The sequence below is a fragment of the Amblyomma maculatum genome, chromosome 9 (assembly GCF_055883805.1).
Source record: "Amblyomma maculatum isolate TAMU_Amacu chromosome 9, ASM5588380v1, whole genome shotgun sequence".
Classification (NCBI taxonomy): domain Eukaryota; kingdom Metazoa; phylum Arthropoda; class Arachnida; order Ixodida; family Ixodidae; genus Amblyomma; species Amblyomma maculatum.
Genome location: NC_139352.1, coordinates 59,149,376 through 59,437,733, shown reverse-complemented (window position 1 = coordinate 59,437,733; position 288,358 = coordinate 59,149,376). Strand labels below are relative to the sequence as shown.

Genomic DNA, 288,358 nt, shown 5'->3' with positions numbered 1-288,358 from the left:
AGGAGGCGCCTGCTGCTTCTAAGCAGACGCGCCTGTCGGGAGAGTCCTCCGGGATATACCGGGCGAGGACGCGAATTGCAGCCATCAGCTGCTCGATCTTTTTGTCTCGCTCATCCGGAGAGGTGGTGTGGATGTTGCCCGCGCCGAAAATGGGTTGTGCGGTGCGAGCTGTGGTCTGGGAGCCCCCGGGGTGCTGCTGGCGTTGCTGCTGGCATGGCCGCTGCTGACGCCCCTGCTGCTGGCGCGGTCCCTGGTCCTGTCGGGGCTGCTGGGGTGGGCGCTGGTGCGCGCCGCGGGAGGCCATTTGCGCATAGCTGGGAGCACGCTGGTGCTGCTGGCCACCCGAAGGAATAGTTCCCTCACAGACAACCGCGCGAACGGCCCGCCGGGAGAGGGGCACTTCTGACGTCGCGAGGATAGTGGCCACATGCCTCTCTCTCTGCCACGCAGGGCAGACTGGATTCGTGGCAGCATGGCGGCCTCCACAGTTTGAGCACCGCGGCTTGGCTCTGGCACATTCCGCACTTGGATGTGGCCCGCCGCAACGGGCACAACGCTCCATGGCGAGACAGGCTTCGGTTGCGTGGGCCAGGCTAGAACACCGAGCACACTGTAGTGGGCGAGGACGACATGGTCGGACCGGCAAGACCCGGCCGTGGATGGATATATGTGGCGGCGGGGCAGTAGCGGCGAACCTGAGCCTCAGGGTGCTGCCGTCCAATGAGGCCGCTTTCACTGTCACAGCAGAGTCCACCGCTGCAAGGAGCTGTTCGGCCGTGCGGCGGGTGTCGACACCAAATACCAGCCCGCTGCACTCGTTGATCGGGGCTGGTTCCTTGGCCCGCACGGGCAGGCCACGGATGACCGTTGTGGCCAAGAGGGCATTGAAATTGCCCTCGTCAGCCACGTCCACGGCCACTACGTTGCGACGCGTGTTCACGCGCACTGCTAGCACGCCAGGACGTGGATGAAGCTCCTCCGCCAGGTCCCAGCCTTGTTCTCTGGTGAACCCAGTACCCCGGACTGCAGGGCGGAAAAGCACCGTCTTGTGTGGCAGCGCGGTGGGGGCCACCACAGCCGACGCAGCCCTACGGAGGGCCGCCTGACGGCGCCGCTGGGCCTTGGTTGTCTTGATTGTCCAAGGCACCAGGTTGGTGGGGTCCACTGCTGCCTGGACACACGCGCTAGGCAGCTGCCGTTTTGTGCTGGTCTCCGCCGTGGAGCAGGTGCTGGAGGTTGCCGGTCGCTCCTGCTGCACCAAAGGCATCGCTCCAGCAGGCAGGGTGCTGGATATGCCCATGACTGGAGCGGCTTCTACTGGGCCTGCAATTCCCTCCGGTGGGGTAAAGCGGGAGAAGGAGCCAGAATCAGGAGGCCGGTGGGCCTCCTTCTTGCCACCTGCTGCCTCTAGACTGTCAGTGTCGCTTCGTCTGGGGCTGGGCGAACGCCGCCTCTTGCGCAACACGGAAGTATCCATTGCGGAACCTGCGTCTTCGTCTTGGGACGCCATGTTGTGCACTGCAGTGGGAACTACAGTGTCTGGTTGTGCCTTTTCTGTTTCTGGTGCGCCGCGCGAGGCTTGATCGGGGGCGCATACACTTAGCCCGTGTCGCGTGACGATAGCAGACGGGATGTTGGACGAGCGCAAAGAGCGGAGTGCGTTCTTGGCGGCCTCCGCTGACTGGGTCGCCAGCATCTTCCGTTGTGCAGCGACAAGGAACTGCTGAAGCAGATCGGAGCACTCTTCAATCGCCGGGCGGCACGCGCTCAGGGCTCTCCTGGCTGTGGTGACCTCAGCCTTGCTTTTGCGAGCCCTGCCGCGAGACGCCCAGGAAGGCTCCATTGGCAGAGCTACAGGCTGGCTTTGAGCGAACGCTGCTCAGCTTTGCGCGAACTCCACGCCGCGCATCCGCAGTCGCTACCCTGCGTCTCCACGGCTGTTAGGGTTAGCACTTGTCCCGCTTTACGAGGAGTCCAACAGGTTCAACGCCGAAAATAAAGTCACTCACACGCTCGCTGGAGGTTCCTGGCGATGCCGGGTGCAGAAGGGAGCCCGCTGATCATGAACATTTGATGATGCACTGCTCCAATCCGCCAAAAACAGATAATTTCAACGGAGCTCATGCATCACACGTCCGCTCATCCGAACATGCGTGACGCCATCTCCCCCTCTTCCAGGGTGGAGTCATTCTGTGAAGGGGTGAGTGCCGCCCATGGATGGTGCCGCCTTCCGACCGGTGGCCGCCATTGCGCTCCCCACTCTTCGGCGCGGCTCGTTGAGAGAGACACGGGCACGGCGTTTTCTGGGGCGGAATGACCGGGTATTGCGTGCCCCAGTGCATGAACCTGTCACGAAATAACTAGATGTTCCAATTTCCAAAAGAACCGAGAAGACAACTTCTCAGGCTGATAAAAAGCAAGCACCAGAAGTGGGAACGCACGGACCTTCGTGCTTGTGCAGCATATGCCATTTCTTTAAAGTTAATCGTTCATTTAAGTGTTTTTTTTTTCGTAGTGTTTGTCCGCCTCGTATATCCGCCTGTGCCTCCCGCCACGCGTATCGGCAACGTGGCGTTTCGAAGAGACATCACCGTCAAAATATTTAATATTTTCATAATCAGTTACAATAACGACGTAACAGGCGCACTCTGAAATCAAAGTACGGCTTTTTTTATGGGAAAGAGCGCTACCTCGCACCCGCAGCTACTGCAGTCACGAAAGCTGCGCCCCCGCATTTTGATAGCTACAGAGATCGCTGTTGGTTTATTTGCGACTATGCAACTCTTCCATAACATCCATGACATAGCTTGTCGGTAGCGATTACCCTACCGACTATAGAGGGATGCACATTAATAAGCATGGGCAGGTGGCTTTGGAAGCCCAGGTTGGGCGAAGCTGCTTCCGGCCCCTATATATGCAATAGCATCCTCCCACAGGAGCACGCCCATTACGTGGCGTGTCGGTGAGTGGCGACACTGTGGGTTTCCGAGCCAAGTGCTTTCCATATACCCGTCGAAACAGGATCCCGCAGGAGCACCTTAGCAGGCCCTTGGGTGTCGGTGCGTGGCGACACCGCGGACTCCGAAGCGGCGCCAGAGCTTCGTTGGCTAGCAAACGTTGGCCAGTGCGCCTGCGCGTCTCCAACCTGAGCCCCGGGGGGCCCACTCCACAGGCCATCGTAGCTGTACGCAGCGGATGTCGGTGAGTGGCGCCACCGTGGGGATACCGAGCCAAACAGGGGGTGCTACGACCGTCAGCAACGCCACCGTGCTTTGCCCACTAGCCATCAGAGCTTTGCCGTCAGGCGGCGGTCAGTGCCCCTTTCCGCGTCGGTTCTCTGCCGCCAGGGAGCCGTCGCGGGAAAGCAAGCAGTTGGGCCCTTCGGGTTTCAGGCTGTGGACACGCCCCCACAGGAGCAGCAGAGTGGTCCGCCCCCGCTGTTCGGTGATTTGCGCCACCGTGGGTATCCGAGCAGAGCACGGTCCGTTTCGATGTCGAATGGAAAGGCACATCGCAGGAGCACTTCGGTTAGCCGCCGTTGGTGTCGGTGTGTTGGCGCCACCGCGAACTCCCAGCCAAAACCAAAAGAAGTGGTTTTCTTTTTGTAGCGAAAGCTACATTTGCCAAGAGCAAGGAGTTTCGCGTGGCGGGAGGCGGGAGGCACTGAGCCGTTGCCTAGCAACCGCCGCTGCTGGCGGACGCTGCGCCATCTTGTAATCAAGAAGCAACCAGATGTCTCGTCTTTAATACAACAACATAGCTAGACATGTGAGTAGCGCATCTTAATTCTTCCCTAGCGTGAGGATGATAGTGATGATGATAGGATAGTCAGCGGCGCATTTCGGGCTAGCGTGTATTCAGCATTGGACAGGATTAGATTGTACTAGATTAGATTTGACTAGATTGAATTGGACTCGATTGGACTGGTTATGCTGTGTGGTTGAGCATCGAGCGACGCCTACGCCAAGAACAAGGAACATTGGGACAATGTGTTAAAAAGTGCTTCACTACATGATCAGCTTCGGGCTGTCCAGGAGGCCCGCGCGGAGGCGGAGAGCTTCGGCTCTCTGTGCCGACGTGGGAGCTGCACTATAGTGGGAGCTGCCCTCTACACCTAGAGCCTAGCCGAGTGTCCTTCAGGACCCCTACTGTGGGAAATAAAGTTTTACCAAACCAAACCAAACTGGTTTGGATTGAATTTGGACAGGATTGGTTGGATTGTATTTCACTGGAATTAACTGTACGTGATTGGACTGGGTTCGATTAGACTGGATTGGATTGGATTACACTGGATTGGATGGAAATACATTCGACTGGAAAGTAGTAGGTAGCCCAGCGCCCAGCACACATGCTTTCGATACGTATATTCTCGCCAAGCTGAGCTAAGCCACTCTTCAATTTTTTTCTCCACTCAATGACCGGTGAATTACCTAAATACCTGGCAAGAGATGAACGACGAATATTTCATGGCTGCATGATCGCTTAAAAACAGACAATTCTTAATGGTGATGACAGGATTAGGAGAAAAAGAAAGGTGTTAAGCACTAAATAGTCTTGCATGTTTTAAAACATTTGTTTAGCGTCATCTGCACGTTTTCAGTAAAGCAAAAAGAAAACCGAATCCAGAACAGCTACGGAAACACTCCGCTCAGCAGAAAATGTCCATAAAATACTATAATGGGTAACGTAAAATGAACGAACATGCTTGTACTCACGCTAAACATATAAGTGTGCCAGAAGTGGTTCACATTTGGAACTACACTGAAAGCCCAAAACGTAGCCCGAATGTGTTGACTCGGTGGTATATGGCGCTCGACCACTGACCCTAATGACGTAGGTGTGACGCATTCGCGGCGGTTGAGTTTCGATACAGATGAAAAAAAAAAGAAAAAAAAAAGGTGTCATATGAGTACTAGTTCAATATCGGTTCAGATTAATAAAACTTCAGGTGGTCTAAATTCCTGATGCCCTCCATCACGATTTCATCACAGCCGACGTCGCGAAATCACAAAGGGCCGTGGTTAGGTTAGGTTAGGTTAGGTTAGGTTAGGTTAGGTAAAGATTGCTCAAATGTGAGCAGTGGAGAACTTCAGAGTAAGTATCGAGTAGAGCTAAGAGAGAAAATAAGAAAAAAGTATACAGGTGTGTTAACGAACTGCCTCATACCGAAATCCACCAATAATAAGCTATCCCACTTTTCAGCTTAAAAATCGACCTATAATGCAAGTAAGGCAGCCGTAAACGAAAAAAACTGCCACCTTCACTAGTTTCCGAAACAACCATTTAATATTGCTAGAACGCCACTTACACACACGGCCCAAATAAACCCAATCAAATGGTATCTTTGGCAATCACGATCATTGCCTTCTACTGAGCACTGCAGCATTCAGTCAATGGGCTAGCTGATGACTGATACGAAAACAATATTTGAAAGTAGGGTGTGCGATGACAGTTGTTGTTTTCGTGGCGACACGCGGTTCGACTTTCGGCCGGAAGCCGAACGGCGGGTCGGGCTCGGGCCGCTCGAAAGCCCCTAGCTCGGGCCGGGCTCGGATTAAGGTATGAGGAGATCACGCAGCACTATAGATTGGATCGTAGACTGGTACCGCCGCCAGACTCGAAATAAAGCAGTAGACAAGCAGTCGCGTGGAGGCGACTGCAAACATATACGCCAGGAGTGACAAGTGCAACCTTTGTGGGGCGAGAGGAACCCTCGACCACATAATATGGAAATGCCTGCATTCTCTCAGGGGGACGCACAATATAGACAGTATAGACACCTGGGAAACCCTGCTGCGCAGCTCAGACTCTGAGCTCCATGCAGCTCCTACTCATCCAACTGGCTGAAGAGGCTGCTGGGACCCAAGACCTCCCAGCCTGCATCTGAGGCGGCGGCATCCGCCCCCTGACCTGCGTGTCGGGGGGGGGGGGGGGGGGGAGGGGGGGGGTAGATCACCTTCTCTGTTGGACATTAAAGTTCAGTTCATCCACCCATCCATCGGATTAAGGTATATTTGTCTCGGGCGGACCGGGCCGAGCCGGACACCCTGATCATGAACACACGGAGCTTATGCGAAAGCGCGAATACGGCCATAGTGCGATAAGCGTCTTGAATGTATTTTCCCACATCCTATCCATGTGATAGCTTCCGAGTTCTTTCCCGGCTTCGACCCGCTTTTCCACCCTATCTTCCTCGCCGCAAAAGGATATCTGATAGCCGTCAGTGACCGAGGGGCCGCCTGTGATCTATTTGTTTCGAGTTTCGCATCTCCCTTTTAGTAGCACCTGCGCTGATATTTAGGTGAAAGGCACACGGTGAGCTAGGCGAGCTCAACGAGTACTTTGCCACAAAATCAACCATTTGTTTAGGTTCAGAGCTCTAGTGCACCCTTAGTCATTCATGCCACAAGTTGTCGCACCGAAAGAAAGTTGGGCGCTACCGTGTTCATTGCCCAGGAGCGCAGCTAGTGCCTCAAATCATTGTATGACTTGTTTTTGCACATAAATAATTGTACATATGTGATGTGCCTCATATGCATATTTGTCATTTCGAGCGTGAGGACTCAACATTTCAAGATTTTGGATAAACTTGTCATCCTGAATTTATTTTTTTCTTTTTCATCCCTTCATCTGCAATTAAAGAATGACGGGTGGGGCCGGGCCCGGACCTTAAATCTGAGTGCCGGGCTGGGCCGGACCGGGCTCAGTCACTTTCAGAGTCGAGCCGGGCCGGGCTGGGGTCTGCAGCGTCGGGCCCGCGCCTGGCTCGAGCTCAAACATTTCGGCCCGTGCCCACCTCTAAGCGCGCGCATCGAGGCACCCTAATATTTAATAGGGAGCGGCGCAACATGTGGGCTCCCTCATTTTAGTAAATTTTTAGAGCCCTTTACCGCCATCTGAATGCGCCGCAGCGAAACGACGGCTCTGGACTGCCAAACGAGGCGGCCACAGGTGCACGTAGCGCTTGCGTTTTTTTTTTTGTTTTTGTTTCATTAAAGTTTTCGCAACTGGCTGCTCATCAGATCGTCAAAAGTTAATTTCAGCCTCACGACAACACTGCACATCTCGCTTGACAGGGGCAAACAGTGTCCGCAAATGGAACGAATGGTTCAGGTGTGCCTGGTGCCTTTATGTGCAAATATATTGCGGCTGCGACTTCTGAAATTTTATTTGCACATCCAATAATATGCCACGTACTAGCAAAGTCCTTGCAGTAAACAATATACTTTACCTTCCCGTAGTGTTTGCAAAAGTATGTCTCAGCCTGCACCTCACAAACAGGCGCCATGCCGCAAGTGCGAATAAACAAGTCGCATTAGCGATTCCCCGATGTTTCGGTTTTGTTTTCAGCGGAGCCGAAGGAATTAGCACCGGATAAGCCGAGCTGGAGCTACGAGGAAGTGTCGCTTTTTTTCTTAGCCGAGCCGCGCCGGCGTTGCATTCCGGTTCTGCTACGATTAGAAACACCAACGAGTCATGCGAAATTTCGGGACTAGTTGGTGTTAATAATCATAAGATTGCCATGCGGGTGACGGTTATTAAAAATCGACTCTTTTTCCTAGCTCTAGCTCGGCTGATCCGGTGCTTCTTCTGTCGAGCTGAAACTAGGTGTTATTGATTGCAAAATCCGCTCTGTTAACGACCAGACCACTCTTCGGGAAGATCTCGACCGCATTAATAATTGGTGCACATCATAGCAAATGTCCCTAAGCACTGAAAATGTATATTAATGACGTAATTAATGACAGAAAACATTATTCCCAAAGCTCACTGTACGTTAGGATAGCCCGTTATAAAACCTAGTGGCACGGACAGAGACGTATTATTTATTACTTTTGGGCAGCCTCACCATAATATATGTATGTTAGGCTATTTAAAACTTAGCCTTATAGGTGCGTCTTCTTCAAATCGGAAACTCACTTATCAAACATTTGTTCGTCCTCAACTTATTCGCTTCATCAGGGATACTTAATCCTCTAGAGCGCGTACAAAATCAAGCCGCTCATTTTGTTTCTCGAGACTACTGCCGTGAGTCCAGCATAAATACCATTAAGACGGCACTGTCCCTCCCGTTCTTAAAATCCCGCAGAACAATCGCACTTATTTGCCTCTTCCCACAAAATCGTTCACAGTCGTCATTCCCCTCCCCCCACACACAACGCTCTAGTTGGAGCATGTGAGGTACCTGAATAATAAAAAAAAACTCTATACGTAGCATCCCTCCGCAGACTGTACCAGAACAACAGCTGCAGGCCCTCCAATCATGGCCACCGCATGGAAGAACCGTTTTTGTGTTCCCTCCTAAGCCGTGCAGTCCAACTCTTGAACCATATCCGCTGAAGTCCAGACTTCCTCAGGGCTGAGATCTAGAGATCAGCTCATGCTAAACGGCACTACCCAGAAGCAATCCCGCCAGCTGGTGAGCTTAGAGTCTGAACTCTATAGACTCTGAACTTTGGACAAAGGGCGTATTTTGAAAGAAGGTTGGCCACTGTGTCAATAAATCAAAATAAAAGATACACAGTGATATATACACAGTGATTCGCACTCACGTCGCAGCTGGAATGACAAAAGCCGAAAAGCGAAACTCGACTTTCACTGAAAACACTAGGCGAAATGCTGTAATCGCATAATTACGGACATCTACATCCCAACAATTTTTCCCATCTGACTAAGCACTATAAGGGGAGGGGGGGGGGGGGTATATCACAGCGATCACAAGGATATGGTGTGCGGACAGAAAGGAAGAGCCATTTTCGTCACAAGGAAGGGTATAAAAAGTCAGAAATAGTGCGTGCATTCTGCACGCCAAGAATGGTAGATAGCGCAAATAGCTAAGTTTACTACGGAGTGCGGTTGCGATTAGTTTGTTCATAGCTCGAGATACCTTTCCGTAAGAGAGCAGCGTGTCAAGTCAACAGCTTTAGCCCAGTAAACAAAATCATAGCACCGGCAGTAGATACGTTCGTCATTTTAGTTGCCATTTGTACGTCGTAAGCTCTGAAAAGTATACGTCCGAAGACCCTCAAGCAATGGTCCACGTCAGTAACAGTGAGCCTGCACATCGGCTGTAGTTGCTAGAAAAGCTATGGCGTCCAGTATTCGTAATCTAGACCGATAATAAAGCCGGTTATATGGGCCCTCAGTTCGCGACAGGAGCATCATGGTAGTAGTGAATGAAGGCCAGGCCCAGGAGGACTCCAGTCACGTGGTCCACGGTGGAACCGCTCGGCATGAACAAGTGCAGGTGCGCCAACTCCAGTGGCACGCACGTCCAGAATGGCATCGGTATGGGAAATGATGCCACCTGGTAGTCACGGTAAGGGTGCCTTTTCTGGTGTATGGTCTTCATTGCAAGCAGAGTGCCGATGAGACCAGAGCCGCCGCACGAGCTCGAAAGTGGCACCGGAAACGGGAGGTCGCCTCGAAAGGCGATGAGATATTTCCACAGGATCCAGGACAGGCCATCGTGGAGGACGTTCACGGCAAACAGCAACCCGAAGGCCAGGCTCAGGAAGCTGCACCGGATTGTGTGGACATGACGGTATGAAGAGCATTTCCCCAGTGGGCGAAGGTGAAATCAGTTTCAATGAAATTCTGATGATGATGAAGCTGAAATTCTGATGATGATGAAGGAATGCACGAAGATGTGCATTGTTGCGAAAGGCAACTGTCTGCATAATGACTCGGCGGCACAAGATGCGCTGCACAAAAGCCAACAGCCAGGCAAGCGTATCATGTTCCGCGAGTGGATACATGGAAAGTTACTGTAGACGTCTCATAACAAGCGTTCTCCACCTGAACGGTGATGCTTAAAGTTGTACGAAAACAGCAAATTCGTGAGACAATATGTTCTGTCAACATATATACAAGTGGACGATACGTTCCAAGGATAATGAATGGTAATGAATCCGGGGCATAACAGTTTCTTCTCTAAGGCTATCGAGGTTCACCCGTGATTCTGACCTGTAGTGACCGAAGTCTTGTTCGAGCTCTTGTCCAACTGCCAGCAAGGTGAGGACGACATAGGCCAGCTGGTAGGCATTGCTCAGGTACAGCGCTGGCAGGATCGGTGGCTGCCACACAGGGTGTCTGAACGCCAGTGCCGATTCCGTTGGAGCAGAATGGTCCGAATAAGGACCGTACAGGAAGGCCACAATGGTAAAGGCAACGAAGATATATGTGGCTGGAGCGTTGGGAAGGACGCAGAAGTAAATATGCCGTCTGCGATACTGGATTCTGCAAGATTACAAAGTAATGACGTCGCAGTGAAGAATCGATCACGACGAATACTCTGCGTTTTTAGAGCGTGGGAGAGCAGGTGTGTGCAGTTTAGCTACTAAGGACGGCGCACATATATATAAAGCCTATAAATATCTGCTTAACCAAAACGTACAGCTCGCTTTCCCCACGCAGGCATGCTCGCACGGCTCGGTAAAGTGGAGCCTGTGTGAGTATAGTGTCTCAGAAAGCAATGAAGAGCCTGACTCTGATGTCCCACTTGAAAGGAGAGGACCGAGTTGCCAGCGCGTGCCAAATCGACCATGTCATGTGGTCGCGTGATGTCAGGAAACTGACATGCCAGTGCTCCGCTACGCCAGCCACCAGTTACCACCTCCTGCGCCGACAACGAATGATGATAATGAAAAACATTTATTTTTTTATATATATACAGGGAGGGTACGGGAGCAGTCTTTAAGGGGCCGCCCCTTACCATTACTGGGTGGTCTCCGTCTTTCAAGAGCCCATTGGCGTCAGCCGCAGCCCGAGCCCACTCGACGAAGACTCGTCGCGCCGTCAGGCCAGAGCAGCCGAGCAGGGCCGCCTCCCAGTCCTCCCGGGAAGTGTTGGGTAGGAGGGAGGGGGGGGGGGGGTCGATTGGGGTTTGTTTGACATGCCCACACCATGTGGAAAATGTCCGAGGACTTTTCCTCACAGTGCTGGCATTTCCTCGTGCAAGCAGGGTCAACGTATTTTGATACTGCCGGCACAGTAAAGTTTTGGTGTAAAGGCGAAGGAGAACGCGCTCCTTCGCCTTTGTGAGGCCCTTGCAGGGCTTAGGATAGATTTTATGGCTGGATTGGTAGAATTGAATTATTTCTTTGAAAGTGTAAGCGGGATTGGGTTCGGAGTCCGGATCGGCGGTGGGAGACGAGGTTGGTGCCCGGAAAGTGAGCGCGCGGGCGGCGGTATCGGCCGTTTCGCTTCCCCCAAGGCCACTGTGAGCCGGAGTCCAGATAATCGTTCGATCCGCGAGGGCACCGAGATAATCGCTGTTTTGAAAATTTTGCTGGCGAAGTACGATATGTACCCCTGCTCGATATTGCGGCAGGCACCCCTCGAGTCGGTCATGATGACCCTTGAGTCCTGATCTGCGGCGGCTAGCGCGATGTCAACCTCTTCTGCGTGTGCTTTTTTTTTACTAAAATGTGCAGATGCATTGTGCAGGCAGGGCATATCCCTTCCAACTGAATGCCGCGACCAAGTGTTAGCAATTCTTACGGTAGCCACTAGGCCGCTATACTCAAGGACGCGGGATCGAACCCCGGCCTCGGCGGCCGCTTTTTACTGGAGGGGAAAAGCAAGGCGCCCGTGTGTTGTGCGAGGTCAGTACACGTTAAAAACGTCAAGTGGTCGAAATTTCCAGCCTTCCACTACGACGCCTCCCATAGCCTGACTCACTTTGAGACAAAACCAAACTGACATTTGTACTGTCAGAAGAGGCTAACAATCCTCTTCTTCCTAGCCACCTCGAACTGAAAGTATACAGCTATCTTTGTTTAACATTGAAGTTATTGGCGTGGATGGCCGGCTATGTATTTTTTTAATACACTGCGGAGATAAGTGTTGCTTCAGTATTGCCCCCAGACACAATAGGAACCTCACCTGGTGATGATTTTTCCCAGCGATGTTTCAGACAGGAAAATGCCTACCACAAGTCCGCTGGCCATCGGCAGAGGATTGTTCTTGGATGATGCGTACAACACGAGCAGTTCGAAGGCAACAAACACTAGCGGTCTGAGTCCGAACTCGCACCTGCCGTAGTGGATCCTCGAGTAGCTAAAATATTTGCGGATAAGCACCTCGAGGCACACGATGACACCGGCGAATGTATGCATGCACATTAAGTGCACATGCGACAGGCTAGTGACTTCGTATACTATCAGGAGGACCAGAACGTTGACCAATCCTACCACAACGACGACAATCGCCAGGACAGAAGCAAAGTGAATCTGGCCCAGCGCCGTTTCGAGAAAGAGGCCCTTGAAGAAGAAGGAGAACATGCTGGACGTGAGGTGCACGACGTCGCTGTGATGGAAGGCGGCGAACGCGATCCGATCCCAGTGGCCACCGTCCAGTATGGCGGCGACACTGGCGCACCGTTCAAGATGGGGCCTGTGCAAGTAGTTCCAGTGAGCTTGTACTTGAGTCCACATGATGATGAAGGTGACCCACGGAACGTGAGGTGCGGCGAACGATTCATCAGGTTCTGCAGCCCCCAGAAGAGGCATGTATGGTTCGGCGCTCTGTCCCGAAGATAGAATGCCATATTCCGGGGAAACTACCTGTTCGGGGTTGGCCACAGAAGCGTGCGTGGTGGCTCCAAGAGTTCCACGCATCGAGTCGAGCCTCCAAGGGACCTCGTTCCAAGACCGCAGTGACCTTGGTTTGAGTGTACCTTGCGAATGAGCCAACGGTCTCGCCTCTCCGCTTAGTCGTTCCGTCACAAGCTGCGTCTCATTATCTAGAGTGGCAGCCACAGGAACCGCCGATGGTCCTGAAGAGCTCATTGTCCTTGATAGTGACGAAGGCTGATTAAAAGTTTGCTTGCCACTGACTTGAGACTGGCCGGCGTCAATCAAAAGCCGCGTCGGCGAAGAACCCTGATGATCAGTCGGCAAGGAGTCATGTGAGTAGAAACGTACCAACCCTGGATGTTCTGCAGATGTTTCTTGGTTCCGTGCGTCCATGGAAATACGTTGCATGCTTGAAGAACTAGCGCCTGAACTGGCGGAACGCAACTTCGATCCTGACCTCTTCTGCTTCCGCTTCGAAAGAGAAGACTCGGGAGCAAGGGGCCCACACTCGACAGCCTGCGGCTTCTGTGTCTTCGGTGCTTCTGACGGAGCTAATGTAAATTGATCTGATGACGCAGGGAATGGATTTACCTGTTTTGACAGCTGTCGCCGCGATAGCACATCTGGAGCCGGTGGCGAAACGCCAATCGATGCTCCAGGCATTCCTGCGTCCATTTTTAGCGAACCAAGTAGCTCCTTGGATCTTTGTACAATTGTAGTGCCATCAGCTTGCACGCTAATTGCCGACAGACACATATCGTGGCTACTTCTCAGATCATCCGCATCGACAGGCGAAGGCAGGTGGCATTGTCTTTCTTTATAGTTCACAGGAACGTTCTTGAGGCTCCGTGTATGAGACATACTGTGGGATTGCGGAGAGCCTGGCTAAGATAGACGCGCTGGCTGGAGCCTAACACATGCCCGTGAGCTTCTGTTACAGCGGTGCGGGTGGGATCATTTGAGGGAGCTCAGGTCGCTCTCGCTTACCTCGAAAATATTATGCGTTCGTGTTCTCTGCGGCAACATGGTGCGTTGTTCTTCAACAGGCCACCGCATTGACGCCTTCTTCTTCTTCTTGGCTGTTGAAGCATGGCACATACCCACATGGGATGTTGGCCAAGGTGTAGTGCGAGGCCAAGGTAAGGGAAATTTCCACAGGCGATTAAAGCAGAAATAATAGCGCCAAGCATGAATTTTGACAAATGTATTAATGCATGAAAAACGGCACAAGAGCATTTAAAATAAAATTACAAACAATATTTTGGTGAAAAAAAGATCTCGAAGTAATGTAAAAGAGGTAGAAATTCAACCTAACAGTTGCAAATTAGTAATCGAGAATCCAGCATATTGAACCTAATGCCTCTATATTGAACCTAATGACATTCGCACCAAACGATAGTCTGCAGCAGTTGGCGTGTTCTGCTCGCCTTTGTACGTATGGCACGTAACCACAATGAGGGATTGGCCAGGATTCAGTACATGTGCAAGAATTGAATACATGATCCCGACTTATAGACTGTATGATATATAACTTAGTAATTAGGAATTATTGTAGCTAAAATAATTTGGAAAATTTTGACCTGGTAGAAATAGTAATAAAGGAAAAAATTTTAAAACGCAAATAAAATTTCTAAGTATAATCAAGACACAGAATCGCTAACAAACATCTTCCAGTCACAATATTATAGCTATGGAGTAACTCGCATACCGGTTTTAGGGCATGCCCTTCGACGATTGCACCAGGAAAGAGGAGGACAGGGATTGTAAATGGTATTCCTATGCGAGAAAGAGGAATTTCCAAATAATTTCTTAGATCTCACATTGCCTCGAGTTGCAATACTGAATATATCAATGAAAATTTGATTGGTCAAAGCCCGCACTAGTAAGGAGTGGTTCATGGCTCAAGGAGTGCAGTATTTGAGACCGTACAAAACGGGATATATTTACCAAAATAATTTTAGGTACAACACTGACAACAGGCCCATTTAGACCTGAATTCGCCAATAAATAGGTCATCATATTGGAAGCAATGCCACAATGTCCTGGAACCCACCGAAAACGCACTTCTTGTACATGCAGGGGGAGAAAAACGTAAGGGACTGTCTCAGAAGACGTGTCTTCGCGCTTTCCAGTGCTGATAAGACTTCCAGGCAGTCTGAAAGTATGATTACGTGTGTAATATACAGGGAACTTTCATCGCACTTTAGTGGTCCAATCTACCCTCTAGAATTTTTAAAGCGCAGCTCTTTGGCGCCCGTTCCTGCGGTTGGCGTCGACGTCGCCGTTGTCCCAGTAACCAGCTCCGCAACTGGGGCAGCGCGCGCTCCTTAAAAAGTTACAGTAAGGCTACAGTACCTCGACATAGCGCAAGCCACGATGCTCTGGCGTCTACAAGTTCCATTCTCGGTCTTTCCCCACGTTACTAGAAGTGTGCACGTGCCGAAATTCTGAGCCCGAGCACGGCCTGGGCCCTCCGCTACAGACCCGAGCCTGACCTGGTCCATCTGACTAAATTGCAGTTCAGGGGCGGTATTACAGAACTGCGTTCAGTTCAGAACGCTCTATGATTGGTTGGAAGCACTTCCGCTCAAATCCCGGAACTAGACGCTTTTACGTCATGGCACCCCCTCTTCCTTTCGGCAAAACTACACACCGGAAATGCGTATCAGTTGACGTAAAAGCGTTCAGTTAGCGTTCACTTTCTGTATAATGACACAGGCGATGAAACAGAAAAATAATTTCAGAATATGCAGAGACACAGCTCACATATAGAATTATTTTTCTACGGCATTATGCACAAACAAGTTGTATGCACCATGCCTTTTGCGGCACAGCTGGATCATGAATCCGGCAGCGCTGCAGTTTCTTTCGTTGTTCTGACTGGTGGCTGGACGGACGGACGGACGGACGGACGGACGAACGGATGGACGGACGGACGGACGGACGGACGGACGGACGGACGGACGGACGGACGGATGGATGGATGGAATGATTGGTTGATTGATTGACTAAATTGATTGATTGATTATAGGAGCGTCCCCTTTGAAACGGGGAGGTAGCAGTTGCTCTCATGCTCGTTTTTTCTCTATATCTTGAACATTGTGTTAGACTGGTTAACTATACCATCATTATATTGAATTTTCATTTCTACATTAATAGCACTATGTCACTTTTCTGCTTTTAAGCCACCAATCGCTTGCTTGTTCTGCCGCAGATTCGTTCACCCGACCACTGGTATCTCTAAGCCCCAAGGCCTCAGGAAGAGTGACTGCGCTGCATCCGGATGAATGCTATCACATTCGAGTATAATATGTTCAATTGTTTCTATGGATTTACCACATGCTGCACATGTGACATCTTCCTGGTTAAATTTGTTTTTGTAGCTCCCTCTGCGGAAGGATGGCACAAACGTCTCCACGCCAGACACATTGAGGTCACCCCCGTCTGGAGGCCACCTTGATCCCACTTATCTCACCAATCTCATTTTACAGTTATTGAAGTTGTTTCTCTCTTTGTCGCCGAAATGAAATAAGGCAATCGCTAACATATTTAAATGGCACGCCGTTCAATTTGAGTCGGCGGCGTCGCCGTAGCGAGAACACTTGGCGGCAGCGTGCCGAAGTCATGAAGTCTCGGCGTAGTCTATGCCAGATCAGCTCAATAAGAGATAAATAAAAATTTTAAAGTCACGTGCACTGCACTCTATAGTTTTCTTTCTGGCAGGAAAAGTTTGCCGTCGCCATCTTGATTTCCGCAGCTGTTCCGGAACCTTTCGACCAAGAGAGGTCCGACTGGGACGCTTCGTGGTTTGGGAGGAATCTGAAGAGGTAAAAGTGGTATACAACACTCAGTCGGTGGCGGAGCTCCGGAAAACTGCATTCCAAGTTCATCTAGCAACAGCTATCTGAGATTGAGGCAATAGTGATGAAGCCCCATTTTATCCACATGCATGTGTCGCTATCGCTGTTCCTGGCGCTGTCGCTAGATGGCATTTTAAGGCAGTTTTCATTAAAACCCCTTGATGTTTTGAAAGTAGCGACACTCTCCTCCTTCGCGGCGCATTCCTCCTCGTTTCTCCTCGCCCGCCAGCCGCCCGCGCTGCACACGGCACTCTTTTTCACCCAAGCGCCCGCCGGCCAGCCGCGCCTTTGAACGCTGGCGTGCTTTTTAAGCACCGTTTACAGCTTCGGTAGTGAAAGTAATTCTCATAAACGGTTACCCAAGTGATTAGAATGCTGAAAAAAAATTCTGTGGATTTTTTTCTTTTTTTTTAAGGCACTTAATTTCTAAATATTTCCCAGAAGAAAACATTCTTCTGCGGGTGTCATTTACGAAAACCGTCTCTGAAAGGAGATGTGATGTTTTGCGGCGTGTAATCAACTAAGTAGTGCTCCAGGCATAAGTTAATGCGTATTAAGCTTATCAGTGCAAGACATCTAACGGTTTGCTAGTGTTTATGGCGGCGTACAATAAATTAGTTGTAAGTGCTGTGCAAGACGATGTGTTTAGTTTCCTGATGTGAACGCAGGTGCATGCAGTGAGATGTGCGGCGCAGAAGTGATGGACTTAAAAAAACTTACAAAACTGACAAAACTGACAGTTCAAACACAACACAAAAAGCAAGCACAATTGTACAAAAGCAATATCACGCTATGAATGAATCGGTTTTAGTGCGGCTGAAAAATGACCAACACGGTACCAAGCACGAACTGCTTACGATTTCCAGACATGTAATGAAGCCGATGCCACATGGTGCAAGGGCCAGCACATTATTTGGAGCCGAAACTCTCCAGTAAAAGGAAGTTCAACGCACGGAACGCAGTTTTATTTAACGTTTATTGTCTCTCCTTCACCCTTTGTGGACGTTCTGAAGTTTTTTTTTTCTTGGTGCACTTTACCATTGAGCCCCTTCAGTTTTATGTTACAGTAAATTGAAAGCGGATTGAAATAAAAAAAGTCTTTTCTGTTGTGAACAAAATTTATTTCGACATGAAAAGCGAAATCCTCACGTTAGATATTAACTACACAGTGGCTGTAAAATTTTAAAATTTATCCTAGGCAGTGGCTTGCTGCTTATGAAAGATATTTGTTTTAAAAGTATCACATAAAGGTCCTTTGCTTCGCAAGCAATGAAGCGTCTACACATCATTTAATGCTTGAAACAGCAACGCGCATGCCAATGCTTTTACTGGCACATTTGGAACTCTCAATAGAAGATCTTTTAGCCGCTTCACTTTTCACTAAAATTTCCATGCGCAGTTTGCCGAATATTTTAACAATGTCTTCAAGTAAGTTATGGCAAGAAGGAAAGCATGTCTGCGAAGTTACGCTTTGGGTAATGGCTTCACCTCCGACTCATGTACAGAATTACGGATTAGCTCTTCCTTATTAGTGCGGAAGTAGTTCTCTGCTATTTTTATCACTTCAATCACCCCTTGCGATGGAGTGGTCAAAGACTGCTGGTGCTTTGAAAAGTTTTTGAGCTCTATCAGCGTCGTAGAGCTGTCTCGTTCAGTCAGAGAATTATAGCAATTCTCACACTGTACTCGCTTCACAAGTTTTGAAGCAACGTAGCCTGCTAGGTACGTTAATGACTGCTCTATTTCAGGGCTCAGGTCAAGAATATCATCGGGCGCTTGAATAGCATCTGTGTCGCTTCTTGCTTCACTTGTGTCGCGTAAATGTAATAGTAAATAATCTTCCTTCTCGGAGTAGCTTCCTGATTTGCTAGGCTTCAAAAATTGACCTAGTGTTGCGTTCCTTAAGCTACATTTAAACTCATATAGTCTCGGGATGGGGTTTTTGGCGCGTAATGCAGAGAAAAAGTTTTCAAGCCCATCCTGGCCTAACCTGCTCAGGAACACATAATGAAAGTTGTACGTTGGGAGAAGGGCGTCTTGTACTTCTAGTGCTGTTATTGTCGCTAGTATAATTCCCGATTGTACAGGCTTCCAGACAGCATTTTTTCACGTCCAATTTGAATTTTAGAGAAGAGCTCGATTATCATTTCCAAAAATGCTACACTGCATGGAGTCATACTCCTCTTGAACTGCGTGGCTAAAAGCTAGCTTTGTTGTCCGTGACGTGATCAGGCGAAACCACCTGAACACGGTTTCGATAAACCATGCAGTAGTAAGAGCGTTTCTCGGAATTTTTCCTCTGTCTTGAAGCAAGCGCAAGCCTGAAGCTGTGTCATGGAAAATGGAAAAAGCTGGGCCTACCTTCATTTTATCGTAGTGGCTTGGATCAAGACAGGAAGCATTTAGGTGCGGGGCAAGTTTTATATCATCCGTTTCATCGTGCCTTACAAATGCTTTAATGAACTCAAAATTCACGACATTAGTTGGCAAGTTATGTTTTTGCACAACTTCTTCGGGAAGGTAGATGAGGTGCCCTTTAGTCAAATGATTTCTAAGATTTTTTAACAAGTGAGGTACATCGCAAAGAAAAACAACGTGCGCAAGGTCTCCTTTGCTTGAGTGGGTGAAAAATGGCGCGCGAAGAACGAAAAGCTTCACAAAGAATGCAAAAAGCGCGCGTGTAACCATGGCGGCCCCGGGGACAGCCAGAGTGACCAATTAGCGCGAAGCGGAACGCGCCGCGCGTCTGCGCGCGGCGTCGCGCAGAGGTGCCCGTCGCGCGGAGATCTGAATCCGAGTAGGTGGCGAGGAGGAGAGGAGAGGAGGTGATGCGGCGGCGGCAAAGTACAAAGCGTGGCGGTACTTTCTCTTTATCGAGGGACTTTAGTTTTCATGAGCAGTGTCAGCGGCTGAGTGTTGTATAACACTTTTGCTCACGACTGTACGTTGTTTACCAAGCTGTCACTAGGCTGCAGTCACGTTGTCTTCGTTGCTTGTCTTCGTTGCAGAGCACGCATAAATGATTAAAAACAGCTAGGCGCCTTGGGAAGCACTGATGCAAAAATGTGTGTCACCTTTATTTTTATCCACCTGCTCTTCCAACGTACGAACAGATAGAATACTTCCTTATTTCAAAGTGAGGCTGACAAGAAAACCTAGCTTACAAATTAAAAGACGGACACAGAGTAGGTCGAGCCTCGGGCGTCGTTACTTGAAGTAGTCGTAAGCCCTGCCCGCTTGGAATGTGTGTAGTCACTGGAAGCTTTAGAGCGCAGCTCTTTGGCGCCCGTTCCTGCGTTTCGCGCCGGCGTCGCAGGCGTTGTCCCTTGTAACAGCTCCGCAGCCGGGGCAGCGCGCGCTCCCGCCACCGCTCGCCGCTACGTGTACCCTCCCCCTCCCTCGTGTTTCCAGTTGCTGCGCGCTGCTGGGAGGTAGGTCACCGCCGCTTGCGGCGGGGGCTAGCCTGCCACATAATTTTTATCTGTTGTAGGCCGTCATTGCACCCGCCACCGTTTCGGTGGTAGACGACGTACGGCTGTTGTTGCAGCGCGCGCCTTTCTCTCCCTTTTCTTTCTTCTGTATTTTCTCTTCTGTCTGCACGAGGCAGCGGAGGTGGCTCAGCTACAGAGCCAGTAATAGGCCCGTGCATTTTCTTTTCCTTCTTCCTACAGCCACAACAACTCCTGCCACCGGTCGTCGCTGCGTAACCCCCCCCCCCCCCCTTCTCCCCTCTTTCTGTGTGGCGGCGACGGTGCTCTCCGGTTGCCGAAGCGCCGGCTCGACGTCAGCGGATCAAGGTGCATGCATCCCAAGCCGAAACGCATAGCCACGCTGACTTGACTCGCTAGAGGCATCAGCGGCATCAGTCAGTCGCTGCTATCTCTTCGCCGCGCAACGTTCCTATGGGCCCACGCGCCGCCTCCCGCGACCTCCCGATTCACAAAGCTTCCTTCTTGACAGTCAAGAACTGTGAACGGAGTGTTGAAGGAATATGTGTGAAAAATAAAAAGTCTGTTATTGTACACACGTCTTGTTTGAATTCTTTGTCTCAATGTATCCATTAAGCTGAAACACCTAATGTGCTGCGCTCAAATTTCGCATTAGGAAGTAGCGTAATCGTCGGCAATTTTTTTTACTGTTACTTTTCCAAATTGACAATTTGACACTTCCATGATGAGCTTCTGGTTCGGCCAAAGCATTCCTCTTGACCCCCAGGAGCTGCGGTCAAGTTTTCTTCGTTCGTTGCAGAGCACGCATAAATGATTAAAAACAGCTAGGCGCCTTGGGAAGCACTGATGCAAAAATGTGTGTCACCTTTATTTTTATCCACCTACTCTTCCAACGTACGAATGGATTGAATTCTACCTTATTTCAAAGTAAGGCTGACAAGAAGACATAGCTTGCAAATTAAAAGACGGGCACAGAGTAGGTCGAACCTCGGACGTCGTTACTTGAAGTAGTCGCAGGCACTGCCCGCTTGGAACGTGTGTAGTCACTGGGAGCTTTTTCCTGTTACTTTTCCGGATTGACAATTTGACACTTCCATGACGTGCTTCTGGTTCGGCCAAAGCATTCCCTCTTGACACCCAGAAAAAACTCTGGAGCTCGCCCGCCGTTATATGGCATACATTCTGTAAACATGCATTCTATACTTTCTATACAGCGCGTTGCATAATTACATGAGTGCCGTAGAAATTTTTTCTCCGCTAAACCGTCGAATCCTCACAGCTCGAATTTTGCACAGAAATGGCAGTTGGTCATTAGTGTTCCCAAATTTGTTAGGTGTACTTGCTTGATCAGAAGCCAGATGTTCTTGTCGTATGCGGCGCCGACAAAGGAAGAGAGGCCGCTGCCTTGATGATGATGACGATGTCACGGTCATGCCCTTTGCAACGGGTGGACGTCGGTTTACACGAGTCCGACCAAAACCAAAAAGTATAATAGCATAAACAGAAAACACAGTGATCAGCACATATAGGGCCCCATCAGTCGTACCCTCGCGCCACGGCCCATCACTCAACCAGGCGACGCTTGCAGGTTACCACCTACATGTTGCGCCGCGGCACGTATTTTGTCTGAAGTTTTCTGAGTAGTGCTTGTTGTGATTTGCTGAGTGTAGGGTGGGGTTCTGGATACATATCAGTCTATTGTTTTTATACCAATCCGTAATTCCTTTGTACGTGGGGTCCCTCTCACGAGTCGATCTTAGCTCGGGGTAACGCACGTCCCGGCCTATTCCAAACAAATTCGGTATTCAAAAATAATGCCGACCAAGTGCCATTTCTGCGCGAAATTTGAGCGGCGAGGATTCGGCAGTTTAGCTCAGAGAAGCATTCTGCGGCGCGCCTGTCATTCTGCAACGTGCTGTTTACATTTGACAGTTGTGTTATAGTGAACTAAGTTAACCTATCGTTGTGCTGAAGTCTAGTAGCACGCCCATTGTATTTAATCAAGTTCAAGACAACTTTATTGCGTTTAATAATGAAGGAAAACTTCATGCTTTGATTTGAGCGCCAATGCAGAAGTATAAACGGACGAATGATATTAGAGGATAGTAAGCATATCTTTGAAGCAATACGTGGAGAATTAGTAGACAAATGATCACGATGATGAGATAATGATGATGATGAACTGCCAAGCCATTTTAGTGAAAACAAACACAACATGCTTTATAAAAGGTAAATCGTTAGAATACGGCCTGTTAATTGGCTGGATAATCCTTCTCAAAAATTAGAAGAAAAAAAAACGCTTCGGTGTAATGGTCCGCACTCCAATCGTAGCACATTCAAAACCAGCGTCAATCCAGCACTGGCATCGAGCGACCGATCCCGTTTCGATCTCGGAAGCCGGTTTTTCTCTTCCTGGGGCGATTTAATGGGTTTACGACGAGCGCTTCCTAAGTCCATAGTCTGCATTGTTCAAGCACACAGAGCACAGCGAATAATGTGGCTACGATGTGACATGTGTGTGCGTAGGAAGTTGCGAGGAGTTCTCGATTGCTCAAGCCCCTCGATTGACATCCCGTGGGATGGATGCTTTGGCAGTGACATTAATGCTCTTGTTTGTATTTGTTTGTGATTGTTGTCTGGTTAGTGTCGAGTGTCCACAGGTAAGTCTGGAATGCCGTCGGTCAGTCGGGGAAAGCCAGGACTTTCCGCTTTCCACACCATCTACTACATTTCTGACTGATGGCGTCGTCTGCAGACGTGTGTCTTGTGCATTTAATTGGCAGTATATGTGTGGATGTTATCACAAATGTCGACAGCATGGATTACGAAGTCGTTTTGCTCATTTTTACCAATGCAGAGTATTTGAGACGGGCTTTCACGCCTTGACAGATTGAGCGATAGGATTGCGGTGTTGTGCCCGCTGGCCCCAGAGTGCACTTTGTATGATGAACAAATTTTATGTCACAGGGCCGTCATTGCCACAAGAGTATCCTGTAAAAAGCTGTGGCCGTTCGGCGCTTTTTCTGTCGCGCTTGCTCATGGAATGAAATCCCGTGCGCGAGATCTGTCATATTCTGCGAGATTCCACGAGATTAGTTGTTTAGCGTTCCTGCCATCTGCAATTCCACACTTGAACGCGCGCCAAGTAACGCCACGCGACAGGAGCGATGGTGTACCGGCCCAACTCGCATTGCTGGAGAAAGTGTGACAGATACTGCGCCTTTCCTGTAAACCAGTTACATGTAACACTGCAAGGAATGCCGATAAGAAGCAAATGATAGGAGAGGACGGATAGGCTTTCACCATCCTCCTTTTATGTGGCACATCTAAGAGACCATCTAATTTTTTCGGTCGCTAAGATACTAAGTAGAGGAGATTGTTAGCTTCGTTTGCACCATGAAAGTACAAGGTAAGCTTGGTATGTCAGCAGAGAGCACAGTCATCCACATTCCTGTAAAAGTGCCTGAATTTTATACCGGGTAGTGCACTTGCATGATACTTATCAGCGGCCTAGGGCCTGAAACATTACCTTTACCATGCATACAAATTATAAAGGCTCATGTTTGATTCCTCGGGCCTGAAACATTACCTTTACCATGCATACAAATTATAAATGCTCATGTTTGATTCCTCATGCCTTCAAAAGCTGTCGTAGGTCTGGCTGGCGGAGGTGATTGCCATAAGCCCTGTGTACATAGACTCGACAGCACTGGGTCAAGTCAGCTTCGGGTAAGAGAGGTCACCCTTACTCGAACCGCTTGGTGTCTACATGAACTCAGTTCTAGCGAGTAAGAACAGCAGCATCTAGGGGCGAGTTTTCACTTATTGGGTACATTAGATTTTCCAGTCTCAAACTACTTGTTGACAGGTCTCGGCTTCCGCTATGACAGGAAGCAGCGTGATGGTCAAATGACCTTGCAAGCTCCTTCCATTGTTTATTTTGAGCAGACGCTAAAGGTTAGCTCCCTTCCCCGGAACATGGACCCCAATTTGCATGTGGCCCGTAGAGCAGCCCGGGCGAAGTATGTACAACTAAATTTAGCTACAAGATCCACAACGGTATACACGGACGCGGCTCCGTATACAGGAAGCTCACATAATAGCGCAGTGGCGGTAGCTATTGATTCCAACCTAAAGGAACTAGCTAGCGCCTCAGTCAGGGAATGCCCGGTAACCGAAGGGGAGGAGCTGGCCGTTGCTCTTGCGGTGGTAGCCGGGTATCGAAGCAACACGTCCCTTACCATTCTTACAGATTCTAGAGAAGCGTGCCGTAACTACATGAACGGCCGCATAGGTCGCGCCGCGCTCAGGCTCCTCCAGAGCGCGACCCCATCAAAAGTCAAACACAACATCTACTGGGTGCCAGGACACACAGACATAGCGGGGAACGAACGCGCCGATCAGGTAGCTAGAGGGTACACAAGCCGAGCTTCCTCCCAATCGGACGATCTACCCGAGCGAGTCGGCCCTACGTACTCAGACATTCTGAACTACTATAAGGGGGTACGGATCCGCTATCCGCCGCCTCATCGGGATCTAAAACAACAAGAGGCCGTGTACTGGCGAAGACTGCCGACAGGAACATTCCCTAACCTGCATACCCTAAGCAAAATTTACCCGTCACAATATCGAGACACCTGCCCATAGTGTGGTAGCAAACCTTCGCTATGCCACATCACGTGGCAATGTAAAAATAACGACAGCGGAACAGTGGGAGAGCCGGCTCTCCAGCGGCAATTGCCAACTAGGTCTAATCCAGCACGCCCAGCGAGCAGCGAAGCTCAGCGGAGCCCTGGAATAGGGGCACCGACCCTGTGAGAAGACGGAAGATGGAATTCTTCTGCTACTAGCACAAGACCCTCCTAGAGAAACTAACGTATTTCCTATCCTATCCTTTGAGCAGACGATGCCAACCATCATGTCACCACGACTTAGTCCTTTTGCAGTGACGCTGCACTCACTTTTATCTTTTGGCGTGCATGTAACACTAAAAATAGATAACAGAGGCGCCAATCAATCGGTTCTTTTTGTAAAGGGAGCGTGACATGCCTGAATGTGAAGCGTTTTGCAGAACTCAGTGCAGGGTTTGTTTGCCGCTGCTACTAGCGAAGTTCCTCCAAGGGCCCAGCTCACTGCATTCGAAAGCTGACGAAAGGATATGAAAAGACATTTACAATAAGCATTAGCTGCTTCAGTACACAGCGGTTTGCTTGCGACGCTTTCAGACCTGTGCACTGAAAAGATTGCGAAACAGGTAAAAAACTTGACAGCAAGAAAAAACAATCCGTGTTCGGAAAGACGAAAGCGAAGATGCAAAGCTGGACCTCGTGTCATTATTTAGCGCACAATTTTGTCCACAGGAACACGAAAAGACTCAGAATTCGTTCGGAGTCTAACTTAATATGGCTGCTAGCCCAGGAGCTTTACTGGTGGGCGGGGCTTGTAAGCTGCTAGAGGAAAATCAAACGCCGGACAGTTGTCAGCAAGTAGTCCTGGACAGTCCGGCTTGCATATTCGAGAGCGAGCATCGCCACCCTCAACATCACTCAGTGCACACGAAGGAAACTTCTCAATGATCATTCAAAATGGCCGTTTAGCACCGAATGCTTCAATCCTTCTTGAAAAACTTAATGCAGGTCAAGTTCAGTGTGCAGAGGTATTAGACAAGCTGGTCAGGCTGAGTAACCTACCCCCTGCAAGCAAATCAACTTGAACCGTTCCGCCACCTACTTTACTCGACCTGACTACGTATACATGAACCCGACAACTGGTTTTTTACTCGACTGGCTAACTCAACCCGACTGTCCAGTTATGCATACAGAGCTATAAATGCACTCCAGAGTGTGTTGTTTCTGTGCTCTAGACAAGTGTAGTACATCTCGAACTAGCTGGAATGATCTTTGCAGTTGCTTTAGCTATTTTTGTAATATTGCCTTCACATGTGACTACTTTGCACAAATGTGTGGCTGGTCCCCTTTGTTTCAAAGTTCAGTACTGTTAGCCAATGTGGGAAAATGTTTAGGCACCTCAGCTAGTGGAGCTGTCACGGTTTTCCAGCTAACTCCTTTGCACAACTTTGTATTGCATTTTGTTTTAGGAGGACTGCATTGCTGAACTGGGTTCAGTATATTTTAAAGAGTGTATGTGTTTCTTATGTTTTGCTCAGGCTTGTTAAGACAAAATGTGTCTTTGCTGATTGATCTGTACTCACATATATGAAGTACACTGTGGTTTGTATTTAGTGGAGCATGCATAAATTGTTTTGCACAAAACACACTGGTGCCATGTGACATTGTGTGTTCTGCTCGATTATTTTGAATAATTTTTGACACTCCTGTATATACTCACAATCATTTCTTGACAGCCATGCCATCTCTTTTCCTGCTTTGACCCATCTCTTCTATACCTTGGTGCTTTTCTATGTTGAGAAAATGTGCCAAATCGGCTGCAGTGTGCCGTTCTGATGTATCTTTGGCCCTTATTGTTTTCTTCCTTTCGTGCTTCTGTGTTTTTCTTGTGTTGTCTTCCTTGCACTCTTTCACTTCAAGGAGGCTTCTGTCAAGTTTTTTTGTTTTCTTCTGTAACAGAACTACAAATGTTCTTTTTCCGATTGCAGGGGTGCAGTCTCCATCGCATCAATCAGTTGTGCCACTTCCAGGGCATGCAAGGAAACACTCAGACTCACGGCTACACTGTTTATGCCTGAAATAGGGAGAGCTTTCTACATTTTGAGACTTTAAGACCAAGCAAGCCCTAGCCAGTAGTGTACAGTAAAACACGTTGTTGGGCTAGTTGGTGCATTGCATGAAGTAAGATTAACCGGCCAAGAAGACGCACACAGGAAAAAATCGACACAGAAAGAAAGAGGCTGGACTACCAACTGATTAGTTGGTAGTCCAGCCTCTTTCTTTCTGTGTCGATTTTTTCCTGTGTGCGTCTTCTTGGCCGGTTAATCTTACTTCATCCAGTAGTGTACACATGTGCCTCAGTCACCATTTGTACTTTCTGTAGGCTATTGTTTTTGATGGAACTGGTTCATACCGCACTTGACCACATACATCACAAAATACGGCCTGTTGTACCTACAGGATGCTGTGCACACCAGCTACCAAGGGAATATAGCTTGTGTTGCACGATGTTGAACTGCAAGAACAGTTTTCAAGACATTTACAGGCCATCATGTTGCAGCTGTTGTGTTATGGCCTTCATCAACCATACAGATGTAACGGCACTTGTGCACAGACATACCCAAGAGCGAAAACCCAGACATATGTTGTTTTCATCGTTCTATTTCTTGTTAGTGCAGCTGCATATTTTGAGCACTCCTGCTGCTGACGCATACTTTGAGACAAAGTGCTTGAGGGAGAAAGAAATTGTGTGTTGCGGTCTATAAGTGGCATTTTTGTCCTTTGGAAGCATCTGAACAAGGAAGCATCATAAGTATTGTTTTATCTGACAAACAATTTTTAACATAGGAGATGCTGCCTTAGTTGCACTCTATCTTGTTCAAGCTTAGCAAAAAAAGGATTGTTTTTTCTTGCACATAACACAGGAAGTTCATAAATGCTCTAATCTTGTCTTCTGCTTTTTAGGTTTATCTTGATAGCAGCAACACCTTTTTACCTACCAAAATTGCTCATCACCTTTTTGCTGTTTGTTGCTCAAGAACATTACTCTTGAAGCCATTTGTAAGGATGTGCCTTCAGCATAGTGGCAAAGTTCTTAAATGTGGAGCACGATGCAGTTTATCTGCAGGTTATGTGGAAGTGGGCTTGCAATAACTAATAATAATAGTAATAATAATAATGATATTTTTGTTAGTCTTTTTTAACAGAACTAAAAATGGCCGAAAAGTCTCTATCCACTTGGTTTTGTTATTGTGGAGGCCATTACTATCCAGGAGATCCTGCAATTGTTGCTCCTCCCACTGACATCATCATGCTACACTTCAAATTGTTTCACCGGACCATTAGCACTGAAAGATGAGAACAATGAAGTACATGGGACGCAGTTTGGTTGTGTTGTCCTTCTCTTTTATCACTAACAGTCTGGCATCTAGGCACCAACTAGCCTGCGAGACAGTTCATATTTGCATGATGCACAATTCAATGAGCTTTCTTCAGCACCTTTGTTAACGAAAACATGCTCTATTGCAAGAGCTAGAACTATATCAGCTTGCTTGCATTCCAAGACCCTGTATCCATTAATGTAATCTGCATACCATGTATACTATAATTTGATCAAGTCTGAAGGTTCTAAATTCATTGCTAATGTGCACACTGGTAAGCTTCTATACATTTCAGGATGTCATCTCTCCTTTTCCCCCAGTGCCTGCGCAAAGAGCAATAAAGCACCGATTAAGCTGTTTTGTGTGCTAGTAGATGTATCAGCATTATCTGTTAAATTTTTCTCTAGTGGTTGCATATATTTAACAAAGTAGTGCAGAAAATGGCATATAGTGAAATTTCGCCTCCTGGTTTTGCAGTATCTTGATAGCATAGCGATATTTTGTTTGTTTATGTTATGAGGCATGAATATTTATAAATTTACAATGTTAACAAGACACTGAGATAAAATGTAGGCTTTGCATGGCACTGACCAAAATGTTCATGTACAGCATCTAGCAAACTTATCTTACATTGAGAATGTAGCATATTATAAATGCTTGCATTGCATGAAGGAAGGAAGGAAGGAATGGTTTTAAATGCTGAAAAATGCTCTAAGCCATTTCTGTTTGTTGATGTGAAGAGCGATGGTTTTTGAGATCTTGCATTGTGAATAACAGAGATGAGCTGGCTGTGTATAGGTGCTTTTTGTGTATGCATTTATCTGTGGTTCATGTTGTATTCCTGCTCATCCTCGGATCTTATGATTATTGAAAATGTCACAAAGTGTGGTTTGGTTTCGTATGTAGGGTTTAGCGTCCCAAAGTTGCTCTGGCTATGAGGGGCACCTGGGCACCTACAAAGTATACATTTCCAACTTGACCACAAACTCGGCAGCACAGTCCACTGGGCCAATATTGGCACTGATATGGCAATTTCCTACCCAGAATAGGTTCAGTGTATTGCCAGCATAGTGCCAACATTGGGCCGATTATTTGTGCCACCTGGGAAGCTTAATCTTTTTTGGTGTAAGTAATATTTGTCTGCATTTGTTTTCAGTCATCCTGCAGATGGAGAATGGCCTCACGAGGAAGCGTGCCAAGGGTGTCAGCCACTGGGTGTGCAAGCTATGCAATTACACCACCCGCCACCGTGGTCACCTCAACCAGCACATGGTGGTACACTCTGGCAAGAAGCCCTTCGAGTGCAGTCTGTGCCCCATGGCGTTCAGCCGCAGGGCCACGCTGGTCAACCACATGCAACTGCATGACCGTGAGACCAAATTCCAGTGCCGCTTCTGCCCCGTGGCATTCAACGACAAGTCCACTCTGGAGCAACACATGTGCGAGCATCTGGCATCGTAGCCACACCTGCTGTCATCATGTTACTTAATATGCATGGGCCTTTCGTCGCAGCTATAGAAAGATATCTGTCCTCGTATGCCAACTCACTCCATAGTGTTTCGTTCTTATGTGACCCGCGTCAACGGTGAGCCATATAGGTAATTGATGTGATACGTGTGGTGATCCCCCCGGTGATTCGTGTGACTCCTGTGATGGGAATATTCTCCATTGTAGCTGTGGCTAGACTTCCAAGACATGCCAACTACAGGACTCTTATAAATGGGATGTGCGTTCCTCAAGTGGAATATTTGTGGTGATATCATGTGACAATTGTCACTTAAGTGGTGCTTGCATGTTGCATTATGTGATGCATGATCTTTTATCAGACATCTGAAGCACGCTAGCTACAAGACTCTCTGCACATGACGCTTCGTTGATTTTGTTTTGAGGACAACCAGTGCAATATGTATGCCAATTTGTGCTATGATTCTTATTATATCATAGGCTGTGTTTATATTCCAACATTGCACTCATGTCACTGGTCTCATTGACGATGTGATCCATACCAGCAGTGTGAATTCTATTGGCAGTTCTGTTTTCCGTGAATAATTCCTGCCAATAATTGATCATTCATGTGATTCATTAGTCACATGTGCAGCATACCACTGTAATGGAGTCCATAGTTCTTGCACTGTTGCTATTCTATTGCCAATATCATTGGTGATCTGTGCCACAAGTTTGCAGTGAATCTGACTTTGTAGTGTCTTATCAGTTTGTCCTGAACATTTCAGCATATGTAGTGGTGAAAACATAAGCATCACAAAAGAGACTAGCAAAAGAAATGTAAACTTTCTTGTGTTCCAGCTTCATATTTTCTTTGGATCTGGTGACAAGATGAAATAACTGTTCTCTGTATTGTGATGACTTTCATTCTAAAGTAACCAGTATTTAAGTCATCCAGGGCTCTCTTCTTGCCTGTTTATGTGACGTTCTGCATGGTCTAGTTGAAGACGAATTAATGCAGTAAATTTGCCAAGCCACTTTCACACTGTGCTGACGCATTTAACCATTCCTGTGATGTTTACGTTGGCATATCTCTGACTGTTTCATATGTTTTGTTCTCTTGCCAGGTTGTCTTTGTAAGTCAGCTTACCTCTTTAACTCTCATTTCGTGCATTCGTTTCATGTAGCCAGAGTTAAGTGGGCCATATTCTCAGGTGAGATGTTTTTCCTTCTGAGAAGTGTACGATTACAGCATGAATACACAAAAAGATGTTGAGTTGATCAACATTTGCGTATTTAAAGCTGGCATGTATGCATCTGTGGCAGCGGCAGTTGCGCTTTCAGACAAAAAATAACTGGTAACGCTAAGCATTGGCACGCAGACATTAATGGATTCTGGAAAATCCTGAAATACCGTCAGGTTCCTGTAGTTAAAAGACTATATGAGCTAAATTTTACTTGTATATTTCTTATTCGTGTTGATGTTTAATACATTAATAATCCTGAATCGCCCATGGTGCTCACATACAACCATTGAATAATTTATAATTGAATTCCTTTTGCTTATCCTGGCTTCGGTTCCAATAGCCAAATGATTGCAGTGACGTCAAATGTCTGTACAGGTCACATGAGATGAAAAAATCAGCAGTGTAATCACCGCTTCATCATTTTAATTCACAACAATGATAAAGCCAGTGTGACTCAAGAGCTGGAATCACAAGTGAAGAAGGGCCAATTATATTGTAATTTTCTTCACATGTTACATAACTATATGAAATATTTGAGGTCACCTCCATATCTCAGCTGTTGAAATTAAAACAATCCACAAATACCGCATGATGATGCACGGATATTTTAGTTTCTTATACATCACTGTAAAGAGGGAAGCATGCAACTGACATTTGGTGGCTATACTCTTGAAGAAATGACTGCCTTTGTTTACTTTCTTGGCAAAGGCTTCTCATTTAAATCCACTTTGACTGCTAATCAGAATGTTTCATTCCAAACAAAAAAGATACAGTCCAAGAAACAGCTTGAACCATGCTCTTCTGGTAGACAAATTTCTACAGTATATGTTGTTTTAAACTTGTGATCTTTTGGTATAAGACAGGTGGAGTGAGGCTGTATTGCCTAGCACAGCATTTTTGAAAGCACTATGTATGTTTGTCACACTTTATTTACAAACTGTATGCTTCATTTCTCCTACAGCCACCATGAGTGCAGCTTTATGTACAGTCTGTCACCGTTTTACATGCTACCAGCTGATATGATTTATTAACTCATGTCAGTTAGTTTGGCTGGCCTAGTTTGATGCTATCTGAAAAAGAAGTTGCAAGGTTAGTGTTCTTGACACTAAAGCTTACACTAGGATAAGTGAACCACTGTCTGAGTGGGTGCAACACTTTACGGCCATGTGAAATTAGTTGAAATTGGTGAGCAACTGCTTCTGAGGTCTTCATTCTCCTTTTGTATCCCCATTGTCCTTGAATCTACAAGGGTACACCCAAAGCAGTTTGTGCTGGGCCATCTATGCAGTGCATGCTCGACCCCTGGGCCAAATGCATGACATAAACAGATCTCGTGTCATGGGCACTTAAATGCTGCTAAAGGATTCGAAAACCTTGATCGAGTCTTATTACATGTTTCCAATAATGTCGTAGACAAGTAATAGTTGTGATGATGAATTGTTTCCTAGTTGATGCCCTTGATACACTATCGGTTGGAAAGTTCCCCAAAGTGAGTAAGCATAGGTACTTGGCACAGCATTTTTATAAATTGACTTTGGGAATCAAATGGAGAGATTATGGGTGAGGTAGAAGTAATTGGTGCAGTGTTTGCAATACCTGCAACATGTCTTTGTTACACATGTAGGAAACTACCCTACTTGGTGTGCAGTGTTTAGCCTGTTCCAAGCATTGCACACTGGTTTCCACAACTGCTTAGCAGAGTTTCTAGTGCAGTGTATGTGATTTCTCACTGTAGCCATACATGTTTGAGTAATTTAACTGGATCGACTGTGGTGGTAGGAAGGCATGCTCTGATTTATACTCTCGCAACTTTGTGCCATTGGATCCTAGTGCTGGCATTTGTGTATGCTGGTTTGTTCCTTCAGCATGGGTCGGTGTCAAGTCAAGCCATTGCATGCCAGAAGAACTTTTTTTTTCTTGAGCTTAATACTAAGCTCAGGTTGATCTCATACACTTTGATCGATGTTCTAAATCATACATTTGCTGCAGTAACCTGTTGTACTGGGTGTGAACTGCCCATGTCACTCAATGCAGGTTCGACTTCATCACTGCTGCTGTGGTGTGAAGCTTTGTTTTGTAAATATGATATTTTTAGATGCTTTTTCTTGGCCAGTATTATGCGTCATTTTTTTTATTGCTGCTTTATTTACAAAAGCAGTCGTGTTGATCAATCTATTCATTTTGGTTGTTGGACCTTTCACTTGTTCTTTCTATTGCTCAGAAAGGCACCTCTCTCTCCCTGTCGTTAAGCAAGAGATATAAGTGTGAATTTCAGTCTCTTAAACTACAGGAATTTATGTAACCATTTCATTGACCACCTACACCAGCATTTCCATGCCCCTTTTCTCTTCCCTTCTTTCATCCCCTTATCCATTTTCCTTATACTTCGTCTCACAAGATGTTTGCAGCACTGCAAAAGGCAGAGGGACCCAGGTCCAATCAGGATCAGGCAATTGTGCTCCTATGTGCCTCTCGCCCCCACCCCCCCAAATTGGAAGGGGTGACAGTAGGAGCACAATTCTCTATTATAGTGCGCAGGGGTGAGAGGCACATAGGAGCACAATTGCAAGGGCTCCTCTGCCTTTTGCAGTGCTGCAAATATCTTGTGAGACGAAGTATAGTGTAAGGTAGCCAACCGGAGACCTCTCTGAGTAACATCCCTGCCTTCCCTCCTCCTTCCTATCTATCTATCATTGATGATTTCTTTTTTTTTGTGTGTGTGTGTGCTGCTTCTAAACATTGATCAGTGTTTCATAGCAAAACTTCAATTAATCATTCCTATAGTGTGGCGTGTGGCTTCAAGTGCTGCCAAGCAATATCTGGGCCACCAGCGATATTAATGTGAAGAAAAGTGCTCACCTTTGTTCTAACTACTGTCTTTATGTGCCAATAAACAGGGCAGTGCCAGCACATGCTGTATATGGTTAAAGCTCAACGCTGTGTTCTTTGATTATTTCCATTTGTTACTCTTCCACACCGGCAGAAAATGTGCTGAATGAACCTTCACGGTTAGACTGATCAAATTCTGTTTTTCTAAGCTGCCATACTACAGAGATGATGGTGGTTTGATTTTAACTGCATTGAACGAGTATGTTTGGTCTGCATGAGATGAGGTAAAAAGTACATTTCCACAAACATTTGGCTTCAGAGAATCCGAGCATTTGGTCACAGAGAAGCGCTTGTAATTATTGCAATGAAGCATTTTTTTTTTAAATGGTGATTCATAATGCTGAGCAACCATAGTATCAGCAAGGGCAGATTTTGTGAACAACTCTTGGAAGGGGTGCAATTAGAAATGTAGGAGGAGCCCTCTTTGTACCAGGTATTTTTTGAAGGTTCTTCGAAAAAGAGAGATCAATGTGGGGAAATTTTTCGCCTGTGGGAAGGCGTAGTCACATATTCTTTTTAAACCGACTCATTTGTTAGTCTGGCTAATGCTTATCAACCTTTTTTTTTTTTTTTATTGCATGTTATAGCAGCAAGTTTCACGCAGTAATAATTTTGGAAAGCGCGCTAGCGTGAGCCACATCGGGCTGTGTAAACAGGGACAACATATTAAGCATCGCAAGCCGATAAAAATACTTGTACAGACCCTTGAATTTTAGGCAGGGCCCAACACATTCACGATTCACTCCTCAATCATAGGCCACAAACAAAACCGGAACCAGGTAAGCAGAGCACGCGATTCCATCGTCATTGCCATCATGAGTCACGGCGTTTTTTCGGTTTGTTGTTGTTACATGAAAGCGTTTTCACCTGCGGGTTCTCGAAAGACCACGGCTGTCTTGCGTCGGGGGATACAAGGCGTCCCGCTGCGTTTTTGTGCTGGCCCTTGTATCACCATAACTGCCGGTTCGCCAGTTCGTCCGGTGTGCAGAATAAGCGCTAGCGTTTCGGTTGCCGATTGTCCCCTCTTGTTTGTAAACATTGCGAACAGTCAGCCACACTCCGAAGGTAAGTGCTGCGCCCGATGCCGCCAAGGTAAGTGACATCTGCTCGCCAGGATGTTTAACGCCGGCGATGGACAAAGCCAGGTCTGGGGCCAGGTGTTCGATCGAGGTCAGCGTCTGTTACCGTCCCGAGTGCCGCCACTTCGCCTTCCGTAGCAGTTTCGCGTCTCGTTGTTCCTACTAAAGTGTTTCTTTCGGTCGTCAATTCTTTATTCCGTTGACTTGCAAAAAGACCGCTATTTTTCTCCCTCTGCCACGGATTTCTTTCAAAGCGCGCTTCCGAAGCCTCTTTTCAAACGCTTGCTTTGTTGTTACTGATCGCGTTGAAGAACATGAAAACGCCCGGGCACACTCGCGAACTCTCATTACACGAGCTTAATGTTAGTCGGCGGATAAAAGATGATCGTTTAAATGATGGCTTTGATAATTGCTACCCAACTGCACTTCAAACGGATTTTGTACACTCTACCAGTGGATTGCTCGTTTTTCGTGTGTAAATCGACCCGCGCACACACACACGTTTATCTACATTTGAAATCCGTGCATTATACGTACTGCTATCTACTAAATATTCATTACCATACGCGTGCATGCTGCTTGTTTGGGGTTGCGAGTTTTATTTTTGCATTTCAACATCACCAAAAAAAAAAAAAAAAAGCTAGTTATACTTAATGTCGCCTAGCATGTATGCCCTGCACAACTGCGACGAGGTTGTAGTCATTAAAAGGACTTCCCACCAATTCAGTTTTGTGGTGGGAAGACACCTCCGATAACGTGAAGTTAAACTGCTGTAGCTTTTCATGCCCTAGCGTCTGATGTTAAACCAGTGCAGGTTATATAAGTACAGTTCAATGTGCGGTACTTCCACCAAGATTAAGTTTTCTGTAACTTTTATTTTTGTTTGTTTTCGTTGCGACTCTTTTGCTAATAAAAGGCTACAAATGTGAACTTTTACAGCATGTATAACGACCAGTACCAGTGTACCCGCACCTTCTGTAGGACTGTATTTGTTATATAAGAGTTTACTCTCAAGAGTGCGTGAAACAAAACTAGAACTGCCTTGCAGGGGGAGGGCGGTGATAATGTGAAGATGCTTCTTATACACCAGTATCATGCATAAAGCTGCTCCAGAGTTGCCTCTCATATTTGTGCAGTTTTCAGGGAACCTCTGACAACAGGGGTTTCCCTTCGAGCTCAAGTCAGCAGAATCTAAATAGTGGGGGTCTGCACTCACTAAAAAAACACGAAAAAGATTAGAATTTTAGGGGGTGCGTACAAAAAAAAAAGGGTGTGTGTGGGAAATCCCTGCCTGTGGTATCATTTGTCATCCATTTGCCCATTTTGCCGCTTTTGAAGACGTTCCAAAGGTAACACAAAAACTTGGTAAAATGTTCTCAACTATATGGAAAAGTAGTATGTGAAAGTGAAAAGGAAAGGATTTCTTTGATGTGATACTTGGTAGTTCAGATGTTTGCACAGCTGTAGTTGCAAGATGTTATTGAATCAGAAAAAGCGCTGAATTGATCTAAAGCTATTGCAAGTGTTCCATTGTTTTGCGTACTGTTCGCAGCTGGGGATGCAAAATTAATGAGTGTGGAGAAGTAATAAATCTGAAGAAAAAAAAAAAAAAAAAACTTCTTCTGCTGTTTGTTTCCCAACAAGCCTTGTTTTAATGGACAGTAGACACCTAATTTTTGGGTTCGTGTTTTATCCTTTGTAATGATGCCTAAGACATTACTAATGTACACGGATCACCGCATCATATCCGCCTACGGCTGCTGAATGATTTCTAATCGAATTTCTTTTCTCACTGGTTTCGGTTTCAACAGTCGAGCGATGGCTGTAACATCAAAGTCAATCTAGGTCACATGAGGGATGAAAAAACAGCGATATAATCATTCCTGTGTCGTTTGTTTACACTACAAGTTAAGAATTGGCATTTATATCGTTGCTTTTCATGCCACGCATCAAGACTTGCATGTGATGTCACAGCTGCTAAAACTGAAACTGGCGAGAAAAATTCAAGTAGGCAAAATCTGCGTACGGATCGACATACAGGAATGTCTTACGCATCATTAACAAGAAAAATACCGCTAAAATTTGGTGTCTATACTCCTTTAACCTTAGAAGTATCTTAACTAACTGACAATAGTCGGCACGATGTGAAAGTCGTGTGTTTACCTAAATCTAATGAATTATAAATCATGCCTTTGTTGGAAGATGTTTTATATATTCCATGCTGCTGCTCTTCTTGGATGTTTTTCTTTTAGTGCAAGCTTAAATATCTGCAATAACTACTGTTGGCGTACCCTGTTCTGGTAATTCCAACATAATAATTGGCAATCATTACACCAGGAAAGAAATTTAGAGTGTCAAAGACACCCACGCCTGGAAAGGTCGGTGGCAGTGGTGTGCTTCTAAAATTAAAGCTTTCTTTATGTTTAAAAAGGTCCATGTCTATTCTTGAGTGGTGTGCAACATGGATAAACAAAAAATGAAGTGCGTGCATAATGTTGTGTTCCTCACTGGAATTGGAAATCCATGGTTCCATATAGCGATAGGGCTGTTTCTTTTTTCACACTGTTACTACCTAAATGTGTTTTTGACGAGAGAAACTGTTCTGTTTCAGGATAACTGGAGCACCTTTCAAGATGAAGCCAAAAATAACTGGCGGCTTTTCTACTCAGTGTCATCTCTTGCAAAAGTTGTCTCGGGAACTGCTCGTTCTTGCTGTTACTGCAGCTGGAGGTTTTGTTGGAACTCTGACTTCACTGATCATGGAACTTTAAACAGCTCTAGTTTTGTGATATCAGAACGTCTGTGACTCTATATGTTGATATTATAGCTTTTTTTAGGCAGTTATTGCTTAGCGTATCTTGTGTAGGTTGTAGATAATGCCATCTAGGTTGGCTTAAAGACAGTACAGCATTACATGGCTAACGTTGGATTACTTTGGGAGACTAAAGAAGTAAAGTTCTAGTATTTTGCCTGCATTCAACTTAACCCAGTCTGATTGTAACTTCACAAGCCAATGACATAATAGCACTAAGAATATGGCATGGCTGCATTCAATGTGTCACCATTCTGCCCACTGTGCCTGACAACCAGGTAGTGTCCTTCCCTTCCTTAAAGCCAGCTGTATGCTTGGTTATTTTGCTAAACCGAAAAGTGCAGTTAGGTTTCTCTTAGTTGGAACCATACGTGCCGAGACATTGCCACTTGAGGACAAAATTCGGCATAAATGTGACTGCAAAGGTATGACTCAGTTGTTGGTTTTGCATACGCACATCTGGCTGCCTTATTTTCAAGTTAAAGTAACATATAGCATCAAAATGATTGCTGTCAAAAAGTGCTTCTTCCTTTATTATTCAGAGAAATGCTTTCATTAATAAAAGCGAGACATCTTTGTTTACACATCTGGCTGTCAGCAGTGTGGGCTGAAATGCGATTTTTCTTGGTTGAGGGTTCTCTCACAATTTCATATTTCTCGCAGAACGTTTTGTAATGCATTTAGCTGACTGAATACAGGCTAGAGGAGCAGCAACACGAAGCTGTGCCTAAGATGGTGTAGGTGGTGTGGACGTGTGTTGCATGGCTGCACCAAAACTGGTTGCATTGATGCTGGGGATGTTCTTTTGAAATATGTACGGTAATAGCACTAACATATTTAAAACAGAATTTTTTATCATATATTGTTGTCCTTGTTCCACCTTGTGACCTTCATGTATAAACGTGAATATTGTGCGAATTTCAGGAGAGAGAGAAAATGGATTGTCTGTGAGTGGGTGCTTACATGCCAAACATATGCAAGAAATATAACAGAGTTGCTTCCTGTACTTTTCTCTGCAGTTTTTCTTATTAAGCTCACAGTCTTCATATTGGATAGTGCGTGTTGCATGTTTTCATTCAATACAGCAAATATGTGTACCTTTTTTATTCTTTTTGCTCAAACTTTTTTTGTTTAATGATTTTATGGGAGAGGAGTAGCTCATATACCTTCCCATCTGGTTTTGTGGCTGCTGTAATAGTGTCTAATATTGGCAGAATTCACAGATGTAAATAGTAGTAAAAAAAAAAAATTAATTTTTGTGATAGTTCTGACCAGAAATTATAAAGTAATATGTTCCAAAAACCCGAGTGGAAAAATTTGTGAATTAGAAAATGGCACATTTTTTTGGCCTAAATAAATTTGGCAGCTTAAACTATGCCTGTTCTAAAGTTTAGTATTGGCCTTTGCTTTGCATGTGCTTTCCATTGTGTGCCTTAATGATAAACAGCATGAATCCATGAGTAATGAAGTGCTGGTTGCTTTTCTTCCACAATGCATCCTTCATGGTAGTTTCCTATTTGTAGAACTCTGCATTTTGTCGGTTATGTTGCTGCACTGTGTAATGTGGTATGCCTGCCTACAAGGTGCGATTATCGTTAGGTTTGCATAAAGAAAAGACTTCACAGTCTTTAACCATACCTTTGCTTGAGGTGCCATTTTGCAGCAGACTTCCAAGAAAGAGTGAATGAAGCCAGCTCATTTTCACTTTGTATTCTCTTCCACGTGTAGCAGGGCACCCTCAGGACTGGCACCTTCAGCTGAACTCACACTTCCTGCGCCCAAACCATTTCCGGTGTCACCGGTGCTCAAGGCTGTTCACCCGGCGCAGCAGTCTTGAGCGGCACGCACTCATCCACACGGGAGACAGGCCCTTTCGGTGCCTCTACTGCGGCGCCTCCTTTGCCCTCAAGCAGACCCTGTCGCGGCACATCCTGACACACACGGGCGAGAAACCGCACAAGTGCGACTTCTGCCTGCGCACCTTCATCCAGAGGTCCATTCTGGTGAGGCACCGCAAGAAGCACCTCCAGGAACAGGGCATCACCGTCAGCTGAGGAGGCATTGCGCAAGCATCAGCGCCCTCGGTCACATGCTTGGCCACATGTGTGATGAGCAGTGTGCTTAGAAAGAGCCACGCATTCTTCTGGTGATGCATATGCACAGGGCATTGGGAAGTTCACTGCTGGAATGCTGCACGCGACACTTGTCCTCGTAGTGAGGCAATCAATTTGTCTATTGGTATGTCGCAGCATGCTCAACCAGTGACGCAGCTGCAGCATCAGCCAGGAAGCATGTTCATTATGATGATTCAGCTGGCTGGAGCCGTATGCTTGGTGTTGATCGTGTTGCTAAGCACCTGGTGCTTTCAGCAGAGCCCTAACTTTCTGTGCCTGGCCTGTTGCTCTCACAGTATCCGCCGTTTGGCAGACCCGGTTTTTATGCGGCAACTCCATTACAGTGTGTGCCTAAAGCACATTCTCTTGGCAAACCTTTGCTGAAGGAGTAACTCCGGTGTTGTAACTGCAGAGGGCTGGTCCAAGAATCGTGCCTGTGTGTCTACGAGGCAGACCTGTCGGCATAAAACTTTCACTAGCTGTCATGTCTATCAGCACCCACCACCATCTTTGCACTGAACCATCAAGTGATGCAGGGTGTCCTTCGGCTAGCTGTGCCATTGCAGAAAATGTACAGGGAGTTTACATGATTAGGCCCACTGCCAAATCGGTGCACAAAGTGATTTTTGTATGTTTGCCGCTGTCACATCTCTCAGAAACTTGCAAGGTTTCCAGCTTAAAATTGGACACGCTTACTTGTCTGCAGCTTTAATGTGTTCTTAAAGGGAAGCTGCACCGGTTTTAGATTTCGATGAGTTTCGAGCAGTTGAATGATTATAGCTTGCACTTAAATCATGCGAAATATTTTGGTGCTAGCATTTAAAAAATGGCACAATTCGCGATTAAAACTGCGATGGATATCAGGCTTCACCGTACTGCACAGTGACGGGTGGGGGACGCATGATGATGTCATTGACGGTACCAGTACGTTTCCTGCATAGACACACTTGGTTTGAAGAAACAAGAACAAGGCTGCCGAAAACAAAGCCCTAGATATGTTAATTAGCACCATCAGAAAAGGCGCAGCAAGACGCGGGCGAAGGCAACAAACATCAGAAATATTACTGTCCGTAACATCAACACCGAGCTTCTCCGCAGAACTTCAGTGCTGTGAGGAGAAGCTCGACGTTTAATCGTCGATTACGCCATGAGTTTGAATACTCGCGCAAGAACACTTGCATGCATTACCTACAGCCCATGTACATTTGAACCGTGAATATCGCGAAATTCTCGAAAAGTGATGCAGCTGCTCTTTAACGTAACTGAGTGTGCGTGAATTGTGGCATCTTAGCAAAATGCAGTGCAGCTGCAAAGGTTGCAGGCATTTCTTAATGCTCATTTATTGTCAAGTGAACAGCTAAGTCAGTCACACTTTGTGCATTTTGTTGACCTTTTTTCCTTGCAGTAGATGCTGCAATAGCACATAGCAGTACCAACATACCTCATTGCAGATATGGTTGTGCTTATCTGGGCCAAGAGTACAATGCAGAGTGTTAATTCCGATTGCTATACTCAATTACACTAGATGGAGCTGACATTAATGCGATGGACATTTGAGAGAGAATGTGTAGTATACATCTGTAGCAGCAGCGACTAGTGCATTTCATAGCCAGAGCATAACTTGGTATTTCCATCTATGATCTAAAATGCCAGCTTAGTTTTGCATTCCTTGACAGTTGTGGTGATAAAACGTGAAAAGAACAAATGGTTATGATGACGTTCTTTGTTGTATGTGTAGCCTATACCCTGAATGTTGTTAGCAGCTGTAGGTGGCCATGATCTATCTGTCTTTTTAGTACACAGCACAGAAACATTCTGGTGCCCAAAAAATGTCAGCGCAACGCAACATGTTTAGGGCCACTCTAACATGAGCTAGAAATTGGCTGCCATCATCACTGGATTAAAGGCAGCTTTGTGGATGTAGTCAGTTTTGGAAGTGAAGTTGCCCGGACTAGATTTTTGAAAGCCTCTCCAGCTGTCATGCTGGGATATTTTTTTCATCATAACTTGCAGTCTTGCTTCCCTATGCAAGAAACCTCTTCTGATCTCTCGGTACGCAACATAATCTAGTAATTCATGAAAAATGGCTTACATGCCAGAGATACAAAAAAGTGAATATGGCCCTTAAGTCATTTTGTCAAGGGTTAGGGGATATTTAATGATGAAACATTTGTCCATAAAAAGAATGCTCATCACTACCTTAGGAAGGAAAAATACTGGCAAAAATATTGCTACAAGTTTTCAGACGATTGGTACAAGTTTGCTTGCAGCATTGCTACAAGAACTGAGGGACAGAATGTTAAAAACCACAAAACCTGAACTTCGTTGCAGTTAAGGTTCACATTGAGATAGGTTAAAGCCCGATTAAAATCAAGGTAGTTGGTTTTTGGCATGTAGATGCAAAGGACCATAGATTGGATATGCGATATACCTGTGTCATGTTTTCCTGCAAGACATGTTCAAATGTAAGAACCACTCTAGCAGTTGACACAATGCCTTCAATTTGCACAACCCCTATGGACGTTCAGTGCAGGATACTATTAAGCCTCGCATTAAATTGAGAAAAAAGATGGCAGCATCAGCATCTATCCCGCTTTGCATTTTGGGTAAGAAAATTAATTACTTCCACAGAAATGTGTTTGAGATTTTCAGTAGTGTATTGTGTTGACCAGCTCAGGCATGATGAAATGTTCATTTTTATATTTAATGTGTTTGTCAAGTAGATACCATATGTTATGTGATGCCACCTTGTCTATTTATCCTCACTAACTTAAATGTTTTCTTTGGAAGCGAGGAACAAATTTTAGCACATGCATACTGCTAAAGGTCTCCACTCGTGCGTGTGAATTTACAGTGTTGTGCACTACAGTGTGTGCTGTTTATATGTTTGTCTGTTCATGAACAACTTCGAAAGTATTTTTTTTCTTCTTCTTGAAGGCCACAGTGTGCCCATGATTCACTTCTTTTGTGAAGAGTGAGAAGTTTATGTTGGAAGCTGTTTCTCAAAAGATTGTATATTGCACTTACCTCAACATACTCGAACTACTTACCTTGTTTAGAGTGCTTGGAAAAGGCAGCTGCTGTAACCTCGCCCACTGTGACCGAAGTTGAGTTTCCGTCTGGTGTGAAAACTCACCTGTGCCGGTAATGCAGAAGCAATCTGTACTACTGTTTGCAGCACATTGACTTTCAGTGCCAACCACAACTGTGGCACATATTGTTGCGGCAGCTCTACTTAAGAGGGTGAATTCCTTTTTGTTTTTATTTTTAAGCCCTGTTGTGCCATTTCATGTTGGCTATGCTAAGCATATGCCTAAGGTATTGGCGCGTAAAGGAACCTTCAATGACAGGAAAAAATAAAACATCACCGAGGCTTATGTTTTGAAGTTGACAATAAAAAAAAATATATATATATAGACTGCACTTTGGATCACTAAAGTGCGATGAGGCGACAGCGATTATAGCTTGGTGGACCGCAGCCCTCCACTACGGCACCTCTATCTCCCTCTCTTCTTTCACTGCCACCTTCCTCCCTTCCTTTAAGGCGTGGTACATGTGTCCTTGGAGAATTGACAAATACTGCGCCTTTTCTATCCTGTAAATCAATTTTAAATGCTGCTGATGTCTGCTGTACTAACGCCTCCTATTCATCTGGGTCTGCTTCTGTTTGCTGTGTGGTGAGGTGTTCCGAGGAAGCGCCAAACCCTAAGTACTCACAAGCAAAGTTTCTCGAACCATTTGAATTGACGTTTATTGCCTATTTATGTCTCATACGGGTGATGGTATTACAAAAAAAAGCAATGCTTAAGAGTGCTTGAGTACTGGTACCTTTCTCATATGCTCAGGAAATATGTTACTTCCAAAGCACGGAGAAGCATTTAGTTTGAAATTTTCTAAAAGATGCCTTGGCATACTCAACTATCTAACTTCATAGGTGGAAAATTATGAATGCCAGGGCTTTGTTACATACTCCTGTGCTTTTCAGCCTGTTGATATTTTCCCTTAACCCTTTATACATCCAAATAGGTCCATAACCTTAATGACATCACTTTCGAGTCAGTTTGACCAGTGGTTTTGTAGAAAAGAATGATATTGGTGCCAAAAATGTACAAATATCTCAAATGTAAGTACGTTCTGGGTTGTCTACTCATAAGGTCAAGTGTACGGCCAGTCTCTTCGGAGCGCTGGTATATGCGGTTTGGCCTCGCGTTGAAGGCCTGGTCAGACATACTGGTGCTCTAAAAACATCAGCTGCCGCACACACTCACATTTAAGTGGACAACCCTATACCTCAGTTTTATTGACGTATAAGAAAACGTGCACGCAGATTAAGAGCTGCTTCAATCACTATGTGGCAGCTGACTAATGGAACTCAAACAATTTGTCAAATCCATCTTTTTCCCCACAAAAAGGTCCATATGAAACTGCACACCCAAACTGCCTTTCAGCAAAAGACAAATATTCTATATTCTGATCGGCCTGTTTGATAGTTCGGCAGTATTAAGCATAGACCGGGTTAATTGGAATAGTACAGGAGAGGCTTTCACCCTGCAACGGGTATATTCTGGCTGATGATGATGATTAAGCATGCAAAGATATTGTAATGGATGCACCATTGTCCGCTTGCCGACAGCTTGAGTCTAATGGGACAAATGCGTCCCATTGTCTTATGAAGGGTTAAGGGCTACTACATCTGCTTGATTTCATATTGTTGATTGAGGCTGTTTTACAAGACATGTGACAAGGAACCTTAACATTCTTGGCAGTGGTTGAACAACAGGCATTATATATGGCTCAACACTTGACTTCCTGACCTAGTGCCATGACGTTAGTCCCACATTGAACTGTTTCTCCTCAGTGATGTTATACCACATGCGACAAAATGCTTCGAGGTACCACACAAAGCTGCTGCTCCTGCGCAGGAACTTTACCAGTGCCTGCTTTACAGCTATTGCCTCAGCTGACCACAGCATTGTAAATTTAGGAATGCATTTTCACTATTCTGCTTTTGCATTGCACTTGAAGAAAAAAGTGAGATTTATGCTCAACTGTGTCTTGTAGTAATAAAGTTGCACTTGAAACTACATTTCCATTTTTTTTTTACATTCCAAAGACCAATTTGCACCTGAATTGCCAGTCTGGACCACTGGTTTAAGTTCAGCTAAAAAAAAACCTGCCATTGGTCAGGTCCTTTTTAGCCAAGAGTAGAGTGTTCATTGATGCCTATTCATTAGAGGTGCATGAATATTTGAATGAGAATCGGGTATGTTTGCTACTGGGTTCATATTCAATTAGGCAGAAAATGCTCGATCTAATACCACGTTGACAAAGCCAAAATATCTGAACAATTAAATTATCCAAAATATCGAGTTTAAGTGCCAGGAAAACAGTCCAGAGGTGCCTCTTCACATTCAGACACTGCTAAGCTTGGACCTCATGTAAAATTCTGCAGGTGGACTTTCCCACTAATCACACGTGTTAAGAACAGCATGGTATCCATCCACCCATAATATAGTCTCATCACAAAAGCACATAGTTTTTATTTGCTCTTTGCATAATGTGCTTCGTATGTAAGGCCTACACCTATGGCATTCATCCTGCCACCTTAACTGTTCTGTCGACCTCTGCCAGTTCGTTTCGATTAATTGCGATATGTAAGAAAGCCCACCTGCCAGATTTTGTATGGAACTCCCTATGGACGCTGATTTAACGTGTCACTGGCAGATAAAATGATCATGTAAAACTTCCACCTGCTGCATAACCCACGCACCTTTTACGTGCATGTAATGGCAGGCTTGCGCAACAACGACAGAAGGGCTCCTATTGAGAGGTTAAAAAATTTGGGCACTTAAGTATCCTTATGCGCAATGGCCTTATGGCCACCAAGTAACCAAACTGATGCTTGCATTTGTGCATGGGGCTTCACCCCAACTCTGGTTCAACTGCGTCATGTGTTTTTAACCACCAACTGTGTCTTCAGGACGTGCATTCACTAGACGTGCCTTTACTAAGCTTCACGCGTCGAAGTATCTTGGCAGAGTAGTAGCATCCTCATCTCGCAAGCCGATGGCTCGATTTCAATTTCCCCTTTCTACCACAATTTTATTTTATTTTTATTCTATAATCACTTCGGTGCAAAATTTCTGGTGACAGATCCTGGTCACACCACTCATGTGTCTCATGTGTGTAGACAGCGCTGCTTATTGGATGAGAATGCAGCCAGCATCAATGCCACCCATGCCTACTGTCTTCACAAGTGGAAAGGACAGCAGCACAAATATGTTGCTGAAGGTAGACTATCGGTACCTGCACAAGCTCAGCACATGTGGTGAGCAACAGTGATTGAGAAGTGGGCCAAGAGGAGTTCTGATTTTAATCCTATCACAGTCTTGTAACGTAATGCAGCGCACCTTAAATTTTTAATGCAGGAATTCAACGAATATATTTTCACCTTCTTTTGTCTGTCCGTACACAGTGCAATGTGTAATGACATCTCAACAGGGCTACTTTCATTGCCCCGTGCAGTTATAGATGTGAAAAAATATCCTATGGACAATTACAATACTCCCTGATGCAAATTGGGCGCAGCTCTTTAGGTGTTTTCGCAATATATACTGAGGTTAAATATAGTGTACACTTGGTGGTGCTGGGAGTGGTGTGGCCAACATGGACAACCTCCCAACAGCCACCAACAGAGCGTGGCACGTGTGGGATTATGGTGCGCACCACTCTGGCACCATCTATGATCATGCTGCAGTACTCTGTTTCACTCGGTTACACTGGCGAAGTGGTTCAACCCACAAGCAGACACTTAAGAGCTCTGCTCTAAGCCTGAATAAAATAGGTGTATCATAATGATCGTACACACCCAAGCGATTTCTGCGGCAACAGGTATAAAACCAAGAACATGACTGGTGCAAGAACGGATACCTCATACTCTTGTAATGGGTAGCTTGCTGTCGGTGTGATACTGACATCATCAGCACTGCTAAAAGCTGGCACAAAATTTGTGTGCAGTAAAGCACATAGTTGGTAGCAGAGAATCGTTAATAGCAAGCAGAAATTTCAAGCTCATGAAGCTGAATGAACAAATTCCTACATGACAACCAAAACAAATTCCTTGAGAACATGACAGCTTTCGAAGAATTGGGCATCATCCTAGCCGCATGTACCATTTGACAACAAACGGCCAACAGGAATGGGCCATGAGTTGCGTGATCATCTGATTGCGGTAGAGCTATCAATGCTAGGCGGTGGCTACACATGATTGGTGGATGAATGAGCCTTATAACCACTTCGTGCTTAAATTCTGGAAGATCTTCCAAGCGGACACTTTAGGAACATTGAGACCAACAAAACTTCAAGCTGGGGTTGTGTGTTCATAGTTTAATAGGATATTTGTAGCGCTGAAGGACGACACAGGGAGGAGAGAAACACAGCACCTTCCTATGCTTCTCTTCTCCCTGTGTCGTCTCTTGGCGCTACAAATATCCTGTTAAATTGAGACAGACACTCTCCGGACAGTGCCTGCACATTCACACAGTTGAGCTGGTTGTCGCTGTTGGAACACTGGACACATGCAGGAAGCTGTAGCCACAGACACTCAGTGCAAGAATCGCAGCAAGAACACATAGGCAAATCGCTGCTGCTGCATTGGTGCTCACAAATGATGTAACAGAGTATAAAGTATTCTTCAGCGACAACTTTCCTCGCACAATTTTTTGTACATATATGGACAGAATGAAAACATTGAGCAGTATGCAACTATTCATGCACTGGAGTAATCTAGGTGTAGTACACATTAGACTGCAGCTTTTCCTTTCCAGAAGCAGTTTTACCATTTTTCTCGCTTAAGTCCATATTGTTCTTGGAGCAAACCATTGCTACACACTTACCACAAGGCTTAACCACATCTTCGCTGGTTTGTTTTTCTTGGTGGGGGTGGAGAAGAAATTTCACAACTTGACCTTTTGACAATTTAGGCATTTATTTTGGTTCTTTGAAGTCTGAATCAGTGAGGTTTTACAATGTGTCACATTATCTTTAGTTGCCGGTGATGTGTCTAATGCGTCAATTCATGGATTTCATTTTGTCACTCACTTTATGTGATCATGTTATAGGTAGCATAATATTCTGCTATCTAATCAAGCTCTAAACATTTTTGTCCACCTCATTTTTTTTTTTCTGTATGGTACTGAGTCATGCTAGTTTTTTTTTTATTTCAGTTGCAAACACCACACAGTATTTTGAAGAAAGTAAAACCAGAAATGTTAGCCTATTTATCTTTTTTGAAATATTTTCGTTCTTTGCAGATAATCAAAGGCATTTTGTTTTACATTTTTATGTGATTCATTTTGAAAATTTCAGTATTCTTAGAAAATACTCCAATTGAGCCAGAGACTGTAGACTGCTCCAGAGAACTACAATCAGTGGAACGATGACCGAATTCAAACAGCCATCAGCCATTACCATTGCTACAAGTTAAGCAGCATTTTGGAAATATTTTGTTTATATGGCTACTCTACAAGCTGCATTGATAAAGCACCAGCAATGGCAACACTCGGCTGTGCCTAGACTGCGCAACATCTTCCATAGACTTCCACCTTACAGGTATGCAGTTTTTCTTCAAGCTTGCTGCTATATGCTGGGCACAATGCACAATCGTCTTTGTTGTCCACAGCAGTTTAACTACTTTTAAAAGGGAAGACACAAAATTTTCGTTGTGTATTTCCACTTTAGAATTATGTGTAGGACATCAATACACATGGACCACAGCGTGAAATTTGCCTATACTCAGTAAATAATTTATAATTTAATTTATTCTGTCGCACAGATTTGGGTTTGGTTTCAGGTTGCCCAATAAAGTTCCTAAGTCAGAAGTATGAGATCATGTGAGACTCACAAAAACTGCGATATAGCATGGTTTGAAGCCTACGGGTACTGTGGGGATTGTCAGAACTGCACCTTTGGTACTCTCACTTTTAAAAAAAATATTTAATAGCAATCACATCATGCAAGTTTGGAGAAAAAGTTCTAAATGCATTCAAGTCTGCATGCCCGGATACTCTGGGTAATCCATGGTAGTTTTTCAGCATACTAGCAGTGATGGAATGGTGCTTTAATTATTTCTCTAAATATAGTAAAACATACAAGGAGATAACGGGCTGCATAACTGCTGGACTCCATCAACAAGACATTAGTACTTGTTAGGTTAAACAGGACACAGACCACATAACAAGTACAAATACATTTATTCCACTGCTGGAACAAGCAGGCTACATTCCATAGTATGTCCATCATAAATATGTAGTTAACAGAGTGTAGAAACCTACAATGGGCTGAAGTTGCTGCTTCCTTCCATCAAACATGCCTTCAAAAGGTAAAAATCTAGCAAGGCCTCCTGGCAAAACTATTTCAACTGATATGCTGAGATCAGATAGAAAACAGACCTTTGTGACCTCTGTAAAGTGTTCTTGAGGCACAATAGAAAGTAGGTGACCACTGTAAAACTACGCTGCACAAACCGTTCAAACATCAAGCAAGTGCCAAACAATCGCCTTCAAGCAAGTTTCTTTCAAAGGCTTCAACATGAGGAATAACATGCTTCGTGAAAATTTTTTCAGTGTACATTAAGAGTTCATTCCAGCTGTGGTTTAGCCTACTTGAATAATGAACAAAATAATTACTTTGCTTCTAAGTCAGCCACTGAACGCTTATCTGACAATGTATCCATTTGTAAAATTCCAACAGAGCTCAATGAGGTCAAGAAGTGTTTTGACAGTTATCAGTGTATTCATACAAGAGAAAAAAAAAAAAAAAAGAACTGAGATTCAAGACAGAATGGAACCAAGCACTGCATGATTAGGGTACGTGCTGCTTGTTAGTCTGCAAAATCAGTGAAACCTCATTAATTCAACCTTGAGGGGGCCAGGAAAAATGTTGGAATTATCCGAAAGTTTGAATTACCAAATGGCCCTTAGGAACTGCTGAAAACACATTGCATCACAGCGACTTTATTCTAATGAACGCCAGGAATATGGAAGTCTATATATGGGATGAAAACTAAGCAGCAGTGATGATATTTTGTGGCTTTGCACACATCGTTTTCTATGTCTACTGATGCCTCCACGGCCCTTTTCGCAGTGCAACACAGTAGTAGCGGCTTTACTAATGGCTCAGTCATGTTTTGAAAAGGTATGTGGGGTAAAGCAACCCCAAATGCGAGGATTCAGTGTACTCGAAGAGTGGAGGAAGCATAACGGTGCAAGAGAGCGAAATATGCGTACATATTAGAACGGTAACTTGGGCCTGAGGCTGGTCATACCATGATGTGTCCTCTCTCTCTCTACCCCCCCCCCCCCCCCCCCCCCCGTTTATATTAACCGCGGGTTAGCCCGCTCCTGTCCGAATCAGTCAGCCTCATAGACTTACATAGGCACCAGCCAGGACCACGCTCCTACTTCAAATTATCCAAATTTCCGAATTAACGGGGGTCAAATTAACGAGGTTTTACTGCGCTTTCAAAAGTATCAGAGCTGAGTACTGATGCAGTGCAGCTCATAAGAGAAATCTGTCAATAAACACCAACCAATAGATTCGTCAAGGCTTTTTAAAATTACAGATAGACAATGCCAAATAAACCTTTCATAGTCCCATCTGCAGGAATGACCTTTTTTCACTTGCAATGGATGCTCTAAGGCATCTTACTAATTACTCACTGAGAAAATCTGTTAATGGGAGCTTACATTTAGACATCTCCGATTGTCACACAAAAAGTTTCATCCAACATTATTAAGAACCTACAATCTGAGGAAGGTAAGGCTAAAATGCCATAAAAATAAAATTAAAGTGTTAAAATGCATGCATAACAAAATAACATCTCAAAGCTTTGTAAAAAACAAGGTTAAGAACAACTGGAAACAATAGTTGCCAAGCCAGAGGAAGTTAGTGCACTCAATGTTCAAAAATTCAGTCCCAGCATGGCAATGATGGCAGCATAGTAGCCAGCTGTGCAATATAAATGATGACGTAAGCAGTACAGCACAGGCAACCTTTGTTTGTAACGAGTAACTCAACCAAAACAAGTTGCATTAGTCAACTAATCATCTTAACCATCGAGCAAGAAGGGCTAATGTCCACACTCTGGCTCACACCTTACGGTTGTAGTAGCAGAGTCCCACAGAGAAAGATGTCAGCCCGTTCACATTCAGATGGATGTCACGTGCACCAGGATAAGCTCAATGTCTCCTCCCAGACAGCAGACCAGTTGTCTCCGGTGTCAGGAGGCCCAGGAATGCTTAAGAAGAAGCACGCAAAGGCAGATGATATTAACAACAAAAAATATATATAATAAAAACTTATTCTAAATCATTAAAAGGAGCTACTGCTGATGCACCCAACATGGCAGACTGGCTGGCTGCACGAGATTTGAAAGAATCTAAAATAAAAACTGATTCCGAATAATTAATGGGCCCAAAGTACTGATCAATAAAACTGCTGTGTGCTTGGGATGTAAGAATCTAACCGAAAGCCATTTCTTGACCGACTTAAGCAGGCACATGACGATGAGGGCATAGGTTTTAAGAAGTCGGCAGAAAGGGCTCGTTAACTTTCAAGCGTAATTAAATTCAATGACTAAATGAGTTTATTCACTGTGCTCAAAAGGTCTCCAGAAACGTACACTCCAGCAGAAATGCTAAAAACTGAGAAAAAATGCTTCAGAACAGGGGCTAGTAATCTTTTCCGCCCCTTTTCTGCCCTGGTCATCTTGATAGAATCTACAAACCCTGTCGACACACTGTTGTACCAGTGTTCATCGGTACATTTGCTCCGCAAACTGTGCTCAACAGTTTCAAGAAGTGTCTCATTAGCAGCAAGCTTTGTGAATTAGAACGCTACAAAATCTTCAACAGTGAAAATGGGCGAGCCTCAAAAAAGTGAGATTAGTCACTGCCTGATCATTGTGACAGATGTCTCAAAATGAACTTGCCCTGAGCATTATTACTGCATTTACAACAGATGCATACTTTAAGCCCATAGGCAGTATTCAAGAAATACGAGAATTTTTTTTTTTTTCCCACAGTGAAGATCTGAAATACGGGCGTGGACTTATACAGATACGGGTAATGCAGGCGAAACTATGCTACATCACCTTCTGCAGGCTGCACTCACCAAACTGTCCTGAAGCATGAGAGGAACAATATGACCTCATGACGTCATGACATCTTCACAAAACAAATGTGCAAAAGATTTTGTGGTGGGAGTGCCACTCTTGTATATATTTTGGCACAAAGCACACTCTATTCTTACAGAGAATCGCCCTCTCATAATTCATGCTGAACTGTAAGGAAGATAGGCGGTATTATTTGTTAAGGCTTCCTACCACCACAAAAAAGCTAGGAAGCGGTATTTGAGCAGCACTGGGTTAACATATGCCACCATGTCTAAAAGATGCACTTCTCAAGTCCATGCCAGCATAAATGCTTGGAACACTAACTGATGCAAAACAATGCCTTCAAGCTTGAAAAAGGCAAAGTCATAGAAACAGAACAAGCAAAAGTGGAGTGGTTACCAAAGCCATGACTGCCAAATCTACTGTCTTTAGCACAACAAAAGATGTGGGTAAACTCTAGCAATGTAAACGGGTAATTTATTGCGATGCGTTATTGTGCAACTGACAAGCTATGCTGCAACAACTTGCGATATTATATATACACACACTGCGATGGTGTACAATCCTGACATGGTTTGACTGTATACCAGTCTACATCATACCGCACCAAGAGAAGATGCATCTCTTGCATGCAAGAGAAGCAAAATGCAGTCAAGAAAGATGCAACAACAAAGATGCAAAAAATTAAAAATACATGTGTTTGGCAAAAATATTCTGATTCTGATATGCATTTGCATTATATTGAGGTTTCACTGTATTTTCCGAGCAAGACGTTCGTTTATTTACATGCGAGGAACTGCATTATCGCAAACCATTTTTTTTGCATCACATATCACGCCTTGCTCTAGAGTTTCCAACACTCGAAAAGCCCGTCGCCCTCAACAGCACTGCAGTGGGAGTGAAGCAACCCTGAAGCAACAAGCGATTCTTGTGAAGTCAGAATGACCTTTGCGTTCAACCTAAACATCATCTGCAAAATGTTCTTGCAAAACTTCCGCAGCGATTTCAGCGTTCTTCAGTTCAGCCATGGTTGCCGTGATGACACCTCCCATGGAGTTTTCCCGCCGTGTAACATGGGCTAACCATTGTCTCGCGTAATCATAATTACCCTGCCCGTCTACAACAGCGCTCATTATTTCGAGCATGCCACCTAAAAACGGGAGAAACATTCCATCGAGTTTGCGGAGCTCACTTTCTGCTTCGTCAGGATCGTCTATGTTATCACTTGATGCAAAGGCCTGCCGGTACCACAAACCCTGCATTCTGAAAACAGCCCGCAATCAATTCGCCTTGCGCATTAAGCCATGCTGCTTTGAGCAGCTTCTTTTTGCCGTTTTCTATGCACTGAATGATTGATTTTCAATTTTGTTTATGAAATTGGGGCTGCTCTGTTCTTCGCTGTGTCAGTGTGTGATAGAGACCACCACAGACCGCAGCGCCGCCGCTGCTGCTAAGAGGAGAAAAACTAAAAAGCAACAAACGTAAGTGGTCATGCCACTGCTCAAAGAGAGGTGCTGTTGGCGGTTGCAAGGAGCGTGGACAACTTCTTGGCCATTCTTGGCTCTCAGTTGTTGCTGCAACTGTAGGAAGAAGGAAAAGAAATTGCACGCGCCTTCTACTGGCTCTGCAGCTGAGCCACCTCCGCTGCCTCGTGCGGATAGAGGAGAAAATAGAGAAGAAAGGAAAAGAAGGAGAAGGGAGATAAAAAGATGCACGTCGCAACAGCCGTCGCCTGCCACCGTGCAATGGCGGCCTACAACAGATGCAACCGCCGGTGGCAGCCGAGCCCCCGCCGTGATTAGCGGGGGCCAACCATTCCCAGCCCCATAGGGCTTGGAGCAGCCACCCTCCTCCCTTGGCTCTCAATTCTGTATGCCGATGAGCCCTATGCGACGAGAGTAGTATGAAACGTTTGCTGCACCACACAGCACTTGTGTAGTGTAACGAAGCCTACCACTTGGCACTAACGTAACGTCGTAAAGTTATCTCCATTTTATGTCGAACAGTGTTCACAATAAAAAATTAAAAATACATGTGTTTGGCAAAAATATTCTGATTCTGATATGCATTTGCATTATATTGAGGTTTCATTGTATTTTCCGAGCAAGACGTACAAGCTATACACATGACATTCAAATTGTCGCAACAAGAAAATGAAATGAGAGCAGCAAGCTTCTGCATGGAGATTACCTTGGTTGATAAGTCCACAGTTGAAATTCTTGAAGACTCGTAGCAATTCAATGTGAAGGTAGACCCTCATAAGGATGCAGAAAGCACCTGCAAGTCACCAAACATACATCACATGTCAGTCTACCGCAGCAAGGATGGGCTGTGCTCAATGCTTATCATCAACCCCAAGGTCTCTGCGAGCTACAAAATTATAGCTACAAAAGCAGAGCAGTGGCAAGTGAGAATGGCACACTACTACTACACCAACATGTAACTTAGAAACAACAAAGTGCAGATTTAGCAGAAACATAGACAAATGAAAGTAACAAATGAGCCTTATTTCATACTTGCACCTTATCTCACTAATGACTATTAAGTGAAGCATTTAACCCCTTACTTTCAAGCACTGAAAGTGAGATTTATACTATATTGTGAAACTGCAATGTAGTACTAAATGGCTCGTATTTCCAGGTGTGCTACATTTGAAAAAAGGCAAGGGGAAAGCATGAGCACTATTTTTACGAAGTAGTTACGCATATAAATAAAGCTCTCCTAAATGGAAAGGAGTGAGACAAGGCTGCATACTGTCGCCCTGCCTATCTAACCTATATGCAGAGTGCATCATGAGGAAGGCAGGTCTGGACGAGTCTTCAGCTGGAGTGAAGATTGCTGGAAAACGTATCAACAACCTTAGATATGCGGATGATACCACTTTAATGGCAGAAAGTGAAGTGGAACTCAAGAGACTTCTGATGCGCGTGCAAGAAGAGAGTGAGAAGTTTGGGCTTAAACTGAACATTAAAGAGACAAAGATCATGGCATCTTGCCCTATCAAGTCCTGGAGCATCAAGGGACAAAAAGTGGAAGCTGTGACAGATTTTCTTTTCTTGGGCTCCAAGATTACCTCGGAAGGAGACTGCAGCCATGAAATTAGGAAACGCCTGCTTCTGGGAAAGAGAGCAATGGTTAGCCTTGACCGCCTAGTAAAGAGCAGAGACATTAGTCTGCCAACCAAGATCCGTATAACTCGTGCTATGGTCTTTCCAGTTGTGATGTATGGATGCGAGAGTTGGACTGTGAAAAAGGCTGACCGCCGAAGAATTGACGCGTTTGAATTGTGGTGCTGGCGAAGACTCTTGAGAGTTCCTTGGACTGCCAGAAGATCAAATCAGTCGATATTGTCGACCACAAACCCTGAGTGCTCATTGGAGGGTCAAATTTTAAAGTTAAAGCTCAGCTAATTGGTCATCTGATCAGAAGAGAGGAGTCGCTGGAGAAAGATTTGATGTTGGGAAAGGTTGAGGGTTGCCGGAGAAGGGGTAGGCAGCGAACGCGATGGTTAGATGGCATCCTCGAGGCACTGCAGATGAAGTTATGTGATGTTAGAAAGATAGTGAGAGACCGGAAAGCGTGGCGTGACATGGTCCATAGGGTCACGAAGAGTCGTACACAACTGAACGACTGAACTGAACTGAAATGGATAAAGCTGACCTCCTTTAAAACGGACCCTATTACGCTCAGTAATCATACGATACATAAGTGGGGAGTTGTTTACATCCCCACAAATACAACACGAAAAAATTATGCTTAAAATCATTCTGGTTAATGGGCACGAATGCAAATCCACAAGAACATAATTGAATGGCTTTATATTTTAAGGCGAAAGTCTTTCTAGGCTCGTGGTTAAAATTTTGCATCCATGAGATAGCGCGAGATGTGTCTGCCAGATGTCGCAATAGGCTCTGACACTGACATAATTTCCCCGTTTGGCCAGTTATGCCTAATCCCTATAAAAAGCCCCGTTTCGCCACATGTAAGTAAGCTCAGTCTCGCTTGCCAAGGAGAGGAGTTCCAAGATGCCGATGTCACCAACAATGAAATCAAAGAAACAAATAAAAGTAGAAGAGAAGGAGGAGGAAAGGCTTTCACCATTAAGTAAAGCTAGGTGCAATCCTGTAATTCTTAATTATGATAGGTTTCTGAGCTCAGCAAACAAATGTAAAACACTCCGTGCACGCCATGGATATAGCACATGGTACATCCACCCTTTATGCAAAAGTCCCAGAAGTGTCCCCCCCACCACACCCTTCTTTTCTCCAGAGAATAAAAATTACAAAGTGCTTTTCAGAAAACACGGGGAAAGTGTACTATGTAAAAAAATAAATAAATCATAAATGACTGTCACAGAAATGGCTACAACACACAAGTGAGTAAGCATTCTGTTAGCACAGTGCATGAATTTTTTTCTTTTATAATGTGTTTAACGCGTAGTCCTTTGTATGCTCCTTGTTCTAGTGGCGTAAGATTGCTATACAGCTGCTTTCCCAACCAAGCCTACATATTGTTATACCTCATGTTTACTATTATACAAAACTTTTGGTGAGTTGGACAGGTTAACAGGGTCCCATCACACCCACATCAAAGACAGTCTACTGCAAAGAATTAAAGAGACAGATATTTGGTCACAACCTGCAACAAGATGCACGATGGGAGCATCAGCAATCTGAACTGGCTGGTTCGGAAACCGGGCACTTATCTGGAACAAAAGCAGAAAAACGCTCACATGAACTCGGGTGTAAGCATAACAAACAGCATTAACTAGTGCTTGAATTTAATGTAGACAGTGAGAAATGCAACTCGCAACATTTATTCATACTACGTATCAGGTGGCAATGAAATGCTAGTGGAAACAAAACAAGAAAACGAGCTATGAACTCACTTATTACTTACTGAAGTCCATGATGTAAGAGCAATGCATGATATATCACCAAATTTTAATCTCTAGTACAGACCTTAATTCAGTGTTCTAAATAAACTTCAGCTCATATTTTAAGTTCAAATTTCAATTTAAAAAAAATAATGATTCCAGTGTGCCGATATTTCAGTGCAAGTTAGTTAACATTGATCTATAGCCCTCCACGACAGTGTGCTCCTTAACTCGAAAATAGTCTCTGCATATAAAAATACCTTATTAGGAAATCTGATATAACATGCATTTTCTTTCATGTACAAACTGGTAACATACCTTTTTCAATACGAAATGATGACTTCTTTCTACCTCGAGAGTGCATTTGCAGTTATAATTTTTAAAAATCGGGCTGTCAATGCATGAACGTCAAACCCAAAGGGCAAGTGCGCTGTTTTTAATCACAACTAATCAGCACCAACTGCAAGTACCAAGCTATGTGAAAGATAGTATATCTGGCACACTAAATAGCCACTGCCCAGTGTGCTCTCACTTACCTCTAGTGGCAGAAACAGTGGGGCTATCATGCTGAGTGCGACGTACATATACACTAGAAGCTGCCGTTCTTTCCTCACCTGGAATGCAGAAGTTTAAAACATCCATGCAGCAAATCAGCTGTATTTTCTGCATTCTATGAAGGATTTAAACTGCAGATTCGGATCCCGCTGTGATCAAGATTTCGCACTATTTTCAAAGCAAGAGCTAGGCTACTACTCCCAAAGGCAGATTGGAAATGCGATTTGTATGATGACAATGGTGATAACATTAGCTAGTCCCTCTGTATCGGGTGAACACCTGATTGGAGTACCAGCCGGAAAAAATGTTTCAGCTGAAAATTTGAAGCAGGTGTCAAGCCAGCGTGGCTTTGTTGAGCAGACTGGGCTGCTCAGCAGGTTTTGATCACAAGTGCATGAGACAAATTTGCGTTCACAATGCATTTTCTTACAGCATCCTGCCATCTTAAATTTACAGCAGATTGTTGCATCTGCGCATGCGTTCTATGCAATGCATGGCATTTCATGCCGTCTGCTGTCCATTCAGTGCGTGCGTCTATGCCATAGAACACAGATGACACATGCAAGCGAGCTCATGGAATATGTACTGGATGCTTTCCCTGCCAGTGCCGTATGAACATGCCCAGTCTGCTCTGTTGGGAGTAGGAGTGTTGTAAATGCAAATTAAGAGTCAGCGCTCTCCAGCAAGTTCAAGTCCTCTGCTGTAGAGCAGGCATAACACTCTAGAGGTGAGACGGAAATTCACCATTAGCACGGCTATGAAGAGCACACCTACAATCAACAACCATAAAAAGAAATTACTGCGACTTCTCTGACAAAAGGTTACAGGTTACAAGGAACGCATGCCAATACTTCAGCATACTATAAGAGCTGATGAAAATACAAACGGAGAAGTCAGCCGAAAGGAAACCTAAGCAAACATATTTAACAAAAAATATCCAGCTATGCACTATCATGATACAAAGTGGAAATATTTCAGACATTACAAAACAGTATACACTCTCACAGAATAGTTTGCACGGACACAGTTAAGAAGAAGGGAAAAAACACTAAAGCCATGTCATTCACATCGATACAAACAATGATATTTTAACCTTGTGTTTGGTGCATTATAGCCTTAGTTGCTTTTGCACCACAAAACTCAACATAACCAACTAATGCGTTTTTTCTAACAGCTGCTCAGCTTGAACTCTTGGAAACTGCTAGCACCTAGTAAGGTCAAAAACCATAGACTAAATCCTTTTTAAGCAACAAGAACTAAAACTAAAAGAAGCAGGTAGGTAACGTGGAAGTAACAGACAAACCACTCACAGCCAGAGATCCAATGCACCAAAGGATGAGGCTGTACACAACAATGATTCCCATTGTCGTGAACTGCCATGGGGTACTATGAACACCAGCATTCAGCACCAGAATCCCGAATATAGTCTGCATCAAACACGGCACCCAATTTTAGCAGCCACTATAAAAGCCACTCAAACAATCAGAGAAAGAAGAAGGTATCCAGCAGTGAGCAGGGAACACCTCTTCCCAACATGAAAAATAACTGAGCATGTCTAGATCAGTACACAGTACCATATTTTCTAGTGTATAAGACGCGTTTTTACAAATTTCCTGTAGTACGACCTGCACATATGAGTCTTATGTGCGTTTTTTTTTTTTTTTCATTTTGTGCAATGTTCATAGGCGAACTTATTTACCAATATTTACAGTTGTTATAGTGTTCGTTATAGTGTTCTAAAATTGTGCAGCCATCTCACTGGTAGAATGCAAAAAGATGGAGACATCCATGTTTCTCGCCTTTTCCACTCTGCCAAGACAAACCAGATTGAGCCAACTCTTTTTGCCAGTTACGATTTACAATATTGTTTGGTGGCTATTGCATGTGTGCTTTCTACGCATGTGATGTGCTGCGTGCATCAGAGCGCCCGCGCGCAGAGACGATCAGCACAAAATGCAGAACAGTTTCCTAGACTAGAATAAATTATGTCTTAGCTGCAAAGACAAATCAAGCGATCTTTTAATCTGCAAAGCCATCTCTCCTTCTTGTTGGTGCATCATGGTTGTCAAGCAATGTAATTGCTGTGCTGTGGTCACAGAAAAAATGCTATTAGGCACAAAAATACCTCCTTTCAAGGGCCAGGGTTCGAGCTAGTGTGTATTCTACATGAGGTTCCATAGCACGCATCAAAGAAGGAACAAAACACGAGCGCTACTATGATTTAGCACTCGCGTTCTGTCCCTTCTTTGATGCGCGCTATGGGGCCTCCTCTCAAGACTGTGCAGACCACTAAGGAATCTGTTTCACTGTTCTCTTCCTCTCTCTTTTCATTTTAAAGAGGCGATCCCAGTACTAGTAACTAAAAGTTTTCACTACACTAACAGCGGAAAGCTCATGTCTTGAGCCAGAATGAGTATTTTTCCCACATGTAAAGACTAGTTACACTTGTTAAGACCCCTAGATCTAGAACAGAAGTTCATTAAGATAGATGATTTCACCAAATACTACTTGAAACAAAGTAAACAAAAAAAAAAGAAATAATTAATAAGATTAAATTTGAAGCAGCCGTAGAAAAGAAAGCGAGAGATATTTCCCCCAGCTGGACTAAGACAGCAATACTTCCATTCACTTTGAAGTAATCAAATTTTATGAAATGATTTAGCAGATATGCAGCTGCAATGCACCTGCACAGAACAATATATACACAGTGATATGTAACCAAATACAATGCTTAACAAAATAAACATAAATTAGCTAAAATGTTAAAAAAAAAAGCACATTCAAGAGGCCAATTATTAAAGTGACCCAGTATTTAGCCGTGAATGTTCCAACTCACATATGACAGGAACTCAAGCTTCAACAGTGCTAGAAACTTGCAAAATGTCCTGTACATGTCTGAAACAACAAAAGGAAATACAGTGTAACGTCTCTGCCTTGTGATACGCACGCAGACACTGACAGTTCATTAGCAAACTAAACAATTTTTATGTGCAAGTTGACCGAAAACTCCATAAACAGATATGAAAGTAAAATCATCAGTGAAAGCTTGCAAGTTGCAGCACTACCCGTTGCTTAAAGTGAATTTGTGCCACAAGTGAGAAATTCCCTTCTGTAAAAAAATATATTGTTACGGTACGCAGTGAAAGAGACGATAACGAAGTGCTGGGCTAGTAGAGAAAGATGACGCTGCAGCTACGTCTGGTTCTCCTGTGAGTGTGTCCCTGACGGTGAACTGTTGCGGCTACGACGTACCATGACCTCCTAATATCTCGACGTGCCTCGTAACATCTTGGTGGAGCTGCTGGGTTAGACACCAATACCACAAGCTGGATCTCCGTAGTGGCCGCCAACTTGGTGCTAGCACTATGCAGTCCGACGCAGCTACCTCCACAGCGGCACAACCAGCGCCCACTGTCGTCGTTGCGCAGCCTCGTGATCCGGGAACCTTTTGCGGCACCGATGACATCGACGTCGAAGACTGGCTCGCTATGTACGAGCGCGTCAGTAAGCACAACCGATGGGACGCAACGTTGATGCTTGCAAATGTTATTTTCTACCTGGCTGGTACGGCGCGCGTCTGGTTCGAGACGCACAAAGAAGATCTAACATCCTGGGACATGTGCAAAGAGAAGCTTCGGGATCTCTTTGGCAAGCCAATCGGACGCAAGCTCGGCGCTAAAAAGGACCTGGCATCGCGAGCACAGTCGTCGACCGAATCATATCTGTCGTACATACAAGACGTACTAGCTCTATGCCGCAAAGTGAACAGCGCCATGCCCGAGTGTGACAAGGTGGGCCACATCTTAAAGGGCATTGCTGACGACGCTTTCAACCTTCTATTTTGCAAAGATTGTACGACGGTCGACTCCGTCCTCGAGGTATGCCGGCGGTTTGAGCAAGCTAAACATCGTCGTATTGCTCCCCGCTTCGACCGCTTGCCAAACACAGTTGCTACGTCTTCGTGCGAGGATCTGCCAACACTGCAGCAGCCGTCCCATGAGCCAAACTTGACCAGGATCGTTCGCAGAGAGCTGGAGGCAATGGGCCCCGTCGCATTCACACCTCAGCCGGCGGATGCTACTATAGCACTGATTCAAGCTGTCGTTCGCCAAGAATTCGCGAACGTGGGCCTTAATGCGAGCGTAAGCCTCAGCTCTGGTCAGTCGTCCGCACAGCCATCTGTCCAGCCCACCGTTCTGGTGGTAGCTGCTGCGGCTCCGACTGCGCCCTTCCCGACGCGATACCCCGGATCTACCCGCTACCGCAACCCAGAAGAATGGCGGACCTTCGATAACCGACCCATCTGCTTCAACTGCTCACGTGCCGGCCACATTTCTCGCCATTGCCGCAGCCGTTGGGTTCCGCCACTTCGACCTCGCCTCTATCATGATCGCAGCACCGCCTACGGACCACACCCAACCTCTCTCCGTGATATGCCCTCTCGTGACTTTAACCCGCCATCCCCGCGCATGTCCGGCCGATCGCCGTCTCCCCAGACCCGCCGTTCGCGCTCGCCCCTACCTCACCGTTCCTCGTCCCCTCACTTCTCTGGCCCGCTCCCGGAAAACTGATCAATGCAGCTCCCGGAGGTGAAGCTGCATTGACGACCCGGCCCGAAAATCCTCTGCTGACCCTCGCTCATCGCCGCAATCTTCTAGATATCTGTGTAGATGGTGTGCCTGTTACCGCCCTCATTGACACTGGTGCCCAAATTTCCGTCCTCAGCTCTTCGTTTCGCCACCGACTCAAAAAAGTTGTCACACCCGCCTCTTCATCAGCCGTTCGTGTCGCCGATGGAGGCGTCGGTGCCGTCGTGGGACTTTGCACTGCGCGCGTGAGCATTTGTGGTCGAACTACCCCTGTGCTCTTCACTGTAATCGACCGCTGCCCTCACGATGTGATCCTCGGCATCGACTTTTTACGGCGCACTCTGCCCTGATTGATTGTTCAAGTGGCCTCCTTCGCTTAGACCTGCCTTTCTGCTCCGACCGCACAGATATCAAGCCACGCCTCTGCTCCGTCGAATTTGTTCGCCTACCGCCCGAAGCTGCCATGTAATGTTCCTTTGACCACGTTTCCTGCTACAGTTGAATCCCGCCACAACGAATACCGCCACAACGAAATTTCCGCGACAACGAATAATTTTTTATTCCCCGCGAGTATCCTATAAGAATTAATGACCTAAATTTCTCTGCACAACGAACCATTTTTGCAGAGCGTTTCCGCTTCAACGAAATTTTCGCGTTCAAAATCGAAACCGAAACTAGTTTTATTGGCGAGAAGTCCAAGTCAAATCCAAAGCCACATTAAGCATGAAATCACGTGATTGCAGTTCCGCCATTTTGGCTTTGTGTCGTGGTCGCGTTGTTCACTCGCTGCCTTTCTCTTCGACAACGACGAGTTTTCATCCGCAGGACACGATGGCAACGCAAGTGAAAAAACGCAAAACTCTTTCCCTTGAGCAAAAAGCTCAAATAATCGCCCAAGCAGAAAGCGGAAGGAAGAAAGCGGCAATTGCTGAAGACTTCGGAATTTTTGCAAGTTCGCTGTCAACGATTCTAGGCAATAAGAACAGCGTGAGAATGGCACTTGCTTCAGGCACATCCTCGAAGCACAAAAAGGTGACGCGGCCCCTCCATGAAGAGTTGGACAAAGCAGTGCATGCGTGGTTTGTGGAAGCACGAGCCAGCAACGTCCCCCTGTCCGGAAGCATCGTCCAGCAGAAAGCCTTGAACTATGCATGCCTACTTGGCATTAATGATTTTAAAGCCAGCATTGGCTGGCTAAACCGTTTCAAGGCCCGCCATAACATCGTTGGAAAAGTGTTGTGCGGCGAGTCAATGTCAGCAGACGTGGACGGAGCAGCTGCTTGGAAGGCGAGTAACATGGCCGGAATTTTAAGCAACTTCGCGCCTGCAGACATTTACAACGCCGACGAGACCGGGCTATTCTACGAGATGTTGCCGGCTAGGACGCTCGACTTCAAGGGGCAGCGCTGTCACGGCGGCAAACACAGCAAAAAACGCATCACAGTGCTGCTTTGCACAAACATGGATGGCTCGGACAAGCGTCCGCCGTTAGTCATAGGCAAAAGTGCCAAGCCGCGCTGTTTTAAGGGAACTCGTAGCCTACCTGTGCAGTACAAGGCGAACAACAAGTCATGGATGACCCGCGCTATTTTCACCGAGTGGATGATGGCATTCGACCGCGACATGAAGCGGCAGGGCCGTAAAGTTTGCTTGCTTTTGGACAATTGTTCAGCGCATCACTCCGACGAAGTCAAGCTCACTAACACGGAGCTGAGGTTTTTCCCTCCCAATTGCACGTCTGTCTTACAGCCTCTCGATCAGGGCGTGATTCTTAGCCTGAAGCGCGCTTACCGCGGGAGGTTAATTCAGCGGCTGCTTTTTAACACTGAAACCGGCCGAGACACGAAGGTGGACTTGTACGTGGCACTGCAGATTATGTCTGCTGCCTGGAGCACACTGGGGCGCTCAGTAATTGTGAACTGTTTCAGGCACGCCGGATTTGCCGAAGGTCGACCCGTACACTCTGCTGGCCTAACACCAGGCGTTACAGACGACGACGAAGAGGCGTCACCGGCTCCGGGGATCGCGGCCGCCTGGAAAACGCTGGGAGAAATAGGAACCGTGCCGCCTAATCTCGAGCTCGACGAATACATCGGCGCTGACGCTTGTGTTGTTGTTCACGAAGATGTGAGTGATGAGCAGATCATAAAAGCTGCCCGGAATGATAAGGACTCTTCCGATGAAGAAGACGACGACGTACAGGAAGCGCCGGCTGCGGCAACCGCCGTACAGGTGATGGACGCTTTTGATGTCATCAGGAATTTCGTTGCTGTCCGAGACGACGATGTTGCAATGGGTTTGCTGACCGAGTGCGAAAATCGCGTGACGGCGTTGCTCGCCGTGAAGCGTAAGCAAACCAAGCTTACAGATTTTTGGCATTAAACGCCGTTGCTGCTGCTTGGGCAATTCTTTCTGTGTTTCACGTCAAATTTTTGCGATAACGAAGTTCCGCGAGAACGAATTTTTTTTCGTGCACCGTGAATTTCGTTATAGTGGGATTCAACTGTATTCCTGATGGTACATACGTCACTTGTCCAATCACCGATGTTGTTCTCCACCGTAACGTCATACTCCCTCACACTGTCCTGACCGTCACGGATAACAGAACCTATCTTCCCGTCCTTAACTTTAGCCACTCTGTCCAAGTTTTGCCCCATGGCACTGCACTCGCTGACTTGCTTCCGTTGGCTGACTGCGAAGTTTCTGCCCTCAAGCCTGTGCCTCTGTCTGAACCCCCCGTATCAGCTTCTCGTTCGACCCTTTTTACTTCCATGATAGCACCGGATTTGACACCTCAGCAAGCCGGTGCGCTCTCCGACCTTTTGCTTTCGTACAAGGACATTTTTTATTTTGCCGACCGACCTTTGGCCCAGACATCTGTCGTTACCCATCGCATCAATACTGGTGATGCCAGCCCTATTCACAGAAGGCCTTATCGAGTCTCTCTTGCTGAGCGCCACGTGATACAGAAGGAGGTCGACAAGATGTTGACAAATATTATTGAGCCTTCCTGCAGTCCCTGGGCGTCTCCTGTCGTTTTAGTCAAAAAGAAAGATCAAACTTGGAGATTCTGTGTAGATTATCGCCACCTCAATCAGATCACTAAAAATGACGTTTATGCGCTCCCGAGAATTGAAGACGCCCTCGACTGCTTGCATGGTGCCAGCTATTTTTCCTCGATCGACATGCGTTCCGGCTACTGGCAAATAGCTGTTGACAAACGGGATCGAGAGAAAACCGCATTTGTCACCCCTGACGGACTATACCAATTCAAGGTCATGCCATTTGGCCTCTGTAACGCTCCTGCGACCTTCTAGCGCATGATGGACTCGCTTCTCCGTGGCTTCGAGTGGACAACGTGCTTATGCTACTTAGATGACGTTGTCGTTTTCTCTCCCACGTTCACAAGTCACCTTGAACGGCTTTCTATGATACTGGCAGTCTTTCGCCGCGCTGGTCTTCAACTCAACGCAAAAAAATGCAGCTTCGGCCGCCGCCAGATCAAAATCCTGGGACATTTGGTTGACGAAAATGGTGTGTAGCCCGACCCTGATAAAGTTTGTGCAGTCCGCGAGTTCCCTACACCACGTAATACAAGTGATGTGCGAAGTTTTCTCGGGCTCTGCTCCTACTTCCGTCGCTTCATTCGGAACTTTGCTGACCTAGCACGTCCCCTTACCTCCCCTTTGCAGAAAAACGTGAATTTCTCGTGGAGCCATGAACAAGCTCAGGCCTTCACAACGCTCATTTCCGCGCTCACCGCTCCTCCTGTACTGGCGCACTTCGACCCGTCTGCGCCTACAGAACTGCGCACCGACGCTAGCGGACATGGTATTGGCGCCATCCTTGCCCAGTACCAGCACGGCCACTCTCGTGTGATTGCCTATGCCAGCCGCCTTCTATCTCAGTGCGAGCGCAATTATTCCATTACGGAGCGAGAATGCCTTGCACTTGTTTGGGCGTTGACCAAATTCCGCCCTTATTTGTTTGGGCGGCCCTTCAGCGTAGTGACGGACCATCATGCCTTGTGTTGGTTGTCATCACTTAAGGACCCTACTGGCCGCTTAGGTCGCTGGGCCTTGCGATTACAAGAATACACGTTTACTGTTGTGTACAAGTCAGGCCGCCTACATCAAGACGCCGACTGCTTGTCCCGCCACCCCGTTGACCCTCCTGAACTTCCTGACAATACTGCTGACGACTGCGTTTTGTCCATTTCGAACTTTCTCCACATCGGCGTCGAACAGTCGTGATCCTTCCCTGCGCCCCATTATTGATCACCTGCGCAACGACAGCACCGATCCGCCCATCAGTATGTTTGTGCTGCTTAATAACACATTATACCGACGCAATATGCGCCCAGATGGTGTAGACCTTTTGCTTGTTGTCCCGACACATCTACGCTCTGCTGTTCTTGCGCACCTTCATGATGCACCTACAGCAGGGCACCTAGGAGTGTCCCGCACATACGACAATGTTCGACGGCGATTCTACTGGCCTGGACTCTACCGCTCTGTTCGTCGCTACGTCGCCGCCTGTGAGCTGTGCCAGCGCAGGAAGACCCCGTCTCTTCACCCTAGTGGGCCCCTGCAACCACTCGCAGTTCCAACTGAGCCCTTTTCTCGAGTTGGTCTCGACCTGCTCGGGCCATTCCCCACATCGACTTCAGGGAACAAATGGATCGCCGTAGCGACCGATTACGCCACCCGGTATGCCATAACCAGAGCTATCCCCACCAGCTGTGCCTCCGACGTTGCAGACTTTCTTTTGCATGACGTCATCTTGCTCCATGGTGCTCCTCGTCAACTGCTCACCGATCGCGGTCGCTGCTTCCTTTCTAAAGTTGTTAATGACCTTCTGCGCTCATGCGCTACGCGCCACAACTTCACAACGGCCTACCATCCACAAACGAACGGTCTTACTGAGCGCCTTAATCGTACCCTGACCGATATGATGTCAATGTATGTTTCTGACCATCACCGTGACTGGGACATCTCTTTACCTTTCATAACATTCGCTTATAACTCCTCACGACATGATACCGCCGGATACTCTCCCTTTTATCTACTCTTCGGCCGCGACCCTCTACTTCCCTTCGACACCCTACTGCCTCTTGACAATTCCTCCTGCAGTTACGCTTCTGATGCCATCGCCCGCGCTGATTCCGCCCGTCATATTGCTCGAGACCGGCTTCGTGCGTCCCAGCGTTCTCAAAAGCACCGTTACGATCTCCAGCACCATGACGCCTACTACCCTCCTGGCTCCCTCGTACTCCTCTGGCTCCCTGCTCGACGTGTAGGCATGTGCGAGAAACTTCTGCCCCGCTACGTGGGCCCTTACCAGGTCTTGCGGCAACTTACCGACGTGACGCACGAGATTATCCCTGTGAACCGCCACTCCCCGGCAAACCATCATCCAGAAGTCGTGCATGTCGCCCGTCTCAAACCTTATATCTCGCGCTCTGTGTAGTCTACGCACCGGGACTGTGCTTCTTCCGCGGGGAGGGGTATTGTTACGGTACGCAGTGAAAGAGACGATGACGAAGTGTTGGGCTAGTAGAGAAAGACGACGCTGCAGCTACGTCTGGTTCTCCTGTGAGTGTGTCCCTGACGGTGAACTGTTGCGGCTACAACGTACCATCGGCTCCTAATATCTCGACGTGCCTCGTAACAATATGCACATATCTGTCTACAAGTCTGTGTTTTCCCCTTTGTTCCCTGGGTCTATCTATTCCCCTTTGCTCCCTAGGTCTATCTTTTCCTTTTTGTTCCCTAGGACTGGAATTGGTTTTTTTTTTTTTTTTTTTTCAGTTTTTCTTACATAAGTGATGTTCTGAACTCAAATCGGATGGCTTGGATGACAACACACCTCTCTATTGATAACGATTATACTTTTTAATCACACTGCCTGGCATAATGCGCTCGCAACCATTCCTCCATTCATTGCTTGGGCCCCTCTAATAATTCTTGTACAGTACCATGACACCAAGAAAGCTACAAAACTTTTGCTATGTAGCACTAAACATTACTTTTCCTATAAAAATGAAATAGATAAGGCATGAAAACAATATAGTAAGTAGTATTCCTGGCTTCCTTTTCAGAATTAAGTGGCTCATTCTCCTTTAGAGTATGCTCTCTTTAGACCAATACTCCTTTATGCTCATGCTGACAACAAAGACAACACACCATTGTATAAACCTGATAAACAAAACAGCATTTCTTGGACATGAACAACGGCTCTAAAAAGAGAGAAAAGAAGATCGGTGACCCCTTTTTCATACAAAAACATGATTCATGTAATTTATATACTAAAGTTGCTTCTTTGCATGTTTGAAACAAGACAGCACCCTGTAACACAACCTAAGGAAGAAGGGAAACGAGGTCCTACCAATCATTCCTTCAGAGACTCCAACGAGCACAAATTCCGTCCAGGTTGGATGGAAGACAGTCCTGGTAGCAAGGACTGCCGATATGCTCGTCACTGTAGCAGCCACTAGTGCCCGGTACTGCAAAAAATAATAACAATAATAATAATTCTGTGCAAACTCTTCTCAAGAAATTAGTAATTCTAGGAAATGTAATATACAAGGCCCTCAACCCTGACAAAGTATCCCTCTGCTGCAGATTAGTGGCCATGGCCAAGGTCTCTAGTTTTCTGCAATTCCGTGCGAAATTGCAGATTTTGGAATTTTTGGAAGAATTGTGTTAGCAGCCACATTTTTTTGATGGTAGTGCAAATGTGAACATCAGCAGAAGTCATAGCATGATGGCAATCCCAATAATTTAATTGCCTGAATTCTTTTGAAAAACAAGAAGCAATATTACCATATTTGTGCAAATATAACATGAATTTTTTAACTTCAATTGTATGTTTCAGAATGCACCTGACATTACATTTTGAACCAAGCTACAAATGCGGCATTTCTTTTTTTCTACCACTCTTGAGGTGTCCACAGCAAGCTCACCCATTATGCTGACAAGGCGTGAAGAAAAGCAGAGTTCTAGATGGCCTTTGGCAACTGATGTGAAGTGCATGGCACACACTGGTGAGAAAATTGCTATCACTACAAAGCGAAGGTGACACAGACAGTTGAGAAAGAAGAGAAGGCAGTGAAAGAGCTATGAGGAGTAGAAAAAAGAAAGAAGGGCCGCTGGGCACAGAACTGCACAGTAGAAAACACGAAGCAGGAAGGCTAGAAGTGGCGGCACAGCATCCGCTGCTGCATGGCAGGCCAGATTTATAAATGCATATTACCGATCTCATAGGAATACTGCTGGTCTTAGGTTTTTGATTCATGGAATTTGAAATTTTCTGTCACAGAAAATTAGGAGCCTTAGCTACGGCCAACTTCCACTCAGCACGAGTCACGAATTCAAACCTGACCAGCTAGACCAGAAGAGGTTTAATGGAGGAGAAATGTAAAATCACACCTGTGCAGTGTGTCGAACTGGAACTGGAAACGAACCTGAACTTTTTTCCACCATTTTGTAACCGAACCCAAACCGGAACAAATCGGAGAAACCGTTGCGAACCGGTTTGCAGTACTGTTCTGACCCACTTTTGCTGGCGACATACATTCATAGTTTTTTTCTTTTACCGCTGCTTGTAAAGCACTCTCCTCGCTTATTTCCTAAGCGCCACTGCACACTGCAAACATCACAACTATTGAAAAATCCTGCATTGTGGAAAGATGACAAGAAAAAAGAAAAATAGATTGGCACATGCATAGCATCAATCTCTGGTGTCGGGCTATTGTTTCACCCAAACACGTTTGGCCGCTGCACTGCACAATACCGCCGCTCATAGAGAACGCTGACGCATTCGAGAACCGTCCTAGGCAGTGAATTAACAGCATACAATTCGTAAGTTGTTACATATTTAGATGAATAAATATATAACCATGTACAACTCAAAAAAGAAATGACGAATCATTAAAAAAATATCACGCAAATACTTTTATTTTCCTATCATTTGACGATGTCGCAACGAAATACATGGCATGTGCATAGCAGCAGAATGTGATGCGACGCCAAGAGGCAATTTGCTTGACCAAGGTTTCAGAATTATGAGACGACGTCTCCGAAGCCGAAACTGAACTCGAACCTGAAAGGCGTGAACCTGAACCCGAACCAAACCTGAAAAAATTCCGGTTCGACACCCTGCTCCGGTGCTCAATATAAACAAATGTTTTAGGTCTGATTGCTGCACACTGCGTCCAACGTAGACTGGTAACCACTGGACGAGTCCTTCTACATAGGCAGCATTGCACTGCATGCCTTGTGCTACACACTCACTTAGCAAAAAAAGAAAAAAAAGAAAGCAACGGTAACATTGTATTCATTTTTAGTGATGGTAGACTAGGAAAATTGAGTCTTCTTTTCTTACATATGAAATTCCAAGTGTATGCTAGACATCACCCAGAGGCGCTTAAAAGCAGCAGTGCTGCCCCTTGTGCTCAGAGAATGACGGCTCAAGTGCTGTGGTCATTTTAATAGGTATGCCAGTGTTTTAAAATTCTGCCTGCAATGCTGTGGCCTAATGTGTGCCCTAAGCCTGTGCATTCAGAATTAATTCCAAGGAATATGGATGGAAGCAAACTGTCACCTGTAGACACCAAAAACGAAGCATTTGCAGGTTAAACAATAGATGAGCCACTTAGGCAGTCAGGCCTCAGTGCTGAAAGGTGATGCCGTCCAGTTCAATGTAACAAAACATGGATATGTAGTGCCCAACTGACACCCATCCTGCAAATATTAAGTCAGCCTTCTTTGGCCACTAAAAAGCCCAAGCTCGTTGAAGACTACGCTTTGTGGTACATTCTCAAGCCAACCGCAGAGGCAAGGGGAACATTGCTTTCTGAACACAGATTAGCTGCTCTTGTCTTACTGTGCAATGGTTCTAAAACAAAAGAATCAATAAAAAAAGTGAACAAAGTATACTGGGCAACATCAAGAAGGAACAATGAGGGCGATTCCACTTAACTTTTTTTTTTTTTGTAAAAATTTTCTACCCCTTTGTAGTTGTGCTCATGTTTGTTCAGCACCAAAAGATAATTTACTTCTAAAGAAGCTAGATTTAAAAATGAAACATATTTTTTCAGTAACCCAGTCCAATCTGTAGACAAGAATGTTGAAAAGGACTCGGTGACTCTTAGCTAGATGTGAATGGCAGCGTGCCCTAGCACAAAGGTTGTGCAACTAAAAAAACAGTGCTGACATCATTCTAGCCTGTTTTTAAAAATTTGCACTGGCGGCAATAGCTAAGTGTAATTTTTTGGCATTTTCTAACTCACAGAAACTCTGTTTTCAGTGAAAGCAGCCCTTTTGCCATAGAAATGCAGCAACCCACCGTCACTGACAGGCTTCAGTTAGTCCTTGGAGTCCCCTATATATTTGTATCAACAGGGAGATTACCTACCAAAATGAGTGAAGAGTTGGAGCCATCTCCACAGACAAAGTATTCTGTGGCACTGTAGACCGACGCCAACATCATGCAGGCCACGTGCAGTGCAATCTCATACTCGTGCTCCAAGAGGACTCCAGACACTCCGAACCAAGCTCCAAATACTGGAAGCCAAAAAGAAGAAATTATAGCAGAAATGGCGAAAGCCACGTTACAGGACTGTTTTCGCTAACTGCATCGTCATTGCCATCCCTAGTATCATCATAATCACTATTGCTACTATCATCATCATTGTCACTGACTGCATCGTCACTTTCATCGTTACTAACATGTTCACGCTAGACAAGGAAAATTTCTATTGGTTTCTCACGAGCCTTGGTTTCACGCTCAACTGGGGATAAAGAGTTTCCCATAAAACTGCTTCTACCGTGCTACAATCCATGACATGCGGGGTACATTGGCCAGTTCTGCACTCTAAACATACAGCTTGTCATGACCGACACGGAATGGGCACAACAAGGGCAAGAACTCTGACCAACCGACAGTAAACAGCACGATGACATCAAAGGCGAAGGGATCGTATGGCTGCACCAGCAGCGTGCCACTGTCCGTTGTGCCATTGACGGGCACAACAAGCACCTCCTGTGCTGACTGGAGAAGCAACGGGATGCCCATGCCGAGCTGAACAACCACGTTGATAACATTGCAGAGCAGCAGCAACAACTCATGCCAGGTGTACTTGAGGAAGAGGACACTCTGCAGACAACAAGAGACGGAGCGTGCAACAGTGAAATAAAAAAGCGTGTGCCATTGTTAGTGCACAAACACCTAAAAGGAGTATACACACCAATTTTTAATTGCATGTTTCATTCAGTTGGAATAGTGGCAAGTTGGTTTTCCATATAAATATACTACCCAAAACTGACACCAAAGGAAAAGGACACGATACAGGTAACAAGCGCACTAATTACCTGTATCGTGTCCTTGTCCTTTGGTGTCAGTTCTGCGTTAAATTCCGCGTAGTTGTATATTTATAGGAATCACTGTGAGTGACTCGCAGACAAGTTCTATATATGCCCACATAAAGGCATAATTTCCTTTCCCATGCTATTCTTGTTTTTGTTTCAACAACTGAACAGTGGCCATGATGTCAATGTTCAGTACAGATTAGGAGGCATGAAAACAAAATTGCAGTATAGTGGCTGTTGCTTCTATCGCCGTAGCTCTCGACTTTTGAGGATTTCAGATCTTAATTAAAAATCCAAAGCAGCAATTCTATTGTAGTTATTACCATGTCTCATGTGACGACTTATGGTGAACTCAAGACATCCTGCCAATTATTAAACCAAAACAGAAAGAGCATGAGAGAAGAAATTAAACTACAAATTACATTTGAAAACCATTGGTGAATAATGTGTCATTATCCCTGTCAAGGAGGAAACTCCTGATGAAAGTTAAAGAAGACCACAGAGTGGTAGCGAACTAGGTAGGGCCAGCGCCTCAACGCCAGAACTTCGGGTTCACACGCCTCGAGAAGGCACGCACTCGTAATCAGTGCAAAGCAAAGACGAGGATTGCACCATGTCATAGACTCCCAAGGTAAAAGATGTATTGTCCCGATGCTGGAACAGCATGCTTGAAGGAAATACTTATGCGTCACTACAAATAAGAAAACACACTACCAAACACTTGGTGCCAACACTTTTTTTAGACATTGTTTTAGGTCAGTTTACAGCATAGTTTCATTCTGCTCAAATGTTTAGTGTCAGAAATTCGGTCCCGCCAATCACTGAACCCAATCAAAGTCACAACTGAGTCGCACTCCTTAAATTTTAATCCAAGCGCAAAAAAAATTTGTTCTAAATAGAAATATACACAAAGCATGCTCCGCCCAACACAGCAGCCATCGCAGGCTGCCTAAATGAAAACATCAATAAAGACAGCAGCAACCAAATATACTTTAAAATAAAAATAGAGATCAGCAGGATGACAATATCTTAATAACAATGAAAAAATGATTTTCGTTGAGTTCTTCAGCTGTAAACAATTTAGAAAGGAACGAGCACAGCATGCCGCCATGTACCAAATACACTGGAGCACTGTGTCTGTCTACCTAGCAAGCGAGAAACGATCAGATTTTCAGGGACACTACGAGAAGAAAGTGAAGGTGGCCTACAATGACAGATTACCATTTAATGATCACAAAAATGCTACTTATAATAAACGTTGGGCCTTTGTATGCTTAAAAATGGTCCAAAATAAAATACATATGTCACCACACATTGGTAGTCTGTGCAAACAGTGCATTGAGACACTTTTTGCCTTTTTTTTTTTTACAGGTCTCCAAGAATGGGCTACATCACCATTCACTTTCAGCAGGTATGATAGCAGTCCTTTTCAATTCTTTCATCACATGTTGCAGTCATGGGCAGTATCGAAGATACATATATCTTCGATACCATCCTTAGATACAGTTTATGTATCGGTATTAGGCATCGTGTGCTGGAAATGGAAAGTATCGGAGTATCGGTATCGAAAATACATTTTTAAAGTATCATGTATTTTGAAGATACTTGATACTAAGGAAAACTTCAAATATTGAAACCACTGTGAGACTCGGTTGACGGCGCTTGCTCAGACGGTAGTACAGGCCTTGAAACAGCTGGTCTTGTAGTACCGCCTGAGTTCCCAACAAATGCCCCGGCCCGTCAGCGTCAACCACATTTCCAGATTTCCTTTCTTTAAAACTGAACGAGGCGTGCTCACGAGGTGCTTTACTTTTGAGCATCGAGTGCGTACCACGAAGTTGCTAAGCCTTTAACAGACACACCGAGAGATATGAACAAAGCAGAAACTTAAGGCGAACACGCAGTAAGAATCACGCACACTGACGTACCCCTAGCTTCTCTTCCCACCCTTTGCCATCCGCCCCCCTGTACGTCTCTGTGGCGTTTGATTCTCGTCAAGCAGTGTCCAAAGTGTGGTGTCGGATGCAGTAAGTAACCCTTCCCAAAACCCCTGGGCTCCATGTGCTGGCTCTGCTTGGCGGCAAGAACACAAGCTTCTAAGGCCTCAGTCCACCATGATGCAGCCGGCTAACCATGTTCTTGTAGTTACGGCGTTTGACGGAAAACAAATACATCCTTTGTAACTGCACAGGGAACAGGGTTCCACTAGACTTTTTTTCGGAAAAATATTAAGTCTAAAATTTTATGAAATGCACGACATGAAAGCTATGAATGCAATTTTCCAGTATAGTTCGAATAACAAATTATGCGGTCAAACAATTTTTTCCAAAATACATTTGAGCAAACCTTGAATAAAACTTGTACAGATATCTCTATCTTAAAAAAAAACTTTAATTTCTGAAATTTTCAAATTGATTGACACCATATTAGCCACTTTCTGTTAATAAAGATACTTCTATCTTTTATCTACAACCAGCCGTACTTCTCCAGCAACGCTAGTGATCCTCGAGTTTCCTAACTACCTCCAGGATGCTCGAGTCAACACGGCTATGGTTCACTCTCACAAGCTGTTAAAAGGCATCTTCATCTAATACAACACTGCAGTGTGCTCGTGTGCGTATGTAGAGAGGCTTTTCTCATTTGCGTCACTTTTAGCACACCCACATCGCGCTCTTACCTGGCTAAACATTCAGCCATATAATTTTTCTTGTTTTCCTTCTAGCTTTCAACAAAATGCAGAGCTTCAAAAGTTTGTTATCGCACTAAAGGCAATATAGCTGCTCAGTTCTACAAACGCACGCAGGTTGCACTTTTATATCTGTATTTACAGCCAAGAGCTCACAGGGCGGTTCGCATGAAGATTATTAGTTTAAAGAATTCACTAGGCTACTTGCAGAAGCAATCGCTTAATTGTAACCATGGCTTCAATTCAATGTAAAGTTCAGACAAGGACAGCTGCCCAAATAATAACTCCATGCTAACGTATTCATTGAAGCCCTTTCAGAAAAACTACACTATATAGATTCTAGAAAGCATGGTAAAATTTCGTAATGCCACCAATCGCATTAACACCTTTATTATGTTAGGATTTCAGTGATGTATCGAAGTACCGTCGATTCAGTGCCGAGTATCTGTATCGAAACTCGATTTCGATCCTGTATCTTGTATCGGTATCGGAAATACAATTTTTCAGGGTATCGAGTATCGGTATCGAAGATACTTTTTCGAAGTATCTTGCTCAGCCTTGACACGTTGGAATTAAAAGGCAGAAAAAGAATTCACACTCAATTTCTTAGAATTTTCTAAGAAACAATGTATCTTTTTATTTCAGCTTAATGTCTCGAGGCAATGTCCCTTACTATTATTTGTTCTGTGTGCGTCCCTTCCGATTTATGCTAAATCTTCTGAACATCCACCAAGAGTCTCATCATTCAACCCTGCCTGCCACTTGCAAGACCAAGCTTTTCCCTAGAGTCCCTTTGAACACTCAAGAATACTCTCATATTGGTGTTTTGCAGTTTTTGCAGGAGCCTCATTGCCTAAATAAAAAACTGAGACCTTGTGAAATATGATTTTTTTTTTAATTTTTTTTATGGCAAAGCGAGATAAAATCTTACTTAAAATCTGACAACTTCATGAGCATTCTAGAGAGAACCAAATGTACAAATATGACCCCTGAAGACTGAATGCCAAGTATGACCATTATGATCGTAACTTTCAGAAGTTATGCAAAATGACTTTTCAACTGATATGAAATTTGCTCTGATAATTCATTCCTTTCTCAGTCATGTTCGTTAACAATATTCAGAATATATATATATATATATATATATATATATATATATATATATATATATATATACCTTTTTCTTACAGTAATTTCATTCATTGTTCACAAAAATATAACGCTTCACTATGCCGTGCCTTTGCTATTATATTTTTTACTCATGTCTGTCAAGTTTATTAAAGTTTGGTTTAGTAGTATTAAAGTATCCTTTTTTCAGACTTTTGAACTCCAAACTTTGTGTTACTCCTTGATAAAGAAATATCTTCAGCTGCAGTGTTTCAATGAGCAGAGAGGAACTCCAACAGCAAAAAAATAAAGATACCAAATTTTCTAAAATTAAAGATTTTGCAAAAATCAAGACCCCATGGCAGTACTTCACAAAACAACCTTGCACAATTAAGTAATACCTGAAAAGCATATATAGAACAAACACATTTTATGCTTAGGTGCTGTAGGCAATTTATTACATCAGATAGCTGATCATACTTCCGTAACCGGTCTAGCGTGACTGAGTGTGTCTTCTGGGCTTGTGAAATAGCATTCCAAGCAAAGGTAATCCAGGTTCCATTTGCTACATATATTTTTCTTTTCAACACGTGCAGCCTATTTTCATTTTATCCTTCATGGCACAAAGCAGCACTTGAGAAAAAAATGGCCTAGACACAATATTAGACGAATTCTTTAAGTGAACACATTTATGCAGATTTAAATACACAGATCAACACGTACTTGAACAAGTCTTCTCAAAATAGTTGACTCATTACAGTTTTGATTGCAAACTGTACAAAGGATATATGCCCAACATGAATGTTCTGAAGGGAAGTTAGCAGTCTCTACTTTCTTGCATCATGCTCATGTTTTCCTTTCATGTGGACTTCACACAGTTTCAGTTGAGCATCAATGCACAAAGGCAACACATACGGTTTGGTTTAATTTTTAGGGTTTCACGTACCAAAGCGACTCAGGCTACGAGGAACACCGTCGCACAATGCTCCAGAAATTTCGACCACCCACTGACATCACACAACAGACGAGCACCTTGCCTCCATCAAAATGCAGCTGCTGCAGCCAGGATCCGATCCAGTGTTCTTGTATTCAGTAGTCAAGTGCCCTAACCACTGAACCATCCAATGGGGCAGCAACAGATATATATATTGTTACATGGTTTATTTACAGGGCGGGTGTTAGATGCACTGGTCGTTAGCACACCCAGAGCGAGCCAAACCAGCTTCCTCTTCCTCTTCAGCTTCTCCTGCAGCCCCTCATCTTCCTCCAATACAGGACCACCGCAGGACATGCGTAACACTGTACCCTTCGCAGACAAAGCCCGCCGGGCGAGTCAAGGTTCGTCACGCTGATAGCAGTGCTTCATGCGGGCCACGTGAACTACTTGAGTGTTTCGAGAACGACGACCATGGGTGGTCAGGCGAGAGACTACAAAGTTGACTGCTCTGATGCGTTCCAGCACAACGAAAGGACCACTATACTGGTGCAACAGCTTCTGGGACAGGCCGCGCTTACGCAACGGCGTCCAAAGCCACACCAAGTCACCAGGGGCATAATTAACATCTTGGTGACGCTTGTCGTAGCGTTGCTTGTAGCGTTCTTGGGAGGCTAAAGTGCAAAGTCTAGTGAATCGGCAAGCTTCTTCAGCCAAAGAGAGAGTATGCGCTAATGAAGTTTCAGCTGGGAGCGAGAAAGGTAAAAATGTGTCCAGAGTATTTCGTGGAAGTCGAGCGTAAAGAAGAAAAAAAGGACCGTAGCCTGTCGTTTCATGCTTAGCAGTGTTAAATGCGTATGTTATAAACGGAAGGACTTCATCCCAGCTTTTGTGGCGGGAATCGACATACATTGCGAGCATATTGCTAAGCGTACGATTGGTGCGTTCGGTAAGGCCATTTGTTTGTGGGTGGTAAGGAGTTGAATGGCGAAAATAGCATGAGCAGAGACGAAGAAGTTCTTCTACAACTTCTGCCGTAAATTGCCGCCCCCAGTCACTTATTAGCACACGAGGAGGCCCATGTCGAAGAATGATGGACCGTAGGAGGAAGGCCGAGACATCAGAAGCAGTGGCTGACGGTATGGCAGCAGTTTCACCCGATTGTAGTGGGTGAGCCAGTCATCCACGTCTTCCCCAGGCTTGCCATAGAAGTGCCGGGGTTCCCGATAGGGCTGTGTGGTGGTCGGTTGAGCTGTTGGCATTGGCTGCGTCGGAACATCTGCTTGTGCCATCTCCGTCCGTAGAAGGGGTAGCCCAGCTATCCTTCTGCTTCGACGGGGTAGGAGAGGTACCGTGGTGATCGATACCTGGACACTCCACTACAGTTGTTACGTAGTTTATTTACAGGGCGGGTGTTAGATGCACTGGTTGTTGTTGTTGTCGTTAGATGCACTGGTCGTTAGCACACCCAGATCGAGCCAAACCAGCTTCCTCTTCAGTTTCTCCTGCAACCCCTCATCTTCCTCCAATACAGGACCACCGCAGGACATACGTGACAATATCTTTTCTCTACCAGTATGACATGTAACATTAGAGACATGACACTTCAATAAACAATGACCAGTGCAAGAGGAATGTGCCCATATATACTTATATTTTATTTGACTTCATTATATTTATAGCTCTCTCTAAATATGTCAGACCGATGCACATTAGGGAAGTGACGTAACCTTTTTTACATCCTTGCTTTTGGACTGTGGGAAGAGAATGTGGTAATGTCATTTACTGACTGTTTTCATCCTAAGGTGCATCCTACAGTCAAGTATGTATAAAATATTTAGTGGCAACATTCAATATTTATGTCAAATAGTCTAAGGTGATGCAAGGATCACGCTGCCTTTGATGCTGGTCGGTTTGCAACATCGGGACATACGAAACTTGCCATGATATCAATATTCTCTATATTTTGGCTATGCAGACCTAGTGCAAGGTATAAACTGTTCTAATCTGACCAGATAATTTTCCATTTCAGACAATACCGACCAAAAACTAATGTCGCAGGAGTGCTTCAGAGCGTACTCCTGACCGCGGCTTGTTAGTAACTCATATACACCTCCTGCTATTCCTAACGAATGTCTGCGCGCGACCGATTTTATCACAGTGAGTATTTTTGTGTGAGAAACATGTCTACCAAAAACTACAGCATCTAGCACTTACCATGTGCGGTCGAGGCACATCAAAGGTCAACATGTCACCTGGTATTACCCATCAAGCATATCCGGCACTTGCTGAGTAATCACCAAATCGTACCGATAGCAGGCCTGTTAGTACGAAGGAAATTGCTTGATCTACTTTCGAATAATTAATGCGGCTGCACATTACATTGACGCGGCCGGACGCGATAACGAGAAAGCAAAGCAGCAATGGGGGCTAGTTGGTTTACCATTTAAAGAATTTTCGCGCTACGATATACACAGATACACGAGAAAGCAAGAACCACGTACACAGGACAAGCGCGCTTGTCTTGTGTACGTGGTTCCTGCTTTCTTGTGTATCTGTGTATATCGTAGCGCGAAAATTCTTGAAACAACGAGAAGTATTACGCTTTGCATCAATGCCTGTTGACCAAAAGCGGCGTACAGCCGCCGCCCTCAGATCTAGGTTAGGCGAACCATGCACAATTAACGCACTCCGCATCACGTACTACAACACGCAACGACGAATTTGTCGCAGTGCCAGCTACAAACTATATAATTTTACAACTTTCGCGAAAGTACCGCTGCTTCAACGTCGCGACATGTTGAAGGAAGAAGAAGGTTTTGGGCACAATGCCGGCAACATGTAGTCGCGAAGGCCAACCTGATACAGGAACAAATACCGAGTGTCCACTCATCTTATAATAGCCGTATCAACCGGCGCTTCGAGTTTATCTTAGAGAGCCGATATATACTTACGCCGCGGTAGATTCTCGTGTAGGAGCCAGAATTCTCGTAAGCGGGCAAGAAATCGACTCGAGGCATTGCAGCCTCTTATCGCCATAAGCATAACTGTCATCCGAGAACTCTCGTGCTGCAATCAGCCAGCAGCGAGCACGTGGTTTCTTGTTTATATTTTTTTCCGCGCGGTAGTGGAGAGATATGCAGAGAGAAGGTATATGGATGGGCGGTGGCTTCACACCTCCTCTCTCTTTTAATATTTGTACTCATTGTTGCCGAACGCAGTTTTGCCTGCGTGCCATTTCGCGCGGAAGACAAAACAAATAATAATAATACCAGTTTGTTGAGATTTAATGCAAAATAGGCGCCTTTAGCACTAGTACAAAAACAGGGCTCATTACCACAAAATATTATGTTGAAATAGGATTCAGATAAGTGCCAATACGTCAAATGTAAAACTACATTCTAATGGAAAAAGAACCACAAGTTAAAGGTGAAACTATAGCCTAACAGAAAAACACCACAAGGAAGAAAACAGGACATGAGGCTGTTGGAAAGAAGGACATGAGGCACTGGAAGGAAGTGTCCTCTTCCTTGTGGTGTTTTTCCATTAGGCTGCAGTTTGACCTTTGCCAATATTGCCAATGCTGTTAACATTCTGTACACATTATGTCAGCAAATTTGGATAACCCTGCAGTGGCCACAGGATTGGAGGAGGTCAGTTTACATCCCCATTCCAAAGAAAAGCAGTGCCAAAGATTGTTCCAACTACCGCGATCGTTACCGCACGATCGCGCTTATTTCGTATGCTAGCAAGGTGATGCTGAAAATCCTCCAAGGTAGGCTGCAGCAGTATGTGGATCGGGAGCTTCCGGACGTGCAAGCTGAGTTTCGCAAGGGCAGAGGAATTAGAGACCAGATTGCCAACCTTCGCTGGATCATGGAAAAAGCAAGAGAGTACCAGAAACCCATCTACTTCTGCTTTATTGATTATGCAAAAGCGTTTGACTGCGTAGATCACAGCAGATTGTGGCAAGCTCTCCAAGAGATGGGAATTCCAATTCACCTCATCCGTCTCCTCAGGAACCTGTATGAAGGGCAAGACGCCACAGTCGGAACTGGGTATGGTCTTACTGATTGGTTTCCGATTGAGAAAGGGGTGAGACAAGGCTGCATACTGTCGCCCTGCCTATTTAACCTATATGCTGAGTGCATCATGAGGAAGGCCGGTCTGGACGAGTCTTCAGCTGGAGTGAAGATTGCTGGAAAACGTACCAACAACCTTGGATATGTGGATGATACCACTTTAATGGCAGAAAGTGAAGTGGAACTCAAGAGACTTCTGATGCGCTTACAAGAAGAGAGTGAAAAGTCTGGGCTTAAACTGAACATTAAAAAGACAAAGATCATGGAGTCTTGCCCTATCAAGTCCTGGAGCATCAAGGGACAAGAAGTGGAAGCTGCGACAGATTTTCTCTTCTTGGGCTCCAAGATTACCCCGGAAGGAGACTGCAGCCATGAAATTAGGAGACGCCTGCTTCTGGGAAAGAGAGCCATGGCTAGCCTTGACCGCCTAGAGAGACATTAGACTGCCAACCAAGACCCGTATAACTCGTGCTATGGTCTTTCCAGCTGTGATGTATGGATGCGAGAGTTGGACTATGAAGAAGGCTGACCGCCGAAGAATTGACGCGTTTGAATTGTGGTGCAGGCGGAGAATTGAGAGTTCCTTGGACTGCCAGAAGATCAAATCAGTCGGTATTTTCGACCATAAACCCTGATTGCTCATTGGAGGGTCAAATTCTAAAGTTAAAGCTCAGCTACTTTGGTCATCTGATGAGAAGAGAGGAATTGCTGGAGAAAGATTTGATGTTGGGAAAGGTTGAGGGTCACCGGAGAAGGGGTAGGCAGCAAACGCGGTGGTTAGATGGCATACATGTCACAGACTGTGTACCGCCACTAGCAGCTCGTTCACAGAGCAGACATTACATGTGGGATAGAGTGAGCACTTTATATACATCACATACACGTTCTGAATGTGTAACAAATGAATAAAAGCAGTTCTCATGACCCTCTTTCGAGTCAGCCTAAACTGGCAGCTGTGTAAATTGTTCCGTGGGCATACATACACTGCACCTTGTTCTCATGGTTAAAAAAAAAAAAAAAAGAAAGTGTCACTTCTTTCTTTTTTTTGTCACACAGGCATGCTTTTCAACATTGAATGAGTGCCTTCTAAGCAGTCATCCATAACAGTAAATTGCATTTCACAACATGTTGCAAGGATGAATGCGTTGCCTCACACCAGTGACATTATCAGGGCGAGCATGTCTGCAACGTTTACACAGCTTCTTGAGAGCAGTTCAAGCAAATGAAGAAACAATGAAAAAGAAGCAAACAAAACTGGTCAGCATCATCACCAACAACTGAAGTCGCCGAACTTCCCAGTCACTGTTTTCACTTTCTTCTCTGGGACCTCTGCCACTTTTTCCTCACTGCTTGGCTTGGTAGTATCCGGGTCGATGTACTTGCCAACTCCCTTGTGGTATTCTCTGAGCACCTTCTTTGCTTTTACTTTTGCCTTCTCAGTGTGCTCACTGCCTTCCTGTTTTTTTTTGGCCTCCTCCTCTTCTCTTTTCTTCTTCAACTCCTCATCAACTTCTTCAAAAGGATCGACAAACACAATAGCCTTTAGAATGACAATGTCTTCGATGGGACGATCCTTGTTGTCGGTTTCAACTGTCTCAATGGCATTCAGCGCATCCATGCCACCAACTAGCTTTCCAAACACGGAGTGCTTTGTATCTAGGTGACGGCAGGACCGGTATGTCACAAAAAACTGAGATTTGTTAGTGTTTGGCCCTTCATTTGCCATGCTCAGCATTCCCCTGCCTTGGTGAACAAGATTGGGTTTGAATTCATCCTTGAAGGGTTTTCCCCACAGGGATTCCCCTCCTTTGCCAGTCCCTGTTGGATCCCCTCCTTGAATCATGAAGTGGCGAATCGATCGGTGAAACTTTGTGTTGTCGTAGTACCCCTTCTTACACAAGCCCATAAAATTCTCGCACGTCTTGGGCACTGCGTCGCAGTAGAGCTCGAAGTTGAGGTTTCCGTGCGTCGTCTGAAGCTGGACGTAGCCTTTCTTTTTGACCATAGAGTAGCGGACAACGTCGTCCGCGAGCACGGCGGGTTCATGCGCCGTTGTGACTTCCATCACTGTCGATGTGAACGATGCGGCCACCGCTCCTGTCGAGTAGTGGGCGGCGTTGAATTTGTCTGCCTTTCTGACCGTCGTCTCCGCCTTGTCAGCGGGCGGCTTGTACTCTTTGTCTAACGTGTCGAGGATCGTGCGTGTCTCTGCGTTCATCTTGCGCAGAGTGTACTTCGGGTCGGATTTCAGTCTTTCTTCTTCGGGGTCGAGCACCTTGAGGTTGTGCTTCAGGTGGTGGAATCGCGAGAGGTTAAACTTCTCGAGGTTGCTCGGATCCTGCAGGGTGATGATGTCTTGTCTTGTGAACGGTTCGTCCGTTAGCAAGTCCTTGAAGTTTTTGGCTTTGAGGTTGAGCTGTTCGACGGCTTCGAATGAAAACACGTTTCCCGTCGTTTTTATGGCGACGATGTGAGAATTTTCGTTGAACACCTTGTACAGAACGGGACAATGGTACTTGCCGTCGGCGTTCTTCCTGAAATTCAGTTTAACAAGCTTCTTGGCCTCTAGGGGCTTGCCAGTAGCAGGATCGATCCCGTACTTCTTGATGAACGGGACGATATTCATAATGTCGTAAATTACGCCTTCGGGTGTGCATAGTGGGTGTTCGAAAGGCTGCAGCGACAGTGCGCAGTGGTCGAACGGCAAACGCCTGAACTCGGATCCTTCGCCCTGGCGCGCCGAGGCGGCACGACGGCCGCCGTATATGGTCGACCATTCTGTCGTCGTCAGGTAGAGCTTATCCTTCTGATGCTGACGCTTTCCCATTTTGCTGGTACGGCTGTATCACGCTTCGAAATAAGCTCTTACGTGGGACAAGAAAGCGACACGGCACACGGTAGCAGAGCAACGCTGCAACCAGTTGCAACGCAAAATAATAAGCTGCAGACGGCCATGACGTGATGTCACTGCCCTTGCTACTGCCATCACAAATGATTACAACCACCTAACATTGGTTTCGAATTACAAAAAAAAAAAAGGCATAGCAAAATAAACAAAATCACAAGAAAAATTCGCAAACTTGACAAAATCTAAACAGAAAGATAAAAGTATGCGACGATCAATGTGATTCATACTGAACAGTAGATCACGGCACTGGTGGCGTGGCCCAGAGGTCCAGTTCACGTATGCGGAGAGGTTACAGTGGTTACAGCACTGCAGACTCTCTCGCAGAAAATATCCACCCCCAGCCAAGGGGCTCTCCAAAGCGGAGGAAGTTAGATGGCGACGCCTACAGACAGGTACATATAACACACCAGCCAGTTTAAACACAATACACCCCGGGTTCTGCGACCCCAAATGCAAATATTGCGGGCAAAAGGCAGGCCTGCACCACATGGTGTGGACCTGCCCACACAATCCTCCAGATGATCCGAATGCAGTGCCAACAATTGAGAGGTGGGAGGCTGCCTTATCCAGCTCTGGACTAGAGGCCCAACGGGCCCTCGTGACACGTGCGCGGGTAGCAGCGGCAGCCGCTGGAGTCCCGGACTAGGGACCCCACCTACACTTAATAAAGTTTTTCACTCACTCACTCACTCACTCACACCGCGCTACTAGCGCTACCGAACATGCCGCATTCTCTCTCCACCCTTCCGGTCCAATCCAGAAACTACTGTGCGCGTTTGTGCGCGTCTTACTCCCTCTCCACCCCTCGACTCAGACCGAGGGAGTGTTGCTCAAACTGGCAACAGTTCCCCTCTCGGCACCGGTCCTTTCACTCCTTTCTCTCCTCTGAGAGTGCAAAGAGATTTCCATCTCGCAGTTTTTCTCCTCTCCACGGAGGCTTCACACGCCGCCGCCGAAGACCAAGACATTTTGTTCTAATGCAAATGCATTAAAAATGCCCTCTTACTGCATTGAACAAACATCTGTTGTGACCAAGTAAGCACCGTGCGCTTACATAGGTGGTATGCCAGGAGGACAAGAGCCTGCAAAGGACTGAATGCACAAGATTACGCAGGCATTGAGATAACAATGGAAAATCACCACCGTTGGTAACCTAGCTGCCCTGGGCCATTGCTGCTGGGACCGGGCTGAGGTAAACAAGAGTCACTGCCACTTTTTTTTTTTTCTTCTGTCAGGCCTGCCAAGGACAGCCTTTCAGAACTTTTCTTCCATAACCTTCAGCAGCACGAGAATGTTACAAAGAATGCAAAACATGCACATACATCTGCAGTTCAAAGTTTATGGAGCACCACACGTACCATAGTAGACTCATTTAATTTCATCCCAGCTAGTATCCGCACCTGCCTAAGAAGTATGAAGATCGTGATTGTGTGTATTTTGTGGCCCAGCATGAAGTATAAAAAGATACTTCTTGTGTACAAAAACATTTTTTTTCTTTTTCAATAGTAACTTCCTTTGAATTTTTACAGCCGGTGACATATACACATCCCCTTCCTGCCCAATTAGCCCAGAAGGTTTCAGTTAATTTCAGCGTTCACATTGACAGAAGTCTGGTCTGGACCTTGCAGATGAAAGTACTGCAGGAATATATATGCGCATGTTCCCTTTTCCTTTTGCAACCTTCATCTGTCTTGCAAACCTACACTGAGCGAGTAGAGACGTAGGGAAATGGTGACCGAGCCACGTTGACCACAGTGCTTTACAAGAAGCTGTAGTCTACCAATCCACCTATCAGAAAAGCAAGCCCGGAAATATGCAGGAACCAGCATTGGCATGCTGCTCTGTAGAAACGAGGCCAGTAAAATTAAAAAGCAGTAGTGTGGCATATATCCTCAAGCTGATCAACTGCTGAAAAAACTTTGTTGTTAGCCCATCTTAAGGACCTGTTTCTCATTTCAGAGCAAACCACAATGGGCATGGGGTACAGGGGCTCAGTACCATGTACTGCTCTATGTAGTTTTCCGATCTTGCTCCTGCGATCTGTTCGAAAAGACCAGATTTTCATGTTTCGCTATCCAATCTTTTTATAATTCTTAATTCGTTACAATTGTTATTCAAAATGAATATATATTCACTCTTGTCTTTCGAAATGGCTGCAAATATCAGAATTTCTAAAATAGCTCATGCGTACTAATAGCAAGTGTGATTGAAATAAGGGATTGAAACTTGTGAATTGATGAAAGCCAGAAAGTTATTTACATATTCCCACAGCAAAATACACACAATATGAAATACATCTGAGGAGCTTGCGTGACTCAGAGAAATAGCCAGTAGTATATGCCGTGCAACTCAAAGAAAGAGACAGTTGTCCCCATTTGTCCCCATCCTGCAGACTTCAAATCTGTCCATTGTGAATATGTACACAGAGCTGTGTGAAGGCTCCAGGTGAGGGGGGACTTCCCTTCCCCCCCCCCCCTCCCTTTTCTAAGTTCCACAGTCCCTGAAGAAGGTCGCTGTTCTGCCCTGCCGGGGTGGTGACGCCCGACTGCTGTGCCGGAGTACCCGGGTTCGAACCCGACCTCGGCGGCTGCGTTTCGATGGAGGCGAAACGAAGAGGCGTCCGTGTGCTGTGCGATGTCAGCGCACGTTAAAGATCCCCAGGTTGTCTAAATTACTCCGTAGCCCTCCACTACGGCTCCTCTTTCCACTTTCACTCCCACCTTCTTCCCTTCCCTTACGGCGCGGTTGTGGTGTCCACAGAAAACAAGTGAGACAGTTACCGCGCCTTTCTCTTCCTACAAAATAAATAAATAAAAATAAATCAGGTCGCTGTCCAAAATTCTTTCTACTTACAGTATGTAGCAAGAAAACACTGATAAATACATTACTACTACGCTAGGCTGACCATAAAAGTGCCAACTTTGTACGAAGCTTGAGCAAAGACAAACAATGAAACAAAAAAACCTCCATTCAGAGCAGGCATGCACAGACACAGCAACAGTGGGAACATGCAGAACATACAATTATGGTTAGCACATACCATATCCAAGACTTCACTGAGCTTTATGTACCCTTCTGAATTGTGTAGCCTAAAGTATCGGTGGCCAGTTGCCAACAGTTAAAGCTGTTAAAACAAGAATTACAACTAGATAATCATAATCAGTCATGTAAAGCTAAGCGGATCTATGTCTGGTGTTTCATTAATTGAATGTTGCAATAATTGCCGACAAAAAAGAAGCTAGCTGAAACTGTACATCCCGATTCCTACGAACCAGTTAAAAGCCATATCAGGCTATTACACACAGGCATACACAGGATTACTATATGTAGTCAGCATTTACTTGTATTAAACTTATCGCCATGATAGGGAATGTGATAGGCGTGATATAAATATGCAGCTTACTGTGCAAGGTAAACTCAGTCCAGGATTATGTGATGATGGTAACTTTAGCTGGACTTGATAAAAGCACTCCAGCACAGTTTGATATTAATAAAAGAGGGAAAATAATATCCCCCGATTCTGTACCTCCTTCTCCATCATGGCCGCAGTAAAGATGGTCTGCTCTAGTTACCACAGGATCGACTATATTTTTGTTTCATGCACACAGTCAACTCATAAATAACTAGCTTTGATCACTTGACTTACTAGAACTAGAAAACGTGCATGAGCAATAGATGTCCCCCGCCGCAGTAGTGCTGCGGTGGTAAGACGCCAGACTACTCTGCCGGAGTACCCGGGTTCGATAGCTGCATTTCGATAGAGACGAAACGGAGAGGCGTCGGTGTGCTGTGCGATGTCAGCGCACGTTAAAGATCCCCAGGGGATTCGAAATTAATGGCAGTAAGTGGTCTTGCACAGTAACTAATTAACATTACAACATGTCAATGACCCATTTCAGATTATGTTAATTGTCATAGTGTCAAAGGGGTATTATTGTTGTGGTGAACATCGCTATTTTTTTGTGCATTTATGTAAATCACAAATATTTATTCCAATATTCATTCCCTTTAACTAAAGCAGCACGCTAGAAAATTGAAAAAAAAAGAAAAAGAAAAAGCATGCCATTCATTCATGCAACAACATCCACCTGCAGAGGCAGGATGATTTCAATTCTATCTACTATCCCATTCAGCTACAAATTGCATAATTTCATCATTTCTGCAAGCGTATTCTTTATTATGCAGAATTATGCAGAATGCATAATTTTAACAAAGATTATCAAGAACAATTTCACACTTCATTACAGCAGATATGTCTTACAACTCACCAATTTGTTTTGTGTCAAAGGACAGCTCACCTTTCTTTTCTTTATAACCTATAGCATGCAACAAATAAAACATCAGACAACAGACATATCTGTGTAAATGCTTTTATGCACATCTTTTTTTGTCAACATACAAACGTCTCCCTCAAAAAGCCCTTCCCCAAATGCATTTAAATAAACTTATCAACACGCATCAGTGGCAGTCCTGAAAAAAATGGCATTACTATAGTACTAGCTTGGTAAAAAAAGAAAAAAAAATGTTTAAAGAAGTAACAGACAACAATGAGAAGCGAGCGACAGCTCTACTGCATGCACTGCTCGCTGTTCTTCCCCTTCATAAGGGGGATGTAGATGTTTCCAACTGTCAGGAAGTGCTGCGGGTTAGAGAATCATCAACAATGGCGTGTACAGGCACTCACTTCCGTTACAGTTACATGAAAAACAAATAGGACTTTGGCGGGCAGGGCAGAGTATGTTCCAATAAGCGTCAACTGTACACAAATTCGAAAAAGAATCGTTGTGCGTTGTCGTGAGGTGTGTTCCCAACACACAAAAAGTTTGAGGCACCTAGAACATCCACAGCTTCACGTTTAGTTCTTGCCAGAGTCTTCTTTTAGCGTTACAGTCCTGTTAAAAATGATCTGGAAGCAGGAAAGAAAAAAAAACACAAATCAAAGCAGCATTCACATGACAACCCCTCAGCGTTTTTCCTCAGGCAGAGTTGTCCCACTCTCACCCTCTGCATAGCCGCAGTTTTTATGTGACATTTTTGGACAGACAGAACCACACGGTAGACCATGAAAGTTCCAAAGAGAGTTGCAACCCTGCCAAGTCCCAAATTTACTGCGCATAAGCAGAGTGCACTTTGACACTTCAAGTGTAATACTTCTATTTGGCACTGAACAAGGAAATAGTTTCTCTCGTAATGAAAACAATAACATACAACGTAAGCAAAATATGGCAGGATAGCTGGGAGCAACAGCATGGGGTACAATGCATAGGAGTGCACATGAAGAAAAGTTTTCAAGGTATCTTTCTGGTTTTGCAGAGCACCTTTGAAGTCATACGTTTGAGAACCAAATTCAAATACATGTCAGCTCGGGACGTATAAGCATAAAACATTATTTCAAAGCTGACGCATTTTTTTTTTATTCCCCATTATGTGCATGCTCCATCTGCTGCCATGTCGGGACACTGGGCACGACAGCTTCCCATAAGAATAAATGTATGGAGGGCGTTTTTTGTTTTTTTTTTTAACTGTTTACAAATTTAAAAAAAAAAAGAAAAAAAGAAACGCTGATAGTATCGTGAATGCCGCCTGCGAAGGCGGACACGAGATAAGGACATAGAGGTCAAAGTTATTTCATTAATAAGCCAAATTTAGTTAATTATTTTTTTAACTCTTCAGTTTACACTGCATGCTGCAATTACAATTTTGAAGACTGTAAATATTCAAAGCTAATACAATTTGCAGCATGTCCCTGAATGCAACAGGTATCGAGATATTCGCGATTACCTGAACCTGAAGACGTGGCAGACCTCAAACAAAGAATTATCAAAGCGTGCGAGAATATACCCCCGCAGGTTGTGGAACGAATGCTGCAGTCCATGAAGGATAGATTCATGGCATGCGCGTCATTTAAGGCAAGCACTTTGAGCATTATTGATGCATAAAACCTAGCCACCGAGATATGACGGGGCAGCAGTCATCAGTTCACGTCTTTTGAAATTACTGGGTTAATCTACACCGCCCGAGTTCTTTAATGCGTGCTCATCATAAAGAAAACGGTCGTTTTTGTGTTTCGACTCCATCAAAACACAGCTCCCCAACCGGACCAAGCATGCAACCTTTGAATCGGCAACAAACTGTCAGAACAACTGAGGCGCCACAGTGGGCAATGCGACCACACAGCCCAATGGCATAGGCTTAAATGGCAGGGACCCCCCTTTTTCTTTTTTTGCACTTTTTTACGGACCCCCCCTTTTTTTTTTACTTTTTTTTTTTTGCACTCCTTGAAAACATCCTCAGATGTAGACTACTAAACTAAAATAACAAGACCAAAGGTGAAATACAATTAGGGAAACGAGCAGCAGTAGTCTGTTCAATCAAATATAGTACTACCACCACCCTTCTTTTTTTGCATCCATTATTGGAACGTCAAAAGTTTGAGCTCAGGCATTCAAAATGAAACTTCTCCAAGACTAAGGAGCAGATTTATAATATTTGTGGTGCACTGTTTCCTCTCGCAGTGCCATTTAAAACCAAAACAAAAGAGGGCAGAGCTGCTTAGCAACAAAAACTATGTTCAACAGTAAAATCTCAATAACAAAATCACAGCTAATATGAATCTGTAAATTCGCATGTTCTAAACCGCTACCAAGCCACTATCAAAAACTCAAATGCCTGAACCGTGACTGTACCTACAAGCATTGGATGCCACCTTCACACCACACAACGGAGGATGTCATGCAGTTGTGCAGGCAATGGGCCACGACGTCAATGCAGAGATTGGCCGTTGCGGTGGGCAACGTGAGCCCTGAGCAGTGCGGTGCGGTTGAAAACAAATTCAACTAGCCAACAATATATACATTTGCTGTGTTTCTGCATATGGATGTTAAGTTTTTGCCTGATCTGAATTCCAGATCCTATAAACAATTTTTGAGACATGATGAGATTTTACAATCAATATTGTCACAGAAGCCAGTGAAACTGGTTCAGCAGGTTTACTTACACCTAAGTAAAAGCACCGGCAAGATAAGGCATGGAACCAACTGGCGGGCCTTATACGGTACTATCATGACATGCTTTGCTGTCTCATCATTTAAAAATCTAGAACTTTAATGATGCCTTGAAAGGTTGATCACGAGAAACAGCTTTAAGACTGCATGGTGCTCTATGAGCGACCTAAGAAGAAGAGCTGAGAAAGGAAATGTCTTATACTACTTTTCTTTAGCCATTTATTCTGACTAAAATTCTCTCCTTCCGTTTAATTTCACGTGCACCTGGGAAAGCACTGTTTCACTGAACAAGTTTGACTGAACTGGATTGGGTTGGTTGCTGCCAACACTGGCACTCATGACAACCAGCTTGTCAAAACTGTCTCTGCCATCCACCATGTTCGTCTACGTTCATCACGCTGTTTCTCTAGGAAAATTGCGATGATGCAATATAGAGAAGCCACGAGAAAGAGTTCCTTACAACTGCATGGCATTTGTGAGCTCTGCATGTCACAGAGAACAACGCAACTTGCCTGAGAATTGCACGGTGGTGAGTCTACCTTACACGTGTGATAACTCCTTGTGCCTAAAGGGCAGGGTTCAAGGCATCTTTAACTGTCTGCTGCTCAAGGACAAGTTAAGCTCTGCAACTCTACAAGCTGTGAGGGCCGGTTCAGCACGATGAATTTGGTAAGTATGCACCGGCTTTCACGTGAAATGAGCCAAATGCTTTGTCAGCGACTTGAGGAACTCTTTCTCGACCAAACAGTAACCCAGTTAAATTGCTCACAAAAGAGTTCTGCGTGTGAACCTTCTGATCAGCCTCACCTTCTCAGGTGTGGTGTCCTGGTCGACGCAGAAGTATCCAAGGCGTTCAAACTGGAACTTGTCCAAGACTGAACAGCTGGTCAGGGACTTGTCAATCAGCGAGTCACTGCAAACTGTCATGGCATCCTAAAAAACACAAAGTCAAATTTAGTTTACCCTTTGGGATGCTTGATGGCTAAGGAAACTGCAGCACCAAACGGATGCAGGTAAAGGCCGGAAAAAAGCTACAGAACAGAGACAACAACCAAGAAATCCAAGACACAACTTATGTTACTCAAACATGAAAGGTTTCCATGACTACACAACTGCTGTCAGCAAGGCTTATCCAAGGCCTGCCCTTTCCAGAGGCGCCTCCCTACATTCACTGTGAGCGAAGCGAGTGAATTTACGGCACCATGAGTGAACATCCACAAACAAGGACTACTTGGTATTTCGCATCGCCGGCTACCATTCATTTTTGTCGCCAATGAAAGTTGGTGCTGCTATACTCAATGACACCTTTTCTTGGCAGAGAAGGGAAGCCTACAGGTGAGGAACAACCATATATTGTATGGCAATCACCCAACTAGTTTGGCCATGTATCGCTGTGCCTGGCTGTTTGGGACGTTGCTCTCTCTGCGGCACCTTCACACCGTCGCTGGAGCAGCTGGCACCATCTATGGCAACTTCTTGTAGTTAGGCATAACTGATAAATTCGTTGCAATCAAGAAAAATATTTTTTTTTTCCATGACTTTCAGCATTAAAAGTGTTGGAAACATGCCTTAACTGAAAAAAGGTTGGCAATCGGCTATGTTTGAAGAGAAAATGTGTAACTGCAAAGCAGGGGACTATCTTCTGCTGCACAGGAAAAAAGCACTCGCCTTGGCTTTGGAAGTTTTACTCCACAGCCAGAAGAAGTTATAGCAAAGTAGCATTGCTCTTATGAATGTTTTTTGTTGAGAATCACTACAGACGATGCAGATTTTCGACTCATCCTACTAATCCAAGCACATACTCCATTAAAAAGCCACGTCAAACAGATCACGTTGCACACAGCACAATGCTCATCGTCTGCTTTACTTCGAAAATGCATGTCCCTGTGCCCCCAACAGCAACATAGTGTTTGGGATCGGTAATCTGAAATTTCAAAACACTTCACCACAGCGCCAAAACTAAGGGTGTCAAGCCACGTTTTAGCCTCAAGTCTTTAGACTCTAATACCACTTAAAGATGGTTCTCGGTTTCCCATACCTTCATCATAGCTAGTAAGCTGCCCAACTACGCGACATGTCATCGAGTGCACATGCCTGTTACACAGCCCTCTTAATGCCTGTAACAACAGTACTAGTTCTTTCACAAGTGTGGGACCTTGTCACGATCAGTTTTACGATGTACCCAACCACATACCAAGCATTCAAGACACAAGTAAAATTATGCTGCAGTTGGCTTTTAAGGCGTACCTCACAACACTTAAAACAACTCACAAAAGGGAAGTATACTCTAACCAAAGTAGCTCAATTATTTCCAATTATCTCGCAAAAATATGACAGCTATTTGTCTACAGTCGAGCCTAATTAGAAAGTTCCCACTACACCAAGGGTTCTCAAATCCTTTGGCCTCGAGGAACCCCAACAACCGTCAACATGTTCCAAGGAACCCACTCACCCTACCGGCTGCCACAATCACGCAATGCTGCTTGTGCATGAACTCATCCAGGTTTTTGTTTCATTCAGCTCACTTTTGTAGGTGTCTATGTGTTTTCTGCAATCTTATTTTTTGCGGGCTTTTTGCAACAATCAACTTTTTTATTAACTCCCCACCTCTCACTCATGCTGAGATGTCAAAATCACAAACAAGAATGCGGAAAACTACTCTCACAAGACCAAATTTTGATCTCATTTGCATGCTCGGCCAATGCCGGCAGTACAACCAGGTGGGCTGTACACACAGTCGTGTGATGGCTCGGCAAGCTTTCACTAGTGATCCGCTACTCTCTTCTAGCAGCAGCATGTCATAGGCATATTTTTGTACTTTCGCAGATACTGTTTTTGCAGCGCCAATGTGTTCTCCAGCAGCAGAGTTTTACTCCGATGGTCGCCACTGAAACGCTAGGAAAAACACAAAATGAGAAGCTCACGATTTTCTGTATTAGTCTGGCTCGGCTAACTGCCTTCAGTCGCTACACGCATGCATGCATGAACTCCAACATGCGTCACCTTGTGTGCCGTAACCCCTTTATTGCACCTTTCTGCTGTGCTTATACGTTTAATGACAGAGAAACTTGCATGCTGCAAAGTTCATGGATTGAGAGGAACATGGCCTATGGCACTCCAGTTAAAACGCAACTAAGTTAGCAGAGTGCAACATCTTTTCTCGATGCCAAGGTCTGTGCTGCGGACAATGTCAAAGCTGACAGTACCAAATTGAGAAACAAGCTACGATAAGAAAAGCAGACGCTCTAAAAAATCTTTCGAAGAAGTAGGCACTGTGCCTGGTTGGCATGTGCAGAAAAAAGTGGGATAGGAAAAATAGTTGCAGAGAAGGTGGGGTCAGACCAGTGGAAGCTCGTGGAACTCAGTTTGAGAAGCCCTCCTCTACGTCCAAAGACTTGTGCACATCCTCGTCGTAGCAAATAGCAAAGAACACACTGAACAGCACTCAGCACCATTAGGAGTGCAGTCTACAAAATGTGAAGAAGCGCAGGCAGCGAAGTAACACTCTCGCTGAAGTTTGGACAACTTACATGGTTCACGTCGCAAAGATAGCCACCGACAACCTCACTTGCATCCTCCGGATTTTTGTGGAAAAACCTGCAAGCAATGCAAATAAGGACGGTGTTGCATTACGACTTTTTTATAACCAACACGTACCAAGTGCACATGACCATGAAGTAGAAGAGGGGAGACAAGCATTAATTAAAGAGAAATAATGCTGGCTGCCCACATTCACAATAACAGGAAAAAGCACCAAATGCTTTGCAATCACTGCTGTTCATGCTATTCAGCGCAAGGTGCTATGAAAAAAGAAACCCAAGCTACCAAACTGGAGAGTCGATAAGCATCCAGTTCAATGCTTCTAACTCCTCGCTAGAGTTCTCTCAAGTGAGAATAATGGTCTTCCGAATTACTGCTGTAATGTAACATGGCCTCAAAACATTTTTAGCTGCATTGTGACACTACTTATCATTTGTGCGACTACTGTACGCGTGGCAGCTTGCACCCCTCAGATGAGGCCAAGTCAACTTCCAACTTACAGCCGGTCATAAAGCCGCACTTCACAGCTGACTGGTTTGGAGACCCAATGAATGAACGCACGCGGTTTCTCGGCTTCCTCAGCTTTCTGGCATGTTACCTCCAACCCTTGAATGTTTCCCGTGGCATCCTGGAAAAAAAAAAAAAAAAAGAGAAAAAGTTGGTCTCCGTGTACACCCAAAATTCCTTTACCATTTTAATGTATGGGCACGGGCTTGGTTTTACATATCTTTTTATATGCATTAGGCGGCTTCAAATCCAAGAATAATGGCCTGTTTAATGCAATTTAACACAAAACACATTTAACACAAAAAGCTAAACCAACACAGTAGCTGTACAGTGCAGTCCACTTATAATGATACCAGATATAACAATATATCGCTTATGATGATCAGATTTGTCAGATTTATCAGTTTTTCCATTTCCCCTGTGCAGAAATAAAACCAGATATAGTGATTGATTATTGGCAGCATATCGGATAAAACGATAGCTTTATCGCCGCCTGGTGCATGTTTACTTCGAAAATTTGCGTTTCATAAAAGAATAAAAAACTAAGAAGAGAATTACGCGAAACGTTGACATAAGCAGTGAAAACGAACCGGCCTGAAGAAATGCACGAAGGCCATTACCTGTGGTTAGGACATGAATGCTTCGTTATCGCAATCGCTGCTTGTCGCCGTGCAAAGATGCAGCCGTATCGTCATCACTACCACCAACTGTGCGTCCGTGAAATTGCGCTGACCACGACGAAGGTGCGTTAATTCTCGCGATGAAACAGTAGACTAATCGTGATTTCTAGCAGGGTTTCAAGGTTGGATGCCTCACAAAAAAATATGGGCTACGATTTTAATGATCATCAAGGCTGGGGATGTCCTCCAGTTCATCCAGTGGTTGATTAGTTTTATGCATGCAAAAAAGACTGTCACCAGCAGCTCAAGAGAGCACGAATTTTTTAAGTATGCTATCTTATGTTATTTTGTGGCAATTGATATATCCTGTAATAAAGTGGTTAGTGCTCTTTGCGACAAATTGGCATTGTTCAACCTGACTGACTCGACACTGAAAAGTAGGCAAGCTTATATGCATTAAAAAATATGCGGGTGTGTGCTCCTTTCTTTTTCTTTGCCGGTCCAGATATAACGATAATTGGTTATAACGACAGAATTTTCCAGTTTTCTCAATATCGTTAGAAATGGACTGCACTGTATAAGTAAAAAGTGGTTGAGGATCGATGCTTGAAATGAGGACCCATTCTGTGCCCTTGTCTTGTCTGCACATCAGTGCCATCAAACTGCCTGTTTCGAAGCCAGACAACTCTACCCAAGCGCCAATTGAGGCCATAAGCTACCATGGTCAACAATGTGGTCAGGAATGGTACTTTACTGTTGTGGTACTGTACTGTTGATGCTGTCAAAGTTGTGTGGCCCAATCACATGCAAAAAGACCCACAAATGTAGAACAGAAGACGCCCACCACCACAGCTCAGCTCAACTTGCACAGCATCAGATGCAAAACACAGTTGTGATAAGTTCTATCCTGTTCAACTTAAGTACTGCCTGCTCTTGTGCTGCCTTCCCACTTAAAAAAGCAAGTTAAATGTCTCAATGCCATGCTTGGTGACTCTGGTCGTCACGGCTATCTCTCCCTGTGCATTTCTTGGCTGCAATGACTCGCCCTACTTTTAAAGTGTTCATGCTCGACAACGTACGCACGCTCCACAATGAATGCATCCCCGAAATCTTCTTTCGCTGTTCTTGTGTTACTGCATAAGCTGTGGGATTGTATGAAAGAAGGCCCTATCTAGCCGACAGTCTCCCCTTCTCCGAAAAATCCGGCATTGGTGTCAATGTTGGCGCTGTCAGCGCCGACCTTTAGCAAGTGGTTGTTGGCAGGTGACATGGGTGACATGGGTGACATGGCTGCGGGTTGTGTAACATTATGAGACCACATGACATGGCCGAGTTCGAAGGTCTTTGACGTGTAGTTTCATATGACTGTATGCTAATGAATAAGTGCAAGATAGCAGAGCCACAAACTTATTAAACAAGTGTGCATGTACACAAAAAAGAATCGGCAAGGGAAGCATGCAAATGGGACCCATTAATAGCATCACGTCATATAAAAGGTGAAGTTTAACTATTGCCCAAAATTTTTAGGTGTCCCCTTTTTCCCTAGTAAACACAGTTGTATATGTATTGAGGAATGTTTTGTAAATGTTAACATAAAAATATCTGTTTTAGGACCGTAATGATTACATGTAATAACCAAGCAAACTTGACCCGTTGAACGCCTGCTCAAGGAAACCAAATCCACATGGTTTAATGTGAAAATTGTGCAAAAGAATTGTCTCGCGTCTCACACCATAGCATAACCAATTACAAATGTGCATCACCCTGTAAAACACAGCTCAGCAGCAAGAAACTGCCATCCAGAATTTTTAATTCAAAGTGATGACAACAGGTGCGGCAACAGGAGCCCAGAATATATTGAACATGAATGTTTTTCGTTTTTTTTTTCCCCAGTTTCAAGAATAAGAAAATTTTTCAGATGACTTGTAAAAATGAGGACAATTAAAACAGGATCACAGCTGAACTCATTCCTTACAAGCAAAGGAAACTAACAAACACATCTGGTTTACAGTATCAAATATATAATATAATAATACACATAGAGGGACCCAAAATGAAGAAAACTGGACTGAAGGCATTGATATTCTGAGCCAAGCAGATGATTTCTGCACAGTTTGTGATCTCTGGGTGGCACTGACCTTGATGACCTTGCTGACTGAGATTACAAGGCCAGTGTGCCGGAGTCCCACAGACTGAGTGAGCGTGAGGCGCCGGAAAGACTTGTCGCCAGTCTCCCTGAAGTCAGTCGCCTCAATGTAGACCACACTGGCAAGCGTAACCGTGTGCGAACCTTTCTCGGGAAACGCCGGGAAGTCAGGCACTGTAACCGACACCTCTTTGTCCTGGCCATGCGGGAAGTTGGTGATGGTCAACCGGATGGGTTCCACCACACACATGACCCTGAATGAATGCAATCAGAATAGGGCAGGACTGCAGCAAATCCTCTGTCAGTGGTGCATCTGTCAACCATCAGTTATAAATTATAGAGCCATTAGTCATGCACAAGCAATTGCATCTCTAAGCTTTGCATGAAATGCAAAGAATTTATGCGAACAGAATGTACTTTTTAAAACCATTAGTTTTAATACAAACACTCAGCGTAAATGATATGAAAAAATTGTCAAACAGAGAAGGTCAGGCAGAAGTATAAATTTTGGATTTACAAGACTCTTTGAAAACAACTCTTGAAACTCTTGAAAAAGATTACACAAAAATTGCTGGAATGTATAACATGTTTGAAATGTTTGCTAAAACTTGCCCCTCAAATCTGAGAGTTATAGCTCACTTATTCAGTTAGAATTCTTTTTTTCTTGTGCTACCAGAAAAAGGCAGATTTCAGCCTTTTACCTGATACAAATTTTTGCACTCCATAAAAAAATTTCCACATGCAATTTTTTAGCCTAAAAAGACTGATAAGGGTACTTTACATCTTAATTAACTGTGACTCATGGAAAAGCAAAAAAGAAAAAAAGAAAAGAACAAAAAACAAACACATGAGAAAAATATAGCCTCCCTAATACTGGAATTGACCTCCTGATATAATCACGAAAGAGTCGCTGCTGCTAGATGAATCAATAAACATCTTCTCTAGAGATAGCAGCATCGCGTGGAACAAGTCTTCTGTGAGCACGTGCTGTTTTGAATGTTCACGCCATGCTGGGTATGTTCCATGCCGCAACCTTAACTTCAAAGGCATTTCAAATCGCCACTTAGCAGAAAAAATACTAACCCTGAAGAAAATAAAAATACAATGTTTGAACAACAAACTAGACCAAGTCGTCCAAAAAAAACGCCAGTAACACTAAATGTTATCTTCAAATCCGTCATTGAAGCCTAGCAGTGTGGTAAGGAAAAAAGTTGAGGCCTCATGCAAAAATGAATAATTGTGGGGACACTGAAGCTACGCTTTTCAGTGTCAATGGCTGTTGTCTGCTGGCTCCCTATGTGAATTCTTGTTTACATAAATGCCTCCACTCAATTACTGACCATTTATTTGTGCATGCATTATCTCACATATACTCATTAGCAAACAGTTGCAAGCTACCACGTTGAGAAAGACTGCCTGAAAAAGCTACAAAGCCCCGCTTCAACGAGGCTGTATGAAAGGAGGCATTCCATTCCATTCCAGACCGATTAACACACGACCATGTAACCTGTTAATTATCAGTTGCTAAAGTCATGCCCATGATTTTTTTCGGCCAAAGGGCCAATGTCGGATTTTCTGGAGAAGAGGATGATTAAACATTCACACTAAAAAGAAAATGTGACTGGAATTACACGAAGCACAGCAGATCACACTCCCGAACGCAACCAACAAATCCACGAGTTAGCATAATCCGACCCGAGTGAGATATGACCGACCTTGGTGCAGTCAGGTTGAGTGAGTCCCTGACACAGGCCTCCAGCAGCTGTGGGTCCACAGCAGACAGTGAGCCAGTCAGCCCTAGCTGTAACGAGACCAAGAATGTGCACTGTCATGCAAATGAGAAAACCAACCCTGTTCAAGTGCCTGATTCAAGGGAGGGGGGTGATAAGCGTGGACACTGCCTCATCTGCAACCTCAACTAACACTGTACCTTGGCACAAAAGCTGTTGATGGCATCTGGAGGAAATCCGCGTCGCCTTAGCGCAGTTAACGTGAACAGCCTAGGGTCGTCCCAGTCCCTGAAATGACAAGAGAAAAGGATTACTATCAAGTTTAACTCCATGAGGAGGCAGCGTCATAGATATGCAGTAAACTACTTCGTGATGAAACTTGAATGCCTCAAAATCTTGTCTGCGAAAACTTTACATAAAGGACAGCCACCTTCTACCAGTAGTCTGCACAACCACCAGGTGGAGACTGCTGTAATGGACCTTGGGACAAAGTGTGCGTCATGCAAGTGCAAAAAGTGGCTTTGCTCAATTGTAGCATGCACAACTGAACTGTTGGCTCTTAAATTACATTGACACACCTGTTTTCTTTTTTTTTTCTTTTTTTTTTTTTTTTAGCAGGCTGCCTGTGTTTATTTTCTGGGGGGGAAGGGGGGGGGGGGGGGGCTTGGCTAAGGCTGGCCTGAGCAGTATGAGACTGCATCACAATCATAATAATTTGCATTTAAATATTATTATTCAGTGCTTTCAACTCCTCCCTCACCTATATTCATGCAACAAAGGTTTTAAAATAGTCATTTTTCCATTATATTGTTGTTTCTGCTCATGCCCGCGGCAATACTACCAAAGCCAAGAATTCGGCTGCTAACTTACAATTTTGCAAAATCTGCAATTTTCCACAAAACTGCGGGAAACTAGGGGCCTTAGTTGTTGCAAGGGTTTAGTTTTTTCCAATACCTCAAAAATGCGAAGTTAATAGCCAATTTAAAAGTAACAAAGGCAAAACACACCACACAAGCTCCGCCAGCTCACCTGACGACACCCTGTTCGATAAGCTTGGCAATCTTGCGCTTGGAGACGACCGTGTAATTGAGGTTGAGCCGTCCGTACTCCCATTGCACGGGGCAGTAGACATCGACGGCATTGCAGAGCCAGTAGTAGGAGGAGCGCCGCGACTGGAACTCCTTGGTGCACAACGAGTGGGTGATGTGTTCGAGTGAGTCACACAGGCAGTGGGTGAAGTCGTACGTCGGGTAGATGCACCACTTGTCACCCGAGCGCGGGTGCGGCACAAAGCGCACCCGGTATGCCACAGGATCCTGCTTACCCTCCTCTAGCGTCACCTTCATGCGTAGCGTTGCCTCGCCCTCACCAAATTTACCTTTGCGCATGTCCTGGGAAAAAAGAAGAGAAGGTCTTTGTAACAGGACAAGATGACAGTGGGGGAAAAGTGACACTCTTCAAAGTGACAGTCTTCAATGAACGCCTCCAGGCCAACTCACCACATAAAAGGGGCCATTAATAGAGCATGCGGCGGTGGTGACGCTTCTTATAACGCTATTTTTGTAAAGATATGGAGTTATTTCTACATTACCTTTAATTCTGAAATGCCAGTAGCCTTACCACAAGCAAAGTGAGAACACTGGTTATGCATAAAGAGGCCTGCATGCTTTTGACGAAGAATGGACCAGAAAGAGCACAAACAGTCAATGAAGAACATCGGTGGGGGCTGTACAATGAAGACTGTACAAACTAGAGGAGGAGCGCAGAAAAAAAAAAAGATTTTCCCTAGCCATCAGGTTCCACAGCACGGAATCAAAAGATGAACACTGGCCATGAGTGAAAGCGTCGATTGTTTGGACATAAAATCGCCTGCATGAAAAATCCATAAAGCCTGCCAATCTGCTGGCTTGTTTTATCGATTCCGGCGATCTACAAACTTTTCAGTCAACTAACCTGCAAACTTACGTAAGCCCCTGGCCTGAGTATGTAAGTTTTTAGGAAACACAAATGCAAACTGCTGGACAAGGTCAGCAACTAAGAAACTTCTTGCTTGCTTTTCTAGGAAACGATACACTACTTCTGTGAGCCCCACTGGATAAGCTGACTTGGCAGTACAAAAGCATCAGTTCAGCGAGGTGACCAGACTACTGAAACAGTCTCAGGGCAGTCAGTACAGAGAGAAAGTAGATTACCTATATATCAGGTCAAAACCAAGAAAGTCAAGTGTCCATAGAGTCAGCCAACAAGTCCATATTAACTTTTTGTCACCTCTCATGTTTTCTTGCACCGTTTGTGTCTACATATTTTTGCAAAGACAAGAGCTCAACACTTATCAGCTGTTATGCATGCTTGCAAAAGTGCCTGTAAACAGCCAAAGGACATTGCCTCATCAGTATTACCAAGTTTGCTAACATGAGCTGGCTCAAGCTAACAGATCAGATGACATTGGCACCCAGGGACCATCATTCTTAAGTGTAAAATAGTGCACGCAAAGCACACGGCTGCGCGACAACATTCAGTATCTTCACTGTCTCTTATCAAACCGCTGCTCAATATCTTCTGCACATTCTCAGATACCTGTGAAACACATTCAAGTCTTTGCATTTGGGAATGTATGGAGGGAGAAGTGAAAAGTCAACACGGGTCAAAATGGCTTGCAAATTGCACGCCTTAAATGTCTGACAATGGTCTATTCCCTTTTCAACTGAACACAGTTTAAGAGCTGCTGCAATAAAAGTGAGCCCTGACGCTCTCATATCAAGGCCGCTAAGTATTTTGCTGGTTCAGCGCTCCAAGCTCCCACACAAAATAAGAACACTTGTAGAACAAAAGGAAAACTTGCCTCAAATAGCCTCAGGTTCTCCTCAACGGTGCGATCTCGGTAAGGTGAAGGTGGCGGGTTGAAACCCTTGAGCTCCTCTGCGGTCTGGTGACAAACGTAAGCTAGGCCGCGCTGTATCAGCCGCACAGCCAGGACGTAGAGGTCGTCAAAGTAGTCAGAGGCATGCGTTACTTGGTACGGTTCGTAGCCTGTGGGCAGACAATGGTGGTAGGCAGAAGTGCGCATTGACTTCTTGATCAAAACTGAGGCACAAAACACATTACACAAAGACGAGTGCTGCACATAAGGGTGGCAAGTATGCCCAATGTCAGAGACACTTTCTCCAGTTCACTTTGGGCGGACGTGTTGTGTCTTGCTCAGTGAACACCTCCCGTCTGTGCAAGGGTTATATCCAAGAATGCAAATCAACTCGTCCAGTAACTTGTGTCGCTTGGATATGCTTGCTCACTGACACTTCAGTCCAGCCAATAATAATTATGCCTCATTTTTACGACCCCTTGTTAATGCAGATGGCTTGATTTGTGGACAATTTTTCTGGGAACTAAACTTCTTTTATGCCTCGCTAATATGGAAATTCACTGTACTGACAACGGACAGGGTTGAAATGCACCGAGCCCACTGGGGCCCATGTACTGCTGGCACATTAATTGTGCCACAACCCTAGGCTAGGACAAAGAAGAGGATGAAGTGCGGGGCTTGGTTGATGACAAAGATCAAGTGCATTCAAGTGCTGGACACTCGTTGTATGGCTCCTTGGCTGTCTCTCCCTGAATATATATCTTCATTCCCCTTTGGTAAATATATTTCTTCCCATTATATTATTGGTAACGGTGTGGAGTACTGCAACAGCCAAGAAGGAACTGCAGAGTGAACACATTCTGCACAATTGTTTCACCATGCCACTCGAAGAGGACACCTTAACTAGTGTTATTTCAAAGTACCTTTTTTGTTTTTTGTAATAATTCGTTACTGAGGGTAACCTGCTTCATGGGCAGTTTTGCTCTGAAACCAGTGTGTCAATATTAAACGGGCATGACTGTGGTACCTGAAGTGAGCAGGAAAGAGTATTACTAATGTTGTACACTGGGCTACATGGTTATGCAAGAGTTAGAAAAAAGCAACAGCATAAAATAGGTGAAGAGATGTAACACCGTTTCGTTGTTTCCCTGCTTTACCTTGTTAGATGCATTATATTACCTGGATCCTGGGAAACAGTCAAGCAAAATAAATATGCATGTTAAGAACCAAAACTATAAGTCCACATACTAATAGTTCAAAAAAGAAAGAGATAAGAAGCCACTCTTTCTCAGTAAACAAGGACTTTGGATAGAAAAAGTGGTCCTGACCAAGCAAGCTTGACATTACACATCTTCGGAATGTCAGATGTGCAAATTAAAGTGATCTATATTTTACAATCCAGAACTGAAATGACTATTACGTTTTAAGCTACACATCTAAAGTACAAAAGATTGACTATCACCCGGCTGTTGCAGAGACAGTCAAGAGCAAGGCCAGCAAAATTATAGCAGGAAACGTTGAATAACTATGCCTTTACACAACAACATAAGAACCCCGTGTTGCAGAATGGTTGGTGTTCCGTTTGTCAGCGCAGCTAACCGATGAAAAATCCCGACTGGTCAGCAGGACCATGTTGTCACAGCACCATGCTGGAATTTCAAACATCCAATATCGCTCGCATCAAACATGAGGTCACGCATGGAAGGAAAACGAATAAAACATGAAATGTAATGAGAGTTAAAGGCTGCCGCATGTCTCAAATGAATTAACTTTATAAACTAATTTATTTCACTTCAAGAAATATTTTAGGCTTTAGGTAGTACTTGAACACACAACCGACCCAACCACGCAACCATGTATGTCACGTAATCTTTCATGTAAAGTGATGTTTTAACGACCGTAAAGCTGATGAGTATAGTGTAAGAAAAAATCACAGGCCACTATATCGTGTGTCACCCTTACAGCGGAGCTCAAGTGTTCCTCTAATTTTCTACACCTTTATAGTACTGCCCCCGTCCTGAATCCTGAATAAAGTGACTGACACACTCACAGGCATAAACTTTGTGAAATGCACTTGGCATATGAGACTCTGAAGTTCCAATTCATGTCTTCTCTACTCCGCTGTGGTGGCCCAGTGGTCAGAGCGCTCAACTGCTGAGCCCAAGGACCACGGATTGAATCCCGGCCGCGACAGCCGCCTTTCCATGGTGGCTAAAAAGCTAGGTGCCTGTGTGCTGCACAATGTCAGTGCACATTAAAAAACCCCAGGTGGTTGAAACTTTCCGAGCCCTCCAGTGGACCGCATGCCTCATAGCCTGAGTTGCTTTGGGACGATAAACCCTCTAACCCCCCCAAGCCACTCATGTCTTTCCTAACAGATGCGAGCTAAAACAAGACGCTAATGACATGGTGAAATATGAGAGACAAGCTTAAGAGTAGTAGAACCTCGCTATAGTAAACTCGGATATAGTAAAGTGAAACTAAAGTCCCAGTTCAGCTTCCATAGTCCACTGTACAATTTTCCCCCTTTATAGTAGACATTTTTGATAAAAATCGGTTATAGTAAAGTGCGTCTGGCCGTGGCTACATCTTCCCATGAAATGAATCGCGAAGCAATTTCTTTTCAGAAAAAAAAAAAAAAAATGCGAAAAAAAAAAGTGTTCTTTTAAATGGCTTTACCAATAGGCTTAGTAGCACTCAAAAGAAGCCAACTTTACGTAAGCTGTGGGGCCGTGAGGGAAAGCATGCAGCGCATAGGGGGAAAAAATAAAATAAAAGTAAGGCTGTCTACAAGCATGGAAAGAAGGCAATGCGATCCATTCAGAAAGTGAACGCGAGTAAATGTGCAGCGAGAAATAGGGAAGGGAAGAAACGACCGAACATTCACAGCACTGTGCAGCACTTGACTGCCACGCGCATTTCTCATCTATTGCCTTCTTACTGACAGAAACAGCAGAAAATGACGCCGTGTTCATGGAACGCTTTGGTTTTCACATGAAATCAAACTCAGTTGTATTGACAGCCACATTGCCCTCATGCTCAAGAAAGACTTCCACAAGGTGTAAACAGAAAATCTTATAAGTGAAAAAATGGGATGAAGAGACGATAAGAGAGAGATGGAAGGTGTTTGAGAGTGTTTTTTTCATTAAGCAACAAGACGTGTTCAGTAAGTAGCCATTTAGTTACCTAACGGCAACTTCAGGACCATGTTATCACCAACCACTGATATTTTGGCATTCCCAGTGACTTTACTATAAAGGGGTTCTACTGTACTCCACTAACCCACACACAGGAATAGGAATACTGCAGCAGGTGTCTTGAAAAGGAAATTCATGGTGGTAGAACATGTATGGAGATCACTAAAAGAGGCTTTGTTCTACAATGCACTTATCATGGCTCGTAGTGGCACTGGTGAAAATGAAAGCAAACTTCAAATACACAAAAAAAAAAAAAAAAAAAAAAAAAAAGTTACTGTCTCAACTGCACCCCTGAGATGACTTACCAAGCCACTGCACCATGTCCTGGATTCCGGCAAAAAATCGCTCCTCTTCCTTCTCGGGGTTGGTGTCATCGTAGCGCAGGAAGCAGACGCCCCCTTGAGACTTGGCGTAGCCAAAGTTCACGTTGATGGCCTTGGCATGCCCAATGTGCAGGATACCGTTAGGCTCTGGCGGGAACCGTGTCCGCACCTGGCAACATCGAACAGGAAGGCCATACCAGTCATTATGTTAAGAGAGTTCAAGTTCCACACTACTGTCAATACAGTCAACCGCTCGTTATTGAAGGGGCAGTGCAGACAGAGAGAAGTTGGCCTGCGCTGATACAGTACCAACAATGAGGCTACTGCCAGCTCAGCTAGAAGTAATGGTGGACGGTGACAAAACGACGTTAAGGTGTGCAAACTGCCCAAGCCCTTAAGGGCAGTGTCTTGCTGCAACGCATGCTTACCGCAGAGGTAGGCAAAAGAAACGAAGTGAAGTTATTGCATGCGACCACAGACTGAACAACAAAGAGCTCATCACATTTTGGGATGACACAAGTGTGTGGCGTTCAGTCGGCTGCGCGTCATGAGCTTCCAGAGACCCTCAAAAGTGTGCGTGCACTCTAAGATTTTTCATTTGGCACCTCACAAACCTTGTTGATACTTTTTATTTTAAATGCGGGAAAAATACTTGGGTATTATCAGGTAAAACGTATTATCCAAACTGCCTGATTTTGAAAAATTTTACTGCTGAAAGAGGTACAAAGGCATTTAGAAATGAGACTTTGCTCATCAAATGACACTGTTGGATAATTTAGTTTGTTGAAAATGCACAAAGTAGTATGATTGCAGATGCCCTTTGTGGCTGTAACTAAGCTGTGACTTTTGCAACTTCTAGGTTCGTGAATTGCTTCTATATGCTGTAACAAAAAAAAAAAAAAAGAAAAAAGGCTACACTCCAACCAATGGTAGGTAGTCGGTTGCTCGTTATAAGAGAGAGCACTTGAATGAAAGGCGCTGCAATCCAACTTTGTGTGCTGCCAACTCAAGCACTTGTGCATGCATGATGGATCACGCTGGGAAGCTTTTTGCTTTAGTAAGTCAAATGTGTTGCGATAATGCATGCATGTGATACCTCTCAAATATTTTTGAGCATTTTTCCGAGCATATCCACCTTTCCATTGCACAGAAAACATAAAAGACACGACATTGGGATCAGGCTTCACACAATGACGACATACATTCCTTTTGCACATGTTTGAGCATGGATTGAAAGCTGGAATCTGTGAGTGCACTCAAGAAACACTTTGAACGACACCACAATATCAGCCATGAGCACGGAATGGACAATGAAAATATTTTGTGAATCCAAACTAAGTAAGCGCAATATGAAGTAAGCACCTGCACTTATGAATGAAAACACTGGATGCATACACTACGCACATGAAACAAATACAACAAAATCTTGATAATTCAGCCCCAGCTAATTCAGAAATATAGATAATCTGAGTTAGCAGCACGGTTCTATAGCGTCAAACGTTCGGTAATTCTGACATGGGTGAGCTTGCACCAGTTAATTGAAGGAAACAGTCACATCAAGATGCAACCTGCGAAGACAGCAATCACCCAACAGACCTTCCCCAACACGGATTGCACGGAACAGCGGAACCAACGCACCTCAGACATGCGCACTATAACAGACAAGCGCAACGATGACTGTAAGTCCTCCATTGCTGAAATATAGCCAGGCAGCATGGCTTCAGTCTCACTTATCTTATTCCATACTATTCTGCTGCTGCCATCAGGCGCATCCATCAGCCAGTCTCCCCATTCCGAATACTGCTTTGCGTATCACTAGTCTTTCAGTTTTATTTTGAAATGATGTCGCACCATCATAACACCTGCCCATATTTCTCTCCCTTGCATCCACGTGCCTGGTCCCCTCTTTGGGTATGCTGAACTGTAACGTTTTGAGGATGCTTCAGGGCGCAGTGGTGCAATGCAGCCTTCTGTGAAGAGGCACCACTGCTAATGCATCACACTGTAATCAGTTGTATAGACAACCATATTCCAGGCAATAATTATATGAATGAAATTATAGCAATGTAAATAGTTTTCGGAAGTTTTTTTAAGGCTATTCCGTAATTCGAGCTTTTTCATAAGTCAAAGATTTTTCCTACTTTGTTGAAGGCTGAAGCAACAGTAAAAGAACAGAAAGAGTTGCAAAAGGTGTTAACATAGGTTGCAACAGACAATATGCATTGCAGGCTTGCCAAAATGAACACCTGCACCACACTAGAGACTGAACAAACCTTGCATAAAGCAGAGCGCTCCTTTTGATCCATATAAGAATGGAAGTGGACGCTTCCCACTTCCATGCTAACTCCCTCAGCCAGCCAAGTCTAGTTGTCCACGGGACACCCGAAACCACCCAGCCAAAGGAAAACAAATGCATTCTAGCAGCAACCGGGAGTGGCCAGAGCAACACGAGAAATAAAGTAATGTCTGGATCGGACTACTCTGGCAACCAGTGGGCAGCCAAAGGTGGATATCAAGCAGGCCCACTGCAGTAAGTCAACGCAGTTTCAGGACATCAGGAATGATGACTCCAGTGTCATTTTCAATATATAGGCTTTCGAGTTTGAATCAAGCAGTGAAAAAGTTTTAAAACGCAATTCAACCTTTTGCAGCTGGAGAAACATCGATGTACCCAGAAAGAGCCACAGAGCCGAATATCACCAAGAACACAAGTTCGATGCACTTGTGCTCGGCGTGCCTCTGAATGGGGTTCTCCGAACATAACAAAGCACACAGAAAATTCGGTGTAAAACAACCAAGACCCATTCCGTGGGTATGGATCAATACAACAGTATTTCCAGCCCCTGCCCTTTTTGAACTCACCCTAAGCCACTGTACACTAGATCATAATCCACGTACCCAGGTCCTGCAAAAGCGGTATCTGTGGTGGCACATCCCCTTGGAGAGCCACCGTGAACATATGAATGTCAATATGAAGAAGGTGAGGACATTAGAAAAATGCACAGAAATATGCAGCCTGCTGTAACAACATCCGAAATCTTACTGTACATTTTTCTAGGACCTTTGCATGAATATGTTTAAAGTGGCACCACAAAACAAAGTCAATGACCAGCCCAATCGCAAGCAACCCTGCCATCACAACAGCGGGTACCGGTCTCCATACACTGCATTGCTACAAGCTTACCTTGCCACCGGTGACTTTGAGGTGGTTCTTGAGGTGTGCCATAGTGGTCTCAGTGACGATGTAGCCTTCTGTCTTGTGGTTCTCGCCGGGCTTGTGGAAGTGCACCTTGGTTCGGAAAAGCTCCTCCATCGTGTTGGCACCAGTGTCAGCAGACAAGCCATCTGGTCAGGTTGCAGCAAAGGAAGGGAAGAGCAAGGCCACCTTAAAAACCTTTCACTCAGGTTTCATAAAAAACTGCAGCTTATGTAAGTGAAACCTTTTCAGACAAGTAACAAGACATCATTTGAATTCAGGCTTGTGAAATGAGCACAAAAAGTCATTTTCAGGATGAAAGCACCATGGTTTAAGAGGGCATCAGAGAGTGTTTTTTTGTTGATGTATTTGTTGTTGTTGCTTGTCTGGCAAGTATGGGCTTGTAAAAGACCTAAAACTTCCTACATTAAAAATCAGCAAAAAAAGATTAAGTAGAGACCCCGAAAAGCAGTGTAGGGGCACACTGTATACATGCGAAGACCGAGAAGGTATAAATTTGTTGTATGTAATCATGGCAGTTCCTAACAAATGCAAGAAATTTTTGGAATTTACTTCTCACTAGATAGTAATTTGTGAATGAGGGGGATGAGTTGCTGAGCTATCTGCATAGACGTCACTACTGCCAAACACGCGCACGCAACTCAGCAATACAATGTCCAGGCTTAGCCAAACAGGTGAGAGTCTTCCCTTTTCCAGTGGATAAACTGCACTTTCCGGGCACAGTTCGGTGCCTGGAACGCTTTTAAAAGTTATTTGCTAGTTTTTATGAGGCAAGTGGTTGGACAAATAATGCGTAATAAATAAGTCTTCAGCTCCATCAAGCAGAAAATCTCATTACTACAAACACCACATTAACGAATTTTTCAAATTAATGAATTTTTTAAGAATCCCCAGCAGATTTCCTATGTTTTCAATGTAAAACTATATTTCAGAATTATGAATTTCAATATAGCATATATTTCAGAATAATGTAAGTATTTTATTTTTTTGTTATATAATCTAGGAACATCACTATTATGAATTTGGCTAAAATTAACAGCGGTGCAGCTCTCAACTCTCGCATGAAACAGAAACTGCCGTTTCTGTGTGTATGGTCCGTGGGTTGTAGCTATCATCATCAGCATTTCTAGTGCCAGCTTTTAGCGCCACCACACAGCTGTGGTTTAATATGCAGTAGCCAGCAGGCCTAGCCACCTGCCTTTTTTCTTCCTGTGTTGTGTCATTTGTGGTGTCATTCGCTTATTCGTTCATTCATGCCATTCGCACGTGTGGGATGGTATTTTTTTGTCGTGGATTATCTTATTGCGAAGTTTGTGTGAGATCTGACGATGACCGGAGCCACGAAGGTGCCAAGAAGATAGGAAAGAGCTTTCACTGCAAAACATTGATGCACGGAAAAGAGGAATTGGCCTCCGCAGACAACTAGCATTGCCCCATTGACAGCTGCGATCATGTTAAAAGACCGAGACAAGGTTTTCAAACTTCATGGAACACTGAGGATGAGTTCATATCGAACTCTGATGTTTCTTTGCACATGGACAAAGTCCGTACTTTCATTGCTCGATCGGTTCAATCACGCATCCGATGAGGTGTTATGCAAAGTGGAAGGTGTATGTTCTGTAGTGGTGTAATGTAGTGTGTGGTCATGTTTGCTGCAGGCGGCAGAAGAAAATAACTGATTTATTCAAATAAATCAGCTTTGAAGTTAGTGCAACATTTTCGTTTGAGGTTTTGCTCGTCTACACATGTGCCTACTGCCAAGGTACGTCATTTTCATACCTAGGTTTTACCACTGGCTTATAATCGCAGATTTTTAATTACGACGATATTTCAAAATAATGAACGATTTTTTGCGGTTCAGAGAGATTCATTATATTGAGATTTGACTGCACATATTGAAATATAATTATTTGAAAATAAAGCAATGTTCCCATTTCTAATCTAAGCATCACTCTTTTACCATCCTAGCCATGTAGTGCCGAGTGATGACGATGAGAGCTCTTCTCTTTTTTGAGAGACACTGAAAGCAATGATATACGACGAGCCACGCACCATGATGCAGAAGCAAACCGCTTGGGCTGTGTACTTTTAACAAAAGACTGCACGCCCAGTGCGTCCTTTCTGCAGTCTCACATTTGAACAACGCCCACATAATGTGGTAACATTTCCTCTGCCGCACCACTTGCAGTTTCAGCCAACCTTAATAGGCAGTCAACAGCTTCACCCCTACTAGGTTAGTGACCACGTGCAATGCAAATGTAAAAGGAAGGAAAGAGAGGCAGTACGCAGAACCTACATGCCGCTTACCCGCAGTCGTAGAATGCACTGTATTTCGTCGGTGACCAAGCCCTGGTCTTGCTACACTGTCCAAGCGAGCAACAGGCATGCACAGCAAGGTTTTTGAAAGTGCGTGATAGGACCAAAATGATTTGACAGGGCAAGAGAGGACAAAGCACAGACAACATAGTAGTGGACAAGGTGTAAACACAAAGAGCGATACGGGAAAAAAAAAAGAAGAAAGAGGAACGAAAGAAAGACTTATGCACCTTACAACATTTGAGGGTGGTACGTAAACACACACGCTACAGGACATAAAGCAAGCAAGGCGTCACTCAAAATAATGCTGTATGTCCCATGCTGCACAAATTCATGCTCTCTCACCATTATTTGGGAGCGCTTCAGCTGACGATGCATCACGAGGTGAACACGTCTTCGGGCGCTCCTTGCTTCCCTGAAAATTTGAAGGCCAGAGATTTCAGTTCCCACCCATGAGGCTTCAGCATATTATATGTACATGACAATTTTTCGTTGGAAGACAATAAAGACCAATGTTGCAGTATGTGTTCATATACATTTGGTCAAAAAATTAAAATGTAAAAAGAAAATGAAGAGCATTTCCGAACTCGGCTGTATCGCATTTAAACTGCCTGTTTCACAAGCGACGGCACCTGTTGGGGAATGACGGAAATTTGTTTGCTACTGGTTAAAATAAACATGCATGGGAGCTGAAGCTGCGATCCAGCTCCACGAAGAGCCGTGCGAAGTGGCAAGGTGTGCGTTTTATCTGTCGCACACACCTGTCCCTGACATGAACTGTGCATGCACAGTTTCTCATGGCCCCAGCCTCACAATGAAAAAATAAAAATTAAAAGATAAGATCTCTTGAGAAAACGCAGATGTCTATTCAGCATGTGAGCATGCTGAAATGGAGAGCTTTGGATTAATTTTGTCTTGATGTTGTTCTTTAGTACGCACCAAAATTCCATTACACAAGCATTATTAAATTTTGCCGCCATTGAAATGTAGCTGCCATGGCCAAGATTGAAAATGACTAGATGCAACCAAACTGATAACACAATGAACTCTCATAAATTGCCCTTTGAAGCACGACGTGGAAGCGCCAAAGGACGGGAACCGTTAATGCTGTCACGTCATACCTTTAAAGGCGGAACTTCAGTGTGTCCGCCCCCCAACAACTGTTCTGGAGAACAGGGCCTTTAACGTCAGGCTGATAAATCAAACCCATGCAGTAACCTAAACATGCTTTAATTACTGAACTTCGAGTTAAAGAAAGCCTGCATAACCAATCGATGCTGACAGGTCGGAAAGCATCAGTTCAAATATAAAACCCAATGTTTGATTTTAGTGAGTTAAAATTTAATGACACTCCACATTGCTATACCCCCAAAAAGCTACGACATAGGTCATGTATTCTGAGTGGTTCTCAAACATAGATTACTAGCAAAATCAATTCAGTCATGAACTGGATGAAACTAAGAGACATGAAAACATGCTGCCGACCAGTGACAAAGATGATGAATTTCAGTTTGATATTCAAGTATCAAATCTAAGTATGCTTAAAATGGCAGACCTGTTGAAACAGCTACTTTTCTTAATATCCATCTAAGCAGTGGGTACACAGAGCAAGGAGAAAAAAAGATAAAAGGAACTGAACATGAAAAACAAACCGTATGAGACAGCCTGTTTTGCATCACTTAGCTCACCTAAAAACAACTGAAAGTAAAATTCTTGTAATCTACTTGAAGTGTACGTCGAGAAAAGAAAACATGCCCTTAAGCAGAGGCATTGAATTTCAATGTAGAGATAATTTCATCAACAGCTAACAAAACAGGAAAAAAATGATAATAATAATGTCCCTATTTTCTTATATTTCCACAAAAAATAGGGGATTCAATCATAATTTGTGGAATCAGCCACTTTCTCTCCTTATTTACTCAGATGTGCACACTGCGATTAAGTAACATCAAACCTCTGGTACTGAAATACATGCAGCCTCCCATATAGTAGCGGCAACAGAACAGTTGGCTTTTCCGACCACCTCTTCAGCCTAATGGTGAAGGTCGCTTTAACTGCGTCCGCTTGAAAAAAAAAAAAGAAAGAAAGAAAGAAAAGAATTCTCGCTGTGCATGTGAAGTGATGTCTCCCACAAAATTCTGTGGATTCTTCGTTTTCAATCAGCGGAAATAATTTTCAGCGCAGAAAGTTAGGGCCAAAGTACATACATTATAAAAACTGGGAGTTACACATTTGGAATCTGTTCATGAAGAGCAAGTTACTGATGGAACCTTTCTCTTTTCTTTTATTGGTGACCATGAATTAGATGCCTTCGGGGCCACTCTATGTTTTTATTAAACACAAATATTGTCCCCTTTCATTTGCATATCCAGGCGTCACGACAGCCAATTCTATAGTTTTCCAGCCGAAAAACCATCAGTAAAGATTTTACAGCCTTGTATTAAATTTTGTAAAGTGCCCCACTGGTTCGGAAATGTAGCATCCAAATACAGGAACTGCTCCAACAATCATTCAAGGTATCGCGGAATCACATTTTATTCCGAAGATGTGTATGGCACCAGATATTTTTATAAAATTTTTATTATGTTACTCGTGGCAAAGTCAGAATGAAAATGGCAGATGACATGCTACTGACCTATTTCACAAAATATTGCTTATTGTGTTTCCTCACTGAAGAAGAAACCAACCTATATGAGAAGCATACTTTATTTTCTAAACACGAAGAAAGTTGTGCTAGATGTAGCAAGCACTGTTAAAGCTATCGGTAATTGTAGATTACTCAATTCCATTCAACATACAGTAGTAGTAGACCCCTCTGAACCTTTAACCGCCAACTAAAACTTGTACTTGTCACGGAAGATTGTGCCAATATCACTAATGACGAGTCACACTCGTCTGGCCTGATGTTGCACTGTTCGTGCTATGAAATCGCAACTGCACTGACAACATTGGACAGAGGCAGCTGTCAATGTGTTTCACGCCTTCAGCACGTGTTGTAGGTCCAACAGCAGTCATTTCACAGTGGTGTCACATATGAAGAATGCCGGGGGCAGCAATGTCCTCAAGCAGTACTGCTGACGATCTAGAATTCATTTCTGATAGTGACTCTGACTTCCGTTTGTGAGCTGCAAGCACTAAAGGAAGGCTGACAGCAGAGAGCAACAGTGTGCACTAAGGGAAAGCCAAGTGAATTAAAACTTGAAAACAACAAGGTAACATATCTTGATGATCAGAATTACATGGAAAAAATTATGACTATTTTAAATATGTCTGGCAATTTTGTTCCATTTTCCAGGAATTAATTATGTGGTTAAAGGGTTACTGCCCTTTAGCAAAGAAAAAATTAGCTCTGGTTAAACCTGGATGGAATGGAAGTGGAAGCTTCTTTTGCCTGCCTATGCCTGTGGCTGAATATGGGGACAAGCGCCTTTGTCCCGTCCTCTGTCTTGTGGTGTGTTTATTTCGGCGCAGTGTTTCACAATAGAAATATGAACCAACTAGCCCAAGAAACGGTATTAATGAATTATGGGGGACACCTAATCTCCGCCTTTAAGCGTATGACTAGATAGCGTAGACTAGTCTACCAGCCCACATATAAGGGCCTGCTTTAACCAAGCCGTATCAAAGTTCTTGCGTGTCGTACGGGTAACGAGAATGCAAACGGTTCTGGCAGGCTGAGTCTGATATCACCCTACCATATGAAAGGAGAGGCCGAGTTGGTAACTCTGGCCAAACGTAACGTCAGGCAACCTTAAATCAAGTAAGTGTGCGGCCATGTCAGCTGCCAAGTATCGCCTCCCACTGACCCTACCGACTTTGACACTGACGCAGAGGGCTCGAACTGGCTGGCATAGTGAAGCTTCCGCTTCAAAACCCATCAGAAATTAATCTCCCTTTGAAGAGAAGAAATATGTACAAATGAGCTGTTCAAGTAAACCTTGTTTGAGTGGGTAAATCAAATTTCTCACCTATTACAGGAAAATGCAGAACTATGACTAATGGAAACAGTGCCAAGTTTAAAGCCCCACTCTAAAAAGAAGACTCTGGACTGATCAGCTCTCCAACTCTCATGCATTTGCGGCTGCATGACAACCAGTGCCATGACCCCTCACCTTGGTCTTAGGCCGAGCTGCTTTCTGGAGGTCAGCGTCCGACTTAGGGCCAAGCAGATGTAGCACCTGGAGGTCCACCTCGTTCTTGATGCACTTGCCCTCGGCAAATGGCAGCTTGGAACGAGCCTCCGCTGCAGCAGAGAAGGAGAAATAACTCTCACCATCCTTCCCCATTACATGGAGGGCAACACTATTCAATGGATAGGCTTGAGCAGTGAAACTGGATGCAACGAACAAAACCAATGAGAAAGTGAATATTCTTTGTCAATCTCACACCATTAAACGGACTATAGGCCTGAATTAAACCGACAGTTAGAACTATCCACTGTGCATTTCGTTACAGAACATTTTTGTTGTTGACATTCTACAAGCAAGAAACGCTGGCCTTGCTGACGAAGTGTGCTATCATGGCTGCAACTCTTTTCTTGTGTTAGCATTACGTGGGTCACTAACAAAAAAAAAGCTGTCTGGATGTTGAGAGACCCCATGACATGACCCAGTTGGCAGGGGCGGAAGGAGCTGCCATGGAAGGGTGGGGTGAGAACAGAGCCCGCCCGGGACCCTTGGATCTTGAGCCAGACACGCCCTACACTAGACAATGCAGACATGATTGCACGGCTTGGCTGAAGTGGGTATTTTTGCATATGCCGTGGCTGCAGCAGATGAAGAGCAAGAGTTAGTCACGGAAGGTGCAACCAGCACATATCTCGCTGCACTTCGGTGGGCTCTCTTGACTACCTCGATATGCGGTAAAATGCAGCGCAGCAAAAGAATAGCTAAACCAAACTGATATAAAATAAGCTAAACAAGAGTAAAACGTGTTAGTGCACATAAGTAGCATTTAGCACATGTACCAGCCAGTTGGTTGACATGGTGAAGTGGCATCCAGTTAAGGTGGCTGCAATGATGAGTACTACAAAGTGGACCTCATTAAGTTTACCGAAACTACTTGCATACATTATTTGTATGGCTTTGGCAGTGTGGCTGTAACCTTTGCTGCAAGAGATGATTGCATTAAACTGAATCTGACATTAAAGTAAAAGAAATAACACTACCAGACCGTGAAGATGGTAAAACATTGTCTCTTCCTCACCAAGCAGAATGCCAACATTGAACTGGTACCGGTCCTCCACCAGCTTCTCCCTGTGCTTGGCAACGACGTCCTCAACAGCTTTCTCAATTTGGTCAGGTGAGACAACAACGCCGACACCGCTGAATGACTCAAACGCATTCGTGTCTAGAGGGGGCTCCGGGTGCATGAGCAAGTACTCCATGGCCGCTGTGCAAGGTGGAAGCAAAAGGCAGACAAGAATATGTCAGCCATAACACAAGCTGCATACTTACGAGTGTCCTTCATCGCATGGCAGCAGTCAGCATTGCTAGCTATTACAGCTGGGGTCCCCTTTACAGAGTCGTAGGCCTATGAGATCATTATCGAAAACAGTGGGAACATGCCGTTGTTTGACTGCAATAGATGCAGCATCACTGATGAAGTGTCTAATGTATTCAAAACAAGCCTTGCACTTAAAGAGATTAACTGACCAAAATATGTTTCGAGAACTATAGTGAAAAAGAAAAGACACTGCTTCATATTGACAAAATCAGGCAACGCTATAGCAATGAAAAGTTTATACAGCCTGGCACCAAAAATTTCATTAAAAAAGCTGAAATGGCATTCTGCAGTGAAGCTTTCGTATTACAGGAGAATATTATCACGTGACCCACGTTTCAGTAAAAATGTGACCTGTATGTCTGGTGAAAAATATGTGCGTTGCTTGGGTTCACAAGGACAGGACTGAAAAATCCTGCTTGTAAGCCCAAGTAGCGCACATATGTTTCTCCACAATGCTCCAACTAGCCCAATCACAAGCAACCAATTTATCATATTTCATACTGATTTGCACTGTGTTCAATCTGCTTTTAAATAAAAAGTTACATATTGCTTCTACCAGTGAATTGCATTGCACTGTCACTAGATAGCACCTGTGTTTTCCATTCCTTAATTGAAAAGGGAGCCATGACATGTTCTATCAAACTATCATCAACAAGATATGCTGCTGTGATGCACTGCCTTTTGCCTGTTTACATGCTGTTACTATCACACTTGTTGGCCACAGTTTCAAGGATTGAAGTGCATACAATTCTTGGAAAAATCTTTCCCAGTATATATGATGAAACCAAAGCTACCCCAAACATCTTGGACACTAATGTGTAAACACTAGTTTTTGCTCAACATCATTTCCAGATGGCAAATAAGGGCTTGAACATGTTCACAAACTTATGTTGTCGAGTGGTTCATGCCATTAGGCCCTAGCTTACAACCTTTACAAGGACTTCTATCTTGCTTTCATCTGTTTAATCATGTCAAAAGCTTCATAACGACACCTGGTTCAATGTGTTAGTCCTTCCGAACTACCACTGGCTTTTCTGATAGAAAAAGAACTCGTGCAGCAAAATTGTGCGGTATACACTAATTTAGTAACAAGCAAACACCCCAAATGCCTGGCCTGATACAAACAAGAATGTATATCCCTGAAAAACCACTTCAATTCTCACCACTTCACGATTCTTCAAAATAAACCACTTCACAATTCTCTGATGCAGATTGCTACTAACATTTCTTTTTAAACTTCAGAGATGTCACTGAAGGACTTAACCCATTATAGCCACTATACACATTTTTCTAGTAGACTTTCTTTCTTTCTTTTTTCCTGGGCGCTGACAGAACATGCCACCGTTTCTTCATATTCCCTAACTATCCTGCATCAGGAAAAAAAAAAAATTGAAGTAGATTAGATAGATTTAAGCGCTCAATGTACCCAGAACGCTGACACGCTGACCTAAAAAAAAGAAAAATGGAAGCTGCCAAGCAAGCTTTCACGGCAGACCGAACGTAAGCAAAGTGGCGGGTGCATGTATCTGCCGGCCAAGCACGACAAGGCCGTAAAAACAAGCTACCGTACTGGTCACACCTAGCGCTCGTTCATAACACACAGCTTGCGTACCTGTCAGCTTCGCCTCCGAGTCCAGCTTGCTCGTTGCGACGTACTCGATGAGTAGTGGCTCGTACTGTTTTATTTGTCCTTTCATCTTGGTCACGATGTGGTATAGGAGGGTTCCCATTGCTTTCGGAATTCGTTGGTCCGCGCATTTTTCGGCCTGTCAATTGAAAAAAACACGCCATTTCGTTACAGGCAGGCACGTCCTCCATTTAAATGAAGTGTACAACGCTGCTTGATACTCCTCGGCATCGAATTTCACGAATGACGCAAAGAAAGCGGCACGCGGTTCATTTGGAGCGGGTCTGCCGGCGTGCCGGCGAGCCCCAAAGACCGCCATAAGAAGCATCGCCCCGGCTTGAGACTCACCACAAGGATAGCATCGAAAAGTTTCTGCGATATGGTTGCATTTTTTGCCGTTTCCTTCGCCTTCTGCTCGCTGAGACCGATCTGAACGAACTTCTGCTCACGTTCGCCCAACGGAGAGTTCACAGACGCTGCCATGTTGGCTCGAACAAGAACCGGAAACGGGGTAACTTTTGATAGCTCGAAGGAAATGGCTTAAACAGCTTAAATGAATGATATCCTCTTTGGTATGGTATTGATTTTAGTTTATCAGAATTACTAAATCTTCTCATTTGCTGTGTGTTTGTATTATTATACATATGAGTGCCAAATAATATTATTATTTATTTTTTTTTTTTTTCAGATTGTTATTTACTTCAAAACCTCAAAACCGAAACCAATATAAGCCGGCCCTGAGTCCGCTTGGGTTTTTTTCGTTTACAACGCTTGTAGTAGAAAGTGCTGCTTCTATTTCCCCACATATTTTTTTCTTTTAGCGGCCAATCATACCAAGGTAAACGCGGCCATTGCGCAAACATGACCTCGCGATTAGTTAACTTCAAGATGTTCAAGACGAGAGCCGCAGCAATGGCGTCATAACGGTGTTGCTGTTGGGAGAGCAGCAGGAAACAGGTGTCAGCTGGAGTGGTAGAAGCATCGTTGGGATCTAGATAAGAGAACTTCACGCGGATATCTCTGAAAAGCATCCTCCCTTGACTGTCCGGCGTTCTCCACCCTCTCGGAAACATGGGAGCTTTATACCAGGGAGACTGCCTCGAGGACGACCTGGACCCGTGGTTGGAGGAGACCGACCCGTGGATCGACAGGGTTTATCGACTCAGCGGCTCGGAGCCGTCGGACGCCACGGAGCCATCAGACGCCGTCATCACACACTACTTGACGGACGACGAGCTGTACCATACGCTGGCCTTCCCCGCCGACTACGACTGGTCGACGACGGTGATCTTCAAGTTCGACGTGGACTGCCCCGAGATATGGCCAAAGCTGCTTAAGTTTATCGACCTCTGCCCCCAGGTGAAGTTCGGCGGCTGGGCGCGGACCAAGGTGGCGTACGTGCACCTCATCAAGACGTGGACAGTAGACGAGGCGGACTTCCTGATTGGGAAGCGGGAGATTGATATCGAAGGCGTCCATTGCCGCATCCTGCCCGTCAGGGCTGTGCCGTTTTGAAAACCTTTGGTGGCGTGCGTGTCGGTTGCCATGTGGTCATGTTAATACTGCGTTTTCTCTGGTCGAAGTCTATTTGCACGTGTGCACGTTTTGGTAGGTGTCATTAAATAGGACCAATACTCGTTGACCGGTTCTTCACCCATTTGTGTTGACCGAAAAACCGCTTTTTCCCCCCCTTTTACCCTTTCCAGTGCGCTGCAACGAATCGAAACGACATCCCATTGCTGACTAGTACTGGGAGGTTGCACACACATCGTGTTCAGGAGTTTCATCTGCTTCGTGTTATGCTTTCTTTAATGGGCTAAACGGTTGCCCTTTTAAGCATGCAACAGCAGGCTGTTTGACATCACAAATAAGCACTATAGATATAGGTTAGGAAAGGTTTCTACAGTGTACCAGGCAAGGGAGCAAGTAACCTCAAGTGACATACCACAATATGGGGTGTGGCCAAACAATGCGCAGCACCACAAAGTCTCACGAAATGAAATGCAGACAATTGAGCAGTGATGTTTACTGTTTTGCGCGGGGCACCCTGAATTGCCTCCACGTTTTTTTTTTTTTTTTTTTTTTTTTTTTTTTTTTTTCATTACAGCAAATTACCGTGAAGACATGGAGCACATAGTGTTATATGTGCTGTTACAGCAAAGGTCCTCTCCATGCAAGCTTGGAGCTCGGACAAACAAGCATTTCCAGCACATTCAGTGCTTTGAAGTGAGCATGAAGATTTTTTAATGTCCATTACGTAATACGAAAGTAATATCGCTACAAAGGTCCATGGGAGGAACCACAATATATTAGAAATATTTATAATGTGTCACATACAACCAAAACAGGCTCAAGCATCAAACACAAGTTCAATTCAAAATTCTTACTGTCCTACACGTGCAGGATTTAAATGTAGCACAACGGCAATGTCCGCAAGAAAAATTCCTGGAAATATACCACAATGCAGCATGCAATTCATGTTTGTTTTTATGCTACAAAGAAAGAATAAACTTCTCAGCCCTAAGCTCAGTCTGCTCTAGTTGACAAGTGGCTCTGCACAGTATAGTAAGCAATCCAGGATACCTCTCAATTCAACAACCATCCAGCCCTAAGCTATGTTTGGGACAGATGCATGATAAGATTGTCAACTTATAATCAGTGAAAGAAATATCTTAACATGGGCTGATATGCCCAATATTTGGTTGATTGTGCAAAGATCTGTACTATTCACAACATTGAGTTTAGGACTTGGGATGCCTTTACAGCACAAAATGCAACCCATTTTATTTCGACATTAGCACAGCACTGAGAAGTGCCACCTAACCATTCCATAAAGCTGGTCTTTGACCATTCAGGAAAAACAGGGAGCACATTAGCTGGCACACAACATGCAGTGTGAGCAGTCAGGTGAGCCAACTTGTATGAGATAATCTCATCAGCAAACGCTAACATAAATATAACCCTACAAAGGTGTATGGTGCACTCCTGAATGCAAATTCAACTTGCAGGTCCTGACAAACTGCAGTTAATCCATGTTGATCGCATTCCGTGCACACAAAAAGATTTTCTCATATTTTTGTCGTCAATCTTATTCATCCAACACATTAGTATCAACATACTATCTGTCAGCACCAATCATATTCATTCAACGTATTAATATCAACATACTATCCATGCTTGCAATGGAAGATAACAAAGCCGTTTTTGCGCTGAACGCCAACCGCTTGTGCACAAATGTTCCGAGTCCCTCTTCTGTCGGCCAAGTGCATACACAAATATGTACCAGAGAAGTCCACAAGCTTTTCTTGCAACTATGTCAGCACAATCTCGGAGAAGACACTCTTGGGCACGCCAACCCCGTGGGGCTGGTCATCCGAGCGCATCTCGGCTACCAGAGTGCGTGCCTCGTTGCGTGACATGTCACCACGGAGCATGAGCAGTGATTGCAGATGCTCGCCCGAAATGTCGGGGTAGCGTTTGATGAGCCCCGACACCTCCAGGCTGAGCAGGCTGGTGTCCTTCATCTTAATCACCTCTGCGAGCAGCGGGAGGGTGTCCAGTGGCGAAGAGTTCGGCGACGCCGAGCCCACGCTGCCGCCCCTGCGGGAACCTGCTCCCAAGCAAGAAAGAACCAGAGACACCATTTTGCAGACATGTAGGAACAGTTGGAATCAATATGAAGATGGTCACTCTAAGGTTATGCTCTGCCACAGTTCACACTGTCAAGAAGTACCGATAACATATATGAGCACAGAGCTTGGCCGATTGGCTCTACCCGTCACCAACACTTTGTGGAAATTGGCAAATGCATCCTTGTCAGTGTTTCTAATGCATTCTTTACTTAAAAGGTCGTCCATGATCAGCAGATATGTCGCCTTGCTGCTGTTATCTAGATTAAACAGTCAGCGTTGACTGCAGAATGAGAACACGACTAGGTGAAAAGTGTAAAAAAATAGGGGGACGCTTAAGCTTTAAGGATATGACGCAATAATGTTAATGGGAAACCTTTAGTGGCCTGGAGTCCTCTTTGTATATTACTCTGCAGATAAAGATAGGTTTTTTTATTGGTATTTACCACAAGGCACATAAGGCCTCCCTTCAACTAAGCTGAATGAACGTGGCTCAATGACCTAAAGCGTAGCGCCTCCGACTCTGGACCGAAAGGATCCCAGTTTCAATTCCCATCTAATTATCAATATTTTCTTTTCAGCATAATTTAATTTACTTTATATTCGTACCTGTCTTAATGACGTTTGACTCGTGTTGTAATCTTATAACCACAACTGACCTTATGCTTATGTTTTTTAATCATTTTCAATTTCATGTGATGGCATGACTTTCTTGGCCAATCTGGCTTTTCTTGGCAATGCAAACGCATGACAACTATACTCTGCTTTCTACTGTGTTGTGGAAGACGTGTCCCCTCCTACCTCCGGTGTGTGGCATGGCCTTCTTGAAAAGCTCGGAAAGTTTCTGGCACTCCCGGTTAATCTTCTCGGCAGCAACCTTGCGTTCCTCGTAACCCTGCAACAGTAGAAATAGGAGCACATGCATTTGCATACCTCTGAACAAGGCAGACAATGATGCTCTTCTAAATAATGCTTGAACCAGCATCAGCTGAAAAGATTTAATTGATGCAGAGGGAAATGTAAGAAAAAGAGGGAGTGGCACAGGACATAGAGATGAGTGCGATGAAAAAGAAAATAAGCAGAGCAAAATTGCTTCCGAGGGAAACCACAATGTATGCCATGACCTCGAAGCATAAACATCAATCGCTATTCTGCCAAACGCTTTGTTCTAAGCCCTTGTTTCACTATCTCGGCCATATTTTTCTTAAGTCTTTCATACTGACCTCAAAAGGCCCCAATCAGCCTCTGGCAATAAATTTTTTAATACTGCAGCAACTATGAGACATAGTTTAATAGTTTAACAAAGGTGTTGTTTCCACAAAAACTGTTGGTGGCGATTTGTTATTGATGGATATGCAGCCACCACAACCAGGCAACTTCATTACACATCTCTGCCTACCCACTCAAAACTGCTCTGCTCACTCAATGCAGTATTTACTATTCAATTCGTATCATACTTTCACTATTTGAACTTTCTAAACATTCCGAAATTAAAAATTTTGTGCTCATATATATATATTTGTGGTAGAACAGTAGAGACATTTCCACACAGCAATATCTTGCATTTGTAGCAATTTAACTTGCTCTTTTTTGGAATCAACTGTAGGCAAGTGACAAAGGCCTGTACAAAGAAAGCTGCCCTTGAGAACTGCCATGGTGCTTTCTTGCGTATTTGCAGATAGAAAATTCAAGACCACACAGCACACATGCCATGATTTAGTGATTAAATGTCGCTTATTCTGAGGTGAAGACACAAGGCCATTGTTGGGAGAAATGGAGGAAGAGTGTTTGTCATGTCTCGAGGCTCTGCTTAGTGTACCGTCTATTTTGGTATGGCTGGACTCGATCAGAGGACCTTTAATTGGCAGCCCTAGACCGCTTAGCTAATTAGGTTTATTTTTCAATAGACTAAATTAGTGACTTTAGACCATAAATGTGATTTGCACCATCAGAAACGCCCATTCCATTATTTGCGATCAAGAAAGCCTCTTACGTATCTTTTCCGGACTCAAAAAAAAGCCCGCGAAATACAAACGAAATCACATGACTAGTGCATTCGCATGCCACGATTGTCATGCTTTCAGCCATGGTTCGAGTGAACGAAATAAGCTGTGGCCATGCATCTCCGGCGCAAATGACGCGGCTTGCGAATATGTCTGCAATGGCTTCTTCGCTAGCACCAGCCTGCCTGCGCACGTGATAGTGCAAGCAGTAGCGAGTGCAGTAAGCTCGCAAATGTTAGTTACATGATATTATTTGTATTTCACGGGCTTTCTTCTCAGCTCAGAAAAAGATACACACATGAGGCCTTCTTTATAATGGAATGGGTGTTTGTGAAGGTGCTCTCCAACTTTGCAATCCACATTTTATGGTCTGAAGTCAATTATTTAGCAAATTATAAAAATTAAAATAACCAATTAAGTGCAAAACAAAACCTGCCCGTGGTGTGCAAGATGGCTGGCAGCTGTATGCAACTGGTTTCCCTGGACCACCTCAAATATTTTATACCTTGGCTCAAGTTAGCTGGGACACTGTATGTGTGTGTGTTTATAAGTGTATACTATATATGCCAAGTAAACATTGTTGATAAAGGCCTCTTGCGAGTATGTTAGGCAGACATTGACACAGAAAGAAGAGCGGCAGAGTAAGTTCTTGATGCAAGGACGACTAGAAGTACAGACAGAAGCACGAGCGAAGTGCATTGTAGCTACCAAAGCGGTTATGTAAAGATGATGAAATAGACAATTTGTTGCGGACCTGGGCAATGACCCACTCATTTCATACCAGTACGACAAGAGATGCGGCACACGTGGAAGTGGCCGCCATGTGCTGCCGTTACGTGACAACAGCTTTGATCATTTCGCTAGATGGAATCCAGAAACTATATCTAGGACAAGAGAAAAGTACACGGTGGAAACACTGAGCTTGATGCCAGTCCACACAACCACACTGTATACAGCACAGCCCACAAGCTGCACGTTTTCAATTGCACACCCTTCGTGACAGTGAGCCCATAACGCAGTTCAGCAAAAGTGGGCTATGTACCGTCGTGAATGCTGTGTTTGAGGTGGCATTTGACAGCTGCTGCTTTGTATTCTGGTGGCAAGAGGGAGTGTACTCATGTAACTGTTCTTATGTCCGTTTCACAAGCCATCTTAATTGCGGTTAGCCAGCACCACATTGCACCTTGCCTCTACCATAATCAATCGCTGATGCTGACATCAATCCTTTAGTAAGAAGGCATTTGGCCGCTATACTATACTTCGTGACACTATTCAGAATAATAAGCTCCTTTGTCATGTAAAGATTAGGCCAAACTGCAGTATCAGGCCTTTTCTTTTTTCTTCTTTCCTAATTGATTATCCAATGATTTGTAAACAACGTAGTATCAATATTCTACAAAATAATGTTTCACTACCATTACCACTATGACGATTGGGCAACAAAATTACTTCTCTGTGCACCAATTCCTATAAAAGAATGACAGCGAAGCTAAATGTCACCAACAGCAGAATATCATGTTCTGAGCACAGTGCTAGAAGGACCGCGGTTCCAAGACGCTGGTGGCATGTGTGCCCGCTAATGCCACGTATCGCTTGTGCCGCAAGCGCACCAGCCGACCCTCTGCGCCCAAGTGCCAGCCTCGTCGATGGTGCGGTGCTCACGCCTTGCTCGGACACTCTGATATATTTACGAGAGTCACGAAGAGCGACTGTCTTTTTCTCCTTTTCTTGCATTGCAACACAGAGGTGGCCCTGCTCGATACCCCGAGGACTCTTTCTGAAACACGTGGCTGGGTCTTTCGCGTTTCGAACACTGCGTGTCCGAAACGCAGATGGCCATGGTGAATGGGAGTCATCCTCCGGCAGCGGCAGAAAACAGCTGCTTGCGGAGCCTCTTGATGGCCTGAGGCCCTATTTAGATTTGTTTTTTTTAGCCCATACAGCCAATATAAAGACCCATTTTAAACAACCTTCATCGAGTCTACACCTCAAACAACAAGCGCTGGCTAGCAACTGATGTGAGCATTGCACGCAGAAATGTAGTGTGGTGGCTGGACGTTGCAGGCCCGACTCAACGTAGCACCCTCTCTTGACGAGTTCGTCCCAATGTTCTCCACGGTGGCTGCATGGCGGAGGCGCGCTGTCATATCATCTAAATTACTACTAACATCGTGATCACAACAGTGCTGCAGGGTGCAGAAATGTGAGTGGCAAGATCAAGCTGCGACACAACAGCAAACAACCAAACGCAAGTCCCCTCCCCCTCCTTACAACTGAGAAGAACATTACAGCCACTGTGGCGAACATGTAAAATGAACAGAGAACCAGCTGTCTACTCTGTTGCATGGCTAACACCAGCATATGCAAGCGGAAGCAATGACAGCTGCACAGAGTTCTGCTGTTTGATGGCTCTATTGGCCTAAGCACAATGCATGAGAGCCCCATACACTCTCTTGTTCGTACCTTGAAGGCAATCTTCCGCTGAAGAATTGCGTGCACATATGACCGAGCCAGGGTCCACTGCACCTTGCCGACCAGCAGCTCGAGATTCCGCGGCAACAGGCGGGCATAGTCGCGGAAATAGTCCTCCGCTGTGGCAGTCACTGTATCGATGACGCTTGCCTCTGACGTCAGCCAGTTGCGCGTCATCACATCTGCCAGTTCCTTGTTGACGTCCAGGAAGAGCTCGTCACGCAGTGCGTCCAGCGCGCGCTCCTGCAGTCGCTCCAGGCTCTGCTGCAGCCGGTGGTAGACCTGCGAACACCGAGCAACCTTGAAGAAGCAACTTCTCTTTTCTTTTCAACTTTTCTTCTCCTGAAAACATTTTTTAATGGCAACAACACAAGACATACAGACATACTACAGTTAAGGCTGGAACTGTGGTTTGGCTTACAAAAGAAATACCAATTACACAGCAGACATTCCCCTTTTCTTGTACAAGAGTAGGAATGCCAGAGTATGCTCCGCACTATTCTGGCAGCATTCTGGACTGCATTTTGATCTTTGTCCGATTACGTCCACCTCTCTCCTCTGATGTCTCATTTTTTGCTTTTTGCCTCTACCGAAAAGTGGACACCACAGCCGGGATTGAACCAGCGTCTATCGGGATCCACAGTCGAGCGCTGTCACCACTGAGTCACCACACAAAAAGGTGCACGACATGTATCCAAACAGTTACATTTCAGCACAGCAAAAGAATGACATTAGTTATCTGCATCCCTCGCAATGGGTGCCCTTCACATATGTATGGTTAAATGATCAGCCAACTGCACTGCAGCAGGCATGCCAGTGGCTGAGTAGTTTTGGTGTTCGGCTACCAATCCCAAAGCAGCAAGTTCAACACTGACTGCCAGGGCTAGGTTTCCTTGGAGAAGAAATAAGGATAACAACCGTGAGCTGCGCGATGTCAGCGCAAGTTAAAAGAACACCACAAGGTCAACCAAGCATGTGCTGCAGCTGCGGCCATTGGTGCTCTTGACTAAGGGACAGAACTCAACGCTGAATCCTTTTCACAGCCAATAAAACTTTTGTTCATTCAGCACGTTAAACCTCAGAATTTGCAATTTTATATTGCAGGTAGCCTTCAGCTTCCCTCTGGATTTTCACCAATGAACCTGCTGACCCTAATTTCAGCTGCCTGTTTTAATATGCTTGCAGCTGCAATACATTTACTGTATTCGTGGACAGCTTTTCGTGGCTGTGCAGCGGAAGCTAGGTAGGAAAGGGAAGGAGACACGCCTCCGTGCCATACTGTGTATTGTTCGAAGTAGGAGTATGGTGGGGATGAAGGTGGGAGTTGAAGAAATGGTGCGGAGTCAGTAGAGCTGAGGCAGCCCACTCTCCATGGGACGGGGGCAGAAACTCATCACTTTTCGCTGCAGAGCCATAAAATGTCAGCGAGTGTAATCACTATGAGCCAATGACAAGTCCTGAGCGGTGGAGACTCCACACTTCTTCTCAAGGTCCGATCACTGGTCGAGCACTTTGTAAATAGAGTTCTAAATCAACAAGCTGCAAGCAATATTGGCTGCTGCATTCAAAAGCCAACTGAGAAGCTAGTGGTAAAGTGTTTGGCCCATTGCAGTGTGTCTGTTTTGCAACTACAAAGTGGCAAGAAGTTCAAATGCCTTGTCCAGCCACAGCCACCTCCCAAATGTTGCCTAGCTTGAGCCACCCGCAAGCATTTATGCCACGTCCATGCATTTTCGGGGACAGGAGTGCCCAGGACATGCTTCCAACAGCCGTAGCAGAGAAAACTGCACTGCTGAAGGTGGTCCACCTAGTTGAAGATCTAGGAAGAGCACATGCACGTCCTAGCTAGCGTGCAAACACATACTGATTGGTTCCTTCAAGCAATAAATTTTCACCCAGGAGTCTTCCACAAGATGCCATTATGTGGGCATTTGCTGAAGCAAGTGCTGCTGCGCTAGACTGACACTGCACTTGTCATGGCTTTCAGAAAATATGCCCAATATGCTCGAGCAAGTGTGCACTGAAAGAGTGGCAGTTTTATTTTATTTGTTTTACTGTTTTTAACAGCCGCTCTCTTTTTGTAGTCTGCTCCCAGATAACCAAGCTTTGTTTTTGTGGAACGAGAAAGTGTCACACACCCTCTTGTGAAGCGTTGTCTGCATTTCACAGAGCAATATTTAAGTCCACAGAGTGCGCTCAACAAAAGCCAGCAGCAGTGAATGTTATGTTTCGTGAGCAAGATAGACACTGGCAATGGTCAACGCCGTTGAGCAAGACACAAACACGTGGTGACTGCCAGCTGCTGCTAGCACCAATGACGCCGCTGCTTACATTTACGTACTTCCTCCTAATCTTGAAATAAGCGCACCATCACTGGATCATGCAGCGATGCAGTTTTGCCTACTCTGGCTTGTGCAGTTCCGTTCATGGTAATTTTTTCCTTGATAGTACTAATGGTAATGTATATTTGCTCCCAATCACCCAACTAAAAAATCACAAAAAAGCTTTTTAAAAGGGATGCTCTAGGCAGTAGGAGTAACTGCATCTAGTGAATGCTCCAGCTTACCAGCCTTGCCTTTAACTGCACATAACGCATCCAGCATTGATGCACCTTACACACAGCACCTGCTCACAGTTATTACCTGAGATATTTCATTGTCTCCCTTGGCCAGGGCCCCCTGACCGGTACAGCAGTCTGAGTAGGACTTCTCGAACAGCTGCTTGAACTGGAGGCAGTTGTTGGCCACGGCTATGACGTAGTGGGTGAAGTACTTGCGCACGCTGCGGTCCTCGAAGTGCCGGTCCCGGAACTCGGTCACCGCCTCCATGTACGAGGCCACAAACTTGGTCGTCTGCTCCAGGCTGATCGAGAGCACCTTGCGCACTAGGTCAGGCCCCACTGTTTTGGCCACCTGCGGTTCAACAGACAAGATGCTATGCCTGCCTGCACCAAAAACTGCACACAGAGAACCAGCTACAGTTTGTGTTGCAGTCATACAAAAGACTGCAACGAACCCTGGTGTCTGCCTTAGAGAGTGAACACCAGAGAGTGGTGCAGAAACAGCCGCTGTGTTATTGCTGGAACTGCAGTCACCCTCCCAAATGAAAGGTGAGGCCAGAGTTGGTAGCCTCTGCCAAATGTTATGTCAGGCAACCCTACGTCCAGTTAGTGCTTGGCCGTGCCAGTTGCCAGCTACTGAACTGCCAGCGTCATGCTCGTGATTTTTCGCTCACAACGCCGGAGAATGGCTGCCGATGACAAATTTTCGGTGAATGAGGCCTTTAACGCTACTGCATCCACAAAGGCCACAGCACGTCCCCATGCAAGCAAAAAGGCAGAGAGCAAAGCCAGAGCCCACCTGCAGGTGCTGGTCGACCATCTGGAAGACGATCATGGGTGCCGACGTGTGGTAGCAGCCGCGGCTGTCAACGTCCGGCTCGCACTCGCGGTGCCAATCCTTAACATCCGACTGAAGTGCGTTGCGCAGCCAGTCTTGATAGTTGGCCACCAGCGTGCTGAGGTACTTGTCAATGAGGTGCTGCACGTCACTGCGGCCCAGCAGGGGCTCCAGGGACGCTGCGTCCAAGCCCAGGTCCGGGTGGCCCATCAGCTCCTCACCCATGTATACCGTGAGCCAGCCTAGTACCGTGATGTACTCGTTGCCCTCCAGCTCATTGGCAATGATGCTCTGCAGGTGCCGCGACAGGCAGCTGTGGTACATGCGCACATACCTGTCCAAAGACAAGAGTGGCTGATGACTCTGACATGAGCCCATAGGCCTATGTCATATTCTGAACCATAAAAGTATGTCGTGAGTAAAGATACTAGGGCTATTCGGTGACGATCCATGCTGTGTGCGAACAGGCAGCAGGGCAAAAGGAACATGGCAACAGTGATATGAACAACACAAACACTATAATGGCCTTTCTTCTTGTCACTCTGCTCAGTCTTTGTGTTGCCCTGTTTGTTCACATAAATGTACGATCAGTGGCAAATGAAATGCTAGCACAAGAATGCAGAAATAACAGCCCTTGAAAAGAAACTACAAACAGAGCCCTTCAAAGCACCGGTCTTGATGGCACCAAAGTGAAAAATCGATGACTCGTATGGTACTAGCGCCTGCCTCGACTAGGATCTAATTTTTCTGCTCTAATTTCAGCCGCGTTGGTCATATTCCATTCGGCACTGACGGCTCAGATGCAAACAAAAGCTTTTGGAGCACTGAAACCACGAAAAAGCACAACTGCTACCTACAGCTGTAGTTAGACATTCAAAGCTCTACTGTGCAGGATATGCAGAGAAGTATAATCCTGGTTGAATGCAACATTGTCAAGAAACTAAGCTATTAAATCTGTGTTCCAAGAACATTTTCAAGCACCTGCACGCACACGCTGCATCGGCACTTACCCCAGAGAGACACAGAGAAATCCTCATTTTACTGAGGCAACACCAGATGATGTTAGGTGACAAAATGCAATCCATTTCATGCTGGCATCCAGTCTCAGTGAAAAGTAGACCAGCATTTTCCAATCAATGAATACAAAACCATGTTTTGTCCAGCTCTGTAACAGAGCTTCCCTGTGTGAAGTGTGCAAAAAGTTGTATGCTGCTTGCTTGTGTAAATGGGACAAGCCCCTCCTGCAAAAACAGGGACTCTTCTAACGCAATATGCTTAGTGTCTTACACAACGTCGAGAAAGAGTTTCACAGACCTGCTGAAGATGTCATACTCTGGTGGAAAGCAGGGAACACAGACAGTCTTGACAGTCCTCAGGTCGTCCAGGACGATCTGCCGTGTGACTTCCAGGTGACGCACCAGCCACATCTTGTTCTCGTGCCGATCTTCAAACTGGTTGCCTTCGATGCGATCCTCAACTGCACTTTCAAGCACCTGCACAGTCAGTACCGGTGCCCTTGTTGGACTGCTTTAACAAGAAGCATGTACAGGCTTTGTCAAAAAAATATACAACCTAAGGGGTCTGCTTCTGTAAAAAGGCTCGTAGCATATGCCTAGCATTCGCAATCTCACAAATGACAAGAAATCTTGTCCTCACTCTTCTAGAGCTCAGGTATTCCAAAAATCATTCCAAGAGTCCTGTTACAGGTCTCAGAAACAAACTGCATGGCCTATATATTTTGACAAAGACTACAAAGATGTGTACACATAAAAGGTATACCAATTAATTATATAACTGGATTCTTGTTCCCAGCTAGTTATCTTCGAAAGCAAAGTGAGGGTGGCCAGCCACACTATGATAGGAAGTTTCTTCATCTGGTAAATTCCTCTTACTCCATTTTTCTCAAGAATTTTCAGATCACACCATTGGAGATCATGCAGTAAGGCTAAGGCCCATTTAGCTCGTAAGCTGTCCACAAAAAGCAATTTTTAGCATAACTGTGCTACAAAAAATCCTGTGCTACACAGCAGGCTTAATTTAAAGGTGCAGTACCTTCTAAAAATTTCACCATAAAGGAGCTTTACTCGCATTATCCCAATGTGTAAGTACTATGTACGCAACAGGATCAGCATCACAACACTGCTACTTGCTATTAAAGTTATTCATTTGAACAAAATTTCACCTTGTTTTATGTTGAAAGCAAACCAGTGTTGCCAATTTAGCTACTTTGTAGCTAGACTTAGCTACTTTTGGACTCAACTAGCTACCAAGAAAGGTAGTTTAGCTACGAGTAGCTGTTTTAGCTCTTTTCTTCAAAATCTAGCTACAAATCTAGCTATTTTGGTGAAATCTAGCTTAAATCTGGCTACATTTCGGAAAATTACTATTCTGGCGTGAAAAATCTTCCCACAGACACTACACATCATGCTACACATGATGAAACTGACGTCAGGCACAAAGCGTCATCTGGTAGTTTTTAAACAAGACGCAAACCAGACAAAGATATCTTGCAAGAAAGAAGGAAACACTTGAAAAGAGAGAGGAGGATGCAATACAAGGCGCCACTTAAAGGGTGTTGGTATGCCTCGCCGCCTCTGCCTCCACGAGCTTCCTTCATGTCTGCCTCAATGGGAAAAAGAAAAACATAGCTCACAATGTAAAGAGGCGTGGCGATGCGGCTGATGCGGCGGCGCAGCTTCTGACGGGTGTCGTCTATCGCGCAGCGCTGGGGCTCCGATGAGCATCGAAGTCGTGCTCGCGGTACACTATTGTGCATGTGTGTACGCATTCCTATCATTTAAACTCTTAACGTTCTTTGCACGGCTACCATAAGGCGCCTGGAATCGACTGTCTGATTCGACTCTCTCTGCGGATCATGCGCGGTCAGCACCAAGCGGATAAAAGAGGCCAAGAGGCCCACCGGTCCGAGTTACGCCGAGTCGCGGACGGAAGGTATCGCCTAGACAGTCATTAAACCTTTCATAGCTCTCCGTTCATAGGCTTCTGTGTACATGGAAAAAGTAGATAAAAGTCCATTCTTTACATGTTTACAGAGCAGTGATGCATTCGCACCTCGTCTTTTCTTAGCGCGCAAGCCTTAACGCTTTGCGAAATCGTCTGCCTAAATTATCGGAATCGAAACCTGAGCACATTCATCATTCGTTATTCGTTAGTTAGCACTTGTCATGCGTAGTCGCCTGCAGGCATAGAGTTAATACAAAGACTCTAGAGGGAAAGCTGGGCAGGGAAACGAGCTTCTCACTGGTTCGCCGCCATCATCAAATTTATCATTGTGGCCAGCACAGTTTCTGCTCACTGCGTCAAAAATGAACAAAGGTTTGAACAAAAGTTTTAAAAACCGCTGCCGATAACACAACTGTAGGAAATTTCTATACATTGTTTTCAAGTTTCAAGCATATTATATAATCTTTCAGGCACCTTCCTGGCCATAAAGGAATGATGTAGAACAATTGGAAACCATGTTTGCGAGCAGACGTAGCAGATCAACAGTAAACACACACGACCACCCTTTGACATTTACTGTATGCAGAACTAGCCATCCCGGATAGGCCAAAGGCCGTTGCTGTGGAATTCGTCACTGTCTTTTTTAATATACTGTGGTCGTCGTCTTGCGCCAAAGCAAATTTTTGACATATTTTCAGGTGATCGGGCACAGAAGAGATGCATGTGCGCTCGACGGACGAAATGCATGCGAAGCGCGAAACAATCGCAGAGATAGCCGGCCTTGCGATAACAACTCAGAAGAATCAGGACACCTGTGTGATGTTACAGTAGGTACGCGACGCAACATATCACTAGAAATGCTCCACACGCGACGATTCTGCCGTTGTTTACAGCACCTACTGAACAGTAGCCGCCCGCCGTCGGTTAGCTGCACGCCGCCATCTTCCCACGATCCAAGTTGCCAGCTTCAAACCATCTTCATGTGCCAGATTTAGCAAGTAAAATTCATCTGGCAACCAATGAACAGTGGGATAATGGCGGCAATCACGCGGTCACCCCTCGAATGCATTGGGTGAACGGGCAGCTTTCCCTCTAGAGTCTTTGTATTAACTCTATGCCTGCAGGGAACCATATCTTGATAGCTGTGTTTAATTTTTACAATAATAGAGCTGCCTATAAATGCGTTATATATGCAAAATGTAAAATAAAATTTCTTAAAAAAAAATCTAGCTACTTTTAGCTCCTTGCTTGATTTTTTAGCTACTTTCACGCTGTCATCTAGCTACTTTTGCTCGTCGACATTTGGCAACACTGAAGCAAACATAACAGTGCTATGTCTATGTACAAACACAGTCAAAGATTTGTGAAGGTCGATGTTTGTAAAAGATATATATATATATATATATATATATATATAGTGTGTTTCATATATATCAGTGTGTTTCCATATATCCTGGAACATATATATATACAGCCTCATTCTGACTGTGAAAATTCCACAGAGTGCTGTTCAATTTCAAGCAATATGGCTTAAATATAAAAATAAATTTCTTCGAGTGAATCACATTCCACATATTTGATGGCTGGAACACAAAGCAGAACTATTTCCACTGAAATTGGGCTTAAACTTTAAAAACTCAGCAATCTCAACTACAGTATTCTACCCATATGAATAGGCAGGTGTCCCTGATTTTTAAAGAAAAAAAAAATCTACTCTTTTCCAAAGAAAAAAAAGATGAATATATTCTTCATTTGTGCTAAGCTATGGCATTACATACTCGTGCAGATCTCCCTTTTATAAACTGCAGCTCCATAACCCAGTTTGTTATATTTTATGGCAAGCCACATATCACATGTTGACAACTCAAACCTTAGCGCTAAGTTATTGCCCATCGTTTACACCCCCCACAGTGTACCACAATGAGGAGACCTACCCAACCTAAGTCATACGGTGCATTGTAGCGCCACGCCACTCCTAACCCGACCAAAGTTTCCTAGGAAGAGCGACTGATCTGCCATTGATAGATAGGCCAATGATATTTAGTCCAGTGAGCGGAGGTAGCAAGCAGCCCCTTACAGGATCCTATGAGCGCCACCGGCAAAATGTCTTAATCCCTTCTATTTTGAATAAATGTTTGTACCACCAGCACCAGCACCACAAACCTCATGCTCAATGTTAAGGTGATCCCATTCGAGCTTTAAGGCTCGCCCTAGATGCGCTTTAGTTAGAGCTAGCAGCACAAGACCACAGGGGAACAAAAAAAAAGAAAACAATACCAAAGAAGCGTGTCTGAGTCTTCTTTAGTTTCCGTTTTTCCCTGCTCTTTTCTTGCCTTGACTTCACACGACCCACTTTCCTTGAGAAAAGGATACTGGTCAAAGTCAGGCATGCCCAGTATTCAACACGAGGGCATCTGCAACAGGCACGCACCTCAAAGCATCGCTTCCGCCACTGCTTGGGTCTGCCCGGTGGCAGGAAACCGCCGGAGGACTTCTGACGCTCCAACGCTGCCTGGTCACGCCGCTCCTCACGCTCGATGATGCGCAACGCTGTCACCACCACCTGAAACACGTGCGTCCAATGGCACACGAGTTCTTTGCAATCTTGGGCAAAGACGCTAAGCGACGACATATGTCAGGCAAGCTTGTCGGCTGCTTAGGCATAAGTGGGTGACTCTATTACTGCCACCAGCCAGTCCATGTCCACTGTGGGAAAAAGGCTCCTCCCACTCATCATCAATATCCATTCAGTCTTACATTAGCTTCTGGCCATCCCCTCACCTCGGAGAATTCCTTAATTTCTTCTCCCTACCTGCTTGACAACCTGCAATCAGCAGCTGAATACCAGAGCCACAAGGCCACTGCGACAAGGCTACCCTGCAATTGCATTGTGCAAAAATGCACATGTAGACAACCTCCTCACTGTCTCACGCTCAAGCAGGGTCACCGTTCGATCACAGAATGAACCGCCAAGAATGCTTCCCATCTCTCTCTGTGCAGATACAAAACTGCAGACTTTTTCAGCGCCTTGCAACAAATCAAAGCAGTACAGCACAAAGATGTCACAAGTGCATGAAGAGAGGCCTTTCTGGCCACCATGTGTGGCCAGAGAGCAATTAATGCTGTGATGTTTGGTAATCTTTCAGTGTTGACACTTAGCGCCACTGGAACACAGCTTTATTGTTTTGTGATGTGAGGTGCTGCCAGAGTTATCTTGAATAATCTCAGCCTGCTCCCCTTGTGTGCATGCCTATGCCAAATAATATATGCAACGAGTGCAAGTCAGGACAATAAAGGGCCTTTCAATGTCTTTCTAATCACCGGAGTGCCATCACCACTAGGTGACATTTGTCCAGTGAAGATGGACCCTGCCTCACAGACACTGCCTCAAGGTTTTCGTGGAATCCCATAAGTCCCTTATCTTCCCAAAGACTACTATATGGACAATGTGTAAGTACTTGTATATGGCTGGGAGCATTCGAGATAATTCTGGTAGTGTTTCACATCAAAAAGCGATAAAGCCACGCGCTAGCCGCTTTAAGCATCAAGAAACAAATCGTACAAAGCTTCACTGCATTCCTCCATTCTCAAAGAAATCTACAAATGGACAGCCTGCTCCTCTTTGAAATGCTTCCTTTAAAGTAGGCAAGGAAAGCTTTGTGCTCTTTGTTTGTTGACACTCAAAACGTACAGCACATTCCAACAAATAAACAGGACAAAGCTCTGCGGCAATACGCTTTATGACTTTGCATACTGTAGCTACTGCTACTGCTGTTACTGTGGACGAATGAAGAAAGGAGAGAAAAATGCGCAAAATTGTCAACAACCTGCAACTGAGCCATTGTCACTGCCACATGCCGCCACATGAAAGTTGAAAGGAAAAATATATACATAAAAAAGAAGCATACAGCAGCACCCACATCCACAGAGCCAAATATGAGAGTCGATTCAGGAACCTTAGGGCTAAGCTGTAGACATTTACAGTGCTTAAGGGGAGACGCGGGTCGAAAAACGGCGATTTTCAGTAAAAAAGTCACTTTTGTGATTTTGACTGTTTCAGCAACACTGATCCTTCCTCTTTAATATATAAAAAAATCGGAGCCGAAAACAGTCGCGAAATCATTTAAAAAGTCTGTTAAAGCACGCAAGGTGGCTAAAGAAGGGGCAGATACGACCCATGTTCAAGCGCGTGACGCGTCAAATCGCGGCGTCGCACGCCACTGAAATTTTGCAGGGCGGCAGGCCTACGCTTTTTCTCCCTAAAGCTGGCTTTGCCGCTTCACAAACCCCCAGCAAGTAATAAAAAAAAAAAAGTTTCGCCGCCCAAACCTAGCATTTTCACTGGCCATTTAAATCACGTGGTGCGATTTCGACCACGCCATTGGCTGTCAGTGTGGGAAGCGGCCATAGCTCGTCTGCTCTTCATGCGACGCGTAGCTCGCTGTCACGCTTGCCCGCTAGTTTTCTTTCGGCGTGTTTTCAAATTTCATGCATCTTCGTGCTCGTCGCTGCGATAGAATCCGAGAAGAAACGTGACTTTCGGTGTCGAAAGTACCGATCAAACCACGCGTTCAAGGGAAGTCACCGGCAAAGTGAAACGGCGTGCAGTGGAGACGTCCGCGGAAGCTAGGCCTAACCTCGGCGGAGGCGACACTTTTGACAGCTCGAAGCCGGCTGGGCACTGAAGTTTCAGTGACAGCTTAGACGATTTCACCAGTGCATTGGATAAGAAGATAAGGATCTTCGAGCGTTGAGGAGACCTAGTACGGCGAGTGCCTTTATCGGCGAGATCGGTGCCGCGAACGCACTGGCGAGCGAGCAGCATGTCGGGAGCGCGGACGCTGCTAACTTTCCGTTCGCGAGTTGGCCAAGAAGTGAAAAGGACTCGTCGTTTCTAGAGCTGCGTTGCAGCAGTGTAGCGTGTGCCACGTCCGTTGTGTCGTAGTCGTGCGCGGTGTGCAGCTCCGGTGGACGACGCCCTTCAGCCAGCCCGAGGGAGATTTTTGCCGTGAACGTCAATGCAGGGGTTGCGGCGCTCGTTATTGGTGCTGGATACAATCAACTTTCCCGATTTTGTGTGGTTCTTGGTTTGCCGAAACAAGTGCACCATAAGGAGTTTAATGCCATAACAAAAAATGTGCACCTTGTGGTTACAAAGCAGTGGCTGACAGAAGCAAGTTCTCAGCATCACTAAATAGCCAAGAAAGCACGCCTTGAGAATGCTGCTCACAATGTCACTGTGGGAGCAACATATGATGCTGGTGAATTCTAAAACTGTGCACTGTATCATAATACCCTGGCCTGCACTGTGTGCAATTTTCATGCAGATAGTGCTGCTACAACAGCAATAAACAGCTTTTGTATCTTTAAATCGCATTTTTCTCGAATTCGTATTTTGGGCCGAATATGAGTTTTGTGCACAATATTTTATGTCGTTATTTTAGTTCAATCAACACCAAATTTGGCATGCATAATCTTTAGGATGTGTAGAATGCAAGTATCTAGGTTTAAATGCAATCAGCAGTATTTTTGGGCATGCAAATTAAAAAAATTATCTGGTGCTAGCCACTAAAAACAAGGCACCAGATATAAAATTGTCTCAAAACATTGCATGCCAAGGGAATGTTGCTATGTTGCTTATTTGCACTCAGTGGAGTGTTGGGGACAAGAAGAACTAGTTGGCTCTGCCCTACCATGCTTGCTGCTGTGTACAGCAGCTGCACAAACATGCATTGTTTTTCACTTATGCATGGCATTTAGAATATGAAAACATTAAGCTATTTTAAAACTAAAAGCATATTTAGAAAGAGGAGATCAATCTCTATAAGTGGTGCAATTTTCATTCACCTAGCATCAATATTAAGAAAAAAATGTTTTCGAGTAGCATCTCCCCTTAACCGCAAGATGACCACTTTAACCAGAACCCAGCTGCTGCTCTTTATGGCAGGACACCTATGAACAATTGGCAATAAGTTAACTTCTTTTTCAGTGCTCAGATTTTTGAGGAAGCTGAAAAACATTTCAAGGTTCACATTGTTTCGATGAACTTTCGTTGGAGCTTTCAAGGCATCAGGGACTAAACAGATTACTGTTCAGTGATGTGAAAATTTCCAGCTCTCTTGTATCTGCAAGGTACTCTCAACCCAAGATGACTGTAAACCAAGAGACTGGATTTAGCTGAAAGTCACTTCACAGACCCTTGACTCAGAAGTTTTGTGGAACAATTGTCCAATACAAAGCAACTGCTTCAGAGCTCAGCTCGAACACAAGAGAGGCATAGGCAAAGATTAAAGAGACGTCACTTTCTAAGTTAGTCTGATAATGTGCAATTACCTTTCAGTAATGAGACCAAACAAGTAAACTGTAGGCAAGAAACATGTAGACACCACTTACTAAATCATAGTACGACAAGATATGATTTCCCTTCTACTGCTTCTTTACTTTCATTAAGCGAACCACAATTACTAATGTCACCTGTCAGTCAGCCAAGCTCATCGAGTAATCTGTTCAATTTATTGGGCAGCCTCTGGAAAATAATAGCAATATGTCACAATCCAATTTTCTTGTATTGCAAAACAATGAATGGGTCACTAAAATGGTAAGCTGCACAGATGCAACATCTTGAGAAGTTCTATTAGTGTCACAACTCAGGCAACAAGATACCTAGTTTGGTACCAGGCTGGACAATGCTACTTTTATTTTACTGTTCAGTGCACGCCTGTATTTAAAAATAATGAAACAAGGGTGATTCTTACTGCCATAGTATGTGCATCATAAAAAAAAAATTTAAAAAAATAAAAAATCTCACCCTTTACCCTGTCCCCGTTAAGCCACTGACCTGCGGTTCCTTGCGCACCGAGTTGAGCGTCCTCTTCAGCACCAGCCAGATCTGCTTGCCCAGGTCCTCTGACAGCTTCTCCACGTCCGCAAAGTACTGCTTCAACATGTTACGGTCTGTCACACTCTGACTGGGAAGCTTGTGCAGCTCAAAGAGCAAGTCATCCCGGGAGTTCTCCAGGTCTGACAGAGCCTGGTGTGCCAGCAGCAATTTGTCATTGGCAATCAGCTCCTGCGTCTTCTGCACGCTGCCCGGGACATTGAAGATGTGCTTGAGGTTCTCAATGGCTGCGCCATACTGTGAATGGCGAATGCTCTCTTCTTTCACCTCCTGCAAAAACAGAGAAGCATAAGGCATTAAATGTAAAACATAAAAAGATTACCACTCTGGTGTCACTGAGGGGCACATAAAACACACATCCTCATAAAGCTTCAATGCAAATTTAATGAAGCCCTTAAACCTTGAGACTATCAGTTTTGAGAGCAAGACAAATGCAGACTCAGATGTGGGCCACAAGAGTAAATGTTTGTTCGCTCCCTTTATAGCTCTTTCCATCTCTTCGAAATGAGCTGCGAGTCTCAAAGAAAAAAAAAAACTACCATGGTTGCCTTGGAAGGTTTTTGTTTCAAACCTACAAAGAAGCTTGTAATAGTTACACATTACAGAAAGTTAGACATTCCCCTAGTCAGCTGCACAGTTTCTCTTTTTTGTATTCCTCTATAGTTTTCTGGCTGAAAACATTACTTGAAAAGCAACCCTACTTTTTACTTTCAGTTTTTAACAAAGAGGCTTAAAAAAGAAAAAAAACACACTGAGGAATGTATACTACACTTGTCCTCTTATGTCTGATGCAGCTTAATTACCATGTCCTCCACTCTGTCTGTTCTTTACCACTTCTGAGTAGTTTAGTGCCTTTGCTTGTGCCACAATACATTTACCATGAGCTCAACATGCTTTGTCACAGTGCCACAGCATACTAAGAACATAATGCTGAACTCCACAGCAGCCTGTGCCATTGACATCTCTGTCTTTGGTAATTCTCTCTTTTAACTATGAAGTTTCAAGGAAAGCTGTATAACCCCCTTTGTAGCCGTATGGCAGCACTTTGGTGGATTCTAATGAGTAATTACTCCCATATTACAAGATGATTTTTTCAGGAGGGTGTCTCATCTCCCATGCAGCACTGCTGGGAGTACTAAAAACGTTTGGAATTTTTATTTTCGAATACAGTGTGACGTGTGCTTTCTCAACCCGGGCGCCAAGGGGAAGCTGGCTATGTAGCAATGTTATGGCTAAATGCAGGACAGCAACTCTGCATAATTGTCAGCTTGCCAGCAATTTAAGCAAGGGCTGACACCCTACAAAAAGGGCATCATGGCTACTCTCTGCGAAGAAAGGATTGCGAGAGCTGCTCCTTTTTTCAAAGCACTGATGTGTATTTAAGACACCAAAGAAATCCTTTTATAATTGAAAAAATTAAAACTGCCATTATCAGGAAAGGCATTTGTTTCTGGCTAAACACCACAATATTTTACCCCTTGTCTTGCTTTAGGTCCAAAAAGCCACAGGGCTTCAGAAGCTATTTAAAGTTGATAAAGCTAAATAGAACTTTACATGCGTAGCTGGAATGTAACGTGGTAAGACAGCAAGGCTGCGTGGGCTAGCTAGTGGCCCATTTCCAAGCACACTACCAGATAGCACTGCGGAATTAACCTAGAGTAAAGCAATTAATCCATGGGTCACCTGCCCTGAGCAACAGCCTCAGTGTAAGTGTAATGGGTAAATGTTTGTAAATAAAGGGCTGTCAGAGCACTCCTTTCTTTCATGACGAAGAAGCGGCAATAACAGTAGTAGTGACAGATGCTTTTTTTTTTCTGTTGTCTTTTCCAAGACCTAACCCATGTGCCCCTTCACGCAATACATCCGCCCCATTGTATTTCACACTTCTATTGTTAGATGCAGCGCGAGCATTTCGATGCTCTATTACGAGATCACTGCGCTGAAAGCCTCAACACTTAATGTCGGTCATCAGTCGATTTCGTGTCTCCGGTCATATGTTAGACGAGAGGAAATTAGAATGCCTGGGATATGTGCTACGCGTACAAACACTCGAAACCGGCGTACTACCTGCAGGCGCTCAGTGAGCGTCGGCAGCGCTTTGAAGATGTCCTGGATATCCTCGTTGAGGTTACGCTGAACCTCCAGGAGGTCGTTGGGGATAGACTTCTGGAGCGTGAGCGCCGTGCGAAAGCCGTCCAGCTGGGACTGGAGAGCGGTCTTGAGCATGGCCTCGACTGAAGCCTTCTTACGGCTCACGCGCTTCTTGTATTGCTGGACCTTCTCCAGTTGCTCAGGCATCTGCAGCATCGTGGTGATGTGCTTGATGGCCGTTGCCTTGGCCTCAGCTTCGAGTGCGTTCACGTCCATGCTGTCAAGCACGGGACAAGCGTCTGCTCTCAATGTCTACCTCGTTTGCATCTGTCAGAGAACCATCGACAACCAAGGGAACATCGCCATCGCCTCGGATAGCTCCGGCGGCTACTTGTGCTTTAGTCACTTAACGCACATTACGAAGTTTGAAAGTAAAAACGAGGACTGTAACACGAAAATGCAGGAAGCAAAGGGGAATCAAGCCCAACGCCCCACTTTTCTAGGGCATGCCGCATGCCGGCGTGTCCTAAATTTATCGTTTAGTGTGCCTTACGCACATCACGCAAGGACCCAATCTTGAAGGGGGCGCTCACGTCGCATGTTGTTTCATTTAGAACAAACAGAATTTGATGTTCAAATAAAGTTGATGAAATCAAGGTCCTCATTTGCCGAATCGACTTGCGCAGTATGTTCCACACATATGGGGAGTCCTCCTGCAAAGTGCTTTCTAGCACGGCGTGTGATAAACTGAGCAATTTCAAATTTGCCAGCAGTTTGGAGGTTTGTAACTAGCAATACACTAGCAGGTTAGAGAGAGATGCAACGCTGCACAAAGACGGGAAAAGGCGGACGGAGCGACAGAATATGGTTGCGTTGTATAAAGGCACTGTAGTGAATATGACAACTGAAGAACATTCTAACGCCAGGGCAAGTTTCAAGGAAGATCCACATCAAAAGAGGCACTAGATTAAATTATTCCTTCAATACTTTGCGATGTGATCGTAGCGTAATATGATTCCGGAAGAATAGTTCGCATAGAGACGTGTTTTTTTTTTTTTTTTTTTCAACGAAAATTCACGCTCGGCTGTTTCGGAGAAGTGCGCTAACGCTAACTTTGACAGCCGTAAAGATTACTTTATGCCTCGAAAGAAAAAGTGGAACATAAGCGCCACTATCAAATTTTTCACAAAGAAGCTCTCTTCTAATATATGCTTCGACATGCTTTGACAGCCGTAAAGATTGTACCTCGAAATAGAAAGTGGAACATAAGCGCCACTATCAAATTTTCAACAAAGAGGCTTTCTTTGATATATGCTTTGACACGCTTCGACATGCTCGGCTAAAGATCTGCGCACCACTAATGATGATGCTGATAATCATGTTGATTTTATATTGTATGCAAAATTTATAAACCACTTAAAAATACGCCAATAGTTACCGAAGGCAGCTGATTATATTTTGTAAATTGGGCACTATAAGCTAGCTTGTGCACTCAGAACCACGGTCGTGGTGCCGAGCTTTAGTTATGCAGCGGGACACAAGAAAACAGTTGCCTATTTTGTTCAATGTAGTGCTAAAGTCAACAAAATTTCGATAGGGCGTTTTTACAGTTTTACTGGAAATCATTGTGATCTGGTCATCTGGTTCCCGTGCATACGACATTGCGTCTGAGCGGTAACGGCACTCTCTTTTTCTCGTTCTCTCTCTCTCCTTGGCAGCGTCCCCATCTTTGGCTTTTGCGTCGCCATCTCGGCTCGCGGAACACTCGTGGTCTTTTTCTCACGCCACACGCCGCAGCTCACAGCCATGGCCCCACCGTGCTACGCAGACTTGGGCAAGCAGGCGCGCGACCTGTTCAACAAGAACTACCACTTCGGCGTCGTGAAGCTCGACTGCAAGTCGACCACCCAGACGGGCGTCGAGTTCAACGTGAGCGGCACCAGTCTCAATGACACCGGCAAGGTGAATGCCTCGCTCGAGACCAAGTACAAGATCCCCGAGTACGGTCTTACGCTAAAAGAGAAATGGAACACAGACAACACGCTCTCCACAGAGATCTGCTCCGAGGAGAAGCTGGCGCGAGGCCTCAAGGTAGCCTTCCACGCCAACTTCGCACCGCAGACGGGCAAGAAATCGGGTGCGTTGCGGACGGCCTACAAGCTGGACAACGTGCATCTAAACGGTGACGTCGACCTCGGCCCTCCAGGCCCCATCGTGCACGGCGCTGCGGTGCTCCATTACCAGGGCTGGCTTGCCGGCGGGCAGGTCTCCTTCGACACGACCAAGAATCGGCTGAGCAAGACAAACTTCGCCGTTGGCTTCCAGGCGGGTGACTTCGGTGTGCACACCAACGTTAACGATGGCCAGGAGTTCGCCGGCTCCGTGTTCCAGCGGGTGAACCCAAACCTGCAGACCGGTGTGCAGCTGGCATGGACGGCTGGCACCAACGCGACGCGCTTCGGCCTGGGCTGCGTCTACGACCTGGACAAGGAGACGTCGGTGCGCGCCAAGGTGAACAACTCGGGCCAGATCGGTCTCGGCTTCACGCACCGTCTGCGACCGGGCATCAGCCTGACCCTGTCCACCATGTTGGACGGCAAGAACTTCAACCAGGGCGGCCACAAGCTCGGACTGGGGCTTGACCTTTCAGCGTGATTCGGCGCGTCGTCGTCGTCCCCGGTGCAATCTACACAATTTGCTTATTAGGCCCAACAAACGCACCACCACGTCGCGTGACTCGACCGACCCCACCTTGTCTTGTTACCATTTTTTTTTAGTCCCGAGGAAAAGAATCTTGGTTTTTCTAGTAAACAACGGGACTGCGCAATAGTGAAAGCGGTCTTTTCTGCATTTGGAATTTTCTTTTACATCACAGTATTTCTTCTCAATCTTGTCAAGTACATACGGAAGTGTGCATTCTACATTGGTAAACACTATAACGCCTCTTCCGCGATTTTTTTTTTTTTTTCCGTCAAGTTTCGAGTGAAAATAGTGAAATCTAGTTGTTGTGTGACTGAAGAGCTGTAGGTGTTCGTTATGCTTTCTTTTTACATTTATTCTTGCATCTCCTAGGAGAGGCACTGAAAATGGAAATAAAACTGTTGGGTAAGCTCAGCAGCATTTCTTTGTGCCATCCCTTGTGCAAAAAGCCTTCCCAGCGACCTTGTGTACTGGGGCACAGTATGTGTGCACTATCAAAGGTGCTTCATGTCTGAGCTTGCAAAAATGATCTTGGCAGTAAACAGCCATGTGTAAAGCGAGACTGCACGATGCACTATAGTTTGCCGCACCAAGCTTTTCACCTGAGTATTGCAACTCTACCTGCATAATATAAAGTTGCCATTTTTTAATAGCACAGAGTGCAATGAGCTCAAACAAAGGAGTGGCTTGGTTTCACGGTAAGGATAGGCCAGCTGCGCTAAAATCAAAACAGAAATTGAGAGGACACGCATTGTCCAGTCTTTCATTTTCTGTTGTCTATTTTCTTAATGCAACTGCCCTATTCCTACGATGAACATCAACCAAGTAGCACATCTCACCGCTGTACTCCAGATAGGTTTCAGCAGTGTCTCAATACCAAAATACCGTACGATGCAAACAGTTCCATTTCTTGCATAACCCATTACGGTACATTTAAATACTATAGGAATCATTTCAGTGGAATTACTGAAGCTAGCTTGGGTCACCTGCACATTTCAAAGAAGAAAGCAAGACATTTAAAAACCAGAAGAGTTAATTGCAGAGCCGAATGCACTCTGTACGCTTGCTCCATTGGAAGGAAGAAAAAAGAAAGCTTCAACAGAAGCCTCATCACTCAAACTTGTCGAGCAAGCATGCTTTGTTCTTGCATCACTCAGACTCCGAAGCTGTCCAGTATACTGTACTGCAGTCGAAGATGTGCTTCAGCAGCAGCTCCACTTCTGCGGACGAAACCCAATTGCACTTGTAGATTTGCAAGAACCAGTACACTACACATGACGACGTATACTATAAAGAGGTTGTAACGCAACAGTGTTAATGGTCCCATACTCCAGAAAATCTAGTGTATCCATTGTAAATGAAATCACTACCATGCCTCTGGCAGATATATTAGAGGTTGGTGTCGGCCTAGTTGGTGCATACTTTGGAAGGACGCAAAATGGTGCACAAAGGAACATGGAGAGGGGAGAGTGACATGAACATGTGGTGACCAACACTAATAAGGATCACTCGCATGTCACTTCCTACTGTCCATTTTTCTTTGCATTGTTTTCTGCCCTTCTGGCAGGTGGCAGTTGGCAGGCGACATAGCCGGGCTCAGATAGGTTGGAAAGTTGTGTATCATGACACTACGGAGTCAAATATGGCTACACCTGAGAGATGGGAAAGCGACCCCTCCAGTACCCTTGGATACAGTCGGACATGTTGCCTCTACGCTGAGCAAGTAAGTTCGTAAGCTAAGATTAAATCACGGCTTTATATTTATGTGGGGGTGGTCTTTTACATAACTGGGTAGTGTACATTTGTATGGTAATGAGTACGTGTGAGCAGACACACAAATTAGGGGAATAGTGGTTAAGGAATCGGCAAAGTACACGCATGCAAATGAGGGTCCGCATGAGGAGCCACAGATAGGAGCCATTATGTTGTCCTAGTTATGCTTAATATTGGCATCATTTCTCATCTCCCTCAAAGCTTGGTTAGGATTCTTGGATCACCATAAAAACAAGCAAAAAATAAAACCTTTGTTGTGTGCCCTTTATTTACATACTCTTATTTTTAAAAGTGAAGTTGCAGCAATTACTATGGTATGTTCAACTAGTTGGTTACTGCATTATTTGCATAGCCTGGAAAATGGAATGGACCTGTAGTTGAATACAACTCAAGAATGCAGTGGCAAATGCCTCTCAAATGGATCTGATATTGCAGTTAGTTTCCTAGCGTGAAATCTCTGGTGAATGGCAGGTGCAAATGTGAAACTGGAATAACTGTGGCATCTCGAGAATCAGTCGACACTATTGGCCGAAGCCTTCTTTGCGGGGTATTTGCCAGTGCCGTTTCCGTTGATAAAGTTTGAAATGACATGCTTTGACAGCAAAACTAGTGATACAAATATTGCCAACTGCATTCACTGCACATCAGGGTTCACCTGTTTACGAATCCAGTACAGGGGCCAAATTAAGCTACGATCACATCAGAAAAAACTCACAATCACCCAGCACCAATCCTATTGCTTGATTCTGTCCAGTGGACCTGTCAACCAAAATGCGCAGGGGCTGATTGACAGGTTTTCAGTTTTTAATGAGCCTTTTCACTGCTTTTTCACGGATCAAATAATGTTGACCTTGAACTGAGGAGAAACCAAGTGACAACCTTGACGTCGCTCAGCTACAGCTGCGCCGAGGCCATGCTGCCGTTGGAGCTGCACTTGCCTCTGCCTAGTCACGACAGCCATGACATCACTCGGCAACAGCTCTGCCAGGGCTGCCTCCTATCCACCGGTGCAACCGCATTGCAACAGCTCTCAACATTGCCTTGCTGACGAGTGTAAAGTGACTTCGCTACCGTGTTAACGGCAGTGGTCATCATCTAGTGGATGTAGTGTATCGAGAGGCTGTTGCACAGAACGAAGAGAGGCGGGTCAAGTGAAACATGCTGCTTTCGCTTTGGTTACTTAGGTATAGCCCGGTTAAAACTTAACCTCATTTCGTAATGTGATTGTAGCCTAATTTGGCCCCAGCATACCTCCAAATGGCACTGCAGTCAGCACAGCTAGCTATGCCTTCATGTGTGTGTGAATCACCGAGTACAACCGCGCTGCCTTTCAAATTGGACAATTTGTATCTAGGAAGGCAGGCACCAAAAGGCATGAAAAATGACAGAAAGCAGTACTGCAACACAGGTTGCAAGGAAAGCAGAATATGGCTCTATTCCTCTTTTTTATCATCACCCTCCTTCTTCTCCATGCCTTCGCGGTGTTTCCGCTGTTTCTTCGTTTCTGCTTCATCAATTGGAGCGGGCTTCACGAAGGGGATCAGTTCACGATAGGCTGCAAGGTGCAAGAAAAAAGAAAGTCAATAACAGGTCATTACGTAATTAATGTAGGCAGAGTAGTACACAAGTACAGTGGAAACCCTTCACTATATCAGGGTCCTTACTATATCAGTTGTTGGAGATATGGTCCTGAAGATGCTACCTAGTAATTAAATGGCTACTTACTAAACATGCCTTGTTGCATTATAATTAAAAAAAAAAAAAACTTCCATCCCTCCTTTATCATCTTCGTGCGATTTTCTTTTTTTCAGTTTTTTTCTTTCTTACATCTTGTGGAAGTGTCTCTTCAGCATTAATGCAACTCGGCTACAAATAGCACTAAGCTTGATTTCATTCAAAAACAAAAGCCTAGCATGACATGGCATCATCTTCCGCTGTTTCTGTCATTTAAGAGGCAATCAATTAGCAATGCTTCTGACAGTAAAATGCGGCGAAACCGTACATATCGCGCCTCCACTTCTTGCCACTGCTACCTCATGCTTCAAGCAGCACAGGGCTGTGAATGTTCTGCCATTTCTTCCCTTGCCTAGTTTTCACTGCACTTTTACTCTCTTATACTTTCTGAACAGACCGCGCCACCTTCTTTCCACGTTCACAGCCAGCTTTGCTTTTTTCTCCTATGTGCCGCAAGCTTTCCCTCACTGTTCCAAGGCCTATGTAAAGTTGGCTTTTCCTCACAACTGGTGAGCATAGTGGTAAGGCCATATTTAAAAAAAAAACTCGTTTCTTTTTTCTTTTTCTTTAAATTGCCTCGCAACAGCTGTGTATTTGAAGCGATGTCACATTGCATGGGAAATATGTTGCTGCAGCCAGACATACTTTACTATAACCGATTTTTATCAAAAGTGCCTTAACTACAAAGGGTAAAAAATATACAGTTGCCTATGGTAGATGAACTGGGACTTCGGTTTCACTTTACTATACTATCAGAGCTTACTACAATGGGTTTTTCAATTTAAATGGAGCATTAGAGGCTAAAGACATTGTCCAATCCTAGTGAGAAACACTTTGGGGAAAAAGAAAATAAAAGCATGATCAAGTGCATTACATTGAGGAGCTCAGCAGCATTGAACATGATGCAGGAGCCTGTACACTGAACTTGGTAACCTCTGACTAAGGTTAGGTTAGGTTGCAGACAAAGGAAAGGCACAGTAAATGCCTTGCTCTCCATGGACAGGTAAACCACACTTGAGGGAAAGGTTGAAGAGTCACTTAGTTACGAGGGTGGCAGCACTCCTTTTAGCGTCATTTTCAGTGGCTCCAAAAAGGGAAAGGACCAATTTCAAATTCAGCTGCAAACATTTGCTGCAATCTAACACAAAAAGCCAGACTAGACTGTTGAAGTGTTCAGAATGTCGACTGAAAGCTATGCACAACAACATGCAGCACAGCTGTCAACAAAAAGTTGTAAGCAAATGGGCAACAATGCCCTCAACCGAGAAAACCAGCAATCCCATTCAGTCAAGTATGAGGAGGCACGGTGAAAGAAGCCCACTGACCAGCTGGCATGAAAGGCCGCAACACCTCAGGCACAATCACTCCATCCTCAGTCTGGTTGTTCTCCAAGATGGCGCAAATCACTCGGGTGGTGGCACACATTGTCGCATTCAGCATGTGCACATACTCTGTCTATAAAGATGAAAAAAAAATGAAAGTAATACTCAGTTATGTACAAACACAGCATACGGGTGAAATACCTAAGAAATTTTTCCATAAAAGATCGGTACAAAGCACATGTTTACCAATAGGCTAACAAGAAAATGAGGCTTGCATGACAATGCTAATGAAAAAATGACAGGACATGATTCACCAACTCTTATTTTCCTTCTTCGTTTCAAACTCTTATTTTTTATATGTACCACTTATTAAATATTTATTCGAACAGGATGCTGATTGTGAGACCCTGATGCAGTACGATTAACAAGTAGTTGCTTAAATATTGCACCCAAAGTGTAGACTGCATAGCGCTTGTTGTCCGCAAACTTATTGCACGTGCACAATATCAGGTGTGATGACATTCAGAGGATTTTGTCACCAAGATGTAGTGTGGTCATACAGTTTCAGTTCGGACAGCAGTGATGGCAGCCCGGCTCACGGCCGCTCAATGGAGGCGCACTTGGGTGCGGCCCATCGCGTCGCCCAGAAGAGCCGTATTGTGCCTAGTTCTCATCGCCACCGCTGCGGCGCCACCGCTCCGGGACGAGTCCGGGCGGAGAGCTGCGCGCAGCGGCCGTGGCTGTGCTTTCGTTTCGGCGTCCGCGTGGTCGGCGCTTGCTCAATTTAGGATTATGAGCGGCGTTTCACACAGTATGTGATGCTATGTGCATGTTTGCTATTGATAAGGAGATAGCAGCAAGTCATCATCACTAGGCTTTTCCAAGTCATTCGTGGTCTTCCGTTTACAACGAGAACGAGGCAGTCGTGTGCTTCACTGAGTGCGCACCCATTTAGTTGCGTTTCAACCACTGTAGTAACTATTATATATTGCAATCTTGAAATCGAGACATAGTTTGGGGCCATTTATTCAGCGTGCACTTTTCTGGAAACTTACAATTCAGGACGTAGCGTTCAACATTATTGTTCAGCCTGTTCCTCCGTTTTCACTGGAAATAATATTCAAGTGGGTACCACCCCCAAAACATACTAGCTAACACAAACTGTTGCAAAAGAAACAACACAAGACAGCCAGTTCAACCACACTCCCGCCAGTTCAACGACACGCTCGCAGGCTCAGGCAATTTTTTCTCGTTTGATTATGAAGCCACGTGATGCACAGGAGACACGCAAGCTTGTTTTACAAGCGAATAACTTTTCTCGAAAAAGGTTTATGTGCAAGCGTGATTTTTTCCACTGTCTGATTGATGTTGCCTGTCCAGCTGGTCAGCAGTGGTCGCATTAGTTTGGTTAGGTCCTTAGTGTGGCTGCGGTCTTCTCTCTCGCAAATCAACTCCGGAAATTGCACAAAATAGGGAAGAAGGGATGAAATTAACATTTTGCATAGCTTGCTGCTTCTTATGACCTGCGGGCACTTCATCACCTTGCTAACAAAGGTGCATGGTGATTTTCAGATACCTTAGGCGTCCATTATCAAGAATTTTGATAAGTCCAGGGTTTTGCGGGAATCACAAGGCACAAAGATAATAAATGGATGGGGACTAATAAAATAGAATTATTGACACTCTAAAGTAAGCACTAGAAGTTATTTAAACTTTGGTAATATATAAATAATGAAAACATGGGCAGGCACTGAAAACAGAATAAATAAAAATGTTTCATGAGATTCTGTAAAACTATTCATACTTTCTCTTCAAATGGACGTGCAAGGTAACCAGCCAAGAATGCAATTGGTGCTAACTCTATCTCAGGTGCTGGTTCACACCACACATGAATGAATCCAAGCTGACTCGAAAACTCTCTCGCAGCAGACGTGATATGGCAGTTGGCAAGGTACGACTTTCATAATCACGAATTCCAAGTTTTATAGCTGCCTATTGTTGATAGGTGCATTTGCAGACCGATGCTTGCAAGATGCCAACCTGCACAAAGCATGGCAAAATGTGTATAACGTCAGTCGATATATATATTTTTTTCGCTAGTGGTACCTTCAGTATTTTCTCTGAGGTGAAAACTGCAGCCCTTGCGTCAACTTTGTCGTTCCCGCCTTTGAATTGCTTTAGGCTGCTAAAAAGCGATACTATAGACCCGCTTTCAGAGCCTGCTTTAGGGTGTATCGGAAGCTGAAAATAAGATTCGGTTAAATGCAATGCACTATAGTAAGGCACACAGAAGACATTGTTGTAAGATACTTGATGTGATCAAGAAGGTCCTTAATTTGCGCCACTGTGGATCTAGTTGTCATGATTGTTGATTGCTTCGTACGTCTGCTTGGTTAGCCTTTGCTTCGACGTGCCTCCTTGGACCTGAATGTCTTCGATATGGCAAAGTCCAACTCTAACCAAGAGAGTCGCTCGTCATCTGACAAATAGAGCGGCTCCTCTTGGTGTCTCCCTGGCTTCACTTATGCGATGTTGGGCAAGGCATACCATTTTGATATCGTTGTTATAAAAGTGATCGTGGCGCAGCTATCTTGAAACACACATGCTTCAGGATGACACGGGGGGGTTGTCCAGGAGGAAATGAAGTGTAGCTATAACAAGTGGGGAAAATAAAGCTATTGACCTGCGCACATTAATTTTTCCAAGGTTGTTTGGCTCAACATGAGCCCGCGTGAGTAACTTGTAATGTGGGCAGTTCGGGAACACGGAGGGGACAGCTGAAGGAAGCAGGATCTTCAGTTTTATGTTCTTCCTGTAATCGTCATCTGTGAAGTGTAGTGAGTATACCAGTGACTTGTCACTCGGCTCCCACCGGCTTCCTTTTCCGTCCTAGCCCTCCCGAGATATGTTTTTCAGCCATGCTGTTCGACGTTGTGAATCGCACGGGAACTCATGGTAACCGATCTTTTCTTGCTTTCGTGGTGCACAGCGGCACACAGCAGTTGCCTGGCATGGTGCTGCATACGCTTAGGACGCTGTTATGCTGAGTAGTCAAAACGATAACACGCGCCAACCCAGCCAGCACGGTCCTTCCGCGTCGTCTGCTCGTCCGTGCCGGCGGCGCCTTGTCCTGGAGTGGTGGCGCCCCCACGGAGAATGACGGTGGAAACTGTAACTTCTCCCAATACGCGCTTCCCCAGCCATTGAGGCGCGACGCGACGGGCCGCACCAAGTGCGCCTCCATTGAGCGGCCGTGCCCGGCTGTACACTGATCTGCTGGCCGGTCACAGTTTTGCTCGGTTTTACACAGATAAGTGTGTGTGTCATTATTCTTTCGCAATTTTAGGGCGAAATACTTTTTTTTCTTCTCACAGGCTGTGCAAATGTTCGCAGGAAGTATTTGCAGGAAATTTCCACAGGAAATGTTCGCACGAATTCGAAAATGTTCCCACGAGTCGAACTGCTATCCTTCCGATCCCATGCTGTGTGCACAAACCACTACTTTACACCGGGCTCGGGAGAAATTGATAGTAATTCTCCTTGTCTAGAGTGAGGATATGGCATCGCTGACAATGACGATACAGTCAGTGCTAATGATAACAGTAGCAATGATAATGACGGTGCATTTAGCTTATAATGATGATAGTAGCAAGTGATGATGATGACAGTGGGAATGAAAATGACGATGCACTTAGTGAAAAGAAGTCCTGTAAAGTGCCTTTCGCCATTTCTGCTATTAAGCAGACGTCCTGTACCACAATTCATTCCACGTCGCCAATACCACAAATTTGACTCAAATGGCAGGAAAAACTTCCAATCTGTACTCAAAAGTTTTGGCACAAAATGACTTTTGCTGCCAAGTTAATGTCAGCAGAGCCATAAAAATCTGAACAAATTAAATTCCACCAGAAACCAAAGTTTGATGGTGTTGTCCTGTATGTCCCCTTAGTACCCGAAAATAGACAAGGAAAGGACAGCCACCTGTGCATTCATCTTCTTAGTCTGGCCGTAGCGAACTAGCAGTCGGCGTGCCTGGTAGTCAAGGCAGTTTGAACAGGACACCAGCTCTCGAAAGGCACCAGAGCCAGGAAACCATGCTTCCAAGTCGTGCTTTTTGGCCGCAGCATTGTTCAGTGCCCCTGGGATGGCACAGAGTACACACACACACTTAGTGACAATGAATAGAAAAGAATCTCGCTTATCAAACTGGATGAACCAAGTCAACTTTCAGTATTAAACCTGAAAGAAACAAAAGAAGCTGTGCTTGAATAGTGCAGAGTTTAAATTAGCAAGCACTTTTTTAACATGCTGGATGTTCATGGGACCTAAGCACAAGTAGTGGCCTTTATGCAAAAGCAGGGTTAGCCTTACAGTGGCCTCTTAGCAGCTGCTCAGACTGAGTCAGTCAGTCAGAACAAACCAGTAGCCGAATTCAGTAACCAAAACATTTGGGTATGCAGGCATCAGTGTTAGTTGTATCTAAATAACTATAACAAAGTGGCAGAAACTCGATTTATACGACTTTCAGGGAACTGTGCACAGCCATTGCATAATGCAGGTGTCATTGGATTGGAAATCTTGCAGAACTGATGCATTCACATTCTAAATGCACCCACTACTCTGGAGGCTAAACTACAATTCTTTTCCCTATGCATTATGAAAACACCCCTATTTTTGTTCTGCAATGGTTAAACTCCTATGGTAATCCTATAATCTGTGCACACTATTCCTTTAGGGCTTCAAAAATGGGATGCACAAATTATGTGAACTCACATCCCCCGTCATCAGAAAGAAATGTAGCGTTCAAAATACAAACTGACAATACAAAATACAAACCACACTTTCGCAATTCTAAGCATCCTCCCCCCTTCCTAATTCCACAACAAACATGAAAAAAAATGTCTGAATGCAAATCTAAGCACTCTTTTTCTTGAGAAAGAGCTATGTTATGTTTTTCAAATCTAAGCACCGCTCCCTCACTTTCGGCATTGCAATCGTGAAGAAATGTGATGCTTACAACTGAGTAAACATATATGGTAGTTTCCCACACAATGCCATGACAATGTATGTGCAGCTCAAAGCAATAAATATGCAGCAAAATAATCACAAAACTAGCAGTCAAGGGAAAATAGAAATAAAAGGAGACTTTGCTCAAGGCCCAATTGACAAAACAAACTCTGTTTAAATATAGTACCACTGAGACTGCCCAGGCAAGCCTTTTGGATTGAAAACGGTAACTTGCAAGTGCCAAGAAAATCGAACAGAGAGGAATAGAGCAGCAGGTTAGCCGCATAGAGAAGCCTCGGGGAACTTTAGGGGTGCAGAATAATCCAGGGAAAGTTCCAGGAAGGGCCACACACACCATCACAATACAGCACACATCACAACAGCCACCCCAAGATGGCGACCGTGACAGCAAAGCAAGTCACGTGCATATGATATGTTCCAGTGCCAGAGACATGTCTTTTGCTCACACTCCATTTAAAACCACTGTCACTCTGCGACAGCAGGCAGCAGTGTCTGCATTCGGCATTCGCATCACTCAGGAAAACCAAACGAAATAAACCTCAATGTTTACCTGCAGCCACTGACTCCGGATCACTATGCCTAATGTGCTCCTGCTGAGGTTGCAGCGAAAAGTGCTTCCGAAGTAGTCATCGCTGATCATAGGAACATTTAAGCATGTTACTGTCGACGCGATAATGTCATTATGTTATGAACATAGAATATGTTATTTTTGTAATGCTTTCATCAGCGAAGCACATGGAAAAGCAGGCCGGATGAAAGTCACCATGCATAGAGGGCCACAGGTCCCGTGCGAGGTCAGAGCTATCGGCAGAACTCTCAGCACACAAGCCCCTGTACAGTAAATCACATTGTTGCATGCACTTGTCTTTACCTTGATGACAATTTGGAACACCCTAAGCTAATGTGATGTCTGCCAATAAAGTTGTCCATCATCTCCAATTCCACACAGTTTCCATCAGCCATCGTATATAAAGTGCGCCATGCGCAATTTTTTGCAATTACGATTGAGGTTTTTAATGACAAGCCATTATGTCGGAAAGTATGGGTTGTTGAACAAATGGGATTCCACTATACAAGAAAATGTTAACAGCCTTCGTTTGAAAGATGAGGGTCGCTTCTGATGAGCATGGCTAACAGAAGTCCGGACCTGATCCCATCTGACATGAGACCGGACACCTTGTATGACACCGCTGCTACTGCTCAGTTGGAAAACAATTCACTCACACCTGTTAAATGGCATGACCCACATGCACCTGCCATGTCTTACTTTACTTTGTAAAAACATCGCTACATACATTCATAAAATTTGCGAGGCATGCCCAACATGGCATGCCAAACTAAGCCGCAGAAAAAAGCTTCTCACCTGAAACAATGCTGACAATACGGTACGGAATGCCAAGCTTTTGGCAGAACTCCTCTGCATTGCCAATCATCTCATTAAACATCTCCCATGACTTGTTGTCATGCGGCGAGGTGATGCAGAACTGCTCCACCTGATGAGGAGACATGTGCAGCAATGTTGAATGTAATGCTGCTGCTAAAGACACTGTCTCTCTGATAACAGAAATAGCACAAGACACAGCCAAGTCACGTGAAAATGAGATGTGAAGTAAAAACCACAGTACTACTACAGGCTCCTTCATCCACTTTGAAAGCTCTAACATGCAGTTTGTGTCATCTTCCAGTTGCGCTTTCTGTAAGAACTATATTTGCAAATATTTTAAATACATCACAGGATTGCCAACAGCCAATGTCACCACCAGAGGAAAGCATAGGGGATTTTTTCTTTGGGTGTTTATCAGTGCGAACTCACAGTGTAATCATGTAGATAACTAGTTACCTGTTGGTTAGAAAGAAACTACTGGTGGCATGAGGTTGCTTTTCTACTTCCTAACCAACTATCACCATGACCATCTTACTACTTCCCATTGACAAACACACACAAAAAAATCTCTTTTGCATTCCTTAGTGTCAACGGCTGTTAGCTCTCTTCATATATATCTCATTGTGAGCCTTTCATTCCTTTACATTACATTTGTTTGCTGGTCAAAGAGCTTCTAAATTCTGATATTTTAGCCATCGAATTCAACAAACTTTGTCGCTCAACATATGGCTTACAAATTGCAACCGTGTCATCCGCACTGCACAGTTTAACTACAGGTACTGCAGAACACACGGCCCAAAGTGGCCACTCTGTCTTTCCCCCTGCTTCTCACATGCTGCATTCCTCTATGAGCAGAACATTGCACCATCAGTAAGCCGGTGGCCTAATTTCTACTATGCTTGTCTCAGACTTGGTTGATGATGATGATGATGATGCAGCAACCCCAGTTTGAATCCAAGGGCCATATCCTATAAATGTCTGTGGTCCACTTTCCATTTAAAACCCAATTGGTCCTCTGGAATTGGTTGCTTCACGACAAAGCTGTAGCTTGCAAGCGCATGTGCAAAGCGAAAGTCTTATCTTATTTTTACTTAGGAAATTACTTTTCTACTGTTGACATCGGAGCTAGTTATGCTGCGATTTCTGTGACTGCCCATTTGCTGCTATCATGCGATGCCGCCTTCCCACTGACATCACACCAGATGAAATGGTAAATAGATAGTCCCTTCAGAGACACATTATGTGCTACTGTCGAGAAAAATCTGAAAAATCTTGCGTGCACTTCGGGACCTCCCATTTCACAACAGTAACATGAATGGCTCTAAGACTTTTCTTTCCAGAGTTTCATAAGCCATCGTATGAAGTGTGCCACGCATAGCTTTTAAAAATTACAGTTGAGGTTTTCAGTGCATTATCCCTATGGGAGATTCATTAGGCTCACACCAATACGCCTGAAAATACAGGGCGTTGAATAAACAAGGTTCCCCTATAGTACAAGAAAAATGTTAACAGAGGCAAAAACACACAACACACACTTCCCTGCTCATGGAATTGGAGCTTTTTCTTAAAAACTTTTATGCCAAATTAATTGCCATCTTTATCGTCCAAAGATATTCCCCAATGAAAACTTAGCTACAGTGTCCTTTAATAAAACATTCCATCGTGTAACAAAAGAACAGTTTTAAAAAATGACACACAACTGTAGACATCGTGCAGCAAAGGGATAACAAATCCTCATGGAATGCAACCCCTGATTTCTTCAATTTGCGCTAGTTTACCCATGTTGACCAGCTAACCTGCACATACTGACCTTCTCAAACTGGTGGACACGAAAGATACCACGGGTATCCCGTCCATGTGAGCCGACCTCCTGGCGGAAGCAGGATGAGAGGCCAGCGTAGCGGATGGGCAGAGCCTCCGGTGACAGCCACTCATCCCGATGGAAGGCCGCAATGGGCTGCTCCGAGGTGGCAATCAGGTACTTCTCGTCCACTGCTCCGTCGCCACCTTTGCCAACCACCTGGTGTTGGCAGGTGGCACCATTGTGAGCGATGGCCAAGAAGACAACGCACCATGTTAGCCAAGAGTGATCTGAATGCTGCACTCGGTAGCACACTATAGGTCCATTCGAATCACCTACACTGCCTGCACTAGTTTTCTTCATGGAACACTTCGGCATTCAAGAGTGTAGCCCAGCGCCCTCTACACAACGCTATTCTTTTCACACAAGTGTAGATGTCGTGCAGTCCTAGTTGAGAACAATTCTACACTCTCTCGACTGAGTGCCGCAGCAGACAACAGAGAGAGGCGCGTGCGACTTCGCCCTTCAGTATGTCAGTTTCATATGACGGCAGCATGTTTGACGTTGTCAACGGCGTAAACACATTACTAATGTCTATCCTTAGAGAAGATAGCCAACAACTGGGCTCAGAGGATGGATATATGTACGCTACACCAGGTAAGCCTTCGCTCATTCAACAAAAAATAAGAGAAACGTGCATGTGTTTCTTCATGCGCCGATGCCATGCTTGCATGGTACTCATTCTTTTTTCGGCTTATTTTACTCATCTAGTTTGCTTCTCGCTTTTTTTTTTTCTTGTTCCCTGTAAATGAGCTTGGTACTAACAAAGTTCGTAGTTAGATAGCTTGGCACGTTTGCTATCCAAACCTTTTTAAATGTTGGCTTTACCCAGCCGTGTGTGCGTCGCCTTTTCTCCTTCGAGAGGTTTTATTAAAAGCTATGACATAGATTTTAACTATCCCGCTTTATTTAGCGGTGGCTCCCAAAACATCAATATTTATACTCTTGCACAGATGACACAATTGTATCGGTGGTGTTAAGCGACGACGCCAGGCTAACCACCTGGCTGATAGCTGAATGTCCACGCCGCCGCAGAGTTCCTCACGTTCCTCTTCGTCATGGCTGTCGAAGTCTACAAGCTCCATAGCTGTTTGTATAACCGCTGGCAGCAGGTCGCGGTCCATTTTCTTTTGCTTCGTACCTCAGAGAACACACGGCAAACAATAACAGGCATGACAAGCGCGCGCATGTTGCAAACGAAGCAGAAGGCTTGCACGATTCCGCACTTTAGCATTCGTTTCTACTATTTGACGCTAGTGTCGCACTACGCCTGCACGTCTGAACTAGCTCTGCATGAGTGTAGCACTTGCACGGCACTTGCTGTGCACTGCATCAACTAGTGTAGATCGTGCAGGTTGAATCAAATGGACCTTGTGGGTATTACAGATCAGCATGCAGCACCTGGATGGCACGATAAAATAAAATGTAGAAGCCTACTTCACACCCAGGAGTACTAAACATGACGTGGTAAGAAATTATGTCAGCACATTCACTACATTCTATGTACACTAAATCATCTGCATGAAGTGTTACTGCAATGCATGAACTAAAACATGTAAGGACAGAATGATTACCAGAGAAGCAGGTACTGTAGAAATGTGAATCTAGAAACGTTTACAGGGGCTCATTGCTGGGTTAGCCAGTATAAGTCTTAAGCAAATGTGCCGTGATTGTAGCTTGATAGCAGCATTCCTGTGCAACTTGTCAGTGGCTCACTCATACAGCTTTGAGTGATCTGTCCAGAGAAAATTTTGGCAATCGTACACCACATAGGCTGCTGTAATGGATATGCATCCTTTGCTCCTTCTTTGAGGATGTCATACAGAGTTGAGTAGAACATGCTGAGCTAGCTAGTCTACCTGCTCAAACATGGTAAAGCTGCACGAAAAGCACACACAAATCGTGTGACAGAAGACCAGTGCAATGCTGGACTAGAGGAATGACTAGAGGAATGTTATTCCTGTGTCCTGTCTTGAGGGTGTTCTTCTTGCACAACTTTACCATGTTTGAAAAATCAAGACTCATTCAGAGTTCCTTCCTGCAGTGCCTTGTGACAAGGCTCACAGCTAAGATATGCAAGGCTGGCTCAAATACTCTTCTCTACAGCTCTTACCAGAACTACAATCCAAGATGCCAATGGTTCATCCAGAGCGGCAAAGATAAAGCATAAAGATAAAACAAGAGTCCCAGAAAAGTGACTGAGAAAACCAAAGACTTCTTTTTGAGTGATTGCTTTCTGACAGCTTCTACTGTTTGCCTAATTGCTCAGGCACTGCAGCTGAATGAAGAGAAATCTACATCAATGTAAACCTCTTTTTTTTTCTCACTGCTCAAACAAAAAGGTGAAGGTGCCTTTTTGCAAGCCAAAAATGTGTCTGCATTTCTCCCACTCACAAAAATGGTGTCCCTGATGCCATTTCAATGCACTTAAAGTGACCAGAAAAGTGATTTGAGACTAAATTTGAGCAAATGTCCTCTGCTTGCAGCAAGTATTGGATCTTGCACCACAAAACGTGGAATGGTTGTTGACAGATGTGTCTGAGAACACAGAGCAGTTTTCTTTTTTTTTTTTTTTTTTTTTTTTTTTTAACAGGCACTGTAGACACACTACAAGAGGCAGCTGCTGACCTTGTAAAGCTCCTCGTCGAACTGGCTCAGTTGTGCCACCTCCTGCATGACCTCCTTGCGCATGAAGAAAGGTGTGTATAGGGGACTGTAGCCCTTCTCATGGAGCATCTGCAGTGCAAGCTGCAGAAGGGCCTGCTCCAGGAACACGGCCGCATTCTGCAGAGGGAAAGAGGACATAACTTACATCAGTCGCCAGTTCCCTGGTAAAGTGTGGGTCTGAGCTAGTTGGTGATACATAGTGCCTTGGCTTGGAAAGGTTTGACCGTTCTGATGCATGAGATTTCGTTTTCTCAAGGCCGCCTCTACCGTTACAGCAAGAAAATGTGGCCTCCGTTCTTGTTCTTCCAATGCAAAGCATGAAAGACAAGGACAATGGAGGACACAGACCAGCGCTTGTCTGTGTCCTCTCTTGTCCTGGCCTTCCGCTCTTTGCATTTGCCAGTCCCTCGTTCAGGGAGTGGTGGTTTGAACAGCCTTGAAAAATGCTCTATATTTTAATGATGCAGCTATCTTTCATTAGCATGTAATGCCTTTGCTTGGTTAGCGCCATGAGAGCAGCATATCAATAAAGACTAACCATTGTTACACTCAAGACTCCACCACATCAGAATATACATGCAACGATAAATGTCTGCTACCATCAGTCAACAAATACAGCGTTTTTTATTAACAGGAAAACATAATGCAGAAATGCACAGCTAGCTCAACCTGACCATAACTATAGATGCAAAAACTACTGTGCCCTTCCACAGAGCTGCTCTCTCTCATTTTGCGTGTGTTGTTTATTCAAAACTATCTGAGCATACAAAGCGACAATACAGATCTGAAAATTATAGCTCACTCGATTTGCAAAAAATTTAGCCTTTCACTGCAAGACTAATGGCAAGCCACTCATAAACTGGTCAAATTAATAATAAATCTACAATTAGTTTTTCAGGTCCTAATAACACACTGACCATGAGGTAGTAGCCACGCCCTCCTGCTGTAACGGCACCTCTGTCTCCATCCATGCCGTTAATCATCACTATCAGGTCAACATGGGAGTACTTCTTCTTTGACTCAACATCACCATGTGTCTTTATCACAGCATTCTCGTCCTGCAAATAAAGAAGGACAGGCTTACAAACACGTCTTTCTTCACTTATTGCAGTCACCAATACTGTTTAGTTTGGGACAATGCACATCTCAATTCCTCATGACATCAACACCACAAAATGAAACTTGCCTTGCAGCTCAAAAGAAACCACCAAAAGAATGATGTAGACATTTACAAATATGCTTTCACTACTGGCAAATTCCCCAAGAAAGCTTCATACTAAAACAAAAGAAAACGTCTTTGACGGTACTATAAAAAAGTCAACACCTATAGAAAACCTCAAGGACAATTCCTTTGGCTCATACAAAGTCATACATGAAAACCGGGTGGAACGTATTTACACAAAACAATGTTTTTCTATATATGATGCCACATTGTGCCATGATGCCACTGAAACAAAACACAAGTGAATTATCACAACGCTAAAACTGAACAGGTTTAAATGCAGTAACTACTGCAACATTACCACGAGCTAAATGGGGTGCAAAATGTAGCCGGATTGCATAAAGGACACAGGGAAAAATGACGTACCTCATCATTGGAGACAACGCACGACTCATGGAGCCAGTTGCCCATCTCTCGAAGAGCAGCATTACGTTCAGCTTCATAGAAGTCTAGGTCCTTGTTACACTGCACTATAGCTTCATCAATGAGTACCCTGATTCGTTTTATCTGGTTAACAGTGAGGCTCTGCAAAAAACAAACAAATACATATATGTTGAAGATGAAACCCTTTGAGTGATAAAATGGTCAGCAACACTAAGCCCCATAAACCTTACTAGAATGTGAACTGACACCGAGAAATGGCAAACTATACTATCAAAAGTTTTTATTTTTTTTAAGCAGTTTTACACATATTTCCTAAAACAATAACAATTTTGCCACAACCATAAATAACAAGAACCTGGAGGGCTGATTGGTTAATGCATTACATATAGGGAGCTTGCACGAACGCTGAAAGCGCTATGCATCCTGGGTAATCTGGGGAAGTCCGCCAATTTCCTATACAGTGCAGCAGTCGACCATGAAGCGGGCTGCGCATATAGTGCTAAAGTGATGGTTCACTGTGCGGTCGCGGACTGTAACATACGAACGCAAATTAAAGCGCAAAAGGTGAAATCCAGAGAAGATGACTGGGAGTTTTTCAAAATACCAAACGTGCGCTTGCATGCATCAACAAACGTGGAATTCACAGCAGTCCGGACAAATACCAAGTGTGTGCATGTCATTTCGTGTGGTGTCAGGGCTGAACCATGACAGTGTGTTTGACAGAAGCCAAGTTAAATTAAATTCGATGAAAGTTCAGGACAGTGCACATATGTGATCATAGTGTGAAACAATGTCACTATGCCATAATGACAACCTGATGTTCATTCTCTTCTGCTGCTTTAATGGAGAATAGGCAAAGAATTTTGAGTGGTAATTTGAGCGTTGCAAGCATCAAAATCACCGTACAGTTATTTACCTGTAGCACCTCAGAGGTCAGTTCACTCAGCTTTTCAACAACACCATCGGGCAAGTGGTCGCCTTCGCCAACGTTCTCTTTTTTCTGAAAAGGAGAACAATACAATAACAGAGCAAAGAATTGTGCGTTCTTCTGTCCGCCAGTCTGACAGGACAATAGAGCAAAAGACTCGCAGCATAGTGGGAGACAGTATTACAATATAGTAGCTCGATGAAATTAGTGAAAAACCGAAACGGTACGTTCTCACCAAACAAAACTGAAAGCTTGGGTGATGCTGTAACTCGATCGAACATTACAACCGCGAAGTAAACACTTGTCCCGACACGTTTGAGCTTCGCTGCCGGCTGCGTCCATGAAACATCACTGCAGGAGACATCAAACTGAGAAACCAGAGCTTCACAGTTCTCCTACCTTCATTTTCTGGCCAATCTCTTTGCTGCAGAGGTTTTTCAGCTTGTTCCAGTTGTCGAGTTGATGCCTCACTGCAATAAACCAAGCACGGCGGCGAAGCGTAAGTTCTGCCGCTCGTGAACAACTTTGAGAAACACTGCGCGAACTTCAACTCGAACAGACGCTTGGAAAAAAGAATGACGAAACGGCTGCTGTGACTGCCGCATACGCCACGCGCACGTAAAACAGAAACGTGCTGGGCTTGTCACTCGCCAGACACAACTCACGCTTTCTCCACACTGTGTCGGCATCGACGACTTTGTCCACGAGTCCGGGATCCTTGAATCGTCTCCGCTGGTTCTCCCGTATCTTTTCTGGATCTCCGCCCTTGTCGGCGCGAAAGAGTTCTAGGTCTAAAACCATTTTACTTTTTGCCGGCTGATGAACCGAATCTGGTAAGGTGTAGACAGCGAGCTGACGAGCTGACGAAACAGGCAACGCGTGGCAGCCTTTGGGCACATGAGGGCAGCACCGACTTTCCCTATTCGAACCTCCAGAAGGCTTTGAACTAGCAGGTGTAGCAAGCACTCTAGCGAGGCTGCAAAAGAGGAGCGTCCTTGTCAAGGCAGTCAAGGGAAGGTGTGCGTGCAACATGGAGAAAGGAAACAACTTCCTTCCTCCATGGTGTGCAAGGTGCAAGCGACAAAATGGTTTATGTTGTTTAATTAGGCAATCGATTAGAACCAATAGCAATAATAATCGGTTCACTGAAAAGGAAAGGCATGCAATGTTTGTCACACGTGTTCTGCAGACACCTTAACCGCGCCTTAAAAGAAGGGAGGAGTGAAAGGGGTGACGTAGTGGAGGGCTCCGGAGTAATTTCAACCACCTGGGGATCTTTGACGTGCACTGACATTGCACAGCACACGGACGCCTTCCTTGTTTCGCCTCCTTAGAAACTTAATTTGAGCCAGTAAAGTGGTCTACAATAAAGACCCAGTATCTGTCACTGGCGGAAGAGGATTTGTTATATCGAAAAAAAGAATGGTACCGTCGGATAGAGCATCAATGAAATATGTGCAAGTGACAAAATGATTGCTGTGGGTTGATTAGGACAGGAAAGGCTCATATCTAACACTCGCGGAATCCCGCTGACACATCTCGTGGACAACATAGCAACGCTTAGGCTTACGCATAATTCTCCAGTGCAGACTCTGCAGTGATATAAGAAAAAAATTTTGAAGTCGAAGAAGCCGTCTACTGTTCCAACTACCAAATGCAACTGAGTGTAGCACAGTTACTGCGCTGCCCGTTCTTGGGGTGATGGTAGATCCTTGGTGATATGGCGCGAGCCACGTGGCCGCGCATCGAAGCGTAGTGCAGGCGCAGAGAAACATCGGTTCCTCGTACTTGGAGAGTGCTGCTTTCGAGCCTACAGAAGCGCACCGCGTGCTGGCTTATTCACTTCAAAAGTAGACGACCCTGCACATACATATATGTATTACGTGTGTATGCATAAGTAGCTGGTGAGGCCGACATCGCTGTTCATCTCCTTCCACAGTACATGCTCATTGCACTTTTTAATAAACGTTTTGTCTCTCTAATCCAGTAAGAGAGCGTATGTGAGAGCGTGCCCGTCAAATTGTGGTGGGCAGTGCCGTCCATTTTCAAGCTTTTGCAAACGGCTCACAGGCAAATTGAGGTCTGTGTAGCAATATGACTCATGCTGCACAGCACTAATGATACCCTGCACTAATACCCTTACTAATACTAATGATACCCAGCACTAATGATACCCTCTGACAGCACCCATTAATGGATACATGGAAGCATTGCATGGAGCAGTAGGGAAGCTAGCTGTGATTATAAATGTTGCAAAACTGCTGCAGCGATGCGACAGGCATCAAGGAGTTATCAGAAATTCTCTTTAGAATGTTCAATACAGCAATGGATAACGTAAATGAAGTCATATCAAATTCCTTGAACTGCTTGCTCCATTAGAATCTCAAGATCTATTTTATTACATAAAACTTCTTACACAATGATCATATACAAGAAGTCCAATGTTGGAGACTTGAAATGGGATCTTGCTGTTGTGCCCTCAGGTGTTGAATGGTGTACGTTGTCGCGCTATAAGCTGTTTAGATACTGCAAAAAATGACATCAGGCATGCGCATTACCAGCCCAGAATGATATATAACATCAGCAACGCCATTTGCCAAGTGCATCTGCGGCATTTCAAATTTGTCCTCAAATTTCACCTCCAAATGAAAATATTACAACTGGAGATGGCACATTATTAAAGCAGCATGTCCGGCATAGAAGCGCCACCAGCTGTGTTGGGCACATAATCGCCACTAAGAAGCCTAGTTCGCTGCTTTTGAATGTTGCCGGAGAAGTCACGCAAATCACAGAATCAGACGCCACGAGTTAGCACTGGTCACATGCTCCTTTTCTTCGTGGCACCTGAGCTGGATCCTGCGTGCAAATGCTGCTGTGCAGTAGTGGCATCTGAATGGCCTTTCACCCGTGTGAACTCGCAAATGTCTCACAAGGCTTTCTCTTTGGCTGAAGGCTGTCGGGCAGAGGTGGCAGTGGAATGGCTTCTCTCCCGTGTGGATACGGATATGCTTTATCAGGTTGCTGTGCTTCGTGAAGGCCTTGCCGCAGTAGCTGCACGTATAACTCTTCATGCTGTCAGAAAAAGCTGTGCTGTAGCCATTCTCGATGCAACGTGGTAGCAACCTTACTGCATGTGAACGATGTTCAGCTTGCGGGTCATGGCTCCAATATGTGCCACTGAAGCCTGCACGAAGGAAAAGAACATACCTTCACTGCAATGAGCTATATATGTGCATCCCTGCATTGGCAAACCTACATCTCAGGCTATGAGCTACAGAACAGGAAAGATACTCTTGCGGTATACTCAAACCTACTCGATTGGTGCTAGGTGTAACATCCACTTTGATTCAGGTTGGTGACAAAGATGAAAGCTAAAAATTACTGACATCAGGGTAGCGTTATCATCATCCTTTACTGCTTTCACCCATGCAAGTCATCGAGTAACGATTACTGACATGGCCCAAGAAAACAGTTTCAATGACCAAACCACATGTATTCTTGCTAAAGTCACACACCAATGCAAAATGGCATAGCCCAGATTGTTCAGAAGGATTACAGTGCCAAACATGTTATTGTCATAATTAACAATGAACAAGCATATCATTAATCAAAGCAGAAAGCTAGTACACAGTATTTTTAGTATTGCAGCAATATGCAAATAAGATCGCAAGAATGTGGGATGTTCACATATAACAGCAGCCGAGAACACCATAGCCAAACACTACCAATTAGATGGGCACATTGTAAGTATTCTCTTCCTTCTCCTATAAACAAAGCCTGCATCTTCCACAGGCCCTGCAGACCACTTCTAACTACTTTGGTCTTCTTACCAAAGCTACTATCTGCTCATGACAATAAGTAAGTAAATATGTGCCGAGTAAAAGCACTGAAACCACAAGATTATTTAACTAATCTACTAATTTAGTAGAGAACTGCAAGAAATATTTGCCAAGACAACACTGGTGGGTATATAATCCCTATGAATGTATACAACATCTCAGCTCATCCACTACTTGGCGCTTCACCAGTAGTATATTGTGACAGCTTGAGGCTGACGGTTCTGTGGAATGCATTGGAATCATGAAGGAAGGAACAATTAAAGGAGAGGCTGCGCTGTCACAAGGAGCTGTTCTGCATTCAGAAGGTGCAGTCATGTCATCTCGATACGTCAGCTCCCTCCTCCTCCATGCCTCTTCATTGCCTATGGGACCAAACGCCCATGAATGCCAGCCACCACACTGCTTCTTGGCAACAATGATGCATGCTGTTATTTGTCCTGTCCTATGATTATGATGTCTACACATTTGTTCACACTGAACTTCAGCGTATTTGACAGCACAAAAAGAAAATGCCAGGTCTGCCCTATGTCAAAAAAATCTGATTATAGGGTAGGACAATCATTCGACATGGCAGCCACATGGCTTTCAGCCCACTTTCCGCAATGCATCCGAGATACGTGTTCACTCGCATTTCCTTCCTCTGTGGTCCGAATATTTTTTTTCCACGTCTGCTCAGTAGCCTTCAATTGAACAGGTTTTGAATGCTGAATACAGCACAAAAACTTGTCTGAACAGTGGTCCCTGCCACAAGCCAAGATCTCCTTTCAACCCTTCTTATGGATTTTTATTTGAGACTTCTAGCAAACACACGAAAAACTATGACCACAGGTTTCCAAATTAATTACACAGTGCACTGAATGCCAACATTCAAAACAAGTGGATCGCTGCGGTCCTTGTGAAGGATTCCAATACTCAGACCCAACAGACCAGTTTCCAAAGGTCAAATTCACTCAAAAGCTACCCATGTCTGCAAATGAACAATTTTCTCACCAAAATATAAATATAAATAATGCACATTACGTGCTGTCAAAAAGCCACAGAAGAAAATGTCATTAGCTCTTGTTAACTGCAGTATACGGCAAAATATAAAATGTCCCCTTCATTTGTTTCACTTGCGCTTGTTACTGATAAGATGTATTTCGAACACTTATGGATTTTTATTTGAGACTTCCAGCAAACACATGGAAAACTATGAACACAAGTTTTCGAATTATTTACACAGTGCACTGAATGCCAACATTCAAAACAAGTGGATCACTGCAGCCCTTGTGAAGGATTCCAATACTCATACCGAACAGACCGATTTCCAAAGGTCGAATTCACTCAAAAACTACCCATGTCCCCATGTCTGCAAATGAACAATTTTCTCACAAAAATATAAATAATGCACATTACGTGCTATCAAAAAGTAACAAAATAAATGTCATTAGCTCTTGTTAATTACAGCATACGGCAAAATATAAAATGTTTCTTTCATTTGTCTCACTTGAGCTTGTTACTGATAAGATGAATTTTGAACACTTATAGATTTTTATTTGAGACTTCCAGCAAACATACGAAAAACTTTGAACACATGAGTTCAAGAACAGCCGAAACGTTAGGCTTGTAAATAGCTTAGTATTGGCGTATGCTTCTACACAGAGAAGTAGCCTTTGTGTAACATTTTTCACATTGCAGAAATTGTACATTGAAATAAAAGCACACATTTTACATTGCACTATAAAAAGAAGGCTTTCTACGTGTTAGAGCCCTCACTTCCCTGAGATTATGATGTCCACACATTCATTCACATTGAGCTTTTGTGCATTTGATAGCATAAAAATAAAATGCCAGGTCTGCCCTATATGTCAAAAGAATTGGGTTACAAGGTAGGATTATTGTTCAACATGACAGCCATGTATTTGCTTGTTTTAGAAAATTACATTTATCGCTGACACCAAGAGCAAATGCAATAAAGCAACCTGTCGCTGGTGTAGGCAAATTTTACAAAATCAAACAAGCAGTGCTACAAAATGCTTCAGGTTAAAATATATATATATATATATATATATATTTTCTGTATTCTGTATTTCCAATTCTGTATTTGAACATGGAACACCAGACTCCCATATAACACAGCAAAGATGTGCACCAAGAGTATTTTTGTGCAAATATATGCAAAAGAGCCCGAAAAGAACTTTATTTTCAGACAAGGAATATGCTGAATAATGCCAAAAATGACAGATGCATTCATTGCATGGAGACAGCTGTCACAACAAATGCCGTATAATAATGGGAGAATGTAGCAAAGCTTTATGGGGTAGCATACTATTTACTCACTTCACTGTTCAGTTCTGGATGATTCGTTCAACTGCAGCTTATGCACAAATACCACTAGGGAATCCATCTACGGCAGTTCTCCACGCTCGTGCGCTCGTAAATGGTTTTTCAGGGCTGTCTTCTGCCTGAATAGTGTGGAACAAATGTGGCATCGGTATGGCTTCTCGCCCGTGTGGATGTGAAGGTGGTCCGTCAGGATGCTCCTCCTTGCGAAACCCTTGCCACAGTTCTTGCACCGAAACGGTCGCTCGCCCGTGTGTGTTCTCAGGTGGTTCTTCATGTTGGTGTGAACAGATGTAGCATAGCCACACTCGTGACACACGAACATTCTTCGTTTTTTTGCCGGTGGCTTTTGTCCAGGTTGCGAGCTGGGCTTTCCAGGATTGCTGGCAGGGACTGTGCAACAGAGGAAAGCATGAATGAGAGGTGGCCAAGCTTATGACAAAAGTTATTGAATGCACAACACTATTATTCAGGCTGTATTAAAATGTGTTGAACTAGTCTAAATAAGACCATGAAACAATTTACTTCCTAATGCTTTACATATGTATTTTTTCACATCAGCATAACATGACGCAAGAGCTGACTTCTGAGAAATGGATGAAATTGAGAATGATACGCTTGCTCTTTACCTTTGTGCTATTTGCGATCAGAGTTATTCACGGGAAAAAGTGCGTACAAGAATACATGTTATAACCTCGACCATGTCAACCAAGTCGACCAAATATTACACATTTGAGAAGACAAAAAAACAGGACTTTGTGAGCAAGTCTCAGCTAATAAGCATACATAGTCAGTCTCGAATCAGGCCTACAATAAAACTGGATAAAAAGCATGAGAAAATAAAGATAATTTTAAAAGGAGTAATGCTAACACATTTCCCACATTTCTTGCCATTGTAATGCATTGCCCCACTGACCTTGTATGATGGTACTAACCAAAAGATTGCAAGCAATAAAATAAGCCTTCCGAAACTGAGCCACAAACAAAAGCAGTCATGCAAGCAACCCAATTTCCTGGTTTCATTTCCAGAAAATGAACCATGACAGAATGTGAAGTGCATTTCATCATCACAAACAGCTGTATATATATACAAACTTTTGCCGCAGAATTATGGCTCCAAGGTAGTGATTCTGATAGCCCCAAGACCATCACTAGTAACACATTATTATCCAAATTTCTTTATCTTAATTTGGGCACTACAAACAGATATTGCAGGAATTAATGTGGTTCCCTGAAATGGTCACTACAGTAATTGAACCTAAGGAATGATCGTGATGATATAGTATGTGCTAGTTGGTGTCAGTACAATGATGGGATAGAAGTAGAAAGCATAGCAGACGTTTCAACGAGCATGCACAAGTTAAAATGTTTATCAAAGAGCCAACACTCTTCACATGCAATGACCAGATGCATAAACATGCCTTTCCATACGAATTAAAAGCACAGCAGATGATTTTATGCATACAGGTGACACGGGAAATTCCATTTCTTGAAGTTGGCAGCATATAACGTTCAGCCTTGCTTGTTACTGTTTCCTTTTTACAACGCACACGATTATCAAAGACATCAGGCACAAGCAGAAATGTAAAAAAATTACTGCTGAAGGCTAACAGCACATGCGACACAGATTCTCACAACACACAGCAAAGAGAAAATTTGTTGTACACCATAACAGTCACCAGCGAGCAATTCATTTTCTTGCTGAAACGGTGACCACGTGTGGGACATCAGAGTATCAGTTTTCCTGAGTGAGCTGGGGGCCCAACCTGAATCATTCAACTTGACATAAACAAAGTGAATTTGTAGATTCTGTCTGCAACAAGGAAATAAACTTCACACAAGAAAAAACAGAGACTGTACAATATGAAGAGTTGTAACTAAAAACAGACCACCCCTGACTGATCCACAACAGCTACCTTGAACTCTATCAGAGTCCTTAACTTTATCTGTGCAACTGAACTGACTAAGGTGCACACTTCAATGGCAGTCATCAATCAAAGAAACCTGACCATCATAGCAGTACTGCAGCAGAAAAGTTTGCTTGCAATCAGTGCATCTTCCCATCTGCACTCTGAAAACTGCTCTCGTTTTGTTTATGAAGGTTTACATTCCAAAGTGACCTGGGCCATTACAAACGTCACAGCAGAGGGCTCCAGATAAATTTAGCTGCCTGATGTTCCTTAACGTGCACCGGCACTGAACAGTACATGGGCACCGTCGTGGCCGGGATTGATTCCGAGTCCCTGGCTAGTTGGGCTAGATTGGCCCAACTAACAATCTACTGTAGCAGGACATTAGGGGCTAAATATCATTAATGAACTACATAATATTAAATTTGCAGAATTATAAATTCTGCATTGATGCACTCACCTTAAGGTGAAAAAATGCCAACGAAACTACAGTTCTTCTATGCAGCAAGGAAAATAACACTGAATTTAGAATGGCCAACCAAACAAAAAAAGGACTAACAGGCTTCTTTTTTTGGGGAGAGGAGGGTTAATGAAAAAGTGTCCAAACTGCTAAATCCTACAACAGGTGTGTTAGAAATGTAAAAAAATATGCTTTGAGGTATTTTTGAGCTACGTGGTGAATTCTGTGCGTCGATGGTAGCACATGCCAGAAAAAAAAATCAAGCGAACACAAGACAGCAAAAAGTAGGCACTGAAAATAAATGCTGCACAAGATGCTTAAAAGGTAATTTGGTGTTTAACATTACAATAGTTTTGCAATATAAACATGCACTCAAGGCTCTCGTACTACGTCTATGCCAATATATACAAGCTTTCACACTCCTTTGTGCACACGTAACAACAGAACACCAAGGTATATCACGATGCATGTGAGCTGCAGCTGTCCTGTCATTTTATTGTGTCAACACAAAATGAATCACCAATATTCAAGAGAAAAGCTTCATATGCTTCACTAGCAATAGAATCCAGAGGTGTCCACAAAAAGTGGTCCCAAAAAATTGTGGTCGTCAAGGGTCATGCCACTGCAGTGGTCGTGCAGTCATTACAGCATATAAACATCACTAATCGATGCCCTAATCTGCCCTAATACATTTAGTACATCTCAGGCTTTAGCATGCACAGCATGTAAGCAGTCTTGCTGACTTGTTTTACACCAAAAGCCACTCTGAACAATATAGGACCTCCTCTCCTACATGCATAAAAAAAGGAATCCGAGCTCAATAGGATAAGTCGCTTGCGAGATGCCAAAGAGAATGAATTCCATTAAATTTTTCTCTATTTTTCTTTCCTTTATATAATATTTACCTTTTAAAAAAAAATATACACATTTAACAATGCTAGGTTATTTATACCTATGATGTCATAGAATATGCAAACCATGCAATCCATGACAATTTCACGGTTATGTCATATCATGAGATGGCCACAGTTAATCACATCACTGGATGAAAATGTGCATTCTTTTTTTTTTCACTAGTAAAAATAGGTCCCATTCAAGAAGTGAGGCAAGATATTTCAACTATAAATCCCAATAACGCTGCATTCCCTTCGTAGTTCTTAAAAAAAAAAATACACAATGAGTTGTCTGAAGAATGCAATTATTCTGCAGCATCAACACAGAGGAAAAAAAAAAAGCTCCAAAAAGGAAAAGATGATCATTCCAGTTTTTTTCAGTGGAAAATGACAGTGCTTTGCATCATAATAAACACTCAAAGTGCACACCAGCTTTATATCGCAGGTTTCACAACCACTCAAACATTCATGAGATGGAGAACAGAAAGCAAACAGGTACAGTAAAGTAAAACAACAGCATTCTATAGTAAGGACCTCTGTTCATGACCAGTGCACTCATTTCACCTTGAAGTCCTTTGTTTGCAAACAATGCACCTTTATGTTATTAACAGCATTCACACAAAGCATCGTCAATAAACTAAACTTCTGCTTTAACCCATAATTAGAAAAATAAACTCCTGCTACAACAATAGCACAGAAATGTGCCAGAAAAATTGCATCATAATTTCAGCTAGGAAAGAATGCATTTGGTGAAGATGATACCAAATGGTATTTACAAAACAGTATTTTTAAAACAGTACCTTGCTTGAGCATACCACGAGCCATGTTTTTGGCCAAAGCAGGAGAACCCGCCAAAAAATACAAAATCATCACAAATAAAAGAGGGCAACAAAATGTGTAATGCCAAACTGGAAGCAGTAACACAAACCTTCTACATTCTTCACAAAAGTTTTTGAAGATATGCTGGAAAGATGATAGCTCTACTTAGTGAACTCTGGTCAAGTGCTCGCTTATATGTCTCATTCTCTTGGTGCTTAACATTTTTCACAGTGAGTACAATACTCAGTGGATGGGTGGGAATGATGCAGCATAAATAAACATTGAACTGCCACGGCATCATTTCAGAAGCGTAGTTACCTTGCCAGCCATGCAACAGCAACATGTGGAAATGACTATTTTTGGACAAAGCTTTTAGCAGGCAACGTAACTGCTAACAAATCCTGCCAGCACTGTCTTTTTATTTAAAGAAGCTTTGTGCCAGAAATAAACACTCAAAACATTTCTGTTATTTTACTTTCTATCTGGTTCTCTGCACCAGGATTCGCACCTACATTTGTCATAACAGAAACACAATGGTTGGACGGAATGAAGAAACTGAATATTCTTAAACCAAACAAAACACCACTGCACAGCAGTCACACTTTTTTATTGTTCGTAGCCTTTCTTCATAAGTTAGTTTTCACGAATGGTGCACCAAAAGAGTCCACAAGTATTCATTTCAATTATCTAGTCACACTTCAAGGCCTCTTTTTTAACCAACATGACATCACATACATCAACACGTTCATAGCCAGAAAGTGTCCTCCTGGACTCATTCAGCAACCAACTTTTTCACCAAAGACTTTAGTACAAACTAATGTAGAGGTCAAAGGATGCCCAAAAATGCATCACTGAATACTACTAGAACATACATCATTACAGAAGAGTGGAAAAGCTTTAAGTCACCATTCTGTTCATGGCATTTTTTTGCAGCCTATGTGCGAACTTCTTTCAGCAAAACACACTAAACAATTATCTTTCTCCAATGGAGTCTTCGCACATGTCTATTTAGGCTTGCCTTCTACACGAAGGCCATTTGGCACAGCGGGCACTGGAATGGCTTCATGCCCCTATGGATGAGAAGGTGCTGTCCAAGGCCACTACTCTTTTTGAAGCTTTTGCCACAATAACTGCACTGGTACGGCTTCTCCCCTGCATTAATACAGACACGGTTTGCAAGATGAACAGGTGTTCTGGTTAAGTACTTGCAATAAAGGCTGCACCAAGAAGGGACGCTCACCAGTGTGCGTCCGCTCGTGGTCTTTGAAGTGGGTGCTATGTGTTGTGGCATAACCACACACAAGGCACTGGAACCGCCGTCTTCCTTCTAACTCTTGGCAAGGCAGTGAGCCAAACTTGCTGTGAACAATGGCCCTGCCTGCATGATGCAGTGAAGCACAATTCTCATATATCATTTAGTCACTTATGAATAGTAAACATAAACGTAGTTACCAGTTGGGTCTTCCGATGCTGGTGGCACGGATGTTCCATAGCATAGCAAGAGGGACAGGCACAAGTGTTTACGGTTCTCGTGCTTTGTTTTTTGTTCATGCTTTCTTGTTTACAAAGTATGTCGCAAAATTTCACACGTCACCACTTTATTCTTTCACCTTGTTCGTTTATCTATAAATTCTGTGAACACTCAATAAAGCACTAGTGGAAGTAAGCACTTGCGTCTGCGCCTCGGCTTCTTGCTGTGCTATGCAACATCAAGCATACCCACCAGCCTGAACCCTCACCCTGTTAAGTTGGTGGCATGCTCGGTGTCAGCCGAGCACATCGCAAATTGAAGACTACAAAGTTCTAATGTTACCTCACACATTGCAACGGCATAAAAGGTCAAAAGCACACTACTACTGTATGCAGGCATGGCTGAAACTAAGTCTTAAACTACAAATATATACTGAATCAATGGCCAATTCTGACCTGACTGAAATTTCCTCTCAAAGATGCCAGAAAATCATTAAAAATCATGCAGTCCTACAGGTGAAGATCTAAAAACACTTGTTTGGTGGAACAAGGTGACAAATGGAGTTTTGTGGAACACACAATCTTGTTGCTCACACTAGTAGAACAGCAAAAATGCACATCATCTGTCACAGAAATCAGTTTCGCTATGGTACAAGTAGGCGGCTAAAGCACAGTAGGAAAGATTCTTACTCAGACCATTTAACTATTGACAGCATGCAAAGTGACTGAGCAAGAACATGCTTATTATCCTGTTTGTTGAACGGTCACACTTGCTGTGATGGACAGGAAATGAATATGGGCTAGAGGAGAAGGAATGAAGCCAAAGGGAAAAAGCGTTGGTGCTCCCTTGAAATAGAATACTGCCTGCTCAGATGAAAAATGTGATTAAACTCAAATGATGGTCAAAATTAAACAGAGCTGTACACGCCCTTATCCATCCCATGATTAAGAAGAGTGTTAACAAAAAAAAGAAAAAGAAAATGTGCGTCACATCTTTCTCTATAAGACTAACATGCGAAAAAAACTGAACAGCAAATATCTGAGAAGGAAGAAACTATGCAGCCAGTAAAAATGAAAACATTCACTGCACACGGTCAGACTTACAAGAGTCCAGCATGACACAAATTCCAACAGGAGTAATGCTAAGAAATCAACACTTAATGCCATCAGGCCTGCATATATAATGCAAATAACCAGCAGAAAATTGCAAGCTCCAAAAGTATTCTGAGGGGAACAAAACATAATCAGTCATGCTATAGCAATACAGTTTTTGTTATGATCAACAAAGCAATGAAAATTAAAATAACGTCCAATGATTTTCTCAAATTTGCAAGTATGAAATAACATTAAAGGTGGAATGATAGCCACACAATGACAATAAAACAAACATGTTACACTGTCCCTGTTTGTTTCCTACGTAGTATGCATATATAGAAGTAAGCACATATGTTCATCTACGAATCATAAAAAGGAAGTAGTTGACACAAGTTGAAACAAAATTTAATTTTTTGTAATTACGTCACAATTATGAAATGTTCAGGAAATATGTAATGTGTACAAATTCTAAATATGTCATTTAATTTCATGTAAAAGGGTTTCTTAAACACTTATGTGATACTTTATTTGATACGTGGTAAGTACTTACGTGATAAGTATTTTGTGATGACTTTTTAGGAATTTAACTGCAGGGAACTTACTTGCCAAAATGCATGCCGTTGGTTTGTCCTGAAATAAAGAATGCACTAAGGGCGAACGTGTCATGCTGTTTATCATAGAAGTTGAATTAAATGGTTTGAAGTTGCTACGTCAGAAAACGAAATAACATTCTGCGCTCATTTTCAAAAGTGGCAGCTGTGATAACCCATAACTCAAGTTCTATAATAGGCAGGATGAAAATTTTACCCTCACTGCATTCCTTATTGTCGTGAGAGACCAATGCCACACATTTTGGCAAGTTCTCTGAAATGGAAATTCTTATATGTTCATCAGAAAAACTAACATAACATATTGCATATGTGCCCAAGGAATTTTTTTACATGAAATTAAATAACAAATTTAGAATTTGCAGATAGAAATGCACGTTTCCTGAAGGTTTCAGAATTCTGACTACATTAATCAACAATTTCTTGAAACCTGCGTTTAGGTGGAAGCACAAAGAAGAGGCATCTGTGTGCTGCGCGATGTCAGTGCACATTAAAAAAACCCAGGTGTTCGAAATATCCGGAGTCTTCCACTCGGCGCCTCTCATAGTCTGAGTCACTTTGGGACATTAAACCTTACAAACCAAACCAAACAAAACTTGCAGGGCTGCTTCTCAGCCGTATTGGTGCAAGTGTGTGCAATTAAGTGGTCAGGTCTCATAAAGCTCTGGCTACAGTGGCTGCAATGGGAGGGGTGTTCTCCGACGTGCTTCCTCCGGTTAGTGTGGAAAGCGGTCGTATAGTCACACTCAGAGCAGTGCCACAGGCACTTGTCTGCACGTAACCTGTACCGAGAGAGTGAACCACGCTTCCAGCTCGCAGCAGCTCCACCTGCACAATGGGAGAAAGCAGATGCTCTTTAAAGTGTGAAGCATGTGCCTCGACCATAGATGAGTGCCACCTCACCCCTCGAGGAAAAAAGAAAAGAGCCAATGAATGATAAAAGCGCTCAGATGCTACAAATATTGGCATCAAATTTAGAGTGCTGATTTTGAATTAACATACTTCCTGCATTAAGGCTGACCAATAGATTTGCTCTGCATAGTCAAGAAACACCCAATATAGCCTAACATTGATCGCAGTAGAGTGAAATAAAGTGAAACACTACATACTCTAATGCACAGCTTCACTTCTAGTTGGTGCGACTAATTAAAATGAGAATGCAGATGAGAGCACTCGACACACTAGAAGAGACGAGAACACTCCACTGTAAACGTGCTAGAGGAATGCTGTACAGGCTGTAGAGCGAGAGGTAAGGTTGTGTTCAGCTTGTAAGCAATCCTCTAATAAATGATAAGACATGAAAGACATAGGCCTTAGTTGCCTATGTGCCAAAAAACCCAACACAACACAACACATGAAAAAAAAAAAAAAAAAAGGAAAATGGCACATCAAACCTTACACCTACTGTCTGAGACTCTGGTAAACCATTCAAAGATTAACTGAGTTAAACATTTAAAAGGTTCGGTAAGTATGTGTCCAAATGAGCATACATGTGCAAATTATAAAAACACACACAATCATAAATGTGCAAGGAAAGAGCACTTCCAAATGTCTGGAGAGAGTGTCCTTCTTCAAAGTTCACTCAATATCAAGGCACTGTCTTGCACGCAGTTCCAAGATCACAACTCCCGAGCGAGCTCTATGGTGCCAGAGCCAAGCTTTCTCCTTAGAAAAAATTATAGAGGCGACAAAGTACGACACCCCTACCGTGGCTGCTACCCCGCTGATGTTGAATGGTCATGTTGCAGCGTTGAAGCACGAACACCAAGCCTGTCGGTTTTGCCGCCTGCGACACAATACAGGTGGGGTATGAGAGTGGGCTGTGGTCAGCGACTGCAGTTACCTGGGCTCCAAAACCCACGCTTCGAATCTTTTCAGGCTCCAGATCACCCTGAGTGCCTCTCGCTCAGTTGTTGCTCGCCTAATATGCATAAGTGTGAATTGGTGATTAAGACTTTCAGTGCTGCCTTCAGCTGACTCAGCTAAGCAAACTCTAGCGACGAATGATTATGCGTCAGAATAAAGAATGTACAATTTCCCTGGTTGAAGTGCGGACAATAATGCAGCTGTACATGAAGCTCGCCTGAGGCTTCTGAATGCCTCACTGGCCTCAGCAGATGATGGTATTCGATTCAGTGCTCTTTTTCCAGTGAGCTGCGTCAGCGGCTGGGCTATAGTGGCAAAATTAGAAACGTAGGCCCTGTATTAATTGAACAGAGTGAGAACGCTCCTTAGGTCTATCTTCATTTGTAAGACCTGGAGTCCTCTGATGGCCTTTAATTTCTCTGGGTTGGCCGATGTTTTCCGTTGCCCACCAATGTCCTCGGTATAATGTGGGCTTTAGCTGTATGCAAGTCAAGATGACTACCCCATAAGGATTCGTGCATAAAACTAAGGACGGTGCTGTGACATATCTGTGGTAGCCCAAACTGCTGTACCATCTCATTGAGTACTTGATCTGTGTGACAGGAAGCTGTCCATCATGGTGATGCCTGCTCCACCCTTTCTGGTACACTTTCCAAGTACACCAGAGCAACTCATCGTGTTGTAGCTCCATACAAAAATTTCCTTTGTCATTGTTCTAGGACACTGCAGTTTCCTGGGTTGGACTTATCATTTGCTCTGTCCTTCGCAAGGTGAGTGATGCCAGGCGGTGTAGTTTGAATGTCGCATACCTTGTGCATTGAATTTGTATTCTCAGCCTTGCTGCCTATTTGAAAGGCCTGCGCCCCCCCTCCTCTCTCCCCGCCCATACATAAAGCTTTGTTTACAAGGCTCCTGCAACTGCTACATGAGTCAAAGGATAATACAGTCGGTATATCCTTAAGTCCGTAAGCACACAAATATGGGCACGCCACAGCCCCCCATAATGGCTCTCGAAGAAAGCACAAAGGCACAAGCACCAGTTTGGCAGCAGAGTGTCTCAGCAGTTCAGTCGGTATGAAGCTCTTGCAGAGTACAGTGTTCATGGCTGTGTCAATCACTTTACCTTGACAGCTAAGTTTCACTCTCTGCAATTCGCACGTGGTGTATAAAGCACTCGTCAAGACGCGTCAGCACCCTGCCGCCATGGGTCTGTGCCTCCTATCTTGTATTGCCATGCAGGAGTAGACATTGCGCTGTGTAATGATCGCCGTGCAGGAGTAGACATTCCGCTGTGTAATGGTTCGAACTCCCACACTAAGAGCACTGTCCGTTGGGGTTTTTTCTCGGGAGTCGAATGTCTCAGCAGTTTTTCCTTGTTCTACGAGGCCATGGGTAGCCCCAACTTCTTTTGTAAATACATTTGGTTATTCCTTTAGGGTCTGCACCTCGAGGGCTCTCGGCTCACGCTTCCATCGCCGCAGCCTCCAAACATTTGAAGTGCTCAAAAGTTGTGACATTGCTGGCTTCTGCACAGAAATTAGCGTTGCTATGTAGGCGCATACATGAATATTCCACAAGTCTCAGCCATTCGTTGCAGTAAAAAATGTCAGTGCTACTCAGCCGCTGGCAGCTCAAACGTTCACACTCGACCAGATTTCAGATTGTCGCAATTGTGGCGCTCTTTCATTGTAAGACGAGCCAAGAGGTAGGCTATTCTCTCTACAATAGTGGGGTAATGCGGCCTTTGAGCAGCTCATCAGTGTGATCTGCGAATTTTCCTCGCTGTGAAGTGCTTCGGCGCTTCGACTGCTTTGACCTCTTCGGTACGTCAGATATGACAGTAATGAAATTCGCCACTTGCACTTCCGGTGACTTCTTGCGTAGTCACATCGAGGCTGTGGCGTACCACTCGTAGCTTCTTATTGTGCTTTTATTCAGTTCGCCTAGATTTTTTCTTCATATCGCAATATCGCGCTAATGACACCATGATACGAAGTTCGAACATGTTCGAATGGAATCGCCATCGCTACAACTGTCGCCTGGGCTTGGCTTGGCTTTGACGGATATGGAAATGGTGATGACGGCTGCAAGGTCAATGTACGCTGTCCCCTTTTTTTAACGGGTCGCCTCCGCCTGTCGGCGTGGCGGAGCCAAGAAAAAAAAATACAATACCAAAAAAAAAAACGCCCCCCCCCCCCCATATACACACACACACTTCACTCTGGTGAGAGGAGGAGGAGGAAGAACATTTATTTCCGCCGAATATGGTGCAGCAGCCGCCTACGTGTCCGCCTTGCGGTAACTGGCCTTGCGGTAACTTGCACTTAAAAATAAGAAATGTACGTTGAAAAACGGCGGTTCTCGTCATCGCCTGAAAGTGGTAGCAGCCTGTCACACACACACTTCACTCTGGTGAGAGGAGGAGGAGGAAGAACATTTATTTCCGCCGAATATGGTGCAGCAGCCGCCTACGTGTCCGCCTTGCGGTAACTGGCCTTGCGGTAACTTGCACTTAAAAATAAGAAATGTACTTTGAAAAACGGCGGTTCTCGTCATCGCCTGAAAGTGGTAGCAGCCTGTCACGGAATTTTTCTGCTGTAGGCCGTCATTGCACCCGCCACCGCTTCGGTGGTGGACGACGGCTGTTGCGGCGCTCGTCTTGCTCCCCCTCTTCTTTTTCCTTCTCTATTTTCTTTTCTGTCCGCACGAGACAGCGGAGGTGGCTCAGCTACAGGGCCAGTAGCAGGCCTATGCACTTTCTTTTCCTTCTTCCTACAGTCACAACAAGTTTGTGTCATTATCGAAGTGTCGCTTGCAGACTTCTTCCAAATTTAAATAGACACCGACAACACAACTCCATCCAATTTCAGTTATTTTTTATCATATATCGATTGATATGCATGGCTGGTTCTATTCTATGATAGCTTAGAATACTGCATGTTTTTGGCCGGCGTTGCTGCGACCCGGTTGGAATAAGCTAGAAGCTTGGTGCAACCGGGTGAAAATAAGCAAACCGTTATTGCAACCCATGGATTGGCTTGGCTTTGTTTATTATTTTCGGATTGGGGTTTTTGCAGGAAAGCCAAAGGCAGATCACGTGTCGTGTGTTTGTAAACGACGTTTGGAATGTGTGGTCGTGTGAATCGCGATTTTTGCGCATTTTGTGCCTCAGTGCTCATCTTGCAGTTTCTTCATGGATTACGTTAGCAACGACAGAGGCGATAGACGCAGTAGAGGCTTCGTGCATCCGCGGAAGTTGAAAGAGTGCTCCTACCTGCGAACCCCGTCGGTCTCTCCGTTCATTCTGCAACAAATCATATTTGCGTGTTGCTTCACGAACAGGGCGTCTTGGATTTATTTTTGAAGCATGAATGGTGCACAGTGTGGCATACTAGAAACCAATAGCGTATGTAAAAGGCCTGTGTATGTGGATCGTGATTTGGTTTGTGCTGCCATGGAAGAAGAATATTCTCAACGTGTAGGTGATCTTGGCTTTCGTTTTGAAGGTTGCGGTGTTTATGTAATCACCGTATGTGATCGCTTGGCTGATTCTGGAAGGGTGTTTATGTGCTCTTTCTTTTGCAATGCCGGGCACTCCAGATAAAACGAGTCTTTTCGAAGCTGCGAGCAGTTTTCCCAAAACTGCCTTAGCGAAGGGACACTTCTATTTCGCAATATTCACGAGGTGTGCGCGTTCGCGTAGTGTACAAGAGTGTGTAAGAAATATTTAGCATTCACCCGTTCCTACGTTCCCTGAATCGCACAGGGTATAGGCACTAAGATGGAGCCGAAATGGTGCCTTTCGCCCTCAATATATCCCAATATTAACTTCGAAAAAAATATCCAGCAGGTTCGGTACTCGATTTTCTTTTAGCGCTTTTCCCAAGTTGCGTCGCCTGTGTGCACGCATTTTTCACGTTGCCCGCATTCTGCTGAAGCTGCCTGAATTGGACAAACCTCTATCCACTAGTTTGATCCAAGGCTTTCTGACCGACCGCTAGCGGTTTGTAACTGCTAATACCCAGTCCTCTTTTCCAAAGTTTTCTTTCAGCTATGTGTTCCACAAAGCACTGTGCCTTACTCTTAACGATCTCCCTTCAGTAACTTCTACCATCCACATTTTAGTTGATGACTGTGTACTTCGCTGCTCTGTAACCAACTCGTCCGACGCTTCTGCCTTATATCTATATCTAATTCGCATACAGTAGTGATGTGCTATGTGGCCTCCGTCCCTGAGAAGCTTTAAACTGTTGATTTCTTCTCACCACTGCCAAAACAACACATCCTACTTACAAAATTAACACTAGTACTACTTTTTCAAAGAATTCGTTTAAGTGCCTTGGTGTTCACCTCACTAATGGCTTAACATTGTCTTGCCTTGTAAGCCATGTAACTAATTACTCTAATAGAACTGTTGGATACCTCTATCGTAACCTACCCATGGCTGGCACCTTCTTGTGTAAAATTACTAGATTACAAAATCCTTGTGTGATCACAACTTTAATATGCCAATGATATAGTTGATCCACACTACTGTAACTTTACTGAACCTTATGAGCCTGTTCAAAACCATGCCACCAGTTTCATTCCCTCGAATACTCCTTCAGCATCTCTGCCATGAAATCTCTGTAACAGTCTCTGTTCTCGTCACTGTACTTCATGCCCCTGCCTTTATCACAAGCTTTTCATACAAGACCTCATGGCAGTCGTCTCGGCTAACCTGTGTATAGAACACCTTGCACAGGTCATCGTAAAAGTGGCGTTTCACCGCATGCCCGCACCACTACATTTCATGAGTCATTCTTCGCAAGCACTGTTCACAACTGCAATCATCCCTCATCAGTGATCCTGTAAGCTTCAATACTGCCATCGAAGAACCTGTCTAATCATAGCCATGTATACCACTAGCCTGTCGCCATTTATCACTGTGCACAAGCCCATTCCTTCTGTAAAGTCTTGCATTAGGACCTCTGAGGTATCAATAAACACATAAATAAAAGCATGGTTGATAAAGATTCCTTACAATATAGGAACTGTGATTATGTTCGGCAGGAATATTTATATATATGTAACTGGATCATGTTGAACGGTGTTAAGCTTGAGCTTGGCACAATTGTCTTTCCTGTGATATTAAACTTAGAAATTAGGATACTGAGTGATAACACTGACATGGTGGCTTGCCTTTTGAACTTAGAATGAACTTAGAATTTAGAATTTGATTGCAGTATTCCTTTCTTTGCATTCATCCTAAATGCAGGGGTGGAAGTGCTGCTTCATTCTGCTCCAGCCTGCTTTCCCTCCTCCAAAATTGCTCCAACTCGACTGCATCAATGTTCTGACATTAAATTTAGTGGAGCACGGCTTTGCCGCACAGTGGGCCATTACTGGTATTGACAGCAAGAACCGCAATCCGAGACAATTAAGTTAAGCGACTATGAGAAGCGCAGCTGGGCAATGGTCTGTTATGAGTTCTGTACACAGGGTATGTGGCTGGTGTAGTCAAAACAATGGCAACACACCGGTAGCAGAGGTGTAATGCATCTCACCCGAGCCTAATACGTATAAAATTTTAATATTACTTTTAGTATGCAGCATAATGTTTGCTTATAAGCAAATTTGAGGAATTCGTTACGGAAAATGTTCTGTGCACTTGATATAGCACCTACTCCTGGCCTTTTGAATCGCCTGTGGTGAGGGAAATGAGATCAGCGAGTGAAGCAGGCGCACCAAACTACTATGAGGTAGCGAAGCACTGGAAGTGGTAGACGAATATGTGTACTTAGGACAGGTAGTAACCGCAGATCTAGATCATGAAAGGGAAATAACTAGAAGAATAAGATTGGGATGGAGTGGATTTGGTAAGTATTCTCAGATTATGACTAGTATCTTACCGGTATTGCTCAAGAGGAAGGTATACAGCAGTTGCATCTTACACTTACTCACCTATGGAGCTGAAACATGGAGGCTAACGAAAAGGGTTCTATTTAAGTTGAGGACAATGCAGATGACTATGGAATGAAAAATGGTAGGTGTAATGTTAAAAAATAGGAAGCACATAGAGTGAGTTAGAGAAATAACTTGAGTTAATTACATTCTAGTGGAAATCAAAAGATGAAGTGGGCATGGGCAGGGCATGTAATACGTAGAGAGGACAACCGATGTTCGCTTAGGGTAATAAACGATTCCAAGGGAAGCAAATCGCCGCAGGGGACAGCAGAAAGTTAGGTGAGCGGATGAGGTTAAAAATTTTGCAGGAGTAAAGTGGATGCAGCTAGCACAGGTAGAGGAGTATGGGAGAGGCCTTCACCCTGCAGTTGATATAGTCTGGCCGATGATGACTACGAGCCATTAGAAACTTGTCCAGCTGCAACAAACTACATGATTTGTTTGTAGCGATTCTGCTGTGAATACAAGCAGGTGCTTCACCATCTAGCCTGTCATGCCTACGACAGACAAAAGCACACTTGGAACTCTTATGGAGGTGATGCCACTTAGGTGCCAGTCACTAAATGTGTTTTCAAAAGTGTTGGAAAGTCATACAGGGCCTATCGCCAGTGTGTTAAAACTAAGATAGCTCAAGCAATAATTTGAGCAGCCACAGAGGGCCATAAAGTAATGAATTTGAAGGGGAAAAAGGCTATACTTAAAGTGCCACCTATCTTCCCTGAAGGCGTTACTGGCCAGTACCCAGAAATTTATCGGTACAGGCGCAGGATCAAAAAGAATATGCACAATATAGAAAGCAGAAATGTGCTGTTCATTGATGTGAACTTCAAACTAGTGGTAATACTTGAGCGCATCAAAGTTGTAAAGTCCACCTTTCAATCTCACAAAACAGTATAAATCTCTTAGTTAAACGATCTTCAATTATGAAGTGTAGAAGGCAGCATTCCATTTGCTGCTATTTAACCCTTTGACTGGTTTTGCCGTACAGGTGCTGCGGCTGCATGCCGTTCCGCGGTGTTTTTGCAGTACGGGTATTGCGCTAAACGCATAGCGTTTCAAATAGTTCGACACTGGAGGTGATTTTTTTTTTTTTTTTCGGAATATTCGACAGTCAAAGAGTTAAGTGAGGAAGCTAGAATTCTATTATTAAAAGAGAGTCTAAAATCTTGCTCCAAGACATAATGTGATTGCTCCGAAACTCTAGTTTTATTGCTTCAAGGCTGCTCCGAAGTTACTTTATTACTGCTCCCTGAGCTGTTCTAAAATGCTTGAGCCTGCTTCCACCTGTGTAAATATGATTACTTTCTTCCTCTGTACGGCGCTTCAACCAAGAAAAAGCTCGGTTATAATTTCTTTTCCGTGTTTTTTTGTTTGTGTGACTAAACTATTTAAATTAATATTCTGCCTTAAGGTCTAAACCAACTTAATAATCTCCTTAATAATAAGCGAAGCATATAAGCAGAAGGAGCGATCACTTTCACTTTGACATTGGATGTTGCAGAAATTCAAGTTCATCATGGTTGACAGCAAAGTCTTATTCATTGTAATAAATTTATGGCTGTATCAATACTTGTGCATGTTACTTTTGGAATGAGGTCTTTGAGATTGAGATAGATGTGGTCAGAGGTAGGGAGATGAACACAGCACTGACTGTCAACTGAGGTTTATTGGAAAACAGAGGAATTTATGCACATTTTCATAACATGTGACTCAGCCGAAGTTAAAACGTCATATACACGTATACCAGTTTTCTCTCCTAACAAAGCACTGACAAAAAAAAAAAAATAACAATAAACAAGAAATCACAAAAATCCAAAACGCAAGTGAAGTAGTATACACCATGAGCAAGCACATGCCTCACTGCTAAACATTCGATGAAGACAAATGAAAAAGCCAGGTTGAGCTGTATATGGGTTTCCGTTGTCAAAATATAAAGTATGAATGAGCAGGATTAAGTCGTGTCGTTAGCCTTAAAAACCACCAGATATAGAACCGAAAACTGCCATACAAGAAAAGATATAACATACTAAGCGTTTTGAGTAAGCCTACGCTACTTACAGGATCTCAAGTTCTTTTTCACTGAGCATTATCAAAGGTGCACTGACGCACAAGCCCTTTTTCTGTTTGATGACTCTTGCCTCCAGAATCTCTCTTGTAATCTGCTTGTTGCTTCTACCAATAATCTTTGTTTTGTGAAGCCCAGTGCTTAAAGTCTGGCTCAATCGGAGGGAGTCTGTAGTGATTCGAGCATTGGTGGAAAGGGAAATAAAGAGAGAAAGTGGCTGGTTGCCTGTTTTGCAAATCGTTTTATACAAAGGGGAGAAACCATTACTTTTCTCCATCTCTGGTTTTTATTAATACTCAATGTGAAAATGTTGAAACGGTAGAGAAAAAATCTTCCAATTACACCACTGACAAGAACAAAACAATGGTTACCTGGTTTGTATTCTTACAGTCCTCATGCTTGAATTCAAGCTTGTGGGGATCTCGGACCCCTCTTAAATATTACGGGAGGGGGGGGGGGGGTGGGGGTCTCTGACACACCCCCTGGCTTTAAGCCCTGTAGAAGCCAGGGCATACAACCTGTGCACCTGCTGCAGTGCAAAGCAATGTTTCCTTTGCAGATGTTTCTTTTTTGCAAGTTTTTCATAGGTATAATTGTGTTCTCAGAGCCGTTCATTGAGGCATCTACCCATTTGTCCAATGTAACATTTCCCACAGCTTAATGGGATCTCATACACCACACCTGTGCTGCAGGGTACAAATAAAGTCTGGTGTTCTATGCTACATGCGCGTCGCTGCACACCACAAGTTTGAGTGATCCTACAAAGCTTCGATAACTTTTCCGAAGCTGTAAAAACTACTTCGATATTTACTTTTTTACCTATTCGTTTCAAATCATGCGATATGCTGTGCAGATAGGGTATTGCAACCAGATTTTGTTGTTGTATTCTGTCCACTGTGTTAGGCATAGTTTCCTTGCTGTTTGTTTTCATTTTTTTATAGGTTCCTTCAGCAACTGAGATGACACCATGTTCCGGATAGCCGGCTTCTTTCAACCTGTCAATTTGATGAATGAAGCTGCTTTCCAGGCATTTTCGAGATTATCTCATTCTTCTTTTGACTCCTCTTCCTTTCTTCTGTCACTAAATCTCATGTCAAACGTAAAATGGGAACAAATTTTCTCACCATCCCGGCACATTTCATTTTCCTCACTTTTGTTTCCCAACCTGGTGGGCTTGACTAGTCTTGCATCAGCTGACGGACTGGTTGGCCTTGGTGACCCGTACTCAGGACATTCTCGGTGCCTAATACTCCGTGTCGTTAAAGTTTCTTCCTCCTTCTCCCAGTGCATTTCTTTCTTTACTGTATCCACCTAAAGCATCTTGTCCCAACTATATCTCTCATTTGCATTAACCTAGAACACTGCTTTTCCTTTGCACCATTGCCATTCAGTCCCCCATTTATCTTGACTCTCCTCCTTTTAATTGGTGTACCTGGCTGGAGTCCTCCATGTCGAAGTGACAGATGGCCCTGGTTCTACAAGTTGCAAACCTCTTTGGCACTCATTTTTGTAGCCAAATAAAATTTATTACTACTACTTCTACTAGGTCTTGAAGTACAGTTTAAAGAGTTGAGGAAAGGTCTACAGGGACCAGCATAGCTGAAAGCGAAACTTAAAAAACACAATTAGACCTTAAACGTGGGTCATTTTATTTTGCAGTTCATAACTTATATTTTGGATAGTTCCAAAGAAGCTCTGAATGGTCGCTTTTGATCGTGCTTCTATACCTTAACATTTCTAACTGAAGGTATGAATGCATTCTAGAAAAGAAAGCAAAAGCTTCAGGGCTAGGCTTTTTTTGTGCTTCTAAGTGTTGAAATTTTTTAGAAAAATTTGGCATTGGCAGAACAGCCAAGTTGAGTATTAAATTTGGGTAAAATGAATTCTGCTTTAACCATACACTCTAAAATTGCCCAGTACTCTTGCTGAATTTTGGGGGTGCTATTAAAATCACTTGTTTTGACATTTCAAAAGCCTTTTTCTGTTTCTTCTTTGGCTGCATATACTGCAGCTAAGTCTCTTGATTTTAAGCGAGTATCTCAATTTTAAGGCACTTTTGATGACTCAGTACTCGTGCCTTTTCCTTTCTTAGAAATTTTTGCCTCAAATTCAAGTTAGTTTTTTATTTCATACAAAGAGCAAGCAGCCACAGTTAAGCAATTACTGTAAGTGTCTTGATGAGCTGGCCCATCAGGTGATGAGGAATGCTTTGTATATACTGATTCACTAAATGAGAAGCATGGGCATGTTCAACTCAAATAAAATTAGCTACCTTTTCTTAATCTTCAAAAAGCATTTGATACAGTGACCCTTAAGATTTTAACTACCGAACTGAACTACTTAATTGTCTTCTGCTGTCCATTTATTGCTATTCTTATGAATTTTTGCATCAGATTAAACAACCAAATCAAACCTGGTGATAATGTATCAGTAAAGGGGGTTGTAAAGGGTGGGGTTTATTCCATCTCCCATACTTTTTTCCTTAATTTAATAGCACAAGACTCAAAATTTAAACTTCCACGAGTTTGTCCTTCTAGAATGAACAAATTATGTCACTAAGTGTTCTGACAATGCAATTTCAGTGAATAAGAATCTGTTGGCACCATGCAGGGGGTCATGTCGACGCCCATGTCAGTATCTATATCAGTGTAAACTTTCCCAAAACATAATTCTAATGGCGTATTTAACGCAAGAAATTTTTATGCGCGGGCTAAATTGAAACCACTGTGATGATCGAGCGCGTACCTGGCCATAACCTTCTCTATTTTTTCGACCTGGCTCTCTTATGAGCCCGTTTCATATGTGCGGGTATACCTTGCTCTCGAAGCTTGCCGTCCCTCCTGTGCGCTAAGAAGGAGCAAGTGACAACTTCGGAGCAGTACGCTGCCATCTACGCTACCTGCTCGGGTAGTTCCGGCCGTACACAGGCGAAACCGAAACTATACAGCGGTTGAGCGCAAATCGCCACGCTAGTCATGCATGCTGCATACGCGCCACGCACCGCCGCGGGTGTCACTTCTTTCATAATGTTCGGGAGCGCCCGGGAGGAATGGCTAGCGAAGCGATCGTACAACGTACACCCGTACATATATATGCCGCGCGCACTAAATTATCCTCGACCGAGAGGTTTCGTTTTCTGCCATACGCGGCCTAAATTCGTGTGCTAAAAGCGGGGACGATAATGGTGTTTCCAAAATTTAAAAGACTGATATAGATATTATAATTGCGACCTCAGCAAACCTATAGCTGTTAGTAAATGAGGCGCTAGTGCGCATGACTAGTTAAAAAGTATTATCAGTTATATACCAGCGCCTGCTTAATTAATTGTTATCGCACCGCATACACGGGCACAATTAAAAGCCTCCAGCCAAACCAACCCGTGAAACTGCATGTTAATTCTGCAATGCCCGCAGTCCCGGCATAGTTTCTTTTTTCACGACTCGCACCCGCAGCAGCGGAGGCTGCAACGAATTGCATGTCCCAGTGGAAGCTAGGTGGAACGGGACTGCATGGCCATGTCACAAAAACGTAGCAGCCGCGGGCAAAACCAAGCACCCAACAACGCAACAGTGCCTTCTCCCTCCCCCGCTGTGCTGGTGCAGTTGACGTACTCGACTTCTGTGTCCAAGGGTGTGGGATTCAATCCTGACTGGGGTGACTGCTTTTCAATGGGAGCGAATACTAACAAAGGCGCCCGCGTGTACTGCGCGGTACGGTAAAAACCCAGCCAGATGGTCGAAATTCTCGGAGCCTTCCACTATATACGGCGTATCTCACAGCCTGGTCGAGTTGCTTCGGGACCTCATAAACCAAACCAAACTATCTTTTGCAGTGCAGTTTAATTCGTCCCCCACGTACCCACCTCGCATACACAGCATATGTAACGCGACTCATTCGAACATTTGACCTCGAGAGCTATTATTCGAACTGAAGTGGAAGCGCGAATTTTCATGTGGCACTTGATCTCAGTGCGTGGTTATGCATATGTTTGTTGTGAACATAAAATATGGAAAAATAAGTAAATTCTTTTACTATATATTTTGCGCGGCCGGATTTACAAGCAATGGTACATCCAGCAGCCAAATGACCGTGTATATCGAACAATTTGTTTAAATTATTCCATGGTCGTCTCTATAACAAATCCAATGCGTAAGATGTGCATCAGAGTGCATCGCCGAACTTTCTTCCTCTGATGTGCTCTTTATTCGCTTCGCTGGTTACGCGACTGCCATAGGGCTGCGCTATAAACTGAACTCGATAAAATATTTTAATTATGTGCTCAATTAGTAGAGCTGGGCTTACCTGCTTAGTACAATAATCAGCGAAAATTGATGTCCATTAGCAACCAAACTGGAAAGAGGGTTGAATCCGTGCCGCGGAGGGCGTGGCGTCGCTGGGAGAATCGACGGCGACGATGCGCCGGCCGACAGCTTCCAGTCGATGACCAGATGCATAGCATGCTCGGTCTGTAGAGGTGACCGCTGCACAAGTGCTGCCGATATTTTACGTCGCAGTTGACAAGGTTGGTTGGTTAACCAACCAGTCGACAAGGAAGAAGTGAAAGGGATGAAGTTGACTTACGTTTCACTCTCTCCAGGCGTTTTAATTGAGCAGTGGCTCGTTCATGTTTGGTGTCAGCGCTGCGTTTTCATTTTTAGTATCAATCAAGCATGCAGCTCGATCAGAACACTGTTAATTGTGCTTGAGGGAGTATGTATGACAAACACTAAGTGACGACTAGATATATCAAATTTTCTTTATTAAAAATAGTAGCTGGCAGGGCTCTTATCTGCAGGTATACGTAAAGCCTGATAGCATCTGGTTTAAGCACCCTTCCATATATATTTCATGGAAATCAGGTTAAGCCTAGCTGAGTCCACTTAGAAAGGTACCCTCTCGCAAAACGTGGCTTGCCAGTGCGAAAGCACGAAGGTGCTGTATAGAAACTAGCAAATGTCGTCCTTGCATGATGGAAACTGGCAGCTTGAAATATGAAATCTATGTGTGCCAGGAGGAATTCTATGTAATATTAAGCATTGCAATACTTTGCTTGAAAGCATATGCTTTTTTTTTTGCTCATTAGTTTCATTCACAGTGCACATGGGGTGTCCATTCAGAGACATCTACTCTATTTTCCTTTTCCAAAAGCTTGCTTTGTCCCTGACAGAGTACTGCCAAATTTTTCACTTTTTTAGGCTAAGAAATTTCTCACTGCAAAATTGGAAAGTGTACCAAGCAATTAAGTAAGGCAACAATGCTATGCTTCAGAATACTCAGGCTACTAGAGGCATTAAGCTGAAGGTTTCATCATTAAAATCTTGTCAAACATGAGGATAGTCCGAAACTGAATTGATAAACTACTGAAGTTAATACTGCATTTATGGTTCCAAAAATGGCTGGGATCACACGTGCATGCTGATGGTACAGTGTTGCAACTTTTGCTGCTATACGTACCTTAATACTATTTCTCAATCTTTTGGAACGCTGTCATCTTGACAATGCTATTTTTTTAACTGCTGATTTTACTTACAATTACTGTGCCTAAAGGTTAAAGGTGTGGGAAAGGTTATACCAGAAACTGAAATACACCTAAATTGAGCAAATGCAACAAATATTTCGGGGGCACTTCTGCACCGCTGTTAAGGAAAACATGCCACAGCATTTACGACTCCTGTATTCTCATCCCTGTACATTTAGTTGGCTACTTGTTGACTCACCAATCTTAGTTTGCGCTTTTATCACACATACCAATTTGTAAGTTTACTAATTATCACATGTGAATGAACTCCCAACTCACACATCTGACTTGGGATTCTGAAAGGCAATGAGTTTTTCTCATGTCAAAGGAGCCGCTTGGGTAGGCAGCTGGACCATACCATGGTCCCCACATCACCCAGACCAATCCATCCGGTCATACCATCTGCCAGTCATCCTTGTCGCTCAAATTGCCTTTTTTGGTAAATATGACCTTTTAATGCAATCACATTAAATTAGGCGAGGGCTTCAACTATTGTTACATGTAAAGAATTACTGCACACGCTTTTTTTTATGCCCTTTTATTATGCTGCCTCACCATTCCAATAGCATAGAGGCACAGCAATAGCGTATTGAGAGGGTATCCAAGGTTAGAATCTCATTGCTGCAAGCATGTCACCTCGCTATTGAACACAATTCACTTTGAAGGGCCAAGATTACAATATTTTAGTAAAGTGATTAGCACTGCCAAATGTTCGAGCATTACATGAGGCGACAGTATGGGTGCATCCCACAGACAAGGGCATTGCAATTAAGTTGCTGCTCATCTGCAAAATATTGAATTAAACCACTCTTCTGCAATTCAACAAACACCGCCCACTTTGCCTTTCCATCACCAGGCCCCGTCTGCAGTTCCAAGCATCTTCATTGGGCTTACCTCTAAATATTGTCTACGAAAGATATCTGTGAACTTTTCTTACTTCACTGGTTTTGCAGATTATTTCCTGTCTCAAAAGGAATAACAGAAATACATGGGGTTCTACGACTCATACAGTAAATACTTACCTTTCTAGGTAGGCTACAAAAGGGAAGTAATGCAGAAGGTAGGCAGTCTAAACATAAATGAGTGTGTCAACATGGTGTTTTGGCACTGGAGTGTTTATTACTCCAATCATGTGCGTTATTAATGAATGAAAAGGCACATAGGTAGGAATACTTTATTTTGACACAGAAGCTATGGCCAACGTGTGTAAGCGAAGTGCAGACTTGTGAGTACACTGTTGAGACAGTAGCACAGGGAGCAGTCAACTTGGGCCAGGGAATGCCATGCTTTGAAAGGTGGGCAGCTGTTGTGATCTCTCGACTAGCATCAGTCACGTGCAGGATCGGCTGTCATGGGGAGAAGAAACAAAAGTATGCAAGCTCAGAAATTCAGAGACGTACTAAATTTATATAAAAAGATAACAGGACTGCAGACTATGCAGCAGCTCATATATTCTAATAGTGGATTTGCATATGGTCACTACACCCTCAAAAAGGAAAAGCACAAATGCTGAATTCATGACTCGTCAAAGGAACCAGACCAAAAAGAAAAGTGTGCACCATGTAGCATAGCTCAAGAATGAGAAAAGCCAAAACAGCGAAAAGGTTACCCTAAGTAAGGCCAGTACTAGTGCTCTCTGCATGCGTGCGACAATGTATCACTGCAGTGCACATGCACAGCAGAAATGGACACCGTGGGTGGTAAAGAATTTATATGAAATTATCAACACTGGCCGCAGACATCAGAACAGACCGGTGATTGTGCTTTGGTGTAACGCAAGCGTGCGGGCTTTGTTTGGTAGGTTGTGAAGCATATAAATAAACGTTGAGACATCTTGAAAACCATGTGTGCACATTTTCATTTGCTGCTGCATCCAAGAAGTTTCACTTGCACTGTTCATTAGACGACATGCGTTGCTCTCGAATTGTGGCGTTTGTCGACTACACAGCATGATTCCAGAATCGCGACTAATTCAGCTGTGGACTTTTCATTTTCTAAACTTGCGAAATCCTTCCTATGGGCTGTGAAAAAGAATGAGGAACTGTTCCACCCAAATGTAGTCGCTCGCACATGAAGCAGGCACAAGTCATTTTGTGCCAAACAGTAGTTTCCATACAAGTAACAAGAAGTTCTCTAGCTATGTGACAGGACCATAGCTATTTACTTTGAGGGTGGCCACAGCAAACAGGCAACAACCACAAGATGGCCAAATCCCTCACTGAACTGCAGCACCACAACAGTTGCTACAATGCCAGCATCATAAAACCTCTGGCTGTCTTTGATATACAGTCCTCATCACAAATACAACAGCTCATGTTGTTAAGGAGGCTGTCCATGAGCATCTTACTTCTCAAAGCAGCTGAAAGTATTGCAAACTGAGACCAACACTTGACTAAGTGCAGTAGCAGCACTACTAAGATTCAGTGTGTTAATGGAGTATAGACACCCTGAAACAGATAAGACAAAAATCAATTATAGATTATTTAGCGGTTGAAGATAAAAATCAGGTGATGATCTGTACAGAGTACTGTCTTGCATGTCGTTAACAAGCAAAATGCGACCAAGATTAGGTGCATATGCTCCTGTAAGATGAAGTACTGCACTGGCCTAGCCCAAGCAGTGCGAGTACCTCCAGTCAAAACGCTTTCAAGTGCCATCATCCATGAGATGGTTGCCCAATAGCAATCGGAATTTTCATAATGCTGCGTTCCTTATCTTCAGCCAGCATTTTTCACTCTTCCCAATGGATGCAACCCTCCCCAAAACTACAAATTGAAGACATCAATTCAGTCATGCAGAACTGTTAATAATGACCTGAACCACAAACCAACTTGGAGAGGTAGAAGCAGGCTCGAGCACTTTGAAGCTATAAAACTGAAGTTTTGAAGCATTCAAATTGTTTTGGAGCACGTTTCTAAAGTCAAATGATTTTATTAGCTGAATATTTTATACCTGACATACCAAAATAACCTATTTGATTCCTTTTTATTCAAAGATCAATGCATTGCTGAAAATATAAGACTAACAGCCAAAACATGTACAGATATTTAAAATAACACAAACAACCTTAGAAACAATTTGGAACAAACTAGCAGAAAATGCAATGCTTGTTTCCATACTTGATGCCCGAACGATAAGTTCGACTAAAAACATGACTATTTTAGCCTGAGATATGTGGACTATACCACTATGATGTGCTCAAGCACCACTGGACTAGTTCGGAGTTCACATCAATAGGCAGCACATTTCCACTCCCTATCGTGTGCATATAATTTTTTTTATCCATGCCTGTTCTGATAAAATTTCCAAGGCACTGGTCAGCAATCCCTTCAGTGAGGATAGACTGCACTCAAGGGTAGCCCTTTCCCCCTTCAGATACCCTACTCCATGGCCTTCTGTCAGTGGCTTCTCACGTTTTCGCTTGAGTGGCACCCGAGCTTAATTTTAACACGTTAATGATGGGCCCTGCATGCCTGCCCAACACTTGTGACATTTCTAATGATTGACACCTTCATGGTGTCACACCCATAATACTGTATGTTTTTGTCTGACGTATGTTTGACAAGCTTATTATTAACAAAGAAGTTCAATGAAATAGATCTACGACTGCCAGAAACGAGGCTCATGCTGGTCTGGCTTATGGGATTTCGGTAAGATGTGTTGTCGGCCTAGCGCTCGTCCTGTACCCTGTCTTGTGTGTGTTTTTGTTCGCGCTACTATAAGATGTCTGAAGTACTGCACCAACTAGGTAGCGCTCGTCCTGTACCCTGTCTTGTGTGTGTTTTTGTTCGCGCTACTATAAGATGTTATGGGATTTAACGTCCCAAAGCAACACAGGCTATGAGAGGCTCATGCTCTTCTATTTAGCAGAAAAGGAAAAATATATAAACGCTCTGTTACGACACAGGTATGCAAACCAACAGAATGAAATTGAGGAAGCATATAATTAACTAAAAAAAAAAAGTCTGCATTGGTGATGAACGGTAATTAGTAGTGTATCTACTGTCAAATGAAAAATAACTCATTGCAAACTAGAAAAACAAAAACAAGAAACATGCCACCGTTGAGGTCCGAGACCTGCACATTATGCATCCCATGCTTTACAAACTAGCTACAATGATGGCTGTGAAATCTTTTCAAGCTATTTATGTTGCATGTATCCCAACATAGACAGCGTTCACCAGTGCTCAACTAAACCGCAGCAGCAGACGTGGGAATGCCCTGTAAATACAGCAACAAGGTTAACAACTGGGCGAATTGGTAACCATTCATTTTAAGCCAGCCAAAAGACTAGACACAGAGAAGCCAGCCTCATCTCGTTAGCTTCTATTCCCTGTCTTGTTTTTTGGCTGGTTTAAAATAAAATACAGCAAGTGCCAAGTAGACCATGTGGAGTGTGGTGTCTGAAGGGTTATGTATGAACGAGCCGCGCCGGCGCGCCCCAGCTTGTAGTGTGCCCAACCTCCGACAGGCAGCGAGACTCACGGATTCGGGCAGTACGGCCAGTGTGACTCTTTCGTCTTCCCACGACAACTCTAAACTGTTAGAAATTCGCTGAAAAAGAATGTATTAGTTTAGGCTGTTTACAGTCTCCAAACACACCACGAAATATGTCAGCTGTATTGCATTTCGCTTCTGCTTAAGGGGGGACATGGCCCTTAAGATTATTTTCCAATTTTTGACCAAATTTGATAAAACCTGGCATTCTGATTCAGTTTCTTGCACTGATTTCAAACATGTAACCATTTTTCCAGCTGCCCAATCAGAATACCAGGTTTTATCAAATTTGTTGAAAAACGTAGGAAAAATAGCTTTAAGAGCCATGTCCCCTTTAAAAGCAACCAGTTTGGCCATGATTTCAATTCGTGAGATCGCATTCAATTAGAATGAAAAAAAAAAAATTGTCATCGGACTTCTTGCGAGGATGCTTTAATATTTAGACACCGTGTGCAGCAAAATATAACTGATTAAAATTTCGAGGAAACGCAAAGTAGCCAATAGCGTGCGTATGTAGCCTTCACGCCATGCCAAAACTGCCGTTCGTCAAGCGTAGGTACCACCTCCGTCAAAGAAAGAGAAAGCCAATATTCTTCTCGATTTAATTATCTGTGAACTGGAGGCGACGGCGGTAGACAAAAGACAAGAAGCTCAGGCGGCATGCCCGCCCTGTGGTGTGCGAGAGGTGCTGTTATATAATAGCTCACAACAGCACTGCTGCCAGGGCCGGCACGTGTTCTGGCTGCAATGCTCTTCACTGAGGCGTGTCCCCCCGCCCTCAATTTCCTCTGTCGAGAAAGATGGCGCCGCTGCGGCAGCAAGACTGTATCTGTGGCTGAGGCGTCATGAGTGTTGAACACCAACCTTGAAAAAGATAGCACCTCACCAAGCGTTCGAATGTTGGCCCTTCCCAGTGGTTTGTATGAGGTTTCCAGTTCCTAGCCTCCAGTGGTATATAAAACTGACCATATGAGAAAGCGCCTTATCGCAGACCAGCCTCATCTGGCGCTACTCTAATTTATTAGGCGAACTCCCCGCTGCACCACACCAGCATAACCCGCACATGGCATTTTACGCTTTAAAACATGCAAGAGCGGTGTCTGACTGCTGCTCTTTAGTCACCGAGGGGAGTAATTTCATATATTCGTTTGTATCGTTCAATGTGGCCGGCGCGCGCCTAATTGTTTACGACACTGATTGACTATTTAAAAATTGCTCATTAAAGATTTATCTTATTTCATCGTCAAGGAGATTTCTAAACTCTATCGAGCCTTTGCGGCTATTTCAGTTATGAGACGTTCCAATCAACAGATTAAAATGAAAACCATACCCACATTTGGTTTTGAATTTTCTCATGTGGAGAAAAAAAAAAAAGTGTACATGACGCCAAAAAAAACAACAAAAGGGCTATGTCTCTGGAGCAATGGTCCCAAACCGGCTCAAAGTGTGAGGACGCCGTAGCAGAGGCGTCCGGATCACTTCGGCCACCTGGGATTCTTCAATGAAACTGCCATCGTCAAGTATATGCCTGCCATGCTTTCAGCTTCGACCAAAATGCTGTCTCCCAATTAGGATCAGACTAGGGTATCCCAGCTCAGTACTCGAGAGCTTTAATGACTAAGCCACCGCGGTGCCGTAATAAGTAAATAAATAAGCTAAGAAGACTAAACTTCTTTCTCGGAGCGTATCATGGTCATTTCATCCATTTCACTGCAGCGACGCCGCGAATGTGTATTTTACTCCGACAAAGTGACTATAAAGGACATCGGCCCTCTGTGTACAAACCCGAATCCGGCTCAGACCCGTACGTTTAAGCCCACCCCGAGTACAGCAAAAATGTTCATGTGTCGGCCCAGACGGCCCGTGGGTTGAGCCGCACCCAGCTTTTGGGCCTGTCCATGCCCACGCAGTGTCGTGTGAAGCGCGTGCTACCTTCAGCTGACGCTTCTACATAAGGTTTGACGATCTTCTATTTTTTCGGTTCCTGGGGTTGCCTTTCAGTGGTTCGCTTTCTACTTTTCGATGTCTGAAAGGTAGGCAAGCAGGCAGAGAATATAGTGGGGACCGCTTCCTTTGCAAGCAACGCTTTGCAGCATATGCCCATTTAACTCTGTCGTCCATGTTTTGGACACAAACCTGGGCTCGAAGTGCCCCTCACAAACAGTGACAGTACAGCTTCTTTGCATGCCTTGGCATGCCGGCCACCATAGCTGAAGTCGTTCGACATCTTTTCGCACCGAAGAAAGCTGACATTTTTCATTGCAGAATATGTAGCCTGTATTGCAGCGGTGAACAATGCACTTTTTTCCACATTACATTACATTACAACTTAGAATATACCATGATCGAAGAAAGGCGTGGAGCGGGGGCGTCAGCGAGATAAACAAAATGCGCACCGATGCAAGTTGAGAACTGACTGGCAATCTTGCGGCGCCAGTTAAGTTTGCGGGCTTCGCCCAGAAGGAGATTCCGAAGCAGCGGCCAAGGTCAAGGGGCAGCTTGACGCGGGCTGATTTATGACGGTCACGCAGGCGACCGCTTCTCGGAAGTGAGCCCAGAACACACGGCAGCGGGCGACGCTGCCGGCTCTGTCCGTCCCGCGACGGAGGCAGAGCAGTGCAAGTGGAAGGCACAGCATAAGCGCATTGGTTGTGGGTTCGGCGCTAACTGCTGTGTCTCCCGGTTCGAGTGGAGAGGGCGCAGAGGCCATAAATCCCGAAACGCGGCGTAACACGGGCCTGGGGAGAACGCGCTGTTGACATGTCTTCATGGGAAGGCGCCTGTACGTCCCTTTGAATCCGCCGCCCGTGCGCAACCAAACAAGGGCAGGGATCGGAATGTTTGGGCCTCAGGTTTGCGTGTGTGTGTCTATGTGTGTGTTTTCGGAAGTGTAACCGTCGACGCCGTTTGTCTTTGCGACTGCTTGGCACCTCTTGCGTGGGAGGATTTTGGAGAGGCAGAAATCACAGATGTATGTGTTTGTGTGCGCAACCACTCGCCGCGTAGTGCATGCTTTGTGTTTGTATTACTTAACATGCATAAGAGAGGGGTATATATGTGGCACAGCGATTGGCCAGCCCATTTTGAAGGACTGCATGTTATTGGCCACAGAGTGACTAGTCGTTGATTGGTTAACGGACTAGACTCGAATTTTGAGCGCTAAGGAAGGAGCGTTGGGACAGTCGGGCTCGGAGGACGGTTGGGCTCAGACGAGGGCAGACGGGTTGTTCGAGGAGGGAGGCTAGGCTGACGGAGGTCTCAAGGGACTCCGGCCTTAAGTGTAGCAGAAGGCCAAGGTCTGATTCTGCTAGCCTCTGACCTCCGATCGTGCACCCAGTTGCGGTTAGCCCTCTATGTTTTGATATCACATCTGACGACGTTATTGTAAATAGTTTGTAAACAAGTGTAAATAAATGTGTGCAGTCGAGAAGAGAAGTCCTCATCTCCGCACCGCAATGTGTTGCTGAGCTACGGACGCAGCGGTGGTCACCAACACCACTCGGTACGAGCGAAGGCAGAAGAAACAGCAAGAAGCACCTGTGTATAGGGAAGCCCATCTATTCCCCACGCCTTTGCCCGAAGAGTTTAACTGCACCCAGCGAACCCGCGGCCACCAACAGTCAACGCAGTCTCTCGACAGCCTACGGAAATCGGAGCATCAGTATTGTCACTTACTGTTCGGTGCGGAGCGGCCCGTTCACACACTTCTAACACCATGATGCGGAGGTTGTGGGTCCGGGCTGACCAGTGGCACATAGTAGCTTTTTGCTAAACAATTACCTTTCAGACAAACTCATTATGAATTATCCATTGACCCCCCCGCCATTATGGGCATAGAGCAGGGAGTCTCAAACTCATATTGCTATGTGGGTTGCATTGAGAAAGCTTTTTCTCTCATGACCCAGGAGCCAGAAATCAACAAAACAACAGGAAACAAAGTACAATAAATAACAATAAAATGAACAAAAATAAGCAAAACTTCGTTTTGTCAGACCAAGCCCTCCTATTATTGCAAAAGAAAAGCCGCTTCAGGATCGCTCGGAGAGGGTACTGAAATGGTACACCTGTTAATAAATACTACCACACTTATAATCCTCAAAAAACAACTTGGAAATAAAAGAGAAGGCAAGGATGTCTGGTTCCTTGCTTTGAAGGCATAGTGATGTCAAATAAAAGTTCACGCAGATTAAGTCGTCAACGCCTTTTAAAAAATGAATGCATACTAACTGGTACAAAGTCCGAGTTTATTTTAGTTGAAAATTAGGGCTGGTGGTAATGCTTTCAAAAATGTCAGCTGAAAAGTTTGAGCTGGCGGACTGCATCACGCAGCTCCGCGGGCCGTGCGCCAAGGCCCCTGGCATAAAAGGATAATCTTTGATGAGCGGAAAGAAAGTGTTCGATGTTGGCGAGAAGATAGTGGATGGAGTGGAGAGGCTGCATTCCCCCTTCTCAGCAAGGGAAACTAGAATGCTTCTTTGCTCGTCAAGTGAAGAGGATATACTTTAGGCAGGCATTGCCTCTGCTACGAAATGGGCACCACCCTAGGCAGTGTACACCTGGCCAATGTTTTAACAGTACCACGTGACCGTCGACTGCCCGGCACTGCTGCGCCGGAAGATGCAGGAGTGCGAGGGCGTGCTCACAATTCTTGATGCTGCAGTGAACCTCGTTTGCTACGCTGCTTTGATCAATGTGAAGCAACCCTGCCACAATTGGCTGGTAGGCATGTCGGTGCCCGGAGAAGCTGTCATTGTTTGTTTTTAGCCGCAATAGTATCTGCATATCATGCGAATAGTATCTCCAAAGAACACACATTTCCAATAAAAAATCCAACTTTCCCCATAACTCTTGCCATCGATACTTTCATTGCTTGGAAAAAAAAAAAAAAAAGAAAAAAAAAATACGAGACAGTATTTGCAAATAGAACCAGGGACAAGTGTAAAATTTGGAACGTTACAAGCTTGCACAGATTTAATCCACAAGCACATAGCAGAGCGCGCTCAGAACTCCGATATGAAACTAGATTCAAGGGGTTGCTGCCAACGGAGCAGAACAGCCAAGTAGACAACACTCGCTGAAGCAGCATGATTACATCTCCCTGCTTGTTACCTCTCCTGATTTCCACTTTGTTTCTGCTCGGACAGTCGATGCTCGAGCTATACTGTTAAAGAATAGGCAGGGTGTATATTCTGTGCTGCTTGCCCTGCAAGCCATTGATGCCAATCTTGCAGACCTCATTTTATCTTTCACAGTGGTTTCCAAAGCTATAAAGTTCTTGCAGGAACTTTGTCACACACACACACACACACACACACACACACACACACACACACACACACACACACACACGCACACACGCACGCACACACACACACACACACACAAAAAAAAGCAACACAACCGACCTGTGCAGGAATATCATTTGTTAAAGAAGGCAGCTTTGCCAGTTTTTCACAGCGAATTGAGAAGACAATATAGCGTGGTTTGATCTTCCATCTTGCGCAAACATTTGTTTGTTTTTGGAGCTAGTCTGGTTTTCTTAGTCTGAATCAACTGTTACATTGCACACTGTTTGCAATGCATTAATTGCAACTGAGAAAGAAAGGCTGCAAACTACAAGCTGGACACTGCAACTGCAGGAATGCTTGCTTGTTTGATTCATTCATGCACTCTATGCAAACTGGGGACCTGTGCCCAAGCATGTTCCCCATGTAAAACAAATGACCAGTTGCCGTGGCACAGCAATTGTTTTGAAATTAAGTACAGGGCTCACCTTGTGGCGTTTGAGCATATGCTGTCTCCGCCTTTCATAGTCCCATTTGTTCAGCCTCAGCAATCAGCAAGTACATGCTAGACTCCAAAACACATACCAGGAAGGTCCCTGCGTACCAAATATTAGACGTCAGCTTATAAGCGATCTTCACACACACAAAACAAATTGAATTTAAAACAAGTACATGTTGATGCACTTTAAACACAAGGCGAAATCGCTTACCTCACCGTAATCAGAAAGCGGCCCTGCATACATTTGACCGTGCGCAGTCATAAAATGAGGTATGAAATCATTACACCGCGTCATAGCAACGAGGGCCACACAAAATGATAGTATGTCGCACAAATGGTTAGTACGTCGTGGTGCATCGAAACAAAAGCTTCCCACAAAGGCCTGTGTGATCCTCGCCTTTCCTGCTTCTACGCGTTGTTTTGTCATGTCCTAGTACCTCCTAAAGTCCCTCTATCAGCTCAGAGACGTTACAAGACAGGTGCGGAAAGTACCCAAGTTTCCCGCCCTTTTCAAGCGCACGCAAGACTGATAGTCAGGCGTGCTTTACATGACGTGAGATTTTCGCGCGGTTGGCCTAATAAACGGTATTTAACCGCATGTTCCTTAGTGTCGAACTGCGTTGAGCTTTCGATTGAGACCTTCGATAATACACCTTTGGGGCGTTCGGGCCCACTGCCGGCCAAGCAGGCTCAATGGTCAACAGAACATTCGGGCGCACGGACGTGGACGGACAGTGGGCAATGACTCAATACATGCATACTGAAGTATCTTAAGAATAGAAAAAATTGCTTACGTACCGTACAACACGAGAGCACACGGCTGACACGGCGACACAGCTCTCCCGCCTCCCACCATAAAAGACGACCAGCCATTTTGCTACTAAAAGCAACACAAAACCCACAAAACAATAGCCGGATGTGACGTTTTTCTTAAACCGGATAATACGTCATGGGTTGCAGCAAGCATTTGGCTCCTGCAACCCGGTTGCAGGAAGCATTCCGCTGCTGCAACCGGGTCGCAGCAGACGGCGCCCATATCTTTCACCTTACTTTTCACATCCTTCTCCCCAACGTTGCCACCCTGGTCAACCTCCGACAAGCTGAAAACCAGTTGGCTTTAGTAACACTGCCCCAGGATATTCTCGACACTTCTAAATAGTTTCATGAAAAAGTTGTTTTCTCCTCCTCCGCTAAGAACAGGTGCATTTAATGCTGCAAGAATAATATTTAATAATTTTCTTACCATTAATGATAATACCACCAATACTTGTTTTGTCATTGAGCTTTTTATTTAGAGTTGAAAGTTGCATTCCCAGAAGATTCAGTCACGTCACAAAGGTTATCCCGGCCGCAGCGGCTGCTTTTCGATGGAGGCAAAAAGCAAGGCGCTCGTGTTCTGTGCAATGTCAGTGCACGTTAAAAACCCCAAGTGGTCAAAATTTCGTGAGCACTATGGAGTCCCTCAAAGCCTCAGTTGCTCTGGGACGTTAAACCCCCATCCACAACACAAAAACTGTCACAAACCAATAGACTAGCCATGCTCCTATTGGACGGTTCTGACCGGCGGACCTGTCGACCAACAGAAATGGGGGCTGACTGACAGGTCTGTGGCCGTACGCGTTCTTGTGATGTGATCGGAGCGTAACTTTGTCCCTACTGTCAGTCCTAAAGCTAGCTGGCATGTGTGTCTGCCATAAGCATGCCTTCCACCAACATTTCCTCTATTTAATTTATACTATTTTCTACACTTGCATGTCTTTTCTTTTTTTTTTTTTTTTGTGTGTGTACATACATTGCTCTTTACATGCAATGCTCTGCTTTTGCAGGACAATGTGTAGTTAAGGTAGACCAGTGACTGGTTGCAGGTACACCACAGCCTGCATTGCTGCAATCGCTTTCGGCACCTGGTGAAATTCGTTGCATGAGCAACAGCAGCAGCGTGTAGAGACAGAGTGGCGCCGGAAGTGTGAGGAAGAAATCCAGGCTGGTGAGGTCGTGGCCCAGCAGCTCTCCTCGGAGGAAGAGCACATCCTACAGGAGCAGCAGGACTTGCGCCTGGCCTATTTCAGGGAGACTTCGGCTATGGGGCTGCTGAGCCACGTGTTGGCTCCCTGCTTGTACCAGACGGCCACAATGGCAAAGACAATATGCACCCCCATTTGTGGCTCCAAAAAAAGGGCCGAACGGTGTGTGCCCGTAAATCTTCTTGCTGTATATGGTGCACACATTCTTTTCCACTACCTTGTTGGTGAAAATATGCAAACTTCTACTGAAATAAAGAAAGAACTTACCATGACTGTACACAGGGTGAGGTTCAGAAGTTAGTGAGGCAGCATGAAAACATGAAAATTAAGATTTTTCCTAGTGCTAGACGTGCAGACACAGATAAAAGTAAATGAAGTGCATGAATATGTTTGAATATTAGCATGTTACCCAACTGTAGTGCCATATTTTGGTGCAGCAACTACTAACACTGTAAGCGTTTCAGCATCCATGATATGTATGTAGAGGTAAAATTCTATGATGCATGCATATTCTGACTTCTATCCTTGAAGAAATTGTAAATGAACCTTGGTTTTTTAGGCAAGGAAAGATGCAAGTTAATTCCCATTTTCAGCTGACACCTCAGCTGTGCTTTGTGTAAAGTAATACAGGAGGGTATGAAGAAAGAAAGACACCAAAAGAGGTTTACCACCTGGATTTCTTTAACATGCACTGGCATTGCAGAGCACGTAAGCATTTTTTGCATCCTGTTTGCTTCTAAACACAACAGTCATGGTTGGGATTCAGCCTGCATCCTTGAGGCTAATGGGCAAATGCTGTAACCACTGAGCCACTGCAGTGGACATCTCTCAAGGGACTGGACTCCTGGTGGACCCAAAGGTGCCGATTGGTTGGAGCCACAGATGCAGCTGTGGCTATCTGTTGTAATGGGGAGTGTAGTGGCACAATTGTATTGTCCACATCCATGGGGACCATGGATCAGTGTTTGGGCCACTTAATTGAGCACCTGAGCAGCACATCCTTCACTGCTTCAGATGTTTGATGAGCACTTTGGGGTATCCATCCCTTATCTGAGATCAGCCCGCAACGTCATGCTAGAGCAAATTCGGTGACAGGTTACATCTAATAGTTGAGTGTGACAAAGGCATTTGCCTGGTTCACTAATAAGTAGCCCTGTACTTCATATGGTAAGGTGCTTTAACTTGCACAGACTTTTCAAAATGTTTTTTAAGCCACGTAGTGCCTCACTGTGTCCCGTCTTTTCCTTTAAGGTGAAAGCCTCACGAGTGGTGTCCGCAGAAACTGTATGCGAGATGCGTCCGCGAGGTATCGGTGGGGTTCTGGTATATTGTGACTGATAATGCGGAAAAAGAGGGAGAGCCTCTGTATAGACAGAGAGTCTTTCTTCCTCTCTCTCTCTCTCGTGAAATCAGGCGCATTCCAAGGATCGCAGCAGGGCAGCTAAAAGGCTTTGTTGTTATCTTGCCCGCACAATCAGTGATGGAGGAAAAGAAATGGTGTGAGTGCAGAGGGCTTGTCTTCTGCAAGCACTTGAAATTATCTTGCTTCAGATATTTGCTTTGTTTTCCTCAAACGTTTCAGAGCTCACATTTATTGTGACCGTCACTTAGGTGTAAAAAGTGACGTCTAGACAAGGAATGCGGTATTGATGGCTCACCGGTACTGATGGCTCACAGGCTTCATCTTGTGCACACAGTGGAAGCCCTGTACCTAAACTTCAGCCTGCCTTCACTAGCACGAGAACTTGTTGCAGAAGTTAGTTGCGAGAATGAAAGGTTGACAGCTGTCAAAATAAGTCGATAGCAAACGTTTGCTAAGGTACATTGATCGATGCAGGACGCTTTCCAGTTGTGCTGTCAGCATAGATTTTGGTCTGGCTGTGATTAGCGTTCGAGGTTGGCACATACAGCGTGGAATTGTCCTGTGTGCATGACTAATTTTGAGATGCTTATGCATAATACCAGGAGATGCAGACAACTGAGCAAGGAGGCAGCAACACACCTTTGTACCTTGAAGAGGACATGAAGCTGGCTGAACCGGCAGAGCTAGGTGTTGCCTGGCCACACCTATGAACTGTGCTTGCATAGTAAGCAGGCAATATTACTTGAGACTCCATAGTAGGAGATTGAGACCCAACACAGCAACAGCAACAGCAACACGCCTTCATACCTCAAGAGGACATGAACTAAGCTGTCACGCCACTTTCAGAGAGAGCTGAACCAGCAGAGCATGGTGTTGTCTGCTGCGCCTATGAACTAAGCTCATGGATTGTGCACGTGAACTGATTTCAGTATGCAAGTTGGCCTGTCGCTTGATTTAGTTTTCTTATTTTCATTTTGAACTTTTTATTTTTAGTCTCTCAGCACTATGGAATTGTACACATGTTGTAGGATGCTGAGAGAAATATGAGCAGATACAACATAGGTGGTAGATGGTTTGGTCAGGGTCTCAGTGTCCATGTTATGAAAGCATTTAACCCCTGAATAAGAGCCAACAGACACTGTTTTATCACAGAACCTGTGTACTGGCAGGAGGGTCCTGATCCACACACCTCCACCTTAGGAGAATGTCTTGCCACCAAGCTGCCACTGTTACAAAGTTTGGCCATGATATGTACCATACGAGACAAATTTGTCTGGTTCGCAGCAACTCGATGATACATGCGGTTGATCTGGGAGACATGGTGCCTTTCCCACGCGCTAACAAGACAGCAGAGCATCAGCCTGGACCCACTTTTTTTTACAAAAACCAGAATATTCTTCAGATGTCAATTAAAACCTAGGATGCGCTTTGTACAGTGCAGGTAGTACTCTTTTACTAGGCTACTGCCTGCTTTGTTTGCTCCGTCCTGCCTCTCAATATTAGCAGTAGAAGTATCACATAGCATATAGTCCATATCTTTGTGCTGAAGAGACAAAATTACCTTTAGACAACAGTAATTTTTAGGTGGGCATGGAAACGCTACAGTTGGCACAAATTAAATGCTACTGGACAAGTCAGTGGAAGACTAGATTTGTTGCCGTAATTACTTATAATATAATGGCAGTAGTGCTTCATATATGGGCAATTGTATTCCTCGAGGTGCGTTCACATCGGCAGGTGATGACAGGTGCTTGAAACTAGTCAGCCATTGAGGACGTGTACAGTTGGTGCACCTTGCAAGCTGTAGTGCGGTGCTTGACTGTATGCAGTAACATTTCATGCCACCATTATAGCTGAAAAATATGCTTATAGGTGCAAACGGTTGTTGTAAAATACAGGTATAAACCATACCTGCATCACATTGTAATTTCATATTTATTTTATACTACCAGCTGCCTCTTTGGCAGTTCAGGGAGGAGTGAGTACATGTAAAAAAATGTGCACTACACATCAAAATAAACAAAAAAACATGACAGGTAGACAAGTCCGAATAAAGTGGAACAGTGACGTGAATAAGAGGAGCATACAAAGCAAAGGAACTGGTGACACAAAGAACAATGTGCATCATTACGAAGGTTTCACAGCATATGAATCCTTTACGACTAAGGACAGATTAGCAACCTTTTGTACTCTACACCATATCCACTGCATGGCTTCGTCTCTTTTTCTTATATACGCTATGTTCACTGCACTCTGCTCACAGCTGTTTAAGGATATTCGAGTGGATGCACTCTGCACCTAAGCTCCTTCTAGTCATCCAGAGCAACCTGTGACACATACTGTGTTTGTGATTGTAGGATCTGGTATATTACAGTGCTGCGTGCAGGCATGGGTGCCCTTCTTTTTCTGCACTGACTAGGGAGCTCCATCTTCAATAATGTGCCCTCACAAGACAGCTTCTCTGAATGTCTGCTCTACAGTGCATGGAAGGTAAGTTGGTGGGGCTCTTTCTTGCGTGGAAGTAGTTTATATTTTGGTTACTCAACAACGTTGCCACACTTGGTCGACATTAAGGTCACTGAAGCAGTTCATTTCACCCGATTTTTTTACGCGAAATCCTCTAGGGAACCAACCAAATAGCACTGTTTATAACAGAGATTTTGTTTTTAGTTCATCTTGATGAGAGTCTACTACATTACATGGTTGTCAAAGTGTATCTTCCTGGATCTTTTAACAAAGGCTTTCAACAAAGACCTCAAAGCAAATACTGCATGCTCCAAAATGCCATCAATCTCTGTTCACGGTATCTCAGTTACAGCCTTTGAGCAAAAGATGCACTAGGACAATTTTCCACGTCTGTGGGTGTGGACATGGCTGTACAGCCCTCCTTTCTGCTTGAATGCCATTGGGCACAGCTGGCACTGGTATGGCCTCTCACCCGTGTGGACGCGAACATGTGCTGCCAAGGTGGAACTCTGCGTGAAGCTTCTGCTGCAATGACTACATTGGTAAGACCTCTTACCCGTGTGGATGCGAAGGTGCTCATTAAGGTGACTACGCCTTTTGAAGCTCTTGCTGCAATGACTGCACTGGTAAGGCTTTTCCCCTGTGTGGGTACAAACATGCTCTGTCAGGTTCTCTCTCCTTGAAAAGCTCATGCTGCAGTGGTTGCACTTCAAGGGATGCTCTCCAGTGTGTGTCTCCTTGTGCCTCTTGAAGCTGCCAGAACTATCTGTCACATAGCCATAATCAGGGCACAGGAACTGCTGCCTTTGTCCTGGCAATTTCTGTTGAGGCACCAGGCCATGCCCAATATCAGTGGTAGCAGAGCCTGCACAATGAAATTAAGTTTCTTGAGAGTCATACATGCTTCAACGTAAATGTGAAATGGCAATGAGCAGTAAAGCTGTTCCCACTTGGAACCTTGTCATCTTCCCGGCATATTTTGTGAAAATCAGTTGTTTAAAAGGGCACTGAGGATAACTGTGCAACTGTAATCCTCGATAAAAATTGATTTTGTGACTCTTTCCAGGTATATTCAAGTTTATGTGGCAGCAAGACACACACTGATAGCCGGGGAAATTTGATTAACTCCGAACCTCCCTCCCAAGCACAATATGTTCCACCATGCTTCCCAAGCAACAATCAACCTGTAAGGACAGACTTGTGAAGCAGAGTGGTGGAGCTTTCAAGAGTTCTCAGTGGGGCACCAGACTATGAAATAGCCTATGGGTTCGATTCTTTCAAAACAATGTATCGGTGGTGAGAAGCGCCCTCCTTACCAGCAGTGCTTTCATAGAAATTTGCATTTTGCTTGCATTAAATGCTGGTTCATGCTCAGCTGTCCAATGTGATTTCTACTCAATTACCGGATTTTCTTTATTATTGGTGTGTCTTATACAAAAGTGCAACTTCACATGTTAAAGAACAACACCGCAGCACCATATTTTTGATGAATCATATAATCTTAACTCATAGCACCAAGAATGAACCCCCATTTCTGCTGCATCCATCTCAACCATATTCTCAAATGTTAATATTTGGACATAGCATCCGTTTGGTTATGCATGCCATCTGTTGTTCTTACTAAAAATGATGCTGCCTACAAAATGAGGCTACAAAGTTCGAGCGACATGGTTGAATACATACTGGCTAGAGAATTTGGAATGGGAAGAGAGAATACAGTCTGAGCGAAATAAGTTATCTGGGCAGTGGGGCTGGTGAAATGCCACAAGGAAAGAATGTCTGCGCAGAGCAGCTGATTAGTTTGGTTTGGTTTATAATGTTAATGTCCCAAAAGCTCAGGCTATGAGATACGCTCTTTCAAATAAGATCTGCAGCACACTTTTATGGTGCTTAACAAATGGAGAGGTGTGTCTTATACACCTGTGTGACTTATGCAGTTTTTTTTTATGATAAACTGCTATTCGCAAGATGTTACTGAAGCAATGGTGTGGCTCATAGACTGAAAAATGCGGTACTTTGATATCAGAAAAAACAAAAGAAAGTCACAGGTGCGAGCCACAAAATGTAACACAGGAAAAATACATCTAAACTGTAGACTATCACATGGGAGAAAAAAATGATACAACTTGAGCTCAGAAGATTAATCAACAGACATGCCTGACCCAACCCTCTCTTGTATTACATGTAGATAACTGCAATACTATGGATCATTCAGTAACAATATACCCATTAAACCATATGCTAGCTGTTTCCAACACCATAGAAGCTGTGGCAATGCAGAACCACTGGCAGAGCTAACAGTGTGATTGTGAAGGATTTCCAGGTGGCTGATGCATGTGATGCTCTTACCACAAACGCTAAAGTCAATGCCAAGCAACAAACAGGTGCATTTGTGCTTGCAATTTCTGACAAGCATTGTCTTGTCAAGCGATGCCTTGAGCATGTGGTGATTGAACCTGTGCAATAAAAGAAAGCATGTTTAATGGCTCAGAAAGCATGTGCCCTTACACAGAAGATAAAGACCCCCCCCCCCCCCCCCCCCCCAACCTAACTCTCAAAAAAAAAAAAAAAAAAAAAAAAAAAACTGAAGGTAGTCTAACACATGCCACCTTACTTTCCTAGCATATATAGCATCAAGTTTAGATCAGTTTAGTTTGGAATGGAATATCTGCTCTGGAGTTGGTATCTACTTTACAACAGCGTGAACGATCATGAATACCCAGTCGTAGGTAGTTGAAGTCACCGAGTGAGAACGAGTATCGAGATTCGCGCAGTGACCTATAGTTAGAAAAAACAATTACATGCAACAAAAGCATGCTCTTCGTTGCCTGACAAAAAACTTGTCCACAAATTCATTACTTAGGTTACAAAGACTTACAGACACTGCATGTAAATGTCAAGCATCTAAGAATATAAACTAGGTTAAGGCAGCGAAAATAAGCTGCACATAGACCAATGAGAATCATAGAAAAAAAAAGGGTAAAATTAGGCATCATCATCAGCCAGACTATACCCACTGAAAGCGAAAATTACCCATATTCCTCCAATTAACCCAGTTCTGTGCCAGCTGCATCCACTTGACCACTGCGAACTTAACCTCATCTGCCCACCTAACTTTCTGCCACATCCTGCTACGCTTTCCTTCTCTTGGAATTCAGTTTATTACCCTAAAAGACCATCAGTTATCCTCTCTTTGTACTACATGTTCTGCCCAGGCCCATTTCTTGATTTCCACTAGATATCAGTAATTTGAGTTATTTTTCTGACCCACACCACACGCTTCCTATCTCTCAACGTTATCCCTACCATATTTTGCTCCGTAGTCCTCTGCGTTGTCCTTAAGTAGAACCCTCTTTGTTAGCCTCCACGTTTCAGCCCCATAGGTAAGTACATGTAAGATGCAACTGTTGTATACTTTCCCCTTGAGCGATACCGGTAAGCAGCTAGTCATAATCTGAGAGTGATTGCCAAATGCGCTCCATTCAAATCTTATTCTCCTTGTTATTTTCCTTTCATGGTCTGCATATTTATTTTCAAGCCCATTTTCAATGTCAATTTTCAAACCTGACTTAAGTCTAGGTCATCAGACATTCTTTGTAGTTCATTTCCCCGAGTTTACTTAGCAAGGCAATGTCATCAGCGAATTGCAGATTACTGAGGTATTCTCCATCTACCCTTATCTCTAACTGTGCCCATTCCAAGTCTGAATACTTTTTTTAAGCAAGCTGTGAATAGTACTGTGGAGATCGTGTCTCCTGGCCTAACACCTTTCTTTACAGGAATTTTATTACTTCATGCAGAACTATGGCTGCTGTGCACCCTCTATATATATCTTCCAGTACTTTCACATACGGCTCGTCTGCACCCTGATTTTGCAATGCCTGCATGATTACCAAGGTTTCTACTGTGTCAAATGCTTTTTCGTAATCAATAAATGCTATGTATAAGGGCAGGTTATATCCGAGCATTTTTCTATCACCTAGTTGATGGTATGGATATGATCTATACTAGAGTACCCTTTCCGAAAACCTGCTTTATCTTATGCTTGATTGAAGTCTAAGGTTGTCCTGATTCTATTAGAGATTACCTTAGTATAAGCTGATTGGTCTATAATTTTTCAAGTCCTTAGCGTCCTCTTTCTTATGAATTAAGATAATGTTTGCGTTCTTCCATGGTTCTGGTACCGTCACAGCTTAGACAGCTTCCTTAGACAGCTTACCGGTATCCTAACTATCCCACTGCCTACTTCTACAACACATTCAGTAATTATATCTGTGAAATTATTGTTCATTGCTTTTAGGCTAATGTCGTCATCCTCAGAGCTGAAAATCTATTCTGTAGCAAATCCTGAAATCTTCTTCCCTCCCTCTCACCGCTAATTTGTTGATGGACTTCTTTCTTACTAATCTGTTTTGTTCAATCTTCAGATTTAGAGTAATTCAAGACCTTACCACCCTGTGGCCACTGCACAGCACTTTTTCGACTACCTCTATATCCTGCAGAATGACAGGGTTAAACACAATACGAAGTCAATTTCATTTTTAGCCTCCTCGTTAGGACTTTTCCATGTCCACTTCCAGTTCGCCTATTCGCCGATGAAAGTACTCATGATCCTTAAGTTACTGCGCTCTGCAAACTCAACTAGTAACTCCCCCCTTGTTATTCCTAGAACCAATGCCATAGTCGCCTACTGCTTATGCCCACTACCTACAATCGAACACGCATTCAGGCCTCCTTGGAGAGCTAACACTCGCCTTACCCGAATGTGTAACCCTCAGCTTCCAAGCGGATTCCCATCACCACTACATACTCACCGGCTTTCCGACCATCTGATACAAGTTCCCTAAAGGAGGCCACTTTCAGGGTTTCCCATCTTCCAAGCCACTTTCCACCACTTTGGTTGTACTAAAAACTCTAGAGGGTGTATCTGACCACTGTAAGGTGGTTTTCGGCTCAAGTCCAGGGTACTGATATACGTGTGTGGGGCCACCACAGCACAAAAGTGGGCTCCATTAACTGTTTTCATTTCCAGCAAGGTGGCTTAGTAGAAGGTACTAAGTAGTCACCACCAGTCCTTTCCCAAGTTTTACGCTTACCGGCCACCTCACATCGGTTACTTTGCCACCATCTTTACACTGGTAGGCTATGTGGATGCGGCATGTTCAAAATGCTGCGGGAAGCATGTTGACAACTCCCAGGGGATTTGTAGCCTCACAGGATGGGTTCCAGTGTGTTTCCATCCTGGCTGCCAGTGTTGCAACTGTACAAAGCCTAGCAGCCAAAAATATTGCAAGCCATCACAGTTTGTGCGAGGGAGAGGTGACTTCGTGCACATAACTGGATTGAATTGTAAAAATGTGAAACAAAAGCAACATCCACAACAGAGGTTTGCGACATATCTGAACCTTCCTTTTCAGCCATCATAACTCATGCAAGTTATACAAAATAAAAAGTTGTCGCAGCCCAACGTGCTGCTACCAGACAAGCAACAAGTCTTTTGGCGGGGTATATGGGCATAGCGTCAATCAGAAGCTGCATATTGGTTTCGATTAACATTAAAGTGGAGATTAGTACCAACCACATACAGTTCTTACAATATGTAGACATTGCACAGCACTGAGTGAAAATGTATTCGTGAAAATCACTGCAGACATGCTACCTGCTATGGCATACGGCACTGTGCAAACAAGTTCATTTTTTCTCCATGAAAATGCATCATTCGCAACAAGCCACAGAAATAATAATGCATTGAGAACTTTGCCTATCCAAGAATAATACTATTCTTGCATGCAGGAATAAACAAACTGCAAAGAAGTTTCCAGCTCTGACCAAGAGAAATTTCACTAATTTCTCTTTCAAGTACTAAAAATGATTAACTATGTTTATGGTTAGGCAGCTTTCATCAAAAACCTTGCAATAGCAAAGAGCCGGAATTCTGTAATCTGATTTGAAACCTGATTAATACTACTAACATGCAATGGTGCTGCAAAACTAAAGTTATCTGAAACTTAGTAGGAGATGAAAAAGCACAACATTGGGACCATAACATGAAAATAGAGCAATTGAAATACAAGTTTATTTTTGCCATCAAAGAACAAGTAGTCAACAAAATTGCAAGAACAGAAGCGCACTAATGTAGAGAAACAAGCAAAGTGGCCAGTATTACATTTCAAAATGGATTGGCCAAGGTTAAAACTGTCCATGGCAGAGTTTGTACAGGCTACAAAGAAATAAATTTAAAGATATTCAAGAAATGTCAAGGCCTTTCCGGGAGGTTTTTCAAGGACATACAACACAGCTCTATTAATTTTGAAACAACATTTTCAAGAAAATAAAGCCATCACATTTAATGCACTCAATGGCCAAGGCGTACCAAGCAAAGATCAAAGGACTTCATGAAGCTTTGTCTCAATCTCTTGTCTTTAACAATTGCTTAAGAATTGTCTTTAACAATTCTCAGGTCTAACCCTTTGCAGCTTTTCTCAAGGAGTTTGATTTTATAATGCAGGTGAGGTCATTAGCTGTTTCCGCTTTCTGAGCATAGTCATCTGCCGACGCAGTCAAGTCACTAATTGCTGCTTAAAAGATCTTTCTTTTTTTTTTTGCTGCGACTGTCAAGCTGTTCCTCAGCACAGCACTTTTTCGACTGCTTAATATGTTCTTGTTCGTGCCTCTTCTGGGCTTCCAAGTAAGCCCTATAATGATGTATTGTAGCTAAACAGGCCTTCCACAAACCCTTTTTTACGACAATGTTAAAGATACCACCAGCTTTTTCCACTGCATTGCACACAATTTGTTGCGAGATATAAGACAGACGTTTCAAGCTCTCTATGCAGATCTGTGGGATGACGCTGAAGCCTCCGTCAACTGTTGCTTGACCAAGACTCCACACAAGCAATAATTTCACAAATTTCCAAAGTTCTGCATAAGCACACTGAACTGCAAAAGCTCACTAAAAAAATGTGTCTAGACTGGTGGCTTTCTCGAAACGTCGCAGTCGTTGTTTCTGTCCTTGCAAGAGCTCAGTGTACTGTGTAAGTACTGTATCTTGCTGCTGGATTGTCAGTCACCCTGCTACTATGAGGGCTTCCAACACTTTCTTGAGGCCTGCCAGGCACTCGTTAGGCCTGCAGCACATTTGCCGAGGCTCAAGTGAGGAAAGACCTATAACCACTTGGAACCTCACGGAGCTCTTCTCAAGAACCTTCTTCTTCACTGCGACTAGGAACTGTTCGAATTCCATTCTAAACTGAAATAGCACATCGTTTGCACTTCTTCACAATTTGTTCGACTGTAACCGAGGTACACTTTTTCGAGTGGCACGTGATTTTTTGGGCCTGGTTCGTTAATTTGCAACAAGCCAGTAATCTCTGTAGCTGAAGAGAACATCAAACACTTGATAAACTTTGTCATCAACTTCCTGACAATCGCTTCTAAGTCTCTTGCCAGAAGAAACAATATGAGCTTGTTTGTTTGGTACTCCGTCAAGAAAAGCTTTAGTATGGCAGTGACATTAAGAGAAAAGTTCAGCTTTTCCACTACTAATACGTCCCGGCTAAGTTTAACAATGTTCCAAGAAGACACAAACTTAGGCTTATTTGCTTCTTCCTTGCAGATTCTACATATTTCGGCACATCATTCCAAAGTTCCAGAGCTCTTTCAATGAGAGGCACATTCTCAACCCAGTGAGTGATGTGCAACATGTTCTAAGGGAAACTTTGCCTGCTCAGTGACTGTTGAAAAATCGTGTCTTCTAGCTGGGGCGTACTCAACAGTGCACACAGACTGGTCAAAAAGGTGTCAAGTCACAGATTACTATGCCTGCATCGCAGGCATTGTGGATTGTGTGGAGGCCACAACTGCATAAGTCAAGCCCCTGGACTTGGCAGTTTTCTTGTAGGTGGCATTGGAGCATTTTGAACTTGAGGTTCATATTAGGTCCATCCATTGAGATTTGAAGGAGCTTCGCCAGTAGCAAAGGTTTCAGTGCACTCAACAGTTTCTCTCGGATGTCGTCTGTAGTCGAATGCCCCATAAACACAGATGTACAGTATCTCACGACTAATTTTTTTCGCAAGTCCCAAAATCTTATGTGCACATTCATTTGTTTCTCTCGCGGGCACTCTTCACAGACTCGTCGAAAAGTATGACATAGTTTTCGCACTGGTCTACATCTCGCTGCAGCGATGACAGAAATAAAGGTCGAAGACCGTGACAAGTCACATAAGCACATTTCTTTTCACTGCATGAAAAGCTTTTAGCGATCTCACTATCAGAAAACATGTGCTTGAACAGCTCGCCTGTTTCAGACAATGATCTTAGAAGCAGTGGGATGAGACTAACTGCAGCGTTCACAAAATTTCCGCATCTGTCACTAGTTCATCGACCTTGCATGTGTTGTGAACGACACATGACTGGATGGAGTATCGACAGGTCGCAGTGCTAGCAGTAAAATGTTTGCACACCGAAGATGCCACTGCTCTCTTCGTACTTGCACTGTGCTTCCCACTCTTCATATTGCTACGCGTTACGCCATTACCCGTGCGATCCCAACTAGCTGCGCTACAGACGTCGCTGACTTCCTCCTCCACAAGGCGATACCACAACGCGGTGCCCCTCGTAAACTACTCATGGATCGTGGTCGCTGCTTCCTCTCCAGAGTGGTTGATGAGCTACTTTGTGTGTGCACCGTCCGCCCCAAATTTACCACCGCCTATCATCCTCAGACCAGTGGCCTCACAGAACGCCTCAACCGTACGCTCACAGATATGTTATCAATGTATGTCTCCAGCAACCACCAGGATTGGGAACATTAATCTACCCTTTCTAGCATTCGCCTATAACTCTTCTCGTCATGATACCACTGGCTACTCTCCCTTTTATCTGCTCTTTGACCGACACCCATTACTCCCCTTTGATACACGCCACGTGCTACTGAAGCTGCCACTGGTACTTACACTCATAATGCCATCTCCTGCGCTAATGATGCTTGTCACATTGCTCACGACAGGCTCTTTACCTCCCAAGGCTCCCAGCAATCCCGTTATAACAGACGCCGCCGCGATGTGCACTACGCCCCAGGCTCTCTCGTTGTGCTCTGGCTCCCATCACGCCGCGTGGGCTTGTGCGAAAATATTCTACCACGCTACACAGGCCTCTACCGTATCTTGCGCCGAGTCACCGACATCACATACGAAATCGAACCTTTTAACCCGAAGTCTTCTGCACCACGATCTTCTGACATTGTGCATGTGACACGACTCAAGCCGTATTATTCACGCCCAGCATCGTTTACCTAGAATGCACCGTGACTGTGCATTTGCGGCAGGGATAATGTTATCTGGTGTACCATGCTGGCATTCAGCAAGTGAAAAATGAAGTGTCTGGGTGGAATGATGAAGACGACGTTGAGTGTGTAGTTGAGCGGTTCAGAGGTGCCCATCGACTCTGGAGTGGCGTTGCTCACTGATGCGTGATTTCTACTCGTAGCAATATGGCTTTTCAATGCACTCTTTCCCATGGAAACCAGGTCGAAGGATTTCCTGCATCTCTCTCAGGGTGAATTCGTTGCATCCGAAGCCACCCAGCCCTTGAAGTCAATGTGGCCCAGCCACGTGCTTTGAAATTTACACTTTCCAGGCATTCTTTCTGTGTCGAGGAACTGCTGCATTTACCCGCAGATAACTATCTGAAAGCTTGTCTATGCAAAATCATTGCGTCAAATCAAACGCCAACGCACGGGGAAAGCAAAACAGCAACACGCCGAGCGGTTGGTGATAGCGATATTGCTGCATTCTTTGGAACGGTTGATTTCACCACCTCATTGTGGCTGACCAATAACGCACATATGCCAAAATTGTGAAAATTCCAAGAATTTCTTTTAAAACATCGTGTAGAAATATATGTGCCGAGAAAATTTATATTTTGCACGAGTTTTGCGAGAATCTTTTAGCATAAATCGCGATTCCCATCTTTAGAAGGTTAAAAAAAGATCAAGTACTATTAAGGGCCTTGAAAATCATATCTCCAAATTCAAGGGTTTTCAAAGGTTTCAAGGACTTGTGCTCACCCTGCCATGGTCAATTCTGTCAGTCTGTGCGTTGCATTCCCATTGTGAAAGCCATAAATAAAAAAAAAAAACTGATGCACCACCCTGTGCAGGGACTTTTTATTTTCACGCAGGAGCAATGAAAAGAGAAAAGAAAATGAAGAATACCCTCATCTTGCAGATCAATAGTTGAATACAATAGCAAACAAAAGCATACTTCTTGTGCCCTGTTAAACAAAGGCAGTTAGTATATCTCTTTACATTGACAATTATTCAAAGTATACAGCCTCTTCTTTAACCAAGGTTTCACTACCTTTGCCATCATAAGCTTGCAAGTCGGACGGTACTGAACACCACTACAGAGAAAACACACCTGTCCACTACCAGCACACTTCCACCCTGCTACTGTTCATTGTTCATAACCATGAAACTGCCCTGTTCTGTTTTTCGCCTCGATATCATATTCCTCAAAGCTCTGCTTTCGAGATATCACGGCTCGCAACATGTCACAGGAATGTGGTCCATGCAAGTACTCTCTTTTGTTCTGCAACTTTTGAACGAACGGACATCTTGCAGCAAAACTAGCTGGCTCGCACAATGAACCAGGGTAGCCTATAACTACATAGATGAACAATGGCAGATGGTGGTCGTTCTGTCCATGCTGTTTCAGTTGCAGCCTGCGTGTCAATCCCTTTCAGCAAGTGACACTAGAGCAATGATTCCCCTATGTGGGTTAGCAGGTGCCGCCTTAAGTTTGTCTTGTGTGTGAAAGTCATGAGACACAGATGGCACTGGAACGGCCTCTCGCCCGTGTGGGTGCGAAGGTGAGTTGTCAGAACGTGCCTCTGTCCGAAGCTCTTGCTGCAGTAACTGCAACGATACGGCCTCTCACCCGTGTGGATTCGAATGTGCCCGGCCAAGGTGGAACTCTGAGTGAAGCTCTTGTTGCAGTGACTGCACTGGAAAGGGCGCTCCCCAGTGTGCGTCCTCATGTGGTTCTTCAAGCTGCTGCGAAATTCGGTAGCATAGCCACATTCCGAACACAAAAACCGCTGCTTACCCCCTGGTGGCTTTTGCTGAGGCAGCAAGCTGTACCAGCCATCAATGGTGACTGAGCCTGCAAAACAAAGAATATGCCTTTTGAATTCCATGGACAACCCTCAATAAATTAACAATACTGACCCTCAACTCTGGAATAGTTAACATAGTAACATTGCACCCAGCCGAATCTTCTCAATTTGCACGTATATTTCATGCCATGTTCATTCAGTACATCTAATTTAGGACACCTGAATCTCAAATGAAAATTTTTTTTATGAAGAGCTGAGAAAGGCGACACAGATTTTTTCACAAGGTAAGTGGTTCAAAATAGCCTCAAGCAACAAATACACTCAAATCACTGAGTATTGGTTAGTGTTTACAAAAACACAGGTACATAGCACATATCACACACTCCAACATTGGAAATTGAAATTCTGAGAAAGCCATTTAATGCTAAGCTGCAAGCTCTTTACGAGTGTGATCAACAGGTTTAAAGAACCCATTTCTTGCCTCCAAAATTCTTGTGAGCTAAATGAAAACACATAGTCTCAAGCCACAACTGACAGTTACACCATGATTAAGAAAAACAATGCTGCATTCAGCAATGAAACCTCATTGTTTTTCTTTTCCCAGAAAAATTTTTTCCATAAGCAGGCATTTGATTCAATAGTCTACATTTTTATTTATATATTTATATTTGATTCATGTTTAAAATTTTCATTCTACGCACTAAGTACAATATAAATCTGCACAAGCATAAACGTGATTACTAGGATGACTATTGAAAGTCAACATATTTTTTGAGGAGGCTTTAAATTAAGTCTATGAAATCGCTATCCTGTTCTCCAATTCGTGTTAGCCACGAGAAATCAATAATGCACTGCCACGCCATGTTGACACCTCTCAAAGGATTTTTAGCCTCACAGGATGGGTTCCAGTGTGTTTCCATCCTGGCTGCCAGTGTTGCAACTATACAAAGCCTAGCAGCCAAAAGTACTGCAGCCCATCACAGTTTGCGCAGGGGAGGGGGGACAGGGGTGACTACGTGCACATCACTGGATTGAATTGCAAGAATGTAAACAAAAGCAACATCCACAACAGAGGTCTCCAATATATCTGAACCTTCCTGTTCAGCCACCATAACTCATGCAAGTTATAAAAAAAAAAAAAAATGCAGCCCAAAGCACTGCTACCAGACAAGAAAGAAGTCTTTTGGCATGGTATATGGGCATAGCATCAATTAGAAGCTGTAATGCATAGCACTCAGTGAAAATGTACTCCAACAATGATCTGTGAAAATCACTGCAGACATGCTACCTGCTATGGCACACAACATTGTGCAAACAAGTTCTTTTTTTCCCCATGAAAATGCATAATTCGCAACAAGCCACAGAAATAATAATGCATTGAGAACTTTGCCTCACCAAGAATAATACTGTACTGCATTCAGGAATAAACAAACTGCAAAGAAGTTTGCTGCTTTGACCAAGAGAAGTTGCACTAATTTCTCTTTCAAGTACTAAACATGACGAATAACTATGTTTATAGTTAGGCAGCTTTCGTCTAACCTCTTGCAATAACAAACAGCCAAACTTCTATAATCAGATTTGAAACCTGATTACTACTACTAAAATGCAATGATGCTGCAAAACTCAAGTTATCTAAAACTTAGTAGGAAAAGAAAAAGCACAACATTGGGACCATAATATGAAAATAGGGCAATGAAAATACAGGTTTATTTTTGCCATCAAAAAACAAGTAGTCAACAAAATTGAAAGAACAGAAGCACGCTCACGTAGAGAAACAAATAAAGTGGCCAGTATTATATTTAGAAATGGACTGGTCAAGATTAACACTGCCCATGGCAGGGTTCGTACAGGCTACAGGGAAAAAATTCAATGATACTATTTAAGGACTTTCAATGCCCTAATGGAGGTTCTTCAAGGACCTAAAACGCAGCTCTATTAATTTTGAAACACAACATATTCAAGAAAATATAGCTATCACATTTATTGCACTCAATGGCCAAGGGTAACTAAACAAAGTTCAAAGAACTTCATGAAGCTCTGTCTTAATCTCTTTCTTGAGATTTAACCATTACTAGGCCTTAGCTTTTGCAGCTTTTCTCAATGTGTTTATTTTCTAATGTAGATGTGGTAATTAGCTGTTTGCACCTTCTGAGCATAGTCATCTGCTGATGCAGTCGTCACTGCTTGCTGCTTTGAGAATCTATCTTGCTTTTTTTTTCTTTTTTTTTTTTGTTGAGACTGTCAAGCTGTTCCTCAGCACAGTAGTTTTTCGACTGCTTAATATGTTCTTGTTCGTGCCTCTTCTGGGCTTCCAAGTAAGCCCTATAATGATGTCTTGCAGCTAATCAGGCCTTCCATAAACCCTTTTTGATGAAAATGTTAAAAATACCACCAGCTTTTTCCACTGCACTGCATTTTGCGTTGTGAGATGCAAGACAGACCTTTCACTTTCTTTATGCAAATCTGTCGGTTGACGCTGAAGCCTCCGTCAGCTGTTGCTTGAGCACAGCATTGCACACAATTCCTTGCGAGATATTAGACAGACATTTCAAGCTCTCTATGCAGATCTGTGGGATGACGCTGAATTCTCTCTCAACAGTTGCTTGACCAAGGCTCAACACAAGCAATAATTTCACAAATTTTTAAAGTTCTACATAAGCACACTGAACAGCAAAAGCTCACTAAGAAATGTGTCTAGACTGGTGGCTTTTTAAAAAAGTCGAAGTTGATGTTTTTGTTCTTGCAATAGCTGAGTGTACTCTGCAAGTACTGTGTCTCGCTGCTGGATTGTCAGTCTTCCTGCTGCTATGAGGGCTTCCAACACTTTCCTGAAGCCTGCCAGGTGATCGTTAAGCCTGACACATTTGCTGATGGTCAAGTGAGGAAAGACCTTTAACAACTTGGAACCTATCTGAAAGCTCGTGTATGCAAACTGGTTGCCTCTAGTCAGACGGCAATGCATGTGGAACACAAACAGTCGAGCGGTCCGTGATGGTGATATGACTGTACTGTTTGAAATGGTTGATTTCACCACTTCATCATGGCCAAACAATTACGCACATCTGCCATAATTGTGAAAATTCCAAGAATTTCTTTTTAAACATCATGTGGAAATATATGTGCCGAGAAAATTTCTGTTTTCCACGAGTTTTGCGAGATTCTTTTAGCGTAAATCGCGATTCCCATCCTTAGAAGGTTAAAAAAAGATCAAGTGCCTACACATCTTCAAGTGCCTACACATTCGTTTTCGGGCTATACAATTATGCATCCAATATCAATTGATGCCGACGGGATTGCAAAGCTCATTGAAACACTAAAACATTCATGTTCCTCTGATGTTGACAATATAAATGCAAGATTCCTTAAAGAGAAAAACATGTACTCCTCTGTCCTTTTGGCAAAAATATTTCAACAATCTTTAGATACTGGTGCTCTTCCTGTACATTGGAAGCAGGCGAAGGTGATTCCACTTCATAAATCCGGTAACAAGCAATCTCCCCTTAATTATCACCCCATATCTCTTACTAGCATACCATGTAAAATTCTTGAGCATGTCATTTGCTCACATCTAGCTAGTTTTCTTGACTCGAACCTTTTTTTCAATCCAGCGCGACATGGCTTCAGGAAATCATACTCATGCGAGACACAGCTACTTTGTTTCACAAACTCCATGCTAACCCTTATTGACAACCGTTCCTTGGCTGATTGTATCTTGGATTTTTCTAAGGCCTTTGACAAAATAAACCATCGTCTCTTACTACTTAAACTCAAGTGCCTTAATATTGACAGACATCTTCTTACCTGGGTCGAATTTTTCCTCATCGGTCGATCACAGCATGTCTTTGCTAACAACAATAATTCACCGTCAACACCTGTTACGTCAGGTGTACCACAAGGGTCCGTTTTGGGCCCCCTACTTTTTTTAGTTTATATTAATGACCTTCCTAACTGTGTGACTTCCCCTATTCATTTATTTGCCGATGATTGTGTTATTTATCGCGAGATTTCTGAACCCGCCAATGTTTCTGCTTTACAATCTGACCTCACTAATATAACTAAATGGTGCAGCACATGGTGTATGGACCTAAATGTTAAAAAATGTAAAGCTATGCGAGTGTCGCCAGGTAATTTCCCCCCTGCTTGCTATGTATTGAATAACACTCCTTTAGATACTGTTACTTCGTACAAATATTTGGGTGTGCATATTACTAATGACCTCAGCTGGAAGCAACATATTGATTACATTATTAACAACAGTAACCGCATGCTTGGGTATATACGCCGTAACTTTTCGAAGGCACCTGTTTCGACTAAAATGACTATGTACAAAGCATTGGTACGTTCAAAGATTGAATATGCTTCTGCAATCTGGGATACCGGTTTCATGAACTTGAAATCCTCACTCGAGATGGTTCAAAATAATTCGGTGCGTTTCATTCTTTCCAATTACAGTCGCACTAGCAGCGTAACTTCAATGAAACTAACGCTATCTTTGCCATCTCTCGAGCTTAGAAGGAAAATTTCACGTCTTAGCCTTTTCCACAAAATTTATCATCATAACGAATTGAGGCATACTTTCATTTCGCAGCCATCGTATCGCTCCTCCCACGTCGATCATGCTTACAAAGTAAACATCATAACTTGCAATACTAATGCCCTTTTTCATTCCTTTCTACCTCGTACGTCAGTAGAGTGGAATCGCCTCCCGCCCGATATCGCATTATTCCAAGATCACGATTCATTTCGCTCATCACTGATGCAATATCTTGAAGATGATCAGTGACACTTTTTTTTTTTTTTTCCCCCTGACTATTATCTTATTTCCGTTTTTGGTTTTTCATGCTTGTTTGCTCCCAGTGCTGTTGTTCTTTTCGCTGTATATGCTGTTATCTCACCGCTTATGATCGTTTTCAAATTATTCCGCTTGTATAACTTTCTTTATTGTAAGATTGTTTTCATTGTTCTGTATTCCCTTGTTTGTTTAGCCTTTGTTATGTTTTGTTCATTTAGTGTTCTATGCTTTCTATCATATATGATGTACCACTCCCCTCTGTAATGCGTATGCGCTTGAGGGTAATAAAATGAAATGAAATGAAAAGTACTTTTAAGGGCCTTGAAAATCATATTTCCAAATTCAAAGGTTTTCAACGGTTTTAAGTAGCTGTGCGCACCCTGCCATGGCTAATTCTGACTGCCTGTGCATTGCATTCCCATTGTGAAAGCTATAAATAAAACAAAGCTGATGCACCACCCAGTGCAGGGACCACTTCTCCTTTTCACAGAGGACCAATGAAAAAGGAAAATAAAAACATACTCTCATCTTGCAGATTAATAGTTGAATACAATAGCAAACAAAAGCATACTACTAGTGCCTTGTTAAACAAAGGCAGTTAGTATATCTCTTTGCATTGACAATTATTCAAAGCATACAGTCTCTACCTTTGCCATCATAAGCTTACAAGTTGGACGGTATTCAGCACATGCAGTGAATATTACACTTTATAAACAAAAACATCACTACAAAGGAAACACACTAGTCCATGGCCGGCACATTTCCATCCTGCTAATGTTCATTGTTCACAACCACAATACTGCCCTGTTCAGTTTGTCATCCAGAGATCATATTACTCAAAGCTCTACTTTCAAAATATCACAGAATGCAACATGTCACAGGAACGTGGTCTATTGCAGTAGTCTCTTATGTTCTACAACCTCTGAACGGACATCTTGCAGCAAAACTAACTGGTTCGCGCAATGCAACAGGGTAGCCTATAAGTGCATAGATGAACAATGGCAGATGGTGGTCGTTCTGTCCATGCTGTTTCAGTTGCAGCTTGCGTGTCAATCCCTTTCAGCAAGTGACACTAGAGCAATGATTTCCCCATGTGGGTTAGCAGGTGCCGCCTTAAGTTTGTCTTGCGCGCGAAAGTCATGAGACACAAATAGCACTGGAATGGCCTCTCGCCTGTGTGGGTGCGAAGATGTGTTGTCAGAATGTGCCTCTGTCCGAAGCTCTTGCTGCAGTAACTGCAACGGTACGGCCTCAAAACCAGTGTGGATTCGAACGTGCGTTGCCAAGGTGGCCCTCTGAGTGAAGCTCTTGTTGCAGTGACTACATTGGAAGGGGCGCTCCCCAGTGTGAGTCCTTATGTGGTTCTTCAAGCTGCTGTGAAATTCAGTCGCATAGCCACACTCTGAGCACAGCAACCGCTGCTTTCCTCCTGGTGGCCTTGGCTGAGGCAAGCCATGAGTGGTTACGGAGCCTGCAAAACAAAGAATATAACTCTTGAATTCCATGGACAACCCTCAATATATTAACAATATTAACCTACAGCTCTGGAATAGTTAGCATGTAGTAATATTGCACCCAGCCGGATCTTCTCAATTTGCACGTATATTTCATATCATGTTCAGTACATCAAGTTAAGGACGCCTGGATCCCGAAAGCATAATTTTTTTTAATAAAGCTAAGGTGACACAGATTTTCATCACCAGGTAACTGGTTCAAAATAGCCTCAAGCTACAAATACACTCGAATCACTGAGTCTTGTTTAGTGTTTACAAAAACACAGGTACATAGAACACATCCCACACTCCAACACTGGAAATTGAAATTGTGAGAAAGCCATTTAATACTAAAGTGTAAGCTCTTTACAAGTGTGATCAACAGGCTTAGACATTCATTTCTTGCCTCCAAAATTCCTGTGAGCTATATGAAAATACATAGTCTCAAGCCACAACTGAGTTAAGCTATGCTTAAGAAAAACAATGCTGTATTCAGCAATGAAGCCACATTCTTTTCCTTTCCCCATGTGGCTATTAGAATCAGGCGATACACCCATGATTAGTGCTTTGTACACTATGAGACTGCCAATAACACAGAGAAAAACAACACTATCTGCAAAAAAAATGTTGAGGTGCAGCAGGACCCAGCAGAAGCTGGTGACGAAACAGCAAAAATTGTGAAAGAAATCAAGTGCGGATAAACAAATTCCAAAACCAATTGAAGAGCTGGATCGGACAGCCTAATGTGGTGCTAACAACAAATGCCTATGTCCAATTCCCTGCCTTGATACAAAACTCAAGATCAGAAAAGAAAAAGACATTACAAGACATGCAAAAAAAATTTCCTGACAGATTTAGAAGCCATTAATAATCAAAACTGCTAACTACTTACAATCAACATTTCTCGTTAGTAGAGATGTGCAAATATTCGGTTTGTGTCAAAAAAACATTCAATAAACATTTTCAAATACTTGGCAGCTATCGAACCCTGCAGACATTCACGAGTCCAACCAAGGTCCACCCACAATGTCTGCGCAACAAGATGGCCGAATATCTGCTTCAAAAAATCTGTGCAAAGCATTTGTTGTCTTGTCTTTCCATAATGTGTTACATGTGAATGCCCACACACATGGCACTCTGCTTGTCACCTACGCAGTTCTTTGAGTGAGAGCTCTGCCCTCTCAGTTTAATCAGTACCGCCACGTGGGAAATCAGACTTGCTAATCTGCTGAATTTTCCATGGGGCCATGTCAAGGTTTCACCGGCAGGGTGAGTGCTCATGATGTACCAGCGGGCATAACAGGAAGGCCCTTGTCCTTGTTCACAAATAGTCCGGATGCGTAGTTTATTCTTCTAAGCTTTGCTACCAGCCTGGGGCAATGGCAGCTATTGCCCGCACACTTCCAAAAGCTGAACCCAGCAGTGCATTGCTTTTGGGCATTGAATAAATTATCAGTGGTCATTTTTTTGTTCTTCCACCACACTTGCTACGTTTCTGCTATATATTCTACTGCCAGATTTTACTGTATTTTCACATTTTTAGAATTTTACTTTACTCGGGAAAGGGGGACACTGATCGCATTATTCTAGGCTTCAGGGCTGGGCATTTTTTTTCTGTTCATTGAAACAAACTTAAAGAAGTTTTTATTATAAACCACGCTATTTTCCATTCATACTAATTCACCTTTGTGGATTTCATTTCACTTCTTATATTGCAAACCACAGCGCTGACTGCATGCTGTCAAGCTGCGTAATCAAACAATACACATTTCTGTGCACATTACTTTTCTTTACCTGAAGTAAATCTCAGCTAATTTACAGCAGCTGCAAAGAGTGCGCACTATATTTAAATATTAAGGTAGATAGCATTTGGCTATTTCCTTTTTCTGAAACTTTTTTCCATAAGCAGGCATCTGATTCAATAGTCGACACTTATTATATATATATATATTTGATTTATGTTTAAAATTGACCTTTTATGCACTAAGTACAAATATAAAACTGCACAAGCATAAATTACGAGAATGACCTTCGAAGGTCGACATATCTTTTGAGTAGGCTTTAAACTAAGTCTATGAAGTCACTATCCTGTTCTCCAATTCGTCTTAACCACGAGAAATCAATAATGCACTGCCGCGCCATCTTGACACCTCTCAAAGGATTTGTAGCCTCACAGGATGGGTTCCAGTGTGTTTCCAACCTGGCTGCCAGTGTTGCAACTGTACAAAGCCTAGCAGCCAATAGTACTACATGCCATCGCAGTTTGCGCAGGGGAGGGGGGACAGGGGGCGACTACGTGCACATCGCTGGATTGAATTGTAAGAATGTGAAACAAAAGCAACATCCACAGCAGAGGTCTCCAAAATATCTGAACCTTCCTTTTCAGCCACCATAACTCATGCAAGTTATACAAAAAAAAAGATACTGCAGCCCAAAGAACTGCTGCCAGACAAGAAACAAGTCTTTTAGCATGGTATATGGGCATAGCGTCAATTAGAAGCTGTAATGCATAGCACTCAGTGAAAATGTATTCCAATAATGATCTGTGAAAATCACTGCAGACATGCTACCTGCTATGGCACACAACATTGTGCAAACAAGTTGTTTTTTTCCCCATGAAAATGCATCATTTGCAATAAGCCACAGAAATAATAATGCACTGAGAACTTTGCCTCACCAAGAATAATACTGTACTGCATGCAAGAATAAAGAAACTGCAAAGATGTTTGCAGCTTTGACCAACAGAAATTGTACTAATTTCTCTTTCAAGTACTAAACATGACGAATAACTATGTTTATGATTAGGCAGCTTTCGTCAAAAATCTTGCAATAAGTAAAAGCCGGAACTCTATAATCTGATTTGAAATCTGATTACTACTACTAACATGCAATGGTGCTGCAAAACTCTAGTTATCTGAAACTTAGTAGGAGATGAAAAAGCACAACATTGGGACCATAACATGAAAATAGAGCAATAAAAATACAAGTTTATTTTTGCCATCAAAGAACAAGTAGTCAACGAAATTGCAAGAACAGAAGCACACTCATGTAGAGAAACAAATAAAGTGGCCAGTACTATATTTAGAAATGGACTGGCCAAGATTAACACTGCCCATTGCAGGGTTCGTACAGGCTACAGAGAAAAAATTCAATGATATTTAAGGACTTTCAAGGCCCTAATGGAGGTCTTTCAAGGACCTAAAATGCAGCTCTATTAATTTTGAAACTCAACATATTGTTACGATACGGCAAGCCGATGAAAACAGGAGAACAGAGAGATGGTCGATGACAGTGAGATGACGTTTAATGAAAATGTTGCCGGGCCTAGCGCGAGCGCTCCTGTCCGTGCCACTGCCCGCTTTTTCTTCCTTGATGTCGTCCGTAACATGACCCGGGGCCACCGAGCGATCGTCCCGATCGTGGACGAGGAAATGCACGATGTTGATGATTCCATGGCATGATGATGGGCATGTCTAGATGCTCGAAAACGAAGAGAAAGAAGGAAGAATAGAATGGCTTGCCGGCACGATGATTCGCGATGAACCTTGGCAGGACACTCTTGGGCCACACGTTGCCACGACTCGATGGCGGAGGCCAAGGCACGCACCGCATGGCATAGGCAGGGGAGAATGTCTTGAAGTGTAGCGGTGTCTTGGGTCGTAGGGTCCTTGGTCGGCACATCAGGTCAGTGGGGTCACATTAGGTCATTCGGGTCTCTCCTTGTGTCTTGTGGTCATGTGTGGCGTCTCGGGTCAGTCTCTCCTTTGTTGTGTCTTGTGGTCCGGGCGGGGGGGACGGGGCGGAGGAACGGCAAGGTCTTGCTGGATCCGGCAGGCTGGGGAACAGCCATGCAGTGCCTCCTAACCTTTCGCCGACGGCGCAAGAAGTCACAGGACGCTGATGCTCCGGACAAGGATGGGGGGGTGATGAAGTACCAGCACCTCCAACCAAATGTTACGATACGGCAAGCCGATGAAAACAGGAGAACAGAGGACAGAGAGATGGTCGATGACAGTGAGATGACGTTTAATGAAAATGTTGCCGGGCCTAGCGCGAGCGCTCCTGTCCGCGCCACTGCCCGCTTTTTCTTCCTTGATGTCGTCCGTAACAATATTCAAGAAAATATAACCATCACATTTATTGCACTCAATGGCCAAGGGTAACTAAACAAAGTTCAAAGAACTTCATGAAGCTCTGTCTTAATCTCTTTCTTGAGATTTAACCATTACTAGGCCTTAGCTTTTGCAGCTTTTCTCAATGTCTTTATTTTCTAATGTAGGTGTGGTAATTAGCTGTTTGCACCTTCTGAGCATAGTCATCTGCTGATGCAGTCGTCACTGATTGCTGCTTTGAAGATCTTCCTTTTTTTTTTGCTGAGACTGTCAAGCTGTTCCTCAGCACAACACTTTTTCAACTGCTTAATATGTTCTTGTTTGTGCCTCATCTGGGCTTCCAAGTAAGCACTATAATGATGTCTTTCAGCTAATACAGCCTTCCATAATTCTTTTGTGACGAGAATGTTAAAAATACCACCATCTTTTTGCACTGCATCATACACAATTCGTTGCGAGATATAAGACAGACCTTTCCCTTTCTCTATGCAAATCTGTCGGTTGACGCTGAAGCCTCTCTCAACTGTTGCTTGACCATGGCTCAACACAAGCAATAATATTTCACAATAAGCACACTGAACTGCAAAAGCTCCCTAAAATATGTGTCTAGACTGGTGGCTTTCTCGAAAAGTTGCAGTTGATGTTTCTGTTCTTGCAACAACTCAGTGTACTCTGCAAGTATGTATCTCGCTGCTGGATCGTCAGTCTTCCTGCTGCTATGAGGGCTTCCAACTCTTTCTTGAGGCCTGCCAGTCACTCGTTAGGCCGGCAGTACTTTTGCCTATGGTCAAGTGAGGAAAGACCTTTAACCACTTGGAACCTATCTGAAAGCTCGTCTATGCAAACTGGTTGCGTCTAGTCAGACGCCAACGCATGTGGAACACAAACAGTCGAGCAGTCGGTGATGGTGATATGACTGTACTCTTTGGAATAGTTGATTACACCACCTCATTGTGGCCAAACAATTATGCACATCCGCCAAAATTGTGAAAATTCCAAGAATTTCTTTTTAAACATCGTATGGAAATATATGTGCAGAGAAAATTTATATTTTGCACGAGTTTCGAGAGATTCTTTTAGCGTAAATCACGATTCCCATCCTCAGAAGGTTAAAAAAATATAAAGTACTTTTAAGGGCCTTGAAAATTATATTTCCAAATTCTAGGATTTTCAAGGGTTTTAGGTACCTGTGCACACCCTGCCATGGTCAATTCTGTCTGCCTGTGCATTGCATTCCCATTGTGAAAGCTATAAATAAAACAAAAATGATGCACCACCCAGTGCAGGGACCACTTCTCCTTTTCACAGAGGACCAATGAAAAAAGAAAATAATAGATGAATACAATAGCAAACAAAACCATACTTCTTGTGCCCTGTTAAACAAAGGCAGTTAGTATATCTCTTTACATTGACAATTATTCAAAGCATACAGTCTCTTTTTTAACCAAGGTTTCAGCACTACCTTTGCCATCATAACATAAGCTTACAAGTCGGACGGTATTGAACACACGCAATGCCCCCCCCCCCCCCCCATATTACACTTTAGAAACAAAAACACCACTACAAAGAAAACACGCCTGTCCACTGCCAGCACACTTCCATCCGGCTAATGTTCATTGTTCACAACCACAAAACTGCCCTGTTCAGTTTTTCATCCAGGGATCATATTACTCAAAGCTCTATTTTCAAAATATCACGGCACGCAACATGTCACAGGAACGTGGTCCATTGCAGTAGTCTCTTTTGTTCTACAACCTTTGAACGGACATCTTGCCGCAAAACCAGCTGGTTCGCACAATGCAACAGGGTAGCCTATAAGTGCACAGATGAACAATGACAGATGGTGGCCATTTTGTCCATGCTGCTTCAGTTGCAGCTTGCGTGGGAATCCTTTTCAGCAAGTGAAACTACAGCAATGATTCCCCGATGTGGGTTAGCAGATGCCTCCTTAAGTTTGTCTGCTGCGCGAAAGTCATGAGACACAGATGGCACTGGAATGGCCTCTCGCCTGTGTGGGTGCGAAGGTGTGTTGTCAGAACGTGCCTCTGTCCGAAGCTCTTGCTGCAGTAACTGCAACGGTACGGCCTCTCACCCGTGTGGATTCGAGTGTGGGCTGCCAAGGTGGCACACTGAGTGAAGCTCTTGTTGCAGTGACTGCACTGGAAGGGGCGCTCCCCAGTGTGCGTCCTCATGTGGTTCTTCAAGCTGCTGTGAAATTCGGTTGCATAGCCACACTCTGGGCACAGCAACCGCTGCTTGCCTCCTGGTGTCCTTTGCTGAGGCAGCAAGCTGCACCAGCGATCAGTGGTGACTGATCCTGCAAAACAAAGAATATGCCTCTTGAATCCCATGGACAACCCTCAATATATTAACAATAATAACCCACAACTCTGGAATAGTTAACATATATTAACATTGCACCCAGCTGGATCTTCTCAATTTGCACGTATATTTGATATCATGTTCAGTACATCAAGGTGAGGGTGCCTGGATCCCGAAAGCATAATTTGTTTTCGTGAAGCTAAGGTGACACAGATTTTCATCACCAGGTAACAGTTTCAAAATAGCCTCATGCTACAAATACACAAATTACTGAGTCTTGGTTATTGTTTACAAAAACACAGATACATAAAACGCGTCATAATCTTCAACACTGGAAATTGAAATTGTGAGAAAGCCATTTAATGCTAAGGTGCAAGCTCTTTACAAGTGTGATCAACAGGTTTAAAGAACCCATTTCTTGCCTCCAAAATTCTTGTGAGCTAAATGAAAATACATAGTCTCAAGCCACAACTGACAGTTACACCAGGCAATGCTGTATTCAGCAATGAAGCCTCATTCTTTTCTTTTTCCCATGTAGCTCTTAGAATCAGACGATGCACCCATGATTAGTGCTTTGTGCACTATGAGACTGCCAATAACACAGAGAAAAACAACACTATCTGCAAAAAAAAATGTTGAGGTGGAGCAGGACTCAGCAGAAGCTGGTGACGAAACAGCAAAAATTATGGAGGAAATCAAGAGTGGACAAAAAAAATTCCAAAAAGAATTGAAAAACTGGATCAGGCAGCCTAATCTGGTGCTAACAATGAACGCTTATGCCCAATTCGCTGCCTTGATACAAAACCCAAGAGCAGAAAAGAAGCCATTACGAGAAATGAAAAAAAAAAATTCCTGACAGATTTAGAAGCCTTAACATTGAACACTGCTAACTACCTACAATAAACATTGCTTGTTAGCAGAGATGTGCAAATATTTGGTTCTTGTCAAGAAAATCTTTGAATAAACATTTTCATATACTTGGCAGCAACGAACACTGCAGACATTCACGAGTCCAACCAAGGTACACCCACAATGTCTGGGCAACAAGATGGCCGAATATCTGCTTCAAAATTTTTAAGTGTAAAACATTTTTTTTTTATCCTTCCATAATGTGTTACATGTGAATGCCCACACACATGGCACTCTGCTTGTCACCTACACAGTTTTTTGAGTGAGAGCTCTGCCCTCTCAGTTTAGTCAGAACTGCCACGTGGGAAATCAGACTGGCTAATCTGCTGAATTTCCCATGGGGCCACGTCCAGGTGTCACCGGCAGGGTGAGTGCTCATGATGTACCAGCGGGCATAACAGGAAGGCCCTTGTCCTTGTTCAAGAATAGTCTGGATGCATAGTTTATCCTTCTAAGCTTTGCTGCAGACCTGAGGCAACGGCAACCACTAGCCATGCATTTGCAAAAGCTGAACCCAGAAGTGCACTGCTTTTAGGCAGCGATTTAACTATCACTGGTCATTTTTTGTTCTTGCACCAGTCTTGCTATGTTTCTGCTATATATTCTACTGCCAGACTGCAGCTGCAAAGAGTGCACACTATTTTTAAATATTAAGGTAGACAGCAGTTGGCTATTTCCTTTTCCTGAAAAATTTTTTTCCATTAGCAGTCACTTGATTCAATAGTCGAATTTTTTTTTTATATATTTATATTTGATTCATGTTTAAAATTTTCCTTTTATGTACTGGGTACCAATATAAATCTGCACAAGCATAAACGTGATTATGAGAATGACCACTGAAAGTCAACATATCCTTTGAGCAGGCATTAAATTAAGTCTATGAAATCACTATCCTGTTCTCCAATTTGCGTTACCCACGGAAATCATGAGCTACATTAATGCACTGCCACGCCAGTCAGCCAGAAGATCCAAAATCCCGGCGATACAGACTGTTTTTCAGAAACTGAGGAGATAATGCAAACAAACAAATGGAAATTTAGTGTGTGAAAACTGTGTACAGCTGAACAATTAGTCCTTGCGAGTATTATAGGGCCAGAATCCTGCACACTTCTACATGACGGCTATTGGACACAATTTCTCTTTGCCAAGCATGGCAGACTGGAAGTCTCATCCCCACTGTTGTCTTTCTGAGAGCTGTCCTGCCCACTGAGAACAAAACACTGTCTGTGGCATTTGTTATAATTTCACTTCTGCCTTTCTCAGATATCGACCCTGCCTTACAAGCACTTTACAAAACCCTTACGAGATAGTAAATAAAAAGCTCATTCACGGGCATGAAATGCGAACCACGTGCCATGTGAAAAATATTTGACCTGTTAATTCTGCTTCATTTTTGTTTTACGAATAAGTCACCTAAGCACAAGACATTGGAATGAAACCTAAGCCTAGCACAACAGCCTAGCATTAGAATTTGCCACTACAGAGGAGCACCTTGGTCCAATGTTCAGTGAAAACACCAAGGTGCAGTAAATATGCAATAAGGAAGCAATTATTCATTAGCATCCACCATAGCATGCCAATATGGCTGCAGAAGAAAGCTACGCAGCTTCCGCAGAAACTTTGCAGAAAAATTGAGGTAGTCAATGATGCATATATGCCACATATACTTAATGAACCCATTTTTTTTAAAGAAAAATTGGCAACAATTTGGGGGGAAGGGGGAGTTGACAATCTTATCACTGTGAAGCCTAATGTCACACTACCAAGATCTGCACAGAGGCCTGCAACAGTGAGGGCACAAATCTGATGGATGCACAATTAAAATTTTCAGAGATATAAGTGGGACTGGGTTTATTACATGACTAAGTATGGTGATCAAAATTAAGGGAAACAAAACTGCAAAACATTAGGTAACTTTGCTTCAATTTCTTCACAGGTCACCTGAACATGAATTAAGAACACTTCATCGTGGCACTAAAAGGCCTAGAGAAAAATGTTGGAGAAAATCATAAAAAAAAGAGCTTGTCACAACAGCAACAGTAGAATTTGCCTTTGCAGCAAAGCACCTTGGCCCAATGTTTAAGGGAAGCGCTAAGGGGAGTAGGCATGCAATAAGAGAGTAATTACCTGCTCATGAACGCACGCACCTAAGCACAGCAATACGGTCACACATCTTTCACAGACACCTCATAGTTGAAAAATTTGTCCTGATCCAGGGTTCAAAATTGGGACCACGGCCTCACAAGGGCAGTCACTCTACCAACCAAGTTAACTAGGGCAGCTAACAGTACTAGGACGAAAGTGAATCAACTTGAAGTAAAATGATTAAACAGCACACTGTCCCACTAGCATGCTGGTTGCTAAATTGATACAATAAATGCACTGCCTCGGGGCCAGCTTCCACAAAAACTACAAAGTTTTCGTTGAAGCTGTATTGCTTTTGCTTATAGCTAGACGGCTACCCTTCTATGGATGCTGATAGGTAATCACCCTTATTATGAAAGCATGCTATAAACCACAGTTTACATTGGTACTTGCATCATAACCAAGACATAGATTTTGCAACAAATAATAAGCAACAAGTCCTCCCTAAACAAAGCACTTTGTACACCTCACAGTGTATACAAAGCACGTAACAATATTTCAATGCTACACATTCAGATCACAATAAAAAATCAGAGCTGAACCATACTGCAAGAGAAACAAAGCAAAACTTCACTTAAAAACACTCTTCCAAATAATATGCCCATCCCCAACACCTACCCCAATATACATGCGTGTAGATTAACTGCAACATTGCTAATCACAAAGCAACAATACTCGAGCTTGCCCATTAAGTCTTTTCAAAAACCGCAGATGCTGTCCATAGTTACAAAGGTGGACACAAGCAGCACTGCCACAGCTTTATGCCAGTGTGGATGCAAGGGAAATTCCAGGTGGCTGCTGCCTCCTGCCTGCAAAGCTCTTGCTATAAAATATTGTAGAGACCCAAAGCAACAGGTGCAGTTGTGCACGCAAGTTCTGTCAGGCAGTTAGACTGTCACTTGAGCAGGCGGTGACCAAGCCTGTGCACGGGAAGAAAGCATACATTCCATGAAATGCAGTCTCAAGGACACACTATGGTGGCTCAGTAGTTAAGACGGTCAGCTACTGAACCGGAAAATGAGAGTTCAAACCCGATCAAGGCGGTCGTGTTTCCATGGAGGCAAAATGCGAAGGTGCCCGTGTGCTGTGTTATGTCAGTGCATGTTAAAGATCCCCAGGTGGCTGAAACTATTCCCCAGCACTTCTTTCTTTCACTCCCATCATCCTCCCTTTCCTTACAGCAAAGTTCAGGCGTCCACAAAGAAGTGTGATAGATATTGTCTTTCCTTTCCTATAAACCAATTTACAATGTTTACAAAGTCTAAAGGCACAAAATGCAGCTGGTTAACTGCTTAAAAACTGTTAGTGCCTTTAAAAAAGTTTTGTGAACGCTCAACACAGTCTTACTACAAAGTCTGCCTTAGGTCAACCTAACCATTAAATTAAATATGTTCTCTCTTGAACCTGTACGCTTCATATCAGCACCCAGGGTCATGAAAAAACACTTGCAAAGTTCAATCTTATTTTTATAAGTATTGATTTCTTGGCTTTGCACATACTAGATATCTCCCTCAATTTCAAAGAAAAAAATATTTAACAGCATGTAAGCAACAGGCACTTGCACGTGAAGACATTCTTGGTAACTAAGATGACATTTGCAGCTGTTATGAGAATAAGGGCGACATGGCAATGAGTTGGGTTCATCCTGAATGTGTGATACTGTCAACGTAATTTGTGGGAACTGAGAACAATACAATGCATGAAAATAAAGTAAAACCGCCCTTCCAAAACAAAACACTGAGGTGGGACTCTGTGCTAACTTAATTAAAAATGAGGCAAAAGAATAGAACTAGGTAAGCTGAGGTTTCACGAAGCAGCCTCAGGGCAATAAGCATAAAAAAAGTTACATATTCGACACTGATTCATGTGATGCTGGCATTCACCCTTGTGGCGCCACACCAAGCATGGGCCATTTCAAAACTCTTTAGACAGAGGACTTTTGAACTGTGGCAACAGTCTGTGGAAGACTTGAGCTTAAACACCCATCGACAGCAGAACACAGAACGTCAAAACATGTATACGTCACATTCTCAAGAACAAAAATGTAATAGAGAACCCCTTTTGTCTTTGTTTCTTAAAAAGCACTAGAAATAAATTTTTAAAGATATCTCACTCTACCCTGCATGTTCTGTGAAGCTAGAAAAAGCATTAGGCAGAAATATCACCATCCACTTATACGGCAATGTCTGCATCTTCACTCTGTGCAACTTCCGTCACCCATGTAAAATAAAACAAACTGTGACAAAAACCATTTGCTATAGACAGGAAACACCAATTTTCTTCAAGTGCTATTAATTTAATTGTAATAATAACTGCAGATGTACTACATTATAAAGCCAACAGTAGTGTGCAAACTTTAACTTCATTTTATTTTCCTTGGATATGCATCATTCAAAAAAGGCAAGGGCATAAGAATCGGAGACAAGCTGACACGAGTATTCCGAGAAGTAAGGGCATAAGAGTCGGAGACAAGCTGACACGAGTATTCCGAGAAGTTTGTGTTACCCAAAACTTTGACATACTACAGGCCAGAAAGAGAACAGATTTTCGTAAATTTGACAGTGCCTGAATACCAACAAAACAAATTAGATCTCCCTTGGTGCTTTCAAATATGTGTAACAGGCCAAATTGTGATCAATAACCATGTGTATGGCACAAGGAGCTACAGATTAACAAACCTGGCTGTCATTTATGAATTGTGACTGTAGGATAATAAGGCAGTATATGTGTGGATTAGCATCAACTAAGTGCAGCCCTCCTTAAAGCATTATATAAGTGTAAGACTTTGACTAGAATCTGATTACTGAAGACAATGAAGCTGCAAGTGAACGTCACTCAAAACCTAGTATAAGCTGAAAAGATGGTGAAATTTTTACAGAAAAGTGTCAACAAAACTGTAATTATAATTTAACCATCAAATAACAAGCAGTGAAGAAACCTGCAAGCACTGGTGACCACTCTTTATGTAGAGAAATGCATCAAGGAGTACAGACAATTGGTAATGATTTGGCAATTAACACTGCCATACTATTGTAGCAGCCAAAAAATACAGTGATGATATCATCCCAGCGTAGGAATCACTCTTACCATTTACAGAGCAAAAACAACAACAGAAAATGCACACATTTTGTGTTTGATTTGTTGGACACAGCAGTAAACAAAAGCAGTCCCCAAGCCTTGTTAAGAAAAAAGGCAAGTCGTGTTTGCAAGAAATAAATCTTCAAAGAAAGCACAGAGTAAGAAGAGCAACTTGGTTTTGCTACATCAAAGAAAGCCTTGCGGGGCATCCACCAAGTGGCGCTCGGATTTGGCAAACAAAGGCACTGGCACAGCTAGCACTAACAAGGAGCCACTGTTTGGTTGATTTTGTGGTCCATAATGTAAAGGCTTCCTCCCCATTATATTGCAGGCACACGCATGCACCACAAAATGTGCCACGATTGCTTGTCTGTTTCTTTCTGAATCATACAGTGCCCTAGCCATGTTGTACTCGTTTCTATATACACATGCCACCCAGGCAGATGAGTTTAGCACTTGTTCCTTAAGGTCTTTCTGCTTGTGAGCCATGGGCGGCATTGTTGCCTTGTAGTGGGTATTACAACTGCACCAGTAAAGCTGTGAAGTATGTCAGGATTAAAGCTTGACATCTGCACATGGCCACACTTTAGCTTCAGCCATCTTGAAGTGCATAGCACACACAAATCATGTATTAGAAACTTGTGACTCAACTTAAAAGCTGCAGCATCGGTGGCAAACCGGTGGTCTACAAGCGAGCAAACATTTTCTTCTGCCATACCGTTGTTCATGGTCAACAACAAAACTGTCCATTGCCAGCACTTCACATACACATCACTAGCATTCAAACAATACAGTGCTTCTGTCATGTTCACGGGTGCAGAGGCACATGAAAGGATGTGGGCACTATGCACGTGACCAGGCATCAAGTGAGACTGCTGCTTTTTTTGCTGATCTTGTTTTGTGTAGCCAGCTCTAAGAGAACTGATATGTGGACACAAAAGTAAGATATATTAGCTGCTGGAGGAGGAACAGAAGCGAGACTGGTTAACAAGCTAAAAGAGCATTGCAATGGAAGCACGAAAGTTGATTATTATGTGGGGATACACATGAATCCCCTGTCTCATTGTAATGGCTGCACATAATTATCACCCGAGGTTACGCATGTGCTGTTAGGAAGGATGGTGAGAGGAGGGCACACCGGCCACCTCCCACTGCCTCCCAGTCTCCCGCAGTGACACCACCGCGGCTTCCCCTTTCTTCCTGGCACGGCTGAGAGAGACCTCCTTTTCACAGTCCGGAGCAGTGCGCTTCCCGAAATTTTATCGTCTTTCATCGGGTGAATGTGAACGGTTCAGACTTTCCTGCCAGGAAGACCATAGCTGTCACCTGAATCGCCCAGGTTCAGACTTTCTGCCAGGGAGACCACAGCTGTCACCTGAATCGCCCAGTCATAGTATGCATTAACTACTGTGGGCCGTGAGCACGAAGCCACGCCAGTTGAGCAGAATGCTCCTCTCCCCTTTTCATGTGTGGTTCCCCCTTTTAGTGGTTTTCTTTCACCCCGTATGCGAACGTGACGTTTACTTCCTGTGTACTCGGGCAGAATAAAGCCTGCTTTAAGTATGCAACTCGTGTTTGTCACCTCCGGCAAACAACCTGCCGCAGTAACAACTTGCACCGCGGGTTGGAGGTGACAGCTCTGACTGTTAGGGCTGGCAAGCTCGGGCTAGAAAGCAACTTCCGCATTTAGCCCCCTTTACAGCATTGTCAAAAGAGTAACCCCCCATAACCTTTGTTGGGACGCTAGCAAAGGCTCGTGAAGGCCGATATTTGTCTTTTTTTGGTGCTCTTTCAGCTTATCGGCACTAGCAGGGTATCATTGCTCTCATGTTTAGTTAATTTTATTGACGCGATGACTAATACTCTTTCTCTATATATTTTTCGCCTACTTATCCGAACTTTCACAATTTTGTTTATTTAATATCAGCAATAAAAAATTTGACACTGGGGGTAAACTTTTCTTGAAAATCTTTTCGAAAACCTTATCTGTTAACTGCTTACTACAAATTTTTACACATCTTACATCTCTGTTTTGGCAATACTACAGCAGGTAATGCATTTCAACAACATCCCTGCCAGTAATTAGCCTCTTAACACTCGCAATCTTTGAACAAAGACCTCAGAGAGAAACTGATCCATAAAATGCAGAAGAGTCATCCACAAACACATTAGTGAATGATGACAGAACAAACCACACATTAATCAACAGTGCATGCCTTAGAATGAGAGTTTTGTTCATGCTATATCAAACAAAAGTGACACTAGCGCAGTTTTCCTCTTGCATGGGAAAACATGTGGTAATTTAAGTTCTGCTTGCATGCAAAAAGTCCTGGGACAAAGCTGACATTGGTATGGCTTCTCGCCTGTTTGGATACGAAGGTGCATTGTTAGGTGGCTACTTCTAGCAAAGCATTTGCTGCAATGGGTGCACTGGAAGGGGCGCTCTCCTGTGTGCGTCCTCTCATGGTCATTGAAGTTTCTCCAAACAGGCGTCGAATAGCCACACTCTGAACACAGGTACAACCGCTTTCCCACAGTCGAATTCCACTGACCTGGTGCGCCACTCAAAGCGATCAGTGAACCTGCACAATGAAACAAAGGATACATTTCTAAAATGCCATAGACATTCTTCAGTGTAGAGAGCTGGCACACCCTTCAAGAGCTAACAGTACGTAGGCAGAGATGCTCTACAGCACTTCTCAATTTACTCACATAAAAGGTGTCAACATTAAGAAAGCCAAAACAATAGATCAGTTCCAAATCAGATTTTTGGTTCCAATATTGCACTTCACACCAGCGCAGACTGCTAATAGCCTTTCTGAAACTCTAGCTCAATCAAGTTACCAATATTACGACCTACTACATGACTTATCAGAGTCCCTCACCATAGGCACACACAGCGCATTTCACAGTCTGCTGCATCACGCAAACAGCTTAGTCAGAAAAAAAAAATGAGGGTTATGAAAGTACCAAACAGGATCGATTCTAATGATACAAAGAACCTTTTCAGTCATTCTAATTGCTTCAAATATATCAAAGGTTTGGAATGGTTTATGGCACTATAAGCTGAGTCTCGTCCCAAAGTGACTTAGGCTATGAGAGAGACTGGAGTGAAAGGTTCCAGTAATCTAGGCTACCTATGGTTCTTTAACATGCACTGACATTGCACAGCCGTGGCCGAGATTTGATCTTGCATCCTTGGGTTCAGGAGTTCAGTGCTCTATCCGCTGAGCTACCACAGTAGAGCATCTAGCCAATGATCCGAGTACTACAGGCAACTATGTGTAAAGGTCCTGCTTCAGATAAATAAATCAACTGCACCAAAAAGTGAGTAAAGCATTTTGCCTTGCTACAAGGTGTTTCTTTTCTTCTTTCAATTGCACTGCAGATGTAAAAAGCAGGCTGAGCAACTATGAACGAAGCATCTCGCAATGCAGAATTCTGTGAGCCAGATTTGTAGAGCGACAGCATATGAATCAATTGACGAACTTCCATGAAATCCAAAAGAGGTTGATGGCAAAACTGGGCAAAAATCGGAATCAAATGCACACAATAAACGCTTACCTACATAATGTACATAATCCGTTTGTTATGAAGTCAAATGCAACATTAATGACCATGTACACAACACCATGCAAAAAAGCTTGCCTTTGCATACAACAGAAGACAAAACAAAGAACAAAAAAAAAAAAAAAACAGACACAACATGAAGAAGTTTAGTAAACAGAAGCAAGTAAAGGGATTGTTGCTCAAAGTCCCACATGATGTTCAGACCATGCAGGAAATGCCCGTTGCAATCAGCTCTGATATTCACTATTTCCCCTGTGTATCACACACTATAATAAATGGCTTCATGTACAAGAACAGACACCCAGCGAATGAGTTAAATCACGTCTGATGTCATTTTAAACATGAACTAATAGTTACTGCCAAGCTTTTCCCACCCAGCAAACTAGCAGAAACACTTTGCTCACGTAAGCAATTATGTTTTACAGGCAATCACTGAATCTATCAAAGCAACTATTTATTAGACACATCCAGTATTGAAATTATACTCAGTCACAGATTACTGATAGCACCACCTATAATTAGTTACCGTTATTTACACGTACTATCGAGCACGAAAGACTGCACAACATGCGTGCATTATTACAACCATATGGGTATTTCTTCATGCAGCATGGCACCCTGTTGCTAAGACTGTCACCAATGCTTTACTTTCACAGGAACGAAAACCCTCATTTTGCTTTCATATGACACCCTCTGATTGCCTCCTTCTGAGTGTCAAACACTGCACGCAAACCCGCCTGAAAAATGACGCATGCCACAAGCCATTTCAACAAGGCACAACTGGATGTCAGTGCACACCATCAAGCAAACAACCACCACACAAGCACCGTTATACAAAACAACTAACGAGCATAAAACAGATGAAGCAAGTACAATCTTGCTAGTGGTGAGCTGGGCTGCTAGGTGATGCATCAATTAAAGCTGGCCAAAATGCTGTGTGTTTCACAACCTTTATTCCCGGATACAACAAGAGCATGTGCAAACGCCGTTATGAGTGTATGCAGCTGCGTCTTGCGAATAATTCTCAAGATGCAATGTCAAGGTTTCATAACAGATAAACAGCCAAATATGGCAGCAAAATGACTGCCTGCTCCTATGAACATACAATGAAAAATATGTGAGGCAAGTTAGTAGAGTATTATGTACAATGTAGAACAAAACAGAGTTTGCAAACATGCAGTGTTAGTGCAAGCAAACACTGAGATACTCGACTTGGACTTCACTGCAGAAAAGGAAGCAGTTAAGATGCCAATGGCCTGGTCTTAAGTACTAACTGGAGACGCACTTAATTTAAAGCATAAGAATGTTAGCTTCCAACCTTAAAAAAAAAAAGAAAAAAAAAGAAAAAAAAAGCCATAACTTCTGCTCAAGAATTCTTACATTTCTTTTCATGCTTTTTCTTTTTTCCCTCCCTGCTTCTGCGCAAAAACACAAAGGACAAAGTGGCAAGCCAAGGTCCTTTCATGCAATCTACCTTTAAAGCGATAGCACTAAATGCCCCGTTTGGTGGAAAAGTGCAATGACACTATCAGCGTGTCAGGATTGGCCTGTTTGCTTTATGGGTGTAAAATACCGAAGCAAAAGATGCTATGAGGGGCACCAAAGTGGAAGGCTCTGGAAATTTTGACCACATGGGGTTCTTTTAATGTGCACGAACAGCACACAGTACACAAGCGCCTTTTTTTTTTTGCCTCTATTGAAAAGCGGCCACTGTGGCTGAAATTTAATCCTGCGTCCCAGGGTTCAACCGCTGAGCGCTGAGAACAAGCGAGATGAAAACGAAGCCCTTTCGTGTGAAATATCCCTGGGTTTATATGCTAGTCAAAAATTCACTCAAAAAAAAAAACAAAGCCTCTTGCTTGAAAGAGTAAGAGAAGTCTTGCTGACACATCTGATGTCCTATAAAATAAAATATGCTTCTACTACTTCTCTCAACTTTTCTCAGTGCCAATATAAAATTTTAACATGGTTAAATAGGGGAGTACATTTCTTCTTCATTGTCTCACAAGGCTGGCAATGGGAGACCAGAAAAGTTTTGTCCTTGCCACTTTCAAAGTTGTTTCGGTGTTCCTGTAGTCTCTTGTTGATACACCGCCTTGTCTGTCCTAAATAACAGGCTGCACAAGTGAGCGGAAACCAGTGAACAACACTGCTCTTGCAGGTGACAAATGGGTCTCTATGCTTAACACCACATTCCTGCTTCCTAGATTCTCGTTCCCTTTGAATATTCGGGCAGATCCTCTTCATCTTGATCGGGGCGGTCAATGTAACCTCTACACAATATCTCTTGCCAACATTCTTGAGGCCATGTGAAATCCTATGCACATATGGCATCACCGCAACTTTCCTCTTCTTCTCACCCATACTGGGCAGGGATTGCTGCCTGGTTCTTTTTAGGCTCTTCAGTAGACGAGAACAGGACTCATTAATAACAAAATCAGTATGAAAGCTCTTGGGTATGCATACTCTTTTAAACAAGGACTCTGTAGGCAAACTGGCTGGCCATATACAATGCAGTTTTTAAAAAAATCCCCAGCTGAATGCCGCTTGAAAATGGCGAACAGTTTTACAGAACAGCTGGCACTATGTGTGGTCACCATGGTGGGGAAGAAGTTACGGAACAGCCACATGTGGAGCACAGGAGTGACGGCCTTCCTGCCCGCAACTGTTGCTTAGACGGAAGCCTTAACTTCCATCCCCAGCGGCTAAGCCTGCAAAACAAAACAAAGAATAAGTAAAACCCTTTACGGGGCCCAATTGTTGGTTTTTCTCAGTGTTGGTAGAAATGCATTACAAGTAACGGTATTAGCGATGTCAGTGTATGTTAAAGATCCCCAGGTGATCAAAATTACTTCGGCGCCCTCCACTACCGGCACCCTTCTTTCTTTACACTTTCACTCCCACCTTCCTCCCTTTCCTTACTGCACGCTTCAGATATCCACAGAACAAGATGACAGATACTGCGCCTGTCCTTACCTTTGAACCAATTATTATTATTATTATTATTATTATTATTATTATTATTATTATTATTTATTAACAACATTATTAATGTGTTACTTTTCTTTGGTACCTTAGCAAGATACTTGTTACCATTTCCAAACTGTAACATGTAACATACTTGCGTTAACATTTTTCAGTAATGTGCCATGCTACGTTACTAGTTACTTTTTATTCCAACTGTCGCCGCACCTGCCCTCCGTCCCCTTTTTTCAGAAAAAAGAAAAAGAGCAGAGCACATAATGTGATGCTGCAAACAAAAGTGTACAGGTGCTCTCGATGACGCTTATCGCAGCTCGTATGTATACCGAAAACACCTGCCCTTGACGACACACTCAACTAAACAATGGTCAAAATACCCATAAAACACGAAACGTGTATGAATACTCATTCACACACTTGCCTGTTGCTTAAATTCAACAAGTTGTAGTTATTAGAATGTTGTCACTACAATACTCTGGCATTGTTTATCAACTTTGGTTTGAAAATAAATTTTCTATCTACAACTGCAGCTATATTTCTGGTTATTGAATTCCTAAATGAGTGAGGCTGACCGTGAACATTTTCACATAAACACTCTATTTTTTTGCGGTAAATATACAGGGTCAAGTGAGAAAAAATGTTTATGAGCACTAATATATTTTTCCCAAACTGTGCCATTTAAGCATTTCTTTATTGCTACACAATTTGCGTGCCTATTTTAGCAGAAGCACACTGAGCATTTTGGAACACCACATTTTTCAAAAGAAGCATAAATTTTTTGCGCACTGTGATGTTTTCTTTGTGAAGTCGGAACTGATGACGAAGTGTCGTTTTGTGTTTAATGTCGCATTCAGAAAATGGCGTCACCCTGTGCCACAGGGTTAGAAGCCATCACATGTAACTGCGGGCAACTTTAGGCAAAGTATTCTCGTTAAATGAGGATTTCGGCTAAAACCTCTTGGATTAGAAGCTTTGTGTGAAATATGAGCTTTGTAAAATTGTTATAATGAGTTCTTCGCAGTAAAGACGCACTGATCAAAATTTATGCCATGGAGTAACGGCACAGTAACGTGTGGTTCTTTTTCTCGGTAACACATGGTGGTAAAGCGTTCCTTTTTCTTCAGCATGACAAGTAACATATTTAGTTACTGTTTTTGGCAATGCCTACATACAGTGAAACTTCAGTTGAACGAACTTCAAGGGACCATAGGAAAATGTTCGTTGAAGTGAAAGTTCGCTGAACTGATTTACGTGCATGGAAGCTTTTTCCATTAGCACCAAGAAGCCGTTTTGCGGTAAATATTATACTCGTAATACAGTAGCCTTCTGCAGCACTTTTGAACTTACGACTGCAGTGGTCTTGGCCTCAGTCCCTGTGTGCAAGTTCCCGTGAGGTCTGCTGGGCAGCAGAGGCATTCATTTCCTCCAAGCAGGTCATTCTTTTAGCAGATCACGATTAACCAGCATGCATATGTATGCCTTTCTTGGAGCTAAGAGGCTTTGTAGGGCTGAAGTTGTGGCTGTGGGTGGCTATGACTGTGGATCCAATTAAGCATGAAAAGCTAGCTAGTGATTCCGCTGGATACAAGCTTGTTTAGATAGCCAGTCAAGCTTAGAGCTAAATGACGGCCAGTTTACGTCATGTGCTAATAAAATATGTTTCTCAACATACTAATATTCAGCAAAACGTGGACGTTGTTCTGATTGAAATACTCAGTATGAGGTGGGAGACACAGGATGACGCTATAGAAAATGTTCGTAGAACTGAAATGAGCAATTGAATTTTGTTAAAATGAAGGGCATTGGCATAGCATTCAATAGAGCTTTGGCGGGGGAATTTAATAAAGTTTGTACAACTGAATACTTCGTTTAAGTGACGTTTGTTCAAGTGGTATTTTACTGTGCTCGTTTTTCTCTCACAGCCACGCAAGCCAAGCCCGAACGATGCAGCCATGAATGGTCACAAAACCATGCCAATTACAAGAATGATACTTTTTGTTTGCTCTGTTTAATAACCACAAACAATCAACTAGCCGGCACTTCTGCCTTTGGAAACTATGAAAGGCGCTTTGTGGGATATGCAATCTTGACAAACTTGCAGTGTAAGAGCAATACACACTACACTCAAGAAACTCTGATATGGAGCCCAACAGAAGCTAGAAGGGAAATTGAATAATAATTGCGGGGAAGTGAAGTATAGACAGAGAAGGCTCCCGATGTGCAGCTTAAATGCTGCAAAACAGATAACGGGTGAAATGAAAGCAGAGCAATGGTTCCTGTGAACATAAAAATTGTACTGTAAAGGTCAAGCTGGTGCTATATTATGAAAAATGCGAGAAAACAGACATAGTAAAACAACAGTGCACAAACATGCAAAGAATGAACATGACTGCTAAAGCTAAGGTATTCTTCAGCAAGCTGCACAGCACTTCAAACAAAAGGCAAACAAGAAGAGCTTGGCTATGAGTAAACCACAAACTGGTGAAGCAGAGACTTCTGCGTCACATACCCTAATGGGTCACATACATATCGTGCTGCAATCACCGGACATGATGTTTTACAGTGACTTCAAGTTATACTCAGCTTATAACGATTGGCAGAATTTCTTTCGAAGCAATTTTCCGTTCAAAGGCCACTTTCTAGGATTTTGACGCAAGCTCCAACGCCTGCAAAATATATATATATATATATATATATATATATATATATATACAGCATGCATGCACAGCTAAGTCCAGTTGCAAACAGCTGTCTTTATCTGCCTCCGCAGCTGGCACCTTGCTTTTCGTCTCCATCAAAAAGCGGCTACCGCAGCCAGGATTCGATTCTGCATCCTCGGGCTAGGCGCCCTAACCCCTACACCACCACGGCGGGTTCTTGCAGGAGCTTTTGGACAACCACCCCTAGGAGAATGCAATCAGCACATCAAGACTGATGTCATCAGTAGCATGCAGTGAACAATGCAGTGGCAATGCAGTGAACAAAGTCAGCCAAATATAAGAGGCTCCAAAATTTTTTCTATATCTCAGTAGTGATCACAGAAACGTTTTTGGTATGGTTTAGGAAGTTTAGCGTTATATGAGGGACGCCATAGAAGAGGGCTCTAAATAACTGACTACGTAGGGTTCTTTTATGTGCACCAGTATCACACTGTATGTGGGCGCATGGTGTTTTGCCTCCACTGAAAGGTGACCACCGCCGTGGTTAGTATCGAACCCAAGTACTCCGGCTCAGTAGCCGAGTTCCTTAACCACTCAGCTACTGTGGTGAGGCTAAAGCACTTTTGGTACATGCAATCAATCTCATGGTAATGGGTACAATCCCTAGACGAGGACGGAGGAAAACCGGTAGGCACACAAGCAATAAAAGCAAATGTGCAAACCGTTCTTCCGCCCTCCTTGTCTAGGTGGGCGCTGAACAATTTTCATGTAAAGTACCAGCACACCCAAACTTCCAGTTAGGGTGCAATAGCACCATAAAAATACTTCAATGCGCAGCTTCAATATCTCATAACAGGTCAACGGTACAAAGAAAACAGGGTACGAGTGTTTCTGTGAACACAAAATGAAAATCTGTGAAGTAAGGCTGTGCAAACAGGGACAAGTTAGAGGTACATTACACAAAAGAGCCATCGTTCTACAGCAACAGTCCTAACAAGGTGCAGTGCTTGTGATAGGGGACACTAAAATGCCCTTCACCAGGCTGCACTTTAGCAAGCAGCAGGTGACACAGCCACTGCCAACAAACTACAAACTGGTGCACTGAAAACATGCACTGCATTAGAAGATGGGTCTCAAACTGGAATAAAAAAGAAAAAGTGGTCTATATTATCATTTAAAACCAAAACGTCCCATCATCCCAACTCATATATTTTCGTTTTTGGGCTTCCTACATGGGCACACAAGAAAATTTCATATGCTGAAGGTGCCTTACAACCTGAGGCAATAAGCATCATTAAACAAAGAAGAAAGGGTAGCTCCTGTGTTTGTTGAACAATTCTGACACCAGTGATGCACTTCGATGCCTGTGCCAAGATAAACCACATCCTTGCAATACAATTTATGTTAGTCAACATAGCAGGAGGCACACTGTATACAGAGTGCAAACTGCACACATTTTGATATGCACTATGAAAAATAAAACTGAAGAAAATTAAGCCTTGTCTGCCATCCCCAGTTGCACACCAAAAGGAAGTAGCACATCTGCTGGTTCATTTGCCTCACTGGCACATCTTTTTGAGCAGAGGTCTTCTGAATACTGGAAACACACACACACAAGCCTGACAAGAGAAGAGAGAAAAGGTGTACAAGAAACACAACAAGAGGTAATCGCAAAAGCCTGGCACTGCAATAATTCCTTCAAACAAAGCCGTAACTTTAAAGCGTTCTCCAGAATGGTGAACTCTTATAGGAACAAACGTGTAGATTTTAAGTTTCTATATATGTGTCAGGGCCTGCCACTTTCAGACTGCTTCTGTACAGTGACATACAATCACAATGAATTGAGAAGCCCACATCATAACGGTAGCAGGAACAACACATGCAAGTCAACAACTCTAAGTGCAGAATGAACAAATTCAGGATGATTCCATGGGATAACCTGTTAGTCGCCATCCATATGCATAGCTAATACCTCTAGCACAAAGGGATGAGAGCTGAAGCAAACTCACTGTTCCCAAATACACAGTGGCAGTTGAAATCATTAGATATGCCCATGTAAAGTGAGTGGGAGTTGCTCTACAGGTGTTTGCCAGTGAATTTTTTTCTCAGCAATTTTGATGGGAGGTGCAAGGCCTACAAAAATTGTTTTGATTTGGTTTTGGGGTTTAACGTCCCAAAGCGACTCAGGCTATGAAAGACGCCGTAGTGGGACTCCGGAAATTTCGACCACCTGGGGTTCTTTAACGTGCACTGACATCAAAAATTAATGCAGTGGTGTAGCAAGTGAGAAATGAATATCCCATGTTACAATGAGCCATGCTCAATTGCTCCATGCATTTCAGAAACACATTCTAGACATTAGTCATGGAAGACTCATTACGCAGAAAGAAAGAGTTCCTTGCATTCTCTGCAGCTGCAACTAGCTAATATGGATTATGGTCTCAACTTTTGCATAGCAGCAGGCAGATTTGAAACTTCCTTTTATGATCACAATGTCCGTCTTGCGGAGCTAAAACTTGCGACTGTCTTTGTTGGCATGAGCCACAGGTTCACACCTCACAGTACAATGTACTTAGTACTGTCTTTTAAACCTTTTTACTCACGTAACTGTCTATACTGAGTGGTTTTACCCATGCTAACACAATAAGAGAGGTATCACTAGGGCCAGGGGCAGTGGTTTGGCAAATAATCTTCCTTTATGCACTGTATCCTCAAGCCTGCCTCAAACATTTTCACTGTGTGCGATGCGGCACTTAATTCGGTAAAATGTAGCTGAATATATTACCATTTAGATAGAATAGAAGCGAAAAAGCATGCATGCAGTATTTCTTTCAAAACGTAGTTATAGAAAACGCAGAGGAAGTAAACATTTCATGACATAGGCGATAATCTGAGCCAACAGCATGGAATTTAACAGGAAGAATAAATAAGAAAACAAATAATGCGAACAGTGTCTGGGCATGTAAAAACGCGTGCATCAATGTGTGTCGCAATTTTCAAACGCGTTCTGATTGCAACTTGCAACATTCGAAACGGAGGTTCAAGCGAAAAACAATGTAGACGACCAGGCAGGCTCTGAAGCTTTGTCGAAGCGGTAACCACTTCCATTCCTCAGCCCCCTCAGCGTCGTACCCAGTGCGGCCCAGTGCAACCAGTATCAACGGCCCGCATCAAGCCCACATGCCCATGCAGGGGCACGGTGGCTTGAAACATTTACAGTAATGACGCCGTCAAGCCGCGCATTTAACGACGGAGTTTAAAGATCGTACGAATAGGTGCAGTACACAAAGAGCTTGCATGACAAGATACACTTACGAGAGCCCGCGGATTTGTCCAATCGCAATGAACAAGCTACGAAGGGTCAAGCTTAAGCAGCTATGTTTTACAGCGCCGCTCGCACTACGTTGCACGAGCGCTGACTTCATCGTCCAAGAGTCCACGGGCACCGCGCGCGAGACCATAGGCGAGACTCCCTAGCCAGCTGACGTAGTAGTGTGTGTCTGGGCGCATGACGAGCGTCCGCACAACTGCGGACAAACGCAGACACAGCACCCTACATGCGTTCACTGCATATTACCGACAGTTTTCGTGAGAAATCACGCCCTCGATATTGTCAAGCCATTTAGTTTCGTTCTTCCCAGCCAGCGCCTCCCAGCTCATTACTGCAACGTGTAGTACCGGGTACTTTCAGCAGCACGTCTGAACTTGGCTCCAAGCCGCATCTCATTCAACGCCTTTCGAAAAAGAAACTATAATCGCAGTATATCTGGCACCTTTCACAGCTCACCCTTTACACAGCCTTCATCTTTAAATCCAAGCCGAAGAAGTTTGAAACAGCCTGAAACGCCCGCCATTGATCATCGATGTTTCCTCGGTGAGCCGTCCACAAAGCACATTTTCCAGAACCACACGAGTTACGTCTTCCCTTGGAGGAACACTTCTCCTCTGTCATTTCATACTCTAGTTCTTCTTTAGCAATATCTATTATGGGCAATCCATCAAGCACCAAACTAGCCAAACATTCGTGCTTTGATTGCTTTCGTTCCATACCTCGTCCATTCTTTGGTGATGATGATGGTGACAGGCAGATGAGCGGAAAGACCAAGAGTATGCAAGAGTACCTAACGCCATGGCTGATGCGCATTAACAAGACTCTAAAGTGGACCTTGATGCAGCTTTCCCTATTTCCTAATTATATAAATGTAGTGTTGAACGCGGTGGTGTAAAACATCGAATTTCTTATCTCTGCTGTTTCGGTTTCAGAAGCCAACATTTTGTTGTTGCACCCTTAAAAACTGGAACATAATCGCAGTTTCTTCACTCACTGCTTGGCGCATACTGGCTTAGCCATCGCTAGAATAATGAAGCGAAACTGACGAAACAATGCATTCGATTATTTAGGAAATATTCGAGACTTAATAATTACCAGACGACACTGCTGGATGGACCAACCAAATTTTTTCGTCTTATCAGAAGTTGGAATTACAAAGTGCTCCTAATAAATATTTGAGCATTGTATATGTGTGAGTATGTTACGCGAAAAAATCAACCCAGTGGATGTTTATATCCTACATGAAAATAACAACATATGCTCGAGGATGCGCATATGGGAGCTAGCCGTGGGCGAGTGCACGTGCCTACCTCTTTCTTTATTTTTGAAATTCCCATCGGTAATTTCTCCGAGAGTGTTGAAGGTAGTGAGCAGTGCAGCCGTGCCGTAATTGCTCTTATGATCACCTTCCCCCCCCCCCACACACACACACATACACACATGCAACACAGCTGTATCCTCGATCTCCACAAGTAGGCACATATCATGTGTCTTTCCGTAAGAATTAAGCATTCTCCTGCAAGACAGCTTTCCCAGAGTTCTTCCTGATGGTGTGAAAAAGCCATTTGTGGGAGTGCACAAATTTTGTTGCTACAATTCACTTTGCCCAAAGATAGGAGGGTTGCAACACACAGGAAAAAATAGATATTCTTGTTTACAGCACGCTTGATCAAAAGAAAAATGATTCCAGGTCAAAAGACAAAACCAATTTCGATCAAAGTTTGCTTTACTTTGCTCTGTTAGACGAGACTGTACTAGGATGAAACTTTTAAATAAGATTAACAGTGCAACTGTGGGTTATTGTCCATCAGATTTTTGATGGTATACAACAATTGCTACATGCATCTAAATTCTTAAGCTTATAATTTTATCTGGTAGTTAGATTCTTTGTTTGGTGACAGAAATGCTTCAGCAGCAGACTGCTTTTGCAGACTTGCATTTGCCAGTAGTTAAGAAATTAATATGCCTTGCACCCCGGTGCAGTGGCACAGTGGTTAGGGCACTGGACTGCTGTGCCCAAAGATGGGGGATCATATCCCGGCCACGGTGGCTCCTTTTTGGCGGGGGCGAAAAGCAAGGTGTCCGTGTGCTGTGCGATGTGAGTGCACCCTTGGTGGTCGAAACTTCCGAGGCAGTCCACTATGGCATCTCTCATAACCTCAGTCGCTTTGGGACGTTAAACACCACAAACCAAACAACCAAACCAAAGGGTGCCAAAGCATGCAAATCATGCTGCTATAACTGTGCCTTGTCTTTTCCTGGAACTGAAGGCAAAGATTAAAAAATACTGGTCTCTACAAGTTCTCAATTAGTAAGAAGGCAATACCATTTGTAGCAGAAATAAAGATTCAAAGCACTCTAAGCTTTCTCTCAACAGTTATTTTTTTTGTTAGCTTTTAAGACCACTTGTGCCTTACAAGAGCACAGACAACAGCATGAGCGAAAAAAAATAAAGTAAATGAAAACACATTCACAGCCAGCCCCCCTTCCTTCAGACCACTATATACTCACGGTCAGAAAATCACTGTTCATAAGTGTTCATAAATTATATCCAATACCATTTCTTCGACAACGACCCAGTGAAACTGACTGTGGTGGTATTCTGTGGGTGTTGCAGTCCATGATATGTCCACTTAGTCCGTGTTGATGTGGCCCAATTTTGCTTAAGCCCCGGAGTCTGTGGGCACAATTCAAATGAGTGTCGTCTCTTGCAAGATGTCCACTCTGGTCAATATTTACTGGCTCATTGCGCACACTAGGTCCCAAGCCAATGTGTGTCATGCTGACCACCACCAGACTTTCTGGACTAAGAGAAGCTTACTCATTGCATAACATAAGCCCTTACCTCTAAATATAGAAAATGTTTGTTCTAGCAACGTAATGGCCTGCTGATTACTGCCAGTAATTCCTAGGAGACAGATAAAGATCCATCTGCTTTCAATAAGCTGACAATGAATAAATTCCTTTACAAGCAGCAAAATCAGCAATTTCACTCACAATGGATATTTTATTATTAAAAAGTCTTTATTTCCATCATTTTTGCCACAGATGCTGATACCAAAAAAAATAAAGCAGCAAGGATACAAATAGCAGACTGCATGTCTACAAGATACATAAATAACATGTTCATCAATGAGCCCATTCCAAAGATTATCTTTTATAGAAACCAGCCTTCGCACAAAGTGTAAAAGTGGAGCCTAAAAATCAAGGGGCACCGAAAAAAGTGGAAAGGGAAGCAAGGAAAAGATTTCTTTTCTTGTGGTTCCAGACCCAATTAGGACAAACACTGCTTGATAGTTTTGATCACCTTTGCTTGCTACTCTTTGTCTTCTGCATAGTGTATTATTAAAGAAGGCACTAAGCATGAAAAGAAATAAAAAAAAGCCTACTCAAAACACACATCGCTTGTGACACAGTGCTTCAAAAATGCCTACAACATATTCATCCTGTCCTGAGGTTTTAGTCAGCTTTACAAAATGCATGACTTGCACTGCTTAGACCAGTACTCATATTATAAAACAATGGTTCCTACCTAGCAAGGGATTTGTTGAGTGATAAATAGTGTATATATATTCACATAATGCCAATTCCGTTAAAATACTGCCTTACTTGAGCACTAAGGGGTAAGAATTTCCTCTCTATATACGTGTGCTACAGAAGTAAAAATATTCTTTATTCAATTTAGGTTATTAAGGCAATTTAGTAATTTCTGCTCATCAACTAAGAAATAGATTTTACTCAGAATTCAAACTATACAAAAGGAAGATTTGTAACTATACTCGACCCCTGAAAGTGGCTAAGAAACTTAACCTTCTAGGATACCTCGCTGTGATGGCTCAGTGATTAGGGGCTTTAGCTGTAGTGGAGGGCTCCAGAAATTTTGACTGCCCAGTTTTCTTAAGCGTGTACTAACATTGCACAGTACAGGGGGGCCTTGCTTTTCACCTTCGTTGAAAAGTGGCCACCAAGGCCAGTAAGCACCCGTGGTCACAAGTGTGTACTGGCCGTGGTGGCCACTTGTACTGACATTACACAGTACACGCTAAGGAAAACTTGGTGGTTGAAATTTCTGGAGCCCTCCACTACGACATTCCTTATAGCCCGAGTTGCTTTGGTACATTCAGTGCTATAAGCCAAACTGTATCAAACCCACGATCTCCAAACAAGTTTACTAGCATAGGCAGACTAAATGCATTGCATATGCAAAAGTATAAACACCAACCAATTAGATGCAGCTACCAAAAACAAGCCCCATGACTGTGAACTAGAAGCTTGCAAGAAATTAGTACACTCATGCATCTGCATTCTGAAACAGTAGACAAGACATCAACAAGGATTTGATATGTAAAAGGCTAAACAATCGCTACATCAACCTTAATAAGAATATAGATCACTTAAATTACACCCTGTGCATGGAGCAAGCTACAAATGCCAAAACAATTGTTACATGATGCAAAAAAACATAAGACAGAGTGAGAAATTCCCAATGACCCAGCCAAAATTAATATTGCATTTACTTCACAATCACTGATAATTAAAAGAAAATATGATCTCATAAGGGAGTTATTCCAGCTTTAGTGTATCGTCGAAAAAAAAAAATCCCAAAGACGAGCTGCATGGACTAGATGCTGAACAAGAAAGGAAAAGAAGTCATTTTTGTGTTTGGAAAATACCAGTGCTTTGTGTCAGGGTAGACACACAAAGCACACATTAAGTATTGCCTGTATGGTTTGATAACACAGTTTTCACAATATGTTTGCCAGCACACATACACAAGAGACAGAGCATAAGCAGCAAAAACTATTTATCAGAACTAAATGAAAACCACACAGCACATATGCCTGCCCGTGGCCAGTAAACTTTCTTCACGTTATTCAACACTGCTAAAAAAAAGGGCACATTAAAGTCACTCCACGCATTCACTTTTAGCGTTTCACCACATTTTGGTTTTTACAGGCAATATGGTACTATGAAATAGCTTACAGCAGTCACATCCTTGTTAAATAGTGCAATCGTGGGACCTTTAAACAGCCATTCTTATGGAGAGTAACAATGGGGGACAAATTGTGACCCAATCCAATACACAATATCTATTATAAGCATTATCACGCCTACAAATCGCCACTAAATAGAAAGTTAATAACCAGCTGCCTTTTCTGCACGATTATGCCATTTTAAGCGCATTAGATCCAATACCTGCACAAATGTAGCAAAACCTGTCTGATATGCTCCCAGTTCATGTGATCTCCCGCTTCAAACACTCAACAGTGTATGAAGTATACAAAATGTACTGTAGAGTTATTTTTCTTCTAGTTAATAAGTTCTTGGACAGCACAATTTCTAGGCTATTATACTCAAACTTCCAGCATATTCTGGCTGCATAATACATTTAGCGACGAACTCCACATGTGGAAATATGCGAGTGGGCTTAACCTGGTGTCATGCAACACAAAGAGCTGGAATGCAATGGTGTGACACATATATACATATATAAAAAAGGACATACTAACTTGAGTGGGCCCTTCCCGTAGTGACGTGGCAAGAAATACTAGAGCAGAGGCTTTTTCACAGTGCCAAAGAGCAAAAGTCTAAGCTTCTTAGAATTAGAAAAATGTGCTTACATGTGCGAGGGGCAGATCTGGGGAATGCAGCATGAAGATTGCAAGAATGTGCTGCCACGTCTTCCATACAATGCACTGATGCAAAAGGGCAGTGCATTCCAAAATGATGAAGTGACATTGGCCATTTTCATCATTGACATCAGCGGACTGAACGTGCTGTGAAGTTTCTTCTGAGCTAATGACAATGCATATTCAGGCTGAATTTTAACATAGACGGTAAATTAGACAGTACCAAGACTCTCTTTCACTGGAAAATGGTAATAAAAATCAGTACGAGGGGAAATTTTCAATAAATGCTTTTGATAAAGCTACATTTTTCAAAATTAGACAGCATGAATCATATCTTTTTATGGACAACATGTTCTTTCTGCATTTTTTTATTACATATCAATAAGTTTGTAAGTGCCCCGATATGGAAGGAACGCCCATTTAATCTCTGTGAACTCTAACATGGCTTTTCAGGTTCGATTTTTGAGCGAAAGTCATGGGACATAAGTGACACCGGAATGGTTTCTCGCCTGTGTGGATGCGAAGATGCATCTCCAGGTTACTTCTGGTCGTGAAGCCCTTCCTGCAATAGCTGCACTGAAAGGGCCGCTCTCCTGTATGCGTCCTTTGGTGGTTCTTCAAATTTGTGTGAAAGGCCGTCGTGTAGCCACACTCGGGACAATGCAGCAGGCGTTTTTCCACTGATTTCTGTTGAGAAGGTACGCTGTGCCTCCAACCGATCACTGAGCCTGCACACGGGAAAGAAAGCAATGTTTTCTAAAATGTGGAGCATGTGCCTCAACATGTATTGGTATGTAGAGGAAAATAAGGGCAGTACAAAGCAAAGATATGAGCAAAGTGAGAGGATGAAATGCAAGCGGATCCTGTCCTCTCAGCTTGTCCGCACCTTTAGTCTGTGCTACTATACCTCCCTCAACATGCCTGAGTGTGGGCTCATATTCTGAAGATGCTTTCACTGAGGCCGTCTAGTTCGAAGCGTGAGTTGATGCTTCGGGACAACTAACATTGTAGTAAGAGGTTCCTTTTTCTTAAGGGTGTTTGCCCTGCTCTATATCACTGTAAAAGGTAATTGAGAACCAGTTACCAGTAACAGGAAGCTGAAATTCGCAAACAACACAAAGGAAATACATATTCTAAACAAATACTAGATTTCTGGTTCATGTAAACCATAAAAAAGCATACAGGAACACATCCTGTGCTTTGTTTTCTTTTTTAAACAATTGTAATTTTGCATAGCAAAACAAAAATGATAGCAAACATTACACCAAGCAAGTGTAAGCTGTACTCAAAACCTGAAATGAGGGCAAGAGCAAAAACAAGAAAGCAAGCTGAGCACAACAGAATAAAGTAAGATGAAACCGTATGCAGGGTGAATTTTCACATTACCCCAGCACTGCACTTTACATCAGCATGTTAGGCAGATAATTCAAAGCTAGCAAATTAGCACTTGTGCACCAAGCTATTTGAAGAATGGTCTGCGATTAAAAGTCGTGTGCAAAAACAGAATGCGAATTTAGGTTTACATACTACTTATCCACTATAATGGCTGCTGGTTAATGAAGCAAGACTTAGCTTGCAATAATTTCCTTAGCCTTAAAAAATATAGTTTGCCTAAATCTTGCTGCCTCATTAAAAAAAAAAAGCCTTCCTTTAAAATTTGCCTGAATATAAATATACCAGCAAAAATTGTCTTGTGACAAAACAGTGGCGCTACAGCCATGCTAAAATTTAGCTACCATAGACAAAAAGACCAGCTCTTAATATCCTTTTTTCATCCCCTTTGCAAGAGCAAGATGATATAAATGAATGAAAATGAAAATTTTGCAGTGAGTCTGGAGAGGCTTTAGGAGAAAGCAGTACCCACCACTGAGACCACAGAAAACTGGTAGGGAAGGACAGAGAAATGATCCAATAATCCCGACCTATAAACAAGTACACACCATATCCAATATTCAAGAAAACTATGAGCCTGGTGTCTGTCCTCGAGACAAACCATGTGGAGGCATTTGCACACTTATTAAATTCCCATAACTTAACAACTGTGCAATTCACAAGCTTTAGCCAAGAATCGCAGTGAAAGACAATCAGGTAAAAGAAGGACACAATCAATGTTTTCGACTTTATGATGTCATTGTATTTCTTTACATTGAAAACATGTATCAATTTTAAAGCTTCTCAACTATACACACAACTAATTCATCACTGCTCCTTAGTCCTATTAGAGCACACCTCTCATACTGCACTAAGAAGTACGAATTCTCAGGTAAGATTTATGAAAATAAATAAATAAATAAATAAATAAATAAATAAATAAATAAATAAATAAATAAATAACTATACAATGTTGCTTTTGCAAACAAGTAAAATAAAAAAGTGCCATGTTAAACCATGTAGGCAACATATTGAAATAAACTAGAGTTCCAAGAAAGGATTTCAGTTCTTTGTAACAATTGATGAAAACTGGATACAGACAAGCACATTATCCTTAATTCTTGCCCTTCCCTGTGTACATACAGTTACAAAGGAGATAAAGTATTCAACACTGGTATCCAACATGGTCCAAAACAAAGGTGCTCAAATCTGTCTATATCTTTGTTTTTTTAATGTTCTGATAAAAAAAAGTCACTGGTACTTGTTAAGAGTGGGTCAGGTGGTTTCTATTCACCAACGGAGTAACAATCCTCACAGGTACAAGGACTGTGCTACAGTTTCCTAATTGCACCAAAAAGATAACTTCTTTCTTCATGATTCTTAATTCCTATCAATGCACAATACTACCCTGTGCATTGCAAGGCATCAATGACCAGATGACCTGACAATAAGTACCAAGACTGAGGAATGTTGAATTAAACTCATCGGTTAACTTCACAGAGAATACGTGCAAAAGTGGGTGACACTGAGAAGATAACAAAATGGTGGAATATAACTTGCCATGAACCCAATGCGTAAATGTGCCACCAAAAATGCAATTTTATTTTAACCAGCAAAGAATGGGCAGTTAACACAATTAGGAACTTTAAAGCTAACCTTCTGCATACCAAATGCATGCACAAAGTAAATAGTTTTCCAAAAAACTCCACTTTCCTCACAAATGCACACAAATAGAAAATAAGTGTATGAAGCTAGACAACAGGGATTACCTTTCCCATTAAATCATCACCAATACAAGCAAGAAATATGACGATGTCACGACTTTCAGACTTCTTCGAAACAACAGGGAAAGAAGACAAATGATGACGTCTTGTTCAAAAATGAAAAGCATACTGTATCACAATATTCAAAGCACAAAGCTGTCAATCTGGTTCTTCAAGAGAGATTCATGACTTCTGTTTCAGCGAGCGTGCAAGGTTTTGAACAGTATGCAGTAGAATACTACACAGCAAATACATCTGCTTGCTGCCTTCACAGTGCCACTCAATTTCACTAATGGTATATTAAAACACTTTGCAATTAAAAGTTCAATATGACTGTTTTGTCAGAAAGTATGCTTCTGGCATCCTTTAACAACTCTCTTCAGCAAAGGCCTTATAGCAAAACTAGATGATTGATATGATGCACGCATGTGATCAGTAAGTTCAGCGGTGAATACTAGCCAAGCACAAAGACGAGAGGATGCTTTGTAAAGATTATTCCGTTTGTGACATTTCAAGTGCAGCCTGAATGCAAAACTTTAAGTACTTTTATCACTCTTATGTAATCCTATGTGTTTCTTTAGAGTCCCATTCTGCGTGAAGGCCATAAGACACAGGTGGCATTGGTACGGCCTCTCGCCCGTGTGGGTGCGAACGTGCATCTCCAGGTTACTTCTTGTTGTGAAGGCCTTCCTGCAATAGCTGCACTGGAAGGGCCGCTCTCCAGTATGTGTCCTTTGGTGGTTCTTCAAGTTTGTTCTGAAGGCTGTCCTGTAGCCACATTCAGAACACTGCAGCAGGCACTTTTCCACTTGAGATTTTTGTTGGGAAGATAAGCAGTGCCTCCAACTGGTCACTGAGCCTGCACAAGGAAAAGAAAGCACTGTTTATCAAATTGTGAAGCAGGTGTCTCAACGCATGCGTTGCTGCAGTAAGTACTTATTCCTGGAAGTGCTGGTACGTAGAGCAAAATACAGGGAGCACAGAAGCAAAGATATGGACAAAGTGAGGTCACGAAATGCAAGCGCATCCTGTACCTCAGCCTGTCCTTACCTTAAGTCTGTGCTCCTGTACCTTTTTCAACATGCCTGAGTGCTTCTCATATTCAAAAGACACTTTTAGTAAGGCTATCTATGTAGTGCAAACACAATGGGTCAATGGTCTGGGACAACACAACCTTGTAATACAACACAACCTTGTAATAACAGGTTAAGTCAGCATTTTCTTTGCTCTGCCTCATTATTAAAGGTCACAAAGAACCTAGCTATTATCATTCACAGGCAGCTAAAATTGTAAAAAACAAAACAAAAAAAACAAGCGATGTACAGGTCTTGATGTACCGCATGATTTCTTGTTAATACTATAAAAAAAGGGTGTGCAGAAGGACACATTCTGTGCTCTGTTTCATATTTAAACGGCTTGCAAGTCTGCACTGCAAAGAAAAAACAAGCATGTGGTAAATGCTGGAGAAAGCAGCTAAAGTAAGAAAAATAATGATAACAGTGTCAGACGTGTTTAGTGCTTCAAATGAGAATATGAGCAAAAGCATGAAAACAAACAGAGCACAAGATAAAGGAAAATGAAACTATTTAGGATGAATGATGAATTACACTTCTCATTTAAAAGCACCCTAGCACTGCACGTCACATCAGGTTGATAGTTGGAACTAGCAAATTAGCACTTGTGCACTAAATAGGCATGCAGAAAATAAGAATTTCGGTTTACACGCTACTTATAGTTTGCAAACTACTATTGATAGGCTTACAATAATTTGATTTGCATTAAATAAACCTAGTTCCCCTAAATTTTGCATGTTGACAATGTAATGAGAAATAAGAGTTAAAATTAGACACAGACATCCAAATCAGAATTAATTATAATCCTTTCTAGTTCATATAAATTACAAAAACAAGTATAAGCACTGATATCAAAAATCGTCCACAATATAGGAGCTCAAATCTATCTATATCTTTGTTCTGTCTTGTTCTGATGAAAAAGAAAATTAGGAAAAGGTTTAACCCTGCTAAACATAAGTAACCAAAGCAAAATTGGCGGCATGTTTCGCTCAACCCGCCTCATTTCGTCTTTGTGCAGCAGCCTCTCGGCAAGCTATGCCCACTGGATAATAGAATTCGGCTTGTCGTCTTCGCAACCTCTGAGATGCAGATAGTTCACGAGGCGTCTCGCCTGGATCATCCACGATGACTGCTGCCGTTAAACTGTTGAGCGCTGTTGCAATCCATTGGCAACGGCTAACAGGAGCGCAGGCTATCTAGACAAAGCGAGTGCCACGATTCCAGCGTAGCTGCGGTTGTGTGACGTCATGGTTGTCACATGATTCAGCAGAGGCGAGTGCACAGTTACCCCGGTTCTGGCGGCGACGGCAGAGGGACGTTATAACTGTTTTGGTGGAATCAAAGAATGGAACCAGCCGTCTGGCCTATGCCCCATATAGAAAGCAGCTGCCCGAGTTCATGCGTGAAGCACACTAGCACAGGCTAAAGCAACGCTCCAACTTTATTTTAACAGTAGCCACATAGTTTTTCCTCAGTTCAAGGTCAAATGCATGCACGTGGCGAAGAAGCTACGGAGGGGAGTAGTAAACGCTTTCACTTTTAAATGAATTATTTACCTTACTGCCCATAAAACGAATCATCTTCTTGCCCAGAAAAATTAACTCTTGCTCAATTATTAATGCATTCGTGCTCTGCACGCCATGGAAACTGCTGTTGGAACCCTACCTCATTACTTACTTAAAAGCCCATGTGGACCATTCTGCTAGGAACCGAATTCCTTATGAAAAACGGGCCTTCAAGACAAGTAAGTGATTGTTTCTCATCACGAATACATTAACAGTAACAATACACACAACTATAAGAATTGTACTACAAGCTGTTCCTCAACTGCACTAAAACATTATTTCTCCCTTCACACTTTCAAATGCCTATCAGTGCACAATACTATCCTGAGTACTATAATGCACCAGTGATAAAAAGATATGAGAATAAGTACTGAGACTGAGGGATGTCGTATTAAACTCTTCACAGTGGACTCCACAGATAACACAGGCAAAACCGAGTGTTACTGAGAAGCCAGCAAAAGATGAAATAGTAAAATATGAACTCCTGTCATGACCTCAATGCAAAAATGAGTCGGCTGAAACTGCAATTTTACTTTTCGAAGCGAATGGCCAGTTACACAATTACAAACATTGAAGCAAACTCCTTGCATACTGGAATGGAAATACAGAGAAAACAATCTGCCAAAAAGAATAACTGTACTTCCTTCACAAACACCCAATGAGAAAAAAGAATGTTTCACTCCTGAGAATAAGAATTACCGTTCATACTAAAACAGCACTAGCACAATATGTCAATCCTATGGTTTCTGAATTTCTTAGAAGCAACCCAAGTGAAAATCGTAACTGGTCTAAATAGTTTAAGGAACGAAGGAACAATTCTCAGTTGATACCAGCCGGATTCCAGTTGAATTGCAGTTGGATCCAACTGGAATTCAACTGGGACCCAACTGGTATTAACTAGGAATTGTTCCTTAAACCATTTAGACCAGTTACGATTTTCGCCTGAGAAAACAGAAAGAAAACAAACGATGATGCCTTGTTTAAAAAAATATACGACAAGCACACTCTATCGTAACTAAAAATACAAAAAACAAAGCTGTTCATCTGATCTCCTAAAATGACTATGCTTTAGCAGGCATGAAAGTTTTGGGCAGCATCACTCAGAATACCATAAAACAAACACCACTACACAGCAAATGCATCTGACCACTGCCTTCACCTATCTGGCATCAAGAAACTGTAAAATGTTAGCACTGTCCTCCACAAAAAGTACACTATTGCATTCCTTTAAAAAACTCCCTTTAACAAACAAAAAGCAATGAATGCCAACAAAGCACGCTACCGCTTTACATTACAGAAGATTCCTCTTAGAGAACATTCTTTTCATGACGTTTCAGTTGCAGCCCGAGTACGAACACTTTTCAGCAACAGTGATACTAGAAGCTTGTTTTACTCCTGTGTGCTCCCACATTTCTTTATCATCCTGTTGTCTTTGAAGGCCATAGGTCACAGGTAGCACTGGTATGGCCTCTCGCCCATGTGAGTGCAAAAGGTGCACTCGCAGCGTGCTGCTCCTTGTGAAACTCTTGCTGCAATGGCTACAGTGGTATTGCCTCTCCTCTTCCCCCATGTGGATGTGAAGGTGTTCTTTTAGGTTGTAGCCCGTGGCGAAGTGTTTGGTACAGTGGATGCATAGAAGAGGTGCCCTCCAGTGTGTGTCGTTTGGTGGACCTTGAGGTCTGCAGGAGAAGTTATGGAACATCCACGTACAGTGACCAGATGCTGCCCTTGTACTGGCAATTTTTGCCGACATGGTGAAGTACACCCACTACTAGTTGTGGCCAAGCCTGCAGAAAAAAATCAGAAGGTGTTTACTGAATTGTAAGGAATATGTCACAGTGAAAAAATAGGAACAAACAAAGTGACAATGTTTTAACTCAGAGATGTCCTATGTGTTGCCAGTATTCACGGTGGTAGTTCACAGTAATATATAAATTGTTTGCCTTTAAAGCTCGTATCAAATTTGGATAAACAAATAGCCTATTAAAAGAAAAAATGATCTAAATTGCAGCTGAATACAAAGCATCAATTATTTCAAGCCACTGTACAACTTCTGACTAGAAATCACAAAAAAAAATAAAAGGGAAAAGGGAGGACATAAAGAAGCATGCCCCAAAGTGCCTAAAACATCTTCATGTCTCCAGCTCTCCAGCTTCATTTCATGAAAAATACAGAAGCCACAAGGAACACGCAAAACAATACATTTTAACTGGTACAATGTACATAGCACATTTTTTTCAGCCATTCAATAACTCCAAAGATGAATTTGATGGCACCAATATTCAAATTGGTTTCAACTAAAAATGGCCAATGTATTGAATAAAAGCTGAACTGTACCTTGAAACATGTAAAGCAGGCTTTACTACTCATTTTCCTTTCCACCACAGCTGCAGCGCCCGTGCAATGCAGCACCGACCAGAGCATCTTGAAACATACAGTCTTGCAACAAAACTTATGAACTGAAGACAATACAAACTACTTGCCATAAAGCACTGATGGGGGCCAATAAAAGCTAGCAGTAAAATTCAGTCAAAATTAGAAGGAACTCGAGTGGACACAGAGAAGGCTCACTTTGAGAAGCACATTACTTAAAAGTTTCTTCAGGTCCTATGCAACACTGGTGGCTATTATTTGCTTGCAAGATCATATGCCTGCAAGACTCTGAATTCAGTCAAAAGAAGACGATACCACATTTGGCATATGGAAGTGAGAAAAGGCCTTGTCATTGTCAATGGTCTAGGTACAATCGCGAGAAAAAGTGGCATACAACACTTAGCCACCACTTTTTCTTTCGACTGTACCTTAAAAACAGACACTGCTTCTATGTGGTAATCAACAATGGATGTTGCTGATTTTTTTATGCACCACATATATTTTCAGAAGGCATTTTCATGCAGACACACCTGGAGAACGACTGCTCAAAAGTAATGCTATGCACAAACTAGGCATTCAGATACAGCCAGGGTTTTTCTCCTATAACTGGAGTCGAGATAATAAACACGGTTTTTTTTTTAGAATGGCGATCTAGTTAGTGACTAGCTTACCTGTAACACTAAGTTTATTATTATGGAACACCGTAATGAAGGCCTCTGGATTAATATTGACCCTATGGTGGTCCTTAATGTGCGCCGATATTGCACAGCACATGGTGACAGCTCACTATCACCTCTCAGTAAATCTCTTGTGGCACTTCAGAAGTGAATGTCAATAGCACGACAGCATGAACCAAATGCCTGTAAATGCTCAAAATGATTAAGCTAGCACTGGTCATCATGTGGAATAAAATTTTTGGAACAGTATTGGTGTTTCATCATGCATCTTATACTCTGCCGCTGAAACAGGTGCTGCTGGTTCATTTCTGCGAGCTTCAAAACAATATTTTCATGTCTGCATGACACCACTCAATACATCTCCAGTTTAGAAGCCATCAATTTTATTTTTGCAATGGAAACAAATTGAAAGAATTCTACTCTAAGCACGAATTGCATGTGCTGCACCCTGTCAAGAAAAATTTACAGCTTTCATGCAAACTCTGTTGAAAAAGTGTCCCCTTTGCTAAAAAGAAAACTGCTGTACCAAGAGTGCAGTGCTGGGACATGCAATGATGCACTGATTCCATACAGCCAAATATCGTGTTTTCAAAGGCTTCACATGCCATTTTAATCCTTAACCTAGTGTAACGGGCCTGTTATTGCAGGAACATTTCTAAGCGTGAGGAGTTGCCTTCATAACTATGTGACAACTTGCAGGTTGGGAATATTTTCACATGTAGTCACAATGGCACAAGGAAAGTATGTAAGAGTGAAACAGCAGCACAGTAGATTGAAAAATATGTGAGGCACATCAATAGAAACACAGTCTTGTTGGTAAAACACAACACAAAACAGCGAGTCTGAGATGAACTGCACTGTAGCAAGGAAAGGGGCACATAACACTGGATTAGGTAAGAGAAAGCCCGAAACTGGCACTAAAACATCCCAAGGGCCACTGACCTGAAAAACAAGAAAGAAGGAGAAAATATATCATTTTCGGTACAGACATTGTTCCATTCTTTCTCATGCATTTTCTTTTGTAGCAAAAGCTACACTGCGGTAGGTTTTCAAGCCGTCGGCGCAGCACCGTGTTACCGTGAAAGACAAAGACAAAGAAGAAGAAGAAAAAGAAGAAAAAGACTAAGAAGAAGAAGAAGACAGATAACTCGGTAGTTGGTAAAATAGCGCGCTGCTACGACAGTAGGTTCGTTTGAACGTTGTGACGGCGGTGTGCCCCGGAGTTCAACGTAGAGACGATGTCATACCACTAGAAGTCTTCTGCACCCGAGTGATAATGGTCAAAGACGAGAGTCAAGGGGTGCTCATACGTGAAGCGATTCCCCTATGGCATAAATAAAGCTGAAACCATAGAGTAAACTACTATGTGCAAAAGCCATGTTTTTACTTTGAAGCCACACCTAAGCGTAGCCATGCAGATTGCTTTCGGGTAACTCCAGGTTTAATCACAAGCTAAACCACAGCTAACTTTTTTTATACTTTACCTACAAAATCACAGACCACAATGTTACATTACAATGCTCCCTGACACAAAAGAAATGTAGAAAGGGTGAACAACAAGTAAAAAAGAAGGGAAGGGGGGAGGGTGATGTTTGGTGGACTTTGGGCACCAAAAAGTAAACATTTCAATCAACCTAAGGGTTCCAGCACCTGTGCTGTGCAAAGTAGATTCAAAGGTGTGAATTACACGGAAATCAACTATTCCACCAAAACAATTACTTTGTTTTTCTCCACAAACAAAATGCATGCTAGTCCTGTGCATACACTTTTCAGATATAGATTGGCACGCACCATAAATAAAAGAGAAGGAAATACGGTTTCACCTGCCGCTCTGAAATGCAGATCAAGAGGTAGTCACAAAATATCAGCTTTGTTTTTCTCACTTGTGCATGGTACTGTTTGAACACTAGGCATTGGTAACAAAAGGCAAGCATGACATGACAAGATTAAAAAAATTAGTCGTGGTTTTACTCTGGTTAACACTAGTTGAATTGCGATAGCAATGGCAGAAGCTTCTTTTGCCTGCTACATTATTGCCCTATCACGCCCTATCAGTGTAAGGTGTTAAATTATCGGGGACGCTAAAGCTCATCCTTTAACAGTATGACGTGAGAGCGTAAGCTACTAGCCCACATATAAATGAAAAGGGTTCAATGCTGCTGAACCGAATGTGAAGAGAAAGCATTAGCTGCCAGTGACCGAGCGTTTTTCTCCTCCTCCTTTTCCCCCTTGGTCTTCTCCAGCTCCTTCTCCTCCTCGGCTGTTCTAGGTCAAGTGTGGCCTCCGCCAGGGCCATGCGATGGCTCGAAACCTGGTGCAGTATTGATAAAAAAGGTCTGAAACAAAAAGTTCAATTAAAGAGCTCAAAATTCGCTTAAATATCTGAGCAGAGAGGTGTACCTTTCATGGAACATTTTTCACAGCTCTGGACCTTGTGGAAAGATTGAAGTGTATATTTTAAATAAGCCTTTGAAAAACAATTTCTCTACATTCGAGAAGGCTTCCATAGAATGATACCCACATATCCATTTGCATCAAAGTTCAGAGCATAAGTATGATGTCAGAAAAGAAATACCGGAACAAACTTATGTGAAATGAACTTGGTTACAGTGTAGGATAATTACAGTGAATCAGCAAAGAGGTGGTGTGCAGAAATGGCAGCTGCAACAACACAAGCAAGGTAAAATGTTGAAACAGGAGAGCACCACAAACACAAGTTCATTGCAAGAAATCTTACTTTGTGATGCTTATAACCATTAGTGAACACTATAGAAAAACATTAAGCAAGGAGACCTTGCCATGCTTTGCAATATAGTCACAAGGATCAAGTCACACAGTCACAGGGTCTTGCCCCAATATGGCCACACACAAATATTTAGCAAATTTCTGGCTGCTAATTGTAGCCTGCATAGATAATTATGATAACCTTGGCACAAAGGGACACAAGTCGAACCTTAACCCCGTATACCCCATATAAACGTATACCCCATGTTCCAAATCCCAGACATGCTCTTTGACCGACTTTGAAACTACAATCTGCATAAGAACATAGATGGTAGCTGCTCTGATTAGTGCACTCATGTTAGAAACCTTCTTTTCCTTATGGATGTCAGCTTCAATGCTAGGCAAAAATTAACAGAGTGATCTAGTGAGTACACAACAAAAACCAAATGTTACAAACAGACATTACTCTAAACATTTCACATGGACATCCTAGGTGTCTATTACACAAATGAAAGAAAAAAAAAATTGTCGTCTCTGAAGTGGGTGGACAAAGTTCACTTGCGAGATATGTACATATTAGCAGACGAGCAGTTACAGTTAGTGCACTCTGAAGTGGATACCTGTCCCAGTACTGATTTAAATGATGAGGTATTTACTTTCAGAATGGAGACCACTAATTGAACAGGGGAAGCGGAGAGCTGTACCTTTGGGGCAACATGTACAGATACTGGCTCTGGAATCCTAGCTCTGGCACTTTACTAAATGTAATGAATGCAGCAGTGCTAACAGACAGAGCACAATTTTGCCCCACTACTACTCCGCATCAAACAAATTTTGCGAAAACAAAGCTGGAAATAAGACTGTCCATGACCATACTGAAAAATGTTCCATGCTTGCGTCTGTTCTCAAAGTCAAGGCACTACAAAAACAAGAGTACTACAATTAAACTGGAACTCAACTGGGAGCAGACTGGTTACGCTTTTCGCCTGGGAATTTTGTCAAGTTGACTGGCTGTTTAGGTAATTTTTACTTAGGAAGTTTCTACCCTGGAAACCATTTCTCGAACTTTTATTTTTATTTTTTATTTTTTCGGGGCCGTTTTTCCATTTACCCTCTAGGGGCATGTAGCTGGCAGCTCGCATTAACGCAGTGAGGAGCAACTGCGCGCACTCAATGTTGACAGGTGACCACTGAACTGCGGACGCACGTAAGCACTGCGCACTGCGATGCTCGCAAAAATCAGATATGCGACGATCGTTACCGGACTCCCGACACTGCATGCTACACCTACAAGCAGTTCAATTTTTACTCACTCGCGCGCCAGTGCAAATTTTCTAAGTGCTCCGGCCACATTTCTCTGAGGAAGCACGCGTCAAACTGAACACACTGTCATGTATACCAGTTGCATATACTCAGAAAACCAAACAGCTTTCACGGTTCACCACCCACGCAGCCTTTACTATTTTAGTCGGAATTTTGAAGAAACCGACGCTTTAGGATCACAGGCGCTGAGCCACCCGCACAGCAATCTCCAGCGGAAGACCATAACTGCAAGAGCACCTTTTACCTCGCCACCTTCTCTCTGTTCAATATTTCATTTCAAACACAAAACAACAGACCACTGCAGTCGAGTAGCTTTGTTGTTTCGTTCTAAGTTTCATTCTGCATTTGCACTCATCTTCCTGCTGGCCGTCGCCATTATTGATGCGCGCTGTGATGCTGCTTTCCCTGTTTTGCCACTTCCCATTGGGCAGAAAAAAAAAAAAAAAAGTACGTCAAACGTTACCGCACATACCACGACGAAAAACACGGATAAATTAGCATCAATGGCTTAGACAACTCGTCGTTAATGGATAGTGCGCAACTTAGGCACGTTCGGCGTAACCACAAACGGAGTGGGAAAATCGTCCGCTTGTTCAATGCTCGTTACTTTCGGATTTAGTTCGGCCTCACTGCCAAGGCCCATCCACTGCTGGCCTGATTCATAGCAGTCTCCGGAAGTACAGGCATCGCTTGTTATCGATTTCTTTGTGCTGCAAACACGTGCTTCGATGGCATGGGAGAATTAAGCATTGGATAATCCCAAAAGGGAAACGTGTGTGCTGGCATAGGTGCTGGACGTGCAGCAGATTTCGCGAGGTTTTGAATGAAAGTTTATTGTTAAAGTTAAAGTACAGTATATATGTCTTTCTACCAAACTTTCAGAATATTCGATTACACAAGTTCAAGATAAAAGCATAGTAAAATTGGTGAACTGCATGGTGGTTGCAGCAGATCTATTTTCGTGAGAAACTGTTTAATCTACAGAACTAAAAACCAACATCTCGAAAAGTCAACTCATATTCTTTAATTTAATATGTGCAGCAGCTTGCTATTAAGCACATACAGAAGCCAGTGTGAGTATTATGGCACTTTGTTAGAAGAAAAAAAAAAAAACATCAATCTCCACTTGTACTTACAACAAAACTACAGCCACAATGTAAGCAAACAGAAAAATATCCCACAATTTTTTTTTTTTTTTTGCTTTTCAGGACATACTGTTAACCACTGCCCATGCATTTAAACAACGTGTGCTACAGCACACAAGGAGTGACTATACAAAACAAACAGCATCTTTTATGCCACTTTCTAAATATTCTCTGCATCAAGCGCAGACTGTCGAAATGTGGTGCTCTCAATTAACTTTAGCGCCGATTTGTTCGTTTTGCAAGATGTCCTGCAAACACATCCGTGGTAAGGCATAAGGAATAATTGATATCAAAAAAAAAAAAAAAAAAAAAGCTGAATACTATTTATAAGCCTAGATGCTCCAGGAAAGAATAAAAAATTCAGTCCCTGTACTTAAAATTCACTTGAATTATGTACAAGCCCTTCACTGAGAATATATGTAAAAAAAAAAGGGGGGGGGGGGGCCGGGGGGGACGACTTGTTATACAATTTCACCAGTAAAATTCCAATATTCTGTTGCCTGCAGAAAGCTTTACAAACAAGCACAACATAAACACCAGAATAAACTCTCAGCCTCCTCTGCCAAGTAATTTAATATCTGAAGAGAACAAGTCATTTAAAAGGTTCTTTTCACCACTGAGTTATAAAAAGAGTAAAATTTACAAAGTGGCTGCCACAAGAGACTGTAAAGTCATACAGCTTATTGCTATCCATAAAAGCAACAGTGTTAGTATTGAACTCAACTTCTGTTCTACTTAGCAAGCTTATAACAAACTACTGAAACACTATATAATCAAACAGCAACTTTTATAGATTTGTTTCTGAAAAGCTGTCTAACACAAATCACTGAAAATGTTCACAAATTTGCCTCCATATTAGGCTCTAGATACAAGGTGGTATTATATTCCTTAAATTCCCTAAGGTGTGTAAACACTTCTCACTCTGCAGACACCCACTGCAGTGGCAACACTGGCACATTAATGGGCAAATCTGTAAACCAGTAACAACACTCAGATTACACCAAATATAAGAAAAGTGAATCCTCATTTGCTCCCTGCTGGTCTCAGTGGAAAATCAGTAATGAGAACTTGTAATGCACAATGAATTTGCCAACTTTATACTTCTTGCCAAAAGCCTTTTTCCATCGGATGCCTTCTGGACAAGCCATGTTATATTATCTTGTTAGTATAAGTAAAATAAATTTTTGTAGGATAGCACTTTTTTGAAAGGAGAAGCAGCTAAAATGCTAGGAACCAGCTTCCTAAGGCAGCCTGCCTCTAAAAAAACATGTCAATGTGAGGCCCATCTAGCGAAATTAATAATTTGCAGACTAACCAGCAACTTCTGTCACAGCTAATATGCAAATGGCACCAGGACATTATGGATCTGTGACTTCTGTATTGTGTTTCTCAAAGTGCCACTTTAAGCTGTACTTAAGCCTGAATGTTATTGAGACGGTACCACACTGGAATGGCTTTACACTTTAGTGTGTTTGCACATGCTTGAGAAGATATATGTTTCGCGTGAAGGCCATGGGGCACAGATGGCAGTGGAATGGCCTTTCGCCTGTATGAATACGAAGGTGGGACACCAGGTGTCCCATACGTCGAAAGCTGCTGCTACAGTAATTACACTTGAACGGCCGGTCCACCGTGTGGGTTAGGGTGTGAGCCTGAAGGGTCTTCTTTAGCTTGAAACTGCGATCACAGGAGTTGCATTTGAACGGACGGACCCCTGTGTGGGTTTGGATGTGAGCCAAAAGGACCCTCTTTCGTGAAAAACTGTGGCCACAGGAGTCGCACTTGAATGGACGCTCCCCTGTGTGGATGCGTAAGTGCGCCTCCAAATGGCTTCTATGAGTGAATTTCTTGGTACAGTGGCTACACTTGTGCTGAACTTGATGTTTTTCTATCTTGTCACTCTTAACTGCTGCACAGGGACTTGCGGGGCATCGTTTACTACTCCAATTCCATCCAGGTGGGCCAGGGTTGTGATTTACAGCAACCAAGCCTGCATCATGAAAGCCAGAGGATTCTCAACAAATCGCAGGAGCCCACTTGTCACAACTCACTTGTATGGCTACGAGGTTGCGCTGGGTTCAAAAGGGCAGCATCAAAGGGAACTGCTTCGAAACTAGATTTTTTCAATTTAAGAGGATGCACTTTTGTAGTGCTCATTTCTACATTCCACTGTTTCCTCAACATGAGTTTGCACCTATTAACCCAATTACATGCATTCAAATGTATGCAGTTGCAGCCAATGTTACCGCTTGCAAATAAATACTTGTTACCATCACATGAAGAGCCCAAAGAAGCAACAGTTCTTTTGACCCATGTGCTCATACCATCAGTAGCTTCACAACAGAAACGAGAAGTCTGAGGTGGAACTCCAAAACGATCTAATCACAAAACCAGTCTCACTGAGCCTTAAGCTCAGCTTTTATTGGTCAGCTCTGATCAGCAAACACTTTGGCTAATAGGAACAAGGCTAATGAATTGATTCTAGAATGATTTTGTGATTAGATCGTTCTGGTTCTGGCCCTGGATTCTTTTTCGAGAACTGCAGAAAACCAGCACATTACCACTAGATGCATATTTCTTGTTTAGTAATGCACATGTGTTGCTTATCTTACACACTAGATGTAAGCCTCCAATCACTCTGCAAGAGCTACAGAAAGGCTAATAATCTCACAAGGCAACTCAGAGCTTCCCACAAACATAGCCCAAATGCTCATTCTGAAATGTGGGCTATAAACAAAATCATTAGCATAGCATTCATTCCTATGCATAATTAGTTTGTTGTAGCTTAACTACATGGTTGTCTTGAGCACCAACCAAGTTGACTGTACTTGCAGCGTAAGCAACTCAGAGCTTGGCAAATTTCTTTCAAAATGGTTAAAAGAAGTTCTCAAGCATAAATATGTCCAGAACTAGTACGACCATAATGGCCTGAAATTAACACAAGCTGACAGATATGCACAACAGCTTTCAAAGTTGTGATAAAAACTAGCTGCAAAGTTAACATACCTCACACAACAGAATATGGCCTGCTGCTAGTAGGAATATAATACTGCACATAATCACATATCCAGGGTGTCAACTACATGCATACAGTAGCAGATCAGTAGGATTATACAACATGAACATCAGTCATTTATAACCAAGGGTTTTACAGAATTTTGTGAGGTAAGGGAGAGCCACATAAAAATAAACATGCACGCTCGGCAATGACGAAACTGGTTTAAAGCATTGATGCCTGAAGTCTATACAGAAAATGAAAAACATACTTAAGAGGGCAAAAATCAACCTCCTTGATATCTACATACAATCAGTACTAACACACATGCTTACAAGAACTGGCCCCATGCTCCTCATGGTGTTTGTAACAAGAGACCGGACGGGTCTCAAGATGTCAACATTTAAAATTATTGTTTTTGTTCAGTGGTAAAAGTGTTTTCTTGAAACACCATGCCATTTAAGTTGAACAGAGATTAGCCAGGCCTCATGGCGTGTTTTAAACAAAAAAAATGTGACGAAACACAAATTGTGAACTTTATACAAAGGGAGCCAACAGCCAATGACAAGTAAAGCATAGAAAACTCTTTTTGGTGCAGAAAATATTATAAAGTCACAAGCCCACAAAAAATGAGCAACACAAGGCATACGCAGAAACTGAGGTAAAACCTATAAACAATGGGTATAACAGCACAAGAAAGAACAGCAATAATGCATAGATGACATAGGCACATTATGACATATGATCACACTTTTTTTTTTTTTCACTGGAGCCTTCTATTTTAGTGAAAAGCTTGAACTATGGGAGGAAAGAAATGCAACTGTGTTTGGTTCAAATAAGAAGGGCCATCACATGCAGAGCATTTCACAACAGCTGTCATTCACATCAAAACAAGCCTTCGAGTCCAAGAAATGACAGCCTCATCTTGAAAGATTCTTCTCTTCGTCACATGTACTCTTCACCTTGTCTAGTCGATATTAGTTCCGGTGACTGCAGAATTAAAAAAAAAAAGAAACATTCCAAGTTCAAGGACAATGCTCTAATGCCACAAGCAACACTGCTTGCATGCTTTGCATCTCAGTCACAACTTGGTGACCCCATGTGGATTCAGAGGGCAGGCACATTGAATGAGGGTCCTTTGAGCATGGTAGTGATGACTAAAATCAGAAATAAATTTAGAAGCTCAGAATTTTTTTTTGCTAGAAAGTTTAGTTTACATTAACACTAAGGCTTGTTCTAACAACTTTTCATTATTAAAGACTGGTTTGTAAATGCAATATCAGGTAGTGGAGGCAACTGGCCTTTAGAGGAAGGACTGGGAGAGTATATGTGGCATACGTTATGACAAACAGTTCTTTCTTCAAAGCAGAGTGCTACGCCTAATGTCACCCCCTTGCCAGCTTTGTCTTCTAGTGCAAATCACCAGCATATGCAGGGTGCTTAACCTATACAGATATAAACAACAAACAAAAAGCCAGACCTATAATATGCGTATATGCAGGTATTTCAACACAGTGAACTTGTGCTGAAGGAGAAGTCCCAGTAAAGGCCTATTTACATTTGCGAGTAGCAAAGGTTGCATGGTAGCCAGTTTGGCTGGAAGGCACCAGTCGCATGCTGCTGGATTTTCTAGTATTGTGACTGCAGACAGCAAACGGCTAGTCAGCAGTGACACAGAAGAAAATGAAAACTTATTTCACATCTGGCTTCTCGCTGCCGATGACAGTCAAGATCGACAACTCTCGTTTCAAATGAGATCCACATGGCAAAGAAATCTACAAATCGTCCTTGTAAGTGTGAACGTTGGTACAGTTCAGCTGTTTCCTGGTTGCAAGCAACAACCAGCAGCATGTCCTTTGTGACTTGCCAATGTAAAAGGACTTTAGCAGCTGTAAAGCATGAAATGGCAGCACATTCTCAAGATCTTCTGCCCCTGCAGCTCAAGCCCATATGTATAACATTCGTATCTGCTTGCACTTGAAAGCCAGAAATTTTGATTGTGGCATTCGACAATGGCACTGTTTACCCCACAGAAAGTACCCAATCTGCTTACAATTGCAAAAAAAAAAAAAAAACAAAAAAATGTGAAACCTTAAATTCACTTGTGGCGAAACTGCTCCCTACGAGTGAAGTGCCAAGATTTTGTCAGAAAGAAACAACAGAAAGAGCCTGAAAATATAGGTGTGCTCTAATACGTGCTAACTGCATGAGGTGATGGTTCGTGGCGACATGATGCATGGTGTGACGAGGGCTGCCAAAGCACTGCCGCGCTTTGTGCTGCTCAGGTTCTGTGTTTGTCGAAAATTGTGCACGTCACCCACAAGCAGCTCAGGAGGCAGCCGATCACAGAAGGCTTTGGGGGTACACAACTTCCATCCTGGCCTTTTTGTGAGCGAAGTTTGTTTGGTTCATTTTCCTAGTCCAATTCAAGCGAAGAGCCTGTATATGCTCACTTCATCCGAGGTGCGCATATCAGCGCATTGAGATGGTTCACTGAAAGCATGGTAGGGTGAAATTAGAGGGTCTCTTAGATGTCTCTTAAGAGGAGAATGGCAAAAGCCTACCCTTCATATCCTATAATTTGCCTCCCATCGTTAGCCTCTTGTTGGCATTAATTGCAGTGCTACATATAATTATAATTGGTTTACAGGAAAGGAAAGGCGCAGTATCTATCACACTTTCTCCGGCAAGTGTGAGTTTGGACGGTACACCATCACTCCTGTCGCGTGGTGCTCCTTGGCACGTGTTCAAGTGTGGCATTGCAGATGGCAGGGACCCATCCTGCCTCGGCCAATCAGAACGCCGCAAAAGCGAGACACACTTTGTCCACGACAGCATGAGCTATAAAAGGCTTTTGCATTAATAAAGGACAAGAAAGGCTGTTATGACTAGATATTGTTAATTATCAAAAGGAGCAGAAGAAAGTCACTTCTTGCAAGTCTTTGCACCACAGAGTGTAGTTTGGCATAACTACGCTGTGTCTCTTCGGAATGCGATGTACTACCAGAAGAATCTTCATCAGTGCTTTTATGGCACTTCATGCTGTTTAGTCTTAAGAACAGGACACTAGTATAACTATACTTCCTTTGACCTAGCAACGAGGCGGCGTCAACAGAAGACCATTAAAAATGCGCTGCTGTGCCACTGCGTCCTGTCTGTCACTTTGTGCGTCTACATCAGGTATTGGCATCATCGTCGCGCAACGTGTCGCCAATATGGCCACGTGCGGTTACGCTTAATAACAACCAGACATCATGCACACTCAAAAAGTGAAATGCATAGCATCAGGGTTGTGGTAATAAAAGAAACCACAGTAACAACAAATGTAAACTTATAAAACTACATCCGAGCAATAACCCACAGCAGAACACAGGTCAGCGATGAATGCATGCAGGTGGCAACAGTGCAAGAAAGGAATTCTGCCTTTTGCACTCTAAGACAATGTAGTGGTTGCTGGCATAGTGATTAAATAAAAACAGCATGAGATAATAAAGCTATGCCACCATCTACCAATTAACACTGCCCATACACGTGGTAGAGCTCCATATGACAATTTCCTGCATATGCTACAGCATCAAAATATGTAGCATGTTGAAAGATGACAAAACAGATGAATAGGCTTTTGCAAGGAGCAAGTCCGGGTCTGAGTGCCTGCTGCATTCAAATATATATATATATATATATATATATATATATATATATATATATATGAGAGAATTTCGAGAACAGCAGAAAAGGGACAACTTGGTTCCAATTTAAAAAAAACAAAAAAAACAAATCATCTTTGATTTTTCTTAAAACCGTGTTGAAGAACCCTCAATACCTCTGAATCACTAGGGACTAAATCGGACACTGAGAAGGTTTTGGATATTGCGCAAGATAAAATGTAACAAAATTCAGCAAAGAATGAATCGAATTTCTGACATCTACTCCATAATGTGACATCTACGCCTAAGCAATTCTATAGAATAAAACCATGTGCTCAGCTGTATATTTATTTTTATATTTTTATTCTACATAATGCAACATTTTTTAGTGTCCGATATCTACGAAGAACTGAGTAATGTCTTTAGGTGCTTTAAATGAAAATCGAATATGTTTATGTTTTTAAATTCAAATAAAAAAATGTACATTTTTTTTATTTTTGAATTTTTGCCAATTTTTAAGTAATATAGAGAATGAACAGACCACTCCAGAGCTACAATTTGCAGCAATAAAGAACAAAGTCTGCATAATACAGAGAAAAAGTTTCAACGCCAACAACTTATTCAGTGATGCCAGAATATAGGGCAAAATATTGATAATTTTCAATACAAGCTCTAAGTTCTATAATAAATTTTATAATTTTAAACAATATAATGCAATACCTTTTTAGTCCGCAGTAATTCGGATGTACTGATGGTCCTTCAACGCGGTTTTAAGAAAAATCGAAGAATATATATGTTTTTAATTGGAATCAGTTTTCCTTTTTTTGCTGTTTTCAAAATTTGGCCGAATTTGTTGCATTGTGAAGGAAATACCTTACGACCATGTCACGCCACGCTTTCCGGTCTCTCACTATCTTCCTAACATCACATAACTTTATCTGCAGTGCCTCGAGGATGCCATCTAACCATCGCGTTCGCTGCCTACCCCTTCTTCGGTGACCCTCAACCTTTCCCAACATCAAATCTTTCTCCAGCGACTCCTCTCTTCTCATCAGATGACCAAAGTAGCTGAGCTTTAACACTCATATATATGCGTAAGCAGCTTGCACCACTAATCACAAAAAGCACAGTTAAATGTATAGGTAAAGTTGAATAACTAACTGTGATAGCATGTGGACAATTATGTGTCAGACAACAGAGTGTGCCGTCCAAGTCTCTTCGTCAATATAGCAGGGAAGGTAGCACAAACAACAAGAGACAAAATCTGTGACTCCATCTCCCCTTTTCCAAGGCTATTGGGTGACCACTACATCCCTTGCCTTCTCCCTCTGTGCGCACCCACGGATAAGCTGGACACTGTGTGAACATTATATCTCAAAAACATCACATAGCCATCAATAATAAGCAAAGCTTGCCTTTGCCCTCCTATTTTTTAGGTTTTTCGCATCGTTAGGAGACGAATAATGCTTAAGCTATCTCTTGCTTAGTCTGCTGCAGAATAAAATGTTTCAGTAAGACATAGGAAGATGGCTACAGGAACATACAAAGCAGATTGAAATGTGGGAGAAGCAAGCTTTGATTTCAGTGAAGGGATATTAGCCAGAGCTTATTGCATCCTCTGCCATTCATGTTCGGGCCATTGCGAATTTTAAAATGCTGAACACCTCCGATTTGATTTGAAAGTTTTTAGAGAGGATCACCACTGTGCAACATTTAAGATGAAAGTTTCCAGTCAAAAACTATGCCGCTTCTTTGCCCTTATACACAATGCCACACAATATTATTCACAGTGCACAGTATTCATGAACCCCCTTAATCTGGTTTGCACTTTGCAGAGAGACAAGGTCCTGATGCACCTAACCTTGTGCACCAACACGACATTCAGCTCACTGGATGGCAGTTTCAAAGGACATCAGCACGTAAGAAATGGGCCTTTGTAGATTGGCAACGCTGTTTCACAAAAGCCTTCCTCAGATCTCGTGTTTCAATTGTCTCTCAGCGTTCGTTCCAGCACCTGTAGAAAGCAGCATTGCAAGAGGAAAACCTAAAAGCAGCATGGTTTGGCACCATATGGCACCATGCCTTTCATAGCAAAGTCGTTTCTGGAGGGTAAAGCAGAATCCTAATTCGGGTCGATTAGGTATACAGGCCAGTGGGTTCATATAAATTAGAACATATAGTGAGCCATGCGTTTCCTGTTACAACGCAGCACTCAAGCTGCTGGAGCCTAAATTGTGTTTAACATCGCAAAAATCCAGACGAGGAACACGGCATAACGGAAGCTCCGGAAGTTACGCCCGCCTGAGATTCTTTACCGTGAATTTTCACCGAACACTTCACGGGCGCCTTATTTTTCGCCTTCATCGCAAAGTGGCCGCTGCGGCAAGGATTTTATCCCTCGTCCCTGGGGTTTAGCAGCTGAGCGCCTAAGAAACCGCGGCAGGGTGTAATGCCAATACACAAAAATTAACTTCTTCACTGCGTTCCCAGCGTTTACGCGCCCGTAACACAAACGACTTGCACATCACTCGAGCAGAAGCACTAAGTTAGTTTGCAGTTGCGGCCTGACAAACGGGTAAACTGGGAACGGTAAGAAAAATGCCTTGACAGAGCACGTTGAACACTCGCGCGCAAAAACCGAGATCGCTGCCTACTGCTACGTTGACGCGCACACAGGCCCCCGCAGTAGGCCCTGTTGGGCAATCACACAAATTGTTTCATGCAAACCTTTGAGTTAAATAAACAATAAAAGCGAAGATGCCGAGCCGGTTAAGCACCACTATGAAAATTTGCAAAAGCGTGCAAATGTAATACGTGCAAACCATGCGCAAGCGCGCAAAGCCAAAACAAAGCTTTTCATTTTCATGGATGGATGGATGGATGATGGATGATAGTGGCTCTGCCCTTTGTATCGAACGGCAGCTTGCGCCGCCTAACCAAAAAATTAAAATAAATTTTAATTTATTTTAATTTTATCTCTTCTCTATTTTTAGCTTCTCTGCCCCCCTCCCTTTTTTTATTCTCTTTATTTTCTTGACTTTTTCCACCAATCATCTCACCTCTCTGTTGTTGCTTTTAATGATTGATGCATACCGCGATGGGCCTTGCTGGCCGCAATGTAGCGGATGCAGCATGCAGCTCAGTCCAGCGGCTCAGTGCAGCCAACGAATCTCGCTTCTAAAGTCGGATTTCACCACCGAGCAAAGTCACAACAAAGTTAATGTGAAGTTATTATACATATTAGCTAGTGCAAAGCTCTCGAAAACTGCCTAATGAATGTAAGCCGAATTTTTGCTCTAAAAGCGAAAACGAAACTGGTGGCTGTTATGTTGTGAAAGGGTGGATGTGTGGTGGAAGCAGTGGGAGGAGTCCACAGGCTCAGCGTTGCCATCTGGTGAAATTCGCCACCAGATTTCGGAAATCTGGTGAATTGTTGGAGCTCCTGGTGTCCAAGTCCGCGAACTACTACACCAGACAAAATCTGGTGATATCTGGGGAAAAGCACTCAGCGGCGTTGCTGAGTGCTTTAGCTGAGACGTTTAGCACTAGGATGCGCAAGCGGCCGCTAAATCTCAAGAAAAGAAAACCTGGACAGTATTGAAGTGACTAAAGTGCAATACAGGTGAATTGTTATGCATCTTTGGAGTTATGGATCTTTATGCCGGCTTTGACCACAAACTTCCAGAGGACTCTGCAACATTATGGGTCGAAGTTTTCTAAGACGAAAATGCCATGAGTGAAAAGCCCTACAAGGAACTGGCATTGTATGCACTGGCCTGTCTCCCATGCCCAGTGTCAAATGCAGCAGTGGAGCGGGTCTTCAGTCGTCGCATGTGTGAATACCATGTACTGAAACAAGAGTCGCTGAAAACTCTGGATGCCATTGTACGGATTCGCTCAACATTGGCATTCAGCCAGATGTGCCAAGGTCATAATGTACTGCGTGAAATTCGATATCACCGATGATATGATAGGCGGGTTCTGCTCACATATATATAATGCCCAAAGTGACGATTAGGGGCTCCATGACATGCTTTTAGATTAATAAAATGAGTGATGACAGCTATTTCTTGGTAATTTTAAGCATTTTATGGCAATTTTGGATTCTGGGGAAATCTGGGGAAATTTCATCGAGGTTCTGGTGTCGCGGCCACTTTCCAATCTGGCAACGCTGCACAGGCTGCACAAGCGTGCAGGCGGCAGGCGTATTTGTGTGTGTGACAACCAGCGATCCGGCGGCGCGTTGAACATGTGTCGACCATGTTGATGTTTGTGCTCCAGCGATTCCTGTGCGAATGGAAGTGAGCTTGCGAAGATCATATCGCCTTATCGGTGTAACCAGCAGTTTACCGTAACATGCACACCTTGCGCCTAGTGGAACTGGCAGAGGTGGTAAGCGCGTACACTTCCGAGGTCTTTCCAAAAGGAACCGTGAAGTACAGCGAACATTTTAGGCTTTACTTTTGTGGTAAACAAGAGTCTGATGTCATTAGAAAAAAAAAAAAAAAAAAAAACAGCGCCTGTCATTAACGCTGTCGAGCCGTCGCATTTAATGTCTTTTACGCATGAGCGCCCTTTCTCGTAACTGCACCCACGTGCCGTGACAACACTCTAGTTGTTCACCCGATCAATCTGAGAAATGATATCCTCTCTGCCGCCGAAAGTTCGATTTTGGTAGGCGCGCTACATTCCCGCGATCAAGCCGCGAAAGCAAACAGCCTATGAGTGTGCATATTAGCTTTGCTCACCTTTTTGAGTAGAATCACCTTTTGCCTTGTAGCAGCATATATAACTGATGGGCTTCTCACCAATCTGCTTGTGATATAACTGTGCACTGTCAATGACTTGAAAATTTTTATATTTTCCAGCATCATAAAGCCAGAGGGGTAAACTAGATAGTTGGCAGTATCTATGTCTTATGCCTAGGAGCACAGCAACATCTGTTGTCATATCAACTCTCAGTCACAATGTGTATATGTTCCACACTGGTACATTGCACCTTTTCCTCGTAGCGGATAAGCACCAATCTCATGAGGCCATAGTAGTAACACAAGTCAAATAGGTCACTCCTTCGTGAAGGCAGCATCGCTTCCAAAAGGTGGAGAAAATTACTGAACGCGTCTTCGCTGCTGTCAAATGGAGCCAGCGAGCAGTCTCGCAGCATGGCCGCCGCAACCAAGTGGGGGCAGATGTTACATTACATGCAAGTCATGTATCAAGGATAACGAATGGCTCATTGCACCCTGAAACTCAGTAACTAATGTTTAGTAAGATACCTAACAACAAATGTGTCCAATTTTAATGGTGCACATGACACGTCCATTTTAGATTATTTTGAAACAGCTCTTGACCGATTGCCTACAATAGATGACATTGAACAGCTTTGGAATCACTTCAGATCTGCCATGCACGATTGCTTATCATGTTTTGTACCATAAAGGACAAAGCGTTTAGAAAAAAGCAGACCATGGGTAACGTGAATCATTATCCATCTCAAACGGCGGCTGCGCCGTGCGCATAAGAATTAACAAGCCAAAAATTTCTACAGTGGTTGCAAACTTAAGTTCCCTAGTGCGAACAGAGCTTAAAAGAGCTCGCACATCTTTTGTGACTTACACTCTAACTGAATACATGGCAACTTCGGTGCAGAAGTTTTGGCGATATATGAGAGATTCTAAAAGTGTACACTTGAACGGAAATACATGCAGCGAGCCTCAGCAGGTTGCAGTAGCATTTAATCAGTTTTTCACATCTGTTATCATGCTAAAAATACAAATTTGTTAGAGTTAACTGGTCATGTGAATGGTACAAGCAGCCTCAGTATTGCAAAAGAAGGCATAATGGCAGTTTCTCAAATTAATCAATCAATCAATCAAAGTGATCTTTATTTGTAGGAAACGAAATACATAAAGAATATTTGGACCGATAGCCGAGGGGCTAGTAGACGGTCCAGTACAGAATAAACTTGGTCAGGCAGCCGTAATGAGCGCATACAAACACACACACACACACATACAAAAAAAAAACGACTAAAACAGACAAGCAAAAAGAATCAACAGGCACGGAGAAAAATACTTTTCAGCAAGCAATTCATAGGCAATTAATACAAAACGCAAGCGCACACACACAAAAAAAAAAAAAAAAAAAAAAAAATGGGGGGGGGGGGGGGGGGGGGAGGGCGGGGTCAAGAAGATGTCAAGAAATCATCTATCAATTTTGATTTGCCACTGTGCGAAGGAGAAGTACCATATGACTGGCTTTTAGCAAAGGTGGTACCAGTTTTTAAACCAGGTAATAAGTTCCTTGTGGACAACTGTCGTTCCATTTCAGTCACTTTTGCAACATATAAAAATTCTGGAGCATTTGATTGCAAAGCACCTAGTAGAATACATAGAAAACAATAACCTATTTCACAGTAAACAGCACTGATTTAGGAAGGGCTTGTTAACAGTAACTGAGCTGTTCGAAGCACTACATAGCTTTGCAACAACAATTAACTCCGGCAAGAAATAGATTTGATTGCAATAGACCTAGCTGTCAAAGGCTTTCGACAGGGTGTGCCATGTGAAACTGACTAATAAAATGTGTGGCCTCGGTATTGATTCTTGCATAATAATGAGTTCAAGCCTGCTTGCATAACCAGCATAAATTTTTTATAATATCTGGAAGCCATTCATTTACATTGCCTGCGTAATCTGGTGTGCTGCAAGGGTCGGTTTTGGGACCTGTATTATTTTTATTTCATATCAACAACGTTGCAACTAGGGTTCAACCATTGGTTGATGTGAGACTCTGTGTCTTGCTCTGTGTAAAATGTTAATATCCAAATAATTTTGAATGAGCCTTTAAGAGTTACCAGTGACTGGTGTACTACATGGAACATGAAAATTGACTTTGAAAAAAACTACCTCTGTGACAGTTACAAATAGAAATCCCTACTAGTGTACTTACATATCCCATTAATCAGAAAGAAATCAAACGTCTTAAGCAGTTAAATACTTCAGTGTCATAATTATCAATAATTTGAAGTGGGATAAACATATTGAGAACATTTGTGAATTAGCTCAATGTAAGCTTGGTTTCCTAAAAAGGAGACTGCGGAATGCCACTCCCAGTGTCAAACTTGCGGCATATAAAACTGTATTAAGGCCAGCCCTAGAATATGCAGGTATCGTTTGGGGCCCTCACAATCAAACCTACTTTAGCAAATTAGAGAGGGTTCAGAGGTTAGCAGCCTGGTTCATTTTTCGAGCTACAACAGAAAAGAATTGGTGACTGAGCTCCTTGAGAAGGCCTGTCTACCACCCTTTTTTCTGAAAAGAAAAAAAAGCACGGCCTAAATTTCTTTACGAGTTTTATAATAAAGCACAAAGTTAGATCTATATCTATGCATCCAGTATGAGTACCTGCACATACAAATCACTTTCACACTATAAAGCCTTATACTTCAAGGGTTGACACATTTATATTTTCATTTCTTATTCGAACCATTATTGACTGGAACAGATTCCATTCCAGTGTGTTTACAAGGTGCCAGTCAGCCTAAATAAATGTGGTTTTTCCCATTCTGTAACAGCTTGCAAGGCTTAACAGAATTGGAAATAAATAAAAAATAATAATAAATAAAAGGACCTAGCAGCCTATAATGCTAAGGAAGGCATAGGGACTTGGGTCCCATAGGTGGCATTAGTTGTTTTTCTTCCACTTTCTAACAACTCATCTCCATGATTACATTATTTTTTCACATTGATCAAGGCTGCATGCAAGAAAAACAAACCTCTGTGCACTATTTGGTATTGGTAGCGGTTGACTCCTTTGTATGTGGCTCTGAGCGCCTGGACACTACTGCCATCAGCCACTTGGGTCACAATAAATGCGTGACCACTTTATGAAGGATTAGAGCTTATTAAATGCTCACTCCTCTCGCTAGGCTGGGTATTACGGTGCCATAATTGACACGATAGACATCTCCATCACAGAGGGCAAGTGACGATGTATTCATAGGTGGGTTTAATATCCAGAAGCGACTAGATTCATTGTAATGGAAGACACCAGATTAATTTAGAATGCCTGGGAATCTTTCATACTTTGACATCATACAGCACGCGGCCAAGACATTTAGCTTTATGCTGTCATTTGGTCTTTTGGACTCGACTCTGAAGAGTATATTCTTGCTGAAATTTCAGGACGTGGACCTATGAGAAGTTCATTGGTGTCGCCTAGAATGCCTCTTTTATTTCTTTCTCCTTGCAGGCTGTAGCCCTTATAAATGGTAGTATTATATTCCTTTGTCCTTTTGCTAGATTTTAAGGCCCTGCTATTCACCCTGCAATCTTGTTGCTGCAACAGGTGGCCTTGCATAATTTTTTGTAATGAAATGCTTGCTACTGGACCGGGTTAGTTGATCATAACTGAGAAAGAGTAGTACAAAAACAATTGAGTAAAGAAAGTAGGGCCAATGTCATTTTAATTCCCTTTTCTGACCTGTTGTTGTACACTACCTGGATTTGCCTCCTTTGTGAAAAAATAAGACGAGTTCTCATGTTTTTGGCTGTGCCAGGAAACCAAAACAGTGAAACGAAGGTCATTCCTTCTTTCCTTTTAAAAAACACTTGAGCTTATTTTGCTGGTTTAAACAAAATTTGTGGCGTGTCTTTTTGGACCTATTGTTGCTCTGTCCCAAACTCACAGTTCTTTTTTTTTCCCCGAGTTTATTTTCAGCTTGGCTAGTTCTGCTGTTCGTGTCACTGTGGCCCCATGTGCTAAGTACACTCAGGCAGGACAGCAGTAAAAGAGAAATAAGCTGAAGAAAACTATTGCCTACCTCTTGGCATTGTATGCCTGGAGAATTTGGGTGCACTTAAAATATTCTGAAATTGCATGCTTAGTCATGTATGTACTTTCTTGGTGTAGCCGTGCTACAGGGCTTTGTGAAAAAGTGCATATGGTGCAATTTATGGCTGTGAATGTTGCCTGTGCAGTACATTTGAACTATCATCTCAGGTATTTTGCCGTGCTAATGCATGCTTAGAACTTGAAGACATGTGCTTAATTCTTAAACATATGCACAGACTCTGGACACACAGTATAGATGATTGTGCAGCAGAGTGATTGTGCCATTGACGTACACAATTTCAGATGGTCTCAGTAACCACGACACAACACACTACAGTGAAACATTTACTTTGTACAACCGTCTTCAGTCTGTGTTGTACTGTTTTTAATACTGAAACACTTGCCTCACTTACAATGTTTCTTATCTACTCTTTTCCAGGTCTCTACGGGAACTTATACAAGTGCCATGAATGAGCAATCTAAATGCTTTTTGCTATGATGGGGAATTTTTATTTATTGAAATGATGTCATTGCTTGACTAGGGCCCTCAGTTTTGTAATTGTGTAGATCTTGGGGTGTGCCGAAAAGTTGACTTCAAATTTTAGGGTAGAGATTCATCAGTCAGCTTTAAACTGACCGGAGCACTCTTCTGGTTAACCTCCTTGCCTTTATTCTTTATTGAAAAGTCACACCTGCATTCTGCATGCCATGTATATTCATTTTATCTATGCCCGAGTTAGCACTTCATGTATCTAAAGCCTTGAACTTGCCGTGCTTTTGAAATGTGAGATATTCAAGCTCTTAATGGGCACTGTTGTGTTAAAATTTGTATCATTATTTCATCCTATATCAAAAGCTCAAGTACGCATTATCTACCCCAAAACTGAAGATTTTGTCTGTTTCACTTGCTTGTTTTTCATCTTTTTTCATTCCTTAAAGGTTCTTGAGTGCAACCCCAGTCCAAATGTTAATGCTTCTGTTGAGCTGACTATATAGTATAGTGGTTCGCTACTTGATGCAGTGTTATTGGTTTCTTTTCATGTATGCTTTTAATTTCCAACTTTAATCACACATTAGATGTCTGTAGTTTCAGGCCTGAGCTAATGTGTGAACTGTTAAATCTGGAGCTTGCTTTCATATTTCTTTTTGCTGTCCGCTGCAGTGAGAAGCCCACCAATGGTTGTTTCACTTTCCTACTTTTTGACAAACAGCTTCAGCACTAACCGAGTCAAATGCTTTCTCACCGTGCCTGAGAATGAAATGTGCGCTCTGACATTTTAACATATGTGGAGCAGGTTCGTGCACCTTGTTTATTGCTCTCAGACTGCAATAGGTGCACTAATAAGCTCCTGGCTTCCAGTGTTTATGATCTCTATCATAGCCATAGTGTGTATAGGAGGCTATGTCACTATTTTCTAAAGGATATGGTAGTTATTAGTGCCACCTTGCTGCGTCATCTAATGTAAAGCCCAACTACAGTGGCTGAAGTCCTTGGCCAGGGACCTTTTGGCTGGCGTGAGGATGAAGTTGCTGCTTTATGGCCTGCTAATATGCGACTCAATGACCCCTTTGATAAATGCTACTCGTGTTTATTTTATTCTTCGATGTTTGCCTGCTCTAATTTCTTGTCTTCTAAAAAGTGAACTGGCTAATCATATATGCTCGTATTCTTTCCTCATGTCATGTCATTCATTTTGTAAGCAAAAATAAATGAAACTGCTGCAAATTTTTTTTTTGTGCAGTGATTATAAAGAAGTGAGTTAGCTGTGCAAAGAGGAGGAACAAAAGAAATGTTTCAAGCTACTTGACCCCAAATTTTTTCTAAACATAATTTCTTTTCCACATCTTGTCAGCACCTGAGCGGCGTGCCATGTGTGACCAACAGACACAGTGCCTGCCCATCTTCATCAGTGGCTGCAAAATTTTGTGCAACACGTGCAGCTTCTCGACGGCCCAGTTGGGTACCATGGAGCAGCACCAGCTCACGCACACGGGGGAGCGGCCCTTTGTGTGCGAATACTGCCCGCGCACCTTTGTGCGCTGCTATGACCTCAAGACACACCGGCGCATTCACACCGACGAGCGGCCATACTCGTGTCCCATCTGTCCATCAACCTTCCACCAGAAGTCGAACCTATTGCGGCATGTGGTGGCGCACACGGATGAGAGACCATACAAGTGCAAGCGTTGTGGACGGTCGTACCGCAGCACCTCTGCACTTGCCTACCATGTGAAGCGGTGCACGGCTCCTCCAAAGGACCCTTCAGTGTGATAATGCTGTTCATATCTCATGCTCACATGTGCACGACTAGAGGTGTTGCTAGATTCCACACCTTGTTTGTGTGCCACCCACAGCATTTTTTATGGAACATGGAAGAGTCATTGAAGCATATGAATGCGTACTATGCCTGACCTCTGCAGGCAAATATTTTGTACATTTGAATAAAGCACGAATGCTTAGCACAACAGCATGCATATCTTTATTTGTGTATGAATCTGTAGCGAGCCAGAAAAAATCACGTCCAGACAAAGACGGAGGTTCGGTGCTGGCCGTTCTATTGTGCAAGCGAAAGGAGAGTGTGTCTTCGGAATCCGGTGGGACCCGCGCTCCGGGCAGCCGGCAGGACGTCTCGAATGTCCGACGAGCGAGAGCGGCGCGGAGCAGAAAGGGGTGGAACACGAGCAGCAGCGAGCTGCCGGTAAACAGGCGCCGTACTCTAGCCTCTTTCTCCACGCCTTCAGCCGGCCAAGGCGCTTCTTTCGCGCGTCCCCCACAAATCCAAGGCATTGCTTGCACAGTCTTACATTGTGTGTGAACAAACTAAGTATGCTTTGGTTAAGTTTATAGGGTTTAACATCCAAAAGTTACATCGGGCTATGAAGGACGTCGTAGTGGATCGAGGGCTTTCTTGTGGTTCCTTATGTGCAATAAGTAACAGTGTGCCAATTATTTAGCCACACAGCCAAACTGT

At 43.6% G+C, this 288,358-nt stretch overlaps 12 protein-coding genes and 2 long non-coding RNA genes across 23 annotated transcripts; 4 read left to right on the top strand and 10 right to left on the bottom strand.

Annotated features, from left to right (window-relative positions):
• The first annotated feature begins 22,250 nt into the window (after positions 1-22,250).
• LOC146179149 (uncharacterized) lies at positions 22,251-33,672 on the top strand. 2 transcript variants are annotated; one of them, XR_014700689.1, is made up of 2 exons: positions 22,251-22,526; positions 29,052-33,672. It is a non-coding gene; the product is annotated as an uncharacterized LOC146179149 (long non-coding RNA). The 2 variants fall into 2 exon arrangements; XR_014700688.1 differs by having other exon boundaries at positions 22,251-22,547; positions 29,052-33,671.
• A 16,170-nt stretch (positions 33,673-49,842) lies between these two features.
• On the bottom strand, positions 49,843-79,874 carry LOC146179148 (uncharacterized). Its single transcript, XM_084578819.1, has 10 exons — positions 79,723-79,874; positions 71,613-71,829; positions 71,089-71,237; positions 68,059-68,176; positions 59,919-59,977; positions 58,393-58,509; positions 57,064-57,141; positions 56,290-56,356; positions 53,842-53,928; positions 49,843-50,775 (listed from the first exon to the last, which is right to left on the bottom strand). The coding sequence occupies exons 1-10, from the start codon at positions 79,786-79,788 to the stop codon at positions 50,717-50,719; spliced, it is 1,017 nt and encodes a 338-aa protein (XP_084434945.1). The 5' UTR covers positions 79,789-79,874; the 3' UTR covers positions 49,843-50,716.
• Positions 79,875-81,855: 1,981 nt separating this feature from the next.
• On the bottom strand, positions 81,856-83,844 carry LOC146179147 (RING-type E3 ubiquitin-protein ligase PPIL2). The gene has a single exon (XM_084578816.1). It carries the CDS (start codon positions 83,675-83,677, stop codon positions 82,118-82,120), a length of 1,560 nt encoding a protein of 519 aa, XP_084434942.1. The 5' UTR covers positions 83,678-83,844; the 3' UTR covers positions 81,856-82,117.
• A 4,268-nt stretch (positions 83,845-88,112) lies between these two features.
• Positions 88,113-118,867, bottom strand: GlnRS (Glutaminyl-tRNA synthetase). The gene is made up of 16 exons (XM_084578812.1): positions 118,699-118,867; positions 118,336-118,489; positions 116,424-116,609; positions 115,331-115,461; positions 111,564-111,633; positions 108,870-109,030; positions 105,668-105,854; positions 102,148-102,335; positions 100,335-100,696; positions 99,506-99,593; positions 99,291-99,376; positions 97,568-97,829; positions 94,803-94,930; positions 94,293-94,359; positions 91,570-91,695; positions 88,113-88,664 (listed from the first exon to the last, which is right to left on the bottom strand). Exons 1-16 carry the CDS (start codon positions 118,831-118,833, stop codon positions 88,614-88,616), a joined length of 2,382 nt encoding a protein of 793 aa, XP_084434938.1. The 5' UTR covers positions 118,834-118,867; the 3' UTR covers positions 88,113-88,613.
• A 214-nt stretch (positions 118,868-119,081) lies between these two features.
• Positions 119,082-119,992, top strand: LOC146179145 (uncharacterized). The gene has a single exon (XM_084578821.1). It carries the CDS (start codon positions 119,422-119,424, stop codon positions 119,863-119,865), a length of 444 nt encoding a protein of 147 aa, XP_084434947.1. The 5' UTR covers positions 119,082-119,421; the 3' UTR covers positions 119,866-119,992.
• A 477-nt stretch (positions 119,993-120,469) lies between these two features.
• Positions 120,470-142,354, bottom strand: Sec6 (Exocyst complex component Sec6). Its single transcript, XM_084578814.1, has 9 exons — positions 141,782-142,354; positions 139,655-139,984; positions 135,248-135,379; positions 131,167-131,345; positions 129,814-130,186; positions 129,097-129,366; positions 126,446-126,736; positions 122,781-122,874; positions 120,470-121,960 (listed from the first exon to the last, which is right to left on the bottom strand). Exons 1-9 carry the CDS (start codon positions 142,079-142,081, stop codon positions 121,662-121,664), a joined length of 2,268 nt encoding a protein of 755 aa, XP_084434940.1. The 5' UTR covers positions 142,082-142,354; the 3' UTR covers positions 120,470-121,661.
• A 1,103-nt stretch (positions 142,355-143,457) lies between these two features.
• LOC146179143 (non-selective voltage-gated ion channel VDAC2-like) lies at positions 143,458-144,925 on the top strand. The gene has a single exon (XM_084578820.1). The coding sequence runs from the start codon at positions 143,612-143,614 to the stop codon at positions 144,458-144,460; it is 849 nt and encodes a 282-aa protein (XP_084434946.1). The 5' UTR covers positions 143,458-143,611; the 3' UTR covers positions 144,461-144,925.
• A 2,748-nt stretch (positions 144,926-147,673) lies between these two features.
• On the bottom strand, positions 147,674-163,709 carry SerRS (Seryl-tRNA synthetase). The gene is made up of 11 exons (XM_084578815.1): positions 163,474-163,709; positions 163,208-163,278; positions 162,797-162,880; positions 161,863-162,021; positions 161,192-161,332; positions 160,236-160,391; positions 157,557-157,766; positions 155,726-155,855; positions 153,316-153,473; positions 149,338-149,467; positions 147,674-147,833 (listed from the first exon to the last, which is right to left on the bottom strand). The coding sequence occupies exons 1-11, from the start codon at positions 163,607-163,609 to the stop codon at positions 147,712-147,714; spliced, it is 1,497 nt and encodes a 498-aa protein (XP_084434941.1). The 5' UTR covers positions 163,610-163,709; the 3' UTR covers positions 147,674-147,711.
• Positions 163,710-165,179: 1,470 nt separating this feature from the next.
• Positions 165,180-219,038, bottom strand: LOC146179139 (uncharacterized). Its single transcript, XM_084580127.1, has 7 exons — positions 218,862-219,038; positions 208,126-208,618; positions 202,951-203,000; positions 174,292-174,429; positions 169,038-169,401; positions 167,010-167,089; positions 165,180-165,992 (listed from the first exon to the last, which is right to left on the bottom strand). The coding sequence occupies exons 1-7, from the start codon at positions 218,950-218,952 to the stop codon at positions 165,595-165,597; spliced, it is 1,614 nt and encodes a 537-aa protein (XP_084436253.1). The 5' UTR covers positions 218,953-219,038; the 3' UTR covers positions 165,180-165,594.
• Positions 169,386-180,129, bottom strand: LOC146179141 (uncharacterized). The gene is made up of 4 exons (XM_084578822.1): positions 179,128-180,129; positions 177,932-178,010; positions 174,292-177,052; positions 169,386-174,203 (listed from the first exon to the last, which is right to left on the bottom strand). The coding sequence occupies exons 1-3, from the start codon at positions 179,191-179,193 to the stop codon at positions 176,778-176,780; spliced, it is 420 nt and encodes a 139-aa protein (XP_084434948.1). The 5' UTR covers positions 179,194-180,129; the 3' UTR covers positions 169,386-174,203; positions 174,292-176,777.
• LOC146179140 (uncharacterized) lies at positions 192,899-202,838 on the bottom strand. The gene is made up of 3 exons (XR_014700693.1): positions 202,699-202,838; positions 201,890-201,997; positions 192,899-192,965 (listed from the first exon to the last, which is right to left on the bottom strand). It is a non-coding gene; the product is annotated as an uncharacterized LOC146179140 (long non-coding RNA).
• Positions 219,039-221,074: 2,036 nt separating the features above from the next.
• On the bottom strand, positions 221,075-250,985 carry LOC146179138 (uncharacterized). Of its 4 annotated transcripts, none has more exons than XM_084578829.1 (3): positions 250,722-250,985; positions 231,312-231,585; positions 221,075-225,037 (listed from the first exon to the last, which is right to left on the bottom strand). In XM_084578829.1, the coding sequence occupies exons 1-3, from the start codon at positions 250,786-250,788 to the stop codon at positions 224,713-224,715; spliced, it is 666 nt and encodes a 221-aa protein (XP_084434955.1). In that variant the 5' UTR covers positions 250,789-250,985; the 3' UTR covers positions 221,075-224,712. The 4 variants fall into 4 exon arrangements, 1 of the variants encoding a protein (XP_084434955.1); XR_014700691.1 differs by lacking the exons at positions 221,075-225,037; positions 231,312-231,585 and adding exons at positions 240,213-240,304; positions 243,890-244,003; XR_014700692.1 differs by lacking the exons at positions 221,075-225,037; positions 231,312-231,585; positions 250,722-250,985 and adding exons at positions 240,213-240,304; positions 243,890-244,003; positions 250,250-250,696.
• Positions 250,986-256,555: 5,570 nt separating this feature from the next.
• Positions 256,556-269,141, bottom strand: LOC146179137 (uncharacterized). Of its 3 annotated transcripts, XM_084578828.1 has the most exons (4): positions 269,009-269,141; positions 266,917-267,053; positions 263,378-263,454; positions 256,556-259,888 (listed from the first exon to the last, which is right to left on the bottom strand). In XM_084578828.1, exons 3-4 carry the CDS (start codon positions 263,418-263,420, stop codon positions 259,566-259,568), a joined length of 366 nt encoding a protein of 121 aa, XP_084434954.1. In that variant the 5' UTR covers positions 263,421-263,454; positions 266,917-267,053; positions 269,009-269,141; the 3' UTR covers positions 256,556-259,565. The 3 variants fall into 3 exon arrangements, 1 of the variants encoding a protein (XP_084434954.1); XR_014700686.1 differs by lacking the exon at positions 256,556-259,888 and having other exon boundaries at positions 259,925-267,028; positions 269,002-269,141; XR_014700687.1 differs by lacking the exon at positions 256,556-259,888 and having other exon boundaries at positions 259,925-267,028.
• A 10,569-nt stretch (positions 269,142-279,710) lies between these two features.
• Positions 279,711-287,851, top strand: LOC146179136 (uncharacterized). Of its 4 annotated transcripts, none has more exons than XM_084578827.1 (2): positions 279,711-279,829; positions 287,240-287,851. In XM_084578827.1, exon 2 carries the CDS (start codon positions 287,257-287,259, stop codon positions 287,656-287,658), a length of 402 nt encoding a protein of 133 aa, XP_084434953.1. In that variant the 5' UTR covers positions 279,711-279,829; positions 287,240-287,256; the 3' UTR covers positions 287,659-287,851. The 4 variants fall into 4 exon arrangements, with proteins under 4 accessions (XP_084434953.1, XP_084434952.1, XP_084434951.1 ...); XM_084578826.1 differs by lacking the exon at positions 279,711-279,829 and adding an exon at positions 280,732-280,943; XM_084578825.1 differs by lacking the exon at positions 279,711-279,829 and adding an exon at positions 280,732-280,943 and having other exon boundaries at positions 285,826-287,851.
• Positions 287,852-288,358: the final 507 nt, after the last annotated feature.

Bases quoted from the DNA above. Each gene is read 5' to 3' on its own strand.
- LOC146179148 (XM_084578819.1), bottom strand. From the start codon at position 79,788: ATGCCTCGAGTCGATTTCTTGCCCGCTTACGAGAATTCTGGCTCCTAC. The intron at 68,177-71,088 runs GTAGGTAATCTC...TATTTTTTGCAG, and splicing joins CCAACTCTTCACTCATTTTG to TACCGGGCACTAGTGGCTGC. The intron at 58,510-59,918 runs GTGAGTTGGAAC...TGTTTGATGCAG, and splicing joins AGCTTGAGTTCCTGTCATAT to ACTATATTCGGGATTCTGGT.
- LOC146179147 (XM_084578816.1), bottom strand. From the start codon at position 83,677: ATGGGAAAGCGTCAGCATCAGAAGGATAAGCTCTACCTGACGACGACA.
- GlnRS (XM_084578812.1), bottom strand. From the start codon at position 118,833: ATGGCAGCGTCTGTGAACTCTCCGTTGGGCGAACGTGAGCAGAAGTTC. The intron at 102,336-105,667 runs GTAAGTCATCTC...GTCTGCCCACAG, and splicing joins GGACATGGTGCAGTGGCTTG to GCTACGAACCGTACCAAGTA. The intron at 99,377-99,505 runs GTACAGTGTTAG...GTCTCGTTACAG, and splicing joins TCAACAGCTTTTGTGCCAAG to CTAGGGCTGACTGGCTCACT.
- LOC146179145 (XM_084578821.1), top strand. From the start codon at position 119,422: ATGGGAGCTTTATACCAGGGAGACTGCCTCGAGGACGACCTGGACCCG.
- Sec6 (XM_084578814.1), bottom strand. From the start codon at position 142,081: ATGGACGTGAACGCACTCGAAGCTGAGGCCAAGGCAACGGCCATCAAG. The intron at 135,380-139,654 runs GTCAGTGGCTTA...CACGTGTTTCAG, and splicing joins CGGTGCGCAAGGAACCGCAG to GTGGTGGTGACAGCGTTGCG. The intron at 126,737-129,096 runs GTAATAACTGTG...CGGTGTTCGCAG, and splicing joins GAGACAATGAAATATCTCAG to GTCTACCACCGGCTGCAGCA.
- LOC146179143 (XM_084578820.1), top strand. From the start codon at position 143,612: ATGGCCCCACCGTGCTACGCAGACTTGGGCAAGCAGGCGCGCGACCTG.
- SerRS (XM_084578815.1), bottom strand. From the start codon at position 163,609: ATGGTTTTAGACCTAGAACTCTTTCGCGCCGACAAGGGCGGAGATCCA. The intron at 157,767-160,235 runs GTCAGCAGCTGC...TGCCAACACCAG, and splicing joins TCGACGAGGAGCTTTACAAG to GTGGTTGGCAAAGGTGGCGA. The intron at 147,834-149,337 runs GTCAGTGGGCTT...TGCACCTTGCAG, and splicing joins GCGGCCTTTCATGCCAGCTG to CCTATCGTGAACTGATCCCC.
- LOC146179141 (XM_084578822.1), bottom strand. From the start codon at position 179,193: ATGAACACTGTACTCTGCAAGAGCTTCATACCGACTGAACTGCTGAGA. The intron at 178,011-179,127 runs GTGCTTGTGCCT...ATTGTGTCGCAG, and splicing joins GACACTCTGCTGCCAAACTG to GCGGCAAAACCGACAGGCTT. The intron at 177,053-177,931 runs GTAGGGGTGTCG...CCCATTGTGCAG, and splicing joins TCAGCGGGGTAGCAGCCACG to GTGGAGCTGCTGCGAGCTGG.
- LOC146179139 (XM_084580127.1), bottom strand. From the start codon at position 218,952: ATGGAATTCAAAAGGCATATTCTTTGTTTTGCAGGCTCAGTCACCATT. The intron at 203,001-208,125 runs GTGCATCTTTTG...ACTGGTTTTCAG, and splicing joins AGACGTGGAAAATTGTCCTA to CTTGTCGGAGGTTGACCAGG. The intron at 165,993-167,009 runs GCAATGAAGAGG...TCCTTCGTGCAG, and splicing joins ATGGGCGTTTGGTCCCATAG to GCTTCAGTGGCACATATTGG.
- LOC146179138 (XM_084578829.1), bottom strand. From the start codon at position 250,788: ATGGCGGGCGTTTCAGGCTGTTTCAAACTTCTTCGGCTTGGATTTAAA. The intron at 231,586-250,721 runs GTGAGCTGTGAA...TTTGTTTTGCAG, and splicing joins AGATGAAGGCTGTGTAAAGG to GATCAGTCACCACTGATCGC. The intron at 225,038-231,311 runs GCACGTTCTGAC...TGAATTTCACAG, and splicing joins AGCAAGAGCTTCGGACAGAG to CAGCTTGAAGAACCACATAA.
- LOC146179137 (XM_084578828.1), bottom strand. From the start codon at position 263,420: ATGTCGGCAAAAATTGCCAGTACAAGGGCAGCATCTGGTCACT. The intron at 259,889-263,377 runs GTACGTGGATGT...TTCCTTGTGCAG, and splicing joins AAGGGCAGCATCTGGTCACT to GCTCAGTGACCAGTTGGAGG.
- LOC146179136 (XM_084578827.1), top strand. From the start codon at position 287,257: ATGTGTGACCAACAGACACAGTGCCTGCCCATCTTCATCAGTGGCTGC.